At 43.7% G+C, this 288358-nt stretch overlaps 5 protein-coding genes and 4 long non-coding RNA genes across 22 annotated transcripts in view; 3 read left to right on the forward strand and 6 right to left on the reverse strand.

The window, feature by feature from the left end:
• Positions 1 to 10039: 10039 nt before the first annotated feature.
• LOC101934180 (corepressor interacting with RBPJ 1-like) lies at positions 10040 to 34633 on the reverse strand. 3 transcript variants are annotated; one of them, XR_010599894.1, is made up of 8 exons: positions 34146 to 34365; positions 28559 to 28630; positions 27824 to 27973; positions 13718 to 13770; positions 12750 to 12962; positions 12579 to 12662; positions 12224 to 12316; positions 10040 to 10770 (listed from the first exon to the last, which is right to left on the reverse strand). XR_010599894.1 is itself a non-coding variant. In XM_008163251.4 (7 exons), the coding sequence occupies exons 1-7, from the start codon at positions 34348 to 34350 to the stop codon at positions 10720 to 10722; spliced, it is 708 nt and encodes a 235-aa protein (XP_008161473.2). In that variant the 5' UTR covers positions 34351 to 34365; the 3' UTR covers positions 10076 to 10719. The 3 variants fall into 3 exon arrangements, 2 of the variants coding, with proteins under 2 accessions (XP_008161473.2, XP_065445561.1); XM_008163251.4 differs by lacking the exon at positions 12750 to 12962 and having other exon boundaries at positions 10076 to 10770; XM_065589489.1 differs by lacking the exons at positions 10040 to 10770; positions 12224 to 12316; positions 12579 to 12662; positions 12750 to 12962; positions 13718 to 13770 and adding an exon at positions 23979 to 24511 and having other exon boundaries at positions 34146 to 34633.
• Positions 34634 to 34765: 132 nt separating this feature from the next.
• Positions 34766 to 49638, forward strand: LOC135982503 (uncharacterized). The gene is made up of 2 exons (XR_010599895.1): positions 34766 to 35039; positions 49369 to 49638. It is a non-coding gene; the product is annotated as an uncharacterized LOC135982503 (long non-coding RNA).
• On the reverse strand, positions 37298 to 74974 carry TRAF5 (TNF receptor associated factor 5). 3 transcript variants are annotated; one of them, XM_024101241.3, is made up of 12 exons: positions 74837 to 74974; positions 65728 to 65849; positions 53414 to 53638; positions 50731 to 50788; positions 49284 to 49385; positions 48279 to 48443; positions 47393 to 47470; positions 46925 to 46999; positions 46570 to 46662; positions 45033 to 45173; positions 44294 to 44462; positions 37298 to 43018 (listed from the first exon to the last, which is right to left on the reverse strand). In XM_024101241.3, exons 3-12 carry the CDS (start codon positions 53626 to 53628, stop codon positions 42441 to 42443), a joined length of 1674 nt encoding a protein of 557 aa, XP_023957009.2. In that variant the 5' UTR covers positions 53629 to 53638; positions 65728 to 65849; positions 74837 to 74974; the 3' UTR covers positions 37298 to 42440. The 3 variants fall into 3 exon arrangements, with proteins under 3 accessions (XP_023957009.2, XP_005306398.2, XP_065445559.1); XM_005306341.5 differs by lacking the exon at positions 65728 to 65849 and having other exon boundaries at positions 74837 to 74969; XM_065589487.1 differs by lacking the exons at positions 65728 to 65849; positions 74837 to 74974 and adding an exon at positions 54120 to 54140.
• Positions 74975 to 77353: 2379 nt separating this feature from the next.
• RCOR3 (REST corepressor 3) lies at positions 77354 to 114465 on the reverse strand. 6 transcript variants are annotated; one of them, XR_010599893.1, is made up of 13 exons: positions 114182 to 114450; positions 113533 to 113589; positions 106668 to 106745; positions 104072 to 104124; positions 101992 to 102153; positions 101458 to 101582; positions 100348 to 100426; positions 90803 to 91021; positions 89317 to 89394; positions 88582 to 88639; positions 87862 to 88002; positions 81030 to 81271; positions 77354 to 80634 (listed from the first exon to the last, which is right to left on the reverse strand). XR_010599893.1 is itself a non-coding variant. In XM_005306344.5 (12 exons), the coding sequence occupies exons 1-12, from the start codon at positions 114321 to 114323 to the stop codon at positions 80296 to 80298; spliced, it is 1632 nt and encodes a 543-aa protein (XP_005306401.1). In that variant the 5' UTR covers positions 114324 to 114451; the 3' UTR covers positions 77354 to 80295. The 6 variants fall into 6 exon arrangements, 5 of the variants coding, with proteins under 5 accessions (XP_005306401.1, XP_023956957.1, XP_065445560.1 ...); XM_005306344.5 differs by lacking the exon at positions 87862 to 88002 and having other exon boundaries at positions 114182 to 114451; XM_024101189.3 differs by lacking the exons at positions 87862 to 88002; positions 114182 to 114450 and adding an exon at positions 113876 to 114038.
• Positions 114466 to 129408: 14943 nt separating this feature from the next.
• LOC135982504 (uncharacterized) lies at positions 129409 to 136223 on the reverse strand. The gene is made up of 3 exons (XR_010599896.1): positions 135992 to 136223; positions 132168 to 133130; positions 129409 to 130458 (listed from the first exon to the last, which is right to left on the reverse strand). It is a non-coding gene; the product is annotated as an uncharacterized LOC135982504 (long non-coding RNA).
• A 980-nt stretch (positions 136224 to 137203) lies between these two features.
• On the reverse strand, positions 137204 to 220529 carry LOC135982605 (centromere protein F-like). The gene is made up of 9 exons (XM_065589991.1): positions 220322 to 220529; positions 209558 to 209659; positions 208698 to 208820; positions 206290 to 206412; positions 201987 to 202122; positions 193393 to 193473; positions 192000 to 192193; positions 140388 to 140469; positions 137204 to 137451 (listed from the first exon to the last, which is right to left on the reverse strand). The coding sequence occupies exons 1-9, from the start codon at positions 220328 to 220330 to the stop codon at positions 137204 to 137206; spliced, it is 1098 nt and encodes a 365-aa protein (XP_065446063.1). The 5' UTR covers positions 220331 to 220529.
• LOC135982510 (uncharacterized) lies at positions 211376 to 215782 on the forward strand. The gene is made up of 2 exons (XR_010599907.1): positions 211376 to 211824; positions 213261 to 215782. It is a non-coding gene; the product is annotated as an uncharacterized LOC135982510 (long non-coding RNA).
• A 16076-nt stretch (positions 220530 to 236605) lies between the features above and the next one.
• Positions 236606 to 241402, reverse strand: LOC135982066 (uncharacterized). The gene is made up of 2 exons (XR_010599273.1): positions 241234 to 241402; positions 236606 to 238955 (listed from the first exon to the last, which is right to left on the reverse strand). It is a non-coding gene; the product is annotated as an uncharacterized LOC135982066 (long non-coding RNA).
• A 19730-nt stretch (positions 241403 to 261132) lies between these two features.
• KCNH1 (potassium voltage-gated channel subfamily H member 1) overlaps positions 261133 to 288358 on the forward strand; it is a 330953-nt gene continuing 303727 nt past the window's right edge. For 2 of the 5 annotated variants that reach the window (XR_010599908.1, XM_005301225.4), the window contains exons 1-3: positions 264093 to 264750; positions 280838 to 280961; positions 281213 to 281319. Coding sequence is in view for 4 of the 5 variants with exons in the window: in XM_005301225.4 (XP_005301282.1) it covers positions 264672 to 264750; positions 280838 to 280961; positions 281213 to 281319 (310 nt within the window). In the remaining variant the exon portion in view is untranslated. Of the gene's footprint in view, positions 261376 to 261593; positions 261707 to 263431; positions 263814 to 264092; positions 264751 to 280837; positions 280962 to 281212; positions 281320 to 288358 lie in introns of those variants that run through there. The other 3 variants (XM_065589522.1, XM_065589524.1, XM_065589523.1) reach the window with 3 other exon arrangements.

Here is a 288358-nt window from a genome sequence, read left to right on the forward strand (position 1 = left end):
TGCACTCACTGCAGAGGGAACAAGAAAACCTAACAGAAAAGCACTAATCCAAACACTTGAAAAAACCTATGATCAACTTTTGTATGTATTAGCAAAACCACCTATTGTATTAAATGCTCTTGGATTGCATTCTTTGGCACTGGAGTCATTTGTAGGCACTGGCATGTTCTGTATTGGCTCCTTTAGTACTGGGTGTATCAATGCAATATGCGATGGATTTCTGAGCAAAGGGGGCGTTGATATACAGCTGTTATTACAACACAGAACGTGTCTGCCATGCGCTCGTTCTCGTAGTAGGAAACTATATTAGTACCGACACCATCGGAGTACACTACAGACTTACATTAGCGGTAGTCCTCCCAGCACCCTTGAGAGACAGGACAGAAAGTTTCAGAGGCCTTGCTCAAACCCACAGCTGGAGTCCATGTCAGCCCTGCGGTTACAGCACAGGAGAACCTGGCTGCCAGGTCAATGTCAGGCCACTAGACCATTCCTTCTTTCTAACCAAGGTGTCTATTTCCTGGAGAAGGACACAACTCTTCCTTTTCAGCAGGACAAACACTCAGCTTACCTTTTGCAGAATTTTCTTTAGGCTTCCAGTAGAGCCTCTGATATCAACTGATGCCAAAGTGTGGGAGAAAGTCCAATCACGGGGCAAGATCAACCATTTAGATAGGAATGAATAAATGAAGTGCCAAATTCATCCCTGGCATGAATAATAAGCTTAGCCGACCATGGGGTTACAGCAGGGCTGGAGCTGGCCCATCAGACCACTTTCAGATGCCTCCTCTGCGTGTCTGAAGAGAGGCAGCGACGAGGGTACCTGGGTGCGTGGCTGTTGTGCCCTGCTCCTGGCTCCCGTGAAGCCCATAGCGATCTCCCTTCTTGGCACCATCACAGTCACAGCTATAAAGAGCTCAGTTAGGGCATGGCCAGCTTGTTTTAGCTCAGAAACATCCAGCCGTGCCCCAAATTTCACAAACATTGCTCCTCCTAGTCCCACCCTGGAGGAGGTTTGCTGTGCTGTGCTGGCTGGGGATGGGGGAACAGCCAAGTCAGCACATGGGCCCATAAATGTTGCTTTTACAGCATCCATACACCTATTTCTTCCACAAAATCATAGAAGGCCTGATTTTGGGCCATTGAAATGGACACACAATGTTTTCCACACCACCCACTGACACTAATGAGAGCTGGGGGTACCCGGCCCCACTGAAATTCAGGCAGCAATGCTCACAATACATCTGCAAGATCATCTTCTTTGTAGAGCTGAGAGCTTTAACAGCAGTAGCTTGGAGCTGCTTGACTCTTGCATCTGACGAAGTGTGTTTTTTACCCACGAAAGCTTATGCCCAAATAAATCTGTTAGTCTTTAAGGTGCCACCGGACTCCTTGTAGTTTTTGTGGCTACAGACGAACACGGCTTCCCCCCGATACTTGACTCTCTTCTGTTTGTCACAATGTTGTACACAGGGAATCGCGAATCAGAGTAGAGCGCTTATTTCACCTCTGTGTTTGACACTGGGGTGACCGCTACTAGAATACTGGGTCCAGTTCTGGTGCCAACGATTCAAGAAGGCTGGTGCCAAATTGGAGAGGGTTCAGAGAAGAGACATGAGAGTGTTTAAAGAAGTAGACAACATGTCTTATAGTGCAAGGAGCTCGATGTATTTAGCATAACAAAGAGACGGTTAAGGGGTGACTTGATCACAGTCTGTAAGTACCTACATGGGGAACAAATATTTAACAATGGGCTCGGCAATGGAGCAGAGACCGCTATAACATGAGCCACTGAATGGCAGTTGAAGCTAGACAAATTTAGACTGGAAATAAGAAATAAGCTTTTAACAGTGACAGTAATTAACCATTGGCACAATTTACCCAGGGATGTGGTGGATTCTCTGTCACTGCCCATTTTTAAATCAAGCTTGAATGTTTTGCTAAAAGAGCTGCCGTGGGAATGAGTTGGGGGCAGTTCTATGGCCTGTGTGATACAGGAGATCGGACTAGTGTACAACGGTCTCTTCTGGCCTTGGAATTGATGAATCTAAGTATATTGTCACACTGAACACCAGGCTCCTTCCTGATTACACCCCACTAAACAGGTGCCCTGGCTCAAGAGCACAAATAAGTCTCTGAGCCACTCCCAAGGTTTGTACGGCCACGACAGTTCAGCTGCCGCTCTGGACCCCCCCTGGCCTCAAGAATCGTTCTAAGCAGTACGAGCCTAAAAGAGAATGGAGGTGGAGGGTGGGGGGCCGGGACTGCCAGCCCCCAAGCTGATGGTTCACAAAGCGCTACTGAAAGCTGTGCAGGGTGGCTGTACCATGGGCTGCCCTATTCGGTAAGCAGGCTGGCTGCATGCAGAGGGCTCCAGTTTCCCTGAAGAGCTGAGACCAGGGGTGAAATCCTATTGAACCCAATGGCAAAATTCCCATTGACTGCCGTGGGTCTGGGATTTCAGTCTAGGGCTGGCAGAGGGGCTCAGCGGGCGGTGGAGCTGACGCCACCAGATCTCATGTGAGCATTAAAACAAATAGCTTGCTGAGGTAGGAGAAAGCTTCCTCATGCCACTCCCATTACTGGCGAGGGCGGCAGGAGGGGGACTCTTGCCAGAGACAGGGCGGGTCAAACCCAGCTTATTTGTGAGTGCCCCCTGCATGTCCCTCCCCATTGCCACTGGGTTGCGGGAGAGGGGACACATTCAATCCCACCAACCCTCCCCCCCACCACCATTATCCCTGTTTGAGCCTGACCACCAAGCAGGGCACAGATGCCACCCCCGGGGCCAGAGACGAGCCGTGTCTGCCCATAGTGGGGGGCAGAATGAGGGCTGCCGGCTTCAGCAGTATTACTGAGCATGTTCAGACCATGTGAGCATGCTCAGTACGAGCCAAGCAGCAAATCAGGGGAGGGAGGAATGTGACCCTGCATGACCCCCCCCCCCCCCCCCACACACACGTTGCCTCTGCTTGAGGCAGGTTTCATTGACCATTTAAGGCCAAACTCAGCACCCCCTCGGGCACAGGAAGAGCTGCGCGGCTGGGCAGGCCAGGATGTGCATAGAGCCAGTAGGCGACAGCAGATGCCCTTTGACGGGCACAGGGATTTTAGGCACGTCGGCTCGGTATAGTCCAAAAGGCCAGGGCTCTGTCAGTTGGTTCAATCGCACCGTGAGCATCGCTTTACAAGAGGAGGCTGGGGAGGGGGAGAAACGAGTGTTCGGCAAAACATCGACTATTGCACGAGTTGGTTATTAGCAGCTATAAACAGTTTGGGGCTTTTCTCATCCTGGCCAATGGTGTCTGCTTCTGGCCCCCTGCTCCCGTCTCCCAAGGCCCTCTGCACATTTCATTGGCCGCCTCGTCTGTTATGCCTCCGCTCTTGCTGCCGCCCCTTCCTTCCCTTCCTCTTCTCTGCCCCCAACCTCAAGAATTTGTGTCCCCCCACCCAGCCCCACAACAACTTCCCCTTCCCGTTTCTCGTCCAAAGCCCCCTTGTGATCCTAAACATCATGTGAGGCTACAAACAAAACTAGCAATTCAAAATAGATCCAGAATCACCACGAGCCACGCAGGACAAACCCAGCCAGCCACATGGTCTTATCCCTGCACGCCAGGCCCTCCCATCGTCTAGCAGCACTTGTCCAGGCTTTGTCTCTTTGGGCCAGGGACCAGAGCTTCCTGCCTGCAAAGTGCCATGCATGTTTATAGTGCTAACTAAATCTAGAGAATGACTGAACAGTAACAGGCCCAAATCCAGCGTGCCGTGCCTGTTCGCCACCCTTCCACACAAGCAGTGACCGGGGCAGCATGCAGCTGTTGAGATTTAAGGAGATAAAGAACTAGGATTAAACAACTGCAAAGGAGCTGACATTCGCTGAAGCTAAGTGGTTTACAGCTGTAACCCAGCATTTAAATTGTAACGAATCTGTTTCCAATCAGGTCTGTGTGTTAATCGGTGCACCTCAAAATGGGCGAGTGAGGAGCGGAAACTGATGGTTTTACTCTAACCTAGTGCTCATTAAAGTCGCTGCTGTGGTTGTATTTGCTCCTGGGCGCTAGCATGTGTTATTATTAACATTGTAGTAGTGCTTAGAGCCCCCAACCAGAACCAGGGCGCCGATGTGCCAGGCACTGTACATACAGCACTCAGTGAGGGCCCAGGCAGCCCAGCCAGGGGCAATGAACACTTGGGCTGCTCCAGGAGCAGCCTGGGAAGCAGATGGTGTCTCCTGGTTTTGCTCTGCTCCACGTGCAATGGAAGGACCTGCAAAGCCCTGCCCAGTCCCAGCTACAGGTACAATGTGGAGTGGTAGCAGCCCTACAGAGCGTGCCATACTCCTGGCACTGCTACCATGGCGTGGGTCGCTGGCACAAAGGAGCGCCTTACTTCCTTGTGTCGCCACCGTAATTGGGCCACAATCTGGCCCATATATAGTAACAGATTGTAAACACGAAGGGCTGTCTCAGACCCCGATCCCATGAAGACTTGTGCACCTGGCTGATTTTACACAAGGTGAGTGGTCCTTCTGAAGTCGTGCTGAGCACTTGTAAATATTTACAGGTTCAGGGGCCTTAATAAGGACAGCGATGGCGTGGGAGGGGGCTCTAAAGTAAGCAGTGAAGCAGGTGATGATTTATGAAAGTGGTGTGACTCAACTTTATAAATTAATGAATTGTGGAGCTCTCTCCTTTCTCCCCCGTTATAACATTCTAGTTAATACAAGGGGCACCTCCATAGTTTGGTCGCAATTACATTTCAGCTCTTCCAAATAATCTAACCTTGCGCAGTGACTGGCATAGCAGAGGGATGGGAGAAAACGTGAACGTGCTTTTCTGCCCCATGCAGCTAATCCTGGAGAGTATTACTTCATCTCTGTATCCCAGATGTGCATAGAGGCCAGGTCAGGGCCCCAGTGCACTGGTCCCTGTCCCCAAAGAGATCACCCTCTAAAGGTGCCAGTCTGTTGCTCCTCAATAGTGGAAGTCTGCCCAAAGAAATGGCTGAGCTCCCTGCTAAGATCCTGGAGTGTAGCATGCTGGAGTGACAGGATCCTTGCCAATGACTGAAAGCCAGGCTGGCTTTCACTCCTTCTACGCAATTCTAGCTACAACCCTTTGATCTCACTGAAGTGCCTGTTGCTGCTACATGTGCTCATTGGCCTATGTCTGTGCTAGGAAAATCTGAGTGTGGTTATATTTGTGGTACCAGCAATGGAAACTGTAGTGCAGGCCTGGGCCATCTCTAGCACAGGTTTGATCACACACGTCTCGCTTTTCCACTACCAAATGATGCATCAAGCGGACAAAGGCTGCCATTTTAGTTTATGAATCATTCACTGGTCCAGCTCGGCATTAAATCGAGATGTGATACTGTTTCCACTGCTACGTGCTATGTATCCAGTTCTCATGTAGAAATGGCAGCAGAAGCCTGAAATGGTTTGTTAAACAGATGGTGAACGGCAAAGTCCAGATTTCCAAAAAAGCTCAGCCCCCAGTACTGAGCCCTTTTTGAAAATCTAGCCACTCCATTTGGGTGCCTAAATAGGAACTGAACTCTTTTGAAAATCTGACCCTTCATATTCCCTTGCTAGCCAGGAGGCCCTAAAGATAGAGCTTAGCTGTTTATTATGCTGCAGCTGTATTCTAGTTAAAAACAGTGATTTTGAAACCAATATTGGGTTCTAACTCTGGTAGCCCACAGGGCTCTGGTCTCAATAGTACAACCAAAAGTGGGGAAATAACAACAAATTGGGTTAAAATCACAGGAAGTCATTAGAAAAGGTGCACAAATAAGCAACATGTGCTCAAGTCTTTGCAGGATCAGGGCCTTGTAGTCAAATTGCAGGGGTTGTTCAGTTTCATAACAAGAAAGAAAAAAACCCACTTGCAAGTCTTAAAACATTCCCTCAGTGTCAAATGGACAATGATGCCCTCTGCCGGGGCACTTCAGAACTGTCACCAACGGAAACAACAGTATCTCTGAAAATTAACTATTGGCAGCAAATTTTCATTTTTAAAAAAGTACAGATTCTTTTGCCCTCCAATAATGCCTGGTTGATTAATTTAAGCATTGTGCATCTGTAATGTTGATTCTGCATCAAGAAATATTTTACACACTGCAAAGTAATGTCTTCCCAAACAAAACAAAAAATGTTTAAAGTCTGAAAGTACGTTTCATTATAGTCATAGTAACACCCACATCCCCTCCCGCCTCAGAAAATTCTTTTACAAAAAATCTACACCTTTTAAATATTTGGGTCATTTTACAAGTATAGATTGAGCAAGAATAAACTCTATTCTTCACAGCTAAATAAACCTTCATTAATCCTGATCTTCCCACCCCAATGATGCCACATCTATGCTCCTTTGTTTCATTCTATCATGGAAATATGCATTTGGATATAGACAGAAATTTCCTTTTTTTGGTTTTATTGAGGCCCAGATTTTTCAAGAGCTCTGTGTTCAGCAGCTGCCATTTAGGCACCTAAAAAGAAATGGATGAATTTTCAATGGCAGTTAGCATCCAGCTGCTCTGAGGGGAATTACGCATGTTTTAAATTCTAGCCATTTCATTTAGTGCCTAAATGAGAGATGAGCTTTTTTTAAAATCCAGCCTTAGCTGTCAGGTAAGCACTTTTGAAAACCTGTCCATATGTCTAAGTAAGGATTTCAAGAGGAATACATTTCCTGGGAACATTAAGTTGTGTCAGAGTTCTATACTGGTGTTGACAGTGGTGAGCTGGAGCCGGTTCGCACCGGTTCGCGTGAAGAACCGTTTTTTAAATTTAGAAGCCGGTTTAGAACTGGTTGTTAAAGGGGTGGGCAAACTCTGGCCCGTGGGCCACATCTGGCCCGCGGGACCGTCCTGTCTGGCCCGCCTGAGCTCCCAGCTGGGGAGGCTCCCCCGGCCCCTCTCCCGCCTTCCTCCCTATCGCAGAGCCTCAGCGTGCCGTGCCGCCGGCGCCAGTGCTCTGGACCGCTCCTGGGCAGCTCTGCAGCTCCTGCCGCTCTGAGTGGCATGGTAAGGGGGTGGGGCTGCAAGCTCCAGCAGGCCGCGCGGCATCCATATATGCTGCCCTGAGCAGCATGGTAAGGGGGCCGAGGAGGGGTTGGATAAGGGCCAGGGAGCGGTTGGAGGGGTCGGTCAGGGGATGGGAGGGTTGGGTAGGCGTGGGTGTTCCAGGAGTCTGTCAGGGTGGTGGTGGATGGGGTCGGGGCAGTCAGGGGACAGGGAGCGGGGCGTGTTGGGTAGGGGGTGGGTTCCTGGGGGGCAGTTAGGGTGGGGGGGGTCTTGGGAGGGGGTGGTCAGGGGACAAGGAGCAGGGGGGAGGGTTGATGGGTTGCGGGTTCTGAGGAGGGAAGTTGGGGGCAGGTAGGCTGATTTGGAAGGCACGTGGGACTTGTACTCGCCGGGCGGTTCCCTACCGGGTCTTCGGCAGCACTTCAGCGGCAGGTCCTTCATTCGCTCTGGGTCTTTGGTGGCACTGAAGGACCTGCCGCCGAAGTGTCACCAAAGAACCAGTAGGGAACCGGTTCCTTAGATTTGGGCAGCTCATCACTGGGTGTTGGTCCAGTATGAAGTTGTACTACATAGTGTGCTATGGTATAGTGGAAGTGGGTGCTTTGAATGGGACACTCTCTGTTCCTAGTCATTTATTTCAACCTCTACTTACATTCTTTGCGCAAGATGGGGCAAAGTTAAGGTTGTATGGACAATGCAACCAGAATAGGGTAAGAGTAAATGGTACAGGGTGGTATTCCCATTAGGACCTGGCTGAATCTCTTCCCTCTTCAAGTGTTCAAAATGTTCCTAAAATGATTTTTAAAAAAGGGGGATGGGGAGGGCTAGGAAGTTTGTAAAGAAAAAACTGAGGGGAGGGTGGTGGCAGCTGGATTCCACAGAAACATAATGAAAAAGAAGGTAAGACTAAAACTCAGATTTATGTTTGGAAATTTCTGTTTTTTTTTAATTAAGTGCCAAAAGTTTAAATCTAGGGGTTAGCTTAGCTCGTGATCCCCAGGAGGGGTGGTGGTGCAAGGACGTAGGAAGCTTTTGTTCACATTGAAGAATGCTCCATACCACCCATCTATGTGCCCAGACTCTGTGTCTCTCCAGGTCCACTACATTTCATGCCCCCCACCTCCAGCTCAACCCAGCTGCTACAGCAACACTGACCTGCAGATGAATGTTGATATTTACAAACTTTCAAAAATACTTTAAATGGGTTGTACCCTATGGATGTGAAAACAGCTGTGCGTGGATGCAGCCCACATGGCAGCCCTTGGTAACAGGAAACGAAGATAAACCCATGTTGCCAGCTCTTGCGATGTACGGTTCACTTAAAGCCCCAACTCCTGGAGGTAAGGGGGGTATGATATGCAGGTCAGACCGGATGATTTGGTGATCCCTCCTGGCCTTAAACTCTGACACAAAAAGCTCAGAATTCATTTTAAAAAATATTTCCATTCCTAGCAGAGAAAAGCTTGGAACTGTGACCAGGGTGAACCTTGAAGGCTCAAAAAAAAAAACCCCCAACAGGCAAATAAAAAGAACCCCCAAATAATTATTTTTAAATCTCTTTCTGGGGGCCTGACTCAAGATTTTGAGCATTTGGGGATGGCGATACAGCACCACAAAGTAAGAGAAATGCTATTAAGGCAGAGCTTCCTCTGTGCAGTCTCTCTTTATGCTAGCCCAATGCACAAAATCACAAACCCAGAGCAAAACCGCACAGAATGGCTTATTTACGATGGGATCTGAAATACCCAAATATTCTGCTTAAAAAGAAGTGCAGTCCTGTATAAGCAAGATGGTCAGTTTCCCCAATTCCTACTAGCTTCTTCTTGATCTTTCCGAACTGGGTTGGACATTTTTTTAACAGGAGTCTGGCCCCACCTTCCACTGCTACCTCTTCATACCCCTGCTCTCATAAGGCAGGGAAGGGGGCTGCAGTGTTGGATCTGTATACCCCATCTTTGTATTTATCCCAATAATCCCCCAAATCCCCACTCCCCACAAAACAACGCCCCCCCCCCTTCCAAAAGCAGCTAAACTCTCCTCAGCAGGGCTGACAAGACAAGACAAAGGTGGAGTTTGTAGGCCAAGCCATTCTGGAGATATGTGAAGCCGAAAACAACATTTTTTCAAAAAGTCAACCCACCGGGGAGTTTCGAAAACAGCTCTTTAATTTAAAATTCTGATTTCCCCCCAATACTTCCCAGAGAAATTCTAGCCTTCCATACAACGTGCCTGTGAAATTGCAGGGACATTGGTTTCTTATGGGAATGGGATGGAAATCAGGATTATAATGAAAAGTCAGTTTCAACTTCAATGACCAAGAAGTTAGTGCTACTCCATATTACTTTCCACTTCTCCAGTACTTCTCATCCAAGGGAGTCAAAAGCCTTTACACAGATAAATGTTATCACTCTCATTCTACCAATATGAAAATGGAAAGCGATTAGGTGACAGGTCAGTGGTAGACCAAGGAATAGAACCTAGATTTCCTAATCCGCAGTCTCCTTCCCTAGGCCTCACTACAGGACAGCACTTAAGCATGTGCTTCAACCCCACTGAAGCCAATGGGACTAAGCACCCACTTAAATACTATTCTGAATGGGGATGGACATAAGTGCTTTGCTAAATCATAATTCTCTAGTTATTAGAATCCATATACAATTTTTTAACATCAAATAATTTATAAAACTGGCTTCTGGATTGTATGAAGGTTTCACAACGTCTCCTTGGCACCATGCTGTGATGTCACGTACCTTGGTACTCTTGTTCAAACTCAGCCCCAAGTGTTTTTGCCTGTGCGTTTTAACTAGGGCTCATGTATCGTATGATCATTCTACATATGAAACTCCCGTTGAAGTCAATTGCTCTTAGTACTGTTGCAACGTACGCTGGGGCCTCTCCCCCTGAAGCATGGGCACCCGTAAGAGTGATTAGAAGTCAGAATGTGCAGCAATCTAGACATAGCAAGCGTACGCACTAGTGTTCAAAACATAACTGATCAGTGCCAAAGGAGTCCTTTCTGCTTCTAGTTCTGAATAAAAATATTCAGCTGTTTTTATTACTCTAGAATATTTTAATTATAAATTTGTTACCAAGCTTTGACAAATGGTAATAAACACCCATGAGAAGGCTGAGTCTCAAACTTTTTGAGAAAGCAACATATTGAAGATGACTGTTAAAAAAGATATTCATTTCTGTAGATGTACTATTCACAAAGAGTCATCGTGGTCTTTAGAACAAATAAAATCACCACTAAGAAAGATATATACAGAAACACCTAATTTTTCAAGCAGATGACCTGCTAGTACACTGCTGTGTTTCAGCTACCACAAACATTAAAGACATTTGAAATTATGAGTGTGCTCTGCATGCAGCTCTGGGATGTATTTGATTCGCTGAAGTACAATAATGTCATTTCACTTCAGATCAGCAGCAGCAACACATTTGAAGCACTCATACAACATTGCAACTTGGCTATTACTTTAGGATCTCAAAAGGACGACATGGATATTAATAAACAAGTTAGCAGTAACTCTTCATTTTGCCAATTGTAAAGGACACTGATTGTCTTCACAGCACAAGAGTCTGGTCTTGTCACAAATGGTGCCCTTTTCCCTGAGTTTCCTTTGTGGTTTGCTAGGCATGAGGACCGGTTGGCTTGGGAGATGTACACGTCCTTGCTCGGCACTCTTTCCATTACAAGGCGGAGTTTAGGAAATCAAGGAGTTCAGCACGGTTTCGGTCTCTCTGTGGATTAGAAAAGCAGTTCTTATAAATCACTCATTTGTTTAGTAAACAATTTAATTTGTTAAGAAGTCAGCTTGGAAGTGCACGTTTCTATTACACAGAAACTTAAAGGACCATTCAAGGGAGACAGAAAATCAGTGAAAAGTAGTTTTCTCACAGAAACAGAATAGTACTCAATGAGCCTGACACTCCACTGCTTTGCATTCTGTGTAGTAATTTACACCTGTGTAAAGTGGATGTCAACTGCTACCAAATCCAGATGGCTGGATATCATGATCCCCTGTGTTGCACGGATATATATAGCTATACTGGGTGCAAGGCAGTGAAGAATCAGGCCAGATATGCAGCCTCAGGATGCCTTCTAAGGGTGGTCCCTTATACGGGTTTCACTCTGTTTTTCTGAAAGTAGCAACACCTATGTTATAAAGAGTCACAGTTTAGAATGTAATTTTATGAACAAAACTTTTATTGCAAATACTAAATTGTTTGAACAAGTGGCACAAATGTATTGACCTCATCAACAGTAGGTATCATAGTCACTATAAATAATCAGATAAGGATCTATGAAGTACCATCATCTATACATCAGGCAGTTTGATTCTTAGGATAAAAGTGGCAAAATCAAGTCAGATTCAGCATGGCTTGAGGGCAACAATAGCCAAACAATATATTTTTGACTAAATCGAACCTCAAAATGGTCAGTGTAATATATCAACTATAAAGTGAGCAGTGATCATTGAACAGTTAGTCAATCAAATTCAATAGCACAGGCTAGCCAAACTGAATGCCTGCTGATTGGTGTCTCACAGACTGCAGACAAACAAGGGGAACTGCCGAAAAGTGTGAAAATGTAATTTGGATCGTGACTCTCAAGCCTCCATTTAATTGTCAAAATGTAACTATTTCACAGCATCAGCCATCGACTTACCGCAGTGAAGACACCGCGTTAAGTAGTTCTAAGTACGTCGACTTCAGCTACGCTATTTTCGTAGCTGAAGTTGCGTAACTTAGATTGACTTAGCTCGCCCCCCCCCCAGTGTAGACCGGGCCCAATGTAGAAACCCAGGACACTGGGAAGGTGGCAGTACTTCCTCTTTCATAGAAGAGTTAAAAGTAAAACCAACTATATAAAACCAACACCAATGGAGAAAACCATGAACCGGTTATGAGAAAACTGTAGCGAACTCAGGTCTCCTTACTTAAGTTAGACAGGCACCCTTTACATGTCTGAATATCAGAATAGTCCATGCACACATCATAAAATTATTTTATGTCCAAGGGACTAAAATCTAGTTTCTCTCTGGTGACCCCATAACTACATAAAAAATTGCACTCAATTTAATGCTCTTAAAAGTACAATCAGCTCATCTACACAACGCAAGTGATCTGGGAAAATAGAAAAAGATACTGTACTCCCTCTTTTGGGACACACAGACCATTTTCAGCCATTTACCTCTTTATCCTTTTTAGTCTTCTTTATTTTCATCTTAATTTTTTTCCCTGTTATCATACTGTAGTTTTCAGTCTTCTTTTTGTCTTTAAGGTACTAAAACGAGATCACGCACTGTGATACATTTCAAAAAATAAAAATATGCTCACACTTTTCTAAACAACATTATATTAATAAGTACATTTTATCATCATGCAGGGATCAGACGCTAACTTCCCTGTCCTGGAGAGCAGAAGCTAGGCATGCTGTGGCCAACTGTATTCCAGTTCCCGGTGGGCCTTTTATTTCATAAACACTTGTGCATGGGGAGGAATGGGAGCGTAACAGAGCACTATGAAACAGACATCAGCATATGTACCTTGGAAAGCTGGACAGGTCCTGGTTTCTCTCTCTTTTTTTTCTTTTCTTTCTTTTTCTTCAGCTTGTTCTCTTTTTTCCTCTTCTACAAGTACAAGACACGTATGCAAAGCTCATACTTCTCACAGAAGCACAAGAGAAAAAAACCCAACCCAAATATGTATGAACTCACAAATTTCCTGCTACTGTCCTGGAAGTCACTTTTGCCATAGCTCCCCACGCCTGGACCAACTCTGGGAGATGTATTAATGGGGGGGCAGCAAAGAGGTTGATGTTTTTAAGGCCTAGTGACCCCCATGATCCCAGGAAACAGAAGTGGTGGTGGGTTCCCTGACCCTGTTTCTGGGGGTCTGGTCCTCCCTGCCTCACTAAATATCTGAAATCCCTGAGCAGAAAGTGATAGAAATAAAAAATATAAGACAGTGTAAAAATGCAGATTACATTATTATATCTAACCTGTTTATATTTTCTTGATGGATACGACAAGCTTATTAAGCTTAAACAGAATTTAGGAAAATCTGTAGTCTGTTCCACATTACTTTCAAAAAGTTATCATTTGTTTCTGATGTCCACAAACATTCGGTGGAACTGAAGCTAATACATTTCTAAACATAATGGTGAATTCATTCCTTTTTGTGCTGCCAAATGATGGAGTTGGTTGCAGAAATGCAGACTAGATGCAACGGTCTTCACTCATCATCCCATTATGGCATTTTTATTGCAGCAAAGCTACCACAGTAGAATTGGAAGCTGTTTTATACAGCACCAGTCACACAAGGTCCCCAAGGTGTATAACAAGAAGTTTCGTACCGGTAGTGCAGTGATTGCATAGACAGAGACAGCAGGTCAGTAATATAATTCATACCAGGTCCCCAATTCCTCTCACAGAGTGCCTTAAATTCTACCTGCACCCATTCCAGACACTACTAGAAGAAGTTCCATTTAATTTCTCCTCTGAAACAGTCAATTTGTACATTTTAATTTCAATTCATTTAATATCACCACAGAAACGTCTCCTTTTAAATGAACAATTATGTTCCTTATTTTGATTCCCAGGTGAGTTTTAATCACACCAGAATACAGTAGCATCTAAATGTTTTTTGCCTGGATTGCTATTTATTTCTGTCAGCAAATATTTACCTTTTTGTTGCGTTTTTCTTTTTTCCTTTTCTTTGATTTAGACTTGGGAGAATCTAAGGAAAGAAAAAAAAAAGAGTCTAATTTACAATTTTAAAAATATGGGTTATTTTACAGATTAAAACATTGAAATTAGTACAGCAGGAAAGGGACAGTGTTGCAAGTGTGAGTAAGAAAAGAATACTTAAGTTTGGCTAAAATATATGAACCTTGACACAAAATGACGCAAAACACAAACTCAGTTTGCTGCCACCTTGTGGTAGAAGATTAACATTATAAATCCGTAATTCACCACCAGTGATTACTTGCATCAGTATATTTATATTATTTCAAACAAACACTATCTGTTTCTGCAGCTACTGTCACAAATTATGAACCTATCCAACATAATACCTAGATCAGTGTTTCTCAACTGATGGGTATGTGACTCCCAGTGGTTACAAAATGAAGTTACAGGGGTCATGAGCCAATGGAAAATTTTATTACAATCTAAAGCAAAGACAACCTCACTTCCACACTCTCCCCTCCCTTCTCCTTCAAAGTCAAGTATCCTGTCAACCGCTCAAAACACACACAAATTTATGGTCTTGTTGTTATCATCACAGATACATTTTTTATTTTTATTTTTCTAGAATATGTAGGAGAGTTGTGAAAATGTTTTAACTTTGTGTAAGGGGTTGCCAAGCTGATAGTCCAGAGAACAAATTATAATGACTAAAATTAAGCGATTAGCTCTATAACTTCTTTAGACTAGTAAATAAAAAGGCTATATTAAAAGAATGTTAACGTTGCAGTGTAAAGCCCTCAAAAGTTAAGAAACGCCAGTATTTTGGACCCCCTGTGCATTGATACAGTCTTTAATTATATAATTACATTATTTTTTCCACAGGACCCATGCAGTGCACAGGATGGACAGTGCTCAATGAATGGGCAGTGATGCATTATTTTGTTTTATCCTTGTTCAATGTGTGGCCCTAGGCCTTGTTTACTCCACACTATTCAAATCCTGCTCTTAATTTCCTCCTGGGCTTTTCTATGGCACTAATCACTACAGTATCTTAGTGCTTTGCAAACATTAATAGTTTAGCATCTCTGTGAAGTGAGAGGGTGGGATTATCCCCATTTTACATATGAGAGAACAACTCGCTATGAGCTTGAAGGGTGGTTTCCTCAAGCATTGAGAACTAGATTAAGGTCCCCTGGTGGAGTAGGGTCTCTGTTGTGAGGAAAAAGGTCGGTTAAAGTTGAATGCTGAAGTTACAGGGTGCACGAATACTGAAAACCCCGAAACAGGTAAGTGAAAAGCTGTAGTAGCAGTCAGATGGACGTTGATGGAGCTCAGTGACAAACCCAGGGTTTTTAAACTCAGTGAGTGAGGTGTGACTCAGAGAGTGATAATAATACCTGCTGGGTGCACCAGGAATAGAACTGCTTCCACTTTTGCAAGTAAGTCTTTCTTGTGGAGGGTTTTCTACTATTCAAACAGCACATTCTGTACTTTGAAAGAACACGCTACTATGCCCAAGGGCCATTGAGGAGCCAGGCCTTGAAATGTAGCGTGGGTAGACTGGGGTGACTATTGTGCCCAATCCTGAGGTCAGTAGGTCTGTGGTCAGAGGCAAGCAAAGAGGTAGCCACAGAGGCAGGCAAATTGGGTCCAGGAACCATACCTGCCTCAGTCAGGTTGGTGCTCAGGAGATGATGACTGCTTTCTCTTGCTTTACTTTGTTTTTCGAACTTAAGGCACAATGGTTTTAGGGGACAGGCACAGAACAGAGTTCCAGGCCAATGGGTGAGGTCAGGGAGGCATCTCCTAAAGAGTTGCAGCTACATCCTCTCCTGGAGCAAAACTGCTGGTATGCTGTGTTGAACAGTGTTGGAAAGAGGTCTATCCCTGGGAATCCCCAGGCAAGAAAAATTTTTCATTGGATAGGATCACCCAGTTCCCATTTGTGGTCCTGGCAAAAATGTCTGGTCAGTGTGTTTGCTATGGTGTTGTGCGGACCTGGCAGATATGCTGATGGTATGTCAATTTGGTGGGTTATGCACCAGTTCCAAAGTTTGTATTGCCTCTGCGCACAAGGACTGGGATCTTGCTCTTCCTTAGAGGTTCTTATAGCACATGGCCACTCTGCTGTTCATGATGACTCTGACCAAGCGATCCTTGATCTTGGGTAGAAAGTGGATGCATGCCTACCAAACTGCTCTGACTGATGGGAAGAGAAGACTCCTGAGGTGTCCATCTGCCTTGTTCCATGTGGTTCTGGAGATGAGCTCCCCAGCTTACTAGGGAGGCGTCTGTAGTGATGGTCTTTGTGGGTGGTGAACACAAAAAATGGGACTCCCGTGCCAACCTTGTGGGGATCCTTCCACCAACTGAGAGAGTTGACAACTCTCAGAGGGATAGACAGCTGTTTGGAGAGGTTGTGCTTGTTGGAGTGTAGATGGTTCTGGGCCAGCGTTGGAGGCATCAGGAGAGCAGCCTGGTGTGAAGCGTTATGAACCTACAAGCTGCCATATGGCCCAGAAGCGGCAGGCAGGCCTCTGCTGTGGTTTATTGAGAATGGGTATGTGATGACATTTATTAAAGTTTGTGCCACCTTTAACACTACATATAATAAAACTTGTACTGCAATCTTGTGTGCAAATTCAACACTTTATTTTAAACATGTAGTTAGTATGTACCAAAGTAAGAACCAGAAAAGCTGACTAGCAGCAATCAAACGTACAACACAATAACCAAACTCGGTGCCAAAACAGTGGAAGATGCATGCTGCCAAATGACACGGACAGCTATTTCTGGGTGTCCCCTGTCCCTCTGTTGTCCTTGGCCTTTCTGATGCATTTCATATGTACAGGTCACAACTGGACAGGAGTGGATGAATACACAGGTTACATTTGTCTGTTCCATATGCTAGTGGTCATTGCCTTGATTGAACTTTTGTTCTTATAACATGACAGAGTCCTATTAGTTAAATTTGGGCTCTAATATGCTCATTATAGTTTTATTTTATATGGAACACTTTGTTTCCAATATTTCTGCTTCTAATCATTTGAATCGGTTCTTTGTTAAATAAACCAATACTAGCTTTCTCTATAAACAAATCTAAGTCCTGGGTGTTAAGTGGAGCTGGGTTCTACAGTGTAACTGGTAAGCTGTGGTGTATTGTTCCTTTGGGGGTCCAGTGGAACAGGGGCCGGACCCTATAGGCGGATGTTCGGAGGGCTCGGGTTTGGAGTGTGTCATCAGTAACCTGTCTACAGAGAGCAGGGCCTGTGGAGGCTTGGAAGGCAGTGCTTGTGTTGCCAGAGACTGGTGGTGTTGGGGAACTGACCCCAGCAGGCATAGACAAGGCTTCCTCGTGCTAAGGCCAGGTGGTAGCGAGGTGCCTCACAACCTTGGGTACCACCAGGAAGTGTTACAGAGGGGGCTTGTGAGTTACAGAGATAGCCCTAATAAGCACACCCCACCCTGGAACGTAACCATCTGGAGTTCCTACTCTGTGAGAAGTTCACATTTGTCACCAGCCAGTAACGAGTGAAAATTCCTCAGAAAGAAGATGCTGATTTAGCACGGAGATGTAGTACAGCCTCCTTACAAGCACCGTGTCCACGAACAGACCTGGCTGATTGCCAGCTGCAGGGACTCCTAACACAGAGAGACAGCCATCCTCTGCTGTAATTTGGATTCATATTTAAAGGCAGCTATGAACTAAATACACACTCTGGTTTTGTTTGAACAGCCAGGGCTTTTTGAGACTCAGTTTACAGGAAGTCCAGGCCAGTACAGGTGTGGCCTATTTATAAGCTGTGTTGTATTACACAAGAAGAGTACATGAGGCTATTTGTGGAGCCCCAACCTATACTTGTAACAATCAGCAAGTAACTAGTCTGTGTTTCATGATAACTGCTTAACTTTTCTTCCTCATTTTGTGGGGTCCATTTTGAATCCCATGTGGTGCTGGAGGAAAGGAGGGTGGAGGATGTTAGGGGAATGGTGTGGGTTCCGCACTGAACAGAGGCATACTAAACCCCTGGCTTATATTAATAACTTCACAGGGCCATAAACTGGAAATCCCTCCCATCCATACATTGACAGCAGAAAACATGGCAGCAGAAACTTAGTAGGCTCTGGCACTTGCTCTGCTGCAGGTTCTGTAGGCAGCTGCTTCCCCAGGTCATCTCCAAACAGCTCTTCCGAGTACAGACCCAGCTGTGCTCTAGTTGCTCTGGTGGCATAGCCTCTTTGGTTACCGGCCACAGCACCAGGGTCACTTCAGGCGGCACCTGTGGCTGGGAAGTTATAAGGGTGCCATCCCTGCTCAGCAGATTGTCATACACCACTGTGGGCTCAGCGCTCATTACAGGTCTGTTGCGGGGTATGTACACCCCGTCACGGTGCCGGGTCACGTATGGCAAGAAGAAGAGGAAAAAAACGTATAGCAGCCCGTTAGGTCCCTTGTTTGTCACACTGACTATCAGATGTGGTAGTATGGCCTAGTGCCCAGTGTCAATAAAGCAGCCCTTCTGCCCAGGGCAGCATGGCCCAATGGCCACAGTCAAGAGTAGCCCACCTAACAATAGGGATTGTGTAGCCTATTGGTCTGCTGGGGAAGTCGGGTACCACTCAGGGGGGAGGGGGCAGTGCCCAGGGTAGGGGGACTCAGACTCTCGCTGCTCCTCTGAGTCGCAGCCCAGGACCCTGGCAGTGGTGGGGGTGCTCACCACCGAGTCAGTGGTGATCCTTCCGAAACATGCTGACTGGTTCCCTGGTTCACTCACTGGAGAAGAGTCTAAGTCCCCTAGACTACTTCCTATCCTTTCTCCCTCGGCCATGCGCCACGTTCCCCTGGGTCTCTGGGGTCCTCGGGTGGAGTAGCTCCTGCTAGCACGGTCTCTTCTCCGGGCTCGTCAGGCAACCTGAAGTCCGTCTGGAACTCTGCGTCCTGTGGCTTATAGTCGGAACCTGTAGCAGCTCCCTGGAGAGAGCCTGCAGTCTGCACACCCTCCCCTTTCAGCAGCCTGCCCGACACGACAAGTGATTAGAGACAGGAACTTCAGGCAACAGGAATAAGTGCACTAGCCTCCCGCCAGAGGCTTGAGTAGGCATTCGCTGTGCATTGCACAGACATGACGCGGAGCCAGGACAGAGGCGAGTTGGGCTGCTTCTTTTTATACTCTGCCTCCAGGCTGAGCATGCCCAGCAGAGTCAGAGGGGCGGGGCTTCCTCAGCCTGCAAAGCACAGTTAACCCTTGTAGGGCTGGTGCAGGGTAGGTACACCCTGTCCCAAGGTCAAATTCCTTGTAAAAGAGGCTCTAAGACAGGGAGTTCCCACAGGTGTCATTAAAATCTTTATGCATGTCTACGCTACAGACTTTTGCCGCCCCAAGTTATAACAGCATAAAGCCACCGCACTTAGTGTAAAGTTGGCAGTGTACATACTCACCGGGAGTGCTTGTTTCGATGTAGAGTACAGTGCACCATGAGTAGGTATCCCAGTGTGCAACTCGACACCGTTCAGTGCACTGTCTTTGGAGAAGTTTTGGCAATGCATGGGGAGGCAGAAACAAGTGGCACAAGGGCATGACTGGGACTGCAGCATCAAGTTCCCATCAAGCAGTTTTCTCCATCCCATAATGCCAGCTCCATCCAATAATTTTCACACCTATCTTGAGAATCCCACAAACCTGCATGGGACTTGTCGCTGTCCGTCATCTCTGACAGATGCATGGAGTCTGCACAGCTCTGCACTATTGTCATAAGCATTGCAAGCACAAGATGCACAATCCTCTGGTATTTGCAGAGCCGCTTGGAATGTGATGATTTCCTGGAGGGTAGATTACCCGTGGGACATAGGGAGAATCCATTCAAGATTGTTGGTAGCATTCATGGAACAGTTGCAAACAGCAGAGTGCTGCTTCTGGGCCTAAGAAACGAGCACAGACTGGTGAGACTGAATCATAACGAAGGCTTAGGATAAGCAGTGGCCACAGAACTTTCAGCTGCACAAGGCCACATTCCTGGATCTGCGCGCTGAGCTTGCCCCAGCCTTCAACGCAGGTACATCAAAATGAGAGCTGCACCGTCAGTGGAAAAGCAAGTGGGGATTGCACTGTGGAAACCTTCAACACCAGATTGCTACTGGTCAGTGGAAAGTGATTTTGAAGTTGGAAAACTGTGGGGTCCGTTGTCATGCAAGTGTGCAGGGCCATTAATCATCTCTTGATAAGCAGGACTGTGATTCTTGGCAACGTGCAGGACATAGTGGATGGATTTGCAGCAACAGAGTTCCCGAACTACGGTGGAGAGACAGACAGCACACATATCCCTATTTTGGCACCAGACCACCTTGGCACAGAATACATCAACCGAAAGGGCTATTTTTCTATAGTTATGAAAGTGCTGGTGGATCACCAGGGATGCTTCATGAGTGTTGTTGGCTGGTCACGGAGGATACACGACCTTTGCATCGTTAAAAACACAGGACTGTTCAGAAAACTACAAGCAGGGACCTTCCTTCCTGACCACTGGATGACCATTGGCGATGTTGAAATGCCAATAGTCATCCTGGATGACCTAGCCAATCCCTTACTTCCCTGGCTCATGAAGCCGTACACCAGCCACCCTGACAGCACCAAAGAAAGATTCAACTACTGGCTCAGCAGGTGCAGAATGACAGTTAAATATGGTTTTGGTAGACTAAACGATGCCAGCGTCCCTTCAGTCACCAGACTGGATCTCAGTAAGAAAAATATCTCAATGGTTATAGCTGTCTGTTGTATCCTACATAATATCTGAGAGGCAAAGGGGGAAAAGATGCTGCCGGGGTGGAGAGCGGAGGTGGAATGGTGTCTGCTGAGTTTGAACAGCTAGACACAAAGACTATCAGAAGAGATCAACATAGAGCTATACAGCTTAGGGAGACTGTGAACACTTATAAGTCTCAGTCTGCCACAGCACTGGGTTGTGGTGTACCATGTCTACCTGGCCCTGCTGTTTGGGAGCCTGTTAGCAACTGTGTGGTGCTTGCTGCACATCTACGAACAGAACATTGACAATGCACCTACTAATGGGGAGATGCTTGCTGTACGTTTATGATTATTACACCGTGTCACTGATTCAATGGGTTGCGTATGAGGGTACAGTAAAACTACTTTCACTGCCACCAGGCATTATGCAGTATCAGTCGGAAACTAATAAAGATAAATCATTTTCAAACAATAGAGTTTTATTGACTAACGAAAACATTTAAAAAAAATCCTGTACAAGTAAATACATTAAAACCTTAATAAAAATAGGACAGAGTGTAAAGAACAGGAAGGAACATTCATGTCCATTTTAGCTACACATACTCTCACCTGTGAGAGCCATTGTTCATGTATGTGAAGCTGTGATTGTCCTTACTGTCCCCGCAGTGTGGAGTAGAGATGCGGCCCCAATGCCATGTGAAATGCTGAGGGAGCGTGTAGGGAGGCGCTATGCTGCAGTTCTCCATGGACTGCAAAGGAAGGCAAGCCTAGGATTCTTGAATGTGGAGGTCCAAAAGAGTCTACAGCATCTGTGTTTGCTGCCAGAGCATCTGTGTCTCCCTCTTCATTTTCTGATGGGCCTCCTCGGCCTTTCGCCTGTCAGCTCTTTCCCTCTCCCTAAATTCTATGATATTTGCCCTCCAAGCCCACTCTTCATGGCCCGATGCAGCCCTGGCTTGCAGGGTCTTACTGAATACGTCATCCTGAGTCCTCTTCTTTCTCATCATTTGGCTCAGGAATTTTGCAGGTGTGGAGGTGCCACGGAGTGTCGGGGAGTCAGGGCCCTGCACCCCTCTTCCTGGGATTCACCGTGACTCTCAGCCAGCCAGTAAAATGGAAGGTTTATTGGACAAAAGGAACGCAGTCTAAAACGGAGCTTGTAGGTACAACCAGGACCCCTCAGTTAAGTTATTCTGGGGGGCAGGGAGCTTAGACCCCAGCCTTGGGGTTCCTTGCGTTCCACCACCCAGCACAAAAACAAACCAAAAAACTCCTTCAGCAGCTTTCTTCCCCCTCCCCCCAGCTTCTCCTCTCCTTTGTCCAGTCTCCTGGCCAGAAGGTGTCACTTCTTCCAACCCCCTCCTGGCTCAGGTACCTTCCTTCAAGGGAAGTCCCCCATCCCCAATGTAACTCCCCTGCAACAGTCCCAGGTCAAATCCGCCCCGCTCCCTGTTGCGTCACAGGAGGGAACCCCTCAAGGCCACAACAGCAGTAGCAGCAGACAAAATACAGGGTTTATATGTCAGTATAGTCATAAAAGCAAGCACAAGTTAAAATTCAGAACTCCCTTCCCCTCGCTCCCCTAAATTTTTAAACACTTATTGACACTTCTGCTTTGGAGCGCTTGTGCACGGCCCCACTCAGAGCACCAGCCATGGGGAGTATGGCCTAATGGGTAAGGGAAACGAGGAGGGAATTGCTTCGTTTCATGAAGCTATATGGGAGTATAGGACAATGGCTCTGAAGACTGGCACCATTTTCCACAAGCAGTGGTGATTTTAGCTGATCTCACTCCTGAGGGTGACAAAGCCAGAGAGCACAGTTGCTGCTGGTATCCTCAATTTGCCCTTGCCTGTATGCTGCTAGCCTGTGTACTGCAATGGTACCTGCCAAAGTTATCACTGACTGGCATAGGAAGTGTCCAACTATGGAGGAAGAAATAAGGCTGCCATCCCTAGAAAGCTTTGGCAGCAGATTGCAGAGTACCACTACAAACGTTTCATCAAGATCTCTCAGGAGGATTCAAGGGACATCCTTGTGTACATAAACAAACTGCTCTGCGTGTCTCCCCATCCCCTGCCAAAAGCGGAGAATGAAAAAACAAATAATTCGACCTCCCATTGTTGTACCTTTACCTCTTCTAGTCTGAGTAAATTAACGAAAAGTCAACAGCAGTCTCCTGCTAAACTGGGGGTGCCACTGTAATGGGAAATAAATTTACACTTACCCGAGGTTCCGTCCCCTGCATCAAGCTCACCTGTGCTCGACTGACTGGACTGCAGCAGAGTCTCAAACAGGGCCTGGCTTGCAACCCCTGGTCACATCCCCTACCCTCCTCCTCAGTGTTCGTGGCAGGGGCCTGTGACTCGAGGTCCTCCAAGGAATCCATGGTGGTGTGCAGGGTCGTGATGAGGTGTCCCCAAGATATAGCCCGTAGCTCTTTGTAAAAGCTGCAGATCTGTGTCTTGGCACCAGATCGATTGTTGGCCTCTCTGGCCTTCTGATATGCCTGATGCAGCTCCTTTGCTTTCACACAGCACCACTGCTGATCCCTGTTTTACCCCTTGTCCTACATCCCCAGGGCAATCTGCTCATAGATGTCAAAATTTCTACAGCTGGTCTGTACCTGAGTACTGAGACTCTGGGCAATGTTTGGGAAATAGTGGATGGCTTTGCAGCAATGGGATTCCCTAACTGCGGCGGGGTGATAAATGGCACGCATATCCCAATTTCGGCTCCAGACCATCTTGTGAGATTACACCAACAGAAAGGGTTACTTCTCTACGGTATTGCACGCGCTGGTCGATCACAGGAGTAGTTTCACTGATATCAATGTGGGGTGGTCAGGGAAGGTGCATGACACATGCATCTTCAGGAACTCTGGCCTGTATCGAAAGCTGCAAGCAGGGACTTTCTTTCCAGACCAGAAGATTCCAATAAGGGATGTGGATAGTGCCCATAATGATCCTGGGAGACCCAGCCTACCCCTTACTCCTGTGGCTCATGAAGCCTTACACTGGAAACCTTGAGCGCAGCAAGGAATGCTTCAACAGGTTCAGCAGGTGCAGAATGACCACTGAATGTGCCTTTGGCAGATTAAAGGGTCGCTGGTGCAGCCTTTTTGGCAGATTAGATCTCAACGAGGAAAACATTCTCCTGGTCATAGCAGCCTGCTGTGCTCTGCATAACATAAGCAATGGAGAAAAGTTACCCTGGGGAGGAGCATTTAGGTAGACTGCCCGGTGGCTCATTTTGAGCGGCGAGATACCAGGACTATCAGAGGGGCTCAACGGGGGCTGCTTGAATGGGGCAGGCTTTGAAGCAGCATTTTGACAATGAGCCCCAGGAATGTGTCTTTCTTTAATGCATTCAGCCAGGCATTGTTTACTTGCTGCCTTGAATGATCCTTGTAATGACTGCTGCCAAAGCACTAATTGTAGTTTGCAAATATGACGATTGCCACTGCATAAGAATTTCAGCAGCAACTACTGCATGCAGGACACAAAAAGATTCCTTTTATTTCTAAGTCTACATTTTTATTAAACAGCAATACACAGATTTCCATTTCCTACAAGGGACATGACCCTGAGGAGTACTGTCTCAAATGAGGCTCTCACAGCTGTGTGCAAGTCCAGTTGTCATTATGAAACGTGTCCCTATGGGTCAAAGGCAAGGGGTACTGCGACGGGCTGGGAACATGCAAGGAATGTGAGTGGGGAGTTTGGGGATGGTATGGAATGCAGTTCTGTACAGGCTACAGGGGAAGTTGAGCACGGATGTGCTCTGCCTGCAGTGCAATCAGGGACCTCAGCATCTCTGTTTGGTCCTCCATCAGCTTTATCATTCGCTCCTGCCCCCGTCTCCTCTCTTGGCTATCCAGTCTGAGCTTTTCATTGATCGTCTCTCTCCAAGCTCTGCTCTCGCTGTCTGCAGCATCAGTCGATTGCAGCAGTTCTCTAAATACGTCCTCCTTACTCCTCCTGGTTCGCCTCCTTATCTGATGGAGGCGCTCCGCCGGTGCGTAGGAGGTGGCCCTCAAGGGCACATCTGCAGAAGCAAAAGAAACAATAAACAGAGGTAGTATTGTGAGTGCACTCACAGCCTTGAATCATAACAGTTACATACACCTCTTTCTCACTTTCCCTTAGCAAGTACACAGCACAGCAAGAGCCCAAAACATGGTGAGTTTGGCCTGGAAGGGAGGGAGAGGGAAGGGGCAAGATGGGACAAAGGGTCTAGGTGGTTTCCGAAGGGGATCACTCCAAGCGCCTAGGAACACTACTCTGAATACTGGCACTATTTTTCACAGGCGGGGGTGATCAAAGCTGATATCTCATTCCTGAGGGTAACCAAGGATGCAAGGGTGCATCTCCTGCATGCATGCAGCTTCTGACCGGGTCCGTATGCTGCTCGCCTGTGGCTTGCTTTGATTCCTGGAGAAGTAATTGCCGATTGGTGTGGCAAAGTTTCCTACAGCGGGGGAAGAAACAAAGCAGTTCTGCCGAGGAATCTTCGGCAGAGGATTGCAGAGTACCTCCAGGAAAGTCTCCTAGAAATCACTATGGAGGATTCCCGGGACATCCTGGTGTGCATTAACAAACTTTTTCGCAGGGCCCCCACTGCATAGCTGCACAGGGTAATGAGAAGCAGATGCAAAGAGTACCTAGTGTTAATTTCTATCCCTTATCCCACTTTTAGCATGTAACAAAATAAAGCAGAGCTCAATCTCCTGTCACCATGCAGTATCAAAGCAAAATGAGTACTTACCAGAGCTCCCCTTTCCTGCATCAGGCATGCCACAGCTGGAGTGCTCGGACTGGCTAGACTCCTCCGGAGTCAAAAAGAGGTCCTGGCTCGGCTCGCCAGGCCATCAGACGACCCTGTCGCATGTCCCACATCCTCCTCCAACTCCACTTCCTTGTCCACCACTTTATCCCCAGGGTTGACTCTGCTGGCTGCTGCCTCCAGTCTCCCCCGAAGTATCCAAGGGACTCTTGGTGGTGGAGGTAGGGTCACCACTGAGGATGGCGTGCAGCTCCTGGTAGAAGTGGCATGTCTTCAGCGCCACACCAGAGCGACGGTTGGTCTCCCTTGCCTTCGGGTACACCTGCCTCAGCTCCTTGATCTTAGCATGGCACCAGTGCACGTCCCTTTTGTGCCCCTTCTCCTGCAGGTCACGAGCAATCTGCCCGTAGGTATCAAAGTTCCACCCTCCTCAGCCTCCTTGCCCCACAAACCCAACAACTCGAGTGTACTCCAGGCAGGAGTGCATTTGCTGCAGAAAGTCAGCATGGTCAGCTGTGCATTTGCTATGTGAGCTGTCCACGCCGACTAAACAGGAACAGGAATTTCAAAAATTCCTGCGGCTTTAAAAGAGAGAGGAGCGTATGCCTGCAGACCTGCAGGTCAGCAAAGTTCAAACTGCTGACCAGAGCGGTCATGATGCACATTGTGGGACACCTCCTGGAGACCAATTAGAGCAACATAAGCAAGCACAGTGTCCACACTGGCACTGCATTGCTCTATGCTTCTTGTCGAGGTGGTTTTATGTCGTCGGCGTAGCAGGAGAGTTAAATCGGAGGGAGGAGCATTGCCATCGTTTTGCCGATGAAAGCTGCCTTTTGACGACAAAACTGTGTAATGTAGACAAGGCCTACAGGTGTGGTGACACTCTGGGGCAGGAGAGCTATACATCAGTACTTTCAGAAGATCTCTCTTCGTACATCTCAGTAGATGCGATACAGGTTCTTCCAAAACTCAAAGATCCTCTTGCAAAAGGAACCTAGTTGGTACCAACAAAGTAGGGCACCATGTGGCTGGTTAGGATGAAGCTGATGTTACCAGGGATGGTACAGCTGGACGATCCATATGGTCCTTTCGCCCATTACCTGTAGAAGTGGGTCACGGTCAAAGACAGTTTCTTCAAGGAGTCCCTGGTGACTGGAGGACTCTGAGATGGGTACCCGTGTCAGTGTCCAGTGAGGCTGAGAGCACCATGCTGCAGATAATCTTTGAGGATGTAGGAACCACAGCAGTACTCATACCAGACGCAAGGTATACTTGCCACCTGATTTCGGGGATGACTTCTCCCTCTTCTTAGACCCTCTGAAGCTGTTCCCAGGTCTCCGCTTGTTGGAATCAGAGCTGTGAAAGTTGCCAGGGCACTCAGGTTGTCTGAGGCCAATATCCAAGGTGGCCTGAAGTGATAGCAGGTTTCAAGGAATGCTTCATGAGGAGAAGATTGAGCCTGTTATCCCTCAGATTCCTAGACCTGCTCTTAAAACCAGTGCAGACCTTGCACTTAGATGGAACACGTGACTCAGAGAGCTGGAATGTCCATCACTAAGGCAAAAAGACCTATTACAGGTCTGGCAGGGTTTGCAGCCTGAGATTTTGGGCATACCCCGCAACAGAGAAGGTGGAAGACAAAGAGAGGCCAAGGTCAGGTGTGGAAGGGGTGTGGGGGGACCCCCAAAAGTACACAGCATGTTTGGGAAATTAATAAAATATATTAAAAGGAGGTAAGACTAAAATAAGTCAGCTAGCTAAAACTTTGACGCTAACGGATACCGCAATGCTGCATCTCTAGTTGCAGGTTGCTGAGAAGGAACTGGAACAGTGGCGGGTCCACCCTCCTCTATATGCTCTTGGATGGGAGCACAGGGATGCACATGGTGCAGATGTGGACCCCACAGACATTACTACCAAAGATCTCTGATTGAAAGCACGCAGGCACACAGACACCTAAAGTGGAGCACCCATAGGGACACCTAGTCAAAGAATATTTACATATCTGCTTAACTTTAATCATAAAGACAAGGGGAATGAGGTAATATATTTTATTGGACAAACTTTTGTTGGTGAGATAGACAAGCTTTCGAGCCACAACTTTAATCATGAGTGCAGTCCCATTGACTTCAGTGGGACTAGTCCTATGAGTAAACTTCACACCTTTAAGCGTTTGCAGGATTGAGACCAAAATTCAGATTAAACCAAAAAACTTTAACTTTAGTCTGGACCGGCAGGCAAAGTAGAAAAAAATTCAACTGTTTTGTTTTAAAACATTTTAAATGTACACAATGTTATTTGAGATCTTACTTGTTGCTTTGAGTGAAAAGAATTTCTAATGCTAATTAGTTAATTTAAATGACAGCACATGCAGTGTGTAAAGAGGCGCTTGAGTAGCTACAGGAAGTGGTTACATGAAAACAGCCTGAAGAAACAGACAGCAAAAGTTGTGCACTGACTTGTACAATTATTTCCTGGTAATTAAGCTACATTTAAAGTAATTTTCAAATATGTGTAGCAGCACTGTTAGAACGAGTAAATACACACTCAAGTGCAGTAATGGCAACTTACCTCTGCCACTTGAACTGCTTCTGCTGCTTGAAGAGGAGGAAGATCTTGACGAAGAGCATGAGGAGGATGTAGTAGTAGTACTAGCAGATGATGTTGATGAAATGGACGATGATCTGCTTCTGCTGCGTTTTCGCTTTCTCTTGTCTTTCCCTTAGGAGAACACAAGGTCTGGTTCATTAGGTTTCAAATAGTGAGAACACACAAGCTAATAACTTAAGCTCAGAAAACACATTTTTATAGAAATTAAAATTTAAGACAAGCTTTGGTGAATCAATTAAAAAAATAAAACCATTGTCCTTGCCTTCTGTCATTTCCAACATAATTTAGCTAATGACAATGCTAAGCAATGCAATCCAACATTTTTACTCATGCAAAACATAGTATGCAAATAATACAAGAGAGTCTTTCTGCAGCAGCTATTGTCCTAGACCAGTGGTCTCCAAAGTGGGGTGGGCACAAGAGGATCCTTCGGGGTGCGTGGCAGGAGGAGTGCCACCAGAGCAGTGCCGCTTTGGCAGTTCGGGTGGGCTTATTTTTGTTTGTTTGTTTTGGTTCAACAGTTCGGGCGGGAGTCTGAGCGCCTTTTTTTGTTGCTTGGGGCGGCAAAAATGGTAGAGACGGTCCTGCGGCGCGCGGCAGGGGGTGCGTACTCAAAAAAATTTTACTGTTAGGGGTGCAGTCAAAAAAGTTTGGAGACCACTGTCCTAGACTAGAGTTTGATTTCATGACTCCCACCTCTGACTTTCATCTCTTCTTGTGATGTAGCGCATGGTGTTCCACATTTCTCATCACGTCTGTTATCCATATCTAGTGAAAAGAAACATATATGAATATCACCAAAAAGGCTTTCTTTGAAACTTACATGTACAATGCTAGTTGAGATCAGGGAATGTTTCCATGATCAAGTCCTATTATTTAGATGGGGGAAGAAAAATAAATATCAAACTACACCAGGATGAAACGTAGTAGTGTCTAATCTTGCTATGCCAGGAATTGCACAAAAAATCCCAAGTATGTATGAATATATATTATATGTACACACACACACATACACACAAAAATTGCATTCATACTCACCACTTTTATATTCATATATAGATAAAGTGTGTGTGTGTATAAGTTAATTTAAGACTGAAGTAACTTGATTAAATCTGAAAAATTCTGTGAAACTACATGCAGATCATTGTTCAAAGCACATTTTAAAACCAATTTTGCAGACATTAAGTTTGTACATAATTAAAAAAAAAACATGCTATATACTGCCTTCTATTCAGAAAACTCGCCACAAAGGGCTTCATATGCTAAATACAACACAAAACCACTGAAATGTGGCGACCTTTGGCATGGAGCACTCAGCAGACAGTACACATCACATTGCTCAACAGTGGCAAGGAGAGGGGGAATTTTGGCTAGGATACCAGGGAAAACACACACACACACACTCACTCTCTCAAAAAGTGCCATGTTACCTTTAACATCCATGCATAACACAAGAAAATGTTCCCTATAGTGCAATCTTACATCAGCAGGAAGATGACCTGGATGATTTAGTAGGTCTTTTCCATCTTTAAATTCTATGATTCTAATAGACAGAATCTGTACTCTAAAATTCTCATCTGACATGCACAAAATTGTTTTGTTTTAAACTCATGGTTTTCCAGTTTCTAGTGCATTCTCATTTTAAAGCAGTTTACATTAAGAGATCTTTAAATTGGAAATTAATTCCTAAGAACATGAAGTGGTTCATTTTCATAAGTTTTACTCTTGCTTAATTCCCATAAACAAGCTAGGGAAATATAGACTAGATGGTGCTACTATAAGGTGGAAAAAACTGTTCCGATAGAGTAGTTACAAGTGGTTCACAGTCAAGCTGGAAGGGCATATTGAGTGGGATCCCACAAGGATCCATCCTGGGTCCAGTGCTATTCAATATCTTCACAAATGATTTAAATCAGTGATACTCAGAGCTCAGTGGTTAAGGAGCAAACCGATGATCAATATTACCCAGAAGAGCCATAGTAGTGTGAATTCACGGTTTCATTTACTGTACTCTCACAGCAAAATGTATACTTATTTTATCAAATACAATTGGTTAATAACATAGTAAAAGCATCCTGATTGGTTAATAATTAAATCAGTGTTTTAATATCGTGTGCTGCAAAGAGCCACAGGGGAGACACAGCCACTTGCGGCTTGCGAGCACCTCAGTCTGAGTATTACTGATTTAGATAATGGCATAGAGAGTACACTTACAAAGTTTGTGAATGACACCACGCTGAAAGCGGTTACAAGTGCTTTGGAGATAGAATTAAAATTCAAAATGATCTGGACAAACTGGAGAAATGGTCTGAAGTAAACAGGATGAAATTCAATAAGGACAAATGCATAGTACACAGAATGGGAAACGACTGCCTAGGAAGGAGTACTGCGGAAAGGGATCTGGGGGTTATAGTGGATCACAAGCTAAATATGAGTCAACAATGTAACACTGTTAAAAAAAAAAATCATTCTGGGATGTCTCAGCAGGAGGGTTGTATGCAAGAAACGAGAAATAATTCTTCCACACTATTCTACACTGATAAGGCTTAACCTGGAGTATTGTGTCACATTCTGGGTGCCAAATTTCAGGAAAGATGTGGACAAATCAGAGAAAGTCCAGAGGAGGAGAACAAAAATTATTAAAGGACAAGAAAATATAACCTATGAGGAAAGATTGAAAAAAACCTGTTTGCGCTTAGTCTGGAGAAGAGAAGACTGAGGGGGGACATAACAGTTTTCAAGTACATAAAAGGTTGCTACAAGGAGGGAGGGAGAAAAATTGTTCTCCTTAACCTCCGAGGATAGGACAAGAAGCAATGAGCAAAAATTGGAGCAATGGAGGTTTAGGCTGGACATTAGGAAACACTATCTAACTCTCAGGGTAGTTAAGCACTGTAACAAATTGCCGAGGTTGTGGAATCTGTGTTATTGGAGGTTTTTAAGAACATTCCTGATAGGTGGTCTAGTTATTGCTTAGTCCTGCCTTGAGTGCAGGGTGTGACACTATGCCCCATATTCTTCATAGAAATATTGTTATAATATGGATTATAGCATATCTAAGATGTAGGTTTTGCAAGATGGCTCTATAATTGGAAAGGTTATGAGGTACTGAATATGATTATCCTATTTGTATGCATGTATCATTTCTGTATCTGAAGTTAGGAATATTGACTATGTAACAATTACAAGTGGGCTTACACCTGGGGAATGCCCATGAGTCAGAGTGCAATCAGTTTGGATGGGCCATAAGGGAGAACAATAGGACTTTGAAGATGTTAATCTCCCACCTTCCTGAGAAGCTGCCTGGGATGCTACAAATGGCTTTTGACTCATGGCTGCTTTGACATGTGATCATGTCACCTGGTACTGACTCCACCATAGAATACCAATATTTTTCCTCTGAGGGGAGTGGGAACCTCACTGGCAAACAAAGCGTTCCCGCCATATGTAAAACCTATTTAAGACAGGGGAGTGACTTAATCAGTGTTCATTCTTCACCGAATACCCACTCAGGATGACTGCTGAAAACATCTAAGAAACCAGGACAAAAGGGGAGGGGGGGGGAGGAGAAGAGCTGAGCCCAGGCGGTGTCTGGCTTGTGAAAGAAACGCCTAAAACAACATTTAATGTGAGAAATTACTACTTGTAACCAGTTTCTTTAGTGTATTAAGCTTAGTTAGTTTTATTTGCCCAGCTTTGATCGGTTTGCAATCCCTTATAATCACTTAAAATCTATCTTTTGTAGTTAATACACTTGTTTTTGTTTTCTCTAAAACCAGTTAGTGGAATTCATAACGGAGGGGTGGGGGAAGTGGGGGAAGAGCTGTGCTTCCTCCACATTGAGGGAGGGGGCGAGTTTCATGAGCTTATGCTGTATAATTCTCTGTGCAGCACAAGACAATATAATTTTGAGTTTACACTCTAGAGCGGGTGAGCACTTGAGTGCTGGGCAATTCCTTAGCTGAAGCCTTCCCACGCAGAGCTGATTTCAGTGTTTGTGCCTTTCTGCAGCTGGGTGCATCCCTACCTGTGTGTGCCGGAGGAGGCTTGAGGGCCCAGCTCAGCAGGACAGCGTAAGGGAGCCCAGGCTGGTGGAACAGGCAGGCTCAGTGGTACCCCAGTACATCAGGTGGCCCCTCAAAGTGGGGGTGGGGGAAGAACCCATCACACAGGGGACTGGACTAGATGAGCTATTGAGGTCCCTTCCAGTCCTACACTTCTATGATTCCATTCATAGCTGTTTTAGTGCAGGTCATTAGTACTTAGTGTTCAGCTGTTAAGATGGTAGGAGATTAGAGCAAAACATCCATGCTATGTGACATCCAGTCAACATGATCTCAGAGCAGTGGAGGGCACACAGGTAAAGAGACAAACCTGCCCTGGCATCACGCAAAGCAATGTGGGATAGCAGTTTGCAGACTGCCAAGCCAGTGGAAATGGGCAGAGCGCACACATTAGTCCACACTAACTCAATACACAATGAACTTAATATACTTTCAAAGTGAATTACAGAATTATTAACTGGCCAATTAGTATACTTTGAAGAATTGTGTTGTATGGATACAAGTCACCTGAATGCACACTAAGAAAAGTTATTGTGGACTAAAACCCTGTGTAAACAAGCCCGTACTGTCTGCAAATATAAAGTTAGGATAATACTTATCTACTTTTCAAAAGGACATATATATGAATACTATAAGTGAATGATTATGTCATGTAAGCTCTTGAGACGGTGCTACAAGGAGATAGACTTGGAAATTTATTTAATCCATTTAAATTCCCGGAGACCTTGAAGGGATGAGGAAACAATGTAAGATGTTGATAGCATCACTTAAATGCAACTTTATAGAAATAGTTAAATTAAAAGTTCATGCAAATTTAAATCATTTAAAAATTCTCAAAAGGAGAAAAACTGCTATGATCATGATATAAGCTTATGACAACAAATTAATACTGGATTAAAACTACTCTCTGCATCAGGTGATCTAACGCCAAAGGGATCGCACAGCATGAACAAACTTATGCACCTTAAAAACACAGGCACAATCGGGCTAAGATAAACATTTCAGGGTTAACAGGTCCAAAAATGAATCTACTGTAATAATAAAAATCTTTCATTTTCCTGTTTTTAATCATAAAATTTAGTGCCAGGGAACTAACAAGATTATGATGTTCAGCATTTATTATAGATTTTATTCAAAAGACTAAATATAGTGGCTTATGTACAAGTGCAATCCTGAAAAATATCAGAAAACCAAAATCAAGTCAAAATACTCTTCTTTGCTAGGCAACCTAATACACAGTGCAGGTTCATTTGCAACTGCAGGTGCACATGTGCATGGCTTTCTGAGATGACTTCTGAAAGTTAAAAATGTGCTTACCCCAACTCAGCACAGCATCACACTGTGCGCCACAACTGTGAGCCTCACTGTTTGAGAGTAAGGACTGAGAGCATGTGGAGTCAGCAAGATTAGCTTTGGGGAGGGATATACGTCTCTCTTTCAATCCCTTTTTGTTAGAACAAAGATTGCCCTTCAATGACCAGTGCTTGAGGAAGCATATCAACCACCTCTCAATTAGTGAGCAAGTCAGTGATATGCGGAACCACAATGTGGCCAACTCTAGCAATATTTGGTGTTTTATTTAAAACCCCAGCTCCCGGAGTCAGGTTATTACAGGAGAATCTCAGCTTCCATTAAAAAAGCAAATTACTGCTGCTCAGGGCAGTAGAGAAAACCATGGCCCCAAGCGCCCTCTAAAGGTGCAGTGAGCAGAAGGCAGCAGAGAAACCCCTGCCCTAAGTTACCCATAGGGGCTGGCACTAGGGACGCCCAGGCACTACGTGGGGTGGTTTCCATCATATACAGGGTTTAGGGTTCGGGTCCATGGCTCACAGCCAGCCCCACCGCACAGATTGCTCCAGCTCCCCTGGGGTTCTCGCTAAACCTCACGGGTTTTAAGACACCCTTGTGATGTCGCGGGGTCTGAGCCAGATGTTTTCAACACCAGGGGGGCACAGAGGGTCCAGCCAGAGCGGGGCGGGCAAGTGAAACCTCCCAGCGCGACTGGCCGTGATGTACTCGGGGGGCTTCTGCCAGGGCCGCGGCCCGGGCGCAGCTCAGCGCCTCGCTCCCTCTCCCGGCGGGCGGGCGGCCGGGCAGCAGGGAGCTCCCGTGGGAAGCCACCGGCCGCAGCGGGTGCCGAACGGGCACGGGGCGGGCGGTGTAGCGCCGCGCGGGAGGGGCCGGGAGAAGAGGAAGGAGACGCCGCTCCCAGCACTTACCAGGGCCCAGGTCCCGCCTCGGACTCCCCACCTTAGCGTCCAGCGTCCCCGTTACCCGGAAGCACAAGGCTGACCCCGACCGGAAGGGAATAGGGGCTACATCCGGGAGATCCGGGTGGGACGGGCCCGAGTTCAGAGCAGCGGGTGTCTCCCCAATGGGACAGCCTACGTGCGGGCCTTTCACCCCCCCGTTTACCTCGCACATGGTGCGTGCGGCCAGCCCCAGCCCAACAGAGCAGCTGCAGGGAGCCACGCCCAACGCAGGGGGCGGGGTCACGGCTGCCACGTTCCGCGCGGACTCTATGCCAGAAGCCACTTGCGAATGAGGGTAAATCAACGAGCGCCGTATGCAAATGAGCATGTAGGGGCGTCTCCTGCTGGTGCCCGGCCCGCTGCGGCGGGTGTGCGTCAGCTCCCCTCGCGGCGGCCCGGCGCGTGCCTCAGAGGGCCCGGGAGATCCCCCCCTCCCGGGGGCTTGTCCTACACCGTCCGCGGCAGCCCCTAGCAGCGCTTCCTCCAGCGCTCGCCCCGGCGCTGCTGCTACGCTGGGCGCAGCTCCGCCCCGACAGCTGGGCTGGAGTCTCCAGCCCCCGTTTTTCCCTATGTGCATGTTCACGGCGGCCGGGGCAGGCCGCGATTGCCGGGGAGCGACACTCGCTGCTGAGGTTAAGCTTTGTAAACAGCATCGACACGTTGTCAGCAGCACCTGGCCGCAGCCTTCGGCCGCCCTGAATGCTCGCTCCTGCCTGTGGCTGCGCACGGGGATGATCCGGGGTGTTTGTGTCCGTTTGTGCGCCAGGGGCGAAAGTGACGTGCACTGACACCAGTAAAAGTCTGATCTCTGGGAGCCTAGCTATCGAGTAAAGCGAGCCCCACCTTTTATTGGATACAGAGGTGAGTTGCGTTTCCTGCTGCACACTCTCCTCTGCGTGTAAATTACATTCCTTGGCAAAACGCATCGCGTGCCAGATTGGACAGTGTGCCTTGCTTCTTTACCACATACCCATTTTAATCCACTTTCCCCTCAATTACCTTACACAACAGTTCGTCACTATGGCTGCTCACAGCAAGTCTGAATTTTTCCTGATGAATTTGCACAGGGTAATCAAATAACATACTTCATATCCCCTAATTGCCACTGACTAAAAAAATCCCAATAGGAACACAAACCTAGTTTTCTGTGCTAACACTGCAGTCCACATGTCTGCAGCTTACCTATGTATATGGTATTGAGACTTCTAAAGATAAAAGTCCAGATACAAGAGCTATTCCAATCCCATTTTACTTTAGAGGGTTTTTTTTAAGCAGGTGTCAGGCTCTTTCCCGTCTGTCCAGGCAGCTGGCATCACTGAATGCCCCATATTTAGAGCCATAGTAAGGGGAGTGGGAGCTGTTTAGAATATATAATAGAAATAGATGTAGCCCCAATCTGAACGGGTTGTACCTCCTCTGACATACAAGACAATAACCTAGACAAACCTTAATTCAATAAGGTTTAACTTAATTCTGTAATTATTTTAGAGGTCATCCATTGTATTAAAATGCAATTGCTAGTACGTTATTGTGGAATTATATGTAACTTCTCTAGGAAACATGACTAATGCAATAGTTTGAAGTATTAGGAACTTAAAAGGACGCGTTGGGATAATACATATGAAATGGATTTCCCAGGAAATATTTGGGATGAGGGGAATGCAAAGGACTCACCACTCACCTTTTGAATTTTCGTCTTGAGCAGAAAACCATTGTCTGGGTGATTACCCATTCACAGTCTCTTCAAAAGCCCAATCTGGATAAATGACTCAAAGTCAGGGTTCTTGTTCTGCGCAAAAGTGTGTTATGAACTCAAAACCACAGGAAAACCCTTGTATGGGATTTTGAAGGACTGCTCACCTGCCAGAGCCCATGTTGGTGTTAGGGGTCATTTCTGGTTAGCCTCTTAGCATCCGTGTAGGTTCTTCTATATTTTTAGTGTTTTCTCTTATGCTTTTGCCTTAAGAATGAAGTGTGCTTGCTCAGAAAGAGCTGTGTGGTGACCTATATCATTGGCAATTACGTGGTATATCGTCTCTGAAGAGAAGGCAAAAGAAGCCTGCTTGGGCAGCCTGTCTTTTGCTGAGAATATCGCAGTTTAGTCAGGGGACTGTACAGCCTGGAAATATCCTGGTCAGAAGGGGGAAGAGACCCATGTCTCCATCCAAGAGAGGAGATAACTGGGGAGCTGGAAGCCGATAATAGGTGACCTTGCTGGACCACAGAGGGCGAATACCAGTGCAGTTGCCCTGAGCTGACATACCTGCCTCTCATAGATAGCTTGAGGATCTGCTTTCTTACATTTGGGCAACACTTACATTCCCGGTCATAGAATTGAGCTTGATGGGGATTCTCTCCCACGGGAAAGAAAGGGGGACAGACTTTAGTTCTTGCATTGGGGAAGGGCTCAACACCTTCTATCTCCAGCCTGGCAATTCAAGTGTGAACTTCACTGTTCCCATGGCCAAGCAAGAAGCTGGCACAGTACAACAGTGAAGTTACTTTGATAATCCTACCATGTTCATTGAGGATAGGCCCAGCAATAGCTATTAGCTCTGGATGTCCCATAGCATCTGATGGCCAGAAGCTAGGACTTCACAACAGGGGATGGATTGCTCGATAATTGCCCTGTTCTATTTATTCCCTCTGAAGCATCTGACATTGGCTGCTGTCGGAAGACAGGATGCTGCACTAGATGGACCATTGGTCTGATCCAGTATGGACGTTCTTATGTTCTTACCATCATAACTAAGGCTATGTTTTAGTTATGGGTATTTTTAATAAAAGTCATGGACAGGTCACGGACAGTAAACAAAAATTCATGGCCTGGGACCTGTCCATGATTTGTACTATATACCCCTAAATCTTGGGTGTTGGCAGGGGTGTAGTGTAGAGAATTATAAACTGGTATGTGCAGCTGCTTTAGGATGTTAAAATCTGAAATACCCTTACGTAAACAGGGTGTTTTTCGTTTTCTTTGTAATTCAAAAGGAGTGTCCTTTCTTGGGTACATAGCATAAACTCTGGGATGCAAATAGCTATCCAGTATCCCATTCTCTTCTGTAAAAACTGTTCAAAAATTCTGCCTGAAGTTGTTAACACCACAACCACTTTAAAAGGATGGTGAAGTTCAGTTTATTCTTTACATATTTTACTGGTACAGGTATGACAATGGGATAGAAAAATGACAATATATTAGTAAAGAGTTATCCAAAAAGGCTAAAAACTGGTCAATAAATACATTAAAAACAAACATGTTACTGTAGAAATGTCGTATACTGTTTAGGTTAAATATCTCATACATTCGGCATTGAAAATTTTTTGGTGTTTTCCATGCAAGTTACAATTTGTCTTTTCTATAACATCTATGCTATGCAACATTCTTTCCTTACTAGGAACGGGATGATATCTAAACTCCACATTATAAGTAGTAAAAACATCTGAAAAAACAAAATCCCAACTCTCAACTGCTTTTATAAATAAGAAGTTGATTAAAATGCAATCACCCTTAAAAATGTAATTTACTGAGCAAATGCTTTATAAAAGGCAGTCTTTTAAAAGGAAGCTGTTACCGTAAACCCAAAATGGGTTGCTTGTGCTTCAGCATATATTTCTTTAAATTATTTTAAAAACTATATTCATGGCAAAAAAGTAAATATAGTCAACAATTAGAGAACGAGAGGTTGCAATATGGATTGGATGAAGGTTTAACATGCTTCAAAATCTGTCCAAGAACACACTAAACATTTGTCAACATCACAAAACCATCACCTACTCTAACCATTTGAAATGGAGTTCTAATAATACTTAGTTCTTTGCATGCTCAAAGCACTGCACAAACATCTTCTAATTAGTTCTAACACCCCTGTGATGCAAGTATTATCCCCATTTTACAGTTGAGGAAATGGAGGCCGAGGGAGTTAAGTGACTTGCTCAAGTCCAGACCATGCCCTCCCATCTCTCTGAGTTCTATAATACTTGCACTATAATATATCACTTCCATCAGTCCTAGTAGTCATTATTCATATTACATCATTTTGAAAGTTACAGCACAGATGTTACTGTAAAAAAAAAATCAACATTAGATCCACTTTAATGCACCATGTTGAGTCACAAAGTTCTGGCATGCTGCACCTTTTTAAACACATGCCCATTCGTTTCAAAACAAAGTATTAAAGATATAAGATCAAATTCTGCTCTCTAGTACAGGTGCAACAGCTATTAAACTCAGTGAGAATTGCAGTTGTACAACAGATAACAGAATTTGTCCCATAGCATCTGTCCCTGGGAACATCTATAATCCCCACAGTGGCCCAGTATATACCGGCACAGTACCACAGTAGCATCAAAATAGAAATATACCACTAAGATGTGGAAACGTAGCAGCATGTAGGGAGAACTTTCCAATTTTAACCATATGCCTATCTGGACCATGTCCCATAATCCACCTGAGAACACTGGAAGTTAAATTTCTACCAGTCTGGAAATTTCATCTAAGACAACAAAGGCAAAAATATGTTTTATGCCAATTACCTAAAGCTACAGCATTCAACCTATATTAAGATTTTCATATGAAATGTCAGGGCACATTAGTGATTTTACCCGTTCTTGTCCTTTTCCTGCATTTTCTACCTAGTTCCCTACAGTCCTTGCTCCACTTTAGTTTTTGTCCTCTCGCCACAAGCTTACTCCAAATCCTTCCTGATGTCTTGCTGCCTTTTCAGAAGAGCCTCTAAGTTTTCCCCCACTGTTGGGTTGCAGGAGCAACTAATTACATTTCCATATCTAGCTATCTGATTTGCAAGTGAAGACAGACATCTACATTCTATTACTTGTACCACAAAATGATTATGGATGCACAATTAGAGCCCTCTTAAAAGTGTCCATAAAGCTTTTGCAAGGCACACATGCACTTGTCCCCACTCCTTCCTTGATAGTAGTTCCTGTAATCCGCAGTGTCTGAACCTGGCTTGTTTACGCAGCCAGTTTCTCCCCCAAACCCATACCCAGGTATACATTCACCTGCAATGGAGGGGGAACTCAAAGCAAAATTCCCAGCTGTCCCACTTCATCTGAGCTGCAAAACAGAGCCTGAAAGAAATGAGGGTCAAATTCCTAAAGTGCAGAGTACCCACAGTTGGGGCTGGATTTTCATGAGAACTCAGCTCCCAGTCAGGCCCCCTAGATTGTGAGCTTTTTGGGGCAGACACAGGCTTTATGTTCTGTGTTTGTACAGCACCTAGCACAGCGGGGGTCCTGCTACGTGACAACAGCCCCAAGCTCTATGATAATATAAATTCTAGTAAATGAAGTGGTCAGATTTCCAGACGTACTCAGCAACTAGCAATTCCTTTTGAGGGCTGCTGGGCATGGAGCACTGTTGAAAAGCTCATTCTTTATTTAAAGTAGGGCTGTCAAGCGATTAAAACAATAGCGATTAATTGCACAATTAATCGAACAGTTAATAATAGAATACAATTTATTTAAATATTTTTGGATGTTTTCCACATTTTCCAATATATTGATTTCAATTACAACACAGAATACAAAATGTACAGTGCTCACTTTATATTTTTTATTACAAATATTTGCACTGTACAAAACAAAATAAATAGTATTTTTCAATTCACCTAATACAAGTACTGTAGTGCAATCTATCATGAAAGTTGATCTTACAAATGTAGAATTAAGTACAAAAAATAACTGCATTCAAAATAAAACAATGTAAAAGTTTAGAGCTTGTAAGTCCACTCAGTCATAGTTCTTGTTCAGCCAGTCGCTCAGAGAAACAAGTTTGTTTACATTAGGCAGAGATAATGCTGCCCGCTTCTTGTTCACAATGTCACCTGAAAGCGAGAACAGGTGTTTGCATGGCACTGTTGTAGCCGGCATCGCAAGGTATTTACATGCCAGATGCACTAAAGAGTGATATGTCCCTTCATGCTTCAACCACCATTTCAGAGGACACGTGTGCATGCTGATGACAGGTTCTGCTCTATGATAATCCAAAGCAGTGCGGACTGACGCACGTTCATTTTCATCATCTGAGTCAAAAGCCACCAGCAGAAGGTTGATTTTCTTTTTTGTTGGTTCGGGTTCTGTAGTTTCCGCATCAGAGTGTTGCTCTTTTAAGACTTCTGAAAGCATGCTCCATACTTCGTCCCTCTCAGATTTTGGAAGGCAATTCAGATTCTTAAACCTTGGATCAAGTGCTGTATCTATCCTTAGAAATCTCACATTGGTACCTTCTTTGCGATTTGTCAAATCTGCAGCGAGAGTGTTCTTAAAATGAACATGTGCTGAGTCATCATCCGAGACTGTTATAACATGAAATATATGGCAGAATGCGGGTAAAATAGAGCAGGAGACATACAGTTCTCCCCCAAGAAGTTCAGTCACAAATTTAATTAACGCATTATTTTTTAAACGAGCATCATCAGCATGGAAGCATGTCCTCTGGAATGGTGGCCGAAGCATGAAGGGGCATACGAATGTTTAGCCTATCTGGCATGTAAATACCTTGCAATGATGGCTACAAAAGTGCCATGCGAACCCCCTGTTCTCACTTTCAGGTGACATTGTAAACAAGAAGCAGGCAGCATTATTGCCCGTAAATGTAAACAAACTTGTTTGTCTTAGTGAATGGCTGAACAAGAAGTAGGACTGAGTGGACTTGTAGGCTCACTTTTTTGTTTTTAGTGCAGTTATGTAACACACACACCAAAAAAATCTATATTTGTAAGTTGCACTTTCACGATAGAGAGATTGCACAACAGTACTTGTATGAGGTGAATTGAAAAACACTTTCTTTGGTTTGCCATTGTTACAGTGTAAGTATTTGTAATAAACAATATAAAGTGAACAGTCTACTTTGTAAACTGTGTTGTAATTGAAATCAATATATTTGAAAATGTAGAAAAACATCCAACATATTTAATACATTTCAATTGGTGTTCTATTGTTTAACAGTGCGATTAAAATTGTGATTAATTTTTTTAATCGCAATTAATTTTTGAGTTAATCGCATGAGTTAACTGCGATTAGTCAACAGCCCTAATTTAAAGCAAAGGTTCCCCACACACATCCTCTTTTCTCCGTCTTTGGGGAATACTGCATGTTAGCAGGAACTCTTCAAGTGCAGTTTTCCAAAGTTCTGAGCCACTGCAGGGCTGATAAGCCACCAAAAAAAAAAAAAAAATCCTCCACAGGCAGCAGAGGAGCAAAAGTTTCAGAGCTTTTGCCCCTGCCTTCCAGCAGTGGACTCAACTGGTCTGCTACTCTTGTAGGTTAGTAGATGAGCTGAGAACCCCAATAACGACCAAATCTTGGGAGGCGATAAACACCAGCAGCTTCCATTGACTTCTAATGGGGACTGGGGATGCTCATCACAAATGAGGGGGGTGGGATAGCTCACTGGTTTGAGCATTAGCTTGCTAAACCCAGGGTTGTGAGTTCAATCCTTGGGGGGGCCATTTCAAAATCTAGGGCAAAAATCTGTCTGGGGATTGGTCCTGCTTTGAGCAGGGGGTTGGACTAGATGACCTCCTGAGGTCCCTTCCAACCCTGATATTCTGTGAAGTCAGGATCTGGCCCAAAGCACTGAGCAGGAACATAGGGGACACTAATGACATCACTGGGACTTGTGGGTGCTCAGCACAGCTGAGTAAGCAGGCCAGAACTATAAGACATCTTCATCCAGACTTTCCAATAACTAGGAGCTCTGAAATTCCTGGCTAGGTTTTTCCTACCTGGCTCAGCTTTTCTCCCTCGGTTTTTAAAAGTCAGGGTGCTGCTGGGATCAGGATTCATCTCTTCATATTCAGGCAGTGTTGAAATGATTCCTCGCAAAACCACGAGAAATGCACCTAGACACCTCTATGATGGGAGCCCTATTGATGTTTATAAGTCACTGGAACCACAAATTTGCCTGGGTTCCAAAGGGCCTACTGTAGTTTCATCTTAAAATGCCAGTCTTGAGATGTGAGCCAAGCATTCACTCCCAAAATATATTGAACAGAGTAAAAATACTGGTTTGAATACATTGATCTGGTTCACACCATCAAACTGGACTTACGGATCCCCTAAATACAGTATCGAAAAAGTAAAAAAGAAAGAAAGGTTGGTGCTTTGGCAACTCAGTAGCTATTATGCAGTCAAAAATATAGTTGGACTAGTGGCAATTCACTGTTGTATGAAATTGGCCAATAGTCACCGAGAGAAGGCATTTCTTTATAGTTAAAACAGTCATGTCTTCCAGGTACTTCATAATTCCTCTAGGTCAGTTAAATCCACAACAACTTTCATGAACAAAGTGTCATCTTTGACATAAGTGTTCTTTACATTCTCCAGCACAGTGTGCGCCACAAACTTTGGGCATCCAGAGGCAATATTCATCTCTCCATCTGGCCTTTTGAAACTGCTGCTGTTAGGGTCGGCTCTGAAGACTTCCACAATGTGATTTTTTTTCCCACTTTGGTCCAGAAGCATAAGTGTAACTTTTTGCTTGAAAGGCCATGGTAGCAACGAGTCAAACTCCCCTCTCATCACTACGAAGTATAGGGAGACATGCGTCCCTTTTCCTGAGCCATCCCCATTCAGATATGCTCTTGCACATAACCTGTACCCACAGCGGCTGGTATAAAAAGGCTGGCTGAATATAGAGACAGTGCGGCCTTCCATGGCTTCTTTTTTCTTCATCTTGTAGTCCATGATTTTCCAGATTAGTTTTCCATTGTAACATGTGCCCTCCAAAAGCTTAAACCGCTCTTCGTTTTTATTGAGATGTGCTTTGTGAATACTGATGTGGACATCATGTTCAGTGGACTGGCCTTCCAAAACAACTGGGGAAGAAAGACACACGAAACATCCAGTTAAGGGAAATGGTCATTGAGACAAAGTGAATTACAGACGAGGGGACAGTAACAACTAAGTGGCTAGAGCCCAGCATTTAGAAATAACTGGGGAATCACAGGAACTACACAAGACAATTAACTTTGTGGCACTGGCTATTGCAGTGAGTCTGTTGCCATTAACATACTTTGAGTCAAGAGAATCCTCTTAATTCCCCCATTTGAAGACTGCAGACACACATGCATCTTACAGATGTGACAGAGATGCAAACTTTGGATTTGGATCCCAACTTCCTTCAAGTTTGGGTGTGTTTAGCTATATGAGGTTTTGGTTCAGATCTGTCAGAAACACACATCTGTCTTCTAGTCATTTATTCTAAAAGCATTTCTTTGTAATTAAAACAGTCGTGTTCCAGGTACTTTTCATAATTCCTCTAGGTCAGTTAAATTCACAGCTTTCAAGAATGGAGTGTCATCTTTGCATTCTCCAGCACAATGAGTGCCACTGATTATTCTAATAGTTTATGCTAATATTTTCAGGTTGTAGCAGGGAAAAAAACCTGACACTATGGGGCCTAATTCTGAGCTCACAAGTGAGAGTGAGGAATAACACCATAGAAGTGAAAGGAGAACCAAGCCCCATGTGTCCTACAATAGCAGAGCATTACAGGCTGCACCACAAAAGCAGCTTACATAAAACCCTTTTGTACATAAATTTCCTGAACCTGACCTAACAACAATGACGACATCAAAAGGAGCCCACTGGAATTTAAGGAAACAACAGGGTAACCAATAGCAGCATAAGTACAGTGGAAGTTACCAAAAAGTGTAATCTTCCTGTAGTAAATTTACCCTGACACTGTGCAGACTAATGTTTTTAACTTCAGAATCCTATAATAACTTCACTGTAGAATTATTACACTTTTTGATAACTGCCACTGCAGTTACAAACATTGTCACCTAAAGGGCTGTGCACCAAGAACTCTGGTCAGTAAAAGAAGGGTGGATAGAGGGCACAATTCAATGCAAGTTATTGCAAAGGTTTACCTGTCATCCATGAATATCAAGGACATTTATCACAGAAACAACAACATAGTTTTGGTTAAGCTTTTTGTTAAGGCTGATGTTCATCTTGAAGAGCCTCATCAGGCTAACGTGTGCAAACAAGTTGATGGGGAAGTGATCTAAACTGATAAACAACATCACAGCCTCTAGTAACACCAGTTTTTACTCAAAAAAATACAAAACAAAAAAATATGAGCATACCTAAACGCTGGTCATATGTCTCCATAAAGGCAATCTTCTGCTTTATATTTTCAATTGTCTCCAGCAGTGGCCTCAGGTCAAATTTACTTTGCTGCTGGTTTGACATTTGTATTAGCTGCCTCACTTGTGTTTCCAGCCATGCAGATTTATCAATATGACTGGCAAGAGTCTTGAAGTTTAATGCAGGAGTAGGGGAATGAACACACATTAATAAAATTAATCATTTCATTTCAGATTTTAAAATGTCTTTGTACAACAGTAATATTGACTACATATTACATTCAAGAATATCCTTGTTTGCCTTTGGAATACTTCAAATGTTTCCTCATGATTAATTCAACATTCATTCACTAAGAATCAATTTCTAATTCATTACCATTCACCATTTATTACCTTCATTTCAACTGATTTCATTACTATAATTTACATCAGCATAACTGAAATTGGAAACTGGTCCTATGAGTCTTATTCAGCATGCCTTACTCTGGTCGAACTCCCATGGAACTCCCACATTAATTATAATGGGAAGGCTGTATATATTTTATTTTAAAAAACAATAGTGATTTAAATCCATATATGGGGCACAGTGCACTCCAGAGATTAATCCAAATTCATGCAATAAATGGCTTTGAAAGCTGGTGTTTGCTATTGTCCTGGCATCAATTACAACTATTGCTGGATAATTGTATTCCAGGCCATAAAAAAGCAATTTGTCAGAAAGATCAAGTAAATATCTCACCTGGGTGTTTACCATCAAATTGCTGTTTTTACCAAGCAGCTGTGTAAACTGTCTGAAATCCTTTTCACACTTTTTAACTGTGTCTGCTAGCTGTTGGATTTTAATCTCTTTAAATTCCAAACTCTTATATAGGTCAGATATCTAAACAATGGAAAATGAAGAGTGAAAACTCAAGACTATCCAAAGCATAAAGGAAATCGATTAAAATGTATGGAAGCTATATAGGTACACCTGGAAAGGTTTATTGATGAGACTGCACCAACATAGCTAGATATAGCAACTATTTTCCTATTTTAAAACGTTAACCCAAAATCCCTGGATGGGGCAGTGGTGGGGATGGAATCCCTGCCTGTGTATGTAAAAACTATGAGCTTTTATTGGCTTAGCTAAAGAACCAGATTTTTTAGTTCAAATGCTGTAGGAGACCTAGCCTCTAGAGAGAGACAGAGAACCAAACTGTGTTAGGATGGATTAAAAATGCATTGCACTAAAATTATTGGCACCTAGTCAGTCTAACAGATGAGTTAGGGGGAAGCACTGGCTCCAAATACTGCAGTAATGTGATACATAGTAAATGATTCAGAATTCTACAGTTTTTGCTCCTTTGTTTTTAAATAAACACAGACATTGGTCTGAATTCATTCGGAGGTTTATATCTGCTTCTGCTGATACAAACCCCAGGTGCTGGGTCCCAAACAGTGGAACATCTCTTGGGGGTAGAGAGCAGTTGGTCGCTGTGCATTCCAAGGTGGTTGCAACTTCCTCTCCACTGGGAGGAAAGGGGCTGCAGATAGTGGGTGGTGCTGCCTGTAAACAGGGCATGGCCTGGGAATCCCCGAGGCACCTATCCCTTGAACCTTCATCTTTGCCACCTCCCAGACAGTCTACTATGGAACCCCTAGACAAAACTTAGGATGCCATGTCCACAGCTCTTCCCCCCCAAAGGGAGAGTGTGGGGTGAAGAACAGCAAGGAGAGCGGTGGCAGTGAATACACAAGGGTGCAGTGCGGGGGTGGGGGTTCAATCTAGCTCAGTGGTTCTCAAACTGGGTCGGGACCCCAAAGTGGGTGGCGACCTCATTTTAATGGGATCGCCAAGGCTTGCATTAGACTTTCTGGGGCCTGAGGCCAAAGCCCCACTGCCCAGGGCCTAAGCCGAAGCCCTAGGGCTTCACCCCTGGGTGGCAGGGCTCAGGTTACAGGCTCCCCATCTGCGGCTGAAGCCCTTGGGCTTCGGTGCCCCCACCAGGATGGTGCGGCTTTGGCCCTCCTGACCTCAGAGCTCGGGCTCCACCCCCCCAGGGTCATATAATAATTGTTGTTGTCAGAAGGGGGGTCACAATGCAATGAAGTTTGAGAACCCCCGATAGCTTATTGGCTTCATTGGAAAGGGTTTCTGACTGGGTTGAAAAATGTGGGATGAAAAGCTTAATATTCTTTAAAGAAGAGGCTGGGCCAATCCCACCACATGTGCAACCTGGACTTTACTTTTACCAGTTAAGAACTGTTGAAGAGTGTTCATTATATATGTTCATTACCTGTTCTTCCAATTTGGAATTCTTGTCTAAAATTTGTAGCATGTGTTCCCTCAGAGCAGCATTCTCATGGTCTGCAAGCTTTCCTCTTTTAATCTGGGGGCAGGAGGGTAAAAAAAATAAATAAAGGAAGATAAACAGACCTGTTAATAGAAATGTCTATTGGGGCAAGTGGTTAAATGTTTCTTTGCATGCTTCAAAAACAGATGAACAGCTCCAACTGCTTACTTTGATATCTTAAATCACATTGAAAGATACTGTGAGAAATATAGGACAGAAAAATAGTTACTTAGGCTACCAGCCTTTAGTGCTTTTGGAGGCAAACTGCAATCACAGTACAAATGGAGGTCTAGATTACCTGTATAGGACAGCCATATTGTTTATAGGGACAATCTACTTCTGCCTCAGGACACACAGAGAAGTGCTTATCCATCTGCAAATATTAACAAAACAAATAGGTAGTGATAAAATTATTGAATAATACATTCATTGAACCTAAACTCCTGCATAAGGGGTGCAAAAAGGCCAAAGTGATGTTAAGATACCATTTGTCACATACAATAGAGACTGATTAATCAGTGTCAACAAACAAGACAGATGGTTTACAATAATACAATGTGCAAAAGCTCTGCAAAGCATAGCACGTTCCTATGATATGCTTTGATAAGGTCATGTATCGATTTTAGGAACAAACAAAAGTAGCAAAACTAGAGAAATGAAGCAAATTCATACCAAATGTGGACCAGTGAGGCCTACAATGCAAGTTCTAGTTTTCATAAAATGATACAATTTGCCAACTTACAGTAAGTGATAAAACAAATAATACCTCCTTTTTCAGAATTATCTGAGAACAGTTGTGGAGACAAGGCACAGGAAAATCAGGACACTCATTTTTCTCATGGTTCTGGGGGGGAAAAAAAGATTGATTACGAATGGCTTATACACCAGACTTGTTATACATGAATAACTCATTTTTTTAAAGATCATACAGTGCATGCAAGTAGGAATAGGCAAGATATATATTCTGCACAGCAGCACATACTTACATCAATACACACATCATTGGAATTCAGAAAATAATTACAAACATACCAACCCCCGCCCCCTCACCACAACATTAAAAGAATGTTATGGTTGCAAAAACCAAGCATTCAATAGTTAGGAAATGCCAGAATTAAAAGTTGCTTGTGCAACCTTAATTCAACCCTCAAAAACGTGCATAGCGTCCTAGGTCCTCTCAAAGGAAATATTGCCAGAATTTTTTAATATGAGCAAAACAGTATACTTTTCCCTAGCCTTGATCTCGGAAACAACTAAATCATTTTGGCTGAAATATTCAAAAACCAGATTTAGACATCTGAGGCCAAATTTGTCCTTTGTGTAATTCCACGGACTGAGAAGATAAATTTGGCCCATTGGCTTCAGCATGCACACAAAATTTTTTATTAATTTGTCAGAAATAAAAATATTAAAATATTTTTTTAAATATTAATTCTTTTTAAAAAGTATTTTTAAAGGGAACAGATGTATGTGGAACTGAATCCAACTTTGTATCTATAGTTATCAATATTGTTTTAAAATACATGTATTATATGTTCTTCAGATAATTAAATGAATTTTGTTTCATAAGCATAAAACCTCACAGCAACTTTGGAACTTTTTTCACAGCAATTTAAACAGTTGAACTTTTAGGAAATCTTTCGCAATCTTACCTTTAAATTAATTGAAACCACATATTGATTACAGTACTGGCATATTTCTTCTCGAAATTTACAGTGCAGACTTAGGTGATCTTTTAAATCTTTCCGAAGAATTTGATCATGACATTCATCATTAGTGCACTGAACACTTTCAAATAAGCACTGCTGCAGGTGATCCTGTGCCATGCAACAACAAAACACCATCATACTTAAAAAGTCACATGAGTGTCGAATGCATTGAGTAAGCTAGAATTATGGTTAATTGTGCCCTTACTTAAATACCAAAGTGCCTGCTAGAGATATTAAGACACTACATAGGTTTATTTAAAGAAAACCAACACAACACTTTCCCAGTAATGGCTCTCATAATTAAAGTCAGAGAAAGGTCTGAAGATTCAGAGAATCTTTGCTTTGATTTCCACTCCTTGTCCAGTTAATATCTCAAACAGGAGCCAAACTGAAACAATTTATATTGGCAAGCAGCAGCAATACTTTCTCTAGGTTCTCATCGATTGTCCATCACCATGGCTTCGACATGCCTGAGTCTCCTTTCTCTCAGTTTCTACAGAATTTTAACTTTCTTTTTAACAAAATTACTGTTTTTCACTCTCCTAGGAGCAGAGAAAACCTTCTGAATGTGACCCAATGTAGTGATGTCTTACTGAGTCAGCTGAAAGACAGAGACATTGTCACAAAGAGAAAGGATATGTGTTAACAGGAGTCCTTATTAAGCCAATTATTTAAAATATAATGGATGTGAACTTACAACTGCAACAGGTTCGGCTTAGTATTTAAGTTTCATATTTACATATAGTAGTACACTGAATAGGTCAAATCAAGATGTATGTACTTAGGCCAAACTCTAGTTACAGTAATCTCAATGCTGTAATAACTCTGAAACCTAATGACAATAGTTTAAAGGGGAAAGAGCAAATTCATTTATGACAAGTCAAAGTTTTGACTGACTAAAGACTTCAGAATTTGGGCCAATATGTATAAAGATATTTTAATACTAACCTGATACCGTCCCAGAATTATTTTTGAATTGCATTCAGGAGCATTTTTGCAAAATACTTGCAAGTTGAGAACTTCTCTTTTACAGCAATTGTCTTTGAACACCTACAAAGGAAGCAACCTACATTCACAAAATATACGAACTTGCATCATTAAGAACACAAAGGACAGCAACCTACCACAAGAAATCTTTTAAATGAGAGGCGTCCACTCCAGCTGCTAGTGTGGTTCCAAACAATGTCATGCTGAAAACATATACTGAGAATAGTGGTAAAAGGAAATCACTGACAATACCAGGAGACTAAGAACAACAGTGAGATGCTTTGAACATGAAATAAAAACGGGCTGACTACATGAATTATGCATTGAGCTACCTATTGTATTGCAGCTTTGGAAACCTGGGATTGAGGCTAACCTTGATCTTTCATTCTAGGACCTGCATTGGGCTGAAGCTGTTGTAGAGGTGATGCTTTTAGCTTCTGGGAGGAGGGGATACAATGCATTGCTCATAAGCATCTTCCACTTGTTGTATGAGAGCCAAATTAAGCTCTCAGAGCAGACTGTCAGCCTTCTTTTGAGATCTTCAAATGAGAAGCACTATAACAAGCACAAAGTATTACTATTGTATTAATGGTCCCAAATCATCTTTTTGTGTTACTGTTGCCACCACAACTCGTGCACACAGTAAAAGGAGGGTGAATCCACTGAATAAAATGGTGGGTGAAATACCTACAACATCCCTAACACGTGGAATGACGGGCACAACCTGATACCCAAGTTCCTTGCTGGGTGGGGATGTGAAATCCACTGGGAATGCACTCTGGCAGAAACACATGGGTACAGGGAGGGCTCACGCTCACACTCTGGGCCAAATAAATATATTCCAAAGAGAACGTGGCTTAAAAAATAGCCATTGTGTGACCTTTTCCCCCAAAAAAGAATACCAACAAAAACCAAGTGTGCAGGATTAATGAGTTACGTTGAAAATAGGCAAGGTGGCAGATTATGTTAAAACGAAGTCCTGTTAGATAACCAGGATAGGAGGGATTAAAAGAATAAGAAACCTATTCGCTGCTGTACATACATTTCAAGACCAGAGACATGAGTCCAGTCCACCAAATCTGTGGGTATAGACCACATACTACTGGGTTCCAGGCAGGACTCCCAATACAAAGTACTAAGATGACTTTGTCTTGAAACAATTCAGTGGAGTGTAAGGTAAAAGCTCCAGCTATAAGGCATTAGTGTCTTACTTCACCAACAAAACATCACCAAATACAGAGCTTCCTTGCACATCGTTTCCAGAGATGAAGGTGACAGTGCCCTTGCTCATTTAAAGGCTGAGAGCTGCCTTCGTCCCTACTTTATCTTACTCTTCTGTTGGAGGCCCTTCCCCCTACAGGCTGGATGTCCGTGCAACCATAACTACCAGAATTATTCCTTTTCTTACCTCCTGCACTTTTATTGTTTCTTTGTCTACAGGACAGGTGGGTACTGCATTCAATTCTCTACATAAATAAAAAAAAGGCAGAAAAATGTTAATTCACAGAATGCTTAATTCCTTCTACACAGACTTGGCCACACTGATTCAAACCATTGGTTCATCAACTTCATTATCCTAGTGGCCAATATCAGATGCTTCAGTGACAAGTGGGAAAAGCCCCATAATGCACCTTGCTAATTTTCAATACTGAATATGGGGATTAAATGTTTGAATAACACTTTGAAAATGGATTATGCTAAGAATTATAAAGCCAAGTTCTACCCTCAGATTAAGAAGGAATTTCATTTAGTATGAGAAAAAATTATTCCATTATTAATAAATCTGTTTTTAATTAACATAATTTTATTACCCCATGACTATATATTGCTGGCAAATGATGTTGTATTTGGGAAAAACCTCACAGTGTAGGTGAAAGGATTATTATCCATTGCGTAACTCAAGCAATGCCTTCCCTTTCATGCTTGAGACCTTTTCAATCTCCTGAACTATCTCAACAAGTATCAGAAATACTAAAAAGAAAGGGCAAGAAAGAAAATCCCTAATGACATATTATCCAAGGAGGGACAATCCAAAAGAGAAAGAACCAAATATGAAACATTAAAAAGTATATTTAACGATACTGACATCTATCTGTGCAACAAAGTTTCAGCGAAGCCTACATGGCCAACTCCAACCTTCAGTTATATAAGGGCCATATATCAGTTTATCCCCACTGTGCAATTAGATCTGTGTGGGTGAACGAACCCTTTTTACCTGTGATGAGCCCCCCATGAAGTCAATAGACCCTTTCACCTCTGTGAGCTGACTGCAGGATCGGACTGATTCTGATCTCATATTAGATTTATAATGCTATAACTCTATTAAAGTCAATGGAGTCACACCAGTGCAAGTGAGAGCGGGATCAGTCTAACCACCAATATAAACGATTGTTTGTTTAATGCAAATAACAACAGGCATCTAGATATTATGGTGACAGACAGGAGTTTTAAGCCCATTCAATCACAACTGCTGGATGGTCTCTCGCCTGTCATATTCTATAGTATAAAAGCTCAAACATTTTATCTGAAAACAACTGCATCAGACCCACAACATGATTTACTTTGTTTGCAATTGCCAGAAAGACCTTATGTTCCTCACTACCACCAGTACAAAATGTACTAGGGACCTTTTAAAAAAAAACAACAAAAGGAAAATCCAGACACATACACACATGTACACACTCCTTGATCCCCAAATGGCAGATTGTATCTTGAGACATATGTACCTTTAGCCCAATGGGAATAGGTGCCATTCCCAGTCTGCTTTCAAACACTGTCCACACACTGAGTAGAGTCCATACTTCTCCCCTTCCTGGGGTTTGGTTTTATTATAACAGAGAAATTAACCAGAATAAAGTATAAAGTTCAGCTCAATCCTACTGTGTGGGTTTGACCACTCCTAGGGTTGCCTACCTCAAGACTCACTCACCCCCTAGATTCTTTCCAGTCTCCCATATAGCTGAGGTCTTGTCTACACACCAGAATTAAACAGATTTGTTAAATCGATACAGAATCTGAGGTAAACTGATCCACCTCCCCCTTCTGCGTACACACACCAGTTTCTAAACCGATTTAATTAGATCAATATAACATTTATGTTTAGAGAACGCCTCAGAGGGATAGCAAGCTGCCAGTCTCCATGAGCCAGCAGAACTAACTTAAGCCTTCCTACAGCCTGATCAACACCTGCTACCAGATTGGAGTGTTTCAGGCTAACACTGCCAACCTGCTACACCAGGGAAGGGCAAACTTTTTGGCCCGAGGGCCACATCAGCATTGCGAAACTGTATGGAGGACCAGATAGGGAAGGCTGTGCCTCCCCAAACAGCCTGGCCCCCTCCCCCTATCCGCCCCCTCCCACTTCTCACCCCCTGACTGTCCCCCTCAGAACCCCGCCCCATCCAACCCCCCCTGCTCCTTGTCCCCTGACCACCCCCTCCCGGGACCTCCGCCCCTAACCGCCACCCGGGACCCCACCCCCATCCAATACCCCCGCTCCCTGTCCCCTGACTACCCCCCACCCCAGAACCTCCACCCCATCCAACCGCCCCCTGCTCCCTGTCCTCTGACTGCCCCCCAGGACTCCCTGCCTCTTATCCAACCCCCCCACACACTTACCATGCTGCTCAGAGCAGCAGGAACTCACAGCCCTACTGCCCGGCCGAAGCCAGCCATGCCGCTGCACTACCCGGCAGGAGCAGTGGGCAGAGCACTGGCGTGCGGTGCGCTGAGACTGCGGGGGTGGGGGGACTGCTGGGGAGGGGCCGGGGGCTAGCCTCCCTGGCCGGAGCTCAGGGGCCAGGCAGGACAGTCCCGCGGGCCGTGGTTTGCCCACTTCTGTGCTACACCAACAGAGACTACATACTTTTACACACGCATAGCATCATCTCATATGATTTGTTATGAGATTTGTTACTGAACCAAAGCCCACTGAAGTCAATGAATTTTTCTGCTGACTTCCACGGGCTTTGGATTAAGTCCTTTAATATTGTTATGGCATTTGCTATTGACTTTCGAAAGATGTTGACTATTGTTAATTGTTGGGAGGAAATTATTTTTAGAGGGAAGAGAGAGAACTCTATTGTTCTTACCTCAGAGAAATAATACAATGCTGGCAAAATCTGTGACCGCATCCTGTCTGGTGAGGATTGTGAAGGACTAAGTGGCAATAGGCACATTTGTACCGTTCTTCTAAGGTTTCAATGAAGTGGTAGTCAGTGTCAGGTTCAAAGTCTAGAGAAATGCCGCTGCTGGAATTCTGGCGTGCGAAGCTGTTTGAGAGACCAGTAAGTTCTTCAGAGGCCATGGAAGCTGTCCTGGAAAGCCAAGGACAAAGAGTTTCAATTTAAGTACTTTTATGATTATAAAATCACCTCTACTACAGTTTGCAAGATGAACATTAGCGTGTTTTTGGATTCATTCTCTTGCCGTAGACTTCAATACAGATTTCAGATGAGAATGCAGGATCAGTTACTAGACAGCAGTACAAAAAATATCAAGGCACTCCAGAATGATGAATACTTTATTTCAGAGCTAGCACCAATGTTTATGATTGTGAAGAGGTTCATGGTCTGAAAATTTCTCCCCAACAGAAAGGAGGTTACTTTTCCCTAGTTCTCATGCTAGATCCTGCAATCCTTACTCAAGCAAAACTGCCACAGACTTCAATTAGGTACAACTTAGTCCTACAAGTCCCAGGCATCAAAACTCTACATACAGTAATAAACATGCCTTGGATTTGAGCCCACACAGCTTTACTAATTCATTTAAACTAGTTCAAAAAGAGTAATGTCTCACCATGGTTCACAGCAACTGGAAGAAAGAATGATGACTTAACCATAAGTACAGATTTGACAGAGGTCAAAGACTGGGGGCCCGATACTTCTCCTTCTGATTGATCACCGATTTACACCAGAAAGCTAGATTCTATTTTTCAAAATCTGACTTTAGTTATTTGTATGTTATTAACTGCATTAGTCATGTCTGAAAAGAAGTAGGGAGAAAAGCAAGATTGCAAATCAGAACAGTAACTTCATATTTTTCTCTCTCAGTTTTGCCAGAGTTTGAAATAGATACACCATTAATTTCCAGCCTAAATGGTTCTCAAAGAAAAAAAATCAGACCTTAAATCTGTCACAGGTCCCTCAGTCTAGCAATACATTTTTCCAACGGGTCTAGGACTGATAATAGCAAATCCTTACCTTGAACCAGTGTAATTTCCATTCCTTAAGACTCAACATACATAAGAATTTATTTTTTTTCTGCTCACGTTGCTGTTTACTCACCAATAGAGACGTTTACTTAGTGATGTTAACCTAATTAAATAAATTTAGTTATGGGATGTGTGTAGCCGCAGAACACCTGTCATATTAACCTACATTTAAGTTACAAGTTCACTCACAACACACACTGTCGGTCATTTTTCATCTTCTTCCTTACTCATAGCGTAGAGCACAATTAACTCATACAAACATGGTTTATGGTAAGGTAATTAAAGTGTTTACTTTTCTTTTACAGCACTGTCTTTAGGGCAACACTGATATACAAGTTATCTTACTGTATATCAGTGTGTAAGAAACTCAGCCAAGATCTTAGGTGCTGTCCAGGGCTGTCAATTACAAAAATTAATCATGATTAATCATGCTGCTAAATAATAACAGAATACCATTTATTTAAATATTTTTGGATGTTTTCTAGATTTTAAAATATATTGATTTCAATTACAACAAAATACGAAGTGTACAGTGCTCACTTTATATTTATTTTTCATTACAAATATTTGCACTGTAAAAAAACAAAAGAAATAGTATTTTTCAATTTACTGTAGTGCAATCTCTGTCATGAAAGTTGAACTTAAAAATGTAGAATTATGTACAAAAAATAACTCCACTCAAAAATAAAACAATGTAAAAGTTTAGAGCCTACAAGTTCATTCAGTCCTACTTCTTGTCCAGCCAATCACTCAGACAAACAAAGTTGTTTACATTTACGGGAGATAATGCTGCCCACTTCTTGTTTACAATGTCACCTGAAAGTGAGAACAGACATTCACATGGCATTGTTGTAGCTGGTGTCGAATTAATGAAATTCACAAATTTCATTAATACGTGATTTTTTGTAATGAGCATTATCAGCATGGAAGCATGTCCTCTGGAATGGTGGTTGAAGGATGAAGGGCATACGAATGGTTAGCATGTCTGCCATGTAAATACCTTGCAATGCCTACTACAAAAGTGCCATGCAAATGCCGGTTCTCAATATCAGGTGATATTGTAAATAAGAAGCGGGCAGCAGTATCTCCCATAAATGTAAACAAATTTGTTTGTGCTAGCGATTGGCTGAACAAAAAGTAGGACTGAGTGGACTTGTAGGCTCTAAAGTTTTACATTGTTTTAAATATTTGGAATAAAAAATAATATAAAGTGAACACTGTACACTTGTATTCTGTGTTGTAATTGAAATCAATATATTTGAAAATGTAGAAAAAAATCCAGAAATATGTAATAAATTTCAATTGATATTCTATTGTTTAACAGAGCGATGATCATGATTAATTTTTTTGAGTTAATCACATGAGTTAACCACGTGAGTTAACTGTGATTAATCAACAGCCCTACTTCTATCATATCTTGTTGGCAGGATTCCTTTTTATGGCTGTTTTGTGGCACATTATTTCTCTTCCACAGTTATCCCCTACCCCTTAACCACTTTCTGTTCAGATATATTTTGTGTATTTTCGCTGTTCTTTGAGTTTTCATGAAATTCTTACCAGAACAAGTAACTCTTAAAGGGCTGAATCCATATCCTATGAAGCCAATGGGAGTCTTTTCATTCACTTCAGTGGGGGTAGGACTGGGCCCAAAACATAATCTCTAATAATTTGACTACTACAATAAATGATATACCACTACTGATGTGTTCAATTCTGCAACATAATTCTGACCCGAGAAGCCCCTCTAGTGTGGCTATACTATTATAGAAAATGGAGACACTACCATACCACTTTCCAGCTCAGGTTCAGTAGATACAATTAACCAAAAGTTTAAAATTTAATGTTAAAGGCAAATAAGAGTGAGAGATTAAAAAAAACAATGAATTTCACAATATACATTTTCATTCTCTTCCCAGGTCAGTGTCCTACTTCTGATTTTTACATTACATTTAAAGTGCCAAATTCATCTCATAAGAATCATAGAAGATTAGAGTTGGAAGGGACCTCAGGAGGTCATCTAGTCCAAACCCCTGCTCAAAGAAGGACCAATCCCCAACTAAATCATCCCAGCCAGGGTTTTGTCAATCCTGACCTTAAAAACCTCTAAGGAAGGAGATTCCCCCTGGGTAACCCATTCCAGTGCTTCACCACCCTCCTACTGAAATAATGTTTCCTAATATCCAACCTAGACCTCCCCCACTACAACTTGAGTCCATTGCTCCTTATTCTGTCATCTTCCACCACTGAGAACAGCCGAGCTCCATCCTTTATGGAACCCCCTTTCAGGTAGTTGAAGGCTGCTATCAAATCCCCCCTCACTCTTCTCTTCTGCAGACTAAACAAGCCCAGTTACCTCAGCCTCTCCTCGTAAGTCATGTGCTCCAGTCCCCTGATCATTTTTGTTGCCCTTCGCTGGACTCTCTCCAATTTCTATACTAGGGGGCCCCCCAAACTGGACGCAATACTCCAGAGGTGGTCTCACCCCATTTGCCTTCATTTAGATAGAATGTCAGACTTACACAAGTGTCTCCAATCAGGCATCATATAATGGCTGCAACCCATAGGGGATATAAGCCCTAACAACACTACACAAGCAAAAAGCTTTAGTATACAGCAGGGGTTCTCAAACTTCACTGCACCGTGACCCCATCTGACAACAAAAATTACTACATGATCCCAAGATTGGGGACTGAAGTCTGAGCCCTGCTGCCCCAGGCATGGGGCCTGTAACCTGAGCCCTGCTGTCCAGGGCTGAAGCCCTCGGGCTTCGGCTTTGGCCCTCAGCGGTGGGGCTCAGGCTTCAGCTTTGGCCCCAGCAAGTCTAAGCCAGCCCTGGTGACCCCATTAAAATGGGGTCCTGACCCATTTTGGGGTCCCAATCCACAGTTTGAGAACCACTGGTATACAGTAAATCCAGACAGAATATATATATTGTATATATGGAACTGCTTGTGTACAAAACCATCCTTGCAGATTAGTCACCCCCAGTGAACAGTCTTCTGTTTCAACCCAGGGTCAATTTTCCATTTATTTTACAATTGCTGATCCTTTCCCCTCTGAAAATGGACTTCCTACTTCTCTGGCACGGAAAACTTGATCAGGGACAATTTTGCTTTTCTGCCACTAATTACTACCCCCTTCAGTTAGTGGCTAGAGTGCCCTGAAACTTTTCTCTTATGATTTTTTTAATCCCTCTCGTCTATGTACTTCCACAATGCTTTTTTGAATCCTACTATGCTCCTGGACTGAGCAACCTTTAATGGTGATGAATTCCACAGATTAATTGTATGTTGTGTTAAAAAAGCACTACCACCTCTTTGTATGAGTTTTAAAAAATTTGTGGCCTTTACATTAACTGTACCGTTGTATTTATCTTCTCTTGTAATATTTTTGCCCAGCTTATCTATGCCGTTCAGTATTTTATATACCTCTTTAAGGTCTCCTTTGAACCAGTGTTTCTCAACCAGTGGGCAATGAAAAGAAAGCAAGGGGCTGAAAAATTTATCACATTTCCTATACACCAGGAAAATAAAATTTCAAAAATAAATTTGGGGTGGCCACAACCTTCTAAGTTTGTGGGGTCAAATATAGTAACAGAAACATTTTTTCTTACTTTTATAGCAAATGTGATTATTTATTTATTTATTTATTTACTTACTTAAGATAAGCGGTGGCCAACCTGGAAAAGTTGAGAAACACTGCTCTAAACTAATCTTTTCAATTTTTCCTCATATGGAAGTCTCTAAACATTTGAAACCCCCTGAAGTAAGAGATATTTACAGCCAACACAGGAAATTATCCAGCATGCAGGCATTACAGTCCACTCATCTCATCAAATTAAATAAGAAAAATGTTAACCAAACTAAAAATAATCAACAAAAAAACACAACAAGAAGTCTCTAAGCAAAAATAGCCAGAGGTCTCCAGCATGGTACAGTTTAATATCAAATAAATCTTAGCACAGAAAAGAAAATAGAAGAATAGCTTCCAGCCAATAAAGTTATTGGTAAATACACTCAAGAGAGAAAGGTCAAGGCTTGAAACAGAAAGCCTACAGAATGAATATAATCAGTGTTATGAAAACACACTGGAGTTACAGCCACAGCTATTCCTAAACCTCTCTATGTAACATTGAATCGTAGGAATGGAAGGGACCTCGAGAAGTCATCTAGTCCAGTCCCCTACACTCATGGCAGGACTAAGTATTATCTAGACCATCCCTGACAGGTGTTTGTCTAACCTGCTCTTAAAAATCTCCAATCATGGAGATTCCACAACCGCCCTAGGCAATTTACTCCAGTGCTTAGAAACCCTGATACTTGGGAAGTTTTTCCTAATGTCCACCCTAAACTGAATTTGCTGCAATTTAAGCCCATTGCTTCCTTCTTGTCTTATCCTCAGAGGTTAAGAAGAATAATTTCTCCCCCTTCTTCTCGTAACAACCTTTTATGTACTTGAAAACTGTGATCAAGTCCCCTCTCAGTTGTCTCTTCCCCAGACTAAACAAACCCAACTTTTTTTTTCCAATCTTCCCTCATAGGTCATATTTTCTAGACCTTTAATCATTTTTGTTGCTTCTCTCTGGACTTTCTCTGATTTGTCCACATCTTTCCTGAAATGTGGTTCTCAAAACTGGACACAATACTCCAGTTGAGGCCTAATCAGCGTGAAGTACAGCAGAATTAGTTCTCATGTCTTGCTGACAACACTCCTGCTAATACATCACAGAACGATGTTCGCTTTTTTTGCAACAGTGTTATACTGTTCAGTCATATTTAGCCTGTGATGTACTATGACCCCCAGATCCCTTTCTGCAGTACTCCTTTCTGGGCAGTAATTTCCCATTTTGTATGTGTAAAACTTATTGTTCCTTCCTAAATGGAGTACTTTGCATTTGTCCTTATTGAATTTCAGCCTATTTTTTTTCCCACACCATTTCTCCAGTTTGTCCAGATCATTTTGAATTTAATCCTATTCTCCAAAGTACTTGAAACCCCTCCCAGCTTGGTATCGTCCACAAACTTTATAAGTGTACTCTCTATGCCATTGATGAAGATATTGAATAGAACCGGACCCAGAACTGATCCCTGCGGGACCCCACTCTATATGCCTTTCCAGCTTGACTGTGAACCACTGATAACTACTCTTTGGGAATGGTTTTCCAACCAGTTATGCACCCATCTTATAGCAGCTCCATCGAGGTTGTATTTCCCTTGTTTGTTTATGAGAAGGTCATGCGAGACAGTATCAAAAGCTTTACTGAAGTCAAGATATACCACATCTACTGCTTCCTCCCTATCCACAAGGCTTGTTACCCTGTAAATGAAAGCTATTAGGTTGGTTTGACATGATTTGTTCTTGACAAATCCATGCTGACTGTTACTTATCACCTTATTATCTTTCAAATGCTTGCAAATTGATTGCTTAATTATTTGCTTCATTATCTTTCTAGATACTGAAGTTAAACTGTCAGTGGAGATGACGATGACTCTGTAGTATGAGGTTATTACAATGCCTAGCACCTACTTAGTGCTTTTTATAGTCAACGTGCTCTACCAACACTAATGAAGTCATTTTAATAACACCCATGAATCAGAGGTGTTAATAGCCTCAATTTACAGGTGGAAAAATCGAGGCAGAGAGATTAAGGTCCAAATTATCAAGTGTGTCCACTAATTTGTTGGACCTCAGTTGCGACACCTAGGATCCAATTTTTAGAAATAACACATACTCACAATTTGACTGAAGTCAGTGGGTGTTTGGGGCAAAAACCAGGCCCCAGGTGTCTCAGAATGAATATTTTAAAAACATTTAAAGCACTGAAAATTAATGGACACTTTTGAAAATTTTGGCCTAAGCAATTTGCCTAATGGCCACAGGAGTCAATGTCAGAACTGAGATTAGGATTGTGGAGTTCCCAGTACCCAATCCCATATTCAGATCAGAGCCCACACCTCTTTTCTGAACACATCCAGAACGCAAATTTCACCATCTTCAACCCCTCACATATGCACCTGAAACGAAGTTCCTTCACCTAGACTTACATGGAGACAATATCAAACAACAAGATAAATTCTTCCCATATGGGCTACCAATAGCTGTGTCATATCCAGTAATATCAATACATAAACACACAAATCAGTGATAAAAAAATATCACAAGCCTGATTTTACCAACAAAAACCTGAAAGAATACATTTAATTAGAAATGCAATTGTGATCTAAAGTCAAATCCAAAACCTCGTTCATAAATCTCTTTGCTAATTAATTCAATAACACTAGTCTCTATCTCCTTCTGAAAAGCACTCTTTTATTTCACCAATAGCTTCCAACTACTTTGCTGGAATTAACATATTCCCTTCCTCAGGCATTTTTAAGATGCACACATAAGATCTGAAGATCTTTACTTTTAGCAAGGTAAAATACTAAGACTATATTCACCCCCCTCACACACCTCTTTTCTTCATGAAGGCTTCTCCTCCATTTCAGCAATGCTTACATGTTTACATAAAATTTAAAAAGTCCAAGTGTGCAGGGAGGAGTACTTTCAACACAGTACTTTCTATATGCAAGTCTGCCATCAGAAATCTCAGCTAAGAAGTCTTCTTCATCCAAAGCAGTCAAAGCACATATAGGGTCATTTAAAGGCCAAGTTTCCTATCTGCCTCCCTTCTAGGGGATGGAAAGGGGAGCTAGCTGTAGCCTTCACAGGTTCAGCACGTAATGACGGGGACAAGGAGTTGTGGAGCACATGATTGCAATTCCTTGTCCAATAGGTTTGTATTTTCTGATCCAGGCTTCTATTACAAACTAATCTTTCAATAGAGAAGTAGACCATCAATGGAGTCAGCACCTGTAGCATTCCAGGTCTTGCACAGCTCAAAAAGATCATGGGTTCACACTGCTGAATTGAGCTATTAAGGCCAAATTCACTATTGATATAAGTCACTGAGCTGCACCTGTTTACATCAGTGATGAATTTGGCCCAGTGTGACTAGTTCAGCAGTGTAGCTATACATTAAAACAAGCCTGTTGCTACAGAACATCCAAGATGATATGATCTGAACCATTACAAATAAACATGATGCCTGGATATGAATGTGTATGTCCTGTGTAACTCACGCTAGACACAGGAAACTAGGGTGCAGATACTGTAAATCCACTTCCGGCTTCAAGTATTTGATGCCTGTGTTCTTTCAACTCACACCAAAGCAAAACAGGCACAGGAAAAAGTAATTTTTGCAATATAAAGAGCTCTATGGGTTAACTGAATCAATTTCCTGCTTAAACTGATGTCTGACCAACACATTAGGTACTGTATGCTTTAACTTTTGCATGTCAAACAGCTAAATATGCAAAGTGAACATACTGTACTATTATAATGTGAGCACGCACACTCACATCAAAATATTATTTTAAAAATATTAAATGGGGGTGGATAATATGAGACACACTTGTGTCAGAAGGGAAACCTAAATTAAAAAAAAAGGATTTGATTTAGAGGAATTTCTATAGGCTGTATTACATAATTAATTTTAACCCTACATTACAAAAATGGGTTTAAATAGTGGTCACAAAGCCCATGTCCCACATTAGAACTAATCACATAGCTTCACAAGAACTAGATCTTGGTAGCAACACAATAAAGAGGTGCTCACTGTCACCCCCGCTTTTTACTTTAGCAACCCACACCCATGCCACCATAATAAAGGCCAACCTCATCAAAGACAGGATAAACACAATGCATACAAAATATCTTTCTGTATGCAGATGCTATTTTACAATAGGTTTCTCACTCTCATAAATCCTTAAGCCACACTGTTTTGAAAAAAACCTACTATGGGAAGTTTTCAGTAAAAAAAAAAAAAAATTGTTCTAAATCAGGGCAATTCCCCCTTAACTAGCACCCGACCAAATGAGGCTATGCACCTTCTATTTATATAGACCATGTATAATCTAAATTATTTGTTCATACATATACGCAGAACACACAGTAGGACCTGAGTGGAACATGGTATGAGTCAATCAGGATGATACTACTCCCTAGAATGTTGCCCTCATGCCAACAAATATTGAAACAGGTCAACCATTCCTCTCAATCTTCAAACTTGCCAGTGTGTGAACCAGCAACCACAGGCGCCGACTTCCTCTCTACCCGGGGGGTGCTCGACACTCCACTCCAGGCCTGCCCCCACCCCACCCCTTCCTCCAAGCCCCCACCCCGCCTCTTCCAGTCCTGCTCCGCCCCCGGTCCTGCCCCTTTCCCCAAGGCCCCACCACGTCTCTTCCCACCCCTCCCCGCTTCTCCCCCTCCCTCCTAGCACCTCCTGCATGCTGCCAATCAGCTGTTCCATGGCGTGCAGGAGGCAGTGGGAGGGAAGAGGAGGAGTTGATCAGTGGGGCTGTGGGTGGGAAGTGCTGGAGGGGAAGAGGGGAAGTTGGCTGATGGTGGGTGCAAGCACCCACTAATTTTTTTTGTCGGCGCCTATGCCAGCAACCAAAATATGTGACAAATGGCCAAAGTGTGGAATTCCTATATTGTGTGCACTATCAATACCAATAACACATGTTTTCAACTATAAAACCAGTTTTCAATATGTTCTCTTACTAAGTGAATTAAATACATTTTAAAAAGAAAACTGGAAAAAAAACAAATTCAATCACATGCAACCATTAAGTCTGCCTACATGGGTCATCAGCTGGATCTGAATCCTAGATCTTCAGATTCCCAGCACAGACTCTACCACCCGAGCTACAAAAGTAACCGTTAACCTCTCTGGGAACCAGCCACTAGAGTGGGACTTGGAACACACCTTGCCAGTGTTGCACAACTCTTTACTAGACAGCAGTAGAATATTAGAGATCAGGAATCCTGGTTTCAAGCCTTAGCTCCAAGATAGGAGAATGTTGTAATGATTAGAGATAAGATAACCAAAGCACATTATTCGGTACATTCCCTCTGAAAGGCGGTGCGGCTCAGTGAATAAGAGCGGAGCCTCCCATACTAGAGACCTGGGTTCTATGCTCAACTCCCTTATCTGTAAAACGGGAGGCTAAATCGTGATTGCCTTTCAGGGTTGGGGTATAAGACATTGCTCAGCAGTAAGGGCTATGAAGTACATGGAAGTATAAACAACAGTCATAAGGTATAAAGTTTAAACTCATGGTCTCCTGGCTCCCAACTTAGTATGCCCTTGGCTTCAAAGTATGTGGCAGAGCAAACAGAATCTCTCTGTCCCTCCCTCAGAAAACTGTCTTCCTTTGTGGTACACTAGGATAGGAAGTCTGATCCAGCCAAAATGTCCTGCAAAATCCAGTATAGGTTAGAGGTCTAAGATCAACTCACTGCAGTGGAGGTGTGGGGAGAGAAACATGAAGGAAAAGAAGGGAATACCATTCATTAAATTATCTACTCAAACTGCCTGATGGGCAAGGTGGTCCAACTGACTCTATTATTGGGCTATACAGTTATAGTATCCAGCAATGTGATTTACTGGTAATATGGAGCCCTGACATGCAGTAATTGTACTGGGAGGGGTGGGGGGACAAGAGAGTGCTTGAATTATATCACAGTGTGTGGAAATGTAAAATGGGTTAAAGATCTACTGCATATAATTAAATACAGATTAAAGATATGGCAGATTATACTGAATCACCTGAAAATAACAGCTGGCCTACCACATATTAGGAGTATATATTTTAAGCACTGGCAATGCAATCCACATCCATGGATCCCCACAACCCTGTGGAGTGCTTCCCATAGGGGAGGAAAGGATTCTGGATATTTGCTGGGTAGCTTCTCAATCCTGAGGCTCCACGAGGAAGAAGACCCCTCGTTGCATTGGAGGGCTGGCTCCCACTCCACCTACCTGCACAGTCCTCATGAGCTGTTCTGCCACTGGCCTAAGCCCTTAGTGGCCACACAACAGTAGCCAGGGTTGGTATGCAGGAGCTAATACTTCTAACAACAATAATTCCTGATTGGATACTAGCCTGAAGATCCACGGGGGATGCTGTTGCAGAAAGCACAAAACCAAATCCAACCTGAATTCAAATGTCACCGTATTATAAAAAAAAAATGAGGAGTCCTTGTGGCACCTTAGAGACTAACAAATTTATTTGGGCATACATTTGTTAGTCTCTAAGGTGCCACAAGGACTCTTCATTGTTTTTGCTGATACACACTAACACACCTACCACTCTGAAACCTGTCACCTTATTATAAATTCACAGTAAAACCTTGCTAATTATCAGTTTGCTAATCCTCAAACCCAAATTCGCATTAACACCCTGCAGTCTCACTCTACTTCTTTGTGAAGATTTAACAGGCAAGTATTGTAGTAAGATCCCATAAGACTAAGACTTCTTTATTTTTTACAAAGCACACTATGGTGTGTACATATATCAAATAATTAAAACTATAAATGTAAAAAAAACCCCAAAAGGAATTTTTGTGCTGCAGTAGCTTTGAGTTTGTATTTTTCTGCTGACCTGCTTATTTGTAACGTTGGCTGATTTACTATGGATCTCCCAATCATTAATGTTAATTAGCGAGTTTCTACTATACAAGGAGCTCTCTATAGTATATCTGCATTGCTATATTTGGCAATAACATGGACAGCATTAGTCTTAAACATACTGTTTTTTAACTATGAAAAAATAATTTTGTCCTTAACATCTAGTAATAGTTGTAACTATAAAAAGGTAACACTGAAGAGCTATAAACCAAGTAAAATTGGTACTGCACTTAGTACACAGTAATCCAGTCACTCATTAAAACACTTTAATTTTCCTACAACAGCATTTTAAGTGTGTACAGTACCACATTAACTTTATGAAAAAGAACACTGATATGGTAAGAGTCACCTTTCTTGCTCAAACTATAATATGGTGAAATTTAATAATTAAGCCTTTCCTTTTCTACAATCACTTTGAAATTTCTGTGCCCATGCTTGGATGTCTTAATGTCTCTTCTGGCAACAACATAATCTGATGTGAATTCTTAAAGTTAAACTACAAAATCATTCTCAACCCCTTTCAAATCGTAAAGCTTTACATTAACAAATCCACATGTTATTTAAACATCAGGTTTAAAATTAGTTAATGTTTGAAGAGTGCTTTGAAGATGGTAAATATAAGTGCCATTATTAATCTATTGCCAACAGTTACAACATTTATTTTGAAAGAACTGTACCTGAAAACTGTGGCTGTTCCTGAACAGAAAGTGAGATGGTCTGTGGTTAAAACAACACTATGATAGGTTTTAAACAGCAAGGCAGTGGAAATCCCCCAAGACTAGCTTTGCAAAGATCACCTCTACAAAGAAAACAATAAACATAGAAAATGTTAGGACAAAAAGGCAAACCATTTAAGAATATTCCTCCTTTAAACTTCTGCTGCAGTGACTGAAATAATACAACCCTACCCACTGCAGCATGATTGTCTCTGGAGAAACATAAGTTCAGAAATATCCTTTTTCACATTTTTCCTTGCTGAACATTTTTAGTTTTCATTAAAATGTTGCCAGTTTCAATGGAGCTGTAACTGATTTGACAATTCTTTGGTCACAAGGAAACATGGCATTTGTAAAGATGTAAACAAAACGAAGGGCCCATTCTTGCATTTTCTTACACAAGCAGTTCTCACTCACACAGGTAGACCCACTCATGTCAGGTGCATAAGGGCGTGTCAACACGAGAAATTGCCACCGGTTTAATTTAAGATGCTATTTTAAATGGATTTTGTTAGATCTGTGCAAAAGGCTGTGTGGATAGTCTTATTTTGGTTTAAACCAAACTTTTCAATTTAACTTAAGTCGAGACCACCAAAAGAAGAGCGACTATACTGGAGTTTGCACCAGTTTAACTAAATTGGTTTAGAAACAGATTTAAATTAGATCAACGTTTTTCAAAGTTCGGGTTGCGACCCAGTACTGGGTCGCAGCATGTAAGGCACTGGGTTGCTCTGGTCAGCACCGCCGATCGGGATGTTAAAAGTCCCGTCAGCGGTGCTGCCCAGCTAAGGCAGGCTAATGCCTATCTGTTCCAACACCGCGTTGCGCCCCGGCAGCGGCCAGCAGCATCAACAATTTTATTCAACTGGGTCCCTAGGAAAAAAAGTTTGAAAACCACTGAACTAGTTGATCACCCACTTTGTTGCTTCTGTCTGCCAAGCTAAATGGATACACTGGGGGCTACTTTCATCCTTCCATCCCCCCCTCTCCCAGCTTTCTTTGTGCTACCCTCCCAACCCCCTCTATTTCAGTGACTTCCTGAAACCCTACCACTCTTCCCTCATGCCAAGGTGTGACAGTTCTCAGGGAACCCAGGACTGAAAGATACCTTTATACCCTCTGCCACCACCAACCTTTCAGCCACTCAAGTGCTCTCCTCTGGGCTATGCCAGCCCTGTTTTTGCCTTAACAATAGGTGCACCCCAGTCCCCAAGTCCCCTGGAAGCGTTCCCCTGCGATATCCAGCCCGACACTGGCTATTCCCAGAAATCCCAGATCCTCTGCCTCCAAAGGAGCAGTGTACCCCAGTTTACCAGTTTTACCTTAAACCGCTGCTCCTGTAAACCACACAACACTTGTAATGAAACAAAAGGTTTATTTAAGCAAACAGAGAAATTGCACTACAAACAAGAGAGTGTGATAGAAACAAATGGTTACCATACAAAATAAGACCATAAAACACAAACTTGGGCCTACACTTATTAATACACCTCTACCTCGATATAACGCTGTCCTCGAGAGCCAAAAAAATCTTACTGCGTTATAGGTGAAACCGCGTTATATAGAACTTGCTTTGATCCACCTGAGTGCGCAGCCCCCCCCCCCGGAGCGCTGCTTTACCACGTTATATCCGAATTTGTGTTATATCAGGTCACGTTATATCGGGGTAGAGGTGTAGTTATTTTTCCTACTAAGGCCTTGGCTACACTGGCGCTGTACAGCGCTGCAACTTGCTGTGTTCAGGGGTGTGGAAACACCCCCCCCCCGAGCGCAGCCAGTGCAGCGCTGTAAAGCGCCAGTGTAATCAGCGCCTGCAGCACTGCACGCTCGCTCGCAGCACTGCAAGCTACTCCCCTCGGAGAGGTGGAGTACATACAGCGCTGCGTGGCGGCGCGACTACACTCGCGCGTAAATTCCCAAGTGTAGCCAATGCCAAAAAGTAAGTTCCCTCCCCACCCCGACCCCCACCCTCCAACATGCAGTCTGTTGCAGAGCTGGGTGGCTTCACAGGAACCACAATCCAATTATTTCATGACAAAAACCCGCATTCAGCAAGATGTCTCTTCAGTGATTGGATCTAGCACGCCTCTCCCCACTCGGTTATACTGTACTGGTCTTTTGTCTTAATTCATAGACCGGACAATTCCCACAACTGATATAATGTTCCTTTTTTACCACCAAGTGGTTTCGATTGTTTTCAGTTGTCTTTGATAGTTTTCCATTGACTGTTCTGGGATGGGGCAATGGTAAACAACAGAGCCTTGCATTATATCACTGGCTAACCAGGGCGGGGTGGCAATGAACAGACCATCACTCCCATATTACTCCCTTCCGACTCCTTTTAACTTTAGGACCATAAGAGTATAAACTTCAAGATAGTTTCGTTATTCCTTCAAAACGACCCACACACAGATCATTCTACGATCATGAACATAAATGAATTGCAATCTTTCAATAGAGACCTTACGTGTTACCCTTTATGGACAAATACAATGCATTTGATGTAGTGAGTTTGTCAGGTTTGAGATGAGAGCTGTTTACAAAGAATAGGGACCTTTGGGTCCCACAGGGTCTCTGTGCGTCCACCCTCCTCCCCAACATTTCTCTCTGCCACATTCCATTATTCCCATTTCCCCCCCTCCCATCTAGGAGGGTTCTGGGTGCTCCCTTTTTCCCCCCATGCCCTTCTTCCTCCCTAACATTCTTATTATTTCTTTCTATCTGGGAGATAAGTCAGGGTGTCAACATTATAAACTGCACTGGGACAATGGGCAGAGCTGAGACTGTTGTTATGCTGGAAGTTGTTAATGGCTGCCATCAACCAGTTCTTTGATCTACAGTTACAGAGATGGTTGAAACGGTTGGATCTGCTAACCAGATTCAAGGGACTCCATTTTCTTGTCCTCCATCTCTTTCCAGTATTCTGATTTTCACCCAAATCAACAAGTTTCTACCCACCGATTCCTAGAACGTTTCCTGAAATTTGGAATGGATCAGACTGAGTGGTCAAAAGTTATCGTGCTGCATACAGGCAAACAGACAGAAATGCCGTCAAGTTTTAGCGTAGGGCCTTGCTTCAGTTGGACAATTAAACTGTTGCAACTCCTGTACAGACAAGGCCTAAGACTACTAGCATGATTAAAAGTTTGTAGGTTTGGAACTTTGATTCCTCCCTCTTCCTCCCCATCTTTACAAATAACATCTGCCCTCAGGACTTATCGTGACTGAGATGTTGAGTATATGCAACCTTTGCATTTGTGGAGGTCAGAATAATTGCTGTTATATGGATTTTCCACAAAAGTCTGGTAGCTGTAGAAGGAAGTGCTACTCCTACTTTATTTCATTTGCATGAGATAGTGCTTAGAGGAAAACATAATTTTATGTGAGCACAGCACCAGAAAATGTCATCTGCTTCTAGGAAAGCTTTGGGGAAAACCCTGAAAAGAGAAGTTGAGACGGACTAGAATCCCAGTTTTAGTCAGGTTTCAGAGGGGTAGGTAGCCATGTTAGTCTGTATCAGCAAAAACAAAACAAAACGAGGAGTCCTTGTGGCACCTCAGAAACTAACAAATTTATTTGATTTATTAATCTCTAAGGTGCCACAAGTTTTAGTCAATTTCACTCTGCAAGTGAAAAGAAAGCACTAGTCTCACACTATTGTTCAGGTACCCATTTCCAATTTCTTCTGCGGGTAGAAGTATTTTGCAGACCCTCCAAGAGAAAGGAGGAAGGATGTAAAGGATTATTTATTTTAAAGTATGTGGGGAGAGGATGAAGGTAAGTGAGAAAACAGACAGGAAAGGGATAATGAGAGAGAGTGAAAAGAAATGTGGTAGGAAACAGAGAAGGGGGAGTGTATTGGGACAGAGGCAACACATAGAGAAGTGGCAGGAAGAGAGAAAAAAGAAAAGGATGATGAGAGATAAAGAAAGGTCATAATACTCGTTTTTCTTAAAAAAAAAAAATCTTAAATGCAAGTGCATTAGGGCCAAAATAAGGTCTCACTTTTGCAAACAGATGAGTCGATCATTGCATTTTTTGTAGGACTGGGGTCTTAGCGATGGTCTATAATAATCTGCCTATTAACTCACTGACAGCTACTATACAGGGCTGCAACTGATTTCCCCAACACCATCCAGTGCAAGGACCTAAAAGATTTTTGTTTTTAAATTTTCACCACTCTTGGCAATTTGATTTGTTCTGAATGTACTAAACATCACCAGTACCAGGTCGAGTAATTGAGACTGCCAGCCAGGGAAACAACCCACTTCCTTCCCTGATGAACCGAGGGACGCATCTCACCCATGTACTTATTCACTACACCAATACTGACTTGGACTCTAAATACATTCTATGGGTGGCGTACCCGAGCCCACTTATCCACTGACGTTTTAAAATCTCCTGCACCCCACTCTGGGTCTATGCTGGTTATGTGCTATGTATGTATCTCGTGAACCTTGTAACCGATACTTGTAATCCTTTATAACTCAAGCCTGACCCCAGAGGTACAGTACCTTCCCTCTTAACTTATGTAAATTTGACTTTAAACATTAACTTTAATAAAAATTTTAATCAGCATGTGAATAGAAACCCCAGAATCAACTCCGCTCATTCATCTGAATTACTACAATAAAGTTACACTCTTATCTTAATTCACCCCCACAAAAGGTTGCCCCCGTCCCATGCTAAATTACATTATTAATGGCTCTCAGATCACTCTCCTCCTTCATGAGCCCTCTTTTTTATTCAGTCACACCACTATGTCTGATATGATTAAGAAAATGTAGATTGAATTTTAGCAATAGACTATCAAATGTCTGAAAGCAAAAGTGATTTTCATGACCATCTGAAATCCACTATTGGTGGCAATGACAACAAAGAGTCTTGGTGACACCGAAGATTGGCAGCTCTTAAAATAAAGGGGAAATATTAGCTTTAAAAAAAAATCTGAAGAAAATCAGACCATCTTCAAAATACTGTGCACGGTAAAGAGAGAAGGATGTTTAATAAGGAAGAATATTTAACATCATACATACTGTATGATTAGAGGGCTATAATTTTACTATCAATCATTTACAGAGGAAATGCAAGCCAGCTATTTTGAGCAAAGCCCTCTCCTTCGCAGCCAGCACAAGCAATTTGACTGGGCACCAGGGATCTCTGCTGGGAGATGGGGAACGAATCCTTTCTGCAGACGGTGGAGCAGGAACAGACACACTCTGTGGAGACAGCTTTACTGTTTTGTACTGCAGGGGACTTAACATTTAGATAAGCAGTTCTAAACCAGTCCAATTAGTACACAGCTGCGGCCCAGCTGTACGCTAAAAAAAATGCAAAATTTGTGTCTCTGATCTGAAAGGGGACTGGCTGAGGGGGAGACAGCCTGCATGAGCGCTCCTGCCAGCAGGGGGCTGGTAAGTGCCCCAGGGAGGCAGGGGCAGGAGAGTAGGTCTCTGGGCAGATTTGTGGTGCGAGCTCTGAGCAGCGAGGGGGTGGGGGGTGCTGCAGCACACCCAGATTTTAGGTGGGGCTCTGCTCCTGGCCCCGCGCCTTGGGTCCTGACTGCCGGCCTGCGCCGGGTACTCTGCTCCAGGCCGGGTGCCAGGGGTCCGGGTCCTGGCGGGTCACGAGTCGGGTCCAGCTGCTGCCCAGCCCCACAACCAGGACTCCGCTCCTGCACCAGCTCTGTGGAGGGGTCTCTGGGCAGGGGATGCTGGGCATAGAGGACTGTGGGGGATTTTTTTTTTTGGAGGGGGGTGCTGTGGTTCTCAACCTGTGGCCCACATAACGCATATGCAGCCCCCAATGATAAATAGGTTGAGAACCACTGGTTTAGATACAGTGGCCTTACCAACCCCTCTCTCATTGGTAGAGCCCTGCAAATCCACGTATATCCGGGGATGCGGATACAAATGTTGTGTCTGTGCAGAACTCTACTCATTGGGAAGGAAGATCCTACATCTGGCTTCTTTCTTGAGTGACCTCCGCTGGCCAGCCCTGGGCACAGCACCAACATGGTCCACATGGAGTTCTGACCATTGGTCCTTGAGGGAGGAAGAAAAGCCATACTACATAGTCTGAGGACGGTGGTCATCGATGAGATAAATAGAGGTGGATTTCACAGACAACAGCAAGCAGCCCACATTTGTATGGTCATCTATTACATTTCTGATTTAAGTAGTTGTGAGATATACCTATTATACTTAAAGGAATAGTAAACAATAGCTTATAATTTATTATTCTTTGATATATTATTAAGGGCCATATCCTGGCTATGTAGGCACAAGGCCAGTTATCCCAGATTTAACAAGGGTAACTTTGTATCTTAAGCCAGACTATGTCCCAAAATAGCAAAGACTGAAAAATGCAATATGACTGGGTGTTTGTATTTTATAATGATTGCGTTGGATGAAACTTATTTGTAGGTTGCTCTTCTCCTTGTGGTTTATGTAGTCACTAGGGGTTTTTGCATAACAGTTCTATTTTGCATTTCTACACTACCTTCCACTAAATGATCTCAATGCAATTTACAATTAATGAACTTAATCTTACAGCACCCGAGTGGAAAAAACTTAAGCATACATTTAACTTAACACACTATGAGCTGTCTCCATGAAGTTAACTGGGCCCACATTGCACAGAATTCAGCATGTGCTTAAGTCTTTGCAGGACTGGGGTCAAGGTACCTAAATGATTTGCCACTGTCATCCAGTCAGTAGGTAGTAAAACTGAGAACAGACCCAGATCTGCCTACTTCTCTACTCTCAACATTGGATAATTCTATTCATCTTCTGTTCTTAAGTCCACCTTGGACAGAGAGGTCAGCATACCATGTGCCCCACTATGATGCTAATCAGCTCAAATCATAGAGGAACTGTTCAATGAAATCCACAGGAAAAAAATAAATACAAATGCAAACAAGATATTTATCTAAGCCAATGCCTCCAATACCATAAAGTGACGGAACAGCTGAAGTTTTCTGCTTATTTGTTAATTTTTGTACAGTGCTGTTGCTCTTAGGCCTTCAAACAGAATGGTTTAAAAATATAAGTGTATATTATTGTTCCCAGCCTAGAGCCCCCACTGACCTGAATACCTTGACAGAATTATTTCTTAGTAAACAAAGCACTGCAACCTTTCATTCACCCCACGTGTAAGAGGAACTTATGAAAGGAAAAATTGTACTGGCTGTTGCCAGGAAGCATCAGCCAAATGAACAAAAACCAAAGCAGTACCAGCTTCAATAAATGCAGTAATATCAGCACTCCTCTCTGCCAGTTCTCAGATGGCTGACTGTACTTTACGTGATCAAAACCTTGTGCCTCACAAGTAAACACACCCCTTGCATATCTTTAATCAAGTACAACCACATCTCCCATTGCATAATACAATGCAGATTCTCTACAATTTAAAAAGGTCAGAGCTGCTAAAAAGGCATTTGTCAAGAGAGTTCCTCCACTTTTGAATTTGCTCTCCTCCCCTCATCTGCCAGAATCCAGATCTGTTAACCTTCAGGGCATGGTACAAAACATCAACATTTTCCATTGAGCATTAGGGGGGAAGGAAGTGCACTAAGTGTTAAAGGGGAGGTATTATACCTGCTCTGGGGATCTTCTATTTTGTTGGCTGGTATGTGTTCATTAGGGTGGTAAGAGAAATTAATGATGTTAGATGCCCTTACCTAATTTAACACAGGAAATGGGTGCTTATTTATGCTTTTATAAATAAAAAGGAAATCCTATACTGTGGTGATGAGGGCCTTATAAACATAAAAAGAGAGAAGATAAAGAACTGTATAGTGCATTATCTGTGTTCAGGTTTTTTTAAGTTGACCTTGTCACACTAAAAAGAAAATGATAAAGCGTTATAAGGGCTACATCTAAATTAATAAGAAAAGACGAAAGCACTTGGAAAGGTGTTTCAGAGAGCATTTAGTGTCTTAGCTATATTAAGCGACAAAGAGTCCTGTGGCACTTTATAGACTAACAGACGTATTGGGGCATAAGCTTTCATGGGTAAATACCCACTTCGTCAGACGCATTTAGCTATATTAAAGAATGACAATCCAATAGGAAGCTGCTGCTTTGGCAGCTGTTAGGACTCAGGGAGTGCACACACCACAAAACAGGAGACAGTGAATATTGTTGCAAGGTAAATTTTGCTTACTTAAAAAAGGGTGCACATGTGTGTTAATTTAATCTAAACTGAAGGGCCCTGTATCCACCTTGGGCTGTCTCAACCCAGCAACCCTGACCCTAATTCACTCCTTCAGAGAGCCTCGAGCCCTACCAGAAAGTAACTAGGCATAAACATTACTAGAATGATTTTTTTAAAACAACAGAATGGTACCAGAGTTGACTTTACAATAAGTTCAAAAGGTTCCCAGTTTTGTATGGCTCAGATATTCCAGTAACATCTGCATTTCCGGCCTGCGTTCCCGGCCGGCAGACGGGGCACCTGCTGCCGGGCATTAGGGGAGCTCTAACCGAGACAATGCACAGCCATGACTATAGGGAAGAAGAAATAACGGGTACTTCCAAGCACGCAAAAGGCCGGTTCTGCAAACACGGTGCAGCCCACGCGCTCGGTGACTTGCAGCGGGACTCCGAGGCGTGGAAGGGCTGCGCCGGTGGCCCCTAAGGGGTTCGATGTTCCCCGGCGGCCAGCCAGGCTCGCCCCGGGCCTCCCCCAGGGCGCACAGCCCGCAGCAGGCGGGCGCGTTGCTAGGAGAAGCTGAACTTTTGCATTCCCAGGCTCTGGCTGGCGGCATCGCCGCCTCCCCTCCGGGCTGCGGCTGGCAGTTGAGCCAGACACAAAGACCCACAACGCCTCGGCCCCAGCCCCGCACGAGAGCGAGCAGCACGGAGGCGGCCCCCGGCAGCCAGTCCAGCCCAGCCCCTCTGCAGCTGGGTCGCTGGCGCCCCGACCCCGCAGGTGCAGGGAGCTCGCCTCCCACGTGAGGCGGAGCTGTCAATGCAGCCGGGCTTTGTTCTCTGCGCGCCCCGGGCCGCAGGGGCAGAGCTGCGGGGCTGATGCCCCTCCCACCCCGGCCAGCTGGCGCGCTACTCACCGGCAGCGGCTCGCTTTGCTGCGGGCGGCAGCAGCCGGGTCCGGCTCGGCAAACTTTCCCGCCAGCCGCGGTGGCTCCGCAGCCCCAGCCCGGCCCCGTCGGCGGGGGGAAGGCAGCGCAGGGCGCGGCGAGGGGAAGGGCTGGCTGCTACTCGCTGCTTTCGGTTTCACGGCAACTGCGCGCCCTGCTGCCTCCGGGGGTGGGGAGAGAAAGGGGCATAGCGCCTCTGCCTGAGCCCGCGCGGGGCTCGGCTCGGCTCCCCCGGAGAGGGGCGGGCCATGTAGCGGGGAGGGGTTTGCCGGGTCCAGGCCTCATGGGTAGGGCTCATTGTGGCTTTGTTCCCTACCCCCACCCCGCGAGCTCCTGCTCGTCTCTAGCCTCGGCCGCCAGAGGCGCTCAAAGCGCTGTCCCTGCACGGACGGAGGGTGCAGGGAAAAGCCAAGCAACTCTGTACGCGCCGAGCCTCCGGCATCACCCCACGCGGCAGGTGCGGGTGTGGCTAAGAGCCGAGCAGGTGTCTTCATCTCTAATGACAATGGTCTTAAATTATACAGTTGCGTGAGTGGGGGCGAGTTAAGACCCCATTTCTGCAAAAGCTTCACCATGATTGTAACTTTATTCACAGCAGCCCCATTGAGGTCCATGGGACTACTCCCATGTAAAAATTACACACCTGTTAAGTCACTGAAGCCACCAACCAAAATTTCAAATAATCTTATGAAATAAGTGTAACAAGTAGAAAACATCACCCATTTCCAAAATGCAACTGGCTACATGGAACACAACAAACAGTAATGCTAAATAATGGTAGCATGTAACGCCTCTGATTTTATACAGAAAGCATTCTAGTCTACTACCAAGATAGTCAGACATCCACCCACTTTAAAAAAAAATACTTACATTGCATAAGTAAAGCAGTAGTATGTCGTGATAAATAGTATGATGCAGAAATGGCACCAGGAGGCATTTCCTAATTAAATGAAATCCACTAGTAGTCTACTTTTGCTATGGGCTGTTTAGAGAATGTTCACTTTTATCCCAGAAGTGGCTGTTTTTCAATGATGAAATGCACCCAGCATCCATATATACAGAGTTTTAAGATTTGTCAAACCCTGGCAGATTTGAATGAAAGACAACAAGATAATAGTACATAGCAATGGAAAAGCACCATCAGACCAAGTTGATTCCCCTTCAAAGACTGAAGCGAGTTACCTGCTAAAGGAAGTAGTAAAATTAATTATTGCCCTGAATCTCATAGTAGTTTTAAGGCATCGAAAAGGATCCAAAACATTGAAAATGACTTTAGCAAACTGAAGTTAGGCATCCTTGCTTGTGGAGAATGGTACTGAGGAAGCAAGCTCTTAAAGAATCTTTTGATGGAAGTCCTTTGAATTTAAGGAACATTTAGTAGAGAACACAACAGAAGAAAATAAGTTTTTTTTTTTTAAAGGCAGGTTCAATTTTAGTCATCAACTCTGATAGTGTCCTAAGAGCTGTGCAAGTAACTTCCATGCACTTCAAAACATCCCTTTAATAGAATTTCTTGTAAAGCACTTAAACCTGGCTTCCTATTCTTCTCTCCATTTAAAAAAGCAACCAGATTCATATTAATTTGTACCAGTCTATAAATATAGTTTTAGCAGAACCATAAATATTGTATTGAGAAGCTTACGTTTGTCTATTACCCTTCACTTACTGTCCTGCTCTCTGAAGACAAATGTCTTTATCATGACATCCTGTAACTACTTTCACAAACCAGAGGGATTCAGCTCTTACTCCTACCAACTTTCAGTCTCAGCATGACTCTGCAGAAGAATTTGTAATCTAACTACATTTACTAAAGTTACCCAATTTTTACATTAAAATAAAATGCTTGTTTTGCACACTAGTGATTTCTTTTAAAGGGCTATATGCTCTTTATGAATTTTTTTTTTTTTTTTTTTTTTTTTTTTTTTTTTTTTTACAAAGACTCCAGAGCAATCCTTCAAATCCGTTCACTGGCTTTCCAGTTTAACACATTTTGAAGATCCTTGCCTTCCTATAGTCCCTTCCTTATTGCAAGCACAACCTATTCCTCTTATTACTCCCTTCATTCCTTGCTCTGAGCTTCACACCTTGTTTCAAGCTGCTTCCTCTCCTTTGCAGGCAAAACACACAAGCCCATACCAGTCAACATTATACGTAAGCCACACTTTTCCAAGAGTGCCTCTTACAGTTGCAATGTCACTATGTCCATCTAGACTCCCCCATAACTTAACGGTTGCTCCATGTTTTATTTTATATGGACTGTAAATTCTTCCAAGTGGGGACTGTCTTATAAGTGCTATGTACACTTCCTTTATGGTACCAAAAGGCAATGTTCCAATTCATAATCAATGTTATTTAAAGCTGAACAACTAAGACTGGAACTTTGTGTGCCTCTATATTCCATTTCTGTGAATCAGATTCTTGAATCTAGGAACACTTTTGTCCAGATCATACCTTGCACTTTTAATTTTTGTCATTCATCTTCAATAGTTGCTGTTTACATTTCTTTATTAACTGAAAATAAACAGTACAAAAGAGGAGCTGTAAAGTTATATTGTTTCCGAACAATGTAGGATACACTTTCTCTGTCAAACTTAATAAAAGCGTGCAATCATTTTATATTTCTTAAACGTGACAAAATTAAGACAACCTGAAAATTAGTTGAGTTCATTTCCTAAACTAGTAATAAAAAGACAAAACCAGGAGATTAGTGGTATAGCAAAAACAAAATCTCCACTGAAATTAACACCATTGTATAATTTTATTTCTAATTATTAAAAAAATATAAGTGAATTTAGAAGATAATCACAGTATAAGGGCCCTAAAATTTCAGACAATTACAAGGTACATAAAAATAGAAGACACAGATTCCTTTAAAACTTTAATCCTTTGATTAAGCAGCAAGCATATCACTCTTCCAGGCAAAAACACTGTTTAAAAAACAACCCCTCACCCCCATAACGAGACGTGCAAACTGTATGCACATATTCTGCAAAGCACACAATAAAAAGGACATTTTGCTATGTACATATTTGTTTAGTACTACAACTGCTAATTTCCCTACTGTGTGCCACAGTGTACGTAAACTAAAAGTACACTACACCCTTGCCCCCCAAATACAGCACCTTTGCCCAGTTACAGAATATTTAAACAGGATTAAATTGAATTACAATGTACTGAACAGTTGAAAGCAGTCAGTGGTGTCCAACTGTACTGCAACACCCAACATTTTGCATACTGAAATTCTATTGACAATAGACAAGACAAAAATTAGCAAAGGTACAGTACACACACCAGGGAGACTTGATATCAATACTTAAAAAAATACTGAAAGATGCATTCTACTTAAGTAACAATTAAAATTAGATATTTATTTAAACAGTTATGTCAAAATGCACAAGACAGGGTTCTTGTCAGCCTAAAAGTCTGTAGGTCAGCCAGACTTCATGTAGTTGTTTGAGGGGCCCTTTTGACCCCCCAAAACAAAAAGTTCCAGCAATCACGAAGAACTCTTCATAGTTTGTTTTACAATGCTGCTTTTCTTTCTGGAACAGTCACTATCTAAAGTCCATGTGGTGGCTGGGAATCTAATTTTGGTGTGAACCCTCCCTCCCCCCCCACCAAAAGGGACTTTTGAACTTAGAGCTAAGAACATTAGCAGAGACAGATGTTTCAAAAAACAAAGTCTCCTAAGTTTACCATTTCTGGAAAGTGTTTTTATGTAGGGTTGACACTGTAACCACAATTAAGGCTACATGTCTGATTTTAATATTTAAGTTACAAATGTAGTAGGTAAAAGGCTTCTACAAGAACTTCCCTTTGCACAGATACAAGATTTCAGCAAAACTGTTAAACTGTAAAACATCAGGACAGTTGAACCACTGAAGCTGTGGGAGATTGAGGATTGTAAATTCCAATTTCAAACTGAAGATCCAGTTTATTTTTAAGGCCCAGTCTGTGTTAGGCCAAGAACAGAGAGTTATGGAATTATACTTAAAATATTCAAACACTGTTCCAGCTAAAAGAGCTTCTAGAACAGTGAGGTGGTCAATATGGGTGCAGGACACAGTGTTTAAAAGCAAACACTTTTCCATAGCTTGACCCACTCCACACTCGCTCCCAAACAGTAACTTTAAACACTTCCTTACCCAAGTTTCTGGCCTAGGTTTTTTAGGAGAGCTGACAAACTTACAACTTCACATTTTATCTTTTTGTCACTAAAGACACAAATTATAATTTCAGATAATTGGGATAATTTAGTTTCTCCAGTGAAGTCCCCCAACGCCTACCCCAAAAAAATTTAGAAGGATCAATAAACACCAAATGCAGACCTGCATTACTATTTAATTGTTTTGTATTTGATGTAATACAAATAAACAAAAAAACAAACCCAGATGGGGGAAGGGAAAGCTCAGATAACCATTTAGCCTTCTCTGAAATGAGGTTGTTTCACATAGTCCCACCATCACAACATTTGAGGACACATTCCCTGCTAATTGGCATTACCAGTATTTTAGTTAAAGCTTTAGGTAAAGAGCAATAATATAGAGTATGTAACTCTAGATATGACCATTTACAAAGGGATTAAAAACTACTGTACTTCAACTGTAAGTGTAATAAGTGGAGTAGCCACATTACAACAGTGGTCATTACTGGTATTTTTCATCATCTCCTTGGACCTGGAAGTTGCTGGCACATCCACTTCCTATAATTTTGCACTAGGAAATCAGATGCCTGGTATCAGAGGGTTTATATGATTAGAACACACACTGCTAGATTTAACACGTTTGGTACAATAGCTGAGCAGATCTTCAGATTACTCTTTCAAAAGGAGTATTTAATGAGCAAGTATCTTTTTAAAGAAAGTAAAGTCTGTTTTGAGAAAGCTATAAAAAAGTCTATAGTTTAAAAGTGCATGAAATACTTCTATTGTATATCTGAACTGCAGACTATTAATTCTTGCACTCCTAACATAGGAAAACAAAAAAATAATCCCCCACATTAATTTCTACTGTCAGTTAAGGAGTTGTCACAGTTCCTAAATCTGCCAGACTCTGCATTCCTGTACTAAGATGTTTCAATATAAAGAACTTTAATAAAATAAATAGAGTAAAAAATCAGTTAAACAAAATCTTGGTGCACAGAACGTTTATTTGCTTAAGAGATTAGCTTCCTTCGACCATTATTCATATGGATAAGGGTGAACTGTAGGCATTGTTTTGCTGTACAAGTCTTCTGCACAGAAGATTCTTTTATACAGGTGGTCGTTCATGCGGTTCCACTGCTAAGATTATTAGCTTGCTTCTCTGTGTAAAACTGCTTCACAATACCTTGGAAGGCTTGCTCTTTTCTCCCCTTCATTATTTGAGAAAAGTGGACATTGATAAAATTTTATCGAAGGAGTTACGATAGTTCTGACCTATTTCACTTCTTTAGTGCAGAGTGGACTGTGATTCTGTCTGAATTCCAATAAGTGAGGGTGGCTGTTGGCCACTGACTGTGGATAATACCGGCCTTGGATTTAGACGAGGAGGCATAGAATTAGCTGGGCGGATGAGTGGTGGTGGGGGCTGGTTTAGGGTTGGTCTTGGCTGAATAAATCGAGCCTGTTGCTGAAGTGGTGGAGGCTGACGATGGAGAGCAGGAGCAGCCGGAAGCGTTGGACGAAGTAACGGAGGAGGCTGGTTCAAAGTTGCTACAGGGGTTGCTGGAGCAGATGCCTGTGCTGGAGGCGAAGGGCCTAAACACTGAGTGATCTGCGTGGCTTGTCCCTACACAAAGACAAAATGTTATGTAAAAAGAGCCATCCTGTCCAGAACAAAATGCAGTTTGGGTTGCCAGTGTCCACTATATCGAAAGCACAAGCTTTTTTTGACATTGAAAAAACAAAAGTTACTGAGCATTTTAATTTCTAAACTGCTGAATAGTGGAACTAAAAATAGAATATTGATGAAACAATAATCTACTTTTTTTTTAAACATTAAATACAGTCATAAGAAATTCACTATTAGAGGCCCAATCCTGTTCCCAATGAAGCTTATAAGATCAAGATCAGGCCTTCAAGTACACTAGTGTATCACAATCAGATTAAGCTTACATTATATTTCACTGAATTAAGTGCTATTCCTCAACTCATGCTTACTAATACGTGATACACAAAACACACCTCATCTTCTTCATCAGTGCTCTTTCCTGATGGCACATTAGAAGTATTTTTTGTGTCCTCCCCTAAAGTAGAAGCATCACCATTAGAAGCCAGGGTTCCTTGTTCAGCTTCCCATTCCTGCAACACCTCCTCTAAGTTAAACCGACGCCTGTAGTTTACAAAGAAGTTCTTCACTTGGCCAACAGTCTTGTTGCCAATTACATCTGCAATAGCTTGAAAATCTTTACCATATTTGCGTACACCTGAAAGGCAAAGTAAATAATACACCTGTGAAGGATCAGTCAAGCACAGCTATTTGTGAAGTATGTATACAAATATGGCCTTTGGGGCCTACAGCTAAGGGCTCACTTTAATTTTAAGGACCTCTCCATTAGAAGGTAGACTACAGCTTCCCCATTTACAATAAATAAAAAAACAAACCAAAAAAAATCCCAGAAGACACACTGACTCTTATTCTTTCAAGGCTATCTTTGCAAGGAAATTTTTCACTAGGGTTAGTCACTGATTTTTCTAAGGATTCTGGTAACTGATAGGGCCCTCCCTACAGCCACGCAGGGCTGGTCTCTGATGTGTGAAATAGATCATTTGATATTTTTGGAGGGGGAGAGAACAGTACTCTGTGAGCTTCAACCAATGGTTACAAGTCGTCTCTGTAGGCTTCCCCCAGCTAGCTGCATGCTAAGCTAGCTCTTTTCCCAAGAACCCATGTGACATCTGACTGAAAGGAGCAGCAGAATTCAATAGCATGAGTCTACTGACTCAGCACAAGGCAGAGCTAGGACACTAGAATTCGAATCCTGGCTCTGACACTTCCTTTGTGCCCTAAGGGGAACAGGCTAACAGCCTGTCATTTAGCTATTTATGAAATGGGGGAACAGCCCTCTGAATATAGGACAAATTGGCAGATATTCACTGGGCTTATTTGGAACAACTGCCCTTAAAAAAAAACAAACAAACAAACAAAAAAGTGATGGCAAAACAGCTCTCAGCAAAAGCACCTGAGACCCATTCTCCTGCAGTGGGAGTCTATGAATAGTTCAACTCTTCTCCCTTTCATTTATTTTTAGATCAGTCAGTTTGATTTGGGAGTGCCTCAACTTATTTCTGATCCTCCCCAAAATCCTAAGACTGCTTTTGGCATCAAAAAAGTTAGTTATCCCCGATTTTGTGGAAAATGCTTCCTTGTCCATTCAAACACATTAAGGCTGGCTCTGTATGCTTCTCTCTCCCCAATACAATATACTAGCACTGAAAAATTCCATCTGAAACCTTGATATGTCAGTTATCAAGGAATGGTCGATCAAATAAACAAAATACATGTATTTTAAATACCTGAATCAGGTCGTCTCAAAGTGACATATTGAAGTTTACCAGTTCTCCCTCAATTCAGTTTCCATTTTCTTAAAAACAAAGATATGAGAGTCTCTCCCCTTTTAATACATTAATAGTAACCCTGAAGTTTCTCCTCTTTCCTGTTCTCAAGGGGAAAATCCTCATGTTCTCCTGCACTCTGGGGCTTTGCTTTTAGCTACTGTACTAAAAATGATATTTTGATACCCAAAGAGTCCAAGAGTTTTGTACCTTTCAGACTCCAGAGACTGGACCTGCTTGTATTTTATAGCCTGGGATAAAAATTACTCTACAGCACGGGTCGGCAACCTTTCAGAAGTGGTGTGCCGAGTCTTCATTTATTCACTCTAATTTACGGTTTCGCGTGCCAGTAATACATTTTAACATTTTTAGAAGGTCTCTTTTTAGAAGTCTATAATATATAACTAAACTATTGTATGTAAAGTAAATAAGGTTTTTAAAATGTTTAAGCAGCTTCATTTTAAAATTAAATTACAATGCAGAGCCCTCCCCAAACCAGTGGCCAGGATCTGGGCAGTGCGAGTGCCACTGAAAATCAGCTCGCATGTCGCCTTCGGCACGTGTGCTATAGGTTGCCTCCCCCTGCTCTTCAGTAATCCATAAACTGGAGACAGTTATGTGATTTTTGCTTTCTGCTAGGTAACCTTTCATATCATGAGCAAAATAAGATTTGACTTATGTAATGTGGAAAATTGCTGATGACTTTAAGTACTATTAATGGATTCTGAATGGGTAAAGGACATGCATTTTCTCCCCCAATAGCAGAAAATTATATGCCAGATGTAATGTCTCATTTCAGAAAGGTGAAATAAAGGATACAGAAGGAGAGTTATTTATTTCAAATTAGAAAATCTGAAATGTATGCTCTTAGTAACTTGATAAAAATGACATAACTTTGCTCTTTCTACTTTTCTCTTTGAGTAAGTGCTTCTAATATGCAGTGTCTTGTTCGCTGCAGTGAATGTACAAGAGAAAATTCAGTGCCAATAAGTAGTTTAACTACAGTTGAAGCTAAGTTGAAGCTTCCATTTTAGCCATTAAGGGCCAAATAAAATTATGGCTGGTTCTGCACATATGTACTAGTAAGCTCCTGCTCCCCCATACAGAGATCTGCAGGGAAACCCCCCCCCCCACAATCTGGCCGCAGGGAGTCACAGTGTGCAAGACGGAGCAGTAGTGTTTCTAAAGAGGGTAAGTCTGGGCAAGACAGAGACAACCATTTGCTCTGTGCACTGACAGTGGCAGGAGATGAGAGAGAAAGACGAGTGATATAGCGACATCTTTTCAAAGTCTGCTCCCTCCAGTACTCAGTCTTTTGCCTGTCATAATAGACATGGCATAATAGGAGAGCTTCACTAAGGCCAGGTCCACACTATCACTTACTTCAGCATAACTTACATCACTCAGGGGTGTGAATACGCCACCCTCCTGAGCAACATAAGTTACACATATTTAAACGCCAGTGTGGACAGAGCTACGTCAGTGGGAGAGATTCTCCCGCCAACATAGCTACTGCCTCTTGCGGAGATGGATTTATTATGCCAACGGGAGAACTCTCCCCCCTTCGGCATAGAGCATCTTCATCAGACATGCTGCAGCTGTGCAGATGTAGTGCTTCTAGTACAGATTAGCCCTTAACTCACACGGCTGATTAGAAGACCCATTGTGACTTATTTACCAATTTGCAAAATTCATTAAGTGAACAAAAGGATAATCAAATGAAATGCATTTCTCTCATTTGACCACTGAGGTTCAGGTTCCTTTCAGATTCCCTTTAGCATACTAGTAAGTATCCAATAGTGTTACTGAGACTGATTTATACAAGACTTCAGTTCAGCACTCTTAAATCTTCATTGGGAGACAGAAAACCTAACATACTGACAAAGCACACATTTATCTTGAAAGGGACTATCACCTTTCTAGGTCATATAACGGCAAACTGGTGCACAGATTACATAATCAAGTTTCAAACACTACCTTAAGTTATTTCCTAATGCTTTCCTCCTTTCCGCCCAGGAGACTGATTAAGCTTGATAACTTGCCTAGTCTTCTAAAATGAAGCTCAAAAAGTAGCTCTAGCCCCAGTCCAGAAGTCTACACAGCAATGAAACAGCCCTGCAGCTCAAGCCTCGTGAGCCTGAGTTGGCTGGCATGGGCCAGCTGTGCGCTTTTCTTTGCTGTGTGGACATGCCTAAAAGGCAGGACATCCTTAGGAGTGAAGTTAAGCCATGATCTGGCACAGCACTTAAATGTGTGCCTAGAGTTCAGTACCTGAGTATCCCCATTAAAACTAATGCTTTGCCAGATTGGGGCCTTAGTGAATGGCATGGTTAAGTAGTAGTACTCAGCATATCACTGTACACTCACTGGACTGGAACTGAAATTGTTGCAGACAATAGATTAGAAGGGAAATGGGAGTGGAGGCTCCAGCAGGGCAGTGGGGAGCATAGGCCACTGACTGCACAGAGGTGGGGAATCACTCTGCAGCCCCCTGCCCCCTTTGGGACAGAGTCGGCAGTGAGGCTGCACCCAACCCTGACACAGCACAAGGGCAAGACCTGACCCAGAAACACCCTGGACCCTGCCCCTTCATGCCAATAGCAAGCAAGAGGGACAGAGTATCACATGCAAGCCCAGCCCTGCCACCTGATCCAGGTGTGGGGCAAGCAGGCTCATCCCAGCAGGATCCAAGTGTGGAGGGGCTTAGTGTGGGGGGATCCAGGTGTGGGGTGAGCGAGTTCTGTGGGGGGCAATTTGGGTGTGGGTGGCTTGGTGGGAGGTCCAGGTGTGTGTGGGGGGGGGGGGAGGGAAGAGGAGGAGGATCTGGATGCAAAGGGGCTTGTTGGAAGGTCAAGATGCAAGGGGAATAGGACTCAGCAGGGGGGATCCAGGTGAAGGTGGCTGGGGCTCAGCACGGGGATCTGGGTGCAGGGGGGCTGGGAGTGCGGGTGCAGATCAGTGGGATGGGGCTTGGCAGGGTGGGTGGAGGGTCTAGATGCACAGGGGTTGAGCAGATGGGGGAGCAGCTCGCTGTACAGTGACCTCTTCCCCCGCAGCTGGGGAGCAATGGGGGCAAGAAGCAGGGGGTGGGGTGCACGTGCGGAGCTTCCTGCAGTTGGGGGAGGTTCCTGGGGCTGGGTTGGACCTGGCCCCAGGAGCAGCCGGTGCAAGGGAAGAATAAGTCTTGTCCCCCTGCAGGACTAGCAGCTGGGGGGATAGCTCAGTGGTTTGAGCATTGGCCTGCTAAACCCAGGGTTGTGAGTTCAATCCTTGAGGGGGCCATTTAGGGATCTGGGGCAAAACAAAAACAAAAACAAAAAACCACCTGTCAGGGATAGTACTTGGCCCTGCTAGTGAAGGCAGGGGACTGGACTCGATGACCTTTCAAGGTCCCTTCCAGCTCTATGAGATAGGAGTCTGGCACATGGTAGAAACTACTGGCCAGGTGTCTCCAGGCCTACCCCTTTCTGGCTCCAGGCACATTGCGACAGTGAGTGAGAGGGACAGAGTCTTGTACGCACTCCCAGTCCCACCCCCTGAGGTGGTGATTTACATCTTCCCTGGCTGCTCCAATGCCCAAACCAGACAGCCTGTTCAGGACCACTGCCTGGGAGGGGTGCATGAATCAACTATTCTGCAGGGAAGAGTAAAATCTGCAGGGGACATGAATTCTGCTCTTGCACAGAATTGTCCCAGAGCCAATTGGCAGTGGTGCCTTATCTTTTCCCATCGACCCCCCCCTCCCCCCTCCAACCAGTAATGGAATCTGTCCACATCCTCCACTCCATTACTGTACAGTTAGCTCAGCAGAGGAGCTTGGGCTGACAGCAGAGCTGGGCATAGAACTGGGGCTGGGGACAGAGAGGGAATAGGGGTGAAGGGGCCTGCAGCTGGGGCCGGGCTGGGTGGCACTCCCTCCCCATCCCCCAAGAGAGCTAGCCTGGGCCCTGCCACGTGCCCCATCACCACCCCAAACTTCCTCCATGTCCCGCTAAGGGAGCATGCCCCAGTTTGAAGACCAGTGCAATATACAGAGTAAAACATTCAGAAAGATAGTTTGCAGTGATCTTATTTGGGTCATATTTCCTAAGCATGGAATAGGTCTACTAGTTCATGTACTTGCAGCAATTTGATTTCAGAAAGTTAGTGTCATTCCCCCATCATGCGCCATCAAATGTAATGGGTTCTGTACTTGCAAACTGTCATTTGACTTACGTTTTTGCAGACCAAATTGTATGAAAAATGACTGAGCATGAACAAAGCTGTGTTTTTTCCTCAGCCATTTCAAAACTATGTTCACCAAAAAATATGAGGACTTATTCAAAATAACCAATTCTGTACTAAAAAGCACTATAAGAGTTTACTGGTTGCGTATAAAAGAAATAAAGACCATTCAACCTTTGAAAGAATCCTAACTTTCGAAGCAGAGTCAGAATACTAAAAGTTATCAAATACTGAATGTTCAGTAACTTATACATTATGATATTCTAACAAAACATGGGGCAAGTTATACTAATTAGTCTAAGCATTATTTTAAAGCAGGTAAACAACGTGGAGCAGAGGTTCTCAAATTGTGGTCTGCGGACCACTTTCGTTAAGGTGGTCCATGGATAGTTCCCTCTAAGGTGCGCGCGCCTGGGCGGCAGCACATGACAAAAATGACAGGCCACCCACCTAATTAGTGGAGCCGTGCAGGTGTGGCTCCACTAATTAGGTGCCTGGACCCTGGAGAAGACGCAAATGTAAGGTAAGGTGGTGGCCTGGCGGGGCGGAACAGGGGGCATGTGGGAAGGGTCAGTGGAGTGAGAAGAGGGGGCAGGGGGGAATTTGGGACATGCAGGGCCAGAGAGGCAACTTTCCCCAGCTCCAGAGCTGCGGCTGCTGGGGAGAGACACCCCGCTCCTTCCCAGCTCCAGCTCGGTGGCTGCCCCAGTGGGGGAGACCCTCATCCTTCCCAGCCCAGGAGGTGCCACAGCAGGGGAGAGAGGGCACATTCATCGCATTAGAAAGGTAAGACTACTGATATTAGAATATGAATTGTGTGCTTTTATTTGCAGAACAAAAAACAATTATTATTAACGGTTTTTTTAATATAGCGCTTTTATCCAAAGTGCTTTACAACAGTTGGCCAATGGTACAAACAACATTTGGAAAAATCATTAAGTGGTCCGCTGAGACCCTCAGCAATTTTCAAGTGGTCCGTGGAAAAAAAAGTTTGAGAACCACTTATGTAGAGAACTAGCTCGATTACTTCACTGAAGTAATATTGAGCTGATGTATGGTATCAGAAAATACAAGAGATGCAACTTATCACACTTTGAAGTTAATACACTGAGTTTCATTTTTATGTTTATATTTCTATCTGAATGCTTTTTCTGGACTGTGCAGTGCACTGTTTTAACAAGACAACAATCTGAGATTTTTCATGCTTAGATAAGAGATTATTGCATGTTAACTGTACCCAATATCCTGTTGGTAAAGTGCACTGCTAGCCACTAAGAAAATGTGTTAGTACAGCATCTGTCTCCAGCCTCAAACTTTCACAGCAGGATGTTGGATGGGAAGACTGTATCTTGTCTCTTCATGCCTAGTTAAAGATGACCTGCAAACGAAAGAAATTGGGCTTCTGCCTTTTTGCTTCCTTTTCAATGTATAAAGGCCGCCTGAAAAATATTTTTTCCCTACTTGTTTCCTACTTTATTTCACATCTGTTTAGGCTAGAAGACCAGGAAGAAGAGTTAGTGTCTTATGATGGGGATTTTTAGTCAGATTGCTTAGAACAACAGTGGGCTTCAAAGAAAAAAGTTAAACACCCATTTAACTTCAATGACTAAACTCTGAATCTACTCAATGGTATATACCACTCACACCCCTTCAATTAAAGAAAGGGCTTACAACCACCACCACCACCATGTGTGTTCCACTGGTCTTCCAACAAAGCCAGAGACTTTACATTCTCAACATTTCAAAGGGGGAGGGGGGGGGAAATTAGCAATCTCTCTCCCCAGCTACCTATAAAAAGAAAGAAAGAAAGAAAGAAAGAAAGAAAGAAAGAAAGCATTTTCTCAGGTGTTCTTTATACATAAAGCAGAAAAAGGGCACAGGCCCAATTTTTAAGAAATCTGCAGGTCACTTAAGATTTTTAATAGTTATAGGTCATTACTACTTTTCTGTAACATACCTTGTACTGCAAGAAGCTGCTCTTCTGTAGTCCAACGGGCATTGATTTTCTGATTCAACTATTAAAATTAGAGAAATTACATACTAAGGTCATTAAAGCACATTCCAAACACATTGTAAAATATCTGAAAGTCATTATAAAAACATATTTTAATGCCTTAATTTGTTTGATAGTTTTCAGTTTGCAGTAAGACTCAATTGCAAAGACTCAATCGTCACAGAGTAATAATCATCTTCATGAAGGTAAAAACATTGTTAGTTTACTGTTTAATATTAAATTGTATTATTAGAACATAATTTCTAAATTATTTTGCATTTTCAAGTAATATGCTCACCATTAGCTTCAGTAATTGAAAAAACACCCACCCCAATGCTTGTCACATGTTGGTGAAGGTAGAAACTAATTAGCTGACAGTTTCACCAGAAAAGCTGGTTTGTAATGGCACATGATTCAGCTCCCTAACCTCATGTATAATCATGCTAACCTCACTGCTTCTGTTGTCCCTCTATCCACTCCCACTTACCTCCCATTTAAAAGATTGAGGAAAAGCATATTTTGCTGACTTCCTCCAGAGAACCAACATATTTACCATTGCATGAATTTCAGTGTTCCAGTTAAACTGTTGGTGAAACACAAACACTGTTCAGCAGCAAACGACTCAAACTATACATTAAATTTATCTTCCCACCAATCCAAGTGCAGTGCCACACATTCTAGCACATTATATTAGTTTACCTCAGGAGGTTTGAATTCTTCAATTCCACCTTCCATTTTTTGTTTCAGTGCACTGTTTACTTGCTTAGCATTTTGAACCTTGGTTTAAAAAAAAAAAAAAGTTAATCAGCTCCACAAAGAAATCTGATCATTTCATACAAACATCTCCACTAGGATTGCCACAAGTATGCCTCTTAAATTACAGAAGTAAACATTATGGTTTAATGCTTCTCTACTTTTAACTGCTGCTTCACAGACAAATTATATTTTACCCTGGAGAGTGAATGAGAGAGAGACGACTAAGACAGTGTTCTTTGAAAGGCTGGTTAAAATTTGTCCACCAGGATTATGACAAACCAGGAGGAAGATAAAAGCTAACTTTCACAAAATTACATGTCTATATAGAATAAAAAATATTTCAGGATACTACAAACATCTCTTCATTTGATGCTCTTACATTTTTACTGAGTGAGAGAAATTCTATACATAAGTTGTTTCTCAGAAGGCTAGGTTCTGTCCTTCACCCACAGAACTGTAAAAAGTGATGAGATATTTCTAGTTACTTTCTTGTCGCAGACTGTTTTTTACTGCTTTTGTTGGCTTCAGGTTATGATCTCCTGATATAGTTCATTTTGGAATTATTTTTGTTTACAAAGGTGTACTTTCTAACTCACACTTGCACATCACTATTAAACTGACGCAATGCACAGATGAACACATATACGAGAAAATGGATTTGCATGGCTGGTTTGACAGCATGGGAAGGCATTGAGTATGGAGAAACTCTGTTGCACTCAGTCTAGGCAAAGAAAAAGCTGCACCCTTCCAGCATTTTAAACAGAATACATCTGGATCCATGATTTTTCCAATGTTTTGAGGATTCCCCCATCACACACACACACACTATAAAAAGCTATAATATATGATAAACAGATCACATCCACCCCCTATTAGATTTTATTCAGTTTAAAATCAGATAAGATGTTAAAATACAATAAGATTCTATTTCCCTCCAACATAGAAATTAAGAAGCTGTTGGCAAGAATTAAATGTACCCCTTGACAAGAATTAAATGTACATGTGTTTTTAGAAAGAGGTAAGTCCCACAAAATTATATCCTCAATAGTGGGCAAGGGTAGCATTAAAACAGAAGAGGTTATTTTCTAACTTCCAACCTATTATTAGCGTAGAACTAACAAATATAGGAACAATCAATTTAACAAGACACTTGTGTTGAAGCAACTGATACATGATTTCAGAAACCCCATAGAGGGATTAGGACAATGATTCTCAATCAGTGGCCCATTCAGCACATAGCTGCGGCCCATGTGACATCCTCAGGGCCTGACTGATAGTGTGTTCTTTGTATCTATATTGTGTGGATGTGACACAGAGAGCTGCATATGCAGCCCACAATGGTAAATAGGTTGAGAACCACTGGATTAGGAGAATACACACAGTCTCAGGAATTCACAGCAAACAAAACAAGACAGATGACCCAAAGTACCTGGCGCTTCAATGAGATTAGCTCCATGTCCAGCTGTCTAAGAATTGTGTTGGCTGCATTGGGGCTACAGGAAACTGCTACCACATCTTCCTGGGTCAGATACATGCCCTTAGGTGGACGACATTTAGAACGCTGCGAGTGATGGCGATGCTGTAAGCTCTGATACTCTCTTCTACCCAGCCCTATTTTACTGGTCTGAACAGGTTGTTCATTATTGCCCTTAAAAAGTTAGAAGAGGTTGGTGATTAAAGTACACAGCTTTTGAATACCATGCAAGCATATTTTACAAGCAGCTTACACAAAAGAGAAAACGAGGCCATTTCTACAGCTACTCGAAAAGGGCATTAAAGCCTTAAGTTAGAGTTATGTTCTCAAGTCAGTTGTTGGATAAGTCTGTCGTCAACCTTTAACATATTAACATTTCTTTCAAACTCTACAGAGTATGGTTCCATTACAAAAACTGTATTTTCAATTGGGTTAGAGAAAGGTTAGCATACATACTATGAAAAAGGATGGAGTTTCCTAGCCTCCAATGCTTTAAAAAAAGTTACAGGTTATAAAATATGCTTTACATAAATCTAGGATCCTTAGTCTCTATATATTCTACATTAAAAAAAATTTAAGGTTGCAAAGTGAAGCACTAGAGCTGGTTAAAAAACAAAAACAAACAAAAAAAAAAACACCCATCAAAAATACTGTCTTGCTGAAACGGACAGCAAGGAAGATCCACAGGAAGATTTCTTGGTCTAGAATGGACTCTGCTCAAAATAGGAGAGAAACAGAAAGAGAGACACTCTTCAGCCTGGTGGTTAGGGCCCAGGTTTGAGCCCTCTGCTCTGAGAACAGGGTTTTCCATCCCAGATTACTCTGAATGCATTCTAATACAGAAGGAACAAAGTTTGAAACCTTTAATTATTTCATGAAATGGAACTGTTTTCTGGACAGCCCTACCAAATGCCAGAATTAAGGTTGCCTGTGCAACCCTAATTCCCCCACCTCCACCCTCTGTATGTATGCATTATGACACAGCCTTTAATAACATGATCACTGGTTTTCCTACAGGACCTCGGCTTCATTCAGTCCACAGGATTTTGTCTCCATTGGTCAGTGTGTGGTTCTAGGCCTTATTTACAGCATACTATCCAAATTTTACTACAAATACCATTAATTTCCTTATAGCTTTTCTAAAGTACTCATATATACAGTTTTATTTATATATACATATATAAATAAATAAAAGGTCTTGGATATATATCCTATTCAAGATCGTCACAAACAATTTATCTTCACAAAATTCCTGTGAAATGAGGTACTATCCCCATTTTACAGTTTGGGCATAAAGTAAAAAAAAAAAAAAAAAAAAAAAAAAAAAAATCCATTAATTTCAGGTGCCGATTTGAGATGCTTAGGACCTGATTTTTTGCTGTATTTTGCATTTTATAGCACTTGAAATATTCTAATACAGCTCCCATTGACTTCATAATGCAGTCAATGCACATCTGCAAATCAGGATCCAGGGCCTGAAGTCAGACAATGAGGAACACATGATGAGGGAGCTTCTCTGAAAAGTTTGGTTTAAGTGATTTGCTCAGCATCACATAGGATCTGTGTGGCAAAGGCAGCGATAGAATCCAATTCTCCAGGGCAGCATTCAACTGTCTTAATAATGAAACTATCCTTTCTATTCCTGCAACCCCCCAACTCATGCACTATACACTTTTCAGTTCCTACAACAAATGAGGCGGGGGTCCTACAGACAACAGCCTTCTTTACTACACAACTCTGATTCATCTCCAAAGCAGGTCCATCTGGCACACTGATGGAATGAGACAGAGTTCCTGTGGAAAGAACAGTATGATCATGTAACTGAAGTCTATCAATGCATATGCACAAGAGTGCTGAATTAGGATTGCATGGACAATCCTAATTCTGGCATTTCCTAACTTGTGAGTGCTTGGCTTTTGCAACTTTAATAATGTTCTTTTACATAGTTTGCAATTTCCTAGGTTTTAAAGAAACTGAAAATATAAAAATTCTACCAAAATGATACCCCATGGTTCATCAGCAAGGGTGGAACCTTCTGATCCATCACAGAGACCTCTGCCATCTAAGCTAACTGAGTAACTGACCATAGTGATAGGTTGTCATCTTGTATTCCTCCTGGGGGAATTCTGCGCCACTGCACATGCAGAATTTTGCAGAAATTAACATTGCGTGCGCAGAATTTCCTTTCCCCCACAGACATGGGCTGCTGGACCAGCAGAACCCAGCTCACACATAGAAGACACTGCTGGGGTGAGGGGGAGGGGGAGAGAGGGTTCCCGGCAGCTGCAGTTCCCAGCATGCCCTGAGGCAAGGAGAGGGTGGCATGCAGGAAACTCCATGCAAACTTAGGACTGAGCATCATGCAGTTTCTCCCTCTGGATCCCTGGGCTTTGGGGAGGAGGGGTTGTGGGTGGCTGGCCACCCCAGCTAAGAGTGTGAGTGTGAGTGTGAGTGTGAGTGTGAGTGTGAGTGTGAGTGTGAGTGTGGTGGGGGGGGGGAAGAGAGCGCGCGAGAGAGAGCGAGCGAGCAGAGAAACAGGAACTGGGTTGTTATAGGGGTTTCTTTAACTCTCTTCTCCTGGGGGAACTTATGTGCATGTCTGTATTGTTACAGACATACATGCTGACAGGTATTTTGAAATAAATTACCAAAATAATTAGGGCTGTCAAGCTATTAAAAACATTAATTGCAATTCATCGTGCAATTAAGAAAAATAATTGCAATTAATCACACGATTAATTGCACTGTTAAACAATAGGATGCCATTTGTTTAAATAGTTTTGGATGTTTTCTACATTTTCAAATATATTGATTTCACTTACAACACAATACAAAGTGTACAGTGCTCACTTTATATTTATTTTTGATTACAAATATCTGCACTGTAAAATACAAAAGAAATAGTATTTCAATTCACCTAACACAAGTACAGTAATGCAATCTCTATCACGAAAGCCCAACTTAAATATGTAGAATTATGTACAAAAATAACTGCACTCAAAAATAAAACAAAGTCCACTCAGTCCTACTTCTTGTTCAGCCAATCATTCAGACAAAAGTTTGTCTAAGGCTTGGTCTACACTACCCCCCTAATTCGAACTAAGGTACGCAACTTCAGCTACGTGAATAACGTAGCTGAAGTCGAAGTACCTTAGTTCGAACTTACCTTGGTCCACACTCGGCAGGCAGGCTCCCCCGTCGACTCCGCGGTACTCCTCTCGCCGAGCTGGAGTACCGCAGTCGACGGCGAGCACTTCCGGGTTCGACTTATCGCGTCCAGACTAGACACGATAAGTCGAACACAGAAGTTCGATTGCCAGCCGCCGAACTAGCGGGTAAGTGTAGCCAAGGCCTAAATTTGCAGGAGATAATGCTATCCACTTCCTGTTTACAGTATCACCTGAAAGCGAGAACAAGAGTTTGCATAACACTGTTGTAGCTGGCGTCGCAAGATATTTACATGTCAGATGCACTAAAGATTCATATGTCCCTTCATGCTTCAGCAACCATTCCAGAGGAATGTGTCCATGCTGATAATGGGTTCTGCTCGATAATAATCCAAAGCAGTGCGGACTGACGCACATTTATTTTCATCTTCTGAGTCAAAGGCCACCAGCAGAAGGTTGATCATCTTTTTTGCTGATTCAGGTTCTGTAGTTTCCGCATTGGAGTGTTGCTCTTTTAAGACTTCCAAAATCTGAGAGGGAGGAGGTATGGAGCATGCTTTTAGAAGGCACTTCAGAGTCTTAAACTTTGACTCGAATGATGTAGCTGTCTTAGAAATCTCACACTGGTACCTTCTTTGCGTTTTGTCAAATCTGCAGTGAAAGTGTTCTTAAAATGAAGAACTTGTGCTGGGTCATCATCTGAGACTGCTATAACATGAAATATATGGCAGAATGCGGGTAAAGCAGAGCAGGGGACATACAATTCTCCCCCAAGAAGTTTAGTCACAAATTTAATTAATGCATTTTTTTTTTTAAATGAGCATCATCAGCATGGAAGCACATCCTTTGGAATGGTGGCTAAAGCATGAAGGGGCATACGAATATTTAGCCTATCTGGCATGTAAAGACCTTGCAATGATGGCTACAAAAGTGCCATGCGAACACCTGTTCTCACTTTCAGGTGACATTGTAAACAAGAAGCAGGCAGCATTATCTCCCGTAAATGTAAACAAACTTGTTTGTCTTAGTGAATGGCTGAACAAGAAGTAGAACTGAGTGGACTTGTAGGCTCACTTTTTTGTTTTTAGTGCAGTTATGTAACAACAACAAAAAATCTATATTTGTAAGTTGCACTTTCACGATAGAGAGATTGCACAACAGTACTTGTATGAGGTGAATTGAAAAACACTTTCTTTGGTTTGTCATTGTTACAGTGTAAATATTTCTAATAAACAATATAAAGTGAGCAGTCTACTTTGTAAACTGTGTTGTAATTGAAATAAATATATTTGAAAATGGAGAAAACATCCAAAAATATTTAATAAATTTCAATTGGTGTTCTATTGTTTAACAGTGCAATTAAAACTGCGATTAGTCACGATGAATTTTTTTGAGTTAATCGCATGAGTTAACTATGATTAATCAACAGCCCTAAAAATAATTGAAACTGGCGTGATTATGTAGTGTTCATTTGACAAATAAGATTTGCAAAATTTTAAAATTTTGTGCAGAATTTTTAGTTTTTTGGCACAGAATGCCCCCAGGAGTAGCTGTATGTGAGCAAACACTAGAAGGGAATGAGACCCACTGTCAGAAATTTGCTGACATCAGAGGATTGGTAAAATTCAAGAAACTCTGGTTCCATTTTTTGGGGGGGGAAGGGGAGAATGTTCTAGAGGGCACAGACTTTTGCCCCATTCCCCCCCCCAAGCCTGACCTCTTCACCCATCCCTGGCTCCTTGTCCCAGTCCCATTCTCCTTGTCTACCTGGCCCCAGTTTCTGCTCCTCATCCCAGTCCCTTGCCAGCACCTTCTGGGATCCTTGACAGATCTCTCTCTCCTCCCACATTGGTTCCCAGTCCCAGTTTCCTTCTCTAGGATCCTAGCCAATTTTAGTCCCCTGAATCCCTGGCTCCTTGTCCAAGTCTTTGTCTAGCCAGTTCCAATTCTCCCTCCACACACCAATTCCTTGTTAGATCTCAGTGCCCGCCCCCCCCGACCAGCTCCCAGTTCTCATGCTTAGCTAAGCAGTCAGTCAGTCCCAGTCTTCCCCCTCCAACATCCAGTCACATTTCCCATCCCACCCTCCACTCTTAGTCTCCTTGGACTCCTTGCCCCAATCTATTCCTTTTCCTCCCCAGTGCTACTTTTGTCCCCTTAGCACTGAAGTCAGATGGATTCCTTCTTCTTGCTGCCCAAGTGCCACCATGTATACGTGTGTCACTGTGCGCACAGACGAGAGAGAGTGTTTCTCTGTTCTCATTTCCAGTGCCCAGCCCCAGCCAGGAGCAGCTGCTACAGAGAAAGTGCCTCTGAGCAAGCACGGCCCTGGGCTGACACACGCTCAGTCACTCCGTGGGGCTGGTGCACATGCAGTCTGGTCAGCACTAAAAGCTGAGAGAGGCGCTCAAGCACGCTTACTGAGGATACACTCTTTGGCTGTTAGTTCTAGCAAGTCTCCGAGCCTCTGCACAAGTACTCAGTTTAACTTTCCAGTTTTTCAAAGGCTTATAACTTTGCCAAATGTGCGTGGAATTTCACAGGGGCAACAAAAAAAACATTAACTGCATAGGAGCATGTAGGACCACATTTTTAAAAGGTATTTAAGTGTTGCTGAGCTCAGCATTGCTAGTCTGATTTAAGAGCCTAAATCTCATTTTCAAAAGGGAGTTAGGCATGTAGAAGTCTAAATCTCATCACACTGAGCATAGCAACACCTGAATACCTTTACAAATCTGCACCTAAAACATTTTTTTAAAAATAACAGAGGGGTAGCCGTTAGTCTGAATCTGTAAAAAGCAACATAGGGAAGTATTGGGAGCATAGTATAACTATGCTCCCAATACTTCTGTTAGTCTTAAAGGTGCCACAGGACCCTCTGTTGCTTTTAAAAATAAGTTTGTTTTTTTTAAACATGGGCAAAGCAAACAACAAACCCACAATGTATTACTCCCTAGCCTCATTCTCTAGAACCGCTGAATCATTTTGACTGAACATTTTCCAAAAGCCTAAAGCAAAGACACAGGTTTTTGTTTTTGCTTTTGCTTTCCTCAGCATGGGCCAGGGGTCACTTGCAGGTTTAAACTAGTGTAAATGGTGGATTCTCTGGAACTTGACGTCCCTCAAATCACGATTTAAAGACTTCAATAACTCAGCCAGTGGTTATGCGTCTATTACAGGGGTGGGTGGGTGAGGTTCTGTGGCCTGCAATATACAGGAGGTGACTGGATAATCATGATGGTCCCTTCTGGCCGGAAAGTCTATGAAAGCATCAGCCGTGCCATCAGCCAGCTATAATTATATGCAAAAAACAAAGTTAAAAGAACCTGGTGTTAAAGTTGCAGAGCCAAGCAGTCAAGGAAGTGCAAAAATTAAGGTTTCTTCCTGGCAGCACCTCCTAACTTTTGAGTGCTTGACTCTGCAACCTAATGACTGTTCTTTTAACTTTGTGTTTAATACATACTTACACGTCTCTATGATCTTAGTTACAGATTATTAAATTAATTCCTGAATTGCTTCACAGGTTCTGGGGGTGGGGTGTGGAGGGGGGGACAAACAAACAAAAAAACCCTCAACCTCTCTCAAATCTGCTTGCCTACTTCATTATTTATAGGACTATCACTGTTCCCTTTCAGTTTTCTGCCATCCCATATTGCCGTCTGCATACTGTATTTGTTCCTTCTCTTCCTCCCCTCTCCTCTAACTCTAGTATACATTTCTCCCTTAAATTTCTATGGGCTTCTCTTCACTACTGGGAAGATCGACGCTCGATTTAGCGGGTCTAGTGAAGATCCGTTAAATCGACGGCAGCGTGCTCTCCAGTCAACCCCGGTACTCCAGCTCTCCGAGAAGAGTAAGGTAAGTCTATGGGAGAGTGTCTCCCATCAATGCAGCGCAGTGAAGACGCTGCGGTAAGTTGACCTAGGCTACGACAACTTTAGCTACTTTATTCATGTAGCTAGAGTAGAGTAATTTAGGTCGATTTACCCCAGTAGTGAAGACAAGCCCTATGTTGTGATGTTGTGTACCTTCCTCTCTCCACTACAGAATGTTTCATTCTACCTTAGTGGTCTCATGGAAATTTTGTAATAGATATATGCTTTAGAACAGATCAAAGCCAGAGTTTTTAAAAAAGGATCTACACATCTTTTGATGACTCTACTTTTCATTTTTGAAGCAACAGCCATAGCTTACCTGTAGACTACTCTAAAAATTATGATTTTTGTTTTTATAAAATATAGGATTTTTCTACTTGGCTTAATTTTGCTTAGAAAGTCAAGGTATGTAAGAATCAGAAACATCAGACCACAAAATAAATCTTGATTTAGGTCTGACAAACTTCTTAGTCTATCTGGCCAGTTTGTAGAAACTTGTTAGTTATTTTTAGACTCTAATTTTATTCTGTATCATATTTAATGGTTCAAATACAGTAATTCATGAAAGCAAATTGGGCAAGTCTTTAAAAGTAGCTTGTCCTCTTTTTGGGGCGCTGAATCCAAAAGAGGACATTAGAGCATTCCCCCATTAGGAAGGGAGGAACAAGAGAGGCAGAAAGACTCTCTCCGCTGGATTTGTGCTATACCAATTCCAAAAAATGTTTAAGGACACACAAGACAGTGGCAAAACTAAGACTAAGATCCATCTCTTTGGACTCCCAGACCAATGCCCTATCTGCTGGACCATTCTATGTTCCAAGTTTCTTTTGGCAGAGATACAAAGTTGTATTAGCAGTGCTATTCCTTTAGTGTCTTTGAAAGGACCCTTGCTAATTTGTGATTTTCTCCCCCACACTCAAAAAAAAAAAATTGATTTTTTTTTTAAACCAGCAAAATTTTCTAATATTTAGAAATGTTTTCTCTCTCCTGTGGTTTGGAAGACCCAAATGTGCTAAGATAACTAAGGAAACTTACAAAGGCCTGCTAAATACAAAGGCCTTGGCTACACTTGCAAGTTACAGCGTAATAAAGGAGCCCCGGGCGCACTAGCTCACTTCCCATCCACACTGGCAAGGCACATAGAGTGCTCTGACTCCGCGGCTACAGCACTGCTGGTACTCCACCTCGGTGAGTGGAATAACGTTTGCTGCGCCCCTGCTGGAGCACCATGGCGCCAGTATGAACGAGGTGTTGCATTACTGCGCTCTGATTGCCCTCTGGAAACGTCCCATAATCCCCTTAAGTCAAGTGGCCACTCTTGTCATTGTTTTGAACTCGCTGTAGGAATGCTGATATGCCCTTTCAAAGCTTTGTTTCTGACAGCTGGTTGCTTATCTGCTCCGGGACCAAGGAATGCTGCTTGCTTTGAGTGAGTGAGAGAGAGGCGGGGGGGAGGGAGGTCTGCTGCTGTCTGAACTTACAAGCAGCATGCTGACACGCTCTCAGCCCCCTAAAAACCCACTCTCTCTCCCTCCACATACACACAGCACACTCCCTGTCACACTCCACCCCACCCCCCACATTTGAAAAGCATGCTGCAGCCACTTGCATGCTGGAATAGCTATCACAATGCACTGCTCTTTGTGGCATTGCAAGAGCTGCTAAGGTGGCCACGCCAGTGCGCTTCCAGCTCAGAGTGTAAACACTCAGCAGCGTTTTCCCTGCTGCGGTCCCCAAAGGCTGGTTTAACTCCCAGCGCTCTACAACTGCAAATGTAGCCATGCCCAAAGTTGTGTAAATATGTATAGTTTTTTCCTCTAGATTTTCAGTTTTAATAACCTTTAGAGTCTTATTTGCAAGAACAGAAGGTAAAGGGACACCACACTTCTGACTGTAAAGTTTTTAAAGATTAAAGATACTTTTACAGATACCAAAAAATTTCCTTCCCTCTTAAAGGGACAAAGTAAGGTCATATCCACCATAATTTCTACTAGAAAGAAGTATTAAAACAAATTAAAGATAGATATATAGATATAGATATCCTCATTGCTTTGAATGAAGAGGACACGCTATACTTTGAGAAACACCACTTTGTATTTTAATGAACAAAGAAAGTACTTGATATCCAATTACTCAGCATCAGTAAGAAACTGGAAAGAGCATTTGACAGAACAGCCAAACAAGTGTCTCTTATTGATTAGTCGTGACCTATTCTTTGACATTTCTTCTAACTGGCTGATCAGCAATTTCTTTACTTCTCTCTCAAAAAAGAGGGGTGTTACATATAAGACTGAAATTGTCTCAGCAAATGAAATAGTAAAGGTTAGCTTCATTCAAAAAGCATCAAAAGCGTCTATATTTTAAACATGATATGAGGACTTCACCATGTTGGAAGTTATACTCTTTACAGAAGGCATCATGGAAAAATTACTAACATTCATTGTAATTAGAGTGTTACCTCCTTTTTGGTTTCTTTTTTGGGATCATAATCACTATCGTTTCCATCCATTGGATGTGCTTCTTCCACATCATCATCACTGAGGATAGACAACAGATGAGTAAACTTGGTCCTATTAGCCTGTTGTTCCACTATTTTTGCTGACACTATCTACAAATTATACAGTTTACATACATTCTAAATAATGTTAGTCATACTGTTACAAGACACACACACAGACCGGAGTTATGGTTATTTTGGAATTTCTTTTTAAGATGTAGTACACCCTGGAGGCATTTTTCTTTTGTTAAGCTTCTGTATGTTGCCATAATTAAAGTAACAACAGCTGGAAAAAAATATTCTTCTCTTGGAAAAAAAGCTAAGCAGGAAGACTTGCCTAAACATCATAAACTAGAATCCAAATGTATCCAATAGCACTTCTGGTGAAATGAAAAGTAAAAAACACACTCAGGAAGTTCAGTGTGTCTGTAATAACTGGAAAGTCTAACTAGACTGAAAGCAAATGGATTTGATTTTGTAGTCCTTAAGTGACAGGGTCACTAATTATTTTGAATTTATTTAAAAGGCTTGCCTCCTTATGATAATATGTAGTTAGAACCTTTGCCTCTAAACAACTAAATAGACCTCCATTTTTATGGTAACTACTGTTTTTTAGAATAATAATTGCATGTTAAAATTTATTTTTAAATTGAAGGCTATTTAAAGGTTTGAAAACATAGTACTGTAAACTGCAGAAAGCCAGTAAAACAATATTACTGGACAGTTCAGCAATTTGTAGTTGTTTAGTTACCTATTCCTTCCCTCCTAATCCCACCCCCAACCAACATTTCTAAGTCTTGTTTCATAGGATTTGTTTCACAAGACGATTTGCTAACCAGTCTGCTGTGCAGCTACTGCATTCGCCACAGAGTTGTTTACTTCCTAGAGCACAAGTAAAATACAGTTTGTCTGTTGAATGGGCATAGTTCTAAACTAGTGGTACTCTCACCATTAGAAATGGCCTCTTCAGATTAGAGTTGAAGCATATTGTCAGAAAAATGCTGCCATATCTGTACCTAAACAAAGAACTTCACTCTCGGGCAATTAGTTATTTAAAAGTATTCAACCCACCTGTCACCTTGATTATTTCTATTGGCTAGTTTTCGAGCCTGTCGATCCATCAAGCTTGTCCTAGAGCGAGTTTTTTTCCACGAATAGTAATATTTTACAAGGCTTGCAATAGTCTTGTCTGGAAGCTAGAAGAATTAGTTCAAATATTTAAAAAAAAATTTAAACTATGTAAACTAGTAGCTGAAGCATAATTACCTTACAATAACCCTTATACGAATGCTTTCTTAATTTTCCATGCATTTAGAGAAAGGAGAAAACACTTATGTTTTTCCACTTAAAAAGCTATTTCATGCGTTAACCAAACAAATCTCATGCCACTTCTGTAAATAAATTGAGAGGTTTTACAGCTCTAAAAGGCTGAATAATACAGAAGCAAAAACTGAATTTAAGTTTCTTAGAGTTCTTTGGAGTACAAACCCTATCTTTGAATATGTTTATATGGTACTTAGCACAATGGGGCTTTATTCTGATAGGAGCCTTCAGACTAAAAATATTGATATTAAATAATAGTTATAACCAGAAATATTACCTTACCATTTGTTGGATCCTGTGAAAACTCTTCCCATGGAAACTAAAAGCTTGTTCAAACAGGACTTTATCCTCAACTGTCCATTCATCAGGGAAAGGAGTGAAATTAGGGAGATCCGCAAGGGACTTCTCAATGTTATGTTTATGCCAGAACAACATGCCAAGTGCCTTTGAAAAGAAATAATCCATTTTTGATTTTAGCGGACTTGTTCAAAGCACACTTTAGAAAGTTATATTTAATATAGGGTTTTTTAATGTGACTAAGTATCTGACATCAGAACCCCCACTATCAAAAGAAATTCACACTTAAGCTTCTCTTCTATTGTGCCTATGTAATACAGCTTATAAGATTCTTTCCACAGATACTCTGATCAGTGGGCACTTTAGCATTCCATCCATGCTGCAATACCTGGACCAGTCAGTCAATTAGAGGTCAGTGTGGCAGCATCACTTCTGAATTAGTTAGCATAGAATAGTGGTAGGCTCAAAATCTGACCTACTTTCTCCCTCTACAAACAGATATAGACTATGTAGTTCTTTACAGACCTTCCTGGGCCCAACTCCCAGCCCATTCAAATAAAAAGATTTCTGCTGTTCAGTGACCAGACCAGAAAGCTTCCCAGCCCTCTACCCTCACCTGTTGCATGTGCACATGCAGTAAAAATATTCATTAGGGAGACAAGGTATTTGCGGTTTTAAAAGGCTGCTAGTGAGTAAATAAAATACAATTTTGAAACTCTGAATACATCCTGAATGTCCTTTTAACAATCCCCCACCTCTCAAATAAAAACACTGCCTGGCTTGTGTTGGGCATTTCCATTGTCCATGGCTGTGTATGATACACCATAAAACAGACAATTTTAAATAAATCTCTTTACTGGGTATAACTAGAGAGTAATCGCTCTGTATTTCTGATAAAGACTCTAGAACAATTGGAGACTTCTCCCCCATCCCCTAAAACACACACACAAAAACCTTCATAGATTTTGCACGAAGGCTTGTTCAGGACTTGGGGAATACTCAAACAGAACTGACTAAATTAGTTTCATACACAGTGTATATGATCAATAACAGCTCATCAAGTCTCAGTGCCTTGATTTAATGGATCTACCAGCTTTTCCCCTGACAACATTTTTCCACTGTAAGCACAAACTACCAGCAGTTTGTGTATGCAGACCTTCTCACAAGCACTGTATCTTTTTCCTGAAGAGTACTGGAAAAAACAGTACAAGCTAAACTTTTTTTTCTGTACACATTCTAGACACCACAACATTGTCTGCCTCTCCTTCCAACAATACAGACTTAAATAGCCACGTATTGCAATGAGTTCTCATTACTAAGGTTTCATTATTATTTGCCCTAATCTTCTTCCCCAAAACAAGGTTATACAACAGGATGTTTTACTGGTACACCAATAACTCAACTTTTGTTTTCTGTTACCCTTACTTTTACTGTATTCATTCACTTGGTAATTTTTTAAATACAAACTTGCTACAGTTCTTAGTCATTAGTGTGAACTAGCAACGTTTACCTATACTGTTTTTCATGGGATAGTGATTAAAGAGTAGTAAAACCAAAACGAAGCTTTAACTACAACCTCCAAACTCTGCAAGTTTTGAAACTTTGATAGTGTTTTTCTTGCTTTGAAACATGCCAGTTGAATTATTTTTGTATCACCCCACTAGCTGAAATGCCTCTGCAACATGGAGAGCATTGAATCAATGTTAGCATTTAAAAATATTTAAAATTCTTAATTCCAAAATGCACAAGTCCATACCCAAAATTGCTTGCCTAAGAAATTTTTTTTTAAGTTACATAAACACACAATTACATGACATGCCCAGTGTACCAAAACATACCAAACCTTTCAAAACTGTGCATTACAAGCTGAGCATGTCATAAAAATAAAGAACTCAATCTTTTGTAGAGAATCCAGACCACAACAGTATGCAGATCCATAAAACTGCAGTGTTTGCTGCCATGCCTGAAGAGAGATAGCATTAGTTAATGGAAGCCAGATGAAAAAAAGTGAGTTGTGTTATACTCACAGTAAACGCCACATTAAAAATCATTCATAGAACTTTACCTGTTCCACATTGTATCCATGTTTTTCCTTTGCTATTGCAATATATTCGTCCACTGTAAGAAAGCAATGCCAGAATTAATTTATCTGAAAGTGTTAGTTCTGCTATAAAACTACAAAAAGTTAATCACTTAAATGTAGCAAAGCAGAGGTGCAATTATGGATAACTGATATCAAAGTTTTGATTATATGTTTCAATCCTTCTTCCCTACCTTTCGTACATTGCTTGTTTTCACAGGGCCTGATCTTGCAAAAGGTTATGCATGTGCTTAACTTTACACACTACATGGAGTCGGTGAGGTTTCTTGAAGTGTGTAAAATTGAAGCAGTGCAGAAACTATTTTCCTATGTTTGTACAGTGCCTGTATTGTAGGGACTACAGTAATAAACTGTACATAATGGTCTCCACTAAGATACTTATGTCAATTTTAACAATATTTAATTAGTTACCAGAGATTTGTTGATCGAGTGATCTTTCACCGATCTCACCGCTGGGGACTTTCAAAGAGTGGAGAATTGGGACATTTCAAAAGAGAATTGAGAACTTTTATTTTAAACATAGTATATTAAACAGTCAGTTAATCTAAAAAACCCCACCCAGCCACAGCTGCATAATCTCACAGGTCCTTAGTTTTTAATCCCTTGATTATCAGCATTATATTTAGCCATCCATGGAGTCAATTGTCAATAGAAGTGTATATATGAAAGTCTGACCATTACCTTACCAACAGTAAATTTGTGACTTAACTGCTATACTCTACTTATGTCTAGCCAAAATGCTTGGACCAAGTATCTGTCACTGACCTTAAATACAGTAACTCCTCACTTAACGTTGTCCCGGTTAACGCTGTATCGTTATTACGTAGCGGAACAATTAGAGAACATGCTTGTTTAAAGTTGCGCAATGCTCCCTTATAATGTTGTTTGGCAGCCGCCTGCTTGCAGAAAGAGCAGCCCATTGGAGCTAGCTGGTGCGGGCTTGGAACTAAGGTGGACCGGCAGCGGCCCCATAAGCTCCCCGTGCGACAGCCGCCCAGCAGGCTATCAACTGCGGGGAAGTTCAGCTGTCCTTCCCCCCACTGCCGTGTGCTGCTCTTGCCCTCTGCCTTGGAGCTGCTCCTGGGAGCCTCCTGCTTGCTGTGCAGGCGGGTGGGGAGGAGGGAAAAGAGAGAGGAGTGCTAATGTCAGGGTGTCCCCCTCCCCCTATACCCCATCTCCACAGAGTGGGGGGGGGAATCCCATAGGGCTCAGGACTGATGGTGCTTGCTGGCAGTAGCTGCTGTCTCAACTTGCTGATCTACTTAAAAAGGCAGTGTACTTAGAGTGGGGTCAGCGTACTTAAAGGGGCAACGCGCGTCTCTCTTTCTCTCTCTCTCACACACACGGTGTGTCTCTCTCTGCCATGCTGTGTCTCCTTCCTCCATTCGTGCTGCCTTGTAGAGTGGGAGGCTACATTAACAACAATGTGTTAACACTTGAGGGCTCAGCCGAGTGCTAGTTCCCAGGAAATGCCTTATTACTAAATGAAATATCCCACCCTCTGACTCCACCACCTCTCTTTTGTCTGGTAAAAAAAAAAAAATTTCCCTGGAACCTAATCCGCCCAATTTACATTAATTCGTATGGGGAAATTGGATTTGCTTAACATCGTTTTGCTTAAAGTAGCATTTTTCAGGAACATAACATTAAGTGAGGAGTTACTGTATTCTCCATTATTAATTGACCCACCCTCACAACTGAAGAGTAAAGGGACATTCCTTGTAATTGGAAGGTGACAGATTTAAAAAATGATTATAAATTTATATGGATAACAAAAGTCTTAATGCAATAGCTGTAAATATTAAAAAGATAAAACCAGAGATTTGGAAAGGATATAAACCCTCAAGCTTTTGGGCTTACGTCAATTTGTTACTACTGTGATTAGGAGGAAACTTTCTCTGGGGTCAGGTTCTCATAACTGCCTAGTGCAAGGTTTCTTCCTCTGAAGCATATACTGCTAGAGGCAAGATACTGGACAAGACTGACCGCTGGTCAGATCTAGTAAGATAATTCCTATATTTTGATTATCTTCTTAGGTGATGAAACAGAATAAACGCTACTTTTCCAGTAAGAGGGCAACAGGTATCTATGTCTGCATAAGGTCTTCCCCTTGAACTGGTCCCCACTGCATTTCCTCCATGGTAACTCATCTATGCAGACTTCCATAGCAACACATTTTCTTCTGGAATTGTACAATGAAATTTCTCAAGATTACATCTTTTGCCCTACTATTAATATATGTTGTAGAGACCAGTGGTAACAATAGATGCATTTCAAGAGGTCTGAAGGCTTGATTAGACATCAAAGCCTTCTTCCCAACCACAGGATGATAGAAACATTCCACCTTTCCTTTCCCAAAATCCCGTGAATGAGAAATAAGTGGGGGGCGGAGGGGAGAGACACATATCAGCTTGTTTGTTTCATACACAGTATAACTTATGCAACTTTCCCACACTGCAAGAGGGATTATGTGCTAAAAATTAGAAGTAGACAGTTCATCAGAAGTAATGAATCAGTTCTAGTTAATAGAGTACAATTTTCTTGAGAGATGAGGACTTACACTTGGCATCTGGAATACTATGGTATGGAGACCACACAAGCATCCCTCCATTGTCTTTATCAGTATATTTTGTAGCACCTGTAAGAAAAGTTGTCTTTTAGTGTTTATTAATATGACCTAAAGAACAGTGTATTTCACAGTTATTTCCCTACACGTATATAAGACGACTAGCACAACTGAAGTGATCCAACTGCCATTCACAACTGGATATTAGAGATGACTCCAGTTACCAGAATTTGACAATTAAAGCTGCTTGCCAGGGTTGGATTGGATGCAGAGTTTAGGGATCATCATGTTGGGCTAGTTCCTAGTGTAGCTGGAGGCAGTAAGTGTGTTAGTTTCCTTGACACTAACAACGTTACCACATTCTGATTTGTCAGGTGTTCTTGGTTGGGCTTCTTTAAAAGAGGCTAAATTACTTGTTGAACATAGCTGCTCAATGATGCTTGACCCTTAGAGCAAAAGAACAGCTATATTGACTACTATATTCTTACACAGAGTTAATAAAACCATGTATGATATAAGCCATGATTACCACCTTTCTTGCCAAGTCTCTACCCAGCAGTTAGAGTAGACACTCCCTGGGTTTATACAGAACCACAGTTTTCCTCAAGGAGCTGTCTTCCTGAGGGAGTCCAGACCCATCCCCACCTCTCTTTACTAGCTACTGGGTTATTTATTTAAGTTACCTATTGGCTCTCCCCACACTGCAAAGATGCCTTCCTTTGTTTTTGCATTATCTCTAGCTAGTAGGAAAATGATCATTTTGGAGGAGAGATGAGTGTAATGTTCTCTGGATGTGTACTATATTTAGTCAGTTTTCTTCCTTTCGATTTGTAGCGTTTTGTATTTGGTACTGTCTTTGCAGACTAATGCCAGTTACAGATGTTATATCAAAATACAATAAGCAAAAGTTTAATTTTAAATAATTAAGTTATTTAAAAAGTTAGTTCCTTACAACCACTTTCTACTCTTTGTTTATAAGAAAGAATTCCACTTCGGGTTAATATGAATACAGTAGCATCACAATTAGTTATGCAAATATGTTAAATGCATCTCCTTCACCTGCAGCACAAGTCAAATATTTGTCAGTTTGAGCCAGCAATAGTAACTCATCTTTTGAATGTAGGATAATTAAAGACCATGAAATAAGAGGACTACCAGAATACATGCTTGTGGAATGTTCAAGTTTAACATGGACATCAAAATCAACTAATGTATGTCCTGGATACCAGCAGCTATTACATATTCAAGTTTAGAAGAAGATTCAAAGCTTGAAGTTATCACAGAATTATAAAATGTAGGGCTGGAAGGGACCTTGAGAGGTCATCGAATTCAGCCCCCCACGCTGAGGAAGGACTAAGTAAGCCTAGACCATCCCTGACAGGTGTTTGTCCAAAAACCTCTTCTTAGAGACCTCCACTGTCAGGGATTCCACAACCTCCCTTGAAGTCAATTGAGTCCAAAGTTTAGCACTTCCTATCTTGTACTCAGTGGATTTATTTTTTAAAACCTCACTCTGAAGGAGATAGTTGTAAAGATTGAGACAGAAGTTTTCAAAATATTGTTATTTTAAAAAGCCAAATTGTTTAAAAAAAAGTTACTTTTTTTTAACTTAAACCACACTTTTAACCATTTAGGGGAAAAAATAAAGATATCAGAGTCCACCTTGGTTACTTGTAAAACAATGCAATATATGGCCAAATATTTTTGTTTGCCAAGCATACATACATAAGAGTCAGCATTTATAGAGTTTATTCTGAACCAAGAAATAAGTCTTGAACAAGCCACCATTCAAGTAATACTGAAAAGGCATGCTAAATTTTAAAAACACTCAATATTTTTCATATTATAAAAGTAATATCTGTTATTTACAGCCAGAAGCTTTGTACTTGGAATGACCACGGAATGAACAACAATTCCATCATGCCCCATTCCCAAGAGTTGAGCCTAAACCTAAGTAGCTTAACTTTCATGTTGCTATTCCCTCCCCATGTCCTAACAGGATGTCACACTGTTCCCTCCCACAGTAAAGCCCACAGATGGAAGGATGAAACAAACAAGGAATCCTTCCTCTTTACCTTCTCCCACATATTCTACTGCAGGAAGTAGCAACCTAGATCTGATAGGCCATTGCAGTGTGTCCTGTAAGGGACTGATGGGGACTGGGGTGGGAGGGAGAAGAGAAGTTGGGGTTTTAAGGGTTGTATAGGTGGAAGGTTGGAATATTCCATGGGACAAACCCTCAGACCCTTCAGATCCTTTTAAAAATGGGTGATGTTTTTCCATTGCGGAATGGATTTCACACAAAAGGTAAACTTTTCCGGGTAATTTTCATAGGGAGATGTGAATTCCCCCTTCCCCCCCCATACAAGACCACTCACTCCCTGAATTCAATCAAGCAGAGTTCCCCACAGGATCCAGGAAGGGAGAGGGTGCAGGGAAAGACCATGCTGAAGAGGCGCCTGACCCAACTGCCTTCAGCACAGGAGGGAGAAGTCCATGTGGAGAGGACCCTTTACATGTAATGTAGGGGGAATGATGCGTTCCACGAGAACTGGAATGAAAGTAAGCTAGCTGAGGAAAAAGGACTCCAGCTCAAAAGACAGCATGGTCTTTGACCGGCCGTTCTATTCTGCTTATTGATAAGAGGTAGCGGCAAATAGATGGAAATACTAGGGAAGTTAGAGACTAATGAATGTGAAAGGAAATGAGCTATCAGCCAGGGAGGATTAGGCAGAAAACTATGCAGGTCTGAAAAATACTAGAATTCTCAGTGTAAAAGGTCGACCAGTAAAACCTCAATGTAAGCTCTTTTGGTAGAGCCTGTATGTTGCACTGTGCATTGTACATCACCATGTACGTCAGTGCTGCTTAACAGTTGATACTTCAAAAATAAGATTCCATCCAACTGAAGATGGCCTTTAATTCATCAGTTCTCCTATTTGTTGCTGTGCTAAAGCTATTCCACTATAGACTTGGAATGACACCTGTTAGTTTTGAATTAATGTTAATAGCAATTACTTAGGCACACAGGGGGACACACTGAGAAAACGTGATGGGTACAAAACTGAAGACTCTGGATTTGAAGTGAATACTACTCTTAAAAGGATGTGTCAACTTCAAAAATACACCAAAGACAACTAACTGAAAGGGCAGAGAAATTTGTTTCAATTTTACTTTGTGCCTTCAACAGCGCTTCGTATGTAGTCAATTTCTCAGCATAGTCAGGTTATTTGGTTTGGGTGGGTCTTTCACTCAGACAGGGAGAATGGACATTTTAAAAATAAATAAGCAAGCATCTCTGGAAAAACTGGCAGAGGAACATGAGTGGGGGGAAGGTTAGTATGTGAGACTAAATACATTTTTAAAAAGCTGAGTAGAACCTGTTCTGAAGAGCTTTTACTGAATATAATGGGGAACATAAGAAGAGCAGTTCTGATACAGGAGAATCTCTGAAACAAGGACAATTAGGGCCATGAATACTTAGATAGGACCCATAAAAGGGCCTTAAAAAATAGGCAATATCTTAAAGTCCACAGGGGGCTCTTCTGGACACACCTGTGAAAGCTCCAAAAATAAATGGATCAAGTTCAGGTTGTAAGCCTTGCTGAACTGCAAATAAATCAAAATTTATCAGATTTAGCTGAAAAGCCAGACAGAGGACCATCCTTCTCTCTCCTTCTTCTAAATACAACCAAAACCTTTCTCTGCTGCCCATCTCCTCTCCTTTCTTCCTTGAAATACATTCAATTGACTCATGAACCACACAATGACCCATTTTCCAACACAGCAATTTCTTTATCCTCTCTTCCTGGAGGAACCCAAGGGCCCATGAGATTTAGAAAAGAAACCAGCTTCATGATATTGACACTTCTATGGTGTCAGTGGGATATCAGTAAAAATAGGGGCTTGTTTGATATGGGGTTGAGGGGATGTAGGACAAAGACAAAGACACTTCAGTTTTAGAAGACATAGGAAACAGAATGAGTAGTTCCAGAGACAAACCAGCAGGAGATGACAAAATCTGGTTCAGTTGGGCAGAAGAAAATCAAAAAGGTTTATTTTGGTAATTGGCTAATTTCAAAATTTAGGCCAGTTTTATATTGTCAGAACTGTTTCTCCCATCCAATACGTTTCTCTTATTCCTATTAAAGCGGTATTCTTGTGTAACTGAGGTGTTAAAGTGACAACTACATTAGGTCTCTCCAGCTGTTCTATTTAACGATAATATACATGTAGTTTTCTTTGGTCACACAATAGATTATTTCAACATTAAGGATGTGAACATTTAAAAAAAAAAAAAGTTGTCTGACACATTGACCTCCCCTCATGCTGCTCTACTCTCAACCAGAATCCCCTTTTCATGTTCTACAATGGCATGATAGCATCAGTACTAACTCTGAATTTTATGACAACTACTTAAGATCTAATGGAGTCCATCCAATTATAATACTTAACATCTAGTTTACCATTATCCAAGTGACACAACTATAACAATTAACATATTTTGTCATTTAATATAGCTACTCGCTCAACAGAAATAATTTGCAACGATGTAATATTTTTTAAATTTTGATCAAATGAAGCTGAGGATTCGCTGCTCACACATGCATTCAAAATCCATTTGTTTTGTATGTACAACTATCAGAGGCCAAAACTGGGCGTTAGACTTTATAGGCAGTTTTAATCAGCCACTGATTTTTCTCACTGTTTTAATAGAATTAAATTTTAAATATCAATTTGATGGCTGCCTACATAAAAATCTAATGGCGTGCACCTAATTAGAGCAACATTTAACACCTCAGTATACTCTTCATAAGAGGTATCTTAATGCCAAGACCAAAGACACGAGGAGAGACATTTAGCTTTAAAGCTGCAGTGTTATATTTAAAAATAGATATACATTTAACTTTAACAGGCATTACAAAACATATGTCATCTTATTTGCTATTAACAAAAATGTTGATTTTTCTCTTTTTAAAAACAGTGATCACTCCACAGCATGCACAGCTTTGTTACAGCATGATGTCTGGCTTTCAAACTAATGATGCCTCATAAACCTGATCAGAAAGGAGAACAATTGTTCAGATAGATTTACAAGGCAACATCTCTTTTGTTAACACACAGCCTCACTAATGTGGTAGACGTTTATTCTTACAATTCATGGGAGCAGTCATTCCAAGTTTAACTTTAATTTTGTAGTACTAGTATCAAGACGACAATGCAGGAGACATTTTAGAAAGATTTCCATTTAGTTCAGAAACAGCGAGAATTACAGTTCTTCTAGTTACAAAAATTTTCAGTAAGTGGATATAAATCTTTAAGTTCCTTCCTCTAGAACTTATGCATAAGAGGCAGGAGTACGCACAACCCTAAAGGCAATGCTATATTTTTGGATTCTAAAGACCATTAAAAATATGTAACATTTAGTTTTTTCCACTAGTTAATACAACAGAAATTGTTTTCAGAGATCACTTTTAAAAGTACTCCCATCCACTTATAAGGTCCTGAATGCATACAAATTAATTTTATGCTGGTAATTTCAATTCTACTGCATGTATGCATAATATATATGGTGTTTAAAAGAAAAATTTTAATTGCAGAATTGAATGATTTTGCTGTCCTATGAAAGCTGGAGGATGTTCTCTCTTCACTACCCAGTTATTTAAAGTATTAAAACAATTGTTAAACATTTTGCTTCTCTAGGTGGCCTGTAGGCACTACAAGCCTAGACTGCATGCCAGGAGTGATAATTTTTATCTGTTAAAACAAACACGTTTAGACTTACTAATATAAACATAATAAGCTTTAACCAGAACACTATTTATTAACACAAATAGAAACCTGAAGTATGAAATAAGGTACTAGTTTCCAGAGGAAACCTCCTTACATCCCCCAAATTCCTAAGGGATGTACCCACTCCTAAGACAAAATCATTTTCAAAACTGCTTCAAGACCCAAGAAGCAGGCTAAGGGCAACTAGTCCCCATCGACAGAAGCTCCAACTTGGGAGGTACCATGGGAGGAGCTCTGGCCCAATCCTCTTCCAGGCAGGAATCATCTGACACCAATGGAGCCTGTTTGGAGAACAGGAAAGTAGACAGGCTTCACTGTGACCACCACAGCAGGACTGACAGATGCGCTTAACACATAATTACTCTACTATAAATGTACACAAAATAAGTGTCTGATGTTCAGCTTATTAAGACCGAACGTCAGACTGTATGTGGCTAGCCGATATCCCTTTCTTCCCCCACCCTCTGTGTGGGCAAGAGAAGCTAGGCTGCAACAGTACAGATATTGAGACTACTCCACCTTACAAAACAAGGTGCTTGAAAACCCAGCAAAACGGGTCTACATTTTAGAGGTGTTAGAACAAGTTATCCGCTGTTTCTGCAAAGATGCAAATCCTCCCACCTCACCCCAATAGAGGTAAATTAAGAGCATTATAAAGCAAAGATTTTTTTCATTCCCTCTTGTAACCTGCAACTCCTGTCTACAATGGGGGGGGGGGGGGAGAGGGGGTGAAGAAGAAGGAGGGAGTGAAGAGACACTGATGCTTTGTCTGTAGCCCTGCCATCCAATCTTGGTAAATTAAACACAGCTTTCCCCCTCTCAATGCTTTTCTCCCCCTCAGTCACACAGCAGATGCTGCCCCTGCAATGCTCCTGTGACTGACATAAAACAGCAAACACAAAGCCTAAAAACAAAAATCCACGTTAACCTTTGCAAATGCAATGCTCCCACACAGTATTCAAGTGAAACACACACACACACCCCCCTCTCTATTATAAATCATATTAACCCCCATTTTCAAAACAGCAGCAACAAGATGTCACGTTATAGTACAAAAGCTATTTACCAGGATCAAAGTCGGGGATTCGAGCTTGATATTCTGCTCCGACCCGCATTCCTACATCTGCAATGCAAGAGAAAACAAATGCATTACTGGGATTTTATCTTTAAAGGGCGGGAGGATGAGAAAGGGGATGATATTTAAATGAAAACTGGGACATTCCGCGATCTAGACGGTCTGCACTCAATCCGAAGCTACCAACAATCTTGCAAATTCAAGGGCCGCTGCCTGCGACCCTTGCGCTTCAAAAAGCCTCCAACCGCATCTCCTACAACAGCGATGCAAAATGAGAAACCCCTCCCCCCCACGGCTGAAGGTCTATTACTTAGTGAAGGTGGGAGTTATTTACGGGAATTCTGGCGGTCCGCCGCAGACACTCCGCGCAGCGCCCCGCACCTCCACCCCAGCCCCACATGTGCAGTGCGGTGCAGCGCACGCACGCGCTGGTTGCCTAGTGCGATGCGCACACGCGAGCCATGGCAAGGCACCGCGCGCGGCCGCCCGACCTGCACGCGCGCAAAGGTCTGAGATGCGCAGTCCCCCGCGTTGGCCGGCGCAGACGACAGCGCTCGTGCCCTGAGCAGCGCTGCGCCCCGCCCCCTCCCCCGGATCAGCCTCGCCCTGCTAGGCCCGGCAGGGAGTCCGCGGCTCGTACCGTGCTCGTCGCCGCTGTCGCCGCCGCCGCTCTCCGGCTCCGAGTAGTGCCCGTTGGAGGGGCTACTGCTCTTGGTGCCGTTGGGGGTCGCCCGGCTCTTGCCCCCCAGGAACTCGGCTCCCTTCTCCATCATGCCCGGCATGGCGGGGCGGGGAGCGGCGGCGGCGCTGCCTGACGAGGGGGAAAGTTAAGACGGAGCCGCCATATTGCCCCCTCCCCGCCCCCGCTGCTCCAGCCGGCGCCTCCGCCCCCTCACACTCTCCCCCCCTGCTTCGCCCGGCCCGGCCCCTACGCAGCCCACGGCCCGGGGATCGCTCCGCCTCGGCCCGGCCGGATCTATCCCCGAGAAGGAGGGGCAGGGGAGCGGCGGAAGGATTATGGTCGGCGGCGGGCGTTCCTGGTCGTGACCATTAGCTGCTTCCGCCCGATCTCCCTCCGGCTGGGAGGTGGGAACTACTTAGCCCCTGGCCGCGCAAGGATCGGATGGGAGGGGGGAGGAAGGAGCGAGCAACGAGCGCAACGGCAGAGCAGCCTCTGCGGCGACAGGAACGTGTCGCGGCTAATCCCCGCCACGCACCGCGGGGAGCACTGCTGGGGCGGGAGAGCTCGGGGGAGGGGAGCTACAGGCTGCGAGCTGTGCCCTGGGAGCTACAGGCTGCGAGCTGGGCGGGGCGGAGTGGGAGTGATGCAGGCTGTGAGGTGTGCCCTGGGGGGGGAGAGATGCAGGCTGAGAGCTGTGCCCTGGCGGGTGGGGGGAGAGATGCAGGCTGAGAGCTGTGCGCTGGGCTTTGATGTGGCAGGGGAGTGCTACAGGTGCTGACTTTCTCATTTTCCCTGGGGGTGATCGACTCCTGCTCTGCCCCCACTCCACCTCTTTCTGCCCTGAGTGCACTCCACACACCCCGCCAGCGCCTCCTTGCCACTGAACAGCTGATCCATTTCTAGCCGGTGGCGCTGGGAGGGAAGGAGAGAGGGGGAACAGCTGATTGGCAGGGCCCGCCAGTGGTGCTGAGCACTCACTATTTTGTTCCCGTGGGTGCTCCAGCCCTGGAGTCAACGCCTATGGGGAGTGCTGTATACTGTGTGCATGGGGAGGGTTGTGCTGGGGGTGGGGGAGGTCGAAAGGAGGAGAGTGGGTGAAGGAGGCCTCCATACAAAGTAGGGTAGTGGGCCTGAGTTCTACACAGCCTGGAGATGAGCAATGCCACAGAGTAGATGAGAGCTGAGCAGGGTGGTGAGCTAAGCAAGGCCAAGCTGCATAGAATAGGAAGCTAATCAGGGCCTGCAGGGGTGCATCCAAGTATGGTGCCCCTTGATCTGGAAGTATAATTTTGAGCTCCAGGAGACATGCCCAGCTAGCTCTAATCCAGCCAGCATGCTAAAAATAGAAGTGTGTTAGCAGTGGTGGGAGGGGTTAACTGGCCTGAATACAATCCCATCCAAGACACTAGGTGTGAACTCAGGCAGCTAGTCTGTCCAGCCCTGGGTTGCCACAGATACGCTTCTATTTTTAGCCTACTAGTTCATCAGAGCTAGCCCGGGTATGTTTCTTCGAGCTGGAAATTACTCCTCTAGCTCAAAGTACAGGCTACCCTGGGAGCTCTGCAAAGTGGAGGCAGCTGAGTAGGGCTGAGGTGAAAGGCAAGATATCTTCATAGGGATGCAGGGAATGAGTTCTGCACAGCATGGGGCAAGGAGAGCACTCTTAATAGATGATGGGCACACAAAGTATGACACAGAAGGATTAGGATGAAGGAAGGGGAGGAGCAGTGAGGTCAGTAGTTGCACAAGTAAACATAGTCTAGATGCCTGTTAAGAGTTTTGCTTTAGAGGAAACAGATCTCTGCATCTAGGGCAGCGGGTCTCAAACTGTGAGTTAAGTATCAGGGGGTAGCCATGTTAGTCTGTATCTACAAAAACAACAAGGAGTCTGGTGGCACCTTAAAGACTAACAGATTTATTTGGGCATAAGCTTTCGTGAGTAAAAACCTCACTTCTTCGGAAGAAGTGAGGTTTTTACTCACGAAAGCTTATGCCCAAATAAATCTGTTAGTCTTTAAGGTGCCACCAGACTCCTTGTTGTTTTTGTAAACTGTGAGTTGGAACCCCAAAGGTGGTTAGGACCCCAAAGGTGGTTGCAACCCCATTTTATTGGGGTCACTAGGGCTGGCTTAGACTTGCTGGAGCCCAAAGCCTGAACCCCACCACCTGGGGCCAAAGCCCAAGACCCTCTGCCTGGGGTCGAAGCTGAAGCCTGAGGGATTCAGTCCTGTGTGGTGGGGCTCAAGTTACAAGCCCCCCTGCTTGGGGCTGAAGCCTTTTGGCTTTGGCCCTCCAGCTCCGGGTGGTTTAGCTCAGGCTTTGGCCTCCCCCTACTTGAGATGGCGGGGCTCAGGTGGGCTCAGACTTTGGTTCCTCCTCCTGGGGTTGTGTAGTAACTTTTGTTGTCAAAAGGGGGTCGCGGTGCAATGAAATTTGAGAACCCCTGGGTATGGAGTTAAGCAGAGACTGATGGTAGAGGACTTGGGCAAAGGTGAGAGGTAAGCTAGGGAGCCAAGGGTTAAGAATAGATCACAGGTTGAGAAGGGGAGAATTCTGCAAGGGGGATGAGTGAGTTCAGGAGGGAATGCTAAATTGGGGTTTGGGCATGGGGGGAGAGCGCCTCAGGGCAGCAGAGACTGAGATGAGCTGAGCATAGGATCTAAGAGGGTGACTAACATGAAAAGTCTACAGAGTTGGGGTGCAGATCACAACATAGTAAGAGCTGTGCAGAGCAGTGGGCCTGCTCCTACCAAAATTAAAACTCATTGACTTATGTGAAAGCAGGATTGCACCATATGCTGCACTACAGAGCAGAGGATAGGGGTGTGGAGATTTTAAGGGTATGTCTACACTGGCAGAGTTACAGCGCCACTCAGAGAGCGCTGAAGGGAAACCACTGTTGTGTGTTCACACTCTGTTGCCTGCACAATAGAGTGTTCACACTTGCAGCAGTATTCAGAGCGGTGCACTCTGGGCAGCTATCCCACAGAACATCTCTTCTTCTGCCACTAAGAGTTGTGGGAAGGTGGAGGGGGTCGCGGGGCATCCTGGGTCCTCTCCCAGTGCCCTGTGATGCATTGCTTCGCATCCCAGCAATCCCTGTGCTTCCATCCACATTTGGTGCCATCTCTCAATGGTTTGTGTACTGCGCCCTCTGCCTCTTCGGTCTGCAGGAATGGATCCCAAACTGTTGGGTGTTTCACAGACATTATCACAAGCTGGTCCAGAAAGGTACATGACGCACGCATCTTTCGGAACACTGGCCTGTTCATGAAGCTGGAAGCAGGGACTTTCTTCACGGACCAGAAGATCACCTTAGGGAAAGTCAAAATGCCCATTGTGATCCTTGGAGATCCCGCCTAGCCCTTAATGCCATGGCTTATGAAGCCATACATGGGACACCTTGACAGCAGCAAGGAGCCATTCAACAACAGGCTGACCAAGTGCAGAATGACTGTTGAGTGTGCTTTTGATCATCTAAAGGCCCCCCGGCGCTGCCTATATGGGAAGCTAGACCTGGCCGATGACAATGCTTATAGCCACATGCTGTACGCGCCATAATATTTGTGAAGGGAAGGGTGAAAGCTTCACTCAGGGCTGGACTGCTGAGGCTCAGCGCCTGGAGGCTGAATTTGAACAGCCAGAGACCAGGGCTATTAGAGGGGTGCAGCGCAGAGCCATAAGGATCAGGGATTCCTTGAGGCAGTGATTTGAAGCTGAGAGCCACTAATATTTGTTGCTATGCTCGGGAGTGCAGTGCTTGTAATTCTAGGAGGTGGTTGTGATTGGTGCAGTTGATGCAGTATGAAGGTTTAAGATAATTGTCTGTTGCTTTGCAGGGCTCTGTTTGCTTTCAATTAATAGAATAAAGATTTCTTTCAAACCAACACAATTTTTATTAAAAAACAACAACTGGAGGAGAGAGTCAAACAAAAAAACACATCAGCATTGAGGGGGATGGGGGAATGGAAGGTCCCAGGAGGAGGTGGGGTCCTGGGACGGTTAAAGATTTGTGTATGTCCAGAGATTGTATCCAACCTTCTCCTTTGGAGTACAGTGCAGCGGGTACTGTACTTCAGGGCTATACTGCAAAGGGACAGGTGTTGAGTACCGGGAGTGCGCAGTGCTGGACTGGGATGGGGAGGAATGGGATGCCGTGAGTGCAGACTGGCGCCCAGAGGTTGATAAGAATGTGTTGGCAGTGTCTGGAGGGAGGGTGGGAAAGAGTTTTGAGATGGCGCCTGCAGGGAGGGTGGGCACAGAGCTAGTATCGCCTGGAGCATGTCCACTTGGAGCTCCATAACGTTTAAGAGCCACTCCGTGGCTTCATTCTGGTGTGCTGCGTTCTCCTTTCGGTCCCTCTTCTCGCTGTCCCGCCATTCCTTCAATTCCTGTTTTTCGGCTGCGGAGTGCATCATAACGTCACGCAGAAAGTCCTCCTTAGTTCTCTGTGTCCACTTTCTAATTCTGCGCAGCCGTTCAGCTGGTGATAAGAAAGAGGGAGGCTGGGCTCCCGAGGTCATCTCTATGAAGCTAAAACGCAACATTTTACAGAAGCAGTATTGTTTGCAACACATAGAACACTAATTCAGTGATTTAAAACACAGCCACTTTTCACATACCTGTCACTAACTGGCTGACCCCAGGCAAGCACACATGAGCCACAAGACCCCCAAAATGGTGAGTAGCCACAGGGGCAGGGTAAATCAGTGTTCCCGGGCCCTACTGTACACTGGGCATGTGTCTCTTGGGGAGAGCCAGCACTGTAAGGGTGGCCTGATAATCATTCCTGGCCCCACATTTTCCACGGGCTGTGTCCATTATGGAAGAGCTCGCTGCTGAGGGTGAGCAGGGAATCAAGGGAGGGTCTTCTCCAAGACTGCGGCTTCTGCCCTGGCCCTTATGCGGCTCACCTGTATGCAGCAATGGTGTCATGTGTGTCGTTTTCTCTTCCCCCTCCCCTGTGATGGCACAGTGACACATGAAAGTTACCGTTAATGGGGCAAGAAACAAAGCATCATACAGACACAAGCCTGCTTTCTACAACCCTCCTGCCCCCAGAAACTCACTTCAGTGATTCCTAATATCAAATCAACGTACCAGTGGCCTCCTCTCCTGTTTGCGCTTCGCCAAAATCCGACAGCTGTGACTGGCTAGCCTCATCCGGGGTAGAAAAGAGCTCCTGGCTGCGTACATCTCTGACCTCTGGGTCGTCCTCTGCCTCTGGGTCCCCCTCCACATCCTTGTCCAAGATTTCATCCTGGCTCGATCCAATCTCGACTGGCACATGAGCCACCAAAGTATCCACAGTGGCCTTCGCAGTGGAGGTGGGGTCGCCACCGAGTATCGTGTCCAGCTCTTTGTAGAACCGGCAGCTCGTGGATGCAGCACTGGAGCAGCAGTTTGCCTCCCACGTCTTGGGTTAGGCGTTCTGCAGCTCCTTCACTTTTACCCTACACTGCATTGTTGTCCCGGTTGTGGCTCCTTTCTGTCATGCAACGTGAAATCTGTCCGTAGGTATTATAATTCCTACGGCTGGAGTGCAGCTAGGACTGGACAGCCTCCTCTCCCCAAATGCTAATGAAGTCCAGCAGCTTGGCGTTGCTCCAAGCAGGGGATCGCCTGGTGCATGGAGCAGGCATAGCCACCTGTAAAGATGTGCTGAGACCACTGCACGCATCACTGAGCAAACAGGAAGGAGACTTTCAAAATTCCAAGGAATTTACGGGGTGGGGATGACGGTTGGTGCCCTGAGGGCAGGGCAGTAGAGTTCAAACCGATGACCAGAGTGGCAAGAACAGGCATTGTGGGACACCTCCAGGAGGCCAATCACAGCACTGTAATGGACCAGGATGTCTACACTGACACCACGGCACTGTAGCCCCGGCACAGAAAGCTGTACGCCTCTCGGGGTGGTTTTTTTACAGCACTGCAACTGCGCAGTTTCTGTGCACTAAGTGGGTTGGCAGTGTGTACACCTCAGGAGTTACAACGCAAAAAGCTGCTTTACTGCGCAGAAGCTTGCCAGTGTAGACAAGACCTAAGTTTACAATGCTAATCTTAGAAACAGATAATGGAGGTGGGGAGCTTTTTCTCATAACTCATTTCTTTTGATATGGTAGAATTTTACATTCACTTTGACCAGATGTAAATAACTACAGAAGTTGCAACTCTGGTAGGGTTACCATATTTAAAAAATAAAAAAAGAGGACACTCCACGGGGCCCTGGCCCCGCCCCTTCCCCACCCCAGCCCCGCCCCAACTCCACCCATTCCCCACCCAACTCTGCCCATTCCCCGCCCCTTCCCCAAAGTCCCCGCCCTAACTCACCCTCCTCCCTCCCAGCCATGCGGAAAGGGCTGCCCAAGCGCTACCGGCTTCACGGTTTGCCGGGCAGCTTCCAGACCCTGCGCCCCTGGTTGGCGCTTCCCCAGCGCAGCTGGAGCCTGGAAGGGGAAGCACCCAGCCGGGGGTGCAGGGTCTGGAGGCTGCCCGGCAAACCATGAAGCCAGTAGCGCTCGGGCAGCCCCCATGCCTCCGGACCCTGCGCCCCCGGCCGGGCACTTCCCCTCCCGGGCTCCAGCTGCTCTGCTCCTCCCCTGACTCTTCGGCTCTGTTTAAGAGCTGAGCTGCCCGAGCGCTCCGGCTTCAGGCAGCCCCCGTGCCTCCGGACCCCAGCCGCCGGTCGGGCTCCAGCTGCTCTGCTCCGGCGGCGCAGGGTCTGGAGGCATGGGGACTGCCCGAAGCCGGAGCGCTCAGGCAGCTCGGCTCTTAAACAGAGCCAAAGAGTCAGGGGAGGAGCAGAGCAGCCGTGGGGGGGGGGGGGGGGGGAAGTGCCCGGCCTGTATTTTCCCGGACATGTTCGTCTTTTTGGCAAATCCCCCCGGACGGGGGTTTGATTACCAAAAAGCCGGACATGTCCGGGAAAAACTGGACGTATGGTAACCCTAAACTCTGGAGAAGCACAGGCCTGAAAACTTTTGTTAAGCTCGGGTGAGCTGATGAGCAGAACCAAAACAGCATCATGAAAATGAGTTAGCAGACGAATAGTTCCAAAGGACATAAACTTTGTGTATGAAGTATTGCTTTATTTTTCTTTCCAAGCTCTGCATGTTTTCTGTTATGCAGAGCTACTGCTCCCAAATGTTTTGTTGCCACCTTCCATTCCATGTGGATGTTTGCAAATTTCAGGATGATCAAAATGAAACTCCAAGCCAGAGAATAGGGGTGAACTTCAATCTTTATGCATATTGAGAAGGGCTTCTCCCCATATGGACTTTTCAAAACACTCTTCTAAGCAAAATGAGGGAAATATTGCTACAAAAGGGCAGAACCAGAAATAACTCTTAAGAAATTTTTGCCCGAAACATCTTAAGTGGCAACTAATTTTGGGTGACCCAGTTCTTGAGTGCTCAACTTTAGACATCTAAAGGCTGATTTTTATTGTTTTGGTTTTTTTTAAATGCAGAACATCCACATTTGCAACTGAAGTCAATAGAAGTTAGGGGTCCTCAGCACCTCTGATAATCAGCTCCAAGGTGTCAATCTTAAAATTAATAGACATTTCTGAAAATGTTGGTTTAATTGTTTTGTTGATGCAAAAATCAGAAAATAGAATCTAATTTCTGTTCTATGCCAGAATTGCTGGGATTGAACAACTCGAACATACCAAACTTCATGTGACTGAAATGCTGGTGATTCATTTATGTCCACTGGGTAAGAATGCTAGCTGTTTTAAAGGTGCTATATTTTAATTAATATAGGCCCTCTAACACTGCCTGCCCTCTAAAGCTGGCCAAAATTCTTTTCTCAGGATCCTAGAACTCAATGAAGTGCAACCTGTGTGGAGCCAGCTGGCAGCTTTACACTGGGCACAGGGGAGTGTCAGTGTAGTTTTTTTGAAGCCAGCTTTTTCAGAACTGACCAGCCTGTCTTCACAGACCCCTGGCTATAGTAACACAGAAAGCAAGTTTTTTTTTTTGTTTTTTTGTTTTCATTTTTTTAAATACCTGCTCCCAACTGATCAAAATCTGTTTTTAGCTAAAGATTGCAGGTGACTAAAAAGACCTTTGCTGAATGTAGTTGCATTGACAACCTATGTGGTGCACAAGCTAGTACATAGGTGAAGCAGGCATACAAGAATTGTGTATTATATTAAAATATTATCCCTTTGAAAGGTAAACTTGTCAAAATCACTTCCTGCACTGTAACTTAGCAAATATAGGAACTATCATAGTGTATCAGACCCAAGGTCCATTCCATCTAGTATCCTATCTCTGACTGTGATGAGAACCAGGTGCTTCAGAGGAAGGTGTCAGAACCTGGCAGTAGTAATAATACTTTGTTCTCTTATAGCATGTTTCATTAGTGGATCTCAAAGAGCTTTACAAAGTTGGTTAGCATTGTTATCCTTATTTTACAAATGGGGAAACTGAGGTACAGAGAGTAGAAACAGCATTACCTAGCTGCTGAGTGGGGAGTAGAACCCAGGTTTTTTGAATCCCAGGCTAGTGCTCTGGCCACTAAATCATGCTGCTAGTATCCTCCCCACCTAGTCAGATCCTAGTCTCTTAGAGCTAGGTTTAGGCCCTGATGCACAAAATTTAATATCCCTTCAAAAAATGTGCTGCCATTTAGTACGATAATCCTGAATATTCTTGATATCCATGTACATATCTAACCACTTTTTAAATCTTGCTAAGTTTTTGGACTCAATGACTTCCTAGGGCAACAAGTTGCATAATTTAATCACACATTTTATCTGTTTCGATTTTCCTACCTAATTTCATTTAGTGCCCCTTGCTCTTGTTTTAGGAGATTGGGAAAATCTGTTCTCTCTACCAATCTTTTCTATACCACTAATAATTTTATATATTTTTATCATGTCCCTTCTTTCTTTAGCATATTCCTTATTACAACTTGTTTAAATTTTTTTAAATACTTTTGTAGGGAAAACTATTCATTTTCTCCTAATCCATGATTAACATGTTACAGACTCTCTTACCGCTGAGCCAAGCCCTGTTTTGCTTATCTGTTGCATGGCCACGGGAGATGATAGCTACAATAGAACCTCAGAGTTACGAACTTACGGGTCAACTACACACTGCGTTTGGAACCCGGAGTATGCAGTCAAGCAGCAGCAGAGACTTCCCCCCCACTAAAAAAAAGAAAGAAAAAACGAGTACAGCACTGTGTTAAATGTAAACTGCTAAAAAATAAAGGGAAAGTTTTTAAAAAATTGACAAGGTAAGGAAACTGTTTCTGAGCTTGTTTCATTTAAATTAAGATGGTTAAAAGCATTTTTCTTCCGCATAGTAAAGTTTCAAAGCTGTATTAAGTATCAGAGGGGTAGCCGTGTTAGTCTGAATCTGTAAAACGCAACAGAGGGTCCTGTGGCACCTTTGAGACTAACAGAAGTACTGGGAGCATAAGCTTTCGTGGGTAAGAACCTCACTTCTTCTTGCTTCTGAAGAAGTGAGGTTCTTACCCACGAAAGCTTATGCTCCCAGTACTTCTGTTAGTCTCAAAGGTGCCACAGGACCCTCTGTTGCGTAAAGCTGTATTAAGTCACTGTTCAGTTATAAACTTTTGAAAGAACCGTAACGTTTTATTCAGAGTTATGAACAACCTCCATTTTCAAGGCATTTGTAACTCTGAGGTTCTACTGTACTTATTAAACAAAGACAAAATGTGTATGTTTTTCTTAAAACAAGGTCTTTAAACAGCTGCACTCAATGAAGTATGTGCGCTCTATTGTGCTTAAATTGACCCTTTTAATACCCTTCTGTACTGCTCCACTCTGATTTGTCAGCCTGTCCAAGTCTGCATACTGGAAACCATCCAGTGACTATGAGCCGAGCATTGTTCCCCCTGAGATTTTTGAGTTAAGGTATTTTTGCCTTCTCTTGTGAACCAGTAATAGAAAAGGTGCATGCTGTGGAAACCTTTTTATTGCAGCATAATATAGATAATTCTCTTTGCAATTATTTCACTTCATGGAAATATTGTTTAACTCTTAATTTTATGTAACATAGCTTTTCATTACTACTAATTATATTATGTATCCTCCCCGTCATACAAAGACCGAGTAAATTAAGTCCTCTGCCATGAAGAGTTTACAATCTAATTAAAATGTGATGTTACCAGTGAGTCTAACAATCAATCAGAAAAACAAGGTCAGGAAGATGGGGGAAAACAGTAATAAGAATGTTTACATGCCCTACAGACTAATTTGAGGAGAGTTTTCCATGCATAAAAAGAGGCATTGAAGAAAGGTGGACAAACAGGCAGTGGAGGCTAAGTGCTTGGATTAGGCTGCTGTGAAGTGGTGCAGCATAGCAGCACTTCTTTCATGCCATATTGTTCTTCAGATTTTAACCTTTCTTTTTTTAAAGTAAGTCTCTAGGTACTACAGTTGCTGAGATACACTTTGTATTTGAGGAACAGAATGGAGTAGTAAAGGGGCAAGGGAATGCAGTGGGCAGTGAGACGGGACAGGGACCAGGGAATGTGGGGAAATACAAGACTGGTGTAGAAGGAGCTGTTTCCTGTAAAGTGCTGAAAACTCTGTGTGGGAGATGAGGATGTCCAGCACTTTATAGGATCCTTTCTTGCTCAAGAGGGATTTAGAATTGAGTGTTCACCATTGCTGCTATCTTGAGAACAGGATTAGGAAAGAGCATTTGCTTTAGGTGACTTAAAGCAGGTTCCTGAGGTATTTTAGGAGTTTTACTTTTCCTTGCACAGTTCCCCTAAGCTTCAAGAAGGCCCTTCAAACTTTCCTAGAAACCGCTGTCATGGAGCTGTGCAATAGGTACCTGGCAGGCAATGCAGTTGCATAATGTAGAACAGCATGAGTGTGAAGGTGTTGCAGAACTGAACATGAAACAGCATGGTTAGTTTATGGATTGGACTTTTGTTATTTACATTACTGTTTAACATTGGACTTTTGTTATTTACATTACTGTTGTTCTACTAATTCAGTTACCTGTGGTTCAGCTCTCTAGCGTACACAAGGTCAGATCGACTCCATTTTGAGTATGTCTGAAATATAGATTCATTAATTGTACTAATATAACTTCTAGTTACGATTTTTTGAAAGACAAATAAGCTTTGTTTTCCTATTTGTAATTAACATTACAAAATAGTTTCACTAGATCTCTCTAGGACCATGAGTGGTGCTGTTAGTCTTAATTTCTTTAAGGAAACAAAACATGACTACAATATTTATTTTGGGTGCTTTTATCTGGTGCTTTCAAAAAGAATGGTTTTCTGTTCTCTGTTTCTGTTTGTGAAGAGAGAGATTACATCAAAATACAAGACAATAGCCAATCTATATTATACTAAATTGACATGATAGTAAAAGTGTTGGATGGCACCAGAGACTATTAGAAACATTAGGATCTATAATTCTGCACTAGAGGAAGACATTACTGCATATATTTAGCGCCAGTCTATGCTAGGGAATTTTAACATTAAATTCCCACTGGCTCTGGCTCTGGTTCTGTGCCACCAATTTGGAGTTTCACCAGCTTCCAGCATTTTTACTACAATGTTTATTAAATCACAATATAAGGCAAAAACAAATCTATAGCATGCTAAATTGACACGATAGTAAAAATGCTGGATGTCACCGGAGACTTTTTGGCATAAGGGCTTCCACAATAGGAAACATTAGTAAAAAGTTCCTGGTGTAGATCTGGTCTTAACCAGTGTATTGAATACTTCCATAGTTAGAGCAGAGGGGTGGGATAGCTCAGTGGTTTGAGCATTGGCCTGCTAAACCCAGGGTTGCAAGTTCAATCCTTAAGGGGGCCATTATAGGGATCTGGGGCAAAAACCTGTCTGGGGATTGGTCCTGCTTTTTGGGGGGGGTTAGACTAGATGAGGTCCCTTCTAACCCTGATACTCGATGATTCTAGACAAAGCTTGCCTTGGAGCATAAGAATTCCTCAAGAGTTCAAGTTCCATCTGGTATTTCATTGTTTTAATCAAGGAAAGTATTCATTATTCCTCAGTTTTGTGTATCCCCTAAGTAGAGACATTCATTTCTTCCTAGTTCTTTTATGTTCTCTGTTTAGTATTTTTGTAATGTGGTAGAGCCTAGAAACCCCATTTGGGGATCTGGGCTCCATGCTACTAGATACTCTATGTTCATATACACCAAAAGATTTAAATTCTTTAAACTCTATGGGCCACAGACTAAGTCCAATGAGATCCACTGTATGCATAGACAGTGCAATGCTGCATAGGTGAGTTAGGATGCCTGTGCTGACCTATCTTGTGCAATTTTTTAAAGTTATAGATCCTAGTTATGTTTTCCCCTGACGTCTCCCATTGTGGCATGGACCACACCCATCTTTTGGTGTAAGTGAATACATTTGGATATTGTGGGGTGCATAATTTTTTGAGTTAGCTCTAATATAGCATTATACCATATAGGCACTTTGTCACAAATGCTTGTGTGCTAAATCAATCAAATTGGATCTATTGTATTGTATGCTGCCACCACCCAAGTGTAAAACCCCTTTGAGACGTCCTTGGGAATTCCTTCCTCTGCGGTACCCTCAAGCCCTTTCACTCCCCCCCCCCCCCCCCGCTTCTGGGGAAGAGCTGAGAAAGGAAAAACATTGGAAATCAGCTGTTGCCACCAGCTAATTAAACAACATGTGCACAAACCTCTTAGGACACAGAACTCCAATCCTGTTCTTAAAAAAAGTAAATTTTATTTTAAAAAAAGAAAGAAAAATACATCTGGAAACTCAGGCTATTGCTAGATTTTAAAAGAGCAAATACAAGGATTAAGCACCAAAAATAGCTTTCTTAAGGTCCAGCTTAAAGGTTACAAGCAAAACAAAAGCACCTGGGGTTAGCACAGAGGAATCCACAAGCCATAAAGAAATAAAAGAGAATCTAATTGCATCTTCCTAGACATTTCCTGGTCTACTTACATATCTGGGGTTTTAAATGAGTATTTTCTAGTTAGGATATAGATGATTTTTCATACCTGGCCCAAAGCTTCTTACAGCATCGCTGCAGATCTTCTCCCCGAGAACAACAACAGACAGACAAAATGGCGGTATTGTTTCAGTTTAAAGTTCTAGCCTTCCCATTGGCTCTTTTGGCCAAGTGCCCACTTACTTCCTTTTACCTATGCATTGCAGTGAGCCTTTTAACCATTTACAGGTAATGCAAGTAGAGAATAGCTACTAAGAGGGATTTTTTAGCTAGCTGGCTGGCTGGGTCCATAAAAGGAAGCTACCCCCGCCCCCTTCATTTATCACAACCTATAAATATGAGACTCTATAAACCAAGGTACGTGGTAATAGGTAAGCTAAATATATCATAAAAATTAACCAGGATTTAGGGAAGATGTAAAAGGTACAGCAGGCATCCAAGTGTTTACAAATTTGATACAAGATCGGAGTTGAGGTGAGTTAATATTGTTCACTAGATGGAAGTCATCCAGATGAAGAGCTGGAAGAATTCTAATAAACTATTTAGAGTCTGATGAAGTCTTAAGAACTTGTGTCAATGCAGAGAGCATCAGAGAAGAACAGACAGTGAGAGGTCATTTTAGAATCGGGTGATATTAGTCCAGTTTTTTTAAAAAAATTGAGACTTAAGCTGGCCAGTTAATAGCTTTTAAAAATACAAAGGGTGTTATTTTTAAAAGCACTTCAATAACTTAGGAGCACAAGTCCTATTGAAGGCACTGTTGAAAATTGTCTTTTAATGGGACTTAATAGTTAGCACTTGGGAGTGGTGGCAGCAAAACCAGATCTAAGCTGGTAATTCAGTTTAGAGGTTCACATGCAGGCCCCCATATCTGTACTCTAAAGTCCAGAGTGGGGATGAAACTTATGACACCTTATAATGTCGAGTGGCAGCCGCCTGCTTTGTCCACTGCTTGCAGGAAGAGCAGCCTGTTGCAGCTAGCTGTTGGCGGCTTAGGATCTGGGTGGACCAGCAGCCCCCCCCCTTCAGCTCCCCGCTCCCCTAAGTTCCCTGTGCAGCAGCTGCCCAGCCGGCTATCAATTGCGGGCAGTTCAGATGTCCCTCCGCCCACTGCCATGTGCTGCTCCTGCCCTCTGCCTTGGAGCTGCTCTTGGGAACCTCCTGCTTGCTGTGCAAGGGGGGGAGGGGAGCTAATGTCAGGGTTTCCCCCTCTCCCCTGCTCTTGCACCCCACTTACCCCTTCTCCATATAAAGCAGGGTGGTGACACTGATGGAGAGAGACAGAGAGAGATTGGGGCAGCAGCTGATGTCTCAACTCCCGATAGACTTAAAAAGACAATGTACTTACGAGTGGGGTCAGCATACTTAAAGGGGCAATGTGCATCTCTCTCTCTCTCTCTCCCGCACACAGGGTGTGTGTCTCTGTTTGCCATGCTGTCTCCCCCCATTGGTGCTGCCTTGTAGAGTGTGAGGCTACATTAACAACATTTTAACCCTTGAAGGCTCAGCCAAAAGCTAGTTCATCATTTAGCAGTAAGGCATTCCCTGGGGAAATATCTCACTCTCTTCCACCCCCTCAACCAAGCTTCAGAATCGTCATCGCTGTGTACAGTATTAAAGTGTTTGTTTAAAATGTGGTGTGTGTGTGTGTATAGTTTTTTCTCTGGTGAAAAACATTTCCCTGGAACCTAACCCCACCCATTTATATTAATTCTTACGGGGAAATTGGTTTTGCTTAACAATGTTTCGCGTAAAGTCATATTTTTCAGGAACATAACTACAACGTTAAGCGAGGAATTACTGTACTGCACTGTTGTATGGTAGTGAAACATGGGTGCTGACAGAGGAGCAGCAACTGTCTGTCATGGAGAGGGCGATGGAAAGAAGAATTCTGGGAATTTCAATCCACGACCGAGTCCCCAATGAAGAGATCAGACAGCAGAGTGGAGTGCTGAACGTCGTTGTCGAGAGTAGGCATAGTAAAATGCGATAGGCCGGGCATATAGTGAGGCTCACTGACAATCGATGGACTAGCAGCTGCACTCGGTCAAACTCCAAAGAGATGGGAAGATGTTACCATGAAAAGACATGGCCGCACATGGAGAAGGAAGGCCATGATACAAGAAGAATGGAAGACGTGTTGTGATTGGTGCAATCGAGATGAGGGCTGAAGGACCAATCAATCAAGGTGATCAAGGTGAACTTCTAGTAATGAATAGTCTCAGAAATGTGTTTTGGAAATTTAATGAAACATCTATATACAGAAGGAATACTGCTAATGTAATGTGTGGTTTGGTATTTAACTGCATTTCTATTAAATTTTATCTCAAACAAGTTTCTACAGAATTATTTACAGAACATTGTACAACGATCAGCTCTATTACCAACATGTTGTGAAATAAAAATGGATATGACCATTCTTTCAACATAGCTTTCCTGACATAGTTCTCAGGAAATGTTTAACAACAAGACCTGTAAAAATGATTTAGTGTTCAAAGTATTATACAAATTATTTTGACAAAAAATAGTGAGCATATAGTTTTCATACCTAGTCATGAAAACTATTTATCTTACAAAGGTTATCTTGATCTGAAGTCATATAACTGCAGTGTAGAAGGTTCGTGCCGGGGCTCGACCCTCCTGGGCAGGAGGGGAGCCACACCGACTCACTACTGGTGGAACAAACAACCAGTTAGTTCAGGGCTCAGGCCCTCTGGTGCAGGGGCTGAGCAAACAAATAGTTAGTTAAGGGCTCAGGCCCTTTGGTGCAGGGGCTGAGCAACAATACACAACAGTTCAGGAGCTCAGGCCCTTTGGTGCAGGGGCTGAGCAACAATACACAGTTAGGGGGCTCAGGCCCTTTGGTGAAGGGACTGAGCACCAGTACAACAGTGAGTTTCGTAGGCCCATACCCTGGATCAGGGCGGGGCACAAATAGTCACAACTCAGGCCCCTTTGTTGCAGGGGCTGAGCAACAATCAGTTTGGTAGGTCAGGTGACGCCGGGCTCGGGCCAGTCCAGAAACATCGGTTCCTCTGGTCCGGGGCTTGGGGGCAGGTCTGGCAGCTCCTCGGGGAAATCCGGCCACTGAGGCTCCGGCGGCTCCTCCGGGTAACAGCAGGGGCGGAGGGGCTCTGGGGGCTCCTCGCCTTCGTAGTTGGCGCGGGGCAGGTCCGACGGCTCCTCCCAATGTTGGGAGCGGACAGGCTCCGGTGGTTCCTCCTCGTAGTGGGCTCGGGGTAGCTCCGGCCAGTTAGGGCAACAGCCTCGAGGGTCTCCTGGCCGGGAGCTCCTGGCCGCACGTCTGCTCGCTGCGGTGGCTGGGGCCTCACTGAACTGTGGCGGCCAACTTTTATACTTCCTGTACCGCCCCTTGACTTCCGGGGGCGGGAACAGGAGTCGGTGACTCCGCCCACTTGGGTGTCTGTAAGGGCTCTCCCTCTGCTGGGCAGGAGGGGAGTCACACCGAGTCACTACATGCAGGCTAGTAACCTCCTACCGTCAATCCAACCCTAACCCTGCCCCTTGACCCCTTAAGCCCCACCCCTTGACCCCTCAAACCCCGCCCACCTGTCACAGGAAGTCCCGCCACAGAGGGTATTACTTCCAGGGTAAAAGCGGCCACATGACTAGAAGCAAGGTGCCTTATGTGACCCCTCTAAGAACTCCTCCCACCATCCTCTACCAATCAGAATGGGTTTTGCCCTGATAGGACCTCCCAGAGAGGAGACTTGACCAATTAGGGGGAGTCCTGGGGCGTGGTGACCTGTTTGGAAGTGGGTCGTGTTACCCCTCTAAGAACTCCTCCCAACACCCTCTGCCAGTCAGAGTGCAGCACCATTACCCCAGAAGTCCCAGCTCCAGGCAGAAGAGGCCATCTCTTACCAAGGACATGTGTTTTAGAAATTGTGGAAAGGCTGCTGAGAGGAAACGTGGACTCCTTAACCACCCCCGTGAGAACTTCGGAGTTTGTTTTAGACCGGAGCACCTCTGGACGTGTGTGGAGAAAGTGCTACATCAGTGACAGTTCCAAGGAGGACCCTTTGACTCAACCGTTGATGGATACGTTGGAATCCATCCCCAAAACCCTTGTGAGGCACCCCGATGAGTGTGATGGCCTCTCATTGTTCAACCCCCTAGAGGTGGAAGGTGATCATGGCTTGGAGGAGTCACCGGCGGACAAGGTGAACAGAAAAGACGTTGCTCAGGTAAATGAATGATTAAGAAGCGACAGTCGAGGCAGGGCTGGCTCTAACTTTTTTGCCAGCCCAGGCAAAAAGAAGAGCGCCGCCCCGCCGTACCCCCCCCTGTGAGCGATGCACAGCTGAACCCGCCCCCACCAGCGCCGCCGAAATCCCCGCCCCCCCCAGCACCACGCCGCCCGAAGCCCCACCCCCTCCAAGCGCCACGCCGCGCCCCCACTCCAAGAGACGTGCCGTGCCAAGCCCCTGCCCCCCTCCAAGTGACGCGCCAAGCCCCCGCCCCCTCTCCAAGCGCTGTGCTGCCCGAAGCCCCACCCCCTGTGCGCCGTGCAAACACCCGCTCCGCCAGCGCCGCGCCGCCCGAAGCCCCGAGCTCTCCAAGCGCCGCACCGCCCGAAGCCCCGCTCCCTCCAAGCGCCGCACCGCACCCCCCCTCCGAGCCACGTGCCGTGCCAAGCCCCTGCCCCCCCTCCGAGCGCCACGCCAAGCCCCCGCCCCCTCTGAGTGCTGTGCTGCCTGAAGCCCCACCCCCCATGCGCCGCCGTGCAAGCCCCCGCCCCCTCGGCACCGTGCCACCCGAAGCCCCGCCCCTCCAAGTGCCACGCCGCACAAAGCCCCTGCCCCCCTCCGAGCGATGCGCTCCCGCCCCCCTCCGAGCGACACGCCATGCCAAGACTCTGCTCCCCCTCCGAGTGCCGCGCCAAGCCCCCCGAGCGCCCCGCAGTGTAAGCACCCCACTGCTTGTTGTTAATTTACGCAATCCCTGGTTCCTAGCCCCATTATACCCCATCCTCGACCGTCGCTTCTTAATCATTCATTTACCTGAGCAACGTCTTTTCTGTTCACCTTGTCAGCTGGTGACTCCCCTAAGCTATGATCGCCTTCCACCTCTAGGGGGTTGAACAATGAGAGGCCGTCACACTCATCGGGGTGCCTCACAAGGGTTTCGGGGTTGGATTCCAACGTATCCATCAACGGTTGAGTCAAAGGGTCCTCCTCGGGACTGTCACTGATGTAGCGCTTTCTCCACACAAGTCCAAAGGTGCTCGGGGCTAAAACAAAGTCTGAAGTTCTCACAGGGGTGGTAAAGGAGTCCACGTTTCCTCTCAGCAGCCTTTCCACAATTTCTAAAACACGTGTCCTTGGTAAGAGATGGCCTCCTCTGCCCGGAGCTGGGACATATGGGGTAATAGTGCTGCACTCTGACTGGCAGAGGGTGTTGGGAGGAGTTCTTAGAGGGGTCACACGACCCACATCCGGACAGGTCACCCCGCCCTGGAACTCACCCTGACTGGTCAAATCTCCTCTCAGGGTGGTCCTATCGGGGTAAAACCAATACCGAGGAGGAGTTCTTAGGGGGAGGGTCACATGACAGACCTTGCTGCGGATCATGTGGCCATCTTGACCCCGGAAGTAACACCCCCTGGGGCGGGACTTCCTGTGACAGGTGGGTGGGGTCTAAGGGGTCAAGGGGCAGGCTTAAGGGGTCAAGAGGCAGGGTTAGGGTTTTATTGACGGTAGGGCCCTTATACTACTCAGGTTTACAGTATTATACAGATTTTGCCTTCTTCATTTTGCTCAGGTGATGTTTGTGTGCTCAAGGAACATCTGCCTTTATGAGTGTTAACATTCTCCCTAGAGGTCTGAGCAACAGTTTTTGTGGGTTGCTCATTTATGCAAAGAGATCTTGAACTAGATTCCATGGGTTCAATAGCTGTTTCTGCTTGGCACTGTTGAGTATCATCTACCTGCAACACAACAAAAAATAGTCTTGTTAAATACCAGCAGGAAGTGAGAGACGCATTCCAAGCAACCGAATACCATGAATTGGCAGACACCCGCTAAATGCAAGAATCTTCAGTGTTTATACTGATCATTTTGAAAATACAACAGTGCTGTGCAGAATGCTTTACAGCAACTACCTACTCCTCACCACGTTCAAGTTTTACAAATCGCAAGTCACATAATATAACAAGGTATAGGCAAAGCTAAGGAGTAGTACACAGTAATTCCTTGTCTAGTCTATTCTTGCTCAATCACTAATCTGCAGAACTGTATTTTGAGATATGTAATTTAAGTTTAATTACTGATATTTCATAATGAATTTGTAAATGTCCTATAGTTTATTCTGTAAATATAATAGCACTTGAAAAAGTTGTTTCGTCCTGAAGCATTTACACTGGCCTGCAGAGGATATCTTGTCCAGATGTTTTGCTGTTCAACGCTAGCTTTGGAAAACTGTTGAAAAATTTCACAATATTTATACCTTTGGGGTTATCTCAAATTTCAGTCCCCACTGCTATTACAATCATCCTTGTCTCCCCTGCACTTCCCACCAAATTCTGACATGATTTTAGCATCAATTAGTTAAAACTTAAGTAGTTATAAATGTGTGCTTCACGACAATTGAAATCCCAAATGCCACAGCTTCTGATAGTGTAGGTAATTGGTCTCAATTCTCATCCCACTTACACTGATGTGGGTCCTGTGTGAGAGATGAGCATCAGGGCTTAGCCTTCTAGCGCCAATACTTATCAAAATAAAAGCTGTTAAAATGTTGATGTCAAGTGGAAAAAGGGAAGACAGTCCTTACAGTTCCGTAATTGTAATAGTAGCTTGAGAAATATAAGGCTAAGTCTAAAAATAAATGATTTTTACCACTGAAAGCAGACACTGTGGAAGCATTCCTTTTTAGACCTAAGAGTTGGGGAAATAGTGTGCCACCTCTCTAATTGTTCCGTCACTCTAATAGTGTTTTTCTAGCTATGGGCAAAATCTCAGATTGTGGACATGCAGTTGCCAGTGTCTGGTTGAGGCTATCACAATACAAGCATTAAGACAAAGTTCAGTACCAGAACTTCTAAAGAATGAGATCAATTTTCATTCCAGTGTCCTCAATAATTAAAAGCAAAGGAAAAAAATCAGATCAAGTTTGCATAAGGATTGAGAAACGACTTCAGGGTCTGGCCCTAAAAAATGAAAACTCTGGGAACAGAATATCTCTTTAAACAATTTGTTGAAGCATGATTGTTTTTGTAGAGATTATTACTTAAAGAATGATTTTGTGTGTTGTTTAAATTGGCAAAGTTCACAGCAATGCCACAGCAAAAACAAAATTGTTACCAACATATATTACTGGCAAAGCTCATAGGATCATTTATTATTAAGGTTACCTGTCTCCTCCCATTACAAGACCCTGTTTTCTGCTGCTTATAACTTTACAAACTTTAATTGCTTGGGCTGAAATTTTCCATGCTGTATGTCTGCCTAATGCTCTTTTTCTTCGGGGGTGGGGGACAGAGGCAGAATTTCAATCAAAATGGTTAAGCTATTCCCAAGAGCAAGGCTAGGGAAATCTACATTTTTCTCATATTAAAATATTCTGGCAACTTTTCTTTGAAAAGCTCCATGTGTTGGAGCAGGGACTTGTCATTTGGCAGGGAGTGGCCTTTGTGTCAGAGAATGTGCTTTTTGCCATCCCCAGGAAAATCTGCCCAAATTTGGCCAAATTAGAAGCCTTTGAAAAAAATCACAGTTCACAGACGCTCAGTAGCGAGAATTCTTAGATTTTTAGCAGCTAAAATCTCTGACGATTTCATCCTTGCTGCGTATACTTGGATCTCGCACAGCTCTTAGTACTAACCAAACTGCGCATGAGCTATTCCCCACAGAGTGACTGCACATGTGCCATTTCCCCACAGCTCCCGGATATGAAAACACAGCACTGAGCCATCCTCACAGAGCAACTGATATGCTCCAACCCAGGCCTACAGGGGTCAACGCCAGAGTTTCCCTGCAACGGTTCTTCCAAGCTGCTTTGGGCCAAGCACCAGAACTGAGACAGTAACCTTTCTTTCCTGTACTCCCAATGACCCCTCCAAGCTGGTGCACATGCACGGTGGTGGAGGAAGATACTGGACTCAAATGCAGAGGGGACAAAAGGCAAATGGAGGGGTGGGGGTGGGAAGGCAGACTGGGACAAGGAGTATGCCAAGATTGGGACTGGAACGGGGGTGAGGGGAGGGGGCCAAGGACAGGGAGCCAGTAGGCGAGGCTAGGACTAGAAGACTATGAGAGAAGACGGGGGTACGGGGAAAGGAATGTGTAGGAGACACAGAGAAGACACAGAGCTAAGAGGAGGAGGAGAAGAGAACTGGGGCTGGCTGAACAGAGAGATTGGGACAAGGAGCCTTCATTCCAGCATATCCGAACTTTTGAGTGCTTTTGTGTGTAATCCATCTATGCACGCACACACGCAACCCCTGCTGTAGGCAGCCAGGTCTTTCAAGAAATAATCAAATATTTGTGATGAGCATTAAAGTGGGAAGAGTTACCTCATTTCTATTTACCAAGTTAATGAGCACTTGGCATGAGATCACAGATTTGATCATACCAACAATTTTAAGTGTACCATTATGCCCAGATCTTTGTTATATGCCACGGTTTTTTGATTGTATTTACATTGATGACCTTGTTTTCACTATATTCATGGCAGATAGAAAGGAAGTGTGAATAACACGGCATATCTTCAAACTCACTTGGAGAGATAAATACATGATGTGGATTGCCCATGCCCTGCACATTCAGATACATTTTTAAGATCAGTTACCTTTTGTGATTTGCTGCCACCAGCTGTCGGTTTACAGATCTCCCCAAGATTATCTGACCTGCCTTTTCGTAAAAGTTGGGAACATGGTGACAATTTTTGGCTTTGGGCAGCAAGACGGGGACTGGTCCTTAGGTTTAGAGTTGTTCTGCACAAAATGTAAGGGTCGGTTCTCACAATAGGAATATCAGCAACCCCTAAAAAATAAACAGCTTCTATTAACCAAGGTTGCTTAAATTACTTTATTGTTCTAATCAATCTGATCTTGCTCATTTCAAGATGGAGATGACAATTGGTAATAATTTAAGAAAGTAAAATGGCATTTACTCACTGAATAAAATATAATGGGGGAATTATTAGGACTATCTTGCGTTCCTAGAATTTTATAGGTGAACTCAGGCAAGGGTGTGGATCTGTGCAACAGCAGCTCTACTAAAATCGCAAAAAGCTTTTTCCCCAAGAAAATGTTCTCTTTTTCCTTTAAAGGAACACCATTAACTGGAAAATCATTTCCATCTGAAAATGATGTCTCTTCTACTGTTCTAAGTGGAGCTGGCCAGAGGGCGACACTTTTCGAGGTTTCAAAATTTGTTTTTATTCTAGATTGGAATGAAACCATAAGCCTTTCAAATGCTTTCACAAAATGAAATTGAATCAAAAACATCAGGTTTTCAATTTGGGGGCCTTCCTCCTTGCAAGAGTCCACTTTGCACCTCAGAAACCTTCCCAGCAAAAACTTTGTCTGAATCAATACATCTCCGTGAAACATTTTGGCTTTGACAATGCAGCACATTTCAATGAAAAAACATTTAGTTAAAAATGTTTAAGCAAAATTTTCCCCCCTTACTCTCAACCAGAAGAAAAAGGTGTTTTATACTGGGAATGGCTGGGCCTAGAATCCCTCTCTTTTTGCCAGAGGTCTTTTGCAAAGTTTTTGGAGGAGTTCCAAAGTCAACAACATGTATCTAGACTGATTTTCAAAACTACAACCTGATATTAGGATTCTGGATTTCAGAATTGTTGGCTGTTTTGCTTTTGTCATCAAATACTACAAAACTGTACAGATGGGAAGACATCACACAGACCAAAAAACAAAACCACTAGAAATTACATACATCTACAACAAAATATACTAGCCCCCTATAGCCTCAATTGTATACTAGGGCTTTTTTTTAAAGCACATGCGGCTAAACTCAGCTCTGACAAGCAGTTGACTTAAATGGACTTATGCAACCTATACGAGGGCTGAATCTGGCCGATGATGTCCAAGTTTTTACAATGCTTCCAAGTCACACATATGACAACACGATTCTCTAGATAAGCGTGCGCGCGCACACTCCCCAACAATGTGGTCTCTTCTCCTCTAAAGAAGTAACAATTACCTCTTTTCACCACCTCTGGGAGTCCGTCTAGCTCATACTCTGGCTCATTCTCATGTAGGGAGATGGCAACCTCATCAGCACCTGACCAAAGGAAAGAGTCATTACCTGTACAAATAACTTTAAGGAGACTCTGGATAGATGAGTTTAGAATGCAATGATCTCAATCATTCATTTGTTAATTAAGTACATAAGATGTGTGCTTGTGCAACCACAGGAAACTATACCAAATAAAACAAAGCAGACATCATGTAAAGGTTACTTTACAGAAGAGATCTCTGTTGATACCATATTTACTGTCAGGGTGCCGGGTACCCCGATTCTTTGGAATCTGCCCCTGGAAACACAATGCATGGGCAACATTAATTCTGGCATTTCCTAACTTTTAAGTGCTTAACATTACCACCTTACCATTATTTTAACAATTTTTTGGGTATATAATTGAATATAGCTCGTCTCCGAAATATGGATCTCTTTTTATACCGCTAGTGATTCTGCTTATTGGACACTCATGAATATTTGCTAGCCTAACTTACCCTAGCTAATGGCAGATGAGTTGTAGTATATTTTACACACTGTGGTGACCACTTTAAACCGTTGTCCTATTAGCTCTATACTTAGCCCCTGACAACTCTTGAAATGACTGAAGCTTGTGATCAATAAAACCCCAATGTATGTGTCTTAAAAAACATTTGTTAAAGTTAATAAACTCCAGCACTTCCTGGTCCCAGAAAGCTGCAACTAGTACCAGGCTGATGATAGTTAGAAAATGGAGGAACTGTCTGAAGCATGTTTCTTCAGATGCAAGTAATGGAAATTTCCAGAGGCAGGTATAAATCAGTATGGAGATAACGAGGTTAGTTCAATCAGGGAGGGTGAGGTGCTCTGCTAGCAGTTGAGGTGTGAACACCAAGGGAGGAGAAACTGCTTCTGTAGTTGGATAGCCATTCACAGTCTTTGTTTAATCCTGATCTGATGGTGTCAAATTTGCAAATGAACTGGAGCTCAGCAGTTTCTCTTTGGAGTCTGGTCCTGAAGTTTTTTTTGCTGTAAGATGGCTACCTTTACATCTGCTACTGTGTGGCCAGGGAGGTTGAAGTGTTCTCCTACAGGTTTTTGTATATTGCCATTCCTGATAGCTGATTTGTGTCCATTTATCCTCTTGCGTAGTGACTGTCCAGTTTGGCCAATGTACATAGCAGAGGGGCACTGCTGGCACATGATGGCATATATAACATTGGTGGACGTGCAGGTGAATGAGCCGGTGATGATGTAGCTGATCTGGTTAGGTCCTGTGATGGTGTTGCTGGTGTAGATATGTGGGCAGAGTTGGCATCGAGGTTTGTTGCATGGCTTGGTTCCTGAGTTAGAGTTGTTATGGTGCGGTGCGTGGTTGCTGGTGAGAATATGCTTAAGGTTGGCTGGTTGTCTGTGGGCGAGGTCTGGCCTGCCTCCCAAGGTCTGTGAAAGTGAGGATCATTGTCCAGGATGGGTTGTAGATCACTGATGATCACTTCAACCTCCCTGGCCACACAATTGCAGGTGTAAAGGTAGCCATCTTACAGCAAAAAAACTTCAGGACCAGACTCCAAAGAAAAACTGCTGAGCTCCAGTTCATTTGCAAATTCGACACCATCAGATCAGGATTAAACAAAGACTGTGAATGGCTATCCAACTACAGAAGCAGTTTCTCCTCCCTTGGTGTTCACACCTCAACTGCTAGCAGAGCACCTCACCCTCCCTGATTGAACTAACTTTGTTATCTCCATACTGATTTATACCTGCCTCTGGAAATTTCCATTACTTGCATCTGAAGAAGTGAGGTTCTTACCCACGAAAGCTTATGTTCCCAATACTTCTGTTAGTCTTAAAGATGCCACAGGACCCTCTGTTGCTTTTTACAGATTCAGACTAACACGGCTACCCTTCTGATACTTGTCTGAATCATAACACTTTAAGAGTTGCTCCTCTCTCCCTGTCTACAATCCAGAAGGACACCAAAAGCTGTTTGGAAGGACATATGTATAAACTCTAAAAGATGTCAATTTCTCCATGGTGGATGCTGAACTATCAGCCATCTATACCCAGAATGTGAATTTTCTTTGTTGTGATGGCCAGCAACGGAAAGAAAAGACACACTCCAACATTTTACACTTCATGTCTCAAACAAAGCATTGTAAGAAGCTATACAGGGCACTCTAATGTTCTTTAAAAAATAGCCTCCCCTTCATCCTATGGTCGTTTTTTATTTCAAAACATAGGCATTGGAAATCTATATTCATAACATATAAGGAGACTCTGAAATTTGAAGAGACAGATCTTGGGCCAAATTCTCAGCTGGTGTGAATGGCAAAGCTTCAGAAACTATACTGATTTACACCAGCTGAGGATCTGGCGCCTCATCTGAATCAAACGTAATAATGCATGTTTTGAAAACAGATTGTATAAATAAATGCATTAAGGTTAGAAACAGGATCATGATTAAGGCTATGTTTTAGTCTCGGGTATTTTTAGTAAAAGTCATGGACAGGTCACGGGCAATAAACAAAAAGTCACGGCCCCATGACCTGTCCATGACTTTTACTAAAAATATTTGTGACTAAATCTTACCTACTGGGAGGGGGGACGCTCCTGAAGACTGCTGGGGAGTGGGGGAGAGAGAACAGGGCGACGCTGTTGCTGGGGGGATGCTCAGGACCCCGCTGCCACTAGTCCCAGACTCCTGCTCCAGGGCAGCACCAGGGACCATGCCTAGTGCTGCCGGAGCAACGGACAGTGCGGCTGGCCCCTGGGCTTCCCCAGCTGATGGGGTGGTCCTGGGATCAGCTGCATCAGCACTGCAAAATTCACAGAGGTCACGGAAACCGTGACTTCCATGAATGATTTGCAGCCTTATAATAACATTCTAGTAGAGCATTTCCTTCTTAAACTACCCCATACTTGGCTTTTGCTCCTTTAATGGAGCACCATGTTCAGCAATTTGTTTCTGCAACATTTTTTTTCCTTCTCTAGCTGCTTACAGGATTTCATCCAAGTCTTCATTTTACTGCAAGCAAATCCATTTTGCTTCTTCCGTTGAATTGTAGACTTCAGATTGTCCAACTATAAAATAAAAAATTGTTTGTAGTTGCTAATAGGAAACTTCATTCTTCTGTATAAGCATTATACTCTCACTAATGGCATCTCACCTGTCATTAAAAGTTCAGTGCAACTAAAAAACCAGACAAAAGTTACAATATGCATTTGTATAGTAGATTCACTTAGTAATATACAATTGAATTAGAGCAGCTTCTAATTCCAACAGAGAAACATTAAAGTCATGTTTATTGGAAAGCTACATGTGTGTAGATTTCCTTGATAGAGAAATAATAATCTAAATAGAATATTCAAAATAACCAAATGACAAAACCCAGCTGAAAAGCATGTGGTCCAGGCAGGTTTGTCCACCCTATGTGCATTGGAATAATGCCAAAATAAATGGATGGTGGATATCTGGCAGCCTTATAAAACACACTTCAGGATAACGTAAATATCAAGCACAGTGCTCCATTAGCTGGGCATGGAGTGAGCACTGTAACTCAGTGCCTGCTTGCCACAATACGGGCTCCACACTGTGCTACATGATTGCTTTTTCATGTGTTTATTTCTGAAGCGAGAGCACAGAACTACAGTCCGTCATTCACCACAAATGGAAGTAGAAAAAGACTGCAGGCTAGAAAATGCAGAGGGAATTGATAAGAAGAAATTCACCTAGATTGACAGGTTTAAAAACTATAAACGCCTATCTAAATTATTAGCAAAAATAGTGCTGTCATAAGAAGAATCACTTAATTAATAATTTAGATGGAAATTCTGCATACATCAGAACTGATATGCTCTCACAAGTTGAGTGTGACATAATGAGGTAGTAGAAGCAGTTTAAAGACAATAGGGGCATGTCTAAAGTGGGAAGTTTCACAAGGTATTAAGTAATGTGTTCATTAACATGATGTTACAACATGCAGTGTAGACACTGCACTGTTATGTTTAATATCACATCAGTCAGTTATGGTTAACCTTAGGGGCAGAGTGAAAAGACATGTTTAAACACGGTCTAATTTTGAAGTACAGATCCTGGCAAGTAAGGTATTGTTTCCTTTGCACCATAAGTGGAGGCATGGCGATGTCTCTCTCTGGTAGGACTACTGCTGCACTTAGGTTCCCCAAACTTTCAAATTTTCCTTACATTTTAGTTTAACATCTAGTTTTAACCGGAAATGATGATCTCAAAGGAGGAAAGCATGAGAAACTAGATAGTTTATTATTATTGAGGTTTATTTCAAGACACTGGCTTCCAGAGCTGAGAGAGTCATGTGGGTTTGGGATTTCTTTTTTGTGTGGTTGTGTACATGGGGTACTTCCCCCGATTGTTTACAGAAGTGAGGTAGCACGCTAATCACCCTACTCTGGGCATCTCTCAACTAAGTAGGGGTACTGAGACAAATGCTGATTGTTGGAATAGCTTGCTAGATGGCCCCAGGTGCCTGAAAGGGTGTCTGTCTACACCCTTCCGAAGAGAATTAGTACCACTTGGGGCTTTTTACTCAGTAAAGCAGGAGCCATTTTGAACATGGGAAGGGATTTCTCCTTGACGCCTCTGTAATCCCCTGATGGTGCAGCTACATAAGGAATGGAATTCTTATGTGCCTCTGTTCTGGGCACACGCTGTCTAAAGTGCTCTTTAATCCTTCAACGCTGAGCAAGCCTATGGAGAGGGGGAGGAGACTCCAAACTCCTTTCCCTGGTAAAACCCGGGTCCTTCACCTGATAAACGGACAGGGACAATTCCCACTCCATTGTGACCTCAAATTTGGGCCCCCTTCCCTGGTTGAAAGAGGATCCCAGGTTGAAAAGCAGAGATGAACAATTTACATTACCCTGCCACCTGAGACAGGGCTTCACAGAAGTAACAGAGCACTCCAGGAGACCCGCATATAGGAGAAAACCCCAGCAAACACATCCTAAGAGTGGGAAGGCAAGAGAAAAGATTTAAAGCCTGATGTTTATACGACCTGCTCATTAATTATACATATTACTTTCTTACAAAGGGGACAATTCCGTTTGTCTTTTTGGGACCCAGAGCATATGGAGTTTCCAAGTGTTATTCCTGAGCAGACTATGTGGGGTTCTCATCTCCTTGAGAATCCTCATGCTCCTGATGAAGCCTTCTCACAATGGAGTCAGGGCTTCAAATGGGTGTGTTTATGTGTGCATGCAGGGCACTAGTGTGCTGGCCCAACAAAGCCCCATCCCCTCACACAGCAAGGGTTGGTGGCTTGTAGCAGCAGGACATAGGTTATCCTCTAAGACCCCTAAAAAGCTGCCCACTGAACTACTTGGACTTAGCTTGATCTTGCAGGGCTTTTCTACCACTGCACTAGTGGTCAAAGGGAGTTACTGAGAAGTGCTGTGTTTGCGGATCCAGAAAACTTACTTGAGGAGAGAGAAAGAGGAGCAAGAAGTTGAAATGAAATCAATATTGCAGAAAAATGAACAAAAATGAATGATAAAACAAAGTTGTTTGGGAGAAACTGAACTGCCAACTTGTTCTGCTGGTGGACACAATTTCTGGTGGCCTGAGGTGAAGGATGGAGCTTAGTCCTGGAGCCTTCAGCAACAACACTGGTCCGCCTCCCAGTTCTACAGGTGAGAGGAATCACCTCTTTGTTCCGAATGAGGAGAAAAGCTGGGCCACGGAACAGACAAAACGTGCACATTTTATCATGTTTTCAGGTGTCCCGCTAAAGACCTCCTGTATCTTTGATAGCCAGAAGTTTATAAGATAACAGATTTAATGAGATTTCCATGCTACTAATGGAGACGTTATAGCAAATGTTATATTAGAATAGAGACTAGATATTTAAAAGGACACAAATAAATATTTTGGCTCTTAAAAGCTTAAGTATAAAATGCCTTATTAAACTATATGAAAAACTTATGTTTGTTTCTAGTAAGTCTACTTTTTCTTCTTCTAAAGCCTTGTTCATATTCTTAAGGGTTCCATTTTCAAGTTGTAGCTCCTGGACTGAATACTGGAGCAATTTATTGTTGGTTTTTAAATGCTGAAGCTCGGCTTCTTGTGCTTCCAATTCTATTTTCTGAGACAAACTCTGATCTATAGTAATAAAAAAAATTAAGTGGTTAATTTGTGAAAGCAAACTATGTCAAATATGCAATATTAGCTTTTATGGGTAACTCTATAAAATGGCAATATTGACAATTTTCAATTTTTCACCTAGCAATAAATGTTCTTAGTATTTCAGAATATAATTACGTATGTGTTCTAAAACTGCCTTTATTCCCAAACCATGAAATTGTATAGCTGAGACAATTTTAGCATTGCCAGAATTCAGTTTTGCAGAAAGAACATACTGCTAGTCAAATCGCTCTATGCTTCACAATTGTAACTCTGTTTCTACAGCCCATCTTCACTGAGAATTTTGGTGCCCTATTTGTCCATTTTCCTGTCTTCAAAATCCAGAATATATAAAAAGGATCAAGGTGTTTGATGGACTGATGTATGGAGTAAAATTAAGAGACACAGACAATACAAGAGATTTCCTGTATTGCAAAGAGAATTCTATTGAATAACACCAACTTACCATATAAAACAAGACTACGCATTCCCTTCCTACAGGACAAGGAAAATTCAATGTCTCCAAGACCCAGAACTTGGTGAGAAAGAGGGGCACAGAGAGGGGAAGGGAAATGATAGCAATCAACAGTTATTTGAACTATGTCAACACATAGGATGGAGAAGGATTATTTAGGGTGGTGATTCAAAGGGGAGTGTAGCGGGGCGGTTGCCCGCTCTAGCCCTGAAGGGGTTGGAACAACCCAGCAGAGGGCTATGGCTGGGGAAAGCAGCAAGCCTGGGCGATTGGGGAGGCAGCTACAGCTGGGCCACGCCCCCATCAGGCCACAGCTGGCCCTTATAAAAGGGCTGTGAGCCAAACACTCAGTCAATCTTCCTCTAGCTCTGAAGGGAGAGGGACCTAGCTGTTGGGGAAGCTAAGGGTACTGGAGTGAAGCAGGGCTAGGGAAAGGCCAGAGGAGCTGGGGAGCTCCAGGCTGGCAACTCCCCAGGCTGCAGGGCCTTGTCCAAGGCCCAGAGAGGTACTGAGTTGTAGGGAAAGGCAGCAGGTCCAAAGTCCCCTGCCAATGATGAGTGGCCATTACAGACTGCAGTCGGCCCTAGTGAAACAGGGCTAGATGGTGACTGGCAGTAGCCACTGAGGCAAGGTGGAGGATAGGGGGTGGGGATTCCCCTGGGTGGGAATCCCCAGATAGTGGATTACTGCTGGGGGCAGGACCCTGACAGGGGAGGACACCAGGGTCTGGGAGGGACACGGGGGCTAATGTCGAGCAGAATGGTGCTCTGGCTAGAAATGAGCTAAGTCCCTGGATGACCAGAAGGAAGTGCTGCAGGGGTGAGTCCCACTCCATTACAAGGGGGGAAAAGTTATAACTAGAGAGGATAATCAGAGACTTCTTAGAGAGGAAGAACCGTCTGGGGGTTAAGGGTGACATCCTAGGACTCTGGGCACCCACATTCAGTTATGTTTCAATTAGGACAAGTTATTGTTGGTTGCAGTGAAGAGCTACAGCACAAACATCTTCTGACTTATTTTTTTTTTCATAATTATTCCCTCCAGAAAACTGAGAGAATGCTCCCATTTGACACCTTAAGAACCACAGATAAAAGATAGCGAAAGCAAGAAAATGGACTTAGAAGGCATTACATTTTCTTAGCTAGCCGAAAGTGCTGCCACTTGCCAAGAATAAGATCAAAACGCAAAGCAGTTATTTGGATGGCCTCATGGATTGGAGAGTGCAGAAATACTGATTAAAATGGGAACAGGACTAGGTCCATAAATTTAATTTTGAAATCACATTAAGTGAGGTTAGACTTCTACAGCGATAAGTGGGAGCAGTCTCCTTCTTTACAATGGCTATTTAGCAGAATTACCTGTTCTCTTAAACCTCAGTCTGCAAAATGCATTTTCCCAACCAGATAGACAAATGTAGGGAAAAGTCAAATTAGGGCTCGGCGGGTAACATTTCATCACGTTTTAGCTTGATGGAGTCCATATACAAGATAAGGATAATAGTTTGAGGTATATTTGTTTGCTTGGGATTTTAAAACACAGGAGCACATTGTAGTATTTAATTTGCTGACCATATAGTTTTGTTTGGGACATATTTATTCCTCATTTTAAATCGTTTTAAAACCATATAATTTTATGAGTTAGTATATTTGTATAAAGAAGTTCCATCTCAGTCTGGAAAGAGAATTGCGTGTATTAGCTGAAAGTTAATTTAACTATATCACACAGTAGGAACTTATTATTTCTTGGGGATGCTTCAAATCACCATTTATAGTGAAGTTTACAGATCTCCCACACTGAAGTAATAGTTTGTAACGGGATTTAAATGGGTAGAAATGTGTCACTCACTTTTCATCTCTTCAGCGCTCTTCTGGGTCTCCTTTAGAAGGTGCTGGGCTATTTTTAGTGCTTCTTCCAGCTGATGGATTTTTTGTGATTTTTCATCAGACTGGCAGCAAAGAAGGTTTTTTTCCTTCTTAATTTCCTACAACAAAACATTAGTTACAAAACAGTCAATTAAGTCAATAAACTGAGAGTAGTGTGATGTGGCATACTACCCCTCTGAGTCCCCTGAAGACTCTGGAAAGTTGGGCCTTGGTTTCTAAGCACTTACATGACTTAGGAACACAAACTGCACTCTTGGCAATCCTCAGAGGGCAGACAATCCTTTTGGGACATCTCCCAGCTGGCACAGATCACAGCAGTACTTAGCTGGCTCAGGATATGGAACCAGGGAGCTGCAACCAGTTCTCTGTTGCCTGCCCATAGCAGATCTTGACACAGGATAGAATCTAGTCCACAAAAATGGAGTCAGTGAAGTTAAGTGACTTGCCCAAAGCCACAGAGGGGAGTCAATTTCACTGCCAGTATCAGAACACAGCAGAAGTTTCCAGTTCCAGCTCCTGTTCTCAGACCACCCATCTCCGTGTGGATGATTCAAATATATGAAGTTGCTCTTGTTAGCAAGAACATTAGATGCAAAGTATTATTACTCAGTAATACCTGTGGGTTCGGGATAGAAAATTTTCTAAGCATCTTTTTTCCAAATAAGTTAAGAAAAGTTAGAATACCCCATACAACTATGTCCTACCTGGGAACTTAAAATAAAAGTTATTTCTAAGAAACTAACTCCTTCCACCCAAACTCCTGCATTGCTGGGTAACAGATGGCATGGCTCTGGTGGGACTCTCTTGGAAGCAAGCCATCATTTATTCATCTACTTACTACTAGCAGATGGGCACCAGTGCACAGAAGCCAAATTCAAGAAAAGGGAGGGTCTGGATGGAAAACAACCTAAATCCTTGCTGGCACAGCAGGTCTGTATTTTCAGCTATTTAAACAAGTCACCCAAAGAACATGAATAAAACCGTTGCTGCTTCTAGTTATTTTCCTTTTGTTTCACAACCTCCTACTCCAAAATATCCAACTGTTATATCGAAACACAAACACACACACACACACACACACACACACACTCTATCATCAATCATTCTAAAATACACAGTTGTCAAGAGACAAAATTTTTAGACAATGCTGATGTATGACAAATGTCTCAAAGCTGCATGAATTCTGAGCTTCCTGTGTTCAAAATACCAATGCAATTCAAGGGGTTTAAATGGCTGAAAGGCTCGCCCCTCTTGCTGTGACTCGGCACAAGTGGCTCTGATTAAGAAGCATTCAACAAAAATCTGGAACCAACAACCTAACATAGCTGCAAAAAAATCCCATGCTCTGATGCTGGACTTTCACAAAACCATTTACAAGACATGCATTCTCCCACCTTCATGTACATCCCATCCCATCATTTGCAATTACAATTTGGCCTCAATCACATAGGTCATCATTAACTCTTGCTTGAATAATCAAAATCCAATGTATTTAGACTTGAATGCATCTGCCCTGAAAAGTCTGCATCAGTTACAGAACACAGCAGCACACCTCCTCAGTAATACAGGTTCACTTGAGTACATCAGTCCTATGTTTCACTCACTCCGCTGATTCCCCAACAGAACACTCAATCAAATCTGTCTTTAGTTTTGAAGTTATAAAGAACATGGGCCCAAAATACCATCTTACTCTCTCAGACTTCAGTAGCTGTGTTCCTCAGGAACAACTATCTACACATCAGAAGTAAAACTAGCATATGCAGGAGACAGGGCTTTTTCAGGAGCTGGCCCAATACTATGAAATTCACTCCTGCAAAAACTTAGAATGACAACTAACATCACCATTTTTCATATTTACACCCCCCCCACCCCACCCCACACACACACACCCTTTACCTTCTGGGACAATGGCTTTCAACCTCTTTTCCATTTGCGGACCCTAGAAAATTTCAAATGGAGGCGCAGACTTCTTTGGAAATCTTAGACATAGTCTGTGGATCCCCACAGACCACGGGTTGAAAACCACTGTTCCGTTGTAACGACAACCTTTCGAGGACCCCTTAGACAGTCTGCAAACTCCCAGGGGTCTGTGGACCAGAGGTTGAAAACCACTGCTCTGGGGGATATGGGAGAAATAGAAACCTCAAATAACAGATGCTAGTCACCTTAATTATTCTTAACTCTGGAAAGCATTCAGATACAACAGCAATTGGCACAATATAAGAACTTAAAAAAAAATCTCGGATGCTGCTTCTATGACTATTCTGACTTCTCTTCCCTTTCATTTTCCTTCTAATTCCAAATTAAAAGGAAAATCTTTTAATCTACAATCAAGGTTTTTTTAAAATAAAAATTTACAGCCAAATCCTTTTAGTGTAAATTGGAATAACTTTATTGATTTCAATGGACCTATACTGATATATTCCAGGTCAGGATCTGGCTTCATAGTTAGAATTTTGATGATAATGCTAGTCTATAGTGCTTGAAACAGTCTATAGTGCTTGAAAAAGTAAAACTGTACAAATCATTTTGGGGATTTTCTCTTGCTTTAAATTGATTGTGTGACCAAAAAGTACCCATTCCTCCACGAAATCTTGGAATTAGGCCAAACACACTTATACTTAGGAAGCAGCTAATGATTCTAGAATTTCCAAATGAACTCAACCTGATATTTAATATATTTTATTTTTAGGACTAAACAAAGAGTCTTTTGAACCATACGACATAATTAGATTAGACAAATAATTCCATATGAACTGTAACCCTATCTGTAGTATAGCTGGTGCAAAATAATTTTTTGAAACCCTGACCATACAACCAATTTTGTGCCTGGGGTGAGTCCACATGGAATCCATTGCAAAAACTGCAAGATCAGGGCCATATTTTGTATCACATCTATAGGTCTTGTGACAGGGTCGGTCCAGAGGGCTACAGGAGAGTGATCCTATTGGGATCCAGGAAGTGGGCGGGCCAAAGCCCGCCCACTGCTAAAAGATCCCCCCAGCCTTAGCGCGGGATCCACAAGTTCTGGAAACCAAGTGATTTTGGGGGACAACTAATGAAATAACAGGGACAGGAGTGCGGTCAAAGGGTCCGAAGGGAACCTGAATGGGACACTGAGCAGAGAACCCCGGACAGCGCCCACTGCTCCTCGAAGGCGTCAAGGGAGTCAGTGGACACCGCCCAGAGGAACTCTGCCCAGATGCATGAATGGACGGAGGATCAGAAAGAGGCCCCACAGTCACAGGAGACTCCATCCACCAACCTCCTCTCCATGGTTTTATAGATGGCCATTTTAGCCAGGACCAAGAGGAGGTTGACCAGGAGGTCCCATGACTTTGTGGGGCCACGGATAGAGAGTGCATAAATAAGGAGATGAGGGGAAAAGTGCAGCCAGAAATGCAACAGGATATCTGTGAGGACCCGGAATAGGGGCTGCAGCCTGGCGTACTCCAGGTAAACGTGCGCCAGGGTCTCCCTCACGCCGCAGAAGAGGCAGGTGTCCCGGGACAGGGGTGAACCGCGCTAAGTACATGCCCGTGCTCACGGCCCCATGAAGGAGCTGCCAACTGACATCCCCGGCAGGCCTTGGGAGCAGGGTGGAGTATAGGCTGGCCCACCGGGGCTCCTCACCCTCTAGAAGTGGCAGGAGATCCCACCACTTTGTGTCGGGGTGTGACGCGAGAGTGAGGAAGTGCAGGGTGCGGAGCACGAGCGTGTATAGATGTTTCCTTGGCACAGTCTGGAAACGAACCAGCTTCAAGTCGTGTAGCTGGCTCACGGTGAAAGGGAGGGGAGGCCGGTTGGGTCCACAGGGAAGGGGCCCGCTACAGGAGAGTGAGAGAAGGCAGATATATTAGCCCCAGATTAAGCAGGTTCCTTTTCCCTGGGTAAGATAACAGGGGCAGTTTCAGAAAAATCAGGAATTTTCTGGAACCAATTAAGGCAGGCAGGCTAATTAGGACACCTAGAGCCAATTAAGAAGCTGCTAGAATCAATTAAGATAGGCAGGCTAATCAGGGCACCTGGTTTAAAAAGGACCTCACTTCAGTCAGTGAAGGGTGCGCAAGGAACTGAGAGTGGGAGGGCGTGCTGCTGGAAGACTGAGGAGTACAAACGCTATCTGGCATCAGGAGGAAGGTCCTGTAGTGATGATAAAGAAGGTGTTGGGAGGAGGCTATGGGGAAGTAGCCCAGGGAGTTGTAGCTGTCACACAGGTGTTACATGAAACTCTGTAGACAGCTGTGATCCACAGGGCCCTGGGCTGAAACCCAGAGTAGAGGGCAGGCCCAGGTTCCCCCCTCTCCCTTCCCCCTATTGGATATAAGAGGAGGAGTTGACTTGGACTGTGAGTCCCACCAGAGGGGAAGGTCCCTGGCCTGTCCCCCTGACCCAAGGTGGGTCAGCAGAGACTGCGGGGATTGTTCTCCTTCCTTTTCCCCGTGCTGGCCAGTGATGAGGTTAGCTGAATGAACGGTAGGTTTGAGCCACAAAAGTGTCCAAACTGAGGGCTGCCGTGAATCTCTGAGGTGAGCAAATCCGCCAATAAGCGCAGGGCCCACCAAGGCAGAGGAGGAACATTGTCACAGTCTTAAGATGGTCCAAAAAAGGACAGCCAGATTAAGACAGTATCGAAACACAACTTCTGGTGGAAATACACTATTCTCCAACACACAGCTTGCAGAGTTCCCCTGTGAGTCAGTAAGGCCTAAATGGCACCAGTTCTTCCTGATTTCCAGTTTAAATGATTAATTATTCCAGTTGCCCTTCTGATTTCTTTACCTCAAAGTTTCTCCTCAACTCATTTTGCTTTGACTGGCTTGCCAGTAAAGCCTCTTCTGCTCTGCACAGCCTCTCTGTAAGCTCATTGGAGTTGTTTTCCAAATGGTGTTTCACTGCTATTGCCTATGAGGAAAACACATCACATTTTATTTGTAGTCATATTTAATCTATTTAAAAAAATTAAATATTCCTGATGTCCCTTTAAATGATGAGCTCCAAAGATCCGTTATAAAACAAAGTAAAAAGAATAAGCTATGTTCTGCTTCCTCTTACAGAAAGAGAACTTTGGAGTAACTGTTGACTTCTGCGTTGTATAACTAAGAGCAGAATTTGGCCCTAATCCTTGAAACTCAGCATGATGGCTTTAAAAAAGTACAATTAAAAATAGGCCAGATATCTGAAAAATCCATCCTCCTTTCACTGTCCAGTCCCGGGTTCTAGATTCTGTATCATACCAAAAACAGTACATGTTAAGGTAACACAAATCTTTAACTCAAGACTGGGCAAGGATATGAAAAATATTTTCAGGCACATTTTCAAGTATATAGTTGTAATGTATATAAATATATTCATAATTTAAGCAATATTTATAGTACAGTCTGTTAATCACTGGGAATCCTAACCAGAGCTTTCTTTTAAGTTCAACCATAAGGGCAGCAGATTTAACACTTGCTCTCAATTTTTTTTAACGTAACATATTTTGTCAAAGCAAGCACCTATTAGGTTTAGAAGATGCTTCCCCATTCCCACTCAGTCCTCAACTGCTCATTTGAGAGGTAATGTTTAGGTGTTGGACTGATGATCAGCTATCACCAAATATGCCATTGAACAGCCAACAGACAGAAAGGATCAATACCAAACTAGACTCAGTTCTGTACAATCCAAATGTCGGAGAAAAACACAGTTCTCACTTTTTGTTTGGGTACAGCAAGTCAGATGCTTTATTTCTCTCACACAAATATCAAGAGATTGACAAATTACTCTACCTTTTCCACTTACTATATATTCAAGGAATAGGTTACATTTTCTTAAAAACCAGTATTTGTACACCTTAATTCCCTGTATTTATGGACCAACAAAGACATTCAGCTTGCACCTCTGTCTCCAGAACTACATTCTTCGGGGATAAGGGAAATTAGTGTAGTGCTATGCTCAATCTTAAATTTATCACCTGACTTTATATCGCTATCTAAACCAGGAAGTTAACGAGACCATAACTGTGACACCACCAAATTCTAACTGGTTTTCAACCTTTTTAATCTGTTCTATATCTGTCTATAGTACTCCAAATTAAAAAGGAAGTAAATTTATTACCAACATCAAGAGAGAAAAAAAATGAGAATGAAATAATTTAGTTCCATTCTAGAAAGGAGTATGCTTTTCTGGATAAAAACCTTTAGACGTCCAAGTTTCAGTATGAATCGAGTGTTTCAAGAGTAAACATGGAAAGAAGAGTATGTGTAGTGGTTAGTATTTTCTCCACTGTAGAAAATGTTTGATTAATGTGCTCACACAGCTAGGATGACACATAGCTATGCCGGACAGCTATCGTGGACAAATTTAGAACCTCTGTATTAAGTCAGTGTAGACCATGTGTATCAAAAATAAAAAAGCAGTTTTCTATTAGAGAGTGTGGGTAGAAAAGAAGCAGTGCTCAAATCCGAACAAGGCTAAAGGGAACGGTTCCAGGGCATTACCCCCAAACTGCCTTTGGGCCCATCTGCTACCTCAGCTGACCTTCAATCTTGCATCAAACCAGCTATCACATGTGGCGATTTTACAGTAGTGCTCTCTTCCAGTTTGGTTTATTATCATAACACAACACTCAAACATACCCTTACCAGCCTCAGTTATTCCTTTCCGTTTATAATGCCTCAAGTTTTTCCAGGTTTTTATCAGAACATGCCCATCCCTGCAGTCCAGCCCCTCTCCTAGCTGGGTTTTCTGCATCCTGCAGGTCCATCAATGGAGGCTTATCCCTGCACAGTTTCCAGTTCCTTGTAAATATCTTCCCCCACAAAGTCTTCTGCCTTAGAGTTCTGGAAAATTGTCACCTGTCCTCTTCACAGGCTCTCTGCCTGGGAACTAAGGAGAGAGAGAGTGTCTCTCTGAACTTTTGGGGTGTGGGGGGGCGGTCTCTCTCTTGAATGACTACAGGCTGCCATGCATCTAAACCAGCAGGCCTGGTTTAGATGCATGCTTCTGTCACATGACCCTTGTATTCATTCCCATCATACAGGGAGATGGGCTAAACCTGAGAAAAAGTGCAGCTGTGCCCCAGTCTTTGAATGGACCAGCTCACCCTGTGACAGGAACATATCACAGCTTGCTCTGACCAGTCATGTATTTAGTTGCACTTAAATATTAGTCATGTATAGATCTTTAAACACAAAAAAGAGGACAGTTAAAATTTTACATAAAATAAAAACTCAGCATCACCACTTCCATTTGAATAGTTCAGATATTAAAAATCCTACGTTGTCAAGTTCTGCCCGTAGACCATCGTAATCGTTCTTGGCTTGCTGCAAGTCCTGGTTGAGTTGGATCTCCTTGCACTGCTGAGCCACTGTCTGTAAGGCACGGAGCTGACGTAATACTTCCTAGAAATGTAGAAGATGGGGAGGGGGAGGGAGGAGGGAGAAACACACTCCTGTTACATGTTTCTAGTCAAGTTACTATAACTATTAACACTGGAAAACATGGGGGAGGGACTGTAAATAGTCTCTGTAAATAGTTACTAATTACACTAAAGCCCTCTCTTACAGAAGCAAAAAGGGTTTAAAAACCATTTTTAAGTAAAGCCTAAATTCTGTTATGGCCACTAATGGCCAGGACTCAGTTTGGCCAATCAGAGTAGCCTACTGAATCTGTTACACCAATACAGGTGGATCAAAAAAATACTAGCAAATAATGGAATGAAGCTTATATATCAATTCAAAAGTAGATCTCCATAACAACATTGAGCATTACAACTAAGCAACCAGACTAATCCCCAATAATCATGATCCTTTGGGGGGGAAAATTCCCTTCTTTGCTATGATTACATGTTTAACTTACTGCTGTAAAAATGTTTTTTGTGAGGAAACTGCCTTAGTTTTTTTCAATTTGACTTAACATAAGACTGAGTAGCAACAGAAGTTTGGTAGAGGGGCATTCACTCCTCCCGCCTCAGTTCTGGGGGAGCAGAACTTCACTAATGCACACCTCCTAAGATCCTTAGGAATCTAGCCCATCTCCTGCAATCTTTAGGAGATGCAAAGTAGATATCCATCCGGGTATAATTAGTTTTTGAGGCTTCTTCCCAGCCCCACGGTCCTTATGGTTGGGGCTCTACATGAATTTGAGAGGGAATTTATGTGGGGGAATAGGCCTATGAGGGGCACAGGACTTTTAGTAGAGAGTGTTGAGGTTGGTAAGGAAAAGAGAGAGCTAAGTGGGGGAGCAGAAAGTGGAGGAAAATAGGGAAGGGAAAGCACTAGTGGCGTCTCCTGGCAACAAACCTCTCTGCCAAACTTCTCTTGGCAGCAGTTGCAGGACTCCCCTCTAACAAATCATAGCAGGTTTGTCAGATGGAGAAGGTAGTGAAGTGAGAGTGCTTCCCCTCTGCTTTCTCCTAAGCACCCTCCTGTCCTCCAGCAAGACACCTGCTCCATCCCATGTCCTCAAGTACCCCCACAGCCTGTTCCCACTCTCATTGCCAGCCAGAGACCCATCCTATGAAGTCCCCAACCCTCTTGGATCCCAGTGATCCATTTCCCCAAATCTTTATGTCTCCCCCACTTACCCCCAGCCCCTCTGCCCTCATACCCTTTCCAAACGCCCACTCCTACCCTGGGCTGGCCTGCCAGGAGCAGAAGAATGCAGGTGGGGAGGGTCACACTCAGGAATAAGTGAGCCAATTACTAGCAAAATGTTCACACTTTTTTCTGATTTTTTTATCATCTAACTATAAATTAGAGGTGAACAAATTGGTAGCCTGCCTGCCCGGCCTACCTTGAAGAAATACGGATTCACTTCCTCTTACCAAGTTATAACCACCAGACTACTATTATCAACAGGTAGGGAACATGGCTTTAGTCAATTTAATTTGTGGTAGGCCAATAAATTGTTTCACTAACAAATGCAGCTGCCAAACTAAAAGAAAAGAAAAAATCCAAATAAAAGTAACAAGGGAGAGTGTGACAAAGGAGAAAAAAAATGAAAGAGGGAAGGTCAGAGTGGAGATACTTAAAATATTTTCCCACTAACTTTCCCTCAATTTGAATACGAGCTACTAAAATTTGCCCCTTAGTAGCAAAATCAGAATATCATGTTACAAAAAAGTTATTTTCTTTACACTAACTGGTTTCTTTTGAGCTGTTTTGGCTACATGGATCCTGCTCTAGGTGTGCATGTGCCCTATGTGCATGAGATTGGGTTCTTTTGGGTTAACAGTGCACAGTGTAGCATCAGCAGATATCTTAATATGCACGCACACACACACGCACCCCCCACACACACACATAACACCTGCGGGCAAAGCAGGCCCAGCCACTTCTCAGTTTCTTTGCCAGTACAGAATCCCAAAACTAATGGATTTCACAATAGTAGAGAAAGAGGACTGGTCGTGGGGTCCATGTGGTCAGAACAGCCAGAAGAACCAGAATTACTGTAAAGTAAGTAATTGGAGTTTTGTCTCCCACTATCTGTTAACATGGATCTCACTTTAGGTGACTAACAGTTATCTCCCTATGGAGGGGGATGTCAAGAGTCTAATTTACATAAAGACTGCAGGACTGCCCTAACCAACTGGGCATCAGATCTAGTAGTTGCAACTAGCGAGTAGTGCTGAATAAAAGTATGCAATGAGCTCCAACTGGCTCCCTAGCAAATTTCTGACACAGGAACCTTCCTCAAGCATGCCCATGTCACTTGGGGCCTAGTATAGTTTGCTTTAATATGATAGGGTTACCGTTCGTCCGGATTCCCCCGGACATGTCCGGATTTTTGAGCTAAAAATAGCATCTGGGGGGAATTTGTAAATGTCCGGACTTCCCCCTCCATGCAGAGCACGCGTGGCTAACAGGGTAGCCAGCTGGATGGTGCCACTTACATGGGGCTCCGACAGCCAGAGAGAGCCCCTCCTCCTCCCCCCTGCAGCAGAGATCACTCCCTTCCTCCCTGCATTCGCAGATCGCCTCCGGCAGTCTGGAGCTCCTCCTCCCCTGCTGCCCAGCCTGCCGGGACGAACGGCTCCGGGTGTTCCTGAGCAAGCTCACAGAGACGTTAGGCGAAGGCCAACAACAAGGGGTCCAGGGGGTCGGAGAAGGGGCAGGGAGGTTTTGGATGGGGTAGTCAAGAGACGGGGGGGTTGGGAGTTTGGGGGGAGCTTTCTGGGGGGCGTATGGATAAGGTTTTGGGCAGGTAGCGGGTATGGTCCTGGGCGGCAGTTGGGGGGGGGGGTCTTAGGAAGGGGCAGTCAGGGGACAAGGAGCAAGGGGGGGGTTGGGAGTTCTGGGGGGGGCTGTCAGGGGAGAGGAATCGGAGCAGTCAATGGGACTGGGAGCAGAGGGGTTTAGATGGATCGGGAGTTCTGGGGGGGCTGTCAGGGGGTGGGGAGTGGTTGGATGGGGTGTGGGAGTCCCAGGGGTCTGTCTGGGGGTGGGGGAGTGGATAAGAATTGGAGCAGTCAGGGTACAGGTAGGGGGTAGGGTCCTAGGGGGCCAGTTAGGATTGGGGGAAGGTCTCAGGATGGGGCAGTCAGGGGACAAGAGGCAGGGAGGCTTAGGTAGGGGGTGGAGTCCTGGGGGGCAGTTAGGGGCAGGGGTCCCAGGAGGGGGCAGTCAGGGGACAAGGAGCTGGGGAGAGGGTTGTGGGTTCTGAGGGGGGCGGGAAGTGGGAGGGGCTGGGACGGGGCTAGGGCAGTGCAGGGGCGGGGCTAGGGCGGAGCTCCTCCCGTCCTCTTTTTTGCTTGCTGAAATATGGTAACCCTATAATATGAGAAGGTGGATCTAATTTATTTAGTTCACAGAAGATCTTTATGCAGTCAAATATCCATTTCAAAAAAGTCTCTGGGTTGAAATAATGAGCCCTCTAGACCTGTCCCAAATATTACAAAAAAAAGTTCTAGGCCAGTTATGGAAAGACTTTGTTCTATGGAGGTGGTAGAAGAGTGCCCTAAAGACACCACTCATATGAAGTTTTGCCTCTCCAGGAGTCAAATGAAGTTTTGGGGGGAAACACGGAGGGTATATGCCCTGATGCAAACAAAAGCCTGAGACCACTCTGAATAAGAACCTAGGGTGAGATCAAAGAACAGTCATCTTGTCTTTGTGAAATATAGTAAAAGAGGTCCTGCCATTAATGCCTAAATCTAGCTTATCCTTTGAGCAGAGATAACAGTCACCAAAAATCCTGTCTCAATAGAGAGGTGATAAAGGCTCTAACAGGGACGGGGGGGGAGATCATTAGGTCCAGGAATACAATACTTTGGTCCCAGGAAGGTCCCTCACTTGGGGAAGTGTAGTTGCTGTAGCCAACTACACTTGAGCACCACAATCTCCAGCCCCAAGTTGGAGGCCACTCTTTCAAGCAGCTCCTGGTAGGCACGGAAATCATCAGGTAGCAAAAGGTTGGCAGGTCCAGCCACCGCCTCGTAGGGTAGGTGTGTGTGGTGCCAGAGAATGACCTCGTTCCAACCATGACTTCTTATGCCTCTTCTTAGGCATGGGAGAAGGGGAGCGGCACCAAGAAGGTCCTGGTGTCAGAGGGGCACTCCGCACAGATGCCGAGGTGCTCGACGCGGAGTTGGAGCGGCATTTTTCCAGCGCAGGGCACAGGGCAGCCTCCATCAACATGGCTTTTAATCAGATATCCCTGTCTTTAAGAGTGCGAGGTCTGAAGTTTTTGCAGATCCTACACTTCTCTTTAATATGCGCCTCTCTGAGGCACTTAAGGCAGCTCGTGTTCAGGTCACTAATAGACATAGGTTTGCTGCACCCAGCCCATGGCTTAAACCCCAGGGACCGGGCCATACCCCGTCCTTGGGGCTATGTCCCTAATGGGATTCCGCTCCTAAATGCTAAATGCTAACACTACAGTAACGATATACAAGAAAAACTCAGAGTCCAAAGTTAGAGAAACCACTATTGGACTTGTGAAAACACGAAGCGTTCCAACAACCGTCACTGGTGGAAAGAAGGAACTGAGAGGGCATGGGGCCAGCAGGGCCCAATGTACCAGCGCATAAGCACAGGGCTCCAGAGGTTGCCAAAGCCGGCCCTAGGGGGCGCGCACACATCAAATACGGAATCGACATGAGCAAGCACTCAAAGAAGAAGAATCCAATGTTGCGTGCCTGAGGCACATATGCACCTAGAGTGGGATTTACATGGACAAATACTCAAGGAACAACTTGTTCACTCTGGTAACAGCAGTCTGGAGGCAACTTTAAACTTGTGAAAAAATGGGTCTTGTCTTACCTTTTCCCGTTCTTTTCTTTTCTCTTCTAAGGAGCGACGATTAATTTCAACTTCTCTTTGCCATTTCTGTACTCTTTCCATGGTTTGCTCCATCATTTCAGTCTATAAAAAGTTTAATCATAAATCACAGTGATGCAAGGGGAATATTTATTATTTGTACTACAATAGCAATCCCGCCCCCACAATCAGGATTGAAACCCCCTTTAGTAGGCACTGTTAAAAAAAAAAAAAAAGACCACATACATACGAGGAAGTCATGGTCTCTGCCCCAAAACTGCTTACAGTCTTCCATGACCTAGTGAACACCCACACAGGTATCCCATCCCAAACTGATAACAGATTACACTTGGCTATAGTACAAGTGTGTGCTAAGTTTCAATAAATGAGCAGCAAAAACTAAAAAAAACTAGAAGTGTTTAGGCACAAGATATAAATTCAATGCAACTTTCAATTTACAGTGAATCAGCACATTGATTCAACTGAAAAAAATTAGTGAACTATTTTGAACAGCAAGAACAGAAGAATTTTCATTGTTTAAAGTAGGTTAGACTGAAATTTTAAACTGAAAATCAATATGCTAAGAATTTCCTTTTTAGAGGAAATTCTCCTATTAGAAGTGTTTCAGTTTATCTGTCATAGAGGAAATTCCCCTATTAGAAAGAAGTGTTTCAGTTTATCTGTCATTTTATTAAAATAATATATTGCTTGTAATTTTGGTGGTTTATAAAGAACTAGAGTACACTGAAACCCCATTTAATAAATTCCCAGTGTAATTTCTATTGTGAAAACAATCTGCTGATAAAAGTCTGAAAGTTGTCCAAAGCACACTACTATACATTTTCTCAGAACACAATACTACCGTCGCTCCTTTGCCTCTTACATGTCATTGTATTCACAGCATGTTAGGGAGACTTACAACCAATTTACCAGAAAGCTGTCCTAGCAGAATAACTGTTTTTCTCTCCACAGAACACATTTTTATTTTCTGAAATCTTTTCTTTAAGACAAGTAACTATTTTTAAAGGTAATAAAAAAGTGAACTGCTGATAAGATTTAAATCATCTTCATGGTTCGATGCTTTTAAAGCAGAAGATGAACAATTTACTTGAATATAATTTTAAAAGGATGTGAAAAATGCTACTGGCATATGTGGAGATATATTTCATTTTAATTTATGCTTTATTGAAGTGAGGAACTATGCAGAAGAAAAAATGCTGCTTTTGCTTTATTTCTTAGTAGTTTAACACAGTACAGCACTGTATTTGCCGTTTGCGGGGGGCGGGAGGGAAAGGGGGTGTCTCTGCTGCTGCCTAATTGTGTTCTTCTGGTTCCAAATGAGATTTGTGTGGTTGACTGATCAGTTTGTAACTCTGGTGTTCGTAACTCTGAAGTTCTACTGTAAATTATGGAGCCACCATGAGCAAGCACATACATAGTTAAGCTTTGTTGGAGAACTGTGTAATGAATTGTGTTAGTCAAATATGTACTAAGTAATGTTAGAGAAATTATTATATATAAGACTATAAGAAAATAGGAAGGAATTTTTGCTTTTTGTATGTATTTCTGCTGCTTTAGATCATCAGATTTTGCTGAAACAGTCTGTAAATCAGAAAACTGGTTTGTGTGTCTCAGAAATAAAGTTCTTGACCAAGCAGAGAGCAGGGTAGAGAAGAGAGCTGTTAGCTTTCAGTAACTCAGGTACAATCCCTCATCCTCCACCCGTCCAACAAGTAAAAACTCAAGACCACAAAAACAGATGAGTAAAAAGAATAAAAATTGCTGTAATGTAAGTACAACTGCATGGAGCCATTGAGCGTAACAGCAAGGAATAGATGCATTGGGAACTACATAGATATAAGTAAGTTTTAGCAGAATAAGCAAAAAATGTATTAATTTGGGTTAGTTATTGTGAGAATCCTTTAATTAGGGGGTTAGAGTGGAATGTATACGGATAAAGACACAGATGAGGTAGCTTGCTATACTGAGTCTGTGCAAAGTTACAGAACAGAGGATTAAAAAAATAGATGATTGACATAATAGTGGAGAAGATAGAGGAAAAATAGCCAAGCATAGCAGAGATTTGAAAAGAGTCACCCTTTCCCCAAGAAAGATAACTTGAGCATTTCCTTTTCTTGTCTTATCTTTTTTTGCATGTTTATGTAATTGATAGGTGATAGTAGCATTGTCTGAAAACATATATAATAAAGGCTAAAATAAATTGTTTCAGCCTAAATTGAAGTGGATTTGGTTCTCACCCAACAGGTTGACATTGGCATTTAAAATGAAACTAAAAATCCGTGTTTCACAGTATAATAAATTAATCTACTTTCCAAGTTTAGCAGAGTTACACTTTAGATGACATTAATTTTCTGCATAAAATAGTTTCTTACTTTGCCAAAGAAAACAATTTAAAAAAAAATCACAATATTAATAAAATTCACCACTTGTTCTCTCACCTTTTTCTTGGCTTTGAATATTCCAGTGACAGACCACCCCAGACTCTTCATATATTCCATATTTAATAATATAATTTGTAATTCAATCAGATTTCAAACTCATTTAACGAAGCTAGACTGTAATAAGAAAAGCTCTTAACAGTCACACCTAGAGGTTATGGTGACAGAGCTATGCCAGTAACTCAGGTGATTTATAAGTAGCATCATTGTGACATCAGAAGTAGCAACCAATCAATCTTTCCTCTGCAATTTGCTCAGTAACTCAGGTGATTCATAAGTAGCATCATTGTGACATCAGAAGTAGCAACCAATCAATCTTTCCTCTGCAATTTGCTATCAGTCACTGAAGTGGAGAGGGCCTATTCACAGGTCAAAAGTTCTCATTGTTAAATTACTTGAACATCTGTATACAAACATGGTAATAACACTGGATTGGCTCAATGTCCCTGGCCTCAACCTACTCCCAGCCGTCTCTCGATGGCTCCTCACAGAGGTAGCAAAGAACAGCCCTTACTGTACCTCTCCAGAGGGAAATTCTTAACCCCCATTCATGTGATGGTATAATCTTCAGCATCCTGTATATAGGGTGTAACATTCTTAAGTAGGCAGCAGAATCTGCATGCATCCATTAAAACCCTGACAGCAAAGGGTAGGTGACAACCATCACATCTACAGAAGACACATGTGGAGGTCCCTTTCCCCATGGCAACATAACTTCTTTCATCTAAGTGTGTATGGAGGGGCACAAAGGGGATGGGAAAAGAGTTAAGCTAAAGATAAATATGAAGAATCATGGAATCCATGACTTGCATGAGCTACAATGTTCTACCAAATGCACAGGAAAATCGTGGAGCTGCAGCAATTGGCAGAGGCCAAAACATTCGGCTGGACTTCCCCATGTTCTCAGGAATTCCTGTAGCCCCTCAGAGTTTCTCCACTAATCTCAACTCAGAGTGCCTGCAAAGTTCAGAAGCTCCACCAGAAACTGCAGTCCTCCTGGTAACAACAGAACCTGAGGAATACAGACTGGTTAACCCCTATCGTACTTCTAAGCACTACAATATTCCCTGTTACTTAGCTCCCCCATTGTTCTCTGCATAACACCGGGGACTCTCTGCCAGCTTTCTTTCTTTGCATGGAAAAGATTTCAAAATGTCTTAAAAAAATAATCAAGAAAATCCCCAGGCAGAAACCAAACCAAACAAATCATTAACATCTATGAGTAAAGTTGACAGTACATGTAAGTGTTTTTTTAAATTCATAATAATGCTGCAGTTATTAAAAACAAACAAAATCAAGTATTAGAAAGCAAGGTAATTCAGAGTTAAGATCAAAATACAAGACAGCCTAACATTTGAAAGTAGGCAAGTCCCTCTGCCCCTAAAGCAGGGGTGGGCAAATTTTTTGGCCCAAGGGCCACATCGGGGTGCAAAACTGTATGGAGGGCCGGATAGGGAAGACTGTGCCTCCCCAAACAGCCTAGCTGCTTTACATATTTCCACAACAGAAATATATCAGCCATGATGCCTAAGCTCTGGTAGAATAAATGCTGAATGAAGCAGGAGAATCCATATTAACCACTTATTAAACAGGCCCTCACACAGTCATCTATGCACCTAACTGGATGAAGATCTAAAAGATTTCATCCTTTGCAAATTAACATGCCAAAGCACTTCTGACATTCAACATAGAGAGCATAGCAGCAGCCTTAGAAGCGTGTGGTTCAGAGAAAAATATAAGCAGGTGAATCTGCTAGTTCAGATGGAAGTCTGTGACAACTGTCAGTACCTGTGACAACTGTCAGTAGGAACACAGGATGTGTCCTAAAGACGCTTTGTCCGGACATAAGATAGCATAAGTTGGGCTTTGAGCAGGGAGTTGATGACCACCTGAGGTCCCTTCCAACCCTGATATTCTACGATTATATGACCCAGGGCCTGAAGCTAGTCTCATTGCTTTACCCATTAAGTACATCTGGAGCAGGGCTTCGCTAGATTTGCAGGTCCTGCAAGTGAAGGACTTGCAAATAGAACATTTTCCAGAGATATTCCCCCAGACAAAATAAATATTTTAAATGCCAAACATTAAAGGGTATAGTGCCCTTGTTTGATGGGCAGTATGTAAATCCAGGGGACTTAGAAGAAGCCATCCTAGCACCAGAAAGAAATAGCTATTCTGGTTAAAAAACCAAAATGCCAATGGGCAACAACTAACTATCCCTATCTATACTATGCACAAATTTGAAAAGAGCCAGTTATTTTGTTAGCACTGCTCACTGCCCATGTTCATCTCGAAGCCAGGAGGCATGAGAAGAACTGAGTGGCTGCTGGCCTGCTCCACCCTTTTATGCCCTCGGTGCAGGACATGAGGCCGCTCAAGGTGCATGAGACTCTGAACCTGGGTGAGTGGGGTACATTGCACACCGTCAGCAAACTGTGCATATGGATAACCACTCGAAGGGGAAAAAGTTACAAAGGGATAGCAGTGGTCTGTTCACTAAACCGATAATACACTGGCTTTTACAAATTGTCCTAGAGCCAGTACAAAAACCCCTTGATCAAAACACCAGTTCAGTATGGAGACCTAATCTTGCTAACTCTTATGTGAAGGACTTGAAAACAGCACATTTTCCAGGAAGAATGATTAGAGGCTAGAGTCACTGAAGAGGCAGAATTGAGGTTGTTTGAGAGCCTTAATTATACATTTCCAAATTTTTAAATGTTGGGTTGTGATTTACGTTTAACTTAACTTTGAATTCCCTGTATTTTTAATACTTGTTATTTTTAATTACTACAAATTTATTGTAAGGGACTCTCATCCTTAACTTGAGTTTACCCCAGTATTTAGCCTGCTATAGTTTAGAATCCAAGTAACTTTCCCCTTAATTTATGGTAGTTTAGGCTGAAAATGTTAAACTATATGACAGTGTCCCTTTAAGGTCACAATTGGCCACCAGGTGTCATTCTTGCTCTATGTAATATTATTGGTAAGGACTACAGTCCATTTTGGTCAATTTTATCGTCATAGGATTTTAAAGACCATACATTTCATGATTTCAGCTATTTAAATCTGAAATGTCACAGTGTTGTAATTGTAGGGTCCTGATCCAAAAAGGTGTTGTGTGTGTGTGTGTGTGTGTGGGGGGGGACACAATGTTATTGTGGGAGGGGGCGTTTGCGGTGCTGCTATCCTTACCACTGTGCTGTTGCTGGTGGCGGCGCCACCTTCAAGCTGGGAGGCCGGAGAGTGGTAGCTGCTCGCTGGGAGCCCAGCTCTGAAGGCAGAGCTACTGTCAGCAGCAGCACAGAAGTAAGGATGGCATGGCATGGTATTGTCACCCTTACTTCTGCGCTGTTGCAGGTGGGGCACTGCCTTCAGAACTGGGTGCCTGGCCAACAGGCACTGCTCTCCGGCTGCCCAGCTCTGAAGGTAGCACAGAAGTAAGGACCCTCAATTTGCGAAACACTGGTCTCCCCCATGAAATCTGTATAGAATAGGGTAAAAGTACACAAAAGACCATAGTTCATGGTCCGTGATGCGTTTTTCATGGCTGTGAATTTGGTAGGGCCCTACTGGAGAAGATGTTCCAGATCTTCAGTGAATCATGCCCAAAGGCATGAGGCCGCAAGAAGCTAAGTACCTGCTAAGAAGTGCTTGGACCCTTGCAGAAAATGGCAAGCTAATTAAGAACTTAAGGTTGTCCAACATAATGCATACTTTCAATTCATTATCCTCAGGATGTTCTAAGAAACATTATTCAAGTATCTTGAATCTTGTAAATATGACTGAATGTTTGACACACACTACTGCTAACAATAATTATAAGAGCAGCCAGAAGAGGCCTGGTGCAACATGGTACAGGAACTCCACACTTAAAGTTGTCCCAGTTAACGTTGTTTCGATGTTAAGTTGCTGATCAGTTAGGGAACATGCTCATTTAAAGTTGTGAAATGCTCCCTACTAAGGTCGTTTGGCAGCCGCCTGTTTTGTCCACTGCTTGCAGGAAGAGCAGCCCGTTGCAGATAGCTGGCGGGTGGTTTGAACCAGGGTGGACCGGCAGCCCCCCTATCAGCTCCCCCCTCCCTAAGTTCCCTGTGCAGTAGCTGTCCCTCCCCCCACTGCCATGTGCTGCTCCTGCCCTCTGCCTTGGAGCTGCTCCCAGAGACTCCTGCTTGCTGTAAGGGGGGAGGGGGAAAGAGGGGGGGCTAATGTCAGGGTGTCTCCCCCTCCCCCCTGTTTCTGCAACCTGCTTACCCCATCTTCCATAGAGCAGTGGGGACACACTACGGAGGGAGCTTCTAGGTAGTAGTCTCAGGTCTCAGCAAGTCTCAGGTCTCAGCAAGCTGATTTAATTAACAAGGCAGTGTACTTAAGCCTGGAGTCAGTACTTAAAGGGGAAATGCTCATTCTTCTCTCACACCCAGGGTGTGTGTCTCTGTCTCTGTCTGCCGTCCCACCTTTCCTGCTGCCTTGTAGAGTGTGAGAGTTAACCCTTGAGGGCTGGGGTGGGGAGCAGGCAAAATTTTTTTTGCTTGGTGCAGCAAAAAACCTTGAGCCAGCCCCGATACTCTCCAAAGTCAGTGTTGATCTCTCTATTCCCGATGGCAGCTGAAGGTACAGCAAAACGCCTCAGACCTAAACATAGAAACAGCACCTACTATTAGGGTTACCATACATCTGGATTTTCCCGGACATGTCCAGCTTTTTGGGCCTCAAATCCCCGTCCGGGGGGAAATCCCCAAAAGCCGGACATGTCCGGGAAAATAGGGAGGTAGGGTGCGGCTGGCGCGGCGCAGTGCTGGGCCTGGGGTGCGGGCACTTGGCCGGGGGCTGGCGCGGGCGCTCGGCCAGGGCCGGGACTGGGACCGGGGTCGGCGCGGTGCTCGGCTGGGGCTGCGGCCGGGGGCGTGGGGCCGGCGCGGTGCTGGGCCAGGGGCGTGGGTGCTTGGCCGGGGGCTGGCGCGGGCGCTCGGCCAGGGCCGGGACTGAGACCGGGGTCGGCGCGGTGCTCGGCTGGGGCTGCGGCCGGGGATGCGGGGCCGGCGCAGTGCTGGGCCTGGGGCGCGGGCACTTGGCCGGAGGCCGGGGCCCCAGGCGGGCGGGAGACACCGGGGCCAGAGCCTCTTGGCCTGGGCCGGCCGGCCGCCAAAGGAAGCCACTCGGCCAGGGGGGCCGGACTGAGCCGCGCCGCACCCCGCCCCAGCTTACCTGCTCCCTCCCTGTTTCAGGCAGGGGAGGGGGAGGAGCAGGGGGCGGAGCGTTCAGGGGAGGGGGCAGAGTTGGGGCAGGGCTGGGCGCGGAGTTGGGGCGGGGCCGGGGGCCGGGCCCCATGTAGTGTCCTCCTTTTTAAAAATTAAAATATGGTAACCCTACCTACTATGGACCCTTGCTATGTGTGCATCACCAGGGAGCTAAGGTGAATTGGGTGGCATTGCCAATTGTTCTTTTAACTTGCCTCTGCTGAGCCTCATGTGCCACCCAATTTGACTTGAAGCTCTTCCTCTTATTTACTAGGTGTGATAGGGCATCCACCCCACAGTAGTGTGCAAGAGGAGCGGCAAGGAACAGCCAAACTGGGCACAGCAGGCCCATATAAGAAGAGCTGGAGGGCAGAGCAGGATCAGCTACTCCCTGGAGCTCACGGAGGGAGAACTAAGTGCCTGGCAGGCAGAAGGAAGTGTTGACGGTCACTAGGCATAACCCTAGGTAACTCGGGAGGGTGGAAGGCCACAAAGTGTCAATGAAGCCTTCCTGCACTAGGCCTAAGTGAACCAAACTCTATCCTTCCATGTTTAAACTCTAATCAACCTCAAAAGCCAGGTGCAATTGGAATATGTAAGCAACCAGTTATCTGTGTGCAACCCCCTGCTCAAGCAGTAATAATGAGGCCTTCATGTTTCTGGCTGAAGGGAAAAAGGACAAGATAACAGTTTAAAGAAGTTACTAACAAGCTAGGCTTATAGCTGCCAAGAATGACTTAACTATTACCAGGGATGGGAGGGGTAGAGGGAGGAATGGGGGGGGGGGAGAAAGGGAGGGCTAGAGGGGAAAGGGGGGGGGTGAGGCTTAACTGCAAAATGTATAAAAGGAGAAAAACTGTTCCTGTTAATGTGCTTGATCTGAAATGTGCCTGTCTCCTGGCACCGCTTTGGGATCCCAAATAAACTTTGTTTGCTTCTCCCCCTGGTGAGTTTATTGGCGCGAAGCACACCGGGCAACGAACCCACTGTTGCTGTCCTCGAGCACACCTGTGCTGGCAACAGAAGCGATCACCCTGGACAGAGCAGTGCTGCTAGCCAGGACCAAGGGAGCTAGAGAAGAACTCCTGGCTGGTTGCTGGGGTTTGCAGGCTGCGGCAAGGGTGAAGAGGGTGCTGGAGCCACAGGGAAGTGGCTGAACAATTGGCTGTAGTCACTTCTGGGGAAACGGTGGGACAGTTGGACTGCAACACTTGCCCTTGGATTGGGGCAGCACAGATCATGACGCGACTGGAGGGCTGTGTTATGAAGACAACGCTGTAGTCCTTGGAGTAATGGGGATCTGAGAGCAGAAGTGGTGGCAGGCGAGGAACCACCAGGAGTGGGCGTACTGATCTGCGGCGCTAATCCCCAATATAACCGCAGCAGCCACCAGTGTGGTGAGTGGAGCCATATTATCTGAGGAAGCAAGCATCTGCAGCAGCAGTAGTCTCCTCCCAATCTCTGGAGAAGAGGCAAAATAGAGCAGAATCATAGCAAGTTAGGGAAGGAGATTATGTGCTTGAGTGGATGTTGGGGAGATGAGAGTTTGAACAGATAGGTTAGAAAAGAAAGAGGAGAATGGGAAAGCTGGGAGGGAGGGAACGTGTGTAGAATGACACAGGGAACGATGCACTACAAGGTACCCTGGGAAGGAAAGTGAAGGAAGGACAAACACTGGAGCCACAGGAAGTTATAATACTTAAGAAGTGTTAAAATAAAACACCCACGAATAGTGCCATAGTGGCTGATTTATATAGAATATGTATTTATCAGTGGCAAGTGGAGGCACAGAGGGAAGTACTCTCTCCGGTGGAGTTCAGTCCCTTCACTAGTCTCCACCCTGACATCACTTTCATCCCAGGCTCAGCCAAATACTTCAGAGGAGCAATTTTGTTTGCATTTGGAATGAATGTTCTTGCATGAGGAACACATAATTCCGAACTATTTGCACCTATTCAGCCCTGGACGTTCATAAATATTTCCTTGGGCTTTATGACAGCCTTTTATCTTTAACGTTAAGGAATTCAGGAGTTTTCTGACAGCATTTTATGGAGAGACATTGTCTCCATTTTCTGCAGTAAGGATCATCCTGATTGGAGATTACTGCCTTAAGGGCTGCTTACCTTTCCCCTCATCAAAAAATAAATTTGGGAGTCCATTAACCCTTAGAAGTACATTAGTGATGCAGAAGATCATTCTCAAAATCTGTTCCATGCTCAGATTCAATTCAAGAAGCCATAATTTCCATGGGAAATTTTCTTTAAAAAAAAAAGTATCTTCTCATGTTAGGAGCCAAAAAAAGGGCTTCTAGGAATTCAACAAGGTGGAAAATGTCACTCTTAGCCCTAAGCCAGCTGCTGCAATATGTTTGTAAGTACAGCATACCATTTTGTGAAATGGCTGGTAAATAACAGCAGCTGTGGGGAGGGGTGCGGCCCTGGTAGCTCTTCTTCTGCAAAACAGCTCATTCCAAGCAACTTGTTTCCTGGAAATTTGTCATAGAAACCAAAAGATCAATAGATTTAGAAGACAGTGTAGCAATATCTGACATTTATGCATCTAGTTGATAGTGCAGGGAGCCATTTAACTGGGCAGAAAGTAATGACTAGATCTGGAATTTGTGTAGGACATTCAACGTCCTGCAGAAAGCACTATGGGATTTTAATATTCATAAGTGGTCAGGACCATAGTTTCAGTACCTTATATCCAAAAGATGGTCCAGCTAGAAGCACAGTGCTAACACTATGCTGGCTCACTGCTTCAGTACTGAAGCAGAAGAAAGAATGCCTGTATTGAATCCCTCAATACTGTCTCCTAGATGTTCTCTGGTTAGGTGTTTTCCCCTATCCCAGTACTAACCCCTCCCCTACTTAGCTTGGCAGAGCAAATAGGATCACAATATAAGGAGGAATAGCTGCCGGCCAGCGTAACTTGAGATATGTGAAAGCATTAATTACCAGCTTAATCATCAAAACTTATAAGCATTTACAACAAACATTTTCAGCATCATGTACTGGTATTGTTTAAATCCAAGGTAACAACAACTTGGTTTTCTTATATGCTGCAACTAGATGTGGCATTCAGAGGTATTTTAAAGACAGATAGCAGTAAATATCAAAATATTGCTGCTGTGAAACTAAAACAGTTTCCAACTGTTAATCTGTTGCACTTTCTATCCTCACTAGATAGAATTCTGTGCTGTTTTATGACTTACAGAAAATTCTGCCAGCAAGCCAGTAAATGGAACTCTTCTCTTGGAGCCAACGCAGAAGCAATGGCCCCAGCATGATACTTCTCTGCAGGAGGTTGCATCTTCAGGATGAGACTTAAAAACAGGGATCTTATGCCCATGAACGATACCATGGTACTTCTCTGTAAAAGCAGAAGCATTATCCTTGCTGTCCTAGCCAAATTCTAGCGTGAGTGATTACATTTTGCTTACTTATATTCTCTTTGAGGTTTTGTTTGGATTCACTGTTCTTCGCTGCCTGCCCTGACCTAGGGTAGAGCATTGCTATATACTGTTAAACTTGCTTCATTCTATGCATTTTGATGGTGGACGTAGTGATCCCTCTGTGTCATTCAATTACTATTGCAGTCAGTTTTCCCATTGACTTCAGTGGGATCAGGCCCTGCAGGCCCAATCCTGCAACCCTTCTCTCCACATGAGTTCATGCAAGTAGTGCCCTGCAAGATGAATAAAGGTTGTAGGATCAGACTCTACATTTGCAGAGCACTTTCTGATTCTCGGGAATCTGTCTCTCTAAGTATTTAAAATAGCACTGATCAGCTCGGTATGTGAATGCCTGTGTGATGAAAGGCACTATTTAAATACGGAATAGTGCTATGAGTAGGGCTCCTTACTAGTCTGTAAGAACAACCTATTGATGGGTCCACTTACTAGAAGGAATCTAACCTTCCATTGACACGTCTTCAGATCAATCTTTTCTCTTGCTCACCTATTATGCTGGATCACAGATGCATTTAGCACATATCCCATAACTTGTAAGGTTGCAGTGGACGAAAGTCGGTCACAGGATAGCACAGAAAAATCCGATTACACTAGAGAATTTTGGAATTGCAAACATCTGCCATGCTTGTAAGAAACCATGCGTCTGTGCACAAAAAAAAAAAAAAAAAATGCTTGAAGTGGTTCACAAGTGCTGCCAGCAGTTACAATTACACCTCTTTAAAGGAATTCTTACTGCTAGCCCTGTTGCCGGTCTAGTGTAGATAGAAAGCACATTGGTGCTGATAGACTGTTAAAATTGGTTCCCCCAGAACAATCACAGAATGTCCTGCAATTCTTTCATCACCATGCTGCGGTTATTCTCTGGTTAGAAAACGCCATGAGGACAGTCTTCTGCCACAAGTAGTTACATTTGGCTTACTTAAACTCACTCAGCAGTTTCAACTTGATACGGTAGAACTTTTCACTTCCCACACCACGCTATTGCATAGCGCTGCTGTGCTCTGTTAAACGGCTATTATATTTCACCCCAGCACTGGCTGCATTTTGTTACTGATTGAAGTGATCCTGGGCTATGTAGTCTGAATAGTGGGGTGCAAATCTCTTTCGGAGGCTTGTAGATGAAAGGTGCTTGTAGCGGGGTGGCTATCCCGCTCCTGCCTGAGGGGTTTAAAACAACCCTGGCAGAGGGCTGGGGCAAAGGGAAAAGCTACTGGACTGATTGGGGAAGTAGCCACAGCTGGGCCATACCCCAATCAGGCCCCAGCTGGCCTGTATAAGAAGGCTGGGAGCTAGGAGCTCAAGAGTCTCTCTCTGAGTGCAGAGAGAGAAGGGCCTGGCTACAGGGAGCTAGGCAGGGTACCTGAGTAGAGGAGGGCTGGGGAAAGGCTGAGGAGCTCCAGCCTGGATAGCCCCAGGGGTACTGGGGGTTGCAGAGGGCAGCCCAGGGCTAGGCCAAGGCAGCAGGTCTGAACCCAACCTTGCCGATGATGAGTGGCCTATACTGCAGTCTGCCCCAGAGAGTGGGGGCTAGCTGGTGACTGGCAGTGGCCTTATCCTAAGGTGAGGTGGGGTTAGTGGGTGGGGGTTCCCCTGGGAGGGGAGACCTAGCATGTGTGTGGGTATTGCCAGGGGGAAGCACCCAGAGCAAGGGGCACCGGGGTCCTGGGAGGGACACGGGGGGCCAGAGCCGAGGACAAGGTGGATCACCGGCCTGCAGAGGGTGCTCCAGAGGCTGGTGAGCTAATTCCCTGGACGACCAGAAGGAGGCACCGCGGGGGTGAGTCCGGACCTCTTACAGTGCTGAATAAAAAGAAAGATATCAAGTCACTGAGTCTCCTTTTAATGAGCTAAAAGATATAAATGAATGAGATGGTGAGGGCAAAAATAGTACACCTCTACCCCGATAAAACGCTGTCCTTGGGAGCCAAAAAATCTTACTGCGCTATAGGTGAAACCTCGTTATATCGAACTTCCTTTGAGCCGCTGGAGTGTGCAGCCCTCCTTCCCCCCCGGCCCCCCGGAGCACTGCTTTACCGTGTTATAGCTGAATTCGTGTTATATCAGGTCATGTTATATTGTGGTAGAGGTGTATCTACATTGATTGAAACCTTATTCCAGTTTGCTTTTCTGAAGCCAATTGAGTATAGAGAGAAATTAGCATAGAAGGCATATTTTAAAGCAATGATGTACTGCCAAAAATCAGATGTTAACACGGCTTTCAAATTTTTTGGGGAGAAAAGAATGAATAGGAGTGCCGAATGATGTACTTTTTAGCATGCAGCGGTGTAAGTAAGATGTTTGACAGGGAACTGCTGTACAATACTGGTTACACTGGGGGGAAGAATAATCAAAGCTGAATTGGTGAGTTTGTAGAAATCTCTCCAGTGTCCTGAAGATAAAATAAGAATTTTGTGAACTCCCTCTGCTTGCTAAGAGTAACCCAGCTATAGGCCCAGCTTGGATAGAGAACAGGAGAATAGCTTTCCCAGCAAAAGTCATAGACTATACTAGATGCAACTGCTATAACTGCGGTGACAGAAAATGGTCTATTAGTTCCTAGGCGGGCTGTAATCAAATCATTTCCACCACAGTAAAGCATATATGCTCAAAAACAAAAAGGAAGGAAATGCCCAATGAAATTTGGCAGTTGCAGCATCTTTCATTTTAGCAGCTCAAAGCTTCTGACAAGTTGAGCCTCTCTCCACCCTCAGAGACAGGAGAGTACTGGTATCAATCTCAGTTGTAGCACAGGATAAACCGGCCCTAATGACTTGCCAGATGTTTATGCAGAGTCAGTCTCAGAGTGCTGCCTTCCAAAATTCAGCTTACCCAAATACAAAGGAGCTCGACCCAAAGCCACGTTTACATTTAGAGACTCTCGCAGCCAAGCTAAGGACATAACCTCATTCTAGTCAATTCAGTAGCCTTTCTATTTTCATGTGACTTTAGTAACTGAAAATAATGCTTCTCATACAAGGCACCAGCCAGCTGCTGTGTAAGCTTCCCCAGGCTGTTCTAGCAGTACACCTCCATCCTGACTTGCAGTTTCAGTTTTGGGCCCCCCCTATGCACAGACTGCCAATCATGTCCAATTGAAGTGAGAAACTTACTTCTCCGAATTCCCCAGCTCAGCAGTCGTGAAAAGTGAGTATATTAAACCCTCTTGTCCCCAGCAAATCATAAGGAGAAGAGAACTGCTGGGTTTTTTTGTGAAGAAATCCTAAACATTTTGATTAGGTAGCTTCCCAAAAACTTCAGTCTAAACACACTGGCTTAGATAAAACAACAAAGCAAATGTACTGACAACAGAAAGATAGATTTTAAATTACTACAAGTAATGAGGCATCTAAATCAGAATTGGTTACAAGTTAGGAATTGGTGGTTTTACCTTTTAACAAGCTAAGTGAATACAAAGCAAAGATCTCTCTCTCACCACATGTTCCAGCAGTCTTACTGGGTGAACCTCTTTCAGTCAGGATCTCTCCCCCAGTCCAGTGCTACTTCCTTTGTTCTTCAGCTGTGGATGATGCCAGGGGCAGAGAGCAAGGGAGAGATGATTTGAGGCATCGGCCCTCTCCTCTTATAGCCCTGTCTCTTGCTCAAGTATCATCTCCAGCTGATGTCTGGCCAGGAAACAAACTACTTTGTTGTCAAAATGTAGATGTTTTCCCCCATACCTCTCTTCTGCCAAAGAGTGGCCACTTACACAGGTGGTGGTGCAGTTGAGCTCATTAACACCTGGCTGAGCCATTGGCTAGCCTTTTGTCTCTGGGGGACTTGTTTGTGACTGCCCTTCAGAACATGTTGGAACATATCTTTGGTTAGCTTTGAAAAGTCATGGAAGATGGGAGCGATTCCAGAAGACTGGAAAAGGGAAAATATAGTGCCTGTCTATAAAAAGGGAAGTAAGGACAACCCAGGGAATTACAGGCCAGTTAGCTTAACTTCAGCACCTAGAAAGATAATGGGGGAACTAATTTGCAAACAGCTAGAAGATAATAAGGTGATAAGCAACAGTCAGCATGGAATTGTCAAGAACAAATCATGTCAAACCAACCTAATAGCTTTCTTTGACAGGGTAACAAGCCTTGTGGATGGGGGGAAGCAGTAGATGTGGTATATCTTGACTTTAGTAAGGCTTTTGGTACTATCTTGCATGATCTTCTCATAAACAAACTAGGGAAATACAACCTAGGTGGAGCTACTATAAGGTGGGTGTATACCTGGTTGGAAAACCATTCCCAGAGAGTAGTTATCAGTTCATAGTCAAGCTGGATCAGTTCTGGGTCCAATTCTGTTCAATATCTTCATCAATAATTTAGATAATGGCATAGAGAATTCACTTATAAAGTATGTAGATGATACCAAGCTGGGAGGGGTTGTGTGACAGTCTGCTTACCCCCACACTAGCCCAGACAGGGTTAGGCCCATATTATTGACAGCGGAAGTCCCGCCTCCTCAGCGGGACTGGGCATGCTCTAAATGCTCTAGTAGTATAAAGGGAGGAAGCCCGGCTCATTCTGGGCTGGCAGCTGCAGGGGAAGGACCTGTCTGGGAAGCTTCTGCAGTAGGCCAGCCACAGCCCCTGACTGCACCGGGAATCAGAGCCTCCCCGGGCCCGAATGAACTCGGGCAACTGGAGGAGCCAGAGAAGGCAGCCAGCCCAGCTGTCCAGGGAGACTCCGAAGGCTCATGGGAGACCAACACAGAGACCAGTAGGAAGTGACCCAGGGAGGGTGACGGAGTGGTACCTCCCGCCCGGGAAAACTCAGCGTGTTTCGGTAGGACCCCCTGCTGAGTCAGTGGCAGGATGCTACACAGCTGTTAGGGGCCTGGTGGAGTCGGGTGGGCCTGGGCCCCTATACCGGGGCCACTGCACCCCTTGGGGGGCACTCCACCCTTGATAGACTCTGGCCAATAGGCCTCACTGCCCTGCACTAAGGGCTGCTCAATAGACTCTGGTCATTAGGCTGTGCTGCCCTGCACTAAGGACTGCTTAATAAATTCTGACCATTGGGCTGTGCTGCCCTTGTCCTAGGGGCGTCACAGTTTGCAAGTGCTTTGGAAGTTAGGATTAAAATTTAAAATGATCTGAAGTAAATAGGATGAAATTCAATAAGGACAAATGCAAAGTACTCCATTTCTGAAGGAACAAACAGTTGCACACACATAAATGGGAAATCCTAGAATATCAGGGTTGGAAGGGACCTCAGGAAGTCATTTAGTCCAGTCCCCTGCTCAAAGCAGAACCAGTTCCCAACTAAATCATCCCAGCCAGGGCTTTGTCAAGCCTGACCTTAAAAACCTCTAAGGATGGAGATTCCACCACCTCCCTAGATAACCCGTTCCAGTGCTTCACCACCCTCCTAGTGAAAAAGTTTTTCTTACTATCCAACCTAAACCTCCCCACTGCAACTTGAGACTATTACTCCTTGTTCTGTCATCTGGTATCACTGAGAACAGTCTAGATCCATCCTCTTTGGAACCCCCTTTCAGGTAGTTGAAAGCAGCTATCAAATTCTCCCTCATTCTTCTCTTCTGCAGACTAAACAATCCCAGTTCCCTCAGCCTCTCCACAGAAGTCATGTGCTCCAGCCCCTTAATCATTTTTGTTGCCCTCCGCTGGACTCTTTCCCATTTTTCCACATCCTCCTTGTAGGGTGGGGCCCAAAACTGGACACAGTACTCCAGATGAGGCCTCACCAATGCCGAATAGAGCGGAAAAGACAGTTACCTTTTCCGTAACTGGTGTTCTTCGAGATGTGTTGCTCATGTCCATTCCACAATAGGTGTGCGTGCTCGCCACGTGCACCAGAAGTTTTCCTCCTAGCAATACCTGTAGGGAGGAGCGCCCCAGCGACCCCTGGAGTGGCGCCTCCATGGGAGTCTTCTCTTCTCCAGACTAAACAAACCCAATTTTTTCAGTTTTTCCTCATAGGTCACGTTTTCTTGACCTTGAATCATTTTTGTTGCTCTCCTCGGCACTTTCTCCAATTTGTTCACTTCGTTGCCAAAGTGTGGTGTCTATAACTTGCCACAATACTCCAGTTGGGTCTTATCAGTGCTGAATAGAGTGGTAGAATTACTACTTGTGTTTTGCTTACATTTCTTTTGGACTTTCTCAGAAGAATTGAGGACCCTAATTGATCGCTGCTGACCGAAACTACTGATAGGTTATTTCTCAATTATATAATAAATCCAGGCCATTCATACTTTTAAAAATCAGTAGTAGCACAGTGTATTGAGAGTTACTTAGCACAAGGCTGAAAGAATAAAAACAAAGACTTATTTCAGTGCAAATCAATGGAAAAAAACAATTCTGCCTCATTTGCCTCTAAAAGATGTAGGACAATGAAACCCAGAATGTAGAACATGTTAATCTGGTCTGGATTGATTGCCTAAATGTCTGTAAATTAAATGTTTGTCTTTTCAGCAATGTTATTAGAAGCATATACATCATGTTCCACACCTACTCTAAGTGGCTCCCTTCAAGGAACTCTCAACTCTCAGAAGACAGTATGGAATATTGAAAACAGACTCTCACTAATCTGTCATTTTTCTATTTAATTTATAAAATGGGACACAGAGAGGACATTGAGGGCTGTGGATTTTGCAGTGCACAGATCAATCTCAGAAGCATTCACATAAACATCTGAAAGCTTGAATTTTGAATATAGACTGATTTGTCAGGCATTCAAAGAAGACAAAACAATGCAAATATATTTTTGGAGACTGAATTGTTTTAAAGCTACCCTCTAGCTTTTCAAAGTGCTGTTCAGTTTCGGAGCACATTACACATTGAAAAAAGGTTTATATATAACCATACCATCTTTGGAAGCGCAGTCTTACCAGTTCCATTTTGATGCAAATCCAGGAATTTACCATGGGTTTATAAAATCAATTTCAGAACTATCGTGGTTGAGATTATATTGTAATCCACATTTTATAGAAGACAACCATCTAAATACTCATCAGCATTGCCAGAAAGTTTTAAAAATTGTTTTGAACAACTGAACTCTCCAGAGAGGATTGAAAGCCTTCGTATATCTTGCTTAATAAGGCTGATGCTAGGTAGGACATGTTTTCCTTCATAGTGGTGATGGGAATTAAAGCCATTACATGGGTCAAGTTGGCCTAAATCCTTATGAACAGGAACATGAAGCAGCCAGGCAAAACCAGTCACAGGGGCAAATCTAGAGAGAAGGGCTGTAATCTACACCAAGGGCCAATGTTTTTCTTCAGGACAGGGCACATTTACCTTAGTTTGCCAAGTTTTCATTTGTAAAATGAGCACATTTGTCATTCATAATGCAAAGAAAATCCAGTTTAGTACACATGTTCTAGTTCCCTCTCTGATCTTCTTCTAAGAATTGTAGGACTATGTGGAATTATATTCCAATGTACATGTCTGAATCTGATTTGGATATAGATAGCAGCTCCACCTAATATGTTATTAACATTTTCTCCTTAACATGTGACACAATTGTGTGCAATCAATACCAGCAGCAGACAACAGAGAAGCAGAAAACGCAAGAAGATGGATGGTGTTGAGGCATTTCTTCCCCTTCTCAAGAAAAATCCTTACAGGATTGGTAAATTCTTGTGAACAGTGTGATATATAGCTAGCATTAACTACTGCAGTGGTGTACACAACAGGGCAGCCCAGTGTTCCCTTTGAATACTGGCGCTTCCAAAAGCAGCATAGGATGACGTTTGGTAAATGCGTTTAGTTCAGTTGAGAGCTATAGATGTATACTCTTGGACATGAATGAACTGAGTTGCTAGGTGGACTGTAGCTGTCATGGCAAATGTTGAGAAATCATGCTATGTGGAGAAAGTGAACAAGGAAGAGTTATTTATTCTTTCACCTAACACAAGAACCAGGGGTCACCCAATGAAATTAATAGGCAGCTGGTTTAAAACAAATGAAAGGAAATACTTCTTCACACAGTGAACAGTCAACCTATAGAACTCATTGGCAAGGGATGTTGAAGTCCAAAACTATAAAGGTTTTCAAAAAAGAATTTGATAAGGTCATGGAAGACAGGCTATTACCGAGGATGGTCAGGCATGCAATCCCAAGCTCTGGGTGTTCCTAGCCACTAACTTCCAAAAGCTGGGAGCATTGGCCATGTCAGAAGACCAGATATTGGGCTAGATGGACCATTGGTTTTGATCCACTATGGCCGTTCTTATGATAGGTCAACTCACTAATCATGGCAAAACCTAATTACTTCACTATTGCTCAATCTCGTGACAAATCTTCTATTGATTTCAATGGGAACAGGTCAGGTCCTCACTGTACATCAAGGGTTCTTTCATCCCCATATGTAACAACTTTGTCTCCTTTTCTTTATGCAGTTGTCCTGTATTACCCAAGCACTAGGTCACCAGGGTATCTCACAAGAGGTCCACTGAGCTAGCCTTGAGTGCCTCTACAGTGTGGTCACTGACATATTGCTCTTGGAGTACGTGTAACCCTATGGAGGTTTTGTGGCAGAGGGTTCCTAGTGCTTTTCTAGTTTGGAATCCCATTGAAATCAATGGTGTCGAATGGGTTACAAAGAAGTCAGAGTAGAGCAGCGTAGTGAACTTTGAAAATCCAAAGTACTAGAATCTAACTCAAAACATTCATCCATGGTAATAATCCTACAAAGGAGCAGCAGCCAAACAAATCTCAGTTTTGTGCTTTTTCTTTCATTACTAGGTAAAAATGAGAAGACTATTTCAAGACCTGAAGGATGAGCTGAACCGCACTAGACCCTTCCATCAGCTACACTGGCATACAGCATAGTGATACCAGCACCTTTAAAACATGTTTTTAGCGTATTACTATCAAGTCACATTGATTTTTTTTTTTCCGTTTCCAGACACTTCAGGAGACAAACATAGAAAGACAGCAAACTAGACTATATTAGCATGAATTGTACTGTGAGCCTTGCACAAAAAGGAAAAATCCAGCCAATGCATTCTCTGTAACAGAATATACAATTGTTTAATATCACTGTTGTAATAGTCAGGTTACTGTGCACAGAACAATACTGGAGTGCCAATGACAGCATTGGTATGGAGGCTTTCATAAATCAAAATGGAGTGCTAAGGACAAGTGTGCTTTCACTGATGATTTATCAGCCCTGGCTCAGAAAGTTGCCTTAATTTATACAACCATCTTACCAGGAATTTACTCTAGGAATTCTTCTTGTTTTATGTACCACACACCTGATTATAGATAGATTAGAAATGAAGAACTGAGGGTAAAATGTTCAAAATCGCCTAAACAACTCAGGAGATCGTGTCCCGTTTATTTCCAGAGACTTAAGCTCCTAAGCAATTTGGGAGCCTTTGAAAATTTTATCATACAAAAAAATTAAGTTTAGAGGGAGTTAAGGTAGAGAGTCCATAGCACTAAAACACATTACAGGAATGCTTTAAATTTTCCCAAAACTAAGCACCACAAATGCAGGAAATTCAACATTAAAGTTACATTTAAAAAGTAGTACAAATAGGTTAAGAAATGAAAATACACAGTTAACACAACCTTAACTCTTCCCTGTAGTGACACCATGCAATAACCGTAGGACAATAAATGTTTTCGTTTTTGTGACCTCAGTTCAGCTAAAACTGATTTTTTTTAAAGACTTTTTTCCAAACTCGTCTCCCTCATGTCGTCACTACAAAGTCAAGATGGGTTGGGAAAAATTATAAACCCCCTATAATCTTTTTTACCCTTACATTACTGATATATACTCACAACCATAACTTCATCTTAATGTACATTTTGTATGAGTTTCGTTAATTTTTAATTACCAAAAATTTCCCACATGATCACCAAACAAGGAATCAAAAGAAAATGTTGCTATGATATTTCTAATTATTAGAAGATATGCAGTGTCAATCTTTAATCATTTTATTTTAATTTTAACTTTCAAGGTCAGATTTGCTGGCATACCAGAACAGCCTAAAGCAGCCAGGACGCATTGGCCATTTAAACTTAATGCTAATTGGCATCACTAGAACAACACAAAGCCGATAAAGTGTACTGGTGAATCTGTCTCTTAATTTGCAATCGATTTGTTGCTTTAGAGAGCGGTATTATTGAGATTCATGCTATGTGAAAAGGGGGTGGGTAAAGCACAGTCTGCAAGTCTCAATATCTGTGAAATTTAAAGACTCCTCCTATGCGCCTCAGTTTCCCTGCAGGGGCTGCCTGGGTGCACAATAGAGCTAAGGCAGCAGTGTCATCGGGAGCCTTTCAGGCATTGATACCCAAGCTAGTGTGCCAGCATGGAACCTTCAAAGAGCTGTGAAATTGGACCAACTAATCTACCAATGAGCACTCCACTCATGTCCAGTCTCCTTCATCCAGAGTCATTACACCCCAGAGAACTATTACATGAAAAATAACTTGAAAGAAAGGGGGGTGGGATTGGTGAAATTGCATCTGATGTCACAATGGTCCCAATTAAAAGTTACCTGACCGGTTGAACTGACCCTGTGTGTAGTCTATATAACAATTAGATTAAAAAATCCTTAAAATAGCTTAATTGCAACCTAATTTCTTGCAATATAGCCTACACACAAGTTTTCAATTAATTTTAACTATATAAAACATTTGGAGAGTTTGTGTTAAGATCATTTGGGACATAGAAAAGAGTGATAGAAATGCTAAATTTCTTAAGGGTCCCCGTTTTCAATTAATTTAACTAATTAATTTATTTTCTTGTAATTCTCAGAAAATTCATTCTGTGCTCAAAAGGAAAGTACTGTAAGTTTGAGCAGGCAGGATAATGCTGTGTTTTCCATACATAAAAGACGTTGAATCCTTATTTGAGTCTAAAGCTCAACCTTAATTATGCTGTCAATACTAGTACCTTCATGATAACTGAACAAATGAACCATTAACACCAGTTTAGCTTAGAGCAAAATTGTACTGTTTGCTTAGTTAATAAAGCTCTTGAAAGATCGATTTTTTTCTTCCAACTCAGATATCAGTAACAACTGAAGAAGAGAGACTGTAAAAAGTAGAAGATACAAAGAAAAAATGAAATCATCTATATATATTATGCAAGTTAGTCTTACAGTGTTAATATTAGTGTCATAGCCGATCTGATTTTTCTAATACATGGCCTGGATAGGGAAACATGATCAGCACTGCTTTGGGAAAAGTCATTTCTACTCAGTTGGACAATTATTGATTTTAATTGATTTGGCTCATGTGACCCTTTATATGTTCCACTGCACTGCGGTGGGCTGCTAGATTGAGCCCACTAAGGCCTTTTGAAGTGATGAATACATTTTTTTAATGTAGAGTTTATTTGGAATGATTTATTCCAAACTCAAGTGCATTATGATGAACAAGGTGGAATTCCCATTTTTACTGAAATGCAGCTAGGCGTGTAGACATTCTACTGTGGACTTAATCATCCACTTGTATGTCATCCTTTGTCCATTAAACTTTGTTATATTTACAGTACATTCTATTAATAGCCTCAGGTAAAGATGGACTGAGAAGTCGAAATGATAAGAGCTGGAGGCCAAGACCTCTGGGAAACTCTTGCTCAGAGGTTTAGCCGTTACTTGGAAAGGCAGAAGATACCATCTAACTGGAAGGAGTCCAACACCATTCTGCTGTGCAAGAAGTGATCGTGAAGATCTAAAGAACTTTTGTCCAATATGCCTGCTCTCACATGTCTACAAGCTGTTCACCAAAATAATAACAAACCGACTCTCACAGAGTCTGGACGAGCAACAGCCCAAAGAACAGACAGGTTTTCGGAGGAATTTCAGCACATGGACCATATTTTCACTATATTCCCTTTATGTATTGCCTTTGTCGACTATGAAAAAGCATTGGACAGCATAGAGATCAATACAGTGTTGAATGCTCTTGCAGAGCAGGGCATCGACACAAACTATATCAAACTATTAAAGGAAACAAATTGACGGCACAACTGATACAACCTTATTTGATACTCCCTATCCCAGTTAAGAACGGTGTGAAACAAGGCGACACAGTTTCACCGAAACTCTTCACAGCCTGCCTTGAAATAGTAATGAGGCAGATGAATTGGAAGGGTGGAATCGACATCAACAGAGAGCAGTTTTACCATCTTGGATTCATGGGCTATATTGTGTTGATTGCCAAAAATACTATCAAACTACAGAAAATGCTGCGAGAACTCAACACAAAAAGCAGCCAAGTCGGACTGAAAATTAACCTCTCCAAAACAAAATGTATATGATCTGATACCTGGCCAAAAGCCCAAATAACAATGAAGGGAGAACAAATAGAAGTTGAGCAATATGTCTATTTGGGCCAAGGAATTAACATGCGCCACGATCAGGAAGCTGAACTCTCGCGAAGAAAGAACGCACATTGGTGTGCATTCAGTTCTATCAAGGATGTCCTCCAAGGAAAAATCAACAAGGCAACACGTGCCAGCCTCTTCAGCTAAACAGTACAGTAAGTCCTCACTTAAAGTCATCCCTGTTAACAGTGTTTCATTGTTATGTTGCTGATCAATTACAGAACACGCTCCTTTAAAGTTGTGCAATTGTTAGTGGGGGAATGGTCCCGCTATTGTGGGGAACTTTCCTGGCTTCTGCACTACCCCGGTGAAGTGGGCTAGCGAAAGGATCTGAGTCCTCGCTCCCACTCCCTTTACCCAGAGGCCTCCCTGCCCTTGAGGGCTCCCCTTCCACTCTCCTGTCTGGCAGAGTCCTTGTAACCCCAACAAGGCTGGGCCCAGGATTGCTGGGCCCAGGATTCCTGGGGGGCTCAACCCCCATCTCTGCTGTGGTCACCTAGGACACAGGCTAGGGTGTCCAAACTCCGGGGTATCCTCTCTGCACTGGGCACCTCCCTGACCCACTGATTATTCCATACAATTTAAAGCAAATACAAGTTGTTTAATTAACAATTAATCTAAAGAAAAGAACAAGGAAAAATGGGAAAGGTTAAAGGAAAACACATCACCCTGCTCTGTGGCAGGGAACATCACAAACAGTGTCTCTAGACATCAGGGGACTTTGCAGTCTGTTCTGTGTAGGTCCCAGATTTCCTTCTCAGGCCCTGGCTGTGCTGCAGGGATGCTGCGGGTTGGACACTTGCAATGGTGGTGGCCACACACCTCCGGGCTTTGAATGGTGGGACCCTTCTTCCCAGCGTCAGCCCCCCGTCAGGTTAAGGTCCCCCGCCCCATCTGGCCTGCAAGGGCCCTTGGCTAGGGGTGTCTTTCTGTGCTGGGCCCTTTGCCCGAGGTCCCCCTTTGGCTGGTCCCAGTTGCTCACCACACCTGGCTCTGTGGCTGCAGCTCTGCTCCCAGCACAGAATGTGCTCTCCCTGCGCTGCGTCTCTGGCTCTGTGGCTGCGCCTCTGGCCCCTCTGGATCTGGCACGGTTCTGCTCTCCAGCTCAGCTTGGGCCCCTGCTTTCTCCTTAGCTCAGCCCCACTCAGTCTGACCCAAGCAATTCCAACTCACACGGAAGACGGGACCCACCCTGGCCTCCTGTCATGCTGATTAGCCTGCCCGCCCTGTCAATCAGGCTGACCTGGAGCATTGGCCTCTCGCCATTGTTCCTGGGGACTGTCAGTCTCAGGGTCCTGATTTCCCATCGACCCCTCCCCTTTTAGTGCTGGGAGCTAGCCAACCAAAACACCCCCACTGAATGTTAGTAAGGGACAACAGTCCCCTTATACAATGCTGCCTTATGTCCTAACAGATAGTTAAGGGTTAATGCCTCTTTTACCTGTAAAGGGTTAAGAAGTTCACCTAGTCTAGCTGACACCTGACCAGAGGAACCAATGGGGGGATAAGATGTTTCAAAAGGCAGGAGGGAAGTTTCCTTTGTTTAGTTTCAGTTTAAGTTTTGACCGGAGTGGGCAAGCTCCAGAATTCAGCCTCTTATCAAGTAGTGAGTATTAGTGAAGGAAAGAAATAGGTTTATGTTTATTTTCTTTGTAACTTGTCTTGGGCATTAGGGAATAATCAAATTGGGTATTTTTTGTGTAACTAAGTTTTTGCCCAGGGGAACATCCTCTGTGATTTGAAGCTGTTGTCTGTGAGAGTAGCTGGTATGCTAATCTCTCCCAGAGGGTTTTCTTTTACCTTTCTTTTCTTTAAGTAAAAGCCTTCTTTTTAAGAACCTGCTTGATTTTTCCTTGTTTTAAGATCCAAGGGGGTTGGATCTGGACTCACCAGGAATTGGTGGGGGGAAAGGAGGGGGAATGGTTAATTTCTCCTTGTTTTAAGATCCAAGGGTTTGGATCGGTGTTCACCAGGGAATTGGTGAAGTCGTCTCTCAAGGGTACCCAGGAAGGGAGTTAGCACTTGGGAGTGGTGGCAGCAAAACCAGATCTAAGCTGGTAATTCAGTTTAGAGGTTCACATGCAGGCCCCCATATCTGTACTCTAAAGTCCAGAGTGGGGATGAAACTTAGGACACCTTATAACGTCGTTTGGCAGCCGCCTGCTTTGTCCACTGCTTGCAGGAAGAGCAGCCTGTTGCAGCTAGCTGTTGAGGGCTTAGAATCTGGGTGGACCAGCAGCCCCCCCTTTCAGCTCCCCACTCCCCTAAGTTCCCTGTGCAGCAGCTGCCCAGCCGGCTATCAATTGCGGGCAGTTCAGATGTCCCTCCGCCCACTGCCATGTGCTGCTCCTGCCCTCTGCCTTGGAGCTGCTCTTGGGAGCCTCCTGCTTGCTGTGCAAGGGCGGAGGGCTAATTTCAGGGTTTCCCCCTCTCCCCTGCTCCTGCACCCCACTTACCCCTTCTCCATATAGAGCAGGGTGGTGACACTGATGGAGAGAGACAGAGAGAGCTTGGGGCAGCAGCTGCTGTCTTAACTCCCGATAGACTTAAAAAGACAATGTACTTACGAGTGGGGTCAGCATACTTAAAGGGGCAATGTGCATCTCTCTCTCTCTCTCTCCCCCACACACAGGGTGTGTGTCTCTGTTTGCCATGCTGTCTCCCCCCATTGGTGCTGCCTTGTAGAGTGTGAGGCTACATTAACAACATTTTAACCCTTGAAGGCTCAGCCAAAAGCTAGTTCATCATTTAGCAGTAAGGCATTCCCTGGGGAAATATCTCACTCTCTTCCACCCCCTCAACCAAGCTTCACAATCGTCATCGCTGTGTACAGTATTAAAGTGTTTGTTTAAAATGTGGTGTGTGTGTGTGTATAGTTTTTTCTCTGGTGAAAAAAATTTCCCTGGAACCTAATCCCACCCATTTATATTAATTCTTATGGGGAAATTGGTTTTGCTTAACAATGTTTCGCGTAAAGTCATATTTTTCAGGAACACAACTACAACGTTAAGCCAGGAATTACTGTACTGCACTGTTGTATGGTAGTGAAACATGGGTGCTGACAGAGGAGCAGCAACTGTCTGTCATGGAGAGGGCGATGGAAAAAAGAATTCTGTGAATTTCAATCCACGACCGAGTCCCCAATGAAGAGATCAGACAGCAGAGTGGAGTGCTGAACGTTGTTGTTGAGAGCAGGCATAGTAAAATGCGATAGGCCGGGCATATAGTGAGGCTCACTGACAATCGATGGACTAGCAGCTGCACTCGGCCAAACTCCAAAGAGATGGGAAGATGTTACCATGAAAAGACATGGCCGCACATGGAGAAGGAAGGCCATGATACAAGAAGAATGGAAGACGTGTTGTGATTGGTGCAATCGAGACGAGGGCTGAAGGACCAATCGATCAAGGTGAACTTCTAGTAATGAAAAGTCTCAGAAATGTGTTTTGGAAATTTAATGAAACATCTATATACAGAAGGAATACTGCTAATGTAATATGTGGTTTGGTATTTAACTGCATTTCTATTAAATTTTATCTCAAACAAGTTTCTACAGAATTATTTACAGAACATTGTACAACGATCAGCTCTATTACCAACATGTTGTGAAATAAAAATGGATATGACCATTCTTTCAACATAGCTTTCCTGACATAGTTCTCAGGAAATGTTTAACAACAAGACCTGTACAAATGATTTAGTGTTGCAAAGTATTATACCAATTATTTTGACAAAAAATAGTGACCATATAGTTTTCATTTCTAGTCATGAAAACTATTTATCTTCCAAAGGTTATCTTGATCTGAAGTGATATAACTGCAGTGTAGAAGGTTCGTGCCGGGGCTCGACCCTCCTGGGCAGGAGGGGAGCCACACCGACTCACTACTGGTGGAACAAACAACCAGTTAGTTCAGGGCTCAGGCCCTCTGGTGCAGGGGCTGAGCAACCGTATAGAGTTAGGGAGCTCAGGCCCTTCGGTGCAGGGACTGAACACCAGTACAACAGTGAGTTTCGAAGGCCCATACCCTGGATCAGGGCGGGGCACAAACAGTCACAGCTCAGGCCCTTTGGTGCAGGGACTGAGCACCAGTACAACAGTGCGTTTCATAGGCCCATGCCCTGGATCAGGGCGGGGCACAAACAGTCACAGCTCAGGCCCTTTGGTGCAGGGGCTGAGCAACAATATAACAGCCAGTTGGGAGGCCCAGGCCCTGGATCAGGGCGGGGCACAAACAGTCACAGCTCAGGCCCTTTGGTGCAGGGGCTGAGCAAACAATATCCCAGTTGGGGTAAGCGCAGGCTCCTACATCTGAGCGTTGGGTGAGGGGGAAGCCTGCCACCCGTGAGCGGGGGTGGCAGGGGGGGACGCAGGCCCACCCACTCCACTGTGTTCCAGCCCGGGGCCCTAGCAGCGGCTATCACCTCTGCTGGTCAGTGGGGTATCCTGCCCGAAACAGGCCGGGCTCGGGCCAGTCCAGCAACATCGGTTCCTCTGGTCCGGGGCTTGGGGGCAGGTCTGGCAGCTCCTCGGGGAAATCCAGCCACTGATGCTCCGGTGGCTCCTCCGGGTAACAGTAGGGGCGGAGGCGCTCTGGGGGCTCCTCGCCTTCGTAGTTGACGCGGGGCAGGTCTGACGGCTCCTCCCAATGACGGGAGCGGACGGGCTCCGGCGGCTCCTCCTCGTAGTGGGCTCAGGGTAGCTCCGGCCAGTTAGGGCAACAGCCTCAGAGGTCTCCCGGCTGCACGTCTGCTCCCTGCGGTGGCTGGGCCTCACTGAGCTCTGCCGGCCAGCTTTTATACTTCCTGTACTGCCCCTTGACTTCCGGGGGACGGGAACAGGTGTCGGTGACTCCGCCCACTTGGGTGTCTGTAAGGGCTCTCCCTCTGCTGGGCAGGAGGGGAGCCACACCGAGTCACTACATGCAGGCTAGTAACATAAGGGTCCTACTGTCAATCCAACCCTATCCCTGTCCCTTGACCCCTTAAGCCCCACCCCTTGACCCCTCAAACCCCGCCCACCTGTCAAAGGAAGTCCCGCTCCAGAGGGTATTACGTCAGGGGTCAAAGCAGCCACATGACTATAAGCAAGGTTCCTTATGTGACCCCTCTAAGAACTCCTCCCACTTCCCTCTACCAATCACCATGGGTTTTGCCCTGATAGGACCTCCCAGAGAGGAGATTTGACCAATTAGGGTGAGTCCTAGGGCGGGGTGACCTGTTCGGAAGTGGGTCGTGTTACCCCTCTAAGAACTCCTCTCAACACCCACTGCCAGTCAGAGTGCAGCACCATTACCCCAGAAGTCCCAGCTCCAGGCAGAAGAGACCGTCTCTTACCAAGGACACGTGTTTTAGAAATTGTGGAAAGGCTGCTGAGAGGAAAGGTGGACTCCTTTACCACCCCCGTGAGAACTTCGGACTTTGTTTTAGACCCGAGCACCTTTGGACGTGTGTGGAGAAAGCGCTACATCAGTGACAGTTCCAAGGAGGACCCTTTGACTCAACCGTTGATGGATACGTTGGAATCCAACCCCAAAACCCTTGTGAGGCACCCCGATGAGTGTGACGGCCTCTCATCGTTCAACCGCCTAGAGGTGGAAGGTGATCATGGCTTGGAGGAGTCACCGGCGGACAAGGTGAACGGAAAAGACGTTGCTCAGGTAAATGAATGATTAAGAAGCGAAGGTCGAGGCAGGGCCGGCTCTAACTTTTTTGCCGCCCCAGGCAAAAAAGAAGAGCGCCGCCCCGACATACCCCCCCCCGTGAGCGACGCACAGCTGAACCTGCCCCCACCAGCGCTGCCGAAATCCCCACCCCCCCAGCACCACGCCGCCCGAAGCCCCACTCCCCGAGCAAGCCCCCGGCCCCCCAGCGCCGCACTGCCTGAATCCCCGCCCCCTCCAAGCGCCGCGCCCCCCCTCCGAGCGACGTGCCGTGCCAAGCCCCTGCCCCCCCTCCGAGCGATGCGCCAAGCCCCCGCCCCCCTCTGAGCGCCATGCTGCCCAAAGCCCCACCCCCGGAGAGCCGCGCAAGCCCCTGCTCCCCCAGCGCCGTGCTGCCTGAAGTCCCGCCCCTTCCGAGCACCGCGCCCCCGCCCCCCCTCCGAGCGCTGTGCTGCCCGAAGCCCCACCCCCCGTGCGCCGCGCAAGCCCCCGCCCCCTCGGCAGCGCGCCACCCGAAGCCCCGCCCCCTCCAAGCGCCGCACCGCCTGAAGCCCCCGCCTCTCTCCGAGCGACATGTCGTGCCAAGACCCTGCTCCCCCTCCGAGCGCCATGCCGCCGAACCAAAATAAATAAATAAATAAAAATCCTAGCGCCGCCTCGCTCTAAGGTGCCGCCCCAAGCACGTGCTTGGTCGGCTGGTGCCTGGAGCCGGCCCTGGGTCGAGGATGGGGTGTAATGGGGCTAGGAACCAGGGATTGCATAAATTAACAAATTAAAGCCTTATGGGAGGTACCCTCACAGCATCGTCGAGCTGTTGAGAGATTTTCAGAAAAGAAACAGTGTAAGCACCCCACTGCTTGTTGTTAATTTACGCAATCCCTGGTTCCTAGCCCCATTATACCCCATCCTCGACCGTCGCTTCTTAATCATTCATTTACCTGAGCGACGTCTTTTCTGTTCACCTTGTCAGCTGGTGACTCCCCTAAGCTATGATCGCCTTTCACCTCTAGGGGGTTGAACAATGAGAGGCCGTCACACTCATTGGGGTGCCTCACAAGGGTTTCGGGGTCGGATTCCAACGTATCCATCAACGGTTGAGTCAAAGGGTCCTCCTCGGGACTGTCACTGATGTAGAGCTTTCTCCACACAAGTCCAAAGGTGATCGGGGCTAAAACAAAGTCTGAAGTTCTCACAGAGGTGGTAAAGGAGTCCACGTTTCCTCTCAGCAGCCTTTCCACAATTTCTAAAACACGTGTCCTTGGTAAGAGATGGCCTCCTCTGCCCGGAGCTGGGACATATGGGGTAATGGTGCTGCACTCTGACTGGCAGAGGGTGTTGGGAGGAGTTCTTAGAGGGGTCACACGACCCACATCCGGACAGGTCACCCCGCCCTGGAACTCACCCTGACTGGTCAAATCTCCTCTCAGGGTGGTCCTATCGGGGTAAAACCAATACCGAGGAGGAGTTCTTAGGGGGAGGGTCACATGACACACCTTGCTGCCGGTCATGTGGACGTCTTGACCCCGAAAGTAAGACCCCCTGGGGCGGGACTTCCTTTGACAGGTGGGTGGGGTTTAAGGGGTCAAGGGGTAGGGTAAAGGGGTCAAGAAGCAGGGTTAGGGTTTTATTGACGGTAGGGTCCTTACACTACTCAGGTTTACAGTATTATACAGTTTTTGCCTTCTTCATTTTGCTCAGGTGATGTTTGTGTGCTCAAGGAACATCTGCCTTTGTGAGTGTTAACATTCTCCCTAGAGGTCTGAGCAACAGTTTTTGTGGGTTGCTCATTTATGCAAAGAGATCTTGAACTAGATTCCATGGGTTCAATAGCTGTTTCTGCTTGGCACTGTTGAGTATCATCTACCTGCAACACAACAAAAAATAGTCTTGTTAAGTACCAGCAGGAAGTGAGAGACGCATTCCAAGCAACCGAATACCATGCATTAGCAGACACCCGCTAAAGGCAAGAATCTTCAGTGTTTATATTGATCACTTTGAAAATACAACAGTGCTGTGCAGAATGCTTTACAGCAACTACCTACTCCTCACCACGTTCAAGTTTTACAAATCGCAAGTCACATAATATAACAAGGTATAGGCAAAGCTAAGGAGTAGTACACAGTAATTCCTTGTCTAGTCTATTCTTGCTCAATCACTAATCTGCAGAACTGTATTTTGAGATATGTAATTTAAGTTTAATTAAAGATATTTCATAATGAATTTGTAAATGGCCCATAGTTTATTCTGTAAATGTAATAGCACTTGAAAAAGTTGTTTCGTCCTGAAGCATTTACATTGGCCTGCAGAGGATATCTTGTCCAGATGTTCTCCTGTTCAACACTAGCTTTGTAAAACTGTTGAAAAATTTCACAATATTTATACCTTTGGGGTTATCTCAAATTCCAGTCCCCACTGCTATTACAATCATCCTTGTCTCCCCTGCACTTCCCACCAAATTCTGACATGATTTTAGCATCAATTAGTTAAAACTTAAGTAATTATAAATGTGTGCTTCACGACAATTGAAATCCCAAATGCCACAGCTTCTGATAGTGTAGGTAATTGGTCTCAATTCTCATCCCACTTACACTGATGTGGGTCCTGTGTGAGAGATGAACATCAGGGCTTATCCTTCTAGCGCCAATACTTATCAAAATAAAAGCTCTTAAAATGTTGATGTCAAGTGGAAAAAGGGAAGGCGGTCCTTACAGTTCCGTAATTGTAATAGTAGCTTGAGAAATATAAGGCTAAGTCTAAAAATAAATGATTTTTACCACTGAAAGCAGACACTGTGGAAGCATTCCTTTTTAGACCTAAGAGTTGTGGAGATAGTGTGCCACCTCTCTAATTGTTCCATCACTCTAACAGTGTTTTTCTAGCTATGGGCAAAATCTCAGATTGTGGACATGCAGTTGCCAGTGTCTGGTTGAGGCTATCACAATACAAGCATTAAGACAAAGTTCAGTACCAGAACTTCTAAAGAATGAGATCAATTTTCATTCCAGTGTCCTCAAAAATTAAAAGCAAAGGAAAAAAATCAGATCAAGTTTGCATAAGGATTGAGAAACGACTTCAGGGTCTGGCCCTAAAAAATGAAAACTCTGGGAACAGAATATCTCTTTAAACAATTTGTTGAAGCATGGTTGTTTTTGTAGAGATTGTTACTTAAAGAATGATTTTGTGTGTTGTTTAAATTGGCTAAGTTCACAGCAATGCAACAGCAAAAACAAAATTGTTACCTTGTTACCAACATATATTACTGGCAAAGCTAGTAGGATCATTTATTATTAAGGTTACCTGTCTCCTCCCTGTTTTCTGCTGCTTATAACTTTACAAACTTTAATTGCTTGGGCTGAAATTTTCCATGCTGTATGTCTGCTTCATGCTCTTTTTCTTCGGGGGTGGGGGACAGAGGCAGAATTTCAGCCAAAATGGTTAAGCTATTCCCAAGAGCAAGGCTAGGGAAATCTACATTTTTCTCATATTAAAATATTCTGGCAACTTTTCTTTGAAAAGCTCCATGTGTTGGAGCAGGGACTTGTCATTTGGCAGGGAGTGGCCTTTGTGTCAGAGAATGTGCTTTTTGCCATCCCCAGGAAAACCTGCCCAAATTTGGCCAAATTAGAAGCCTTTGAAAAAAATCACAGTTCACAGACGCTCAGTAGAGAGAATTCTTAGATTTTTAGCAGCTAAAATCTCGGAAGATTTCATCCTCGCTGCGTATACTTGGATCTCGCACAGCTCTTAGTGCTAACCAAACTGCGCATGAGCTATTCCCCACAGAGTGACTGCACATGTGCCATTTCCCCACAGCTCCTGGATATGAAAACACAGCACTGAGCCATCCTCACAGAGCAACTGATATGCTCCAACCCAGGCCTACAGGGGTCAACGCCAGAGTTTCCCTGCAACGGTTCTTCCCAGCTGCTTTGGGCCAAGCACCAGAACTGAGACAGTAACCTTTCTTTCCTGTACTCCCAATGACCCCTCCAAGCTGGTGCACATGCGCGGTGGTGGAGGAAGATACTGGACTCAAATGCAGAGGGGACAAAAGGCAAATGGGGGGTGGGGGTGGGAGGGCAGACTGGGACAAGGAGTATGCCAAGATTGGGACTGGAACGGGGGTGAGGGGAGGGGGCCAAGGACAGGGAGCCAGTAGGCGAGGCTAGGACTAGAAGACTATGAGAGAAGGCGGGGGTACGGGGAAAGGAATGTGTAGGAGACACTGAGAGAAGACACAGAGCTAAGAGGAGGAGGAGAAGAGAACTGGGGCTGGCTGAACAGAGAGATTGGGACAAGGAGCCTTCATTCCAGCATATCCGAACTTTTGAGTGCTTTTGTGTGTAATCCATCTATGCACGCACACACCCACCCCCTGCTCTAGGCAGCCAGGTCTTTCAAGAAATAATCAAATATTTGTGATGAGCATTAAAGTGGGAAGATTTATCTCATTTCTATTTACCAAGTTAATGAGCACTTGGCATGAGATCACAGATTTGATCATACCAACAATTTTAAGTTTACCATTATGCCCAGATCTTTGTTATATGCCACGCTTTATTGATTGTATTTACATTGATGACCTTGTCTTCACTATATTCATGGCAGATAGAAAGGAGGTGTGAATAACACGGCATATCTTCAAACTCACTTGGAGAGATAAATACATGATGTGGATTGCCCATGCCCTGCACATTCAGATACATTTTAAGATCAGTTACCTTTTGTGATTTGCTGCCACCAGCTGTCGGTTTACAGATCTCCCCAAGATTATCTGACCTGCCTTTTCGTAAAAGTTGGGAACCTGGTGACAATTTTTGGCTTTGGGCAGCAAGACGGGGACGGGTCCTTAGGTTAAAAGTTGTTCTGCACAAAATGTAAGGGTCGGTTTTCACAATAGGAATATCAGGAAACCCTAAAAAATAAACAGCTTCTATTAACCAAGGTTGCTTAAATTACTTTATTGTTTTAATCAATCTGATCTTGCTCATTTCAAGATGGAGATGACAACTGGTAATAATTTAAGAAAGTAAAATGGCATTTACTCACTGAATAAAATATAATGGGGGAATTATTGGGACTATCTTGCGTTCCTAGAATTTTATAGGTGAACTCAGACAAGGGTGTGGATCTGTGCAACAGCAGCTCTACTAAAATGGCCAAAAGCGTTTTCCCCAAGAAAATGTTCTCTTTTTCCTTTAAAGGAACACCATTAACTGGAAAGTCATTTCCATCTGAAAATGATGTCTCTTCTACTGTTCTAAGTGGAGCTGGCCGGAGGGCGACAATTCTGTTTTGCGACACCTTTCGAGGTTTCAAAATTTGTTTTTATTCTAGATTGGAATGAAACCATAAGCCTTTCAAATGCTTTCACAAAATGAAATTGAATCAAAAACATCAGGTTTTCAATTTGGGGGCCTTCCTCCTTGCAAGAGTCCACTTTGCACCTCAGAAACCTTCCCAGCAAAAACTTTGTCTGAATCAATACAGCTCCGTGAAACATTTCGGCTTTGACAATGCAGCACATTTCAATGAAAAAACATTTAGTTAAAAATGTTTAAGCAAAAATTTCCCCCCTTCCTCTCAACCAGAAGAAAAAGGTGTTTTATACTGGGAATGGCTGGGCCTAGAATCCCTCTCTTTTTGCCAGAGGTCTTTTGCAAAGTTTTTGGAGGAGTCTCAAAGTCAACAACATGTATCTAGACTGATTTTCAAAACTACAACCTGATATTAGGATTCTGGATTTCAGAATTTTTGGCTGTTTTCCTTTTGTCATCAAATACTACAAAACTGTACAGATGGGAAGACATCACACGGACCAAAAAACAAAACCACTAGAAATTACATACATCTACAACAAAATATACTAGCCCCCTATAGCCTCAATTGTATACTAGGGCTTTTTTTAAAAGCACATGCGGCTAAACTCAGCTCTGACAAGCAGTTGAGTTAAATGGACTTATGCAACCTATACGAGGGCTGAATCTGGCCGATGATGTCCAAGTTTTTACAATGCTTCCAAGTCACACATATGACAACACGATTCTCTAGATAAGCGTGCGCGCACACTCCCCAACAATGTGGTCTCTTCTCCTCTAACGAAGTAACAATTACCTTTTTTCACCACCTCTGGGAGTCCGTCTAGCTCATACTCTGGCTCATTCTCATGTAGGGAGATGGCAACCTCATCAGCACCTGACCAAAGGAAAGAGTCATTACCTGTACAAATAACTTTAAGGAGACTCTGGAAAGATGAGTTTAGAATGCAATGATCTCAATCATTCATTTGTTAATTAAGTACATAAGATGTGTGCTTGTGCAACCACAGTAAACTATACCAAATAAAACAAAACAGACATCATGTAAAGGTTACTTTACAGAAGAGATCTCTGTTGATACCATATTTACTGTCAGGGTGCCAGGTACCCCGATTCGTTGGAATCTGCCCCTGGACACACAATGCATGGGCAACATTAATTCTGGCATTTCCTAACTTTTAAGTGCTTAACATTACCACCTTACCATTATTTTAACAATTTTTGGGTATATAATTGAATATAGCTCATCTCAGAAATATGGATCTCTTTTTATACCGCTAGTGATTCTGCTTATTGGACACTCATGAATATTTGCTAGCCTAACTTACCCTAGCTAATGGCAGACAAGTTGTAGTATATTTTACACACTGTGGTGACCACTTTAAACTGTTGTCCTATAAGCTCTATACTTAGCCCCTGACAACTCTTGAAATGACTGAAGCTTGTGATCAATAAAACCCCAATGTATGTGTCTTAAAAAACATTTGTTAAAGTTAATAAACTCCAGCACTTCCTGGTCCCAGAAAGCTGCAACTAGTACCAGGCTGATGATAGTTAGAAAATGGAGGAACTGTCTGAAGCATGTTTCTTCAGATGTAAGTAATGGAAATTTCCAGAGACAGGTATAAATCAGTATGGAGATAACCAGGTTAGTTCAATCAGGGAGGGTGAGATGCTATGCTAGCAGTTGAGGTGTGAACACCAAGGGAGGAGAAACTGCTTCTGTAGTTGGATAGCCATTCACAGTCTTTGTTTAATCCTGATCTGATGGTGTCAAATTTGCAAATGAACTGGAGCTCAGCAGTTTCTCTTTGGAGTCTGGTCCTGAAGTTTTTTTTGCTGTAAGATGGCTACCTTTACATCTGCTATTGTGTGGCCAGGGAGGTTGAAGTGTTCTCCTACAGGTTTTTGTATATTGCCATTCCTGATAGCTGATTTGTGTCCATTTATCCTCTTGCGTAGTGACTGTCCAGTTTGGCCAATGTACATAGCAGAGGGGCACTGCTGGCACATGATGGCATATATAACATTGGTGGACGTGCAGGTGAATGAGCCGGTGATGATATAGCTGATCTGGTTAGGTCCTGTGATGGTGTTGCTGGTGTAGATATGTGGGCAGAGTTGGCATCGAGGTTTGTGGCATGGCTTGGTTCCTGAGTTAAAGTTGTTATTGTGCGATGCGTGGTTGCTGGTGAGAATATGCTTAAGGTTGGCTGGTTGTCTGTGGGCGAGGACTGGCCTGCCTCCCAAGGTCTGTGAAAGTGAGGGATCATTGTCCAGGATGGGTTGTAGATCACTGATGATCACTCCCTGGCCACATAATCGCAGGGGTAAAGGTAGCCATCTTACAGCAAAAAAAACTTCAGGACCAGACTCCAAAGAGAAACTGCTGAGCTCCAGTTCATTTGCAAATTTGACACCATCAGATCAGGATTAAACAAAGACTGTGAATGGCTATCCAACTACAGAAGCAGTTTCTCCTCCCTTGGTGTTCACACCTCAACTGCTAGCATAGCATCTCACCCTCCCTGATTGAACTAACCTCATTATCTCCATACTGATTTATACCTGCCTCTGGAAATTTCCCTTACTTGCATCTGAAGAAGTGAGGTTCTTACCCACGAAAGCTTATGCTCCCAATACTTCTGTTAGTCTTAAAGGTGCCACAGGACCCTCTGTTGCTTTTTACAGATTCAGACTAACACGGCTACCCCTCTGATACTTGTCTGAATCATAACACTTTAAGAGTTGCTCCTCTCTCCCTGTCTACAATCCAGAAGGACACCAAAAACTGTTTGGAAGGACATATGTATAAACTCTAAAAGATGTCAATTTCTCCATGGTGGATGCTGAACTATCAGCCATCTATACCCAGAATGTGAATTTTCTTTGTTGTGATGGCCAGCAACGGAAAGAACAGACACACTCCAACATTTTACACTCTCATGTCTCAAACAAAGCATTGTAAGAAGCTATACACGGCACTCTAATGTTCTTTAAAAAATAGCCTTCCCTTCATCCTAAGGTCATTTTTTATTTCAAAACATAGGCATTGGACATCTATATTCATAACATAGAAGGAGACTCTGAAATTTGAGGAGACAGATCTTGGGCCAAATTCTCAGGAGGTGTGAATGGCAGAGCTTCAGAAACTATACTGATTTACACCAGCTGAGGATCTGGCGCCTCATCTGAATCAAACGTAATAATGCATGTTTTGAAAACAGATTGTATAAATAAATGCATTAAGGTTAGAAACAGGATCATGATTAAGGCTATGTTTTAGTCTCGGGTATTTTTAGTAAAAGTCATGGACAGGTCACAGGCAATAAACAAAAAGTCACGGCCCCATGACCTGTTCATGACTTTTACTAAAAATATTTGTGACTAAATCTTACCTACTGGGAGGGGGGACGCTCCTGAAGACTGCTGGGGAGTGGGGGAGAGAGAACAGGGTGACGCTGTTGCTGGGGGGATGCCCAGGATCCCGCTGCCACTAGTCCCAGACTCCTGCTCCAGGGCAGCACCAGGGACCATGCCTAGTGCTGCCGGAGCAACGGCCAGTGCGGCTGGCTCCTGGGCTTCCCCAGCTGATGGGGTGGTCCTGGGATCAGCTGCACCAGCACTGCAAAATTCACAGAGGTCACGGAAACCGTGACTTCCATGAATGATTTGCGGCCTTATAATAACATTCTAGTAGAGTATTTCCTTCTTAAACTACCCCATACTTGGCTTTTGCTCCTTTAATGGAGCACCATGTTCAGCAATTTGTTTCTGCAACATTTTTTTTTCCTTCTCTAGCTGCTTACAGGATTTCATCCACGTCTTCGTCTCACTGCAAGCAAATCCATTTTGCTTCTTCAGTTGAATTGAAGACTTCTGATTGTCCAACTATAAAATAAAAAATTGTTTGTAGTTGCTAATAGGAAACTTCATTCTTCTGTATAAGCATTATACTCTCACTAATGGCATCTCACCTGTCATTAAAAGTTCAGTGCAACTAAAAAACCAGACAAAAGTTATAATATGCATTTGTATAGTAGATTCACTTAGTAATATACAATTGAATTATAGCAGCTTCTAATTCCAACAGAGAAACATTAAAGTCATGTTTATTGGAAAGCTACATGTGTGTAGATTTCCTTGATAGAGAAATAATAATCTAAATAGAATATTCAAAATAACCAAATGACAAAACCCAGCTGAAAAGCATGTGGTCCAGGCAGGTTTGTCCACCCTATGTGCATTGGAATAATGCCAAAATAAATGGATGGTGGATATCTGGCAGCCTTATAAAACACACTTCAGGATAACGTAAATATCAAGCACAGTGCTCCATTAGCTGGGCATGGAGTGAGCACTGTAACTCAGTGCCTGCTTGCCACAATACGGGCTCCACACTGTGCTACACGATTGCTTTTTCATGTGTTTATTTCTGAAGCGAGAGCACAGAACTACAGTCCGTCATTCACCACAAATGGAAGTAGAAAAAGACTGCAGGCTAGAAAATGCAGAGGGAATTGATAAGAAGAAATTCACCTACATGGACAGGTTTAAAAACTAAAAACGCCTATCTAAATTATTAGCAAAAATAGTGCTGTCATAAGAATCACTTAATTAATAATTTAGATGGAAATTCTGCATACATCAGAACTGATATGCTCTCACAAGTTGCGTGTGACATAATGAGGTAGTAGAAGCAGTTTAAAGACAATAGGGGCACGTCTACAGTGGGAAGTTTCACAAGGTATTAATTAATGTGTTCATTAACATGATGTTACAACATGCAGTGTAGACACTGCACTGTTATGTTTAATATCACATCAGTCAGTTATGGTTAACCTTAGGGGCAGAGTGAAAAGACATGTTTAAACACAGTCTAATTTTGAAGTACAGACCCTGGCAAGTAAGGTATTGTTTCCTTTGCACCATAAGTGGAGGCATGGCGATGTCTCTCTCTGGTAGGACTACTGCTGCACTTAGGTTCCCCAAACTTTCAAATTTTCCTTACATTTTAGTTTAACATCTAGTTTTAACCGGAAATGATGATCTCAAAGGAGGAAAGCATGAGAAACTAGATAGTTTATTATTATTGAGGTTTTTTTCAAGACACTGGCTTCCAGTGCTGAGAGAGTCATGTGGGTTTGGGATTTCTTTTTTGTGTGGTTGTGTACATGGGGTACTTCCTCCGATTGTTTACAGAAGTGAGGTAGCACCCTAATCACCCTGCTCTGGGCATTTCTCAACTAAGTAGGGGTACTGAGACAAATGCTGATTGTTGGAATAGCTTGCTAGATGGCCCCAGGTGCCTGAAAGGGTGTCTGTCTATACCCTTCCGAAGAGAATTAGTACCACTTGGGGGGTTTTACTCAGTAAAGCAGGAGCCATTTTGAACATGGGAAGGGATTTCTCCTTGATGCCTCTGTAATCCCCTGATGGTGCAGCTACGTAAGGAATGGAATTCTTATGTGCCTCTGTTCTGGGCACACACTGTCTAAAGTGCTCTTTAATCCTTCAACGCTGAGCAAGCCTATGGAGAGGGGGAGGAGACTCCAAACTCCTTTCCCTGGTAAAGCCTGGGTCCTTGACCTGATAAACAGACAGGGACAATTCCCACTCCATTCTTGCCTCAAATTTGGGCCCGCTTCCCTGGTTGAAAGAGGGTCCCAGGCTGAAAAGCAGAGATGAACAATTTACATTACCCTGCCACCTGAGACAGGGCTTCATAGAAGTAACATGTGTCTCTGCACACCCAGATATACTCCAGGGTGGGAGGGGGCAGTGAGTCTGATACAGAGCACTCCAGGAGACCCGCATATAGGAGAAAACCCCAGCAAACACATCCTAAGGATGGGAAGGCAAGAGACAAGATTTAAAGCCTGATGTTTATACTTCCTGCTCATTAATTATACATATTACTTCCTTACAAAGGGGACAATTCCATTTGTCTTTTTGGGACCCAGAGCATATGGAGTTTCCAAGTGTTATTCCTGAGCAGACTATGTGGGGTTCTCATCTCCTTGAGAATCCTCATGCTCCTTCTCACAATGGAGTCAGGGCTTCAAATGGGTGTGTTTATGTGCGCATGCAGGGCACTAGTGCGCTGGCCCAACAAAGCCCCATCCCCTCACACAGCAAGGGTTGGTGGCTTGTAGCAGCAAGACGTAGGTTACCCTCTAAGACCCCTAAAAAGCTGCCCACTGAACTACTTGGACTTAGCTTGATCTTGCAGGGCTTTTCTACCACTGCACTAGTGGTCAAAGGGAGTTACTGAGAAGTGCTGTGTTTGCGGATCCAGAGAACTTACTTGAGGAGAGAGAAAGAGGAGCAAGAAGTTGAAATGAAATCAATATAGCAGAAAAATGAACAAAAATTAATGATAAAGCAAAGTTGTTGGGAGAAACTGAACCGCCAACTTGTTCTGCTGGTGGACACAATTTCTGGTGGCCTGAGGTGAAGGATGGAGCTTAGTCCTGGAGCCTTCAGCAACAACACTGGTCCACCTCCCAGTTCTACAAGTGAGAGGAATCACCTCTTTGTTCCAAATGAGGAGAAAAGCTGGGCCATGGAACAGACAAAACGTGCACATTTGATCATGTTTTCAGGTGTCCCGCTAAAGGCCTCCTGTATCTTTGATAGCCAGAAGTTTATAAGATAACAGATTTAATGAGATTTCCATGCTACTAATGGAGAAGTTATAGCAAATGTTATATTAGAATAGAGACTAGATATTAAAAAGGACACAAATAAATATTTTGGCTCTTAAAAGCTTAAGTATAAAATGCCTTATTAAACTATATGAAAAACTTATGTTTGTTTCTAGTAAGTCTACTTTTTCCTCTTCTAAAGCCTTGTTCATATTCTTAAGGGTTCCATTTTCAAGTTGTAGCTCCTGGACTGAATACTGGAGCAATTTATTGTTGGTTTTTAAATGCTGAAGCTCGGCTTCTTGTGCTTCCAATTCTATTTTCTGAGACAAACTCTGATCTATAGTAATAAAAAAAATTAAGTGGTTAATTTGTGAAAGCAAACTATGTCAAATATGCAATATTAGCTTTTATGGGTAACACTATAAACTGGCAATATTGACAATTTTCAATTTTTCACCTAGCAATAAATGTTCTTAGTATTTCAGAATATAATTACGTATGTGTTCTAAAACTGCCTTTATTCCCAAACCATGACATTGTATAGCATTGCCAGAATTCAGTTTTGCAGAAAGAACATACTGCTAGTCAAATCACTCTATGCTTCACAATTGTAACTCTGTTTCTACAGCCCATCTTCACTGAGGTCTGATGGCTTGTACTCTGAAACTCATGGTTGACAGGTAACAGTATCAATGGCTAGATAAAGAATTTTGGTGCCCTATTTGTCCATTTTCCTGTCTTCAAAATCCAGAATATATAAAAAGGATCAAGGTGTTTGATGGACTAATGTATGGAGTAAAATTAAGAGAGACAGACAATACAAGAGATTTCCTGTATTGCAAAGAGAATTCTATTGAATAACACCAACTTACCATATAAAACAAGACTACGCATTCCCTTCCTACAGGACAAGGAAAATTCAATGTCTCCAAGACCCAGAACTTGGTGAGAAAGAGGGGCACAGAGAGGGGAAGGGAAATGATAGCAATCAACAGATATTTGAACTATGTCAACACATAGGATGGAGAAGGATTATTTAGGGTGGTGATTCAAAGGGGAGTGTAGCGGGGTGGTTGCCCGCTCTAGCCCTGAAGGGATTGGAACAACCCTGCAGAGGGCTGTGGCTGGGGAAAGCAGCAAGCCTGGGCTGATTGGGGAGGCAGCTACAGCTGGGCCAGGCCCCCATCAGGCCACAGCTGGCCCTTATAAAAGGGCTGTGAGCCAAACACTCAGTCAATCTTCCTCTAGCTCTGAAGGGAGAGGGATCTAGCTGCTGGGGAAGCTAAGGGTACTGGAATGAAGCAGGGCTAGGGAAAGGCCAGAGGAGCTGGGGAGCTCCAGGCTGACAACTCCCCAGGCTGCAGCGCCTTGTCCAAGGCCCAGAGAGGTACTGAGTTGTAGGGAAAGGCAGCAGGTCCAAAGTCCCCTGCCAATGATGAGTGGCCATTACAGACTGTAGTCAGCCCTAGTGAAACAGGGCTAGATGGTGACTGGCAGTAGCCACTGAGGCAAGGTGGAGGATAGGGGTGGGGATTCCCCTGGGTGGGAATCCCTAGATAGTGGATTACTGCTGGGGGCAGGACCCTGACAGGGGAGGACACCAGGGTCCGGGAGGGACACGGGGGCTAATGTCGAGCAGGATGGTGACCATCAGAGGGTGCTCTGGCTAGAAATGAGCTAAGTCCCTGGATGACCAGAAGGAGGCGCTGCAGGGGTGAGTCCCACTCCATTACAAGGGGGAAAAGGTATAACTAGAGAGGATAATCAGAGACTTCTTAGAGAGGAAGAACTGTCTGAGGGTTAAGGGTGACAGCCTAGGACTCTGGGCACCAACATTCAGTTATGTTTCAATTAGGACAAGTTATTGTTGGTTGCAGTGAAGAGCTACAGCACAAACATCTTCTGACTTATTTTTTTGTTCATAATTATTCCCTCCAGAAAACTGAGAGAATGCTCCCATTTGACACCTTAAGAACCACAGATAAAAGATAGCGAAAGCAAGAAAATGGACTTAGAAGGCATTACATTTTCTTAGCTAGCCGAAAGTGCTGCCACTTGCCAAGAATAAGATCAAAACGCAAAGCAGTTATTTGGATGGCCTCATGGACTGGAGAGTGCAGAAATACTGATTAAAATGGGAGCAGGACTAGGTCCATAAATTTAATTTTGAAATCTCATTAAGTGAGGTTAGACGTCTACAGCGATAAGTGGGAGCAGTCTCCTTCTTTACAATGGCTAGTTAGCAGAATTACCTGTTCTCTTAAACCTCAGTCTGCAAAATGCATTTTCCCAACCAGATCGACAAATGTAGGGAAAAGTCAAATTAGGGCTCGGCGGGTAACATTTCATCACGTTTTAGCTTGATGGAGTCCATATACAAGCTAAAGGATAATAGTTGGAGGTATATTTGTTTGCTTGGGATTTTAAAACACAGGAGCACATTGTAGTATTTAATTTGCTGACCATATAGTTTTGTTTGGGACATATTTATTCCTCATTTTAAATCGTTTTAAAACCATATAATGTGATGAGTTAGTATATTTGTATAAAGAAGTTCCATCTCAGTTTGGAAAGAGAATTGCGTGTATTAGCTGAAAGTTAATTTAACTATATCACACAGTGGGAACTTATTATTTCTTGGGGATGCTTCAAATCACCATTTATAGTGAAGTTTACAGATCTCCCACACTGAAGTAATAGTTTGTAACGGGATTTAAATAGGTAGAAATGTGTCACTCACTTTTCATCTCTTCAGCATTCTTCCGGGTCTCTGTTAGAAGGTGCTGGGCTATTTTTAGTGCTTCTTCCAGCTGATGGATTTTTTGTGTTTTTTCATCAGACTGGCAGCAAAGAAGGGTTTTTTCCTTCTTCATTTCCTACAACAAAACATTAGTTACAAAAGAGTCGATTAAGTCAATAAACTGAGAGTAGTGTGATGTGGCATACTACCGCTCTGAGTCCCATGAAGACTCTGGAAAGTTGGGCCTTGGTTTCTAAGCACTTACATGAGTTAGGAACACAAAGTGCACTCTTGGCAATCCTCAGAGGGCAGACAATCCTTTTGGGACATCTCCCAGCTGGCACAGATCACAGCAGTACTTAGCTGGCTCAGGATATGGAACCAGGGAGCTGCAACCAGTTCCCTGTTGCCTGCCCATAGCAGATCTTGACACAGGATAGAAGTCACCCAAAGAACATGAATAAAACCGTTGCTGCTTCTAGTTATTTTCCTTTTGTTTCACAACCTCCTAGTCCAAAATATCCAACTGTTATATCGAGAAACACACACACACACACACACACACACACACACTCTCTATCATCAATCATTCTAAAATACACAGTTGTCAAGAGACAAAATTTTTAGACAATGCTGATGTATGACAAATGTCTCAAAGCTGCAGGAATTTTGAGCTTCCTGTGTTCAAAATACCAATGAAATTCAAGGGGTTTAAATGGCCCGCCCCTCTTGCTGTGACTCAGCACAAGTGGCTCTGATTAAGAAGCATTCAACAAAAATCTGGAACCAACAACCTAACATAGCTGCAAAAAAATCCCATGCTCTGATGCTGGACTTTCACAAAACCATTTACAAGACATGCATTCTCCCACCTTCATGTACATCCCATCCCATCATTTGCAATTACAATTTGGCCTCAATCACATAGGCCATCATTAACTCTTGCTTGAATAATCGAAATCCAATGTATTTAGACTCGAATGCATCTGCCCTGAAAAATCTGCATCAGTTACAGAACACAGCAGCCCACCTTCTCAGTAATACAGGTTCACTTGAGTACATCGGTCCTATGTTTCACTCACTCCGCTGATTCCCCAACAGAACACTCTATCAAATCTGTCTTTAGTTTTGAAGTTATAAAGAACATGGGCCCAAAATACCATCTTACTCTCTCAGACTTCAGTAGCTGTGTTCCTCAGGAACAACTGTCTACACATCAGAAGTAAAACTAGCATATGCAGGAGACAGGGCTTTTTCAGGAGCTGGCCCAATACTATGAAATTCACTCCTGCAAAAACTTAGAATGACAACTAACATCACCATTTTTCATATTTACACCCCCCCGACCCCCTCCCCCCCACACCCTTTACCTTCTGGGACAATGGCTTTCAACCTCTTTTCCATTTGCGGACCCTAGAAAATTTCAAATAGAGGCGCAGACCTCTTTGGAAATCTTAGACATAGTCTGTAAGGACAACCTTTCGAGGACCCCTTAGACAGTCTGCAAACTTCCAGGGGTCTGTGGACCAGAGGTTGAAAACCACTGCTCTGGGGGATATGGGAGAAATAGAAACCTCAAATAACAGATGCTAGTCACCTTAATTATTCTTAACTCTGGAAAGCATTCAGATACACCAGCAATTGGCACAATATAAGAACTTAAAAAAAAAAATCTCGGATGTTGCTTCTATGACTATTCTGACTTCTCTTCCCTTTCATTTTCCTTCTAATTCCAAATTAAAAGGAAAATCTTTTAATCTACAATCAAGGGGGTTTTTTTTAATCAAAATTTACAGCCAAATCCTTTTCATGTAAATTGGAATAACTTTATTGATTTCAATGGAGCTATGCAGATATATTCCAGGTCAGGATCTGGCTTCATAGTTAGAATTTTGATGCTAATGCTAGTCTATAGTGCTTGAAAAAGTAAAAATGTACAAATCATTTTGGGGATTTTCTCTTGCTTTAAATTGATTGTGTGACCAAAAAAGTACCCATTCCTCCATGAAATCTTGGAATTAGGCCAAACACACTTATACTTAGGAAGCAGCTAATGATTCTAGAATTTCCAAATGAACTCAACCCGATATTTAATATATTTTATTTTTAGGACTAAACAAAGAGTCTTTTGAACCATACGACATAATTAGATTAGACAAATAATTCCATATGAACTGTAACCCTATCTGTAGTATAGCTGGTGCAAAATAATTTTTTGAAACCCTGACCATACAACTAATTTTGTGCCTGGTGTCAGTCCACATGGAAATAATTGCATAAACTGCAAGATCAGGGCCTTATTTTGTATCACATCTATAGGTCTTGTGACAGGGTCGGGCCAGAGGGCTACAGGAGAGTGATCCTATTGGGATCCAGGAAGTGGGCGGGCCAAAGCCCGCCCACTGCTAAAAGATCCCCCCAGCCTTAGCGCGGGATCCACAAGACCTGGAAACCAAGTGATTTTGGGGGACAACTAATGAAATAACAGGGACAGGAGTGCGGTCAAAGGGTCCGAAGGGAACCTGAATGGGACACTGAGCAGAGAACCCCGGACAGCGCCCACTGCTCCTCGAAGGCGTCAAGGGAGTCAGTGGACGCCACCCAGAGGAACTCTGCCCGGATGCATGAATGGACGGAGGATCAGAAAGAGGCCCCACAGTCACAGGAGACTCCATCCGCCAACCTCCTCTCCATGGTTTTATAGATGGCCATTTTAGCCAGGACCAAGAGGAGGTTGACCAGGAGGTCCCATGACTTTGTGGGGCCACGGATAGAGAGTGCATAAATAAGGAGGTGAGGGGAAAAGTGCAGCCAGAAACGCAACAGGATATCTGTGAGGACCCGGAATAGGGGCTGCAGCCTGGCGTACTCCAGGTAAACGTGCGCCAGGGTCTCCCTCACGCCGCAGAAGAGACAGGTGTCTCGGGACGGGGGTGAACCGTGCCAAGTACATGCCCGTGCTCACGGCCCCATGAAGGAGCTGCCAACTGACATCCCCGGCAGGCCTTGGGAGCAGGGTGGAGTATAGGCTGGCCCACCGGGGCTCCTCACCCTCTAGAAGTGGCAGGAGGTCCCGCCACTTTGTGTCGGGGTGTGACGCGAGAGTGAGGAAGTGCAGGGTGTGGAGCACGAGCGTGTATAGATGTTTCCTTGGCGCAGTCTGGAAACGAACCGGCTTCAAGTCGGGGAGGCCGGTTGGGTCCACAGGGCAGGGGCCCGCTACAGGAGAGTGAGAGAAGGCAGATATATTAGCCCCAGATTAAGCAGGTCCCTTTTCCCTGGGTAAGATAACAGGGGCAGTTTGAGAAAAATCAGGAATTCTCTGGAACCAATTAAGGCAGGCAGGCTAATTAGGACACATGGAGCCAATTAAGAAGCTGCTAGAATCAATTAAGATAGGCAGGCTAATCAGGGCACCTGGTTTAAAAAGGACCTCACTTCAGTCAGTGAAGGGTGCGCAAGGAGCTGAGAGTGAGAGGGCGTGCTGCTGGAAGACTGAGGAGTACAAATGCTATCTGGCATCAGGAGGAAGGTCCTGTAGTGATGATAAAGAAGGTGTTGGGAGGAGGCTATCGGGAAGTAGCCCAGGGAGTTGTAGCTGTCACACAGGTGTTACATGAAACTCTGTAGACAGCTGCGATCCACAGGGCCCTGGGCTGAAACCCAGAGTAGAGGGCAGGCCCAGGTTCCCCCCTCCCACTCCCCCCTATTGGATATAAGAGGAGTCAGGGTGACCAGACAGCAAGTGTGAAAAATCAGGACAGGGGGTGGGGGGTAATAGGAGCCTATATAAGAAAAAGACCCCAAAATCGGGACTGTCCCTATAAAATCAGGACTTCTGGTCACCCTAAGAGGAGTTGACTTGGACTGTGAGTCCCACCAGAGGGGAAGGTCCCTGGCCTGTCCCCCTGACCCAAGGTGGGTCAGCAGAGACTGCGGGGATTGTTCTCCTTTCTTTTCCCCATGCTGGCCAGTGATGAGGTTAGCTGAATGAACAGTGGGTTTGAGCCACAAAAGTGTCCAAACTGAGGGCTGCCGTGAATCTCTGAGGTGAGCAAATCCGCCAATAAGCGCAGGGCCCACCAAGGCAGAGGAGGAACATTGTCACAGTCTTAAGATGGTCCAAAAAAGGACAGCCAGATTAAGACAGTATCAAAACACAACTTCTGGTGGAAATACACTATTCTCCAACACACAGCTTGCAGAGTTCCCCTGTGAGTCAGTAAGACCTAAATGGCACCAGTTCTTACTGATTTCCAGTTTAAATTATTAATTATTCCAGTTGCCCCTCTGATTTCTTTACCTCAAAGTTTCTCCTCAACTCATTTTCCTTTGACTGGCTTGCCAGTAAAGCCTCTTCTGCTCTGCACAGCTTCTGTGCAAGCTCATTGGAGTTGTTTTCCAAATGGTGTTTCACTGCTATTGTCTATGAGGAAAACACATCACATTTTTTTTGTAGTCATATTTAATCTATTTTAAAAAATTAAAAATTCCTGATGTCCCTTTAAATGATGAGCTCCAAAGATACGTTATAAAACAAAGCAAAAAGAATAAGCTATCTTCTGCTTCCTCTTACAGAAAGAGAACTTTGGAGTAACTGTTGACTTCTGCGTTGTATAACTAAGAGCAGAATTTGGCCCTAATCCTTGAAACTCATCATGATGGCTTTAAAAAAGTACAATTAAAAATAGGCCAGATATCTGAAAAATCCATCCTCCTTTCACTGTCCAGTCCCGGGTTCTAGATTCTGTATCATACCAAAACCAGTACATGTTAAGGTAACACAAATCTTTAACTCAAGACTGGGCAAGGATATGAAAAATATTTTCAGGCACATTTTCAAGTATATAGTTGTAATGTATAAATATATTCATAATTTAAGCAATATTTATAGTACAGTCTGTTAATCATTGGGAATCCTAACCAGAGCTTTCTTTTAAGTTCAATCATAAGGGCAGCAGATTTAACACTTGCTCTCAATTTTTTTTAACGTAATATATTTTGTCAAAGCAAGCACCTATTAGGTTTAGAAGATGCTTCCCCATTCCCACTCACTCCTCCACTGCTCATTTGAGAGGTAACGTTTAGGTGTTGACTGATGATCAGCTATCACCAAATATGCCATTGAACAGCCAACAAACAGAAAGGATCAATACCAAACTAGACTCAATTCTGTACAATCCAAATAGCAAGAGATTGACAAATTACTCTACCTTTTCCAATTACTATATAGTCAAGGAACAGGTTACATGTTCTTAAAAACCAGTATTTGTACACCTTAATTCCCCGTATTTATGGACCAACAAAGACATTCAGCTTGCACCTCTGTCTCCAGGACTACATTCTTCGGGGGTAAGGGAAATTAGTGTAGTGCTATGCTCAATCTTAAATTTATCACCTGACTTTATATCGCTATCTAAACCAGGACGTTAACAAGACCATAACTGTAACACCACCAAATTCTAACTGGTTTTCAACCTTTTTAATCTGTTTTATATCTGTCATAAGAGCTCTATAGTACTCCAAATTAAAAAGGAAGTAAATTTATTACCATCAAGAGAGAAAAAAATGAGAATGAAATAATTTAGTTCCATTCTAGAAAGGAGTAACGTTTTTCTGGATGAAAACCTTTAGATGTCCAAGTTTCAGTATGAATCGAGTGTTTCAAGTGTAAACATGGAAAGAAGAGTATGTGTAGTGGTTAGTTTTTTCTCCTCTGTAGAAAATGTTTGATTAATGTGCTCACACAGCTAGGATGACACATAGCTATGCCGGGCAGCTATCGTGGACAAATTTAGAACCTCTGTATTAAGTCAGTGTAGATCATGTGTATCAAAAATAAAAAAGCAGTTTTCTATTAGAGAGTGTGGGTAGAAAAGAAGCAGTGCTCAAAACCGAACAAGTCTAAAGGGAACGGTTCCAGGGCATTATCCCCAAACTGCCTTTGGGCCCATCTGCTACCTCAGTTGACCTTCAATCTTGCATCAAACCAGGTATCACATGTGGCGATTTTACAGTAGTGATCTCTTCCAGTTTGGTTTATTATCATAACACAACACTCAAACATACCCTTACCAGCCTCAATTATTCCTTTCCGTTTATAATGCCTCAAGTTTTTCCAGGTTTTTATCAGAACATGCCCATCCCTGCAGTCCAGCCACTCTCCTAGCTGGGATTTCTGCATCCTGCAGGTCCATCAATGGAGGCTTATCCCTGCACAGTTTCCAGTTCCTTGTAAATATCTTTCCCCAAAAGTCTTCTGCCTTAGAGATCTGGAAAATTGTCACCTGTCCTCTTCACAGGCTCTCTGCCTGGGAACTAAGGAGAGAGAGAGTCTCTCTCTGAACTTTTGGGGCGTGGGGGGGGGGTGTCTCTCTCTTGAATGACTACGGCTGCCATGCATCTAAACCAGCAGGCCTGGTTTAGATGCATGCTTCGGTCACATGACCCTTGTATTCATTCCCATCATACAGGGAGATGGGCTAAACCTGAGAAAAAGTGCAGCTGTGCCCCAGTCTTTGAATGGACCAGCTCACCCTGTGACAGGAACATATCACAGCTTGCTCTGACCTGTCATGTATTTAGTTGCACTTAAATATTAGTCATGTATAGATCTTTAAACACAAAAAGGAGGACAGTTAAAATTTTACATAAAATAAAAACTCAGCATCACCACTTCCATTTCAATAGTTCAGATATTAAAAATCCTACGTTGTCAAGTTCTGCCCGTAGACCATCGGAATCGTTCTTGGCTTGCTGCAAGTCCTGGTTGAGTTGGATCTCCTTGCACTGCTGAGCCACTGTCTGTAAGGCACGGAGCTGACGTAATACTTCCTAGAAATGTAGAAGATGAGGGAGGGGGAGGGGGAGGGGGAGGGGAGAGAAACACACTCCTGTTACATGTTTCTAGTCAAGTTACTATAACTATTAACACTGGAAAACATGGGGGAGGGACTGTAAATAGTCTCTGTAAATAGTTACTAATTACACTAACGCCCTCTCTTACAGAAGCAAAAAGGGTTTAAAAACCATTTTTAAGTAAAGCCTAAATTCTGTTATGGCCACTAATGGCCATGACTCAGTTTGGCCAATCAGAGTAGCCTACTGAATCTGTTACACCAACACAGGTGGATCAAAAAAATACTAGCAAATAATGGAATGAAGCTTATATATCAATTCAAAAGTAGATCTCCAAAACAACATTGAGCAATGGGACTCCGCTCCTAAATGCTAACTACTAACACTACAGTAACGATATACAAGAAAAACTCAGAGTCCAAAGCTAGAGAAACCACTATCGGACTTGTGAAAACAGGAAGCGTTCCAACAACCATCACTGGTGGAAAGAAGGAACTGAGGGGGCATGGGACCAGCAAGGCCCAATGGGACTAAATCGGGGGCCAGATATGAGCAAGCACTCAAAGAAGAAGAATCCAATCTTGCATGCCTGAGGCACATATGCACCTAGAGTGGGATCTGCATGGACAAATACTCAAGGAACAACTTGTTCACTCTGGTAACAGCAGTCTGGAGGCAACTTTAAACTTGTGAAAAAATGGGTCTTGTCTTACCTTTTCCCGTTCTTTTCTTTTCTCTTCTAAGGAGCGACGATTAATTTCAACTTCTCTTTGCCATTTCTGTAGTCTTTCCATGTTTTGCTCCATCATTTCAGTCTATAAAAAGTTTAATCATAAATCACAGTGATGCAAGGGGAATATTTATTATTTGTACTACAATAGCAATCCCGCCCCCACAATCAGGATTGAAACCCCCTTTAGTAGGCACTGTTAAAAAAAAAAAAAAAAGACCACATACATACGAGGAAGTCATGGTCTCTGCCCCAAAACTGCTTACAGTCTTCCATGACCTAGTGAACACCCACACAGGTATCCCATCCCAAACTGATAACAGATTACACTTGGCTATAGTACAAGTGTGTGCTAAGTTTCAATAAATGAGCAGCAAAAACTAATAAAAAAAGTAGAAGTGTTTAGGCACAGGAAATAAATTCAATGCAACTTTCAATTTACAGTGAATCAGCACATTGATTCAACTGAAAAAAAATCAGTGAACTATTTTGAACAGCAAGAACAGAACAATTTTCATTGTTTAAAGTAGGTTAGACTGAAATTTTAAACTGAAAATCAATATGCTAAGAATTTCCTTTTTAGAGGAAATTCTCCTATTAGAAGTGTTTCAGTTTATCTGTCATTTTATTAAAATAATATATTGCTTGTAATTTTGGTGGTTTATAAAGAACTAGAGTACACTGAAACCCCATTTAATAAATTCCCAGTGTAATTTCTATTGTGAAAACAATCTGCTGATAAAAGTCTGAAAGTTGCCCAAAGCACACTACTATACATTTTCTCAGAACACAATACTACCGTCGCTCCTTTGCCTTTTACAGTGTCATTGTATTCCCAGCATGTTAGGGAGACTTACGACCAATTTACCAGAAAGCTGTCCTAGCAGAATAACTGTTTTTCTCTCTACAGAACACATTTTTATTTTCTGAAATCTTTTCTTTAAGACAAGTAACTATTTTTAAAGGTAATAAAAAAGTGAACTGCTGATAAGATTTAAATCATCTTCATGGTTGGATGCTTTTAAAGCAGAAGATGAACAATTTACTTGAATATAATTTTAAAAGGATGTGAAAAATGCTACTGGCATATGTGGAGATATATTTCATTTTAATTTATGCTTTATTGAAGTGAGGAACTATGCAGAAGAAAAAATGCTGCTTTTGCTTTATTTCTTAGTAGTTTAACACAGTACAGTACTGTATTTGCCTTTTGCGGGGGGGACGGGGACGGGGAGGGAGGAGAAGGGGGTGTCTCTGCTGCTGCCTAATTGTGTTCTTCCAGTTCCAAATGAGATTTGTATGGTTGACTGATCAGTTTGTAACTCTGGTGTTCGTAACTCTGAAGTTCTACTGTAAATTATGGAGCCACCATTAGCAAGCACATACATAGGTAAGCTTTGTTGGAGAACTGTGTAATGAATTGTGTTAGTCAAATATGTACTAAGTAATGTTAGAGAAATTATTATATATAATACTATAAGAAAATAGGAAGGAATTTTTGCTTTTTGTATGTATTTCTGCTGCTTTAGATCATCAGATTTTGCTGAAACAGTCTGTAAATCAGAAAACTGGTTTGTGTGTCTTATATATAAAGTTCTTGACCAAGCAGATAGCAGGGTAGAGAAGAGAGCTGTTAGCTTTCAGTAACTCAGGTACAATCCCTCATCCCCCACCCGTCCATTCAACCAGCTAACAAGTAAAAACTCAAGACCACAAAAACAGATGTGTAAAAAGAATAAAAATTGCTGTAATGTAAGTACAACTGCATGGAGCCAGTGAGTGTGACAGCAAGGAATAGATGCATGTAGGGACGCATAGCTCCCGAATCGCTAGCCCACAGGCGCGGCAAACTGCTCCCATGGCTACGAGGCAGGAGTGACCTTCAATCCAGCGTTTGTGTTTGGGAAACTTATTTGGCTGATTTGATTGTACCCTCGCAGCTGGTGTTCACGCGCTCAAGAGATGGGTTCGTTATCTTATGTGCATGTATACTGCCTGGCTTTTCTATGCGCAAGAATGTAACCACTAAGAAGAGTTGTAAACAAAGTAAGGAGAGAAATAAAAACCCCAGGAAAGTTTTCCTGGGAGGCTTTTTGCAAGAGGCTTGTGAAGCTCTCTGGCTACCAACAAACCTGGCGTTCTGTTTCCTTTCCTGTGTCGTCACCACAGCTGGTGACCCCGACGTGATACCCCTCTACTCACCGGCTGGATACGCCGAGCGCGCCCGCGGCTGTTTGCCGCCCCTTATTCGTGAGTATGGGGGGGAAACTTTCCAGTGCCCAGAAGGAGCACGCAAGAGAGTTACAAAAGATTATAAGGCAGCGATCATGTGTCGTTGTCTCGGTCGCTCATATTGAGGGCCTTCTAAGGGAAATAGATCGCCAGTGCCCCTGGTATCCGGACTGCGGGTCATTACAGCTTTTTGACTGGATACGAATTGGGATCACCTTGTATAGTGAACCCCGTGCCCCAGTTCAGCACCTGCTGCTCTGGCAGCGTTGTAAGGAGGCGCTGGAGGGGTTCGGCCCCGACGGCCTTAAGCCGGTTTCCCCTTTGCCCCCAGGTGATGGGCCACCCCCCTCCTGCCCGCAGCTGACCCCCCCTGCGCCGCCGCCCGTGGCGGCGCCCCCATGCCTACCGGTCGGGCAGGGGGGCGCTGTCGCCGCGGCGGTGCAGCCGGTGCGCAAGGCCGGTCTCTTGACCGACAAGGAATTAAGCTGTGGGTTCGAGGCGTTCCCCGTCTCTAAGCGAAATAATGGAAACGGGGGGCGAGTAGTGGACTGGGAGGCTCTCCCCTACTCGGTTCTGCACGAGCTCCGGGGGATCTTGAAAGGTGTGTCAAACGGTTATCACTTGCTCCCCCAAGATTGGAAAGACATATGTCGCATGGTGCTGTCTCCCGCGCAATACGTTGTGTGGGACAGCGAGTACCAGCGAGAGGCGCTTGCAGCAGCAGCAGCACAAGGTGGGGGGGCTTATCTTGCTGAGCAGTTATATGGCACAGGGCAGTTTTCGGGCATCCCCGAGCAGGCGGTGGGCACGCCCCAGGTAGCTTTTCCCATCATTGGCCAGTGTGTTCGTCGCGCGTTTCGCAGGGTCCCCGCTGCGAGCGAGTCCTCTAAGTCCTTCGACCCTGGCGGAGTTGCTGCAGGCGTGTACTGATGTAGGCACTCAAACCCATCAAATGGCCCTGCTGGCAGCTGCCCTGCACAAGGGGCAGAAGCCTCAGGGGAACTGCTTTAACTGCCACCATCCATATTGATGATTAGGTGTACGGCCCTCCCCCTCCGTTGGCTCACTAATGAGCCCGTATGGGTTGCGCAATGGCGGCTTTTCCCCAGAATATGTGCAGTGTATATTGTAGCAGAGGTAAAGGAAATGCAAACCTACCAATATAGGTTGTGTTGTCTTGTTCAGATCACTGTGTGTTTGAAAGCAGGAGTTAGAAGTAAAAGGCAATCAAAAGACTGGGAAAGTTAATTGTGTCCCTTTTAAGTAAAAATCTTTAAGCTGTAGATAGCTTTGGATTTGGAAGTGAGCCAGAAAGCATTTGTATTAATGCAAGTTTCTAACTAATAAGGTTGAAGCCACTGAAATCTAGGCTGCCTATGAACAAATACAAGGAAACATTTTAAGCAATGACTGACTGCCCAGAAGGGGTAGACCTCTGTTCTTTTGTTTTTCAGATCATCAGAGAAAACGGATGCCAGCTGAACAGCATTCAATGTACCGTGCATTTACTGGCACAATAGGGATTATTTTTGTGTTTTATGGCAAAAATTGTTGTTAAAAATTTGCATACCAACAGTCTTTGGAAGCAAGGACATGGAAGGTTAACCCACTCCCCATATTGCCCATGGGATCCTTCTGGCTACCTCCGATTTCTAGCCAGAGGGCTGGGGAGGGAGGAAAGCAATTAGACACCTGAGGTTGTACCGAGTGCACTCCTCAAAAGTGGGTGTGCTTGTCCCGGTTTGTTGCTCCAAAGCTCTGTAATAAAGTTATTTTACTGCAAGAGTGAAGGTTTCCTTTGTAGGTTAAAAGAAGCCGAGAAAGGGAGAAGAGGAAAAAGCACAGAATGAGTTAACTGAGAGGAAAATACAGCTTGCAGGCTCATCCAAGGCCACAGCCAAAACTTGGCTGACCCCCAAGACAAGGGGGGGGCTTAAATGTGCCCGAGCAACTATGAGATCTGCAAAACACTGCCAGGCATTAATGAAATGTGTTAGGTTTCTTTTCTCACAGGTAGAGAAGTGCTACCCAAAGACCCTAGCACCCCTGCCATTCATTAAAACCAGGAGACTGAGTCTATGTAAAGTCCATCAACGAAAGACTGCTTTGGCTCCATGCTGGAAAGGCTCTTTCCAAGTCCTGTTAACCACCAACACCGCTGTGAAGTGCCAAGGACTGACTGCCTGGACCCATGCTTTTCACTGCAAAAAGACCCCTCCACCTCGGGAGGACCTTTTGACTGATGATAAGCCTATTTCTCCTTCTAGTTCTGCTGTGCTGTCTGGACAGCAGGAAAAAGGAAAAAAAGACAAGGTGAAGTGCTAGTAACCTCTCCCTTGTCCACTGACAGACCTACTGTTGCTCTGAATTTTTCCAGAAAAAGCAAAACCATTACAGGGTGATGTGCTAGTAACCTCTCCCCTGTATGATGCTAAACCACACTGTTTCAGGAAAAGAGAAGAAGGAACACTTGCTTCCTTGAAACCACAAAGTCCAGGAATTCCTGACTACAAGAGACATTAAGAACTGACCCTGGTGAAGAAACAAAAAATTATAACCTGGAAAAAAAGAAACTTGTGGGACCCATGCTTGGGAACGTGGTATTGATTAGATTTTAAGGTTTATTCTACAGGCTGCGCCCTGTGTTTTGGATAAGTCCTTCAGTATGTATTGTCTTCCCTAATTGGATTTTAAATGATAAGTACCAAAGGCACCTTGTTGCCATTGCCCCTGCCATCTCCTCTATTACACTATTACCCCTGTAACACATCCAAATACAGACAATGACCCAGAAGTTGCTGACAGAGATGGTATTGAATATCACTGAGGCTGGGAAGGCATTGCAGTGGGATCTAGCATGTTCAGGCTTGGCCCACTGCCCTTACAGACACATCAGGAGTACCATCTGATCTGTGGCCATGGAGACATACTTAGAGACTTTCTGGGTAAAAGTGCAAACGTTCTCAATGCTCCTTCCAAGCATATGGACCGGTAAAGGGGGTGTGGCCTCCCACATACCGAATCCTGCCGGGTCCATGGGGAGGATGCATGTGGGATTGAGTAATTCACCAAAACATCTGGGAAATTAGACTACCTGGTATGCCCAGTTAATTTTAGTCAGTGCTCCTGGGATTACACCTGACAGGACACTTACTTTTTCAAGTTAATGACAGCTGTGTGTATGTTAATGACACCACATTACAAGACATTTGAGTCCACCTGGCACAGGTATTGAATCAATCTGATTTCTGCCTGGCCGTTGCCCCGAAAATGCAAGGTCTGTTAAGTACCTGCCTTGTTCCTGTCTGCAAACCACCCAGCAACATCTAGGGTGTGAGACAGTGAAAGAAATGTGTTGTTTTAAGCTTACTGATAATAGTAATCGCATGCAATAGCAAATTGATATGCTAAAATGTTATGCTTAAGCCATCCGCCAAGACGTTTTTCCTCCTTGGTGGGATTATATCTAGTCATAGCCACCCTTAGAGTAGATGAAGACCCTTTTATAGTATGGGGTCTTAGTTTTGATGTTTGATGTTTTACTTTGCTGCTTTGTTTAATGTATACCCAATCTAGTGGCATTGTGTATGCTACCCTGCGAGAGTGTTTTGTTTAAACACCGCATCTATAAAATAAAACAGGGGGGGATGTAGGGACGCATAGCTCCCGAATCGCTAGCCCACAGGCGCGGCAAACTGCTCCCATGGCTACGAGGCAGGAGTGACCTTCAATCCAGCGTTTGTGTTTGGGAAACTTATTTGGCTGATTTGATTGTACCCTCGCAGCTGGTGTTCACGCGCTCAAGAGATGGGTTCGTTATCTTATGTGCATGTATACTGCCTGGCTTTTCTATGCGCAAGAATGTAACCACTAAGAAGAGTTGTAAACAAAGTAAGGAGAGAAATAAAAACCCCAGGAAAGTTTTCCTGGGAGGCTTTTTGCAAGAGGCTTGTGAAGCTCTCTGGCTACCAACAAACCTGGCGTTCTGTTTCCTTTCCTGTGTCGTCACCACAGATGCATTGGGAACTACACAGATATAAGTAAGCTTTAGCAGAATAAACAAAAAAATTATTAATTTGGGTTATTGTGTTTTATGCAGGAAAATCTTTTAATTAGGGGGTTAGAGTGGAATATATACGGATAAAGACACAGATGAGGTAGCTTGCTATACTGAGTCTGTGCAAAGTTACAGAACAGAGGACTAGAAAAATAGATGATTGACATAATAGTGGAGAAGATACAGAGGAAAAATAGCCAAGCATAGCAGAGACCCTGTCCCCAAGAAAGAAAACTTGAGTGTTTCCTTTTCTTGCCTTATCTTTTTTTGAATGTTTATGTAATTCATAGGTGATAGTAGCATTGTCTGAAAACATATATAATAAAGGCTAAAATAAATTGTTTCAGCCTAAATTGAAGTGGATTTGGTTCTTACCCCACAGGTTGACATTAGCATTTAAAGTGGAACTAAAAATCCCTGTTTCACAGTATAATAAATTAATCTACTTTCCAAGTTTAGCAGAGTTACACTTTAGATGACATTAATTTTCTGCGTAAAATAGTTTCTTACTTTGCCAAAGAAAACAATTTTTTAAAAATCAAAATATTAATAAAATTCACCACTTATTCTCTCACCTTATTCTTGGCTTTGAATATTCCAGTGACACACCACCCCAAACTCTTCATATATTCCATATTTAATCATATAATTTGTAATTCAATCAGATTTTAAACTCATTTAAAGAAGCTAGACTGTAATAAGAAAAGCTCTTAACAGTCACACCTAGAGGTTATGGTGACAGAGCTATGCCAGTAACTCAGGTGATTTATAAGTAGCATCATTGTGACATCAGAAGTAGTAACCAATCTTTCCTCTGCAATTTGCTCAGTAACTCAGGTGATTCATAAATAGCATCATTGTGACATCAGAAGTAGCAACCAATCAATCTTTCCTCTGCAATTTGCTATCAGTCACTGAAGTGGAGAGGGCCTATTCACAGGTCAAAAGTTCTCATGGTTAAATTACTTGAACATCTGTATACAAACATGGTAATAACACTGGATTGGCTCAATGTCCCTGGCCTCAACCTACTCCCAGCCAAGACCTTCTCTCGATGGGCTCCTCACAGAGGTAGCAAAGAACAGCCATTACCGTACCTCTCCAGAGGGAAATTCTTAACCCCCATTCATGTGATGGTATAATCTTCAGCATCCTGTAGATAGGATGTAGGAAGCAGCAGAATTTTCTAACATTCTTAAGTAGGCAGCAGAATCTGCATGCATCCATTAAAACCCTGATAGCAAAGGGTAGGTGACAACCATCCCATCTACAGAAGACACATGTGGAGGTCCCTTTCTCCACGGCAACATAACTTCTTTCATCTAAGTGTGTATGGAGGGGCACAAAGGGGATGGGAAAAGAGTTAAGTAAAGATAAATATGAAGAATCATGGATTCCATGACTTGCATGAGCTACAATGTTCTACCAAATGCACAGGAAAATTGTGGAGCTGCAGCAATTGGCAAAGGCCAAAACATTCAGCTGGACTTCCCCATGTTCTCAGGAATTCCTGTAGCCCCTCAGAGTTTCTCCACTAATCTCAACTCAGAGTGCCTGCAAAGTTCAGAAGCTCCACAAGAACCTGCAGTCCTCCTGGTAACAACAGAACCTGAGGAATACAGACTGGTTAATCCCTATCGTACTTCTAAGCACTACAATGTTCCCTGTTACTTAGCTCCCCCAGTGTTCTCTGCATAACACCGGGGACTCTCTGCCAGCTTTCTTTCTTTGCATGGAAAAGATTTCAAAATGTCTTAAAAAAATAATCAAGAAAATCCCCAGGCAGAAACCAAACCAAACAAATCATTAAAATCAGTGAGTAAAGTTGACAGTACATGTAAGTGTTTTTTTAAATTCATAATAATGCTGCAGTTATTAAAAACAAACAAAATCAAGTATTAGAAACCAAGGTAATTCTGAGTTAAGATCAAAATAAAAGACAGCCTAACATTTAAAAGTAGGCAAGTCCCTCTGCCCCTAAAGCAGGGGTGGGCAAATTTTTTGGCCCGAGGGCCACATCAGGGTTCAAAACTGTATGGAGGGCTGGGTAGGGAAGACTGTGCCTCCCCAAACAGCCTAGCTGCTTTACATATTTCCACAACAGAAATATATCAGCGATGATGCCTAAGCTCTGGTAGAATAAATGCTGAATGAAGCAGGAGAATCCATATTAAGCACTTATTAAACAGGCCCTCACACAGTCACATATGCACCTAACTGGATGAAGATCTAAAAGATTTCATCCTTTGCAAATTAACATGCCAAAGCACGTCTGACATTCAACATAGAGAGCATAGCAGCAGCCTTAGAAGCGGGTGGTTCAGAGAAAAATATAGGCAGATGAATCTGCTAGTTCAGATGGAAGTCTGTGACAACTGTCAGTAGGAACACAGGATGTGTCCTAAAGACGCTTTGTCCGGACATAAGATAGCATAAGTTGGGCATTGAGTAGGGAGTTGGCCTAGATGACCACCTGAGGTCCCTTCCAACCCTGATATTCTATGATTATATGACCCAGGGCCTGAAGCTAGTCTCATTGCTTTACCCATTAAGTACATCTGGAGCAGGGCTTCTCTAGATTTGCAGGTCATGCAAGTGAAGGACTTGCAAATAGCACATTTTCCAGGGATATTCCCCCAGACAAAATAAATATTTTAAATGCCAAACTTTAAAGGGTATAGTGCCCTTGTTTGGGCAAGATGTAAATCCAGGGGACTTAGAAGAACCCATCCTGGCACCAGAAAGAAATAGCTATTCTGGTTAAAAATCCAAAATGCCAATGGGCAACAACTAACCAGCCCTATCTATACTATGCACAAATTTGAAAAGAGCCAGTTATTTTGTTAGCACTGCTGACTGCCCATGTTCTTCTCGAAGCCAGGAGGCATGAGAAGAACTGAGTGGTGGCTGGCCTGCTCCACCCTTTTATGCCCTCGGTGCAGGACATGAGGCCGCTCAAGGTGCATGAGACTCTGAACCTGGGTGAGTGGGGTACATTGCACACCATCAGCAAACTGTGCATATGGATAACCACTCAAAGGGGAAGAAGTCACAAAGGGATAGCAGTGGTCTGTTCACTAAACCGATAATACACTGCCTTTTACAAATTGTCCAGAGCCAGTACAAAAAGCCCTTGATCAAAACACCAGTTCAGTATGGAGATCTAATCTTGCAAACTCTTATGTGAAGGACTTGAAAACAACACATTTTCCAGGAAGAAAGATTAGAGGCTAGAGTCACTGATGAGGCAGAGTTGAGGTTGTTTGAGAGCCTTAATGATACATTTCCAAATTTTTAAATGTTGGGTTGCGATTTACGTTTAACTTAAAAATACAGGAAATTCAAAGTTAATACTTGTTAGTTTTAATTACTACCAATTTATTGTAAGGCACTCTCATTCTTAACTCGAATTTACCCAAGTATTTAGCCTGCGATAGTTTAGAATCCAAGTAACTTTCCCCTGAATTTATGGTAGTTTAGGCTGAAAATGTTAAACTATGTGACAGTGTCCCTTTAAGGTCACAATTGGCCACCAGATGTCATTCTTGCTCTATGTAATATTATTGGTAGGGACTACGGTCCATTTTGGTCAATTTTACCATCATAGGATTTTAAAAACCATAAATTTCATGATTTCAGCTATTTAAATCTGAAAGGTCATGGTGTTGTAATTGTAGGGGTCCTGATCCAAAAAGGTGTTGTGTGTGTGTGTGTGTGTGGGGGGGGGGGTGTCACAATATTATTGTGGGAGGGGGCGTTTGCGGTGCTGTTACCCTTACCACTGTACTGCTGCTGGTGGCGGCGCCGCCTTCAAGCTGGGAGGCCGGAGAGTGGTAGCTGCTACCTGGGAGCCCAGCTCTGAAAGCAGAGCTACTGTCAGTAGCAGCACAGAAGTAAGGATGACATGGTATGGTATTGTCACCCTTACTTCTGCGCTGTTGCAGGTGGGGCACTGCCTTCAGAACTGGGTGCCTGGCCAACAGGCACTGCTTTCTGGCTGCCCAGCTCTGAAGGTAGCACAGAAGTAAGGACCCTCAATTTGAGAAACACTGGTCTCCCCCATGAATCTGTATAGAATAGGGTAAAAGTACACAAATGACCAGATTTCATGGTCCGTGATGCGTTTTTTATGGCTGTGAATTTGGTAGGGCCCTACTGGAGATGATGTTCCAGATCTTCAGTGAATCATGCCCAAAGGCATGAGGCCGCAAGAAGCTAAGTACCTGCTAAGAAGTGCTTGGACCCTTGCAGAAAATGGCAAGCTAATTAAGAACTTAAGGTTGTCCAACATAATGCATACTTTCAATTCATTATCCTCAGGATGTTCTAAGAAACATTATTCAAGTATCTTGAATCTTTTAAATATGACTGAATGTTTGACACACACTACCGCTAACAATCATTATAACAGCAGCCAGAAGAGGCCTGGTGCAACATGGTACAGTACCGGGGCAGTACCTTGATCATGTTGTGCTGTCATTCTATTCAATTCATCTCTAATTTTGTGCAAAACAGAATCTTTTTTCTGTGAATTCCAATTTTGTTTTCTCCAGCTGGAGTTGAATTTCGTGAAGTTTGTTCATATGGAATTTCTTTTCTTTTTCTTGATCTCGTAGCAGATGTTCCAGTTCTTGAACTCTAAAGTTTAATTCTTAATTTAAAAGAAAAAGGATTAATATGATGCCTTCTACTTAAAAAGGTATTTACTGTATTAATACTTTAAAGCAGCCTACACACTCTAATTAGACATATTCTATGCACTTGATAAGATGCAAATAAAAAAATAACTACTTAAAAACTGCTTATCAGGTTAAATATGTAGCAATATAAAAATTGTAAAAATCTATTATCAAACTAGGAAAATTGAAAGGCCTTTAAAAGTCTAGTTGGCACAATTTAGGTTTATTTTTTGAGCTTGGATAGTGACTGTAGATCAGTTTCACTTTGTTTTTTACTAGCTTCGTTTTCTGATTCTTATGCATTGGCACAACATCGCAGTGTTTAGGCCACAAATTTTGCAGAGGCTCTTTGTCAGGGGTTCTCAAACTGGGGGTCAGGACCCCTCAGGGGGTCTTGAGGCTATTATGTGGGGGGTCACAAGCGGTCAGCCTCCACCGCAAACCCTGCTTTGCCTCCAGCATTTATAATGGTGTTAAATATATTAAAAAGTGTTTTTAATTTATAGGGGGGGAGGCACCCTCAGAGGCTTGCTATGTGAAAGGGGTCACCAGTACAAAAGTTTGAGAATCATTGCTCTTTGTTACAAGAACTACCTCCACTGGAATTTTCTAAAACGTTATTGAAACATTTCTATTTGGTCTTAAGTTTTGAAAAAGCTGCTTCTTAAGAAAAACTATTACAAACCTGTGTTTTGGGCCAAATTTAACCAAATAGTGTTCATTTAACTTATTCAATGCATGTCTCCCTTTTTGGAAGGGGCTTTAGTAAATATAATATAGGGTCTTTTTTTCACATCACTAAAACACTGCGTATCTAAAAATCAAAACTGCTTTTGTTATGATACACATGTGTGTGTTTGGGGAGGCTCAGAATCTATAGTTTCTTTTCCACAGACTTCAATGGAATTTTGCACATGAAGAACAGTAATCATCAATTTCAGATTATTAGCATGTGAAATAAATGATCCGATCATTCTTTTATGAAGACCTATTCCACTGGTACTCTAGCTGCAAACAAACAGATGGCAGCCAATAGCAGTTGAGAATTTTCCTTTTTTCGGTCATTGACCCTTCACCCTGCCCCATCCCCTTCCTCCTCCCCCCCCCGAAACCCTCTCCCCCCAACCAAACAAAAAATAACCCTCAGGCTTCCAAAGCTGAAACTTCATCTTAGGTTTGCAATTAACTTTACGATGTGACCGTGCATATAAACTAAGCCTTGAATGAAAACTCTTCCCATTTAAAGTAACGGTAAGCAAAGAGTGAGTGTTTGAATTGAGACAACTATCCTGCAGAACAGCATTACCATTTAAAAAATTATCTTTTCCGTAGACCATTTGCCAACGATTTTGGCTTAACTGGATTAAAGTAGAAATCTAAGAAAGGAGACCCATCCAGTCACTGAAAAAAAAATGGAGGATACAGGCACTGTCCCAAACACTTCCAACAATGTAACAAAATTTACTGACAGAAAATCTGAAGACCAAAGACAGATGACAGAGCAGAAGACATGAAATGGCCTTAAGTCACCGGTCACCTTATCTGCTGAAGATAAGGTTCATCCTATAGTGTTTATTAAATGTTTGCAAAGACTTCCAAGGGGATATTCTGCACAGCTGCACTGACACTATGGCTACACTACAGTTTAAGTCGACATAAGTTGTGTTGCTCAGTCGTGTGAATTAGTCACCCACCTGAGCGACATAACTTACACAGAGTTAAGCGTCAGTGTGGACAGCACTGTGTCGGCAGGAGACATAGCTACCACCGCTTGCGGGGCCCGGAGTAATTAAGCCAGCGGGAGATCTCTATCCTATCGGCTGAGAGTGGCTACACTAGAGAGCTTAAGCTTAAGCTCTCTAGTGTAGCCGTAGGGGGGATGGTGGGGGGAAAGACTTCTCAGTTGAAGAAGCTCCAGATGCTCTTTCTACTATGGTTTTAGTTTAACCAGGCAAGGATCTCCATGAAAAATGACTTCTTGATAGAACAGATTACTCGACAGAATCTTCCAAAGAATTAAATTCAAAAACACAATAAAACACGTCAGTTTCTTAGCTCAGTTAATTTTTTCATACTGGAAAAACTTTATAAATCAATAAAATAATTAATAAACATGTACATAGTGTTTTTTACCCAGAGGTCTCAAAACATCTTACAAGTTGAGTAGGTATTTTACCCCTATTTTATATATAAAACAGTCTTCAGTGAAGTCCTTAAACACAGAGGGTTTTAATTATCTTTAAAAAAAATGAGATGTTCTTATTTACAAAATAGATTTAAAGTCAACTACACTTGCAAGATACCTTGGTTTTGTGTTTTTAATTGCTTGATGACAGAAGAATTATTACAATTGTCAAAGAAACTGTTGTTGAAATCTGTCTTCTTTGATCGTAAGCCACGGTGGCTAGGAGTTGCCTCTTGTTCCCATTAGGGTGACCAGATCACAGGGATGAAATATTGGGACGCGGGGAGGGGCGGAGGGGGGGCGGAGCAAAAAAAAAATGGCGGCGGAGAAAAAAAAGCAGTTTCGCAGGGGCGGGGGGCATTAGCAGGCCCCAGCCGCGCCGGGCGCACGTGCTGCCCACCCCAGGGCAAAAGCTGGCCCCGATGCAGAAGGGGCTAGGGATAAAGAGGGCATGGGGGGGGGACAAGAAGCAAAGTCCGAGGCTGGCCGCGGCACGGGCGTGCAAGGGGCCAGGTCGCCTGAGGGGCTCCAGGCTGGGCAACGGGCAGGAGCCAGGGCTTTTCCCAGCCCTGCAGAGCCTCCCGCCCCCCAGCCCGCCGTGGGCACATGCGGCGCGTCCCGCCGCCGGCCGGCAGGGAGCCCCGTGCCTCTCCAGCTCGGCTGCGCTCCAGCGGCTCCTTCCCGGCGGGGCCGCGGCAACTTTCCCTTCCCCTCCCACGCTCCTAGTAGTTGCCCAACCCTCCTCCTAACCTCCTCCCTCCATGGAGAGATCCAATGGGGGAAGGAGGGGGCGGAGTCGGGGTGGGGGGGGCGTGAGCGCCGGAGCGGAGGGCAAAATTGCTTTTTTGTCCAGTGTCCCGACCGAACATCGGTCGGGACGCGGGACAAAGAAGGAAATATCGGGACTGTCCCGATAAAATCGGGACGTCTGGTCACCCTAGTTCCCATGGAGAATGGGAAAAGTAAAACTTCTCTTTAAAGGGGTTTCTTGACTGCTGGATGAAGGACAGCTTGGTGTCTTTTCTTGTTACCACGAGAACACCGATGAAGAAGCCTGATGCCGAGCAAGCTCTCTGTGACTCTTAGTACTTTGAGGATGAGAATGATTTATTTTCTATTTAAAAAGAGGGGGGGAAAGCATATCTACCTTTATACAGCTGACAATTCATAAAAGAGAATTAATTCACTACTGTATGGTGGAAATAAGATAGGGCAATTGGTCAAGCTGTCAGTTACAATTTTTGATAACAGAGTCAGCGACACAGATCATCCATCAACACAAAGTATTATATGATTCACACGAGTCTGCTTTTATACCCCCAGCAGTCAACTGACTGGAATACTTTGCCGATTAACATCACAGGCAGCTGAAGAGCGTTGGCAGAGTACTATCTGCAATTCAAATATATCTAAGCTGGTCAGCATCTCAAGGACAAAAAGTTTGACTTGTGGTTCCTTATATTTAGTAGATCAAGTTTTTTGTTTTGTTTTTTAAGAGAGGCATCCTATCAATTAACATTGAGGTACCTTCCCTGCACATTCCTCACGATCAGATCAGTTTTGTAAAGCTAGATGTTGACATGCATAATATTCATTTTTGTACTTCATTCTAGACTTACTGTAAATTAGTTCTGATCCTCATTTGTGTTCTGTGGACAAATATAGCTACATTTTAGACTATGGGCTCTATTCATCTCCAAATGTGTGGTGATCCCATTAGCAAGAATTCTACATGTAAATCATTCCACATACAAGAGAGAGACTCATTTATTTGCACTTCCTTTTACAAAATACCTGGACTCCAAAAACATGTTTTGGCTCTAATATCAGATATTTTTCTGTCCCTAAACCTCTGACTGCCAGAAGCCGGGACTGGATGACAGGGGATGGATCACTCAAGAAATTGCCCTGTTCTGTTCATTCCCTCTGAAACATCTGGCACCATCTGGAAGCCAGGATCATGGGCTAGATGGACCATTGGTCCAGTAGGGCCAGTCTTATGTTCTAAAAATACAAAAAAGCTGCTATTGATACTTACAGAACTTGGTTTTTCAATACATCTAACATTTGAATGGGGTTTTTGACTAAAGCACTAAGGGCCCCAATACTGTGTGATTATTTACATGAAAACAATATGTTTAAAAAGTCCTTTTTGTGTATTCTAATTAGTACTAACTTTTCGAAAATGCTGCCAGGAAATTAACCATACCCACTGCTTACTCTTCCCAATATGCTTGACTTGTGCTCTTAAGCTACCCTTGGCCTGAATAGGCTGCAGCAACTGCCTTTTCCCTTGGCTTCTCTGGTACACTTCCAGGGCACAGGCTCCTAGTTCCACTTCCCAGAAATAGGACCAGACGACCTAGCTCTCTTAAGCACCCAGGCCAGCACTGACCCCGCAGACTGAAACACCCCCTTTTCCCAAAGCTTCAACATTGTGAGCACTCTGGGTACACAGTTTACCTCTTCAATGATATGTAGTAGTTGAACACAGATACACAGACTTTAGAAGTGTTCCCAAAAACCACTCTCTGTTGGCAAGCACAATAAGTATAGAGATCTGGACAAAAAAATAATAAAACCCTAGACACAATTCCCTGCCTCAATTTCCTCACCACTCTTAGAGCATTCTTTGGACTTAGGTCAGAGTCCTCTAGTTCAGGATTCTTCCTCTCTCTCTCTGCCCTCCTGCACATGGTTTCTCCCCTGAATCATGGAGTATCTGCAGTCTTTTCTCTCCTTGCCCCTCTCCCCAGGGTTCATTAGAAACCCTCTGTTATTATCTCCCCCTTCTTTATCAGGTGACTCCCAATCAGCCTCATCAACTAATGAAAGTACTTTACCACAGAGTCTGTTGCTTAGTTACCATCACTCCTAGAATTCAGATTTTGAAAAACTAGTTTAGCCTGGATGGTAGCCCTTGCTTTGTCCCAGGGTGCTCCATTTAAATGATCATCAAAATTTAACAGCCTATCACTGATAGCCCCATGCCCCCACCACTTGGAATTTTAGTCCAAGATGGAGGTGAAAAGACAGAGGCTAAAAGACCCACATTCAAAATGGAGTTTGCAGTCTGACACAGGGTCTCCAATATCAAACAATTTGTAAACTGTACATAGGCAGATTCCCCAAATGTTCATAATTAAATTGTTTTATTAAGAGTCCATTTTATGAAGCTACTGCTATATGTACAACAATCCCCCTAAGGGTCATATAACCTCCAAACTCTTTAACTTTATCACTCTCCTTAATATAATATAGAGTGTTAGGTGAAGACTTTCAAGCCTGTCTCTCTAAAAAGTTGCACTAGAAAGTTGCAGTGGTAAAAATTCTGTTGTCATGGTGACAGTGCCAAAACTATTTTGGAAAAGTGTATTTTACACTCTGCCACTTCTGCTGGCATGATGTCTACATAGCATTGAATTGTATTGGCAAAAATATGCTGCACTCTGGATAGGCATTCTAGTGTTACATTCCCAAAGACTCAGCATTCAAAGACTCAACTGAGTCTAACTGGAAAATAAATGCAGAGACTATTCATGGAACAACCCCATTTGATGGAGTGGGAGTTTTGAGCCTGTCTAATGAGTGGTGGGACAATCAGTGGTTCTAGAACTTTTAGATGCAGAAGTTCATTCCTAGAGTTGCATGCTCAGCTCACCCCACTCCCCCAGCACAGAAACAGCAAGGCGAGAGCTGCCCTTACAGTGGGGAAAGAAGTGGCGATTGCCCTATGGAATCTTACAACACCAGTTTGCTATCAATTAGTGGGGTAAGCAATTTGGTGTTACAAAAAAAGATCAATGGTAAGGACACTCATCACTGAGGTATGCAAGACAAAAAAGCATCCCCATTCTGTGCTCCCCCTTCCCAGCTTCTGAGCATATTAAAAAAAGGTACCTTCAAAATTTATGCAGGCCTTGGTAGGTCAGAAGGGACACGTTACTGACAAACACTGGCTGGTTCAGAGAAATTCAGGACAACCACGGCTTTAGAAACACTGTGCTTTTTGACATATTGAAAGCAGACTCCCCATTCCATCCAACTGGAATTAATGACATTTCTGTGACTATCATAGTTTATGGAAACTGCCTACCCTTAATTCTCTGGCTTAAGAAACCATCTACTAGCAAGCTAGACAGAAGCAAGGAAAGATTTGACTCTCACCTGTGCAGCTGAAGAAGGAATGTGAAGTGGGCAGAGTTGGAAGACAACAGGATAGGTGGAGGGGGTCTCATGCCAAAGCTCTATACCAACAAGTAAAACATTCTCAGTTCTTATGCAATGCACAGCATGCAGCACTATCTGAGAGACCCTATTGCCAGGGTGGATGAGTGAGATGGACGGGCTGGATCTAAAATAGGCTAGCTAACAATTGCATTGCTAACACAGTTCCCGTAAAGGAAGCCTTAAAAGCTTACTTCGACAGTAGGAAATGGCCTAATCCTGTTTCCATGAAACTATTAATAGAACAGGTGTGTTTTTTGTGATATACCTTACTTTTAAGGAATTTGTTATTGAAGTATGGAAAATGACCCGACTAATTGCAATACCAAAAAGTCACAATAAAGTTGCACCAACTTTCATGTATGTACGTTATTACCACCATGGCATGCTAGACGTACAAAAAAAAAAAGATAACTTATAATTGACTTTACTAGCTATATAACTTGACTAGTACAAGTACAACACACAGACTGGATGTCAGTGCATCACAAATGACTGTACGTGTAATCAAAGTTCTTTGTTCCCTGACATGTTGTCCATGGGAGTAGAATACACCAGGAACTGACACAAGGGGATGAGGTGTCTATATCCCTGCCAACACCCCATATTTATCCATGCTTTGAAGTGGGTGAACTAATGCAGTGAGATTCTTAATCAATAATTGATCAACAATTCATTTGAGCAGCTGGGTCAGCAGCAGCAGCATTTATTTTTGATTTTTGTCCTCCCTCTACCCCTTCAGCAGCTGTTCACACCCCTGCCTCATTGCCCTTGCATTTCACTTTTAGACCTGCATAACCTCACAGAGCATGTCCTTCTCTGTGCGCTTCCTCTTGGCTCTGACAGTGACCAGACAGCAGTGGAGGTGTTAGGGAGAATCTTGAGGAGAGCCCCACTATCAAGGTTAGTGATAAACACAGAACTGTTAGGTGGAGAGGAAGGGAGGCAGCCTTCCCTGACATAACTGTTGCGGCTACTCAGATTTTCCCACCCTGTACAGCATAACTATGTGGATTGCCTCCAAATTACTAAGTCATAAAGAGTGCTAGACCTTACATGAAGAGTAGATCAGATTTCTTAACCCAATGCCTTGGGGAGAGGATGGGGGTTCATTCTGATATAGAAAAAGGATAGTATTTCATAAAGACAACTGCACTTATTTCCGGAAGTCATGCTCCAAAGTGACAAAGAAAGAGCTGTTTAAGAGGTCTTAGTCTGCCCATGGAAGTATGCAGTCATGCTGTTTTCTGCAATGATCCCCCTCAGAGGTCCTGGCAAAGTGGCACGGGGATGTGCCATATCACGGTGGGCTGGCCAAAGCGTATCTTCAACATAATGTTTGGGCAAGTCTTACATACTACTCACTGAAAAAAAGTTCTGTGAAATTGTGCCCACAAACCAGAAAGCTTTGTGTGTAAAAATTAACAGGTTGCTCTGTCTGTACCTCAAAGTACTACAAGACACCAACTGATGGAGTGCCAACTCATGTGTGTTTACTTGCTTCCGTTCTCGGCCTCTGCTATTGATGCAGTTAGAACCTTCCCAGTAAAAATCGTTTTTCAGTCGTTTATTTAATGCGATAATCACTTTCACCTACCATAATCTCCCTTCACCCAAGGAGGAAACATATTGGTGCATGTCATGGCTAGGTATGAAATAGCCCCTGGCTGTCACCCGCCTTGCTGTATCCCTCCTTGTTGTTCCCTTCCTGGTCAGGGCCAGATACTCTTGCTCATCCATTGCTCCAGGGAGGGATTTCTTTCTCCTCACCAGAATACACAGAATATCTACAGAGTTAAAGGGAGGAGGTAAGGTCCTTCCAGAATATAGCACCCAGCTCACTATGAGAGAGGTCATGCAGGTGGCTCCAAAATTTCTCTTTTCTTCACCTTCTGGTACCACTGCCTCAGCTCCTTTTCCTTTGTGAGGCAGTGAAACCCCTCTCTGAAGAGGCCGAGTTTGCCACAGCCTTCAGCAAATTGCCTGTAAATATTCTTGTTCCATCAGGAGTGCTGTGGCTGTGCTGCACATGCTCCTTCCCACACAGTGCAAGGAAACTGAGCACCCCTCTCGTGAATAGACAGCAGCATGAGACAGTGCTAGGAACCTACATTCAGTGAAAACGTAGCAGGGAACAGGAACAGATGTCGCTGTGAAGAAACACGCTGGCATATAAAAGTGAGGTAAGGACAACTTCCAGGTCGCTGCATCCTGGACAGTGGACTTCAAGAGTGCTACCAGACAGTAACTCTGGAAGGGAAAGTTGCATTGTGGGATTGCAGCTAGGGACTGCTTATACTGGTACAGGTACATGTGCATCCATGACAACTCTACTGGCAGCGGTCTTGTCACTCTGAAAAGAGAAATAATTAATGCCATAAAAAACAGAAGGCTTTGTTGGAGTAGAAAATTAATGTGGACACACACCAAGCTGTACTTAAAAAAAAAAAAAAAAAAAAAAAAAAAGGGAAAAGAAAAGAAAGTTGTCTTGGCAAAATTACAGTGTAAGCAAGGGCCTTACATAAAAGGCCTTATCTTGACAGGCAAAAAGTATATATTTTTTTTCAATCCTGTTAAGCTAACAGGTTTGAAACACAACTTTTTTTCCCAACAAAGAAAGGGCCAAATATTCAAATATGCTGAGTATCTATGAATTCCACTTGGGGCTTAGTGGGAGTTTCAGGTGTGCATCACATCAGATAATCAAAAAACTTTATTTAGAAGCCTAAACGTTGTAGGAGCAGGATTTTATATAGTACTATAAGAATTAATGTATGATTTGATTTCATCCTGCTAGCCACCCTTTTTGAATAGCAGAAAGAAATGATCCTCTGGGACTATGAGATTCTGTTTTCTCATATGCATTACAGATTGGGCCCTCTGTAGCTCTTTGTTTTAAGATTTAGTTAGTAAGAGACAGGATTCTGTATTGTGTCTATGTTAAGTAGATTAGAGGAACATTGAAGGCCTGGATCTCAATGTAAATTGTCTTGATTATTGATTGTAAACCTTAGCAAGGTTTAATTTGCAATACCTTTTTGCTCAGATACAAAATACTTACTGTTTGTATTCCCAATCTATTTGTGTGAGTAAGGAATGTATGCATTAGGAAAAGATAAGGTGGGAAGGCCATTGTTAAGCAGATGGTCAAGAAAGGAGGAGCGAAGACACTTATCGAGATTTGTTGATGCCAAAGAACCATCAACACGTATCCATGATTGAGGAAGGGCAAATTAACAACCCTGAGTTGAAGGCTGGCACCCTAACGGACAACTGATTAAATCGGAACCAGGACAGGATGACTCTCTTGGAGGTGTATGGAATGTTTACATCAAAAGATACACCAATTAAGAAGTAACCCGGTCACAAACTGACACCGCAAAATCCATAGACTTCAACAAAGCAAAGACTATAAGAAGAGGGTGCTTGGCCATAAGACTTTTGGGGGTTCGTCTTGCCACACTCCCGGAGCATTGGATCGCGACCGACAGAGCCCTGCTCCCCTCTGCGACCAATCTGGCTGGCCACTAGATTGATCCAGACTCTGGACTGATAACTATAAACATCAACTGGCAGGATTGTGTGCATGGTATGTGTGTGTGAGAGAGAGACAGGGCCCGGCTCCAGGCACCAGCCGAGCAAGCTGGTGCTTGGGGGCGGCAGCTAGTAGGAGGCGGCATTCGGCCCTAATCCCTAGGGCGGCAGGGCTGCTTTTTTGTTTATTTGTTTGTTCCGCTCCATCCGCCGTTGTAGGGGGCGGTGGCGCAGAGGACGGGAGCGCCCTGCAGCAAGCCCAGCAGGGCAGTCCGCGTCCTTCCCTCCCAGCCGACCGGAGCGGTGTGGAGCCTCCCGGCAGGGAGCATAGCTGGAGGGGCCGCGTGGCAGCGCCCCGCTGAAGCCCTGGCCGCCCCCCTTCTCTCTCTCTTCCCCCCCCGCTCCCTCCCCCTGCCCCTGCTAGCCAGGGCAGGAGTCCCCCTGCACCCTGGCTCCGGCCACGCCGCAGGTTTTTGTTTGTTTATTTTTTGCTTGGGGCGGCCAGAAAGCCAGAGCCGGCCCTGGTGAGAGAGATTGAAAAGCATACGCTAACTGTTGTATTCTCAATAAATACGGCATGCTGCCTTCTTCCCTATAAAGATCCCTTGTGCTTCTTATAAGTATAACAACGTGGGACTCAGGAACCTTGTTTTAGGCACCCAGGTTTGAAAATTTTGGCCACAAACTCAAACATCTATTTAAATATGGAGTACAGTTAAAGTAAGATAAAGTGGACAAAGACAGTAATTTGACAGTCATTTACACGTCTAAGCAAAATAATACTTAAATGGGATAACAGTCACACTTCAGTTAAAGCAGAACAGTTTGGTCTCACCTTTTAAGTTCTTGTTCTAGTCTTTCAATTTGTTTCTTGCTTGAAGTTAGTTGTCCCGCTTGATAATTAACTTGTGATTCTTTTACTTGAAGATCACGTGAAATTTTATGCTTTGTTTTCTCAAGATTATCACACAATTCCATCAAGCTCTGGTTTTCTCTTTTTAGTGTTGCTCCTTCATTTTTTTCCATTTTCAACCTAATTTGATTAGTCAATTATAATATATATATATATATATATATATATATATATAAAGATTTTGATCAAGCCTGGGAATACACATCTTTATTCAGAGTGAAGCGTGGAGAGCACTTACAAAATAAACAATTTCTGCTTTATAAAAAAGCGGTATTTTAATATTTTTATTCACTACATTTCAAAGCCCTAACAGCACTGAAAATTTTAGTTACACGCAAAGCTATATTGCTATTCTACCAATATCCGTATCGCAAGGCTTCCCTGTGTAACATTTAAAATCAAAATAAACAGTCACCACAAGTCATTTAATTTCCACCTAGGTATTAATATTAAAATGATTTCTCTAATCAGTGGCCCCACACCTGTTCTTGGAAGAGTTTATTGGCTATAAAAAGCACCTATCCAGATCCTTGCACATCATCAGAAGAGCTAAACTTAAAAGCCATATGACTCTGATCATCATCTTGCTCCTCTCCCTTCAAATCTGTCAATGTTAGCAACCAGTATTTCCAGAATGACTAGAGTAAGAGATCAATGCTCAAGTTGCGTTTCCTCAAGATAGCAGCTGGAACAGGCGTGTCTGATCTGAAGGAGGGATGCAAGATAGTAATCAAAATAATGCAATTTCGAGATCCTCTCTCTCATGATCTGTGTTGCGTTATGTAGCATTGGAAAACAGATTTGATATCCCCAGCCTTTGCAAGCTATACGGCATACATTCCTATCCCTGACAGTTTATGAGATATTGGACTTAGAATGGTCCCAAAAAAGTACTACCAGAGCAAGAGGCTAGTGACAGTTTAAGACTGAATACACAGCAAGGCCTGGATAATGGGCTAGTGTCATTTTCCTTCACTACTTTACACAGGTGTCAATCACCGCTCACAGGGTGAGTATTACCACAAAAACTGTTAGTGAGGAGTCTACATTTTACTGGTATGTCAATTTTTTGATGGCAGCAATGATGTTATGCAGATATTAATCTTATCAGCTATCAACCTAGGTGTTATGGCTTTTTGTGACTAAAGCCCTGATTAAATTGGAAGCTCTGTACCTAAGAGTTATGTCCTTTTAGCTCAAGCGATAGCAGGCTGTGCTACAATGATGAAGGTTTGGGGTTCAAACTATGCTGATGATGCATAAGTGGGGGATTCTTACTGTTGTGCATAATATTTTTAAATGTTTAAGTCAAGATTTCTCTAAAAGATCTGCTCTAGGAATTATTTCTGGGAGGTTCTGTGACTTGTGTTATATAAAAGATCAGAACGGATGATCACAGTGATCCCTTCTGGCCTAAGAATCCATGAAAATAAAAGCAGCAATTTTTAATAAGCCATTACAATAGAACGTACTCCAATATTTTAAAACCACCACGCTCAGATAGACAAGTTGGTGTAAATTCTGAATGAGCCTGTTGTTGGGTACAAAAAACGTTGAGCTAATCGTTCACAAAATACCAATGAGTATCTGATATGAGAAACTGGGTGCAAATTATCAACATGACAATTTCGGTATGTTTACAAAAATTATATTTTTATATAGTGTTCACAGATGTCCATTTGTAGAAATAATTTGTTTTACAAAGCACCCTGTACAATCAATTTATCAAAACAATTTACATAAAGGTATTTTTTAAAAAATTACTTTTTCCACTGTGCCTCATAAGATTAACGTTTGCACAGCATTCTAGACGCATTGTATAAGTGACTGTTTGCTATTACCGTAGCACCTAGGAGCCCTCGTCATGGACCAGTACCCCACTGTGTTAGGCGCTGTACAAATAGAACAAAAAGACGGTCCCTACTCCATAGAGCTTACAATTTAAGTACAAGACAAGGAAAAAGGGGAGAGTACAAGGAAACAATGAGACACCATTGGTCACTATAGGCAGCTTGCGTACTGAGACCACAGCTTAACTGTTGTCAAGTTTTTTGTAGGCATCACAGCAAAGGAGAGTTGTAAGGAGGACTTTGAAAAGATGAGGTGACTTTGCAGATGGTTATGGGTGGCTCTTCCCAAGCACAAGTTGACAGCATGGGAGAAAACACAAAGGTGAGTGTTTAAAAATTTAACAAAATGTATGTGTTATGGGCCAGTCAGAGGCGGGAGTTGACATTTCAATAGTGAATGAAAAAAAGGATGCCTAAGTTGGGGTAGGCCATGAAGGAGCTAGGAAGTGAAGACAAGCTTGTTTGTTGCAATAGAGAATGGAGGGGCGCCGAGAGAGGTGACATGGTCAAAGTGACAGGCAGGGGAATCTTTGCAGCAGCACTCTGAATGGATATGAGCAGAACAAAATTGTATTAAAAGTTACATGGTGCATTAAGACTATGACCTTCTGCTTCTGCTTTTGCAAAGCTGCCTCCAGCGATTCAAGCTGAAACTGTCTTTTCTGTTGTTCTTTTTTAAGCTTGTCTAGTTGACTTTCAAGCTCTTGAATCTTCTGAAGGACCCTCGTGGAAAGGCCTTTTACCACTCTTCCACAACCCAGCTCATTTTATATCAGCTTTTTTCCTTAATACAAAGTGTACATCACTGAACCTGAATCATACAAACTTGTAAAGACTTTGGACGAGTCATAGAATCATAGAATATCCGGGTTGGAAGGGACCTCAGGAGGTCATCTAGTCCAACCCCCTGCTCAAAGCAGGACCAATTCGCAGCTAAATCTTCCCAGCCAGGGCTTTGTCAAGCCTGACCTTAAAAACCTCTAAAGAAGGTGATTCCACCACCTCCCTAAGTAACCCATTCCAGTGCTTCACCACCTCCAAGTGAAAAAGTTTTTCCTACTATCCAACCTAAACCTCCCCCACTGCAACTTGAGACCATTACTCCTTGTTCTGTCATCTGTTACCACAGAGAACAATCTAGATCCATCCTCTTTGGAACCCCCTTTCAGGTAGTTGAAAGCAGCTATCAAATCCCCCCTCATTCTTCTCTTCTGCAGACTAAACAATCCCAGTTCCCTCAGCCTCTCCTCATAAGTCATGTGCTCCAGCCCCCTAATCATTTTTGTTGCCCTCCGCTGGACTCTTTCCAATTTTTCCACATCCTCTGTGTAGTGTGGGGCCCAAAACTGGGCACAGTATTCCAGATGAAGCCTCACCAATGTCCAATAGAGGGGAATGATCACGTCCCTCATCTGCTGGCAATGCCCCTACTTATACAGCCCAAAATGCCGTTAGCCTTCTTGGCAACAAGGACACACTGTTGACTCATATCCAGCTTCTCATCCACTGTAACCCCTAGGTCCTTTTCCGCAGAACTGCTGCCTAGCCATTCGGTCCCTAGTCTGTAGCAGCGCATGGGATTCTTCCGTCCTAAGTGCAGGACTCTGCACTTGTCCTTGTTGAACCTCGTCAGGTTTCTTTTGGCCCAATCCTCTAATTGGTCTAGGTCCTTCTGTATCCTATCCCTACACTCCACCGTATCTACCACTCCTCCCAGTTTAGTGTCATCTGCAAACTTGGTGAGAGTGCAGTCCACGCCATCCTCCAGATCATTAATGAAGTTATCGAACAAAACCGGCCCCAGGACCGACACTTGGGGCACTCCGCTTGATACCGGCTGCCAATTCTACATGGAGCCAAGTCATCCAAGGTGGCACCAGAAAAAGAGATAACATCCTACCAGCAGACCAAATTGCTTGCCATTTGCTACAAAGAAAGAAGTTTTCTTACAACAGTTGAAAGCAGTCACAAGAAAAAACAGTGCAACAGGAGTCAGAAGATGCTAAACAAAGATCTGCACACAAACAAACAGTTTTCCAAGGAGGAGTGTGCACAAGAGGGCGTGAGAAACAGTGACCTGCTGGCACTTGCTATGGAGTGTCTGCCGCAAATCTATTCCTACTGGCCAGTGACCTGTGCAGGCTGGGGCCAGCACAGCACACTCCCTGTGAGCACAGGCGGCCTGCTATGGGCCACGCTTACACACGCAGCTGAAGCCAGGGCTGCAGTGGGTGGCTCAGGGAGGTTGATCTCTACCAGGAGTGGGCAAACTACGGCCTGCGGGCCACATCCAGCCCACAAGACTGTCCTGTCCGGCGCGCCCTAGCTCCCGGCCAGGGAGGCGAGCCCCAACACTTCCCCCGCTCCCCCTCCCTTGACCGCCCTCCCCTTGAGTCTCTGCCCCATCCAATGTCCCCTGTTCCCTGACTGCCCCCCACCCTGCCATTTGCCGTAGGCAGTCACACCGCAGGGGTGTGCATATGGGTCGGGGCAGTCAGGGGACAGGGAGCAGTTGGATAGGGCGTGGGAGTCCTGGGGGACCTGTCAGGGGACAGAGTTCTGGGGGGGCAGTTAGGGTGGGGGGGGTCACTAGAGGGGGCAGTCAGGGTACAAGGAGCGGGGGGGTGGATGGTCGGAGATTCTGAGGGGGGCAGTCAGGGGGCAGGAAGTGGGAGGGGATGGATAGGGGCAGGGGCCAGGCTATTTGGGGAGGCACCGCCTTCCCTACCCGGCCCTCCATACAATTTTGAACCCTGATGTGGCCCTCGGGCCAAAAAAAAGTTTGCCCACTCCTGGGCTAGACACCTGGGAAAGAATTCTCTCTAGTAACTCATAGCCCTCCCCATCTAGTGCTATTGGAGATATTTGCTAATAGCCGTTGCGGATGGGCCATATGCCATTGTAGGCAATGGCATCATACCATCTCCTCCGTGAATTTAGCAAGCTCAGTCTTAAAACAAGTTAGGATTTTTGTCCCCCACTACTCCCCTTGGAAAGATGTTCCAAAACTTCACTCATCTGATGTAAAGCCCTACATAGGACTATTTTTTTAATCCCACTCCCATCCTGCCTCCAATATCTGCTCCCACCTGCTCCTGCATTGTTTCTTTTATATTTATCCCACTCCCAGATGCAAAAAACTTAGATTCTGCAAATCCCACAAGAGAGACCGATTCCCCCATGCTACCAAAAAAACCAACCCACCACGATTGGTTAATATGTTATATATATAAATGGAATTCAGACACAATTTTTACCACTAAAAGAATAAAACAAATCTTGCTTTAACCATGTAAAAAAACACTTTAACTCCTCTTATAATAGACATTAATTTTTTTCAATCTCTCGCTTAAATTTCAGTTTTAAAACCTTTATTTAATAAAAAAGAAAAACTTGCTTTACACTGCTGAAATTCTATTTATGACCAACTGATGAGAGATTTTATGTTTTCCCACAAAATATCATAGTCTGTTTTTTTTGCCCACCCAATCCCATCCATAACAAAACATTTTACCCGCTCCCATTAATATGACAGCCCCAATCCTACGGGATCCCAGTCCCACGGCAGGGCTCTACTTTGATGGTTAGAAACCTTCATCTAATTTCAACCCTAAACTTATTGATGGCCAGTTTATACTCATTTGTTCTTGGGCCAATATTGCCCTTAACTTCAATAACTGCTCTCCCTCCCTGGTGTTAATCCCTCTGATTTATTAATAGAGAGCAATTGGATCTCCCCTCGGCCTTCATTTGGTTAGGTTACACAAGCCAAGCTCCTTAAGTCTCTTCTTGTAAGGTAGCTTCTGCAGGCCTCTGGGCATCCTAGTAACTCTTCTCTGCACCTGTTCCAGTTTGATTTAATCTTTCTTAAACATGGGAGACCAAAACTGCACACAGTATTCCAGATATGGTCTCATCAGTGCCTTGTATAACAGTACTAACACTTCCCTAACTCTACTGGAAATACCTCGCCTGATGCAGCCTAGAATTGCATTAGCCTTTTTTACAGCTGCATCATATTGACAGCACATAGTCATCCCTGTCTTTCTCCTCTTCTGTTGCTTCCAACTGATACGTCCCCAGTTTATAACAAAAGTTCTAGCTGTTAGTCCCTAAGTGCATGACCTTGCACTTTATACCACTACATTTCATCTCATTCCTATTACTCCAATTTTCAAAGTCATCCAAATTTTCTTGTATGACATTCCAGTCCTCTCTGTATTGGCAATACATCCCAATTTTGTATCCTCCACAACTTTTACTAGCTCATTCCCACTTTTTGTGCCAAGGTCATTAATGAAAATGTTAAATAAGATTGGTTCCAAGAATGATTCCTGAGGAACTCAACTAGTAACCTCCTCCAGCCTGACAGTTCACCTTTCAGTATGACCAGTTGTAGTCTCCTTTTACCCGACTCCTTACCCACCTTTCGTTCTTGTATTAATCCCCATCTTCTCCTGTGGAATTAGATCAAATGCCTTACTGAAATCCAGGTAGATTACATCTAATGCATTTCCTTTGTCTAGAAAATCAGTTATCTTCTCAGCGATCTCCTTTTTGTAAAAACACGTATTTTATCCCAATTGCCTTTTTTACCTCTATGTCTTTAACTACTTTCAAAATTTGTTCTAAGAGCTTGCATACAATTGAGGCCAAACTAAAAGGCCTGTACTTTCCCAAATCACCTTTTTCCCCCTTTCTAAAATAGAAGTATTACATTTGCAATTCTCCAGTCATAAGGTACAACCCCTGAGTTCACGGTGCCATTTGAAACATCTGAGAATATGATGAGCCAGATCATCAGGTGGTATAAGCTGACTTCAACAGAGTGATGCTGATTTCTATCAGCTGAGGATTTAGCCTTTCGATGTTGAAATTAAACCCCCCCCCCCAAGATTTGTAATGGAAATAGCTAGCTAATATTATTTTGCTGTATTTAAAACAAAAACGTGTGGAAATAAATGTCCAGCTAAAAGAGAGAATTGTTTGCTAAAGTAGTGATAAATCTGAACTTTCTTAAGGTAATAGTTGGCCTTGTTCTGCTTTCCCAATATTGACAAAGCAAGTAAGGGTCAATCAATACACCCATTCCTTTGTGAACTATTAAATTATACATATTGCTAATGAATAGTCATTTAATTAGCACAGGAGCCTTCAATTTAAAAGTTGTCTATAATGCACACTGAACATTAAAAAAACAATTAGCAATGACTTTTCAGCTGAAGCCTCATTTAAAAATGCTATTGCCAACTTTTCTGTCTTAAGTTAGCCTTCTTGCTACATTTGCAGCTCAAATGCTGATACAGCGGTGTCCCATTTATTACAGAAGCATTGCTATAGAAGAATTCATTCTTCTAAAACATAGGAACAAGTTACATTTTTGCATGAATGACCTGCATTAGTTCATCGAGCTCCGATGCATTCACACAGGAACGCTCAGATACAAACGTCTGCTTCTGAATCACAATGGTGGCTCTTTGGGAAGTTTCACGTGGCTGCTCCAGGGCTTTGAATTCAGTAGCTCCAATTATTAAATACACAACAACCAGCAGAAAAATCGTTGAGTCCGTCTTCCATTTCATAACATTAATAGCCGAATAACATTCCTCTCGTGACGAGAGCACTGTGGGTTTTGTAGAAAACGATAGCCGTGGTTTGGAGTTCTGAGTGGCAGATTTGGGATCCAGCAAGTCAGGTGCCGCCACTAATAAAACAGAAAAAGAATGTTAACGTCCACAGCGTTGGACAGAGGTGTATTTAGCTGTACACCCTTCTTGCCAGAAGGTTACAGAGATCCTATTAATTCAAAATAGAGTTCATAGAGAGTTGTGTTATAAATGCATTTCACTTGTACACCATGTTATATTACTACAGAATGACTGGTTTCAGCTACTGCTAGGACTAATAATATGCTATTTATATGAACACACATGCATACACACACTTGCATTGTTTACTATATATATGTCCTCTATAAATACTCTGCAAGTGTAGTTCTAACGTGCAGTATTTTCCCTATTTTCTTCTGTTCCTTTGAATCAGTATAAAAAGATATTTTTCTGTAGAGCGTCCTCACATCTTGAACAATCTCAGGCATTGCTAATATGCTTCTCAGACTACATTTTAGTCAGCGTTAAAAAACAGGACCCTTTCCTTAAGTCTTACATGCCCTCAACTCTGCATTCAGACACTCATTAGAATATTTGCAGTTCACTTTCAAATTCCCCACACAGGTAACTATAAAAATGATTCATTATTAATTCTAACACTTTGAAAGTGTTGGCTAAACCCTTTTAGGAAATACCAGGAACACATGCGCATGCCTGTTGGAAAAGTCAATCATCTTATTATAGGATATTTGATTGTTTACTGCTGCAAGAAACCCACTGGGGCAGTAATGATCACCTGCATGTGTTATCAAGTAGCCCCATAACGCATGTGATTACAAGTAACTACACTAGTAATTATATAAGAATAATCCACATCATGTACACTTAAAGGTCCCCTGAGGGAAGATTGCAACAACAATACAATATTTAAAATTATTAATATATTTTGAATGGCTGCAACACCACTTTCAGCTGTTGTGGGGAAAGCCTACTTCTAAATGTAGATTCAAAAGTCTCTCTCCCAGGTCTCTGGAAGCTGGGAATGCCCCCAGAGGAGGGAGGGAGTGTCATTTTCCACAGGGATAGGATCTTCTCTTGAGCAGCCGCTGAAGGTTAACCTACAGGGTTACAGGAACTCTCATTCGAAAAGAATCATGCAATACAGGTCAGAAGAAAGGCAGACCTGGGAAATTAATACACTGGACCTGAACCTGGGGAGGGGCGGGGGGATTAGAGGATGAAAAGGCAGCCCCAAATGAAAAAGCTCCGCTTGTGCCTCGGTGCACGGCTATGAAATAGTTAGTGTTCAGCTACTAGAAAACTAGAATCTGGTTCTAACTAACCGGGAGCACCAGACCAGCATGCAAATACTCTTCAAGTGTAGTGGGCATGGAACACTGTATGAGGCTACTGATATGCCCCTGGACAAAAATCGATGTGTGAGGCTAAGATTGGGAAGGACGCCCGATTTAATAACTGCTCCTTCAAGCTGTGCTCTCTCCTCAGATTGACACGATTTGTGATTGGGGGGGGAGGGGGGAGGGAGAGCCATCACGTTTTCCTTTCAGTCAGAGCTCCCCTTGCCAGTCGGAATTTTTCCTATTATATTATCACGACCCTCTGTCCAAACCCAAAACTGGGGGCACCTCAGGCTACGCCAAGCCTCATGCTGTAGACTAGGAAACTGCTCCTCTTTCTGCCTGGCTTCGACATTTGCAGACAGACACACACACATCCTAGCACCATGAAGAAGGGCAGACCTGCCCCCCCCCCAGTTCTCCTGCTACACTCCCCCTGCAGCCCGCTGAATGCAGCTAACAAAGGAGAACAGGACAGCTGTGAGGCGCCCTAAACTGATCCACCCAGTGGTGCTCTGCATCCCTCCCATCAACTTCCCCAGCCCCCTGCTGACACCCATCCATAATGCAGTTGACAAGGAAATTTTCACACCCCTGAGAGGAGCAAAACGTGGACGCTCCAGCCAGAAAGGGCCCTGGCCCCTTTCCTCTCCCCCTCTCCCCAGCAGCCAGCTCGCAAAGATGCGGTGGATTTAAAGCGCTTGCAAAAGGCATCCTTGCAGAGCGGGGTTTGGCTGGCGAAATGGTCCGGGTGGGAGCCCGGAGCCCAGCCTGACCCTCCCGGACAGGGGGAGCTACACCCACCTTAGACAAAGGAGAAGTGTTAGAAACAAAAACCAGGCGGGTGTTTAACCGAGCGTGCAAAATCTGGGACGGAGGCGCAGGAAGGAAAGGGGTAAAGAGGGACTGAGCAGCCCTGAGTCCCTCCTGCGAGGAGGCATTGGGAAAGCAAGCGAGCATGCAGCATTCAGACAGACTTTGATCTAGAAACGCACGCTATTGTGCCAGTACTCACTTCTTATTTACAGACCCGGCGCCCTCTCCTCGCTTCACGGGCAGGCATTTTTTCAGGGCTTGGGTAGGTGCCATTTGACCAAATGGAAAAAGAAAGAGAGAGAGAGAAAAGGACCAGACCCAGGGCGGATTTGCTGCTGCTGAGCTCAGATTCCACGCGGAGCGGAGCCTGGCGTTCTCCCTGTCACTGGAGGGATGTGAACGATCACAGTGTGTGTGCGAGTGAGAGAGATCACCCTGTGAGAGAGAGGGAGAGGGTGTGTGTGTGAGATCACCCTGTCTCTTTGTGTGATGGCCCTGGCTGTGTGTGTAAGAATCTTACAGAAAGATCACCCTATCTGTCTGTGTGATCACCGTCTGTGTGTGTGAGACTCACTCAGGCGCCAGGTGCGTGTATCAGCCTCTTTCTGGCTGCCAGTCCCTGAGGTGTGTCTGTCACAATCTCAGTGTGTCTGTGTCTTTTGGTGGGGTGTGTGTGTGTATGTATATCTATATCCACATCCCTCCCTCTGTCAGTGTGGGCGGGGGCCTGTCTCCTCTCAGCCCCGGTGCCTGGTTCTCACGCAGTGTCTGTGCCCCTGCTCTGTCACTTTGTCTCAGGCACCGGGCATGGGTTGCCTGACTCTGGGTGCAGTTGTGTGCCTCGAGAACTCGTGTGTGTGTGTGTCCTTGCTCTCCGCTTGTGTGTGTGTGAGCACCCGCTCCCCTCCTCATTCTCTTTCCCCCAGTGTATCCCAACTGCTGGGTGCATCTCCCCCACCCTCCCTCCCTCTACCCGGCCTGCTCCAGCACCAGGGGCAGCTGCACCCTCATCTCGGTGAGCTGCTCGGCATTTCTACCCGGCCCCTTCGCTCGGCAGCGCAAGAACTAGGCTGAGGCAGATGCTGCAGGGATGAAGGGGGGGAGAAGGGGGTTAAGAGAAGAGGTCCGTGGAGGAAAGATAAATCCCAAACTGGTGGGCACTGACTTCGGAGCTCCCGGGGGAGAGCAATGGGGTGGAGGAAAAGCCAACAGCCTGAGTCCACGCATGAAAAAAGTGGGAGAGATGTTTGGCAAAGATAGGGGTAGGAACAAATTGGTCTGTAATATTGGTATGCCGTCCTTGACAAACCCAACAAAATGCATGGTTAGACTGGGCTGTTGGTTCAGAAGACCCTGCTGTTGCAGATGATGGGGAGTGGGGGAGAGGCATGGTGCAGCGGTTGCCTCCTGTAATTCCTGCCTCTTTTTCTAGGGGGACAGAGATATAAAGGTCTGATAGCTGGGAGCCTGCTGGGGCCAGAACTGCTTCCTAGTTGTCACCGATATGTAGATTCCAAGCAACTTCAGTGTTGCCCTGGAATGTTTTAGACTATGCAGCCTATCGTCCATGTTTTCCAAAAAGAAGGAGACCCCCCCTCAAAGGATAAGACGACTGCAGCCACAGATATCTCCTCATAAATATGGCAGATGCCATGTATCAAGCTGCTGAGTCTGCCACATCCAAGCTGTCCTGGAGAGCTGTCCTTGCCACGAGCTTGCCCTCCTCTGCCATCAGAGTGAACTCGCGTCTCGAGTCTGCCTTTCTCGGGAGGTGTGCTCTGTACTGATGGTGTCACACTCAGAGTACTCTCTGAACCTGATGGCTCCACTGAAGGGCAAAGGGCCACCCCCATAAGGAGACACTTAAGTTTCACTGCTCTCTCTTTTAAAGCAAGGCTTAAACCCTCTACAAAAGTGTGACACTTGTCACTGATATGGAGTGCCTCCAAACACTTTAGGCAGTTGGGATGTGGGTCACTGACTGACAATGGCCTGGCACATGACCAGCAGGACTTGAACCCCAGAGAATGAGGTATGCCTCCAGCACAAGTCCAGGTACCATGAATCAAATTTGGTCCAAAAAGGACCTAAAAACTGAAGACTATCACTAACTGTACATTATATCTAACTAACTACTAGCCACTAAATGACAAAACAGACTATATACAGAAAGAGGGAAATAAACTTGTGACTTATTTATTTAATATTTGCCTATTCGCCAAGCCAAGAAATAGCATTCTTAATGGCCAAGTGGAGTTCTCGGAGCCCGCCTCTAAATTTGGCTAGCGGGCACTCCTCGACAACACGTATCATTGTTTGATCTGCACCACAGCTGCAGCTTGGATTGTCTCGAAAACCCCAGCAGTGCTGGTTGGCTGAACAAAGACCTTGCCCAGTCTGGAATCAGTTAAGAAGGGCCCACTGACAACGTCGCAAAGCGTGGAGCATGGGTAGTAGAGTCTGTGACGGGAACTGATTGGTGTTTGATGTTAAGCATCAGTCTTCCCACCACAAGGCCTCTGCTGTCATGTCCTGCCATGAAAGAAGCATAGCTGGTGGGCTAAAAATAATGATAGCAAGCCTGGGAGCACTCCAACAGTAGTCACTCGTGGCAAGAAGAAACGGAGGCAGGAGCGGCTCCAGGCACCAACGCAGCAAGCGCATGCCTGGGGCGGCAAGCCATGGGGGGTGGCCTGCCGGTCGCTGTGAGGGCAGCAGTCAGGCAGCCTTCGGCGGCATGCCTGTGGGAGGTCTGCCGGTCCCGCGGCTTCAGCAGCAATTTGGCGGAGGGCACGCCGAAGGCGCGGGACCGGCAGATCACCCACAGAAACGCCGCCGAATCCGCATGACTGCCGTGCTTGGGGTGGCAAAAAACATAGAGCCACCCCTGAACTGAGGGGAGTTGGGGGAGGCTCCATCTTCTTATACCAGCATGCAGGGGCACACAACGACAGAGGGCAATGGAGCCACCCAGACAGGTACCGCTCAGTGAAGAAGTTCTCTGACAACTGCACATGAGTCATGCTCACAGCTAGTGGAATAAACATGTGCAATCACTCAAAGAAGAAACAATATTTGTTCCCCCAAGAACGTGTAGTGAAGAATCCCCTAGGAGATGTTCCCAAGACAGAGGGATAGCAATGATCTTTAGCTCCAGAAAATATGTTCAGTCTAATTTAGTTTTAATGTTTATAATTATGTAAACTGACAGCGACACGTATGGCATCAAGAAAGCATTGGCACAGCAACACCAAAAATCAAATACAATTCAGAGTCCTTCTCATTCAGAAGTTAGAATCACTGGGGCAGAGCGGGGGAAGTCACTGTTTGCTCACTCTCCAGCTAGGTGTAGACCAGGGGTCGGCAATCTATGGCACGCGTGCCAAAGACGGCATGCAAGCTGATTTTTAATGGCAGATTGCCATTAAAAATCCTGCCCGGCCCAGCCCCCTCTTCTCCTCCCCCTGCCTACCGCTCTCTCTGGCAGGGGCAGAAGCAAACTTGGTCCTGCCGGCTTCTGCTGTAGGGCAGGCTCCGCCGGCAGTCAAGCTACGCCCTCCCCCGCCTCTTCCCTGAGCGTGCTGCGTTGTGCCCCGCCTCCTCTCCTTCCCTGCCTCCGATGGCCCTTGCGATGGATGGGAGAAGAGGAGCCCTAGCGCCCTCACTGCTCAGACCAGGAAGGAAGCGGAGAAGAGACAGGAGCAGGGCCTTGGAGAAGGGGGGTGGAATCAGGGCGTATCCCTCCAGCCCCCTGCTGTGAGCCTCTCAGGGCTGGGGGCTGGGAGCACCCCCCCCAATCCCAGTCCACCCCCCAGCCTTCTGCCCTGACCCCTGCACCCCCCATGACCCCAGCCCTGACTCTGGCACCCCCCACACATACCCAGCTCCCCCACACCCCACGCCCTGACTCCTGCACCCCCCTCACACGCCCTCTGCTGACTCCTGTACCCTCCACATATACCCAGCTCCCCCACACCCCATGCCCTGACTCTTACACTCCCCACATCCCACCCCCCACCCTGAGCACCAAATGGGAGCTTCTGCACCCCCCCACACACATTCCCATCTGCACCCCTCGCACCAAATGGGAGCTGCCCAGGTTAGCGCTCCACACCCAAACCTCCTGCCCCAACCCTAAGCCCCCTCCCTCATTCTAGCTCCTGGCCAGACCCTGCACCCCAACCCCCAGCCTGCTCCTTCACCCCCAGCCCTGTGCTCAGTGCACCCCCACCCTCAGCTCAGTGCAGAAAGAGAGGAAGAGAATGGTCCAGAACCGGGGAGAAGGTAGGTACCCACTCTATGTGGGTAGGGCCGGGACCCCAGACCGGCAGAGGACTGAGCGGGGCCAGCAGCCAGGACCCTGGCTGGCAGGAGCCAGCGGATGGAACCCCAGACCGGCAGCGGACTGAGCCGCTCAGCCCGCCGCTGGCCTGGGGTGCCGGCCCCGCTTAGCCCGCTGCCAGCCTGGGGTTCTGGCTGCCAGCCCCTTGCCAGCCGGGGTCCCGGCCGCAGGCCCCGCTCAGCCCTCTGACGGCCTAGGTGAACGGAACCTTGTTTACTTTACATACAACAGTAGTTTACTTATATAATATATAGACTTATACAGAGAGACCTTCTAAAAAAGGTTAAAATGTATTACCGGCACGCGAAACCTTAAATTAAAGTGAATAAATAAAGACTCGGCACACCACTTCTGAAAGGTTGCCGACCCCTGGTGTAGACTAATAGAAGCCACTTCTAAAGGCTTGTCAACATGGGCATATTCAGGAAACTTAATCAAAATTAACTAATCCCTTCCAAAGTGAATTAAGATAAAGTGGCCTTAATTCAGTTTAATTCTAAACGAGAGGCACAGGGTAAAATGCAATTGAATCTACTTTCAATTCACACCTTTAGTTCATTTGAATTAATTTTCCTGAGTGTTCCTGTGTAGCCAAGCCTGAAAACTGACAATATGATTCAGTAATCTGAACACAATGTGATTTTCTTTAGGAACATGCGTTGTCTTCTTCCCACTGCATCACCTAGAACCCAAATCTGCCATCTCTGTCTTGCACATAACCCTGTTTTCTGTGAATGAACAGGTTTATTGCATAGTTTTGAATAAATGTGTTGGGTAAAATGTATCCCTGGGGTAACCTTGTTGACATCAATGAAGTTAATCCAGCATGAATTTAGCCTTTATTTCCCATCCCCTCCCCCAGATTACTACGACCCACAAGAAACACATCTAGTTACATCAACAAATGTATTAAGAGTTTTCTTTAGCAAAACCTGCATGTGTATGTGTATAAACTCATTACATGTAAAATAATGGAGATGCAATCATGGCATGAAGCTTGTTAATCATATGCTAATAGCTATCTTCTTAGCTGCTTGTGTCAATATGGTGACCTCACAACTACATAGATTGTTCAGTACACCACAGGTCATCTTATGCTAGCAGAGCTCCTAATTACCGTGGAGACTGTGGATATTTAAAATAATAACAAGCTAGAGCAGTGGTTCTCAACTGATTACACATTGTGGGCCACATATGTGACCCACAATGTGTTCCCTGGGTTCAGGGGCCGGGTGGCAGGGCAGCGGCAGCCCCAACCCTCACCGTGCAGGCCAGGCGGCTGCCCCAGACCTCGCAGGGCTGGGCGGCCGCCCCAGGACCCAGACTCCTGCCGCACTGGGTAACAAGGCAGCCTGGCCAGAGCCCTCTGAGTCGGGCAGCAGGGCAGCTCAGACCCCTCCGTGCCGGGCAGCTGGGAACCCGGTGGACTCCGGGCCAGCCTTTAGCACACAGCTGAGCTGTGCCACAGCATAAGAGTCGCAGGGGCCCAGGGCAGAAAGCTGAAGCCCCACCACCTGGGGCTGGAGCCTGAGCAATGTAGGTTTGCAAGGTCCCCATGCAATTGCCTTGCCTGTTACCCCCTAATGCTGGCCCTGGCTTTGATACGCAAAAAAAACAGTTACTATGGCACAGATGGGCCATGGAGTTTTTATAGCGTGTTGGGGGAGGGGTGGAGGGCTCAGAAATAAGGTTGAGAACCCCTGGTTTATTGTCTTATTGACATGGATGTAGATGAATTAGGCTGCTGAGAGGAGCAGCCACAACTCTTGTTAAAGTCCTAGGCACCTTGACTGAAATCCTCACCTTACTGATGTTAATAGGAACTCTCCCATAGATTTCAGTACTCCGTGGTATTGTGAAGAGCATCCCATTTACCTCTCTCTGAAGAAATGCAAGTATCCCATGAGACAGTCCAAAGTGATTAGGGGAATGACCTGGCCGATATTCCTTCTTGATATATATATATATCTGAAATTGTTGCTTTATTTGCCTACATTGGGATTAGCACTCAATATCCAAAAGTGTCAGAACTTGCTCCTTGGCAATTAAACAAGAGGCATTAGAGTCTTTGTCCCAGACCTATTACAGTCTTTACCAGCAGACATAAGGGAGGAGTAAACAGCATACGATTTCCAGTCACTGCTATATAGAATTGATAAACTGAGCCCTAAAGTGTGAGCCTGGTTAAGTTTGTGCCGGACTTGCTCAAAGCATCTAAGGGCTTGGCTACACTGAAAACTTTAAAGCGCTGTTGCAGGAATGCTCCCGCAGCAGCGCTTTGAAGTGCAAGCGTGGTAATCCACCTGGTTTAATCCTAGTAATCCACCTCCATGAGGGGATTAGCACCCAGAGCCTGGCTGGTATTTGGGGGAGCAAAGCAGATACTACAGACCGTCCCTGCCTACCTGCTGGTAAGAGGAGGGTAATACCCACCAACACAGACTCTAGACCGCGCCGCCACAGGTCTAGACTCAAGATTCAGGGAGTGCCATACAAGGGGAGAGAGGAGTATTCTTACTCCTGGTGCCACTATGCATGTAGCTGTCTTAGGGGTAGCCACAGTCTGACAGTGAATGACTTAGATTCAGGAGAACAACAAGAAGGAAGACAAGTAAGGTCTCTCCTGTACGGACTGCAGAAATTCAGGAGAACAAAATAGAGGCAAGTTCTGCATACAGACAAATTTTAGAGAATGAAAGATGCAGTACACAGCAAACAGAAGGCATCACCCTTTCATAGCTACATACCCAAAAAAATAAGTTAGAACAGATGGATGGTCTTGAGGTAAAGTCCCTGAATGGGAACTCAAAAAATCTGGGTTCAATTTTCAGCTTTACCACAGGCTTCCCATGTGACCCTTGAACAAATAACTCATTCATTCCGTAGCTGGCTAGCTGAAAAATGGGGAGAACACCTCCTCGGTCACTCTAGTCTATATAGTAAGATCTCTGGGCAGCGCTGTCTCTCACTATGTTTGTGCAATGTTTAGGACAATGGGCCCCCCATCCCTGATGAGCCCTCTAGTAATTGCTGTAATATTATAACTTCCTCTAGCCTACACCTTTTCCTGGCACACAAGTTACATCAGGTTACAATGCCCTGGAACCAACGTACTGACCTATCACATCACCTCAGGAAGAAAACCGTTACAAAGAGAAGAATGCACAGGAGCATACTGTAGGCCTCTAATGCACACTGCACTTGATTTATATCTGATTTCAGGATAAGGGAGCCGGGACATTGTTCTGAGTCTCTGCCTTCAGCAGCAGCAGCGAAGAGGAAAACCTAAATATGTTTTAAGAAACAGTACACCCCATCTTACCAGTTCCACCTCTGCTCAACACACAACACTTAGATGTGTATATAGTGAAATCAATTCTAAGTTGATTTGGCAAAACATAGCGGAGAGACTCAAGTTGTAGCAAGTAGAAGGACTGGAAACAAATGGTCACATATAAAATAAAATCATAACAGGCATTTGAGAGCCTAGACTTAATTAACAAGATATTCTCATGTCGTGTAAAGTATTGCTCGTCCAAAATCCTTGCAACACTTTACAACCAGGCTGGCTATGACCCTCCTTTCACAAGACAAGCATCCCATCAGCTTGCTTCCTCGGTGAAGGATTTCGTATGTCCTTCTGCACGCCATGATAGATCAGATCAGTCCTTTGTCTTTATTCATAAAGAGGGTACCTCCCTCCCTCTGTTTGTTCCAGCCTGTAGATTTCACTGTCTTTTATTTGGCAGCTGGCTCAGTATGCAGATAGTCATACATTATGAGGCATACAGTACACAAACGGCCAGTCAGGGAGATAGGTGTCTGTTACCTCCGGCCTGAAAGGATCATCTCCAAGGTATGTCACCTCCTGGTGACCTGCCTTAACTCCAAGATCTTAAGTACATAATTTTCAGTATAGATACATACCTCCTTAAATATTATCCGTACGTACAGTTCACAATGATTTTGACAACCAGTCGGCTTCTGGCTCTTGGCGGACACCTTACACACCACCCTTCAGTGAACTATTATTAAGGCTACATTTTAGTCACTACATTTTAGTGAAAGTTATGAACAAGTCCAGGCAGTAAACAAAAATTCATAGCCAGTGACCTGTCCATGACTTGTACTATATACCCCTGACTAAAACTTGGGCCTGGGACCCCCCAAAACACCTGGATCCTTACTAAACTGGTGAACGTCACATTTAGAGAAAAGTAGCTGTCATTTGCTTCTCTTGCACTAGCTTGTGGTACTTACCTTTATGGAAATCAAAGTTCTGGGTCCTTCTCGTCGGCGGTACTGCTGACTGCTGCACACTAACTTCAGCTTTTTTTGTTTTCCTTCGTGCATATATCTGACCCCGGAGATCCATGTCGCTCACATTACGCCACTGAAACATTTGCGTTAGGAACTTTCTCAAAGAAGTGAAATATTTTAGTATTCAATTCTCTGCCCCTGGAAGAAACAGCTTTCCAATGAGACTCAAATCTGTTGCTTGTTAAAGCATTATTCTGGATAAGTAATTGGATTTCCTTCTGTAAGCTACCAGCATGCTCACTAAGGGTCTGATTCACTATTGTCCTGCACCTTGTACTGTTAATTTCCACCAGTCAATCCCATGAATACAATGTGAGAGGGGCACTGCATGTAGCGCACCACTTGCTCAGTCAGAGAGACAGTACCTATATAGAGGGGCGTGTGTGTGGTGGGAATGAAAAGGGAGAATGTCAAAGAGACCGCATTCCCCTAGGCCCATCTCCTCTAATCTGTGTCCTCTGCACTTGCATTAGTGGTCAGGATGCCCAGGTCCTAAATGATTAGCAGAGTCAGACTGGCTTTCTGTATCTTTCCATCATTGATATATAGGTATTATTATTTGCATTCTGGTAGCATCTGGAGGTTGCCAGTCAATGAATAGGGCCATGTTGTGCTAGGCACAAAGTAGTAAAATATAACAGGGTATTTATACAGCTAACTGCCTGGGGTTCCCTTGGGTGAGAAATTTAAAAATTGAGTTTCTTTCTCTTTTGAGTGGACAACTAAGACTTCATGGTTCCTTTCATAGGAGAAAAGATTAGTCACTGTATCCTTGACCAACACTCTACACCCTCAAAGTCCCTTATAGTTCAGTGTGTAGTGTGCCCTCTTCAGTATGACTTTATGTACTGTGCTTTGGCATCTTTTTAGATGAAAGGAAGAGAGACACCTATAAATTAACAGTATTTATTATTGATGCACCGGGCATTCATTCTTCAGAAATACCAATTGAAGTGAGAAACTTACTTCTCCGAATTCCCCAGCTCAGCAGTCGTGAAAAGCAAGTATATTAAACCCTCTTGTCCCCAGCAAATCATAAGGAGGAGAGAACTGCTGGGTTTTTTGTGAAGAAATCCTAAACATTTTGATTAGGTAGCTTCCCAAATACTTCAGTCTAAACACACTGGCTTAGATAAAACAACAAAACAAATGTACTGACAACAGAAAGATAGATTTTAAATTACTACAAGTAATGAGGCATCTAAATCAGAATTGGTTACAAGTTAGGAATTGGTTGTTTTACCTTTTAACAAGCTAAGTGAATACAAAGCAAAGATCTCTCTCACCACATGTTCCAGCAGTCTTACTGGGTGAACCTCTTTCAGTCAGGATCTCTCCCCCAGTCCAGTGCTACTTCCTTTGTTCTTCAGCTGTGGATGATGCCAGGGGCAGAGAGCAAGGGAGAGATGATTTGAGGCATTGGCCCTCTCCTCTTATAGCCCTGTCTCTTGCTCAAGTATCATCTCCAGCTGATGTCTGGCCAGGAAACAAACTACTTCGTTGTCAAAATGTAGATATTTTTCCCCATACCTCTCTTCTGCCAAAGAGTGGCCACTTACACAGGTGGTGGTCCATTTGAGCTCATTAACACCTGGCTGAGCCATTGGCTAGCCTTTTGTCTCTGGGGGACTTGTTTGTGACTGCCCTTCAGAACATGTTGGAACATATCTTTGGTTAGCTTTGAAAAGTCATGGAAGATGGGAGCGATTCCAGAAGACTGGAAAAGGGAAAATATAGTGCCTGTCTATAAAAAGGGAAGTAAGGACAACCCGGGGAATTACAGGCCAGTTAGCTTAACTTCAGTACCTAGAAAGATAATGGGGGAACTAATTTGCAAACAGCTAGAAGATAATACGGTGATAAGCAACAGTCAGCATGGAATTGTCAAGAACAAATCACGTCAAACCAACCTAATAGCTTTCTTTGACAGGGTAACAAGCCTTGTGGATGGGGGAAAGCAGTAAATGTGGTATATCTTGACTTTAGTAAGGCTTTTGGTACTATCTTGCATGATCTTCTCATAAACAAACTAGGGAAATACAACCTAGGTGGAGCTACTATAAGGTGGGTGTATACCTGGTTGGAAAACCATTCCCAGAGAGTAGTTATCAGTTCATAGTTAAGCTGGATCAGTTCTGGGTCCAATTCTGTTCAATATCTTCATCAATAATTTAGATAATGGCATAGAGAATTCACTTATAAAGTATGTAGATGATACCAAGCTGGGAGGGGTTGTGTGACAGAGTCTGCTTACCCCCGCACTAGCCCAGACAGGGTTAGGCCCATATTATTGACAGCGGAAGTCCTGCGTCCTCGGCGGGACTGGGCATGCTCTAAATGCTCTAGTAGTATAAAGGGAGGAAGCCCGGCTCATTCTGGGCTGGCAGCTGCAGGGGAAGGACCTGTCTGGGAAGCTTCTGCAGTAGGCCAGCCACACCACCAGGAGTGGGCGTACTGATCTACGGAGCTAATCCCCAATATAACCGCAGCAGCCACCAGTGTGGTGAGTGGAGCCATATTATCTGAGGAAGCAAGCATCTGCAGCAGCAGTAGCCTCCTCCCAATCTCTGGAGAAGAGGCAAAATAGAGCAGAATCATAGCAAGTTAGGGAAGGAGATTATGAGCTTGAGTGGATGTTGGGGAGATGAGAGTTTGAACAGATAGGTTAGAAAAGAAAGAGGAGAATGGGAAAGCTGGGAGGGAGGGAACGTGTGTAGAATGACACAGGGAACGATGCACTACAAGGTACCCTGGGAAGGAAAGTGAAGGAAAGACAAACACTGGAGCCACAGGAAGTTATAATATTTAAGAAGTGTTAAAATAAAACACCCACGAATAGTGCCATAGTGGCTGTTTTATATAGAATATGTATTTATCAGTGGCAAGTGGAGGCACAGAGGGAAGTACTCTCTCTGGTGGAGTTCAGTCCCTTCACTAGTCTCCACGCTGACATCACTTTCATCCCAGGCTCAGCCAAATACTTCAGAGGAGCAATTTTGTTTGCATTTGGAATTAATGTTCTTGCATGAGGAACGCATAATTCCAAGCTATTTGCACCTATCCAACCCTGGACGAATTAGTTATTTAGTCATTTAGGTGCTTTTGAAAATACCACCTAGTATCAAAGAAAGAAGCAATGTTCTGATTACATACAAGGCAAATTATCAAAAGCAATTTAATCTGTCAACATGACGAGCTATAAGAGATAAAATATTTGATGAAATGTTAAATCAGCTAAAGACATTCAGATTAAATGACTAGAAAGAGAGCACAGCTTTTGTGACAGGAAGATGTTATTTAAGCATGAGCTTTTTGTATTTTCATTTCCATGTATTAAAAAAAAGTTAGGGATTTTAAAATCCTAACTACAAATATAACTAGTAAAACTGTGAGATAAGACAGTCACTTCATAGTAAATATATATTTAGAACAAAATTTTTAAATATACATAATACAGAAGTTATAAAACACATGCGCTGTATATGCATTAATTTCCTCTTTATTTTACTGAATACTGTCTATATTGGACAGTCTAAGGCAGCTCTTGGAGAGATGACTATAAGAGATGGCAGTTTCTTTATCAATGTCAGGCTTAAAGGTATGGTATATTTGTCCAGATGATTCAACCAAATGAACAATATGCCTTACATCAACCCATTCTTAATTTCTTTTTAAATGAAACTAATGTTTTTTTTGGGTGTATTATTTGATTTTGAGATTATCTGCTGGGTAAAGCCTATCACAAAATGCCAAGAACATACCTTCAGAGCTTGTATGACATTTTCCAGGCTTCCTGAGTCAAATATTAAAAGTTTAAATTTGCAGGAAGTGTCACCATCTTTCCCCTCAGTTTTAGATAAACCTCTTTGCCTGTTTCCCTTTATGAAACACATCAAAACCTTTAGAGACTTCCAATGCAAGACCCTCCCCCCACTGCCTGGTGGAAAAATATTTTGTACCGATGTATTACCTTTCAGCTTAGTGACACACATCATTGGCAAAGCTGTATATAGAACCCAGGTCTCCTGATGGCCATTCCCAAGACCAGATCACAGTTGATACTCTCAAGTGATACAGTTAATTGATATCTGTATATCTACATTGTGCTCCCAATTCAGGAAGGCACTTAAGCATGTACTTAAATCCCTCCTTATGCACGAAAGCACTTAACCACATGCTTAACTTTTAAGTGTGTGCTTGAAGTCTCTTGGACAGTGTCAAAGCTCCCTTCATGAATATGGATATTTTCTGGAATCTGGACCTAAACAAGCTTTTTGGCAAGCTTATTGTGGAAAAAGTGATCATTAGATCATTTAATTTTAGAAGCTACTATTACATAATTTCTGCTGATTACACTAAACCAATGGTTGCCAAAGTGGAAGTTAGACAAGATGAGTGAAGTAATATCTTCATTGGATCAACTTTGGTTGGTGAAAGCCACACAGAGCTCTTCTTCGGGTCTTGAAAGTTGACAGGCCAGATACAGCTGATGGGGTTCTGCAACGTAGCCTACAACAATACTTGACTTTAATGGGAGTCATGGCACATAAGAACTACATGTCCCACCATGCAATAGGGCTAGGGTGCTTAGATCAAAATGTATATGTAATGTAATGTCCATTTATTCATGCCTGAATACAGGTGACATAGCAGAATTTTTGGAAGCCTCCTAATTAAATCACTAGCTTTGCACACTCAGCAGCTAACCTCGCAGTGATCTGCCACACATCATCTACCCATGTCCTCACTCATCGTCCCCGATTATGATGATCCACCATCATTCCTTACATGATACTTTTTTGCAGGTATTTCCATCTCGGTGCCTGATATGACCAAAATACTTGAGTTTGCACCTGTTGATTTCCAGCAACAGAGTCTGCCTCCCTACAGTAATATTTCTAACAGAAGTGTTCATGGTCTTTTCCATCCAGGGTCTTTGGCAGCATCACATCTCAAAGGCTTCAGTTTTCTTCTTGTCAGAAGCATTAGCTTTCCAAGATTCACCTCCATAGTCACTTTGGAAAAAAATAATCTTTTGACCAGTTGATCCTTCATACATTTTGAGATGCCATGGTTTTTCCACACTTTTGTAAGGGAGGCCACACACAAAAAGTTCATGATCAAAATCATAGATCAAAATGTAATGTGGCATATTGAAGCTTGCCATTACTTCAGTATCCACCTCCATCTAAAAGATGCGGGGGGGGAGGAGGAGGAGAGGGAAGTGGGGACTGCAAACTGTTAACATTTCAAGATTTGGCTCTCAGGCTCCCAAGCAAGCTGCCTCAGTTAAGTGGTATTTGGGTGCCCCTGTGCTGGAATGATCTAGACTTAGGCATTCTGAAGCAAATTCACAAAACGCAACAGAAACATCAACAAAAAACCTTACTGGTCCAGAAGAGACGCAGTCAACAGCAGATTTTTCCCTGTTAGCCCACACACATATATTAGGGTGTGTCCTCTCAAAAGCTTTTATTTTGAGTAATATTTTTCCATGCGGAACTTAACTTTTGTTAAAAAAAAAAAAATTCCCATAAGAAAGCCAGAAGAGTGTTCAATAATTCCCAAACTGGAAAAACATATACTTTTTTTTAATTAGGCTTATTTCTCACGATCATTTAAGTACTGTTGATAATTACTTAATTCCCAGTCCTGCAACCCCTTATGCATGTGAGTAAATTTTTTTTTTTTTTTGTGAGTAGTCTCATTTAACTCAATGGTACTACTCACTTGGATGAAGTAATTCACATGCGAAAGTGTATGCAGGATTGGAGCCTTAGATTGTAAACTTTTTGGAGCAGGGACCTTTTCAGAACTGCTGTATATGTTATTCGGCCTATATAAATAAATCACTGTAAGAACTAAGGTATTTTGATTTTTTTGTTTTACCTTTTAGTTATGATTTATCTATTCTCAGAGTTCAGCTTTTATGTTTTTTGCGTCTGTATGAGACAGTGACTAATACAATGTCTTTTGTGGTTTGTGTTGTATTGTATTTTATTACTATGTCCCAGCAAAAGCCATATGGCAGTAAGTAAATTCAACTTGATTTAAGAACTAAATATTCCTTTGATTTTCAGAGTTGGCAGTTGTTTATTATATTGTTTAATTTTGTTTTACTTTTTGTTTAACTTTTCTTGGTAGACAACAAAAAAGTAGTGTGCAGAACAGTACAGATCAGAAAAAGATCTTTCATATAATGAGCTGATTTACAATACAAACAAATTAGATTCTGAACATACAGGGCTTAATTAACCGCTGCATTATTTCATTGATTCAATAGTGTTATGCTGGTATAAAAATAGAGTAACATAGGCTCAGATCCTCAAAGGTATTTAGGCTCCTATTTTCCATTGATTTCAATGGAATTTAGGAGCCTAAATACCTTTGAGGATTTGGGCCATAGTGTTGAACCAAGTTCAAAGAGCCTGTTCTCACTAGGCCAGCATCCAATCAATGTGTAACACAAACAATACTTTTTTTTTTTTTTTTAAACTTCTAGCACAGTGGTTCTCAAACTTTCGTACTGGTGACCCCTTTCACATAGCAAGCCTCTGAGTGCGATCCCCCTTTATAAATTAAAAACTTTTAAAATATATTTAACACTATTATAAATGCTGCAACCAAAGCGGGGTTTAGGGTGGAGGCTGACAGCTCACGACCCCACCCCCCCATGTAATAACCTCGTGGCCCCCTGAGGGGTCCTGACCCCCAGTTTGAGAACCCCTGTTCTAGCATTTATTATAAATGCTATCTATATGAAATGGGAGTGCCCCAAAGTCATCCTTGCTATATGCCAGTAGCTTTTGTTACTAAGAATTAACTCCTAGACCAGTGTTTCTCAAATGGGGGTCCATGAGGGTACTCCGGGAGGTCCGCGGACCGCACTGATCAACTCTTCCTCCTCCCTCCCAGCACCTCCTGCATGCCGGGGAACAGCTGTTCAGCAGCGTGCAGGAGGTGCTGGGAGGAAGGGGAATGGGGTTGAAAGAGGCGGAGAAGAGGTGGGGTGGGCCTTGGGGAAAGGGAGGGTGTTTGGGGGTCCATGAAAATTTTTAAATGAAAATGGGGGTCCTCAGGTTTCTAAAGTTTGAGAACCGCTGTCCTAGACATAACAGAACAAGAGAAACAAAAGACAAGTAAATATCCAACAGGCCAGAGAGTACTGAAGAGCAAATTTTTATAGGCCTTACCAGGAACTATAAAGTAAGAGGGTCCTAGATTAGAGGATAAAAATATGGAAATTTAGGTTAAATATCTAGTTTACTATTAGGTCCTACCTTTGGATGCACCTTTGCAACTTTCATTGAAGTCAGTTTGAACTGTGCACATATCCAAAAGCAAATAATGCCGTCAGACCAGATCACATCATTTTCTGTATTCATCTCAGTGATAGGTCCCCATATCTGCCCCCATGAAGTCTACTCAACCATGTGTATCAAATGGTCTCATGCTCTACTGGGTTGTTCCACTTAGGAACATAGGTTATGTCTACATTGTATAGTTAACCTGGGCCTTACCACCATGTTTGTGTCTATACTGCGCTACACCGACCTAAGACCTCTGTTTGTGGGGGCGTATTGCAACATATCCCAGTGTTCCTAGCACCCTTGGCAGCTGTAGCTACTCTAAGGCTTAGTTCATAATGGATTGTGAGATGACTTGTCTGTTCATACTACAGGGCATGACAGGAAGTGGTTTGAGCCTGCCAACGCATGCAGCTCAGCCATTCTTGGATCCACACACTGCCATCAAAATGGATCCTGACCCACTGGAAGAATTTCTGCAACTTGCACTTTCACTCCTATTTCAGGAATCAGACAAAGCACCTGTGAGATGCTGGTGGGCATTTTAGTGATGGTATTTGACCTACCAAAGGCACCTCTGAGAAGCGGGTACTGACACACCAGCCATGACCCAGATGCTGCTGCTCATGCCTGTTGTCATAACCACACATCCCCATGAATAGACCAGTGGTTCTGGAGTAGGACTGTAAACACAGACTGGTGGGATTACACAATCATGCAGAGCTAGGGTGACCAGCAGTAGCTCCAGAACTTTTGCATGAAGAAGCAGACATCCTTGGAGGTTTTGGATCAGCTTACCCTGGTCCTCTAGCACGGGGAAATATGCATGAGACTATGCCAGTCCAAAAGTGGGTTGCTATAAGCATCTGGAAGATGGCTACCACAGAGTACTACAGATCTGTTGCTAACCAATTTGGAGTTGGCAAGTCAACTGTGGGAGCTGTTGTGGCAGAGGTTTGTGAGGCAATCGGGACTGTGATTTACCCAAAGGTGGTGGGCATTAAATATTTTCCTGAAATAATTGCTGGCTTTAAGAGAATGTCCTTTCCAAACTGTGCTGGGGCCATTGATGGGACTCTTGTGTCCATAATTTGCCTTGTGCAAGAAGCACATGAGTATGTTACCTGCAAAGAGTGCCACCCTATTGTTATGCAGGCCCTGGTCAACCACAGAGGCAGATTCATGGACACTAATGTGGGATGCACTGGCAAGGTTGCATGATGTAAGAGTTTTCTGGAGATTGGGATTTCATCTTCATGGAGAAACTGGGACATTATTCCCACCAAATTACACTGTTATAAATGGAGTCACTGTCCCCACTGTTATTCTAGGGGACCTTGCTTACCCTCGGTTGCCATGGTTTATGAAACCATACCCTGATTTCAGGGGATCTGGCAAAAGAAGCTTCAGGTACACAGTCAATAGGTATAGGATGGTGGTGGAATGTGCATTTGGCAGATTGAAATCCTATTGATACTGTCTTCAGAACCATTTGGCTGCCAGTGTCATCAATGCCCTCTGTATTATTGTGGATTGCAGTCTTCTGCACAATGTCTGCGAGGACAAAAGAGAAGTTGAACCCTTTCACCAAGAGTGAACTCTGGATACTGCTGGACTGCTGAACTGGAACACAGCCAGCAAGTGCACCTGTCATTAGTGGGGCTGGATCCCCTGCAATGGAATTCAGGGTGCTTTTTGCACCCACATAGTGGGTTTGTATGGTCCCAGACATGAGGGGAAACAAAAGGGTATTTGTAATTGTGTTGTTTCAGGGTGTGGGGCAGCTGTGGGAGATTTTTTTTAAAATGAATTTGTATTATGAATTTTGTAAACACACTAATTTGCCTCTACACACAATGTATTACTCAATGTGCTGAAATGTATGGATATTTTTAATGCATTTTATAAAAGCTGGCCATGTACTTCAACTCTAAGCTTATGGACTATTGTGATGATGATTATTGAATTTTATTGAGACTGGCCATGTATTTCAACCCATAGCTTATAGATTACTTTGAAGAAGTTCCACTTCATTAAATCCAATAAAACTAGCTATTGAAGCCTTGCGTACAAATTCAAGACTTTGTACTTTAATATATGTTTAAAATAAAATGGCAATGTAAAACTCAGAAAGTCAGACCAGCTGCCATCCTAATGACCAATAAAATAACCAAATTCAGTGCAAAAACTGAACAGAGCATGTTAGTACATGAAACAGACAACTATTTCTGGGTGTCCCTGGCCCTTTGTTCTCCTCGATCGTTAGTGCATTTTGCATATGTGGGTTGTGACAATTGGAGGGTACAAATATGAAAGTACAAAAATTGCTTGAGCCCCGGCACCTCTTTCATTATAAATTAAGCACTGGACGTAACCCCATGCTTTGGGTGTCCCTAAGCCTGTCACTGCCAGATGCTAGGACTGGATGGATCACTTGATTACCCTGTTTTGTTCTTTCCCTTTGAAGCATCTGGCATTGGCCACTGTTAGAAGACAGGATACTGGGCTAGATGGATCATTGGTCTGACCTATTATGGTCATTCTTATGTTCTTACAATCCTTTCAGATGGGGCAAGCTCTGGAAGAGGTTATTCTGGAGGTCCCTAAGTGGAAGTGGGAACTTCTTTTCCAGGCCAGTGGAGGATAGAGATCTGTGTAGGCTGAGGAGATTTTTAGGCACTTGGTGACTGACCAGCATCTCCAAATATAGGGAGCTTATGAGCTACAAAAGCAGCCTTAATAAGCAGAGGAATGTAACTGACCAGCTGGAGTTCCTACTCCATGAGAAGTTTGCATCATCACTTGCCAAAAATGGGTGAAAAATCATGGTAAAATCAACAAGCTGCTAATTTAGCATGGAGACATAGTACAGTCATCTTACAAGCACCCTGCATCCAACCATAAATCCAACAGATTGCCAGCCGTGGGGAGGCCTAACACAGACAGACAGACATCCTGTGCTGTAATCTGAACTCCAAACACAGGCATCTGTGGACTAAATACACAGTATGGTATTGTTTGGACTCATATTTCAGACAGCTACGGGACAGATACACACACTGTTTTGTTTTTTTGGGACTGTGTACAGGTGGTCAATTTATAAGGTACGCTGTATTAGCAGGGAGGGTTATGTAAGGCTCATAAATGTAGCTCCCCAACCCATATTTCTAACAACCAGTGAGAAACTAGTAAAAATTTCACGATACATGCTTGTTTAACATTTCTCCCTCAGTTCCCGGTGTCCATTTTGAATCCCAGGTGGGGCGTGGGTGTGAGTGCAGGGGCACTATGGAATTGGTGTTCCACCCTGAAGGAAGCACACTATTATCCTGGCTTGTATTAATAATTTCATAGGGCCACAAGCCAGAAATCCCTCCCATTCATATATTAATAACAAACATAAAGGCAGAAACTTACCAGGCTCTGTCTGAAGTGCTTTCTCTACTGCTGGTTCCACTATGGGCTGTTCCCTAGGACTGTCCCCGAACAGCTTCTCTGAATACAGATCCAGGAGGTGCTGTAGGTGCTCCGGAGGCATAGTCTCTTCAGGTGTAAGCATTGGGGTCACTTTGCGTGCTTCATCTGGCAACTGGCTCACCTCCAGCAGTGTCTGTGACTGGGGGTTATAAGGATGCCATCACTGCTCAGCAGATTGTCATGCACTATTGTCAGTGCACTATTAGTGCACTATTGTTGTGTGCTTGGTGAAGTTCTCAGCACCCAATAAAATCATCTTAAAAGAGACTGGGGAGTTCCCAGAGGTACCGTTAGCATACTTGACTGGGTAGCAATCAGTCTTGAGGTGCTTGATTCTCTCTCTGTATTGGTCACCAGTCCGGTCAATCCCCAACACCAGGAGCCACTCCAACATAGCTCTATAAACATGATCATTTCTTGGTTCTTGCTGAAGTCAGATGTCTTGCTCACCTTGCACTGGAGATTAACCAGAATCCAGCTGTGTTCCTCTGACTAGCTTTAACTTGATTGTCAGTTAACTTGGGTTAATTAACACAGTTTTATGTTCTAGTATAGACACTTGTCACAGGGTGCTTGGCCCCTTTAAAAGGGAACAGGACCAGTCCCCTGTGATTAATTAGCTGCCTCCCAGTAGGGACTGTTTAGCTCACTTGATTCCCCCAAGCCAACTCAATGAGCTATTCATCTCAGCTGAGGGGGGGCAAGGAGTGTCATAAAAAAGAAGCAGAGGGTAATAAGAGGAAGTGGTAGGGTAAAAAGAGACATTTTCTGTAGGCCCTTTCTGGGTGTGAGAGTGAGCTGTATCAGAGAAGTGCAGACAAGGGGGAGCTAGGGAGATCTCCTAGCTTCCCAATAAGCAGGAGGAAGTTTCCCGTGGAGGGTTGAGAGTTCACTGGTAAGGGAAGCAGAGAGGTGCTACTGAGAGAGTGTGAGGAGGGAAAGGCTCAGGGGAATTGGCCCTGGAGCCTACTATCCTGCCTAAGGGACAGGATAGCTGTGAAATCCGGGTTAGCTTTCCCAAAAGGAGCTTGGGAGGGATGTATACTAAATGTGTGGGACTGTTGTTTCTTCCTAGCCTGGGAAGACCTTGTCTTAAATTTCTTCATTTCTCAGGCTTCATCTGCAGCATGTGCTTGTCCTAGACCCAGAAGGGTAAGCTGCATGAGATGGGAGAAAGGTCTGGATAAGGAGTAAACAACAAGAAGTGTCATGTGAGAACCCTTAAGGTGTGATATCTGAACTCTTCTTTAAGGCTATCATGGGGTGGTTTGTAAGCAAGTAAAAGAGCCCTCAACAAGAGTGGCCTTTGTTGAAATCTTTGCACTGATTGGTAGGAACTGCAGGGTCATGTTCCTACCACAAGGTGGCATCAGGAGGCCTCTACATGTTAAGACCCTACAAACATTTGTTCTAGGAATAAATGTTTGTCTACTCTGGTATTGACAAATGTGTAAGTGCATCAGTGCTAGAGCCTACAGTTGTGTTAGCTGGGCCAAGTTGCAATCCACTCTTGAGTTCTAGCATCATAGACAAGCTCTAGTAGAAAAAAATCTCAGTGTTTCTATGACTGACTTCCCCTGAGAGGTTTGGTAGTGAAAGGCAAACTTTGATACATGTATAGGTGTATAATACTATATAGTCATCTCACTCACTCTAAATAAAGTGGACTCCAGATGCTAAGCATATATCCTTGTTTAGAAACACAAATCATCTCAAATTTGTACTCCTAAAGAATGGAATGTGCCTAGTGACCAATATGTACCTGAGAAGAGTCCTTCCAAGAGATTAATAGCTGTTATCCCATCAGTGAACTGTCTAATATCTCTTCCAGTTCATTCTTTTAGAATACCTGCTCTGAATATTACTAAAGGCATATTTGGTTTTAACTAGGTTTTTTGTGGGGAGGAGAGTTGTAGAAATGATCTATAACTTTCTTTCAGACCAATGAAAATGATAGCCCAGTAAAACATGAGTGAATGGTCCTATTTTGCTGGACAACTCAGCCAATCTGATTCTGTCTGACAGCTGGTAGCTCTTCCTAACAAGGGGGAGGGTCAAGATTATTCCATTTTTAAGATCTGCCCAAATGCCTTTACTGAACAAAAACCAGCACCTTATATTTTAAAGTCCTAAAGATACCTGAATAGTCATCTCTTCAGAGACCATTGAACTGTAAAGGCAGGTGGATGACCCAAGCAAGGTATTGCATCTGTCTTTGTAACAGTTTAAATTTTTCCAGAAACCGAGCTAAATTAGACTCAAAGTTGGAATGTCCAGTGTGAAGCATCAGTGCAGTATCCACATATTAACTAAGGGAAAATTCACTACATCTACACCAAGCCTGAGTAATCAGGCTTTGTTGTGGGTGAAGTCTAGAGAGGAGGAGATAAGGAGAAGTCTGCTTGCTTTCCACTTTATATAGCCATTCTAACTGTGCAAAGTTACAGCACAATGGGTATAGAATCCTGCATAATCATAATAGTAGCCTTTTATGCTGAATCTGTATAGATGGTAATGAGTAGGCTTTGGAAAATCCCTTCCTTGGAGGGAAGGGAATTCTTACTTGCAAAATGAATTAACTAATGTCCAGAACCTGAGTTGCAGCCATCAGCGCTTGGTGCAGTTCAGGAAGGGGAAGGGGTGTATGTGTGTAAAAAGGTGACTTTATCTGTATGCTTCTCTGATCCTGGGTCTGCCCAGCTGCCAGAGATAACGGGAGTGGGGGAGACCTGGGGAAATATTCTGCTGGCTGGTTTAAAATGTCTTTAGGGATGCTTTACGCTTGCATCTGAAGAAGTGAGGTTCTTACCCACGAAAGTTTATGCTCCCAATACTTCTGTTAGTCTCAAAGGTGCCACAGGACCCTCTGTTGCTTTTTACAGATTCAGACTAACACGGCTACCCCTCTGATACTTGACTATTTAAATATATCTCTCTTCACTCTAACTGAGCTGATGTTTAGCCCCATAATACAAAACAGCCTTTTAAAATAAGTCATTTTAGGAATGAATGAAAACCCAGAATGATTACTAAAGAGGGGGCAGATCCTCAACTGCTATAAATGGGTGTAGCTTTACTGAGTTCAGCTGAGGATCATCTGGCCTTGTGACTACTATTCTGAAAATCATGCCATGATATCTCAATTAGGCACCCACCCTAGAATCAGAGTCCTTAACTTTTAGACCTTAGTTGCTCCATTTGTAAAACAGGGGCAGTAACTCTTAATTCCCTCAGAGGGGTGTTGTGAGGCTTAATGTTCTTAAAACATATTGATATAACACTTTACACTTCATTAGTATTTTCCATCTGAAGGTCTCAGTGTGCCTGGTAAAGGTTAGTAAGGATGTATTTATTATTTCATTCTTAAGTGATAAAAGTTTTGGGAGATGGCTCTTAGGGGGCAGCAGAGATGATTACCCAGACATTATTTGGTGTAGTAGTCAACTCTTGTTAGAACTCTGAAGCCCTGGGTTTATTTCCCCCCCCCCTTTCCCCTTACATTGGGATTACACCATTGTTAAATCAGTGCAAGGGGGGGGGGGGGGCGGGACGACACGACTCCAGCCCTCTGTTTTGGCTGGCTAGATTCACGCCCTAAGCTTTGCCTGATAGGTTTGAAGGATCTCTATAATTCAAAGCAAATTCAGATAAAGTTGATATGTTTGGGGGTTTCCCATGATTTTTGCCCTAAGCTATGAAGTGGCCCGGGTGTGCTTGGAACTTGGCCCTGGTCTTACAAAGCTGACCCCAGCTGTGCAGGTTAAAGGTCCACACTAGTAGTGTGTCGTTAGGATTTCCCTTCCCTTTATGCTGGCTCTTTGCCTGCAGAAGGGAAGTCGGGCCGGGGACGCTTCAGACAGCGCCATATTTCTTTGTGCCCAGGTGAGGGTGCTGCAGTACAGGCGTTGCCTGTCTCCTCCAGCATCCTCGGGCTCCCGCCGCCTGAGCCTCAGGACCTGGGTTGGGAATGGCTGAGATTGTGCCCAGCAGAGGGCGCTGCCGGACCGGTCCAGGCGGCGGCCGAAGCAGCAGGGATGCAGTGGGAGGCTGGGTGGCTGGAGTAGCTGATGCTGCAGAGGCGGTGGGGTCCCAGCGGAGAGCATGAGGCGCTCAGAGCGGGAAGAGCGTGGAGTGGGAGCGCTTAGCTTCCCGCAGCCCTGATCCAAGCCTCCGCGCTGGACTCCGGAAGACATGACTATGGCTGGGGGAAGGAGAGGGCTGGTGGCTCCCCAGAACACCTTTCTGGAGAACATTGTGCGAAGATCTAATGGTAAGGGGAGGATTGCATTCACCAGCAGCACGTACCGTAACGGGAGATGCCTCGGAAGCTGCTTCCCAGGGGCGTCCAGAAATGCTGCTGAGCGTGGGGCTTGCAGGGGGCAGTGGCAAAGAAAACACAGTAAGTCCTTCCTGCAGCCGGTCTCCGGCCAGGGGCTGCCCAACTGGCTTTGAACCATCACGGCTCGGAGGTGATTGAATGAAGCGGTCTGTGCCGGTGCCATCCCGCATGCGATGCCTTTTCAAAGTCCCACCGAAAGTAGAGGGGAGAGTCTGATCGGACCCTCCAAAGGGGGGAGGTGGGGGAGGAAGCCCAGGCTCTTGGGTTGCACGAAACCCCCGTGATCTGGCGTAAAGCACCCGGGACACCTATCTGCAGGGCTCAAGTGTCTGCTGTAGAGATGTGAGAGGGAGAAGGGTTTGGGGGAGAGAGGCTCGTGCGTGCTTTAGAGCTGCCTGGATGCTGCCCCAATGAAGACCCCGCCATACTCAGGCTGAGACTCCCACCCTCTCCTCGCAGCTGGGACTGCACCCGGACCCCTCCTCAAGCCTCTTCCCCCATCACTGGTGGTGCCCTCCTCCTTGCTCAGGCTGCATCCTTCCTTTCCACTGGGACGTGCTGCTCCGGGGCTAGGCGACCCAATGTGCCTGGCTTGGCAGAGCCCGCTACTGTTGTTTGGTAGTTGGCGATCGCCTTAGTTTTAATTTGCTTTCCGGGAGATCTCTCTGCTGTTGGCTTAATTCTCTTCTATCTCTTAGCTCAGGTGGCAGGCAGGGTGATAGAGTTCAGGTGCTGCTGTAATCACAGATATGATCCGTGGATCGGTTTAAATTAAGGCAAAAAGCCCATCCTGTGTCTGGGTGTCTAAGGAGGGAGTATATTTCTTACGCATTCGCCTTATACACAGCAGTGTATGCAGGATAACCTCATATATCAGCCATTCAGTACACTTGTCTATTAGATCTAAGTAGCTGCCTGTCACTTCTGTAATAGTAAGGAGTGAATAGGTGTTAGCCTGTATATGGTTTAAATTGAATACTGAAAAGGTTATAGTTCTTCTATAGCCAAATGTCAAAACCATCAGCCATACTATGGGCCCGATCCTGCCGAATTCACTCATTCAAGTAGTTGACACTCACCCAAAGGATCCCACAGACTTCAAGGGAATACAGGGTATGTAAGAAGTCAATTGACTGTCCGGGAGATTCTTTTGGTCTGAGAAATTGCTTTTTAATGACTAAATGATTCAGAAATTCAAGATGGTCTCTAGGAAAAAAAGGAAAAAAACCCTAAGTCATCTTGGAAGATACGGGAGGTCTATCTCGCTGAGTTGAAATAGTTTCTTTTTTAAGTAAAGAATATGGTATTTGCAATTTTGTGAGCCTAAGGATGGATAATTTTTTTGAGAATACAGTAATCAGTATATTGTTGGAAGGGGAAATGTCTAGAATTGCACAACTGCATGTGAATATGTATTAATGTGATCTGGATTTTGCTAAAAGGCTGTTTCCTTAAAAAGGCCTCAATCATGCAAATATTATGCATAATACTTAAAACGAAGAACATGTATGTTAGCAGGGTCTTGGCCCAAGTCCTACCAATTTTTAACTCCGATTCACTTCACTGAGGATGCTAAGCAATTTAAGGACTCAAATGACTCCAAGGAATGATTTTCAATTTATTTTTTTAAAAAACTGGAGGCTCTTATTGAAGCAGCAGTGTTTTGGAAAGTCTTGGAGTGCAGAGAATCTGGTACTACTAATGCATCTTCACACGTAATTGTGACTCTAGAAAGGTTGCCTTCCCCCACTCTCTTCCTAGAAGCAGCAAAGAGTCCTGTGGCACCTTATAGACTAACAGATGTTTTGGAGCATGACATGCATCCGAAGAAGTGGGTATTCACCCACGAGAGCTCATGCCCCAAAACGTCTGTTAGTCTATAAGGTGCCACAGGACTCTTTGCTGCTTTTACAGATCCAGACTAACACGGCTACCCCTTTGATACTCTCTCCCTAGAGAAATGTTTGATTGCTGTATTCTTAGAACAAAAAATACTATCCATCCTTACTGAAAATCTTGTTATTTAAAAACAAAATATTTTGGCTGGCTGTGGTGAAATAGAACCTCTAATCTTCCAACTTCAATTGTTGAAATGTTTCCTAGAGACTGTTTTGAGTCTTTGACTTTTCTCATGATGAAATTATTCAACTTCTCACTTTATTCAGCAGAACTGATGAGTCATCAATCTGAACATATAATCAGTTTTCCATCCCTACACCCCCACAATCAATAGAAGCGGTGTCAAAAGTTACCTTGACATTATTATTTATATGGTGCTGTGGGTGAGCAAGGTGCTTCATGGGACAAATAAAAAGACCAGGCCCCTGCTCTCAGGTGTGCATTAGTTCATGAGGGCTGTAATAATACTAGACTGAACCTCTAAGCTCAACCTTGTAGGAGGGGATGGACCACAGCTGTACCACTCTAAGGAGGAATTTGGGAGGAATTGTGACTCAAGTTACAGTCCCTTCCCTTGCTTTGAAGACGGTGTAATTTAGTGAAGTTCTTTCCCCACTTTGTGCTGGCTCAGCTCTGCTGGCCAGTTAAGGGAGGCATGGGGGAGTCAAGGCTCCTCCCATTTCCTCTTCCTCTGTACCTTCTCCTGGCCTACCTGCGTGGAAGGAGAATGCTGGGCTGCAGTCTTTACTATGCCTCCTATACTCAAGCTGTGAGGCAGGGGAAGCTAAAGCGGCCATATAAAAGTTAAGGTTTTGGTCCCCCTTTATTCCCCTGCGCAGTCACATTTGGCTGGGCCACAATCTGACTGCCAAGAAAAAAATATAAAATGATGGGATTTGCCATTGAAATGTTGGGAGTTTTATCAAGCTAGTACTTAGCTGGCAGCTCAGGGCAGGTTACACACTGCCTCCAAATATTGAGTGGATAAACATACACAAATGCATGCTCTTGGGAGTCTGTTCTCCCACTGAAATGTGGGGGACTTAGCATTAATGTCAGTTCTGTGACTAATTAGTGTGATGCATATGGACCTCGCTGTGAAGGGGGAGTAGAATAGAACCCACTCTGTTTATATCAGAGATACAAATTAATTGAGGACCACATTTGTACTCTCTTTTTAGAGACTGAGAGAAGCTAGCTATCTAAATGAGACTAGATAGCAATAATAAAGCAATTATCTGCAACCATTTATTGGGAGCAATAATCAACACACACAACTAATTATGCCATTTCACCATTAGTTTAAAATGTAATTCTATTAATAGCATTTGATATGAGATGTGAAGCTTGAAAGCTGACGTCTCCATTGGCAAGTATAGCTCATAAAGAGAATACATGTGGTTTTAAATTTATTGTGCATGCATGTTCAGGTCTTTTCATTCTGGCATAGTGTTTTGCTCATGTCTATAGTGTGTCTTCAGGAGGAAGATTGTCATATCCATGTGCAGTGATTTGGGGTAAAGGAGCTTAAGTACCTCCCCACCCCCAAATGTGGCTTGCCTGAGTTGCCACCCCAGGTGCAGGAAAGAGAGCAGGTTTGTGAGGTCAGTGCTGTCTCCCCAGCCCTGCGTAGGAGTGGGCTGAGGAAAAGCAGGGAGATGGGGAGCAATGGGTCTTCTCCCCTACATGCCAGCCAGAGTGAAGGGGGAATTAACATTTCAAGAGCTACAGTAAACTACTTCCCTCATAGTGGAGCAAAGAGGAATCCCTTCCCTGAGCTGCTCTGAGGATGGCATAGGCATGTACCACCACATACATATGTTGTTTACAATTCTGCTTGTGAACAGCTTGTCTTATGTTTAATATTTTAAAACAGTGCTTCTGAACTACCCATGTATAGTTAGAAAAATAAATGTTGTGCATAGGACTTAGTCAGGCTTGGTGAACAGAAGTTTTTTTTTTGTTGGTTCTGAAGAAGTGAAAAAGCTAAAAAGGCCAGAACACCCTGTGGGGTGGAAAATTGCCTATGCTGTAAAATAGTTCAGTACAGAAGAAATCACTAGGCTGCTGATGGATATTGCTAATGTCATATTCATGTTTTTCCTGCGGTAACACAATATCCCTGTGGTATACAGCATGCTATAACAGTATCACAGCTATCATCTTGGTCTGCAGCCAGTGCACTCCATTCAAATGGTGCAGTATGTTATAGGCAACTAATTTTTATAAAATGATATTTTAATGCTTTATCAATAATCTAGAGAAAAAATCCTTTAAGTTTACAGAATTATAGGCCTGAGTTTTGCAATCCTTACTCAGGCAAAATTCTCATCGAGATCAGAGGGAGTTTTGCCTTGTAAAGGCTGCAGAATCCAGCCTTATTGTCTAATGACTGTTGAATTTCAACAGAGTGCAGACACTTCTGAATATTAACAATAAAAGTAAGGAAATATATCACCAAACCAGAACTTTGTCCAAATGATGACATAGCTAAACAAAATATTAAAAAAGAGATCTATTCCAGATCTCAGCTCAGATCATACAACCCTAAGACCAGTGTGAGGAGCAAGTGGCTTCAAACCTTTGAGCTACATGTATTATGCAAACGAAGATTGGTAATGCCACATTTCTAATCTGTTATAATTAGTTTTAGCTCAAGGTCAATCTATTTATATGCTGAAAGACACTGGCATACCTACCTGAGTATCAAAATTCTGCTCCAATACCCATTAATCTACCCATATATAAATCTTTTACCAACTACTTATAGACTTCTCAATGTATAATAATATGGTGCTAAATAACACATTAAATAAGAGAGGTGCACCAAAAACTGGTGTTTTCTTTTGTATAACAATTTTGCTTCAAATGCCTATAGAACAAAATAAACAATTCTTGTATAAGATAATGTTTAGGCAATAACATAGATGTATCTTATCTTTTTAGTTTGAAAAGGATCCGCCAAACTTTTATACCTCAAGGTCCAGACTCTTGGTTCTGCCTAAGTCCCTTTTGAGCCAAAGCTGCCTCAAACTGGGGCCTAGCACAATCTGGCTCTGGTTTTGGTTGGGGTCTTGAGGTACTATTGTACTACAAATAATGAACAGGTCATGGGGTGCTGAGAGGGGGCCACTCTAATGGAAGTAATTTAGAGCAGCCCAGGCACTGCTCTAAGACTATAGAAGGCTCTTTCTATCCCCCTGGTTCTGGGACTGCTGGGTAGGTGAAAGGTGGCTTAGGGGGGCATCTATCCTTGCTCACTGTATCTGAGGATCTGGGACCAGTCCTACAATTCCAGCACACTCAGATTTTCCACTGACATCACTGGGAGGTTTGGATGGGCTAGGAATGCCAATACAGACTTCAAGAGGGTAAACTTTGGTAAAAATCAGTTAAGGGTCTTTCCAGTAGGGCTGTTTTGTGGGTTTTTTAGTACTGAGGTATTCCTCTCAAAGCACATTATAAAAGCACTTACATTCATGCACAGGTAACTTTTCCCCCCACAAACAGGCTGTTAATGTTATCAGACCACATAGAAGATTTAATTTGGGTCAAGTTGTTAGTACAATTAATTAGTAGAGAGGATGAGACACTGAGACGTTTTTGGTCTGCACAGACCTTTTTTGAGCTACAATGCATCAAATCAGGAGAAAATAGCATGGCCCTGGATAGTCTCTCTTAGATCCACAGATGCAGGAGACCCTTCACTTGTGGATCTCCCCAGTCCTGTGCTGATGGGTAGTTCAGTCACTTCTGTGGCACCATTTCTCCCTTCCCATCCTCCTCTGGACCTCAGAGAGGATGCTCTGCAGGTTTAGGTTTCGCATGGAGGAAGGGGGCAGAGTTTGGGTGTGGGAGGGCAGAGGTGGGGCCTGGGAGAAGCACCTTGTACCCTTCAGGAAAATTCCCTGGAAAAAATAATATAGCCTGGGGCTCTAATATCTCTTCTGTGGTGCCCACTTCCGATGGCCAGCCCAGGGAGAGCCCCTAGTAGCACTGCTTTAATGGAGCGGAATAGTAAGAGAATCTGGAGGAGAGAAGAGAGGGTTCGGAAGCACAGGACCTCTGTGAAGTTGGCCATTTCTGTGGATCCCCTGAGATCTGCTTTGCTCACTGGGGACTGATCAGGTTCAGGGGCAAATCCTGTATCCCTTGAAGGAAGAGTGTAGAGGGATCTCCCTTAGAGGAGCCTCACAGAGTCTTCCCTTGTGGGTTGTACTCTGGGAGGGAAAATCAGCCCTGTTGATTATGCCATATTTAATAGAATAGGCCTTTTTCTTTGGTACTGCAGAACATCACCAAGACCCATCCTTCTAAGGGATATGGTGAGTAGAATCCTATTGACTCTAGTAACCCATGTGGATTCCTCTTGAAGGGTTCAGAGCTAATTCTCACATTGTGAATCAGACAAATCTCTCAACCTCCCCACTCAGAAATGGTCTGACTCCACAGTGTCCAATCAAATTTGGTCCTAAATTTAGAATTTTTTTTTAATAAAAAAAAACACCCTCTTACAAATCCTGAATGACAGAATTGTTTCCACGATTGTATCATTAATTCCAATGGAAATAGTTAAAAAAAAAAAAAACCAAACAAGCATTCCATTTTACTGTCTGCAAACCAGACCTTGCAACATTGTGCCATACATGAGGCCTGTAAGAGAAATTAACTAGCAAGATAAAAAATGAAACTGGCCAGGCTATGTTCTGTTCAATCTGAGAGAAATGTAACAGGAAACAGCATAAAGAGTGGAAAAAACTAATTGGATTTCTAAAGTGTTTTTGCATTTTAATAATCTAAATTGTTCTTAGTATCATAGGAAACAAGAAAAAAGATCTTAACCTGACAATGTGGCTTTAGTAGCAGAGTGCTGCATTTTGGTATCACTTTACTAAGACTTACTTTTACAAGTTATTCATATAACTTCCTATACTATGAGATATTTACTTAGATGGTAAGATCTTTGGGGCAGTGACTGTTCTTGGGGTCCTGGTTCCTGAATGGGGCTCCTAAGTGCACTGTAATTTGGATAACTATTAAGTGTTTTCATAATTTAAACTAAACTGTGGTTTTCAAAATACATGAACAGAGTACTTGTATTTTTCTTTTTGATCATGTATCTGTTTATCAAAATTAATGAATTTGCAGATTCTGCAATGTCTCCCAACCATTAGTAGGTGAAATTCACTCTGTGCAGTGGGCTGGCACATAGGCTTTGTGCCATTTAAGCTGTTTTTTGAGAATGTAAATGGGTGCATATGCCTTGTGCTGCTTGTGAATTTCATTCCAGCATGATTGATTGAGGTTTGGGTGCATATTGCCCCGCATTTCAGTGAGTATCTCTGGTACACAAATTGCTGGAATGAACAAAGTTAACCTTTAAACAGGTGTTGCAAGTGGCAGGGGGTATTGACTTTGCTGTGGAGTGTCTGTGGAAGAATGTCTACACCAGTTAAAGCTTCTAGAGGGACTGATGGGAAATCTAGAGCAGACACAGACCACTTGTTTTTCCGCTCCTTTATACTGGTTCAAGGCACTGTAACTTCATTGGTTTCAGAGGTCTCTATGCTAACCCCATATAGGCCAATGCAGAGGTGGCACTGGGACAGTGGAGTTGTCAATTATGTGGCTGCCAGGGCCTAACATCCTGGAGAAATGGCAGAGAAGGCTGCTATTTCACCTCATAAATTGTAGTAGCATCTGCAGAGTGGTTTTGGCTGGGAAGTGAATTTTACCTCCCTCCAATCCCCGTCACTTCACTTGCATAAGGCAAAGTGAATTTCACCTACACAAAGTAGGCATCTGATACACGAACTAACTTGCTACACATTTATTAAAGGCAAATGCATAAAGCTGACATTCCTTAAGTACCCAATCCTGCAAGACTGTGTGGGCAAGATTCCATCCAATGGGAGTTTTTGCTTAGATAGGGTCTTTAGGTTAGGCCTGATTCCAGGGGCTCTGATTCATCAAACTATTTAAGCAGATGAGTAGTCTCTCCCGGGCTTCACCAGGACTATTCAGCTGCTTAAAAGTAAGAACGTGTTCATGTACCTTGCTGAATTAGGGCCAATGTGAAGAAACAATGGTTTTTGTTCTTGCTTGGTCTCGCTCCTTTTGAAGTCAATGGCAAAACTCTTTTATTAACTTCATTGGGAGCAGTACAGACCTAGAGTTTGCAACATAACTCTTACTTCTCTCATAAGCTAATGTTATCCCAATGTTTTGCCCAATTTGAGTACTGACATTTTTCCTTGCTAGTTATTATTAAGCTAAGAGCTTCTAATTTTTATAGTGTTTGGAAATGTATGACCTGATCTAGTAAGAAAAAAAAGAATAAATCATAAGGATGATAGACATGCATTTTAAAATTAATGTTCTGTACGCCCCAAAAGTTCCACAGTAGTAATTCAACTCATCCATCAATCAATCTCTGTATTAAATCCTAGAACAAGATCATAAAACAAATCTTAATGAAACCTGTTTGCTAGAGAACTTCTTACTGCATTTTTGTAATGCATACCGTTAAGACTCTGCATAAAATTAGGTCTGGTCAAATGCTTTTAAAGCTCTTGATGGCTGAAAATATCAATAAACCAAGTGGTTTATTTTAAGTTGTCAGAAGACCTATATAACTAACCTACCCCTAAACAGGCTCATCACTGAGTTTCTTTTTAAGACCAGAAAGGGAAAAAAAACAAACAAACAATTAAATGAAGTCCAACTGTTTAAACATTATTATCTTTGTTCTTTTTAAAACAAAATCATACATTATATGGCTTTTGCAGATTTGTATAGGGTGAAGTTTTAACATTAATTTTATTGACTGATAACTTTAATTTTGGAAAGTTACTTCATTCTAGATGCCACATTTGCTTTAACATGCTTTCTTTTTTTAACTTTCAGTCTGGACATTATCTCATAGACAGACAGGTACAGAATAATGCTATGTACAATATACACGACAGCTTCCATGCATTCTGTCCATTTCAGCCATTACTTCTCCATTGTTCTGTACCAATTTCTGTTAATTTACAAAGGGGGGACATGGTTTGCAAAAGTGTTTCTATAAAAAAATTATTTTGTAGACTTAATTTGATATTTGACTATCTTTCTGAAGATATGTAATCAAAAGAGCGAGGCTTATCACTGTTGGTGGGATGTGTTGCTGTTTGCCGTTGACACTCTTCTGGTGGTAGAGGTCTATTGTGAAATATTTACTATAGCAATGTAAAATAACAAATGTTGGCACGGAACTATTAATCTCTGTGTGAACTGCTGGCTGAAAGTAGATTTCATTTTTGTGCAATTGTTCAAACTGAGTCACTTGAAGTTGTTGTTTTAGTGTCTCCTTTGTTTTTTGTGGTAAGTATGACGAAATGCATCTTCTGCAATTCTTTTCAGTCTGTCTGTGTACCGTGCTCTATGTGCAAATAGTAGGCTTAGAATGCAGCATTGAAATGTGTGAACTGCACTGAAGCTTTGCTCATGCCCTAGCAACCGTAGAGTTTTTAAAACCCTTTTTGTCTCAGTAAAGTGTGTGTTTTATTATGTGAACCTTAATATATACATACAAATGGCCAAATTTAGGTCTTTATAATACATTGTTTTGAACTGTAGAGCCAGGCTGTTTCTGAAAATAGAGACAGAATATTGAGGACTTAGATTACAATGGCCACAGATTTCATTACTCAGCACAGAAGATTCATTTTAACATGGCAAATCAGGTCACATAATGTGGTGATCTTTAAATATCAACCCATTCCCACCCAAGAAATCAGCTCAATAGATACTGAGCCAAAATGTGCATCTGTGCAACGCCATTGGTCTCAGTGGAGTAGCATGGATACGAGAGCAGCATGTTATCCCATTGGCTTTACTCTGTTCCCTCAATACCTATATAGCAGCATAAGCTGCTGTTTGCATTTGAACAGATTAATATTTTCTTGAGGGCCCAGTACTGCACTTCTTATTCAGACAAAAATTGTGTGATTAGGGGGTGTGTCCCCCTGCTCTGCATCTGAAGTTTATTTCTTTGAGCACAAGGGGCTTAGAGCCTAGTTACATTCATCTTTTGAAAAGAATTCCAAGAATGTATTTTCTTACAGAGTTGTCTAGATATTGGGCCTTATTCTGATCTCACATTGGTATTACACCAATATATCCCCCTTGGCCTTGATAGTTACTCCTGATTTACACCACTGAGAGCAAAAGTCTGCACAATTTAGGGATAGACCTGAATTAAAATGATCAAATAAATAATTGCTCTGTGGGAATCACTAATGCAAACTGAGTGTAAACTCTGATTGTAGAGGTTTTGAGAGAGCTGTATTTACAAGGGAGTACTATATTTCTATAACTACAGTTGCTATCAAAAATGAAAATCAAAATACTATATTTAAAAAAAAAATCTTCAGGTTGCAAAGTCAAGTGTTCCATAAATTTGGAAATACCAGAACTAAGATTGCCTGGCAAACCTAAACTTACTCCCCTTATGTTTATGCTTTTTGGTGTAGTTAATTACATGATTGTTGCATACTATTTTTTTCACAGGACCCCTTGTTAATTTCAGCAAGGGAAGGGGTAGCATGTTACACCTATTTCAGTGACGTGAAAACATAAGAATGGACACACTGGGTCAGACCAGTTGTCTATCTAGCCCACATCCTGTCTTCTGACATTGGCTGGTGTAGGATGCTTCAGAGGAAATTAACAGAACAGGTCAATTTATTGAGTGATCCATCCCTTGTCATCCAGTCCCAGCTTCTGGCTGTCAGAGGTTTACAGACACCTAAAGCATAGGGTTGCATCCTTGACCATCTTGGCTAATAGCCATTGATGGACCTATCCTCCATGAACTTATCTAACTTTTTTTGAACCCAGTTATGCATTTGGCCTCCATAACATCCCAAACCATGTTGCGCTCTGCCACTGGTTGTAACGTGCCATTTATGCAGTTCAATGCCCAGCTAACTAATGTAACACTAGCTAAGTGTTCTATGTCTGCAGATAGATTATGAGACTGCTACAGATATCACCTAAGAGGGTTACTCTTTTACCTGAAATGTAGAGGTCCATGTTGGGTTCAAACTCTACTGAAGATCTATGAAGTGTTGTCATAGTAATTTGGGGCATAACAAAGGGAGGTGGTGTGATGTACTCCTTACATAGGAGTGTGACCACAAAGTGGTTACCTGGGCTCTTAAATCCCCATCCTACATAACCTACTCACCCAAGCAGTTCTTAATCATGCAAATAGTCCTACTGACTTCAAGATGCCACAGACCTTCATGGGATGACTTCTATGGATCTGCTTGCATGAATAGCTGTGCATCTCATTGGGTAGAAGAATGTATAAATTCAGTTGTGGAAGCAGGAGGAGATTGGGTCTAATCTTGTGTTGTATCTCCAAGAGCTTTGTGCCCTATGGATTGAGGATGCTCCAGACTGCCTATGGCTTGTAGCTCAACCCAGAATCCCCATCGTGCTCCCAGTTCCATCTCTTTGAGATCACAAGGGGGCGGGGTTAGGGGTCTTACAGCCTATGCTGTGGCAGGGGCATTCTTGCCCAGCCAGCTGCTGCTTCTGCACAGCCCCACTACGCCACTGGAGCGATGTGTAGGGAATGCTATGTGGCCAAATGAATATTGTGGTAACACCTTGGGCCTGATCCACCAATATATTTTGCACCACTTCCCCAGTGCAGAACAGCCCTAAACACAGCTTAAGTAGCCAGTGGAGGTTTCTTCTTAGTCCATCCCCCCCCAGGCATAGCGATTCCTATGTTTCTCCCCTCCTGGTCACTGGCATAGACTTGAGGGTATGACCTCTTTAAAAAGGTATGGCTGGGACACCCCTTTGTCCAGCTGCAATAATGGTTCCTGGGGGGACTTGGCAGAAATGAGCCACTCTAATCTACGCTGTGGATTGGATTGGTACCCAGCCAGCTCCAGGACTGGGAGTGGGGGCAGGGAAGGGTGGCTTGGGGGCACTTTTGTTGTCAGGTCTTGATTCCTGCTGAGTGCTCCTCAACTAGACTGGAGAATTGGGGCCCTGTCCTCTTGGGATTTGAGAGCTCCATTTCACAAACATTGTGATGCATCCGGGCTAGGACTTCGTGTGTAATACGTGTCCTCGGCAGTCTAGTCGTGTTTGGAAATGGTGCCACAAATCCATATAATGGGGTAAATCTTGTCTCTGGGAGCAGCCCAAGTAACCAGTCTGGGAGATAGCCTCACAAAGAGCTGCCCCTGGGCCACTACTGTAGCCTCAGGGCTTCAACAGCTCCTGTGAGTATTTTCACACACCCTCTGTGAAGAGGCGTGGCCTGTGTTTTTTGTCTAATCACGTCCTTCCTCTCGCCTATTTTTTTCCTGGCCTCCCATGCTCTCCGGGAAGTCCCTAAGGGGCTGTAACATGTTGCACGGGGGTCTACAAGGGAGTCCCTCCTTCCTGTTATATGGCAGCTCCACAGCAGTGCCACTGCCTCCAGGGCAGGTGCCCCTGCAGCCAGGAAGGCCAGGCTTGCCTTCGTAGAGGTTGGATATCTTCTTATGCGAAGGAATAACTGATTACCAGCTGTGTCTTGTCAGAGACCTGTCAGAAACGTAATGTCAAATCAGTGCAACTGAGCACTGACTGTAGCATTGGGGATGTTAGCTGACCACAGCCCTTCTGCCTGGGGGACTGTTGATCAGAAGGAACTGTGCAGGGTAGGTGATACGTAGGATTCCTTATTTTGGGCCCTATCCTGCAGTGCTCTGCAAAGGCAGGACACCCAACAACTGAGATGCCTGCTGGGTTACACACATGGAAGGCCAGCAAGAGCGGGCCCCAAATGGCCACAAACCTGCTCTGTGGCAGGTGGGATGGGGAGAGGGCTGTACAGTAGAAAGCAGAGTAATTCATATTTTTCTATGACACTCCATTCTCTTCTATGAGGGTGAAACCCCCCAGCCCACAGACTGTGGAAACAAGCAGGGTTTGGTGGGATGGAACCCCCCTCCCAACTTAGTGGGCAGGATGCTGGGGAGCAGCTCTCCCCTTCTGCTCCCTGTGACATACAGGCTGGCCACTGGATCCACATAGGCAAATATCCAGGAGCCCTGTGTGTAGCCTGCTTCCAGCTCTCCTTCTGCACTCCTGTGATGCGGTTGGGACTCACCACCTGGCACCTCCCACTGGTTGTCTCAGGAATTAGCTGTGTCCAGTGGAGCGCCCCCTCCTGGTGGTGTCCCGTCCATTGTCTCGCCCTCAGTTGGCATGCCCAGACCTGCGTTGCTCCCAAGCTTGCGGTGTCCTCTTCAAGCCACTGCCCTCCAGCAGTGCCCCTTAGTCCATCCTCACCCCCTTCCAGGGGGGGCAGGGGAGGGGGAATCAATCAGCTGCCTCTCTGTGTCCTGGCCAACTGCACCCTCAAAGTCACTCCCTTCTTGGCAAGCAGTTGGTGCAGCTCTAGACGGCCACTCCGTTGGCCGGGTGCAAGGCTAGGCGGGGACCCAGGCCTGCCCACTACTCTGGGTCCCAAACCAGGGACCCTCTAGGGGCAGCCGTCCTGCCCTCCTTCTCTCCCTCAGTCTGTCCACGTCCCTGGGCTGCTTCCCTTTCGGCCCCTCGCACCGGCTAGGGCCTGCAGCCTGACAGACTCCAGGCTGGAGTTACCCTCTGCTCCCCCTGGCCTGCCCAGCACTGCACTGTCCCAGGTGCTAATCTCCCAGCCTGGAGACAGACTGCCTGCTTCTGTCCTGAGCAGCCTTCTTATAGGGCTGAGCCTGGTCCTGATTGGCTCCCTCCAATCTGGGCCCTGATTGGCTCCCTATAAGGTCTTCCCTGATTGGCTCCCTGTCTGTGTAGGCCCATTGGCCTGCTGCAGCCCAAATTCAGGGAGTGGGGCAGCTGCCCCACTATAACCCCCATATCTATAGCCAGTACACAGCTGACCTTCTTGGTGCACATGGGGCTCCAAGGATCTCATTGCATGGCAGCGTGGTCCACATCCTCATGATGGGGTACTTTGGGGTTTCTCTGGTGTGCAGGCTTTGTGTGGGCTCTTTACCAACAGATGGACTTCTCACCTTGTGAGCACTAATGGAGTAGGGCAATAGAGCTAGATAAGGAAAGGAAGGATCATCCAGTGGTTGTGGTGCTGACCTGAGACTTGGTAGACCTGGGTTCAGTTCCCTGTTCCATCACTGACTTCCTGTGACCTTGGGGCAAGTCACTTAGTTCCTCATCTGAAAAACAGGTATTGTGACTGTGAAGCACTCAGATATGACCGTAATGGGGGGGGGGCATAGAAGTACCTAAGATAGCTATAGATAAATGTAGGTCTCTAGTTCTAGAACTTGTTATCTGGAGCCAGGTTCTGTGCTCAGATGCTTGGGGAGAGCCACCCCATAAATTAATAGGAGCCCCTATACACAGCTCTGGGAGTAGAATTTCCTTTCTGGGACAAGGAAATGATAGTCAAACCAAAATGAATGGGCAAAGTCATCAAAATCATTGCTATTGGGACAGAATGTGACCTGAAGTTCATATTTGTGTATTTCACTGTTGCTTTTTGTTTCCTGATGCATTTTAAAAAAACGTATCCTGACAAGATACAGTGCGGTGTTCGTAGTTAAAAAAAAATCTCAAAAGTGCTTGATTCAGGCAAAAACAATAAGAAGAAACAACTTATCTTAGTGAATCATAGTAAGGGGTAAAGTACATGGATTGCTTCTGGAGCAAGCTGCTTTGACTAAGAAAAACCATGGTATTTAAAATGGTTGTGAGAAACAAAGCAATTAAGATGTCCTGCAGATATATTACCAGCATATTTCACTCTAAAGTGTGTATACAGATACTTCTCCTATTGCAAGTAGGATTGGGCAATGAAAGTAAATGGATAAAGACTTTTTTTTTTTATTTAAACCCATTTTATACTTGCTACAAAATTTTGAAAAGGAAAAAATCCCCTATCCCCCCCCAATTAATAGTTAAATTGCCTTTAGTCTTTCACTTTCAGGAATCATTGACTGCCATAAATATGTTATCGGCCAGAGTGTGCTTTAAATACAAATATGGAGACCTAGATAACCCTTTTTATTATTTCTTTATTCTTGGGTGTCTAGCCACCCTTCATAATGGTGGTGGGCCTGATTCTTCCCTGCCTGGCTCCTTGTGTCATCATTGATACCTGTGAGAAGTCACTGCTAAAATGAAAGCAAATTAGATTCTTCTGCATGAGTGAGTGGAGCGTCGTGTTTTGATCTCACGTTGTGCAGATGTGGCTGGCTGTGCAAGGTCCAAGGCAGTGAAGAACCTGGCTGTATACAATAGGCAATGTGCTAATTATGTAAATGATACATCAATTCTACAAAAGCAGTAGTAAGCATTAAGGCTTGAATCCTGCTCACTATATTCCTGCTGGGTGAAATTCACCCTGGCATGGATGGCCAGCAAAAGGCCCTTAAACAGGGCTGGATTTCCAATTAGGCACAGTAGGCACATGCCTAGGGGTGCCTGGCCTCTCTAAAACTGGGTGCAACATGAGGGTTACATGTGTGTGGGGGGGAGCGCTGAAGATGCTGTGCCTACAGGTGCAAAAGTGTAAATCTGGCCCTGCCCTTTAGCACCATGTTCAGTCTGCTAGTGGGGCTCTGGGCTCTGTATGCCATGGAAAAAGGTGTTTGCATAAGTCCCAGATAGGTCAGAAGCGACAACAGCAAAGGGTGAAGGCAATAGGAGGGGCCACTGAATCCAAATTCAGAGCACATGCCAGACAACTGTTGTACAGAGGTCTTGCCACTTATCCAGTGGGTGGAGCTGGATTGGTGAACGGCGGTGGGATGGAGATGGGGAGGAGAGAGGGGAAAGAGGAGCAGTGTTGTAATCTATATGTTAGCCCTGGATTGGGGATGGGATTCACCTCCCCATACCCTATATCTTACCTGCATAAAATCCAATCACTCAGGCTTTATGCCAGTAAAGTGAATTTAATTTGTAAATAATCCTGTTGATTTCAGTAGGAATACTATGTGAGTAAAGTGAGTGGGATTGGGCCCCAAATAAATAAATATATATAGGAATGCAGCCACAGAGCTACCTAACTGTCTAACCAATGTGTTCTTTCAAACAGATACTAATTTTGTCTTGGGTAATGCCCAGATAGTGGATTGGCCCATTGTATACAGCAATGATGGATTTTGCAAGCTATCAGGATATCACAGAGCAGAAGTTATGCAAAAAAGCAGCACCTGCAGGTATTTGAGTGCAGATTTACTTTCTATTAAATAACTTGTAGTGTTGTGTTGTCGCTTGAGAAAAAAAATCTGTTTGTTCCATTTTTCTCTTTAATTTCCCTAGGATGCATCTGTCAGTTATGCTTTGCAGGTGAAATAATAGGACACCATCAAACAAGGGCAATTTTTGTCTAGGCCCTCTTTCACGCTGTAAACAAACGGCTTTGTACGTCTCTCCAATATCTTACTTGAATTCCTTGGTTTGTTTGCAGTTTTATGTATGGGGAGCTGACAGACAAAGACACAATTGACAAGGTGCGGCAAACGTTTGAGAACTACGAAATGAATTCCTTTGAAATCTTGATGTACAAAAAGAACAGTAAGTTGGGGTTTTTTGCGGGGGGTAAAGTGTGGGGCGGGGGAATGGTGGTGGTGTTTGTGTTTTTAATACTGGTGAAAGCTGCCAGTTTGCTAGCCTGGGAGACTGCAGACTTATTAAATTAACGTTAATACCTGATTCTGCAGTCTGATCCATAAGGGCAAACCCTTTCGCCCATACAGAGTCCCAGCCAAGTCAAGGACTAAGGGGTCTGCCCACATGCATCAGATTGCAGGATTGAGGCCTTCACTTGCTCACACCTATAATATTACAACTACTTCAGTTTCCAGAACAATACTTCAGCATGTCAACATTAGAATTCAATAAATAATACTGTGTGGACTATCCCATGACGACAACAAAACTCACCCACCCAACCTGACCTCTCTAAATACAAACCTATGAAGGCTCCAACTTGCAATCCACCAACTCAACTCTGTCCCAAATATCCAATTAAAAAGATTAACTTTGTAGCTAGCCCAGGTGTTAAACAAATTTGGGCTCTGTCAGATCAGTGAGGGAATCCATCCCTAGTGAAAGATCCCTGACGGAGAACCCTGCTGGCAGCTGCTTCCCATTTAAATCTAGGGGGCTCCCAGGCAAGAACCTCTGCTGACTGTAGCATTTAATGGGGAGGCGATCACCTCTTTGCACCAGCCTGTATTGTACTTGTTCTGTGAGTAATATAACCTTCCCTACTTCGTCTCACCGATGCCCTTCAGCCTTGACCTACAGGAACCAGCTCATTGGAAAAGGGTAATCCAGTCTCTTTGCATAGTTGGTCCTTGGTCTCTCTGCTGAAACTGCCAATTAGTGCCAGTTGTTGTGTAGCCATCTGAGAGACTCAATCACTTCACATAGGCCACTGAAGGGTAATAAATAGGGCCCTACCAAATTCACAGTCCATTTTGGTCAATTTCATGGTCATAGGATTTTTAAAATTGTAAATGTCATGATTTCAGCTATTTTAATCTGAAATTTCATGATGTTGTAATTGTAGGGGTCCTGACCCAAAAAGGAGGTAGGTGTGTGTGTCGGGGGAGGGGTCACAAGGTAATTGTGTGTGTGTGTGTGGGGGGGGGGGAGTTTGCAGTACTACTACCCTTACTTCTGGTGGCGGCACTGCCTTCAGAGATGGGCAGCCGGAGAGCGGCTGCTGGCTGGGAGCCCAGCTCTGAAGGCAGAGCCGCTACCAGTAGCAGCACAGAAGTAAGGCTGGCATGGTATGGTATTGCCACCCTTCTGCACTGCTGTCTGCAGAGCTGGGCCTCGGTCAGCAGCCACCACTCTCTAGCTGCCCAGCTCTGAAGGCAGCAGCACAGAAGTAAAGTGGCATGGTATGGTATTGACATCCTTACTTCTGCACTGCTGCTGGTGGGTTGCTGCCTTCAGACCTGGGTGCCTGGCCAACAGCCACCGCCCTCCAGCCCAGCTCTGAACGCAGCAGGGCAGAAGCAAGGGTGGCAATACTGTGACCCCCCCTAAAATAACTGTATGTTATCCCCACGATCCTCTTTTGGGTCAGGACCCCCAATTTGAGAAACACTAGTCTTCCCCATGAAATCTGTGTAGTATAGGGTAAAAGAGCACAAAAGACCAGATTTCATGGGGGGAGACCAGACATCACGGTCCGGGACACATTTTTCATGGCTGTGAATTTGGAAGGGCCCTCGCAATAAGGACTTTGTACACCAGTGCCAATCAGTGGGTGCCCTCCATCCTTTGTTTTCTAAAATAATCTAATCAGTCCTGTAAGGCTGCTGATGTCACATCATTGGCCTTTGTCATCATTTCAAATAATCCTCAAACCACCTTCCCCCCCCCCCCCCCAATCTCCAGCCTCTAGTTTTGCTGCCTGTTACCATGCAGTCTGAGGCACTATTCCATCTGGGACTGCACCATGGCGTGGGGTGCTTTCCTGGAGCGCAGCCTTGCTAATACCTAGTCACTAGAAAAGCCAGGTGCACCACCTGACTAATGTTGAGCATTTTTGATTCTTTCATTCCTCAGTTTCGTCTGCCTCCTGTGTCTTGCTATTTTCAACCTAGTTAGCAGCCACAGGGCAAATACAGCTCACCTCCATGCATCCAAGAGGGACTGGAGGAAGGAATCGTCTCACCATTAACCAGTGACTCAGCACTGAGTGGCTATGCAGCCACTCGTCTGTCCCTGCTACAGCGTATGGGCTATAATCACATCTGGGGACTCTTGCTGTCCCCCATGCAGGTTTAAAGCATTCAAATTGTGGGGGATGCACCGTGCACTTCCCTGTCTCCAGCCCTCCCATGCACGTAGCCATAAAGAGAGGCACTGTGGAGCACATTCCCCTGTGCAGACTCTTCACCACCTGCCAGTCAAAAAAGTGGTGCTGTGGTGGTTCTGCTGCATTGAAGGAATTTCAGGCCATTGGAGAAGGGAGGGGCAGGGAAGAGGCAGCAGTTAAATCTGGTATTTAACTCTAGTAATGTTTTAAATTAAAAATAGTGAAGATCTAGGTAAACGACCGCAAACTGGTGTAACTCAATGAAGGATCCCACTTCTTAGAGGCCAACAGATCTTGTTTCCTATTGCTTTCCAGGATATAACATAGACCCATGATTACAAAGTTGTACATTTTTCAACCCCATTAGTCATATTAGAGATACCTGGTCTATTGTGAGACAGACCTTGAGAGAGAACCTACACATCACTAGAACCAATGTATAACATATAAGGCAGAGGTTCTCAAATTTTTTCATAGCATGGACTGCCTCTTAAAAGAGAGTCTTGTGGCTAACCTTCCCCCGTTCCCTTCATTATTACATAGACCACAACCCTTTCTCCCCTACACCCCCAGCCTCCATTTGTGATCACATAATAGTCCTGTGTAAATACAGCAGTTGCTTATTTGGAAAATTAATATTGGATAAATATTGAAGTAGAGCTGATCAAACAATGGTGAATATTGCATGAAAAATGTGGAAACTTTCAAATTAACTTTCATTCAGCAGGTTTTGAAAAGGACAATTTTTCCCCTGAAACTTTTTTCACAACAAAGTTTTGGCTTTGAACACTTTTCTTTATATAAATTATATTCCTCCCGTTTTCTACTTTTTTTTTTAAACCTGTTTTTGCTCTTTTTGTTGCCTTTTCCCCCTCCTAGCCACTGAAATAGGGGGGGGGGGACAGAAAAATTAAATATTCTATTTTTGTTACTAAATAAACAGGATATTTTGAAAAAATGAAAATTTGTTTTAGAAAAAAGCCATTAAACATTTTTGTTTGAAAAGCGTAGACTAGCTTCACATTTAATTAATGTATTCTTAGCTCCTTTTAAATGTAACTTACCAGCTGGAAACAAGGAATACAAAGCAACATTTTCAGATGTATCATAAGTGGGTACTGGGGACTAATCAGCATGTTGACATGCATTTCATACATGATGGCTTTGTGAATGGAAATCCCATCTCTGCTCACATTCCAGTTCGGGGAGATTTATGTCCTGGTCCTAAACCATTGATTTTTAAATGGAAGCAGGAGCAGGTGTATAGTCAATAGATGGAAGTCCTTTAATAATGTAATCTGGGTTGGCATAGACTGCTGACACCACAATCTCAAAAGCAGTGACCTGATGTCAATATTTACTTAGCAGCACTAAAAAAAAAAAAAGTGGTCACTGTAGGCAAGTTCATATCATCACTGGGCTAGTACAGAATAGCTGTGAGCCTACGCTGGTTCACAATACTGACTTAACCTCTAGCATTCTATGATGTATCCTAAAGACAGTGAGTCTGTATTCTGCCTTCATGTTAGCGTGTGTTGGTACTTTTTCTCTAAATAAGTATGCAGGAGTACTACTCTTAACTGAACTTTAAGGTTTGGAGAAGATTTCCTAGCACTGTATGCTGGGGTTTTAATTTTGCAGCACATATATATGGGGAAACATATACAGGTAGTGCTTTATAGAACTGTACCTGTAGAAAGTCTACAGATGAAGTGCAAGCAGTTAAAATTTCGGGCAGAGAGAGACCAAATTTTCCTCACAGTTACGCTGGTGAAACCCAATGGAGGGGCACGGTAGATTTGAGGGGAGAAGTTGGCTCACTGAAGGTAATTTGTAAACCTAAGTCTCCCAGAGCCAACACACAGGTTTATAGTAACTTCAGGAAAAAGCTTGAACAGTTTAATGCCATTATTTTATTAGAGCTGGATTTGCAGTGGTGTCAATGTTCTAGATGTTCAAGGAAAATTAAAGCAATGATGTGGCTGCATTGAAGTCAAGGGAGCTGTGCAGATATACAGCAGCTGAGAATCTGGCCCAATATATTCTGTTCTGAATAATACCATTAGATTAACACTCAAATGGCTTTAAAAGTCTAATTTACTCTTCACTCTTTGAAGTGTATGTTTTGCTTTTGACGTTTCTCTCAGTATGAAAATGAAAATGGATGAGTAAATTTCACTTGTAACTTCTAGTCAGCTTCATTTCCTGGTTCCCACACCTTAACACAACGCTCTAGGATTTGGGTTATGAACAATGCAGGGGCAGGTTTGTCTTTTATTCCATTGCTTCCCTTGCAGCTGAAACAACTATGTATTAGGTTTTGTAAGACTGTAACTTTACATGCCTACGTTTTTGTCCAAATTTGAACAGCTAGAAAGGCATTTTTGTATAGTAAATGGATACTATCCAGTATGTGGTGGTGCTGCCTCAAAGGAAGATTGCTGTAGCGGTAAAGATTGGCCTAGACTCTTAGGCCTTGGCTACACTTACCAGCTAGTTCGACGGCTGGAAATCGAAGTTCTGGGTTCGACTTATCGCGTCTAGTCTGGACGCGATAAGTCGAACCCGGAAGTGCTTGCCGTCGACTGCGGTACTCCAGCTCGGCGAGAGGAGTACCGCGGAGTCGACGGGGGAGCCTGCCTGCCGAGTGTGGACCAAGGTAAGTTCGAACTAAGGTACTTCGACTTCAGCTACGTTATTCACGTAGCTGAAGTTGCGTACCTTAGTTCGAATTAGGGGGGTAGTGTAGACCAAGCCTCAGGAGCAAAGACATAAGAGTTCCAGGATTAAACAGACCAGCCTGAGAGGCAAAATATACTACTTAGTAGTTTTACTGTATTTTAATGAGGGAGATTCCCTTCTGCTAACAGAAACCTTCAGATTGCATAGCGTTTCTTCAGCTGCATATGGAGGGTTCTTTTTTTTTTTTTTTTTTTTTTGGCGGCCCAGGAAGGGATTTTACTGTAATCACTCACCTCCATAAGCAGATACAGACGTTCTCCTGGTGTGCAGGTCTGAGCAAGGACCTTTGTGCCCCTTACAGACCACGCTGAAGCATTGTGAGAGATGGGATAGGCTGCAGCTATAGAGGGGAGTTTCCTCCTAAAGGGGTTTCTGTGCCAGCTCTGGGTAGGCCAAGGGATGGGCCACAGGCTCTGTGATTAGGAAGCGCTGGTATTCTCCCAAGTGGTTCAGAGGAGCTGTGACTGATATTCCAGAACATAGGCTGAAGTAGTGGCTATTGTGTTGGGAGGATGGATTTCACCTCCCTGGATGCTGTGCTTTTCATTTGTGTACAACCTGCTGCCTGGCTGTATGTGGGTAGAGAGAATTTCACCAATAATGCTATCTGCTTATTAAGTTTAATGAAATTATTTTTTCCACCGTACATCTCTCAATGCACAAGAAGGCACTCAGGTAGTACACAGAACAGTGTATATAAGCCCAAACGAGTGACTTGGGCCAGACTGTGCACATGCATATAAATAAGTATAGTGCTTTCTATAGGGTGAAATCCCACCCCCACCCCTCCAACTTCTACAGGGTTAAAATCACTGAAACGGAGATAGGGCTTGTGTTCGCCCTCTGCACCAGGTGAATTTTGCCCAGTTGACTTAAGCAGAACCACAGGTAGCAAGGTGCAGTAGGCCTGTAGTGTTTGCAGCACAGACCACATAGTGATTTATAAATTGGTCCAAACCATTGTGTGGGAGCAGAGGGTGGAGAAAGTGAAAGAAGGGTCACAGTGGGTCACATTCTTAGCTGCTATAAATTGGCATAGCTGAGGATTATCTAGCTATGATTCTAACCCAATGCCTTGTTAAATCATAAACTCACTGCCTTTCATCCCCGTAAAATACATATGCCTAACTTCAGTTTGTCTCAGGAAGGCCAAACTAATATGGCTATGTCACCAGGCGACATCCTGCTCCTGTCTGATCTGTCTACACAGACTCTAAATAAAATAAAAATAAATATATTAATGGAGATATCCTATCTCCTAGAGCTGGAAGGGACCTTGAAAGATCATCATGTCCAGCCCCGTGCCTTCACTAGCAGGACCAAGTACTGATTTTGCCCCAGATCCCTCAGTGGGCCCCCTCAAGGATTGAACTCACAACCCTGGGTTTAGCAAGCCAATGCTCAAACCACTGAGCTATCCCTCTCAGAGAAAACTCTGGGGCCTTCCGTTGTTAAACTGTGCTGGGGTGTTTTGTTTACACTTGCAGTTCCCCTACCTTACCAATCCGTACACCATGTTATTTAGTTTCAGTCTCTCCTCGGAAGAGATCTCTCCCTACCCAGAAATCTCTCCTTCCTGCCTCTCTCTGCACCCTCCGTTCCTTCCTGTGCTGCCTTATACTTCCTGTGTTAACAGACCATTTCTCTTGGTAGTCCCCCGCAGCCCTTCTAATCCATTAATTTGGCCCTGCCAGGTCCACCCTGGGGAAAATTAATTGATGTTTAAGTGACCAGAGTGCTGGCTCAGTTGTTGGTTCCCAGCCTTCTGTCACAGGCTAGGACTCATAAAACTGATAAACCAAGTTCCCATTGACCATGGCAACTTTACCTGGACAATGTGTTTGCAAGAAGTAGCTACCATCAAACAATTTCTCTGATGTATTCACTGCAGAGCCACTTTCCGATAACTCCCCTCATTTCTTTTATCTGAAGCAAAAGCAAGGGAAATCTTGAGATGTACCTGCCTTCCAATCCCTTACAGCACATCAGAGCTTCATCTAACATAAATCATAACAAATTGCTGTAGTACTCAGA

The sequence above is a fragment of the Chrysemys picta genome, chromosome 3 (assembly GCF_011386835.1).
Source record: "Chrysemys picta bellii isolate R12L10 chromosome 3, ASM1138683v2, whole genome shotgun sequence".
Classification (NCBI taxonomy): Eukaryota; Metazoa; Chordata; order Testudines; family Emydidae; genus Chrysemys; species Chrysemys picta.

Coding starts and splice junctions, on each gene's coding strand:
- LOC101934180 (XM_065589489.1), bottom strand. CDS start 34,506: ATGCTCATTTGCATACGGCGCTCGTTGATTTACCCTCATTCGCAAGTG. Junction 28,631..34,145: donor GAGGCGGGACCTGGGCCCTG/GTAAGTGCTGGG, acceptor TCTTTTCACTAG/ATATGGATAACAGACGTGAT. Junction 24,512..27,823: donor AAGCAGTTCAAGTGGCAGAG/GTAAGTTGCCAT, acceptor TTGCTTCTGCAG/ATGTGCCCTTGAGGGCCACC.
- RCOR3 (XM_005306344.5), bottom strand. CDS start 114,323: ATGCCGGGCATGATGGAGAAGGGAGCCGAGTTCCTGGGGGGCAAGAGC. Junction 106,746..113,532: donor AATCCCCGACTTTGATCCTG/GTAAATAGCTTT, acceptor CTTTTCTTACAG/GTGCTACAAAATATACTGAT. Junction 100,427..101,457: donor AGAAATAATCAAGGTGACAG/GTGGGTTGAATA, acceptor GTCTATCCTCAG/TGATGATGATGTGGAAGAAG.
- LOC135982605 (XM_065589991.1), bottom strand. Junction 206,413..208,697: donor TACGGGCAGAACTTGACAAC/GTAGGATTTTTA, acceptor TTTTCCTCATAG/ACAATAGCAGTGAAACACCA. Junction 193,474..201,986: donor GAATGCTGAAGAGATGAAAA/GTGAGTGACACA, acceptor TCCTTTGGTCAG/GTGCTGATGAGGTTGCCATC.
- TRAF5 (XM_024101241.3), bottom strand. CDS start 53,628: ATGGCCTCTGAAGAACTTACTGGTCTCTCAAACAGCTTCGCACGCCAG. Junction 48,444..49,283: donor TAATTCTGGGACGGTATCAG/GTTAGTATTAAA, acceptor TGCATGGCACAG/GATCACCTGCAGCAGTGCTT. Junction 47,471..48,278: donor TGGTTTCAATTAATTTAAAG/GTAAGATTGCGA, acceptor TTTCCCCCCCAG/AACCATGAGAAAAATGAGTG.